The sequence below is a fragment of the Mustela nivalis genome, assembly GCF_964662115.1.
Source record: "Mustela nivalis genome assembly, chromosome: 16".
Classification (NCBI taxonomy): Eukaryota; Metazoa; Chordata; class Mammalia; order Carnivora; family Mustelidae; genus Mustela; species Mustela nivalis.
This window is the reverse complement of record NC_139035.1, coordinates 40,053,314-40,341,671: the sequence shown is the minus strand read 5'-3', so window position 1 is coordinate 40,341,671 and position 288,358 is coordinate 40,053,314. Positions and strand designations below refer to the sequence as shown.

The 288,358-nt window shown below is 42.2% G+C and overlaps 1 protein-coding gene and 1 long non-coding RNA gene across 7 annotated transcripts; one reads left to right on the top strand and one right to left on the bottom strand.

Annotated features, from left to right (window-relative positions):
• The first annotated feature begins 16,243 nt into the window (after positions 1–16,243).
• LOC309849424 lies at positions 16,244–19,459 on the top strand. The gene is made up of 2 exons (XR_014303696.1): positions 16,244–16,654; positions 16,805–19,459. It is a non-coding gene; the product is annotated as an uncharacterized lncRNA (long non-coding RNA).
• Positions 19,460–122,067: 102,608 nt separating this feature from the next.
• NR5A2 (nuclear receptor subfamily 5 group A member 2) lies at positions 122,068–259,915 on the bottom strand. Of its 6 annotated transcripts, none has more exons than XM_082701959.1 (8): positions 259,624–259,915; positions 247,774–247,911; positions 243,628–243,746; positions 241,931–242,072; positions 238,555–239,201; positions 184,374–184,493; positions 174,410–174,557; positions 122,068–125,437 (listed from the first exon to the last, which is right to left on the bottom strand). In XM_082701959.1, the coding sequence occupies exons 1-8, from the start codon at positions 259,685–259,687 to the stop codon at positions 125,190–125,192; spliced, it is 1,626 nt and encodes a 541-aa protein (XP_082558085.1). In that variant the 5' UTR covers positions 259,688–259,915; the 3' UTR covers positions 122,068–125,189. The 6 variants fall into 6 exon arrangements, with proteins under 6 accessions (XP_082558085.1, XP_082558086.1, XP_082558087.1 ...); XM_082701960.1 differs by lacking the exon at positions 259,624–259,915 and adding an exon at positions 248,777–248,843; XM_082701961.1 differs by lacking the exon at positions 247,774–247,911 and having other exon boundaries at positions 259,624–259,914.
• Positions 259,916–288,358: the final 28,443 nt, after the last annotated feature.

Here is a 288,358-nt window from a genome sequence, read left to right as displayed (position 1 = left end):
TGGAGCCCACGAGCACTTTGCAGAAAGATTGTTTTGAACATCCAAGGATGGGGTTTCCTGACCTTTTTTTTCTTTCTTTTAAAGATTCAGATATCAAATGCTAGCGGGTCCTTCTTAAGTAAGATCAAATGTATGAAAGTCTTCTCGCGTGGGCAGCTCAGCCAAAAACAAGTGATCTGGCCTGCTTAAGCCACCGTGGCTACTTTTGTTTTTGGAGGCTGCGTGGTTCAAAGGAGAGCACGCTGGGCTTGGGTTTGTGTCGCTTAACTTTTTCGGCCTCTGCTTTCTCACTTATAAAATGGGGATGGTGATGCACGCCCCCGCCTAACTCAAAGCTTGGCAAGGGCAGAAGAGACAACATGTCTTAAAAGCATTATTCCCGTGGAGTACTAATAAAATATAAAAAAAGGATCCTCTGAAGGGTTTGTTAGTGAAAAACAGTTAAGACAAAGCCAGAATCGCCAATTTTAATAACAGAGTTTCGAAAGATTCTGTACAATAAGATTATAGGGTTTTTTTTTAAGATTTTATTTATTTGCTTACTTATTTATTTATTTAGAGAGGGAGGATGTGCAAGCAGGGGGAGGGGCAGAGGGAGAAGGACAGAGAGAATCTCAAATGACTCCGCGTTGAGCAGCTGGACACTGGGCTCGACCCCACGACCCTGAGATCATGATGGGAGTCGAAATCAAGAGTTGGATGCTTGACCAGCTGAATCACCCAGGCGCCCCGAAATTATAGTTTTGCTATCTCTGGGTGATGAAATTCTGAGTAATTTTGTCTTCTTGGTTTTGCCTAGGTACATTTCCTACTTTTGTCATTATGAACTTTTTTCTGTTTGGCTTGGTTGAATTGTTTTAAAAAATCATTAAAGACACCTAATAAAAAGATGGTGACTTCACTCTGATATTTAGTTGCTCTTTGGGGATTGTAATTGTAAGTATAATTGGTACTCTATGATCGATGTATCTAAGTGACAACATAGTTAATATACGGTAACACGATTATTATCATTGTTTTTTTTCCTGTCACAGCCTGATAGGTGGTTTGGTTACTTCTCCAGCCTGGCTTCTGGTGTGGCTGAAGTTGGGACATCAAACCTGTGGGAAAAAGTAAGGTCTTGTGAGCTCCAGCCCTCTCCAGACTCCTAAGTTTGTATCAAGAGAGATGATTATAATAAAATAAATTTGTGGTGCACCCAGCTGGCTCAGTTGGAAGAGCGTGTGACTTTTGATCTTGGGGTTATGAATTCAAGCCCCACATTGTGTAAAGAGATCACTTAAAATCTTTAAGGGCACCTGGGTGGCTCAGTCGGTTAAGCGTCCGCCTTCGGCTTGGGTCATGATCCCAGGGTCCTGGGATGGAGCCCCGCATCAGGCTCTCTGCTCAACCGGGAGCCTGCTTCTCCTCTCTCTCTCTCTGCCTGCCTCTCTGACGACTTGTGAACTGTCAAATAAATAAATAAATTTTTTAAAAAAAGTAAGATAAATCTCTTATAACCCTTGCTTAAGTGTTCCCCACCAGTGACAGTTTTGCCCCCTCAGGAGACATTCTGGCAATGTCCAGTGATAACAGCTGTGTGTGTGTGTGTGTGTGTGTGTGTGTGTGACCAAGGAATGCTGCTCGACATCCTGAAATGCAACCCCAAACAAAGAATTATCTAGCCCAAAATGTCAACAGTGCTGAGGCTGAGAAACTTTGGTTCCAATGTATCCAAATGCATATAAATATCAGCTGATTTTATATTTACTAGCATCCCTTTTAAAAACACATAAAGGGCCACCTGGGTGGCTCAGTGGGTTAAAGCCTCTGCCTTCCGTTCAGGTGATAATCTCAGGGTCCTGGGATGGAGCCCTACATCTCAGCAGGGAGACGGCTTCCCTTCCTCTCTCTCTCTGCCTGCCTCTTTACCTACCTGAGATCTCTGTTTGTCAAATAAATAAATAAAATCTTTAAAAAAAATAAAAACACATAAACTCTTCTATAACATTGCTCCTTTTCTTTCTCAAAATTGTTTCCATTCTTTGCCGCAAAGAATTTTATCCTAATGAAATACTGTTACAAGACTTTATATGTGAATTGAATTGTTTTCAAACATCCTATGACTATAGTTCTAAAGGTTCCCATCTTCCTCCCTGAATATTGAGGTAGCATTAGAAATTGACTGAACACCAAAAATATAACATTCGATAGGTGAGTTCTAGACACAGAAACCCTTTGGTTGAAATGCATCTCTACGTGGGATGATTTGGGGGAGGAAACTTCAGGGGCCTGATCACCAGTTTTTGGTGACATGGAGATTTCCTGCCTGGGGGGAGGGTGGGAGTCTAGGAGGGGAGAGAGGTGGCTTTTGAAGTGAGGTTGGAGAGTTGGCGTTGTGCATGGTGGTAGAAAATTAGAATTGACATGATCGGTTCTCAGGTGGATCAATTTCAGTAAAGAAAACATATGGACACTGAGAATTTTGAAATAGATTTCCTTAAAATTATCTATGCCGGCATACCCTCTGGAAAGTCTTCGTACAAACACAGAGGTGTTTGTACATCGGTTGGATTTAACACACTCCAGCTCTCCAAGTGACTTAGCAACTCTTTTCTTTTAATGATTAAGACTGTTCGTGCACAGAGCTAATGCATGTTAAAGAAAGCTAGGCCAGCGTATGTTATAAATACTTTATAAGTCAAGCAAGTACAATTTCTCACAGGAGGTTAATTACCGTGGAGGTGGGATAGCCTCGTAGCTGAGAATGCCAGTTCTAGAAACAGCCCCCAAGTTTGTTACTGTTCTCCATCATCACCAGCTGTGTAACCTGGAGGCACATTATTACTAGGTCTGGTCCACAGCTGGCTCACCTGGAAAGTGAAACTAAAAATAGATTTCTCACTGGCTTGTTGTGAGATTTAAATGAGGTCATTCATGCAAAGCACCTAGTACAGTGCCCTGTAGACATGAAGTACCAGGTAAGTAACAGTTTTTGTTATTTTTAGATATTACAGCACTCACCTCCAGGTCTGAGCTCTACAGAGGCAACAGGGTCATTATTTCAGTCTTACTTTTTTTTTTTTTTTAAGATTTTATTTATTTTTTTGACAGACAGAGATCACAAATAGGCAGAGAGGCAGGCAGAGGGGGGGGGAGCAGGCTCCCCGCTGAGCAGAGACCCCGATGTGGGGCTTGATCCCAGGATCCTGGGATCATGACCTGAGCCCAAGGCAGAGGCTTTAACCCACTGAGCCACCCAGGCGCCCCTTTCGGTCTTACTTCTTAGCTCATGGAGCTTTTGTACACAAGTTATTGTACTCAACTGCCGTGATTCTATGGACAACATTAGATCTCAGGGATCTCGATGGGCCAGGAGTCCCGTAAAGCTCTGGAGCAGCAGCCAGGCTCCCCAGTATGCCCCGGCATACTTGTTTGCAGACTCACCAAGACCAGCGTAAACTCTCCAAGCACACCTGCTGGGAACGTGGACCCCTGGAGGCCTGAAGTAATTTGGACTATTCTCAGAACAAGGTCTAGGTGTCGCATGATGTAGATGGACGATGCGCATAGACCCCTACAGGGTCGCTCACAAAAAAAAAAAAAAAAAAAAACCAACAAAAAACCTATGGCGAGTCATGGCTCTGAGTAACAATACCAAAGTTAATCCTGGTATCGACAACTGTTCTATTGGGTTACACAGTTTTAATCCCAGAGGAGTTGTCTCTTGACATGAAACTGTCCAAACAGTATTTATATCTGTGGCTGCCCGGCGAGATCGCTTAACCCTGCACAGCCGTTTAAAAGTAGTTAATGACAGAGCTGGCGCGACGTGCCCCTTATGAGTGATCACGTAAGTTCGACCTGGCTTGTCATGGTTTATGGAGGAAGGCAGTTTGTCCATAGCCTGCTTCAACCACAGCAGGTAATTTGAAATGAAATGAGACAGTTTCTACAAGCAGATTGATTTGGGAATCTTGCCTGTTCTTCCCTTTGACCCTTGACAAGTTGACACTACAAAGATTGTGACTTTAAAAAATGATTGGGTGCAAATACATTTAGGTAGATGATTTACCATGTGCCGAGGCAAGGCCAGCGCATTTCGGGCGTAGCTGTGAGGAGAGGTAATTGTCAACTTTAACAACTCGTGTTTTATGTTTCTGGATCTTATTAATTATCCTACCAGCAGATCTACTAATAACCCTTAGTCAAGTGCTTGAGATTCCTGGTGACAGGCTAGGCACCCAATCTCAAGATTAAGAGATACAGTATTGATGAGAAACTTATTAAAAGTACTGATTCAGTTTGTGATTTGGGTCAAAAGCCACAGCTTGGCATGGAAGAGTAAGAAATGGAATTCTCTTTCGTGGGTCTCACTTCTTTCTTTCCAGTCTTTCTTCTTGTAAATACAGTTAATCATAGGCAGGAGGAAACACTGTGATTGAAAGGCTGGTATGTTTCATTTTTGAGAATCCAAGAGTTACCAGAAATATCAGAGAAGAAAATCCCATCTATGCATTACAAAATGCTTTTCTCCCCTAGTCCTTTATCACATTTATCACATTATATTATATATATATATTATAATCACAGTTATCACATTATATTTTCTCAATGAATAGTATGTGATATTTAAATATATTTTCCATATTCTTTACTTATTTTAGATTTTTAAAAAAAGATTTTATTTATTTCTTTGGCAGCGAGAGACATAGCAAGAGAGGGAACACAAGCAGGGGGCGTGGGTGAGGGAGAAGCAGGCTCCCCATGGAGCAGGGAGCCGGATGCGGGGTAAAATCCCAGGCAGATGCTTAATGACTGAGCCACCCAGGTGCCTCTATTTTAGATTTCTATTTCTTATTTTTTTCCCCCAATTTTTATTTAAATTCTAGTTAGTTAACATTCAGTGTAATATTGGTTACAGGAGTAGAATTTGGTAATTCATCCCTCGCATGTAACACCCAGTGCTCATTGTAACATGTGCCCCCCCCACCCGCTTCATACCCATCCCCCACCCGCCTCCTGCCATTTCCACATTATTTTGACTCTATTCTTCTGACGCAGTTTTTTTTCTCTCCGACGGGATGTTCTGTCATGAATAATGTTAACATACACACAACTGAGCTATCAACTGTTTTCCAAACAACACTAAAAAACGACCGTCAGGAAGATTATTTTTAAAAGGTGGTTATTTCAGTTCACAATTACCCACTATTTAGGCCCACATGATTTTAAGGGACCTTTGCCAAAGGACTGCTGATTTAGGAACGTTTGCATTTGTGTTGAAGTACCCGCACTTCTCAGCAATTTGCCATTGAACTGGGGCTCTTCTCCACAGCTTTTGTGTTTCTCTCCATTCTAACCACTTTGTTTGAAATATAATTTTGAAGATGCTAGTAAAAAGTATAACAAATTCCCTATTGGTCTCTGTTTAAATTATTTACTACCCTTTTGAGCCGTATCTTCATTGAACTATGTTAAAAGTATTTTGCTGGAATGTTTCTTTATGTTGTCCATCGGGTTTAATAGACGTGCCATTTAATAAGCTCTCCACCTGTAAGGATAGACTATTTGACCTCTGTGCCCTGCCACTGGTAGACATAGTATAAGATTGCTTTGTGAAATAAAGCTGTCGGTAACATCAACAAAATAAAAAATGATCGTATTCCAATACTCTCTGCTGAGTACTATGACAGCACTGAAATATGGAATAAAATTGAAAGTAGATTAGTTTTGGGTCTTAAGTCATGTTTTGACAAGAAATAAGAGAGGAGAACATATCTTTGAACTTTTAGTTTTAAAGTTTTTTAATGAAAATATTTATCATTTTGTAAGGTTCCTTCTTTCTTTATCACATCTAGACTGTATAGCTTTAAAACAATCCGTTGTCTTATTGTGAGGGATATAAATACTGTTCTATCTTTACATTAAATACCATAAAGGAACCTGGCGTGGTGGGAGATGGCTTGGCACTCGTGAGTTAGGGAATGTCATGCTAATAAAAAAGCTTACTGAGGAGGCTGGAAAATCAGTCATTAATAAGCTACATATTTTGAAGGTATGTAAAGCATGTGAATACGGCAGACAAGCCGGCTGTTTTTGCTGTGTTTTTTATTCACCTTTTGGGATGGTTTGAACCTGAAGAGGAAGAATAAAGATGTCCAGGTGCCGGAAGCCTTGCTGGGGATTGCTTTTGACCTAAAGGAATTTGAAAATTGAGGTGACATGCAAGGTTGGGAAATCATTTCTTCCACCTCTGTGGTTATGTATTAATTAGATGAAATCACAACTAATACACGGTGTTGGTCGTCAGCAGAGGGTGTGGGCTGAGTACAGCTGCCCTCCCCTCGCAGAATTTGCAAATATCCTGTGTCGCCACACGTGAGATTGTGAAGCTCTTCTAAAAAGCCCAGTACCCACTCGCCCTTCATTCCAAACACGGAAGGGTTGCAAAGAGTACGGGGTAGCTAGCACTCCCTGTTCATCTTAGAATAAACTTTCCTCTTTTCACATTCTTTTCCTTTAAAACTCTGGGTGCAACAGCTTGACACAGGTCTGGGGCTGCCTTGCTTTCTCCTGCAGCACAAAATCAGGGCAAGGCTCACATCAGGGGGCTTTCTAACCATGGTTGCTTCTTAAAAAGATCTCAATGAACTTTCCCTTGACAAATGTGATTGACATGGTTGGATAGGTCTACAACTGGTCAGGCTCTTGTGGGGTTCTGTTTTTACTCATGGAAAAAGTTGTTGTCCTCATCTTAGTTTGTATCATCAAAAAATTTTACAAGTTAATTGAACGGCATCTGGGTGGCTCAGTTGGTTAAGTGGCTACCTTCTGCTCAGGTCATGAACCCAGGGTCCTGGAATAGAGTCCCATGTCAGGCTCCTTGCTCAGTAGGGAAACTGTGTCTCCCTCTCTCTCTGCCCCTAACTCGAGGGTTCTCTCTCTCTCAAAATAAATAATAAAATAAAATAAAATAAAAAATAAAATTTTTTTAAAAAAGAAATTTTTAAAGTAAATTGAAAAAGTAAAGATTGTTTTGACTAAAAAGTTTTTTTTTTTTTTTTAATTTTGTTTATTCATCTGAGAGACAGAGCGCTAGCATGGGGTAGAAGCAGAGAAAGGGGAGAAGCAGACTCTCCAACAAGCAGGGAGCCCAATGTGGGGCTCAGGGGACCCTGAGATCATGACCTGAGCCAGAGGCAGATTCTTAACCATCTGAGCCACCCAGGCGTCCCTTGGCTAAAAGTTCCGAAGAAGTTCGCACAAGGTTTTAAACAATTTCTCCTGAGATATTTTAAAGCTGCAACAAAGAAAAAAACCATGTACTTTAGATGAATACGAATAGATGTTTCTCAGTAGTTGTGATATCTGCCAATCCTCGTGGAGGTCCTGTGGTATCACCCCTTAATTTGTTCCATGACGTGGTTTTAACCTTGACGTGGCTAAATAATATCTTTAAACAGGACTGTGAAATACTGTCGAGATTACATCGGTGTCATTTGTCATCATTGGTCTAAGCTCAACCCCTGAGAATGAATGTTGGTAAGTATTAACTGTATAGGTATTCGCAATCTCAACCAAGTTTCTACATGTGTCTTATTCATGGCTTTTCTGTCAATATCAAGGTCCAAGAGGGGCCATGAACATCCCGGGAAGGGTAGGAGAGTGTGCCGCAGATTTCCAGAGGGCTGGGGAGCCACACTCTGGGTAACCGAGTCCTTGCCCCTTGAAGGTCACCTGGAAAAAGAACGAGGTTACGAAAGAAGGTGACTGTAGGTAATGGAAATTAGAGGTGAGAAAAAGGAGGTGAGGTGAGACGACAGGTAACAAAAATGAGAGGTGAGGTCAGTTTTGATTGATAGGCGAGAAGGGAAGTATGGATAGAAAATTAACGATAGAGCACATGGTAGGAAAGGGATTTGGAGGTAGTCCAAGGTGTGGAGCCATCTTTTGGAATAGATGAGGGGACAGTTTCCACAGCGGCATTCTTTCTGATGAAGAAGCGTGCACTTGGATGTCAGCCTGGGGTTCAGATGTTAATTCTGCCAGAGAATAGCAGTGGGACCTTTAACAAGAGATGTGAACCTTCTTAACATCAAGTTTTTAGTCTGTCAGATGAAGATGAGATGGAGGTGGCTGGGCTTGTGGGTGAATAAAATGAAACAACCTACTCGCAGGTAGGTAGGCAGCATGGCGGCTGGCATACAACAACTGCCCCGACAATATGGTGGCCGCCTCTTCCGTCTTCCTGGTTCTGAACTAAGGACGTCAACCTCTTGTTCCCTTCACATTGCATGAACCTGATGAGGTCCATTTCATTTTTGTGACTGGAAGTGTTCCAGAAGTTTTTTCACCTTCAGTAAACCAAAAATTTGTATCCCAATTTCAGTTACTCCTGTTACCTGGTTTAAGAAATCCAGACTAGAGTCTTAATGCCTTGACTTTTAGAGGTGATGCATGTCGGTCGTGGTTTTGTAACATTATCAACCTTGTCATGACCTCCAAGGGCAGAAATGGTCGGTAAGTTTATTTTTTTTTAATAAAGATTTTATTTATTTATTTGACATACAGAGTTGACAAGTAGGCAGAGAGGCAGGCAGAGAGAGAGGAGGAAGCAGGCTCCCTGCTGAGCAGAGAGTCCGACATGGGGCTCGATCCCAGGACCCTGGGACCGTGACCCAAGCCAAAGTCAGAGGCTTAACCCCCTGAGCCACCCAGGCACCCCGGTCGGTAAGTTTAAAGCTCTAATAAGGAAAGGCACATGACTCTGATGAAAATAAAAGGAGAAATACATTTTAAATGGAGTGAACAAGGACTTTTTGGAAAGGAGTTTGTTGTTTATCTCAAGATAAATAAAAAGAATTTAAGTGTTTTCACTGGGGAGAGGAAAGCATGATTTGAGTTTCACATAATCTCCTTCCTGTAACATAGAAGATGGGTGTGAGATGGACCAGCCATAGGTGTGGGGACCATTCCACGGCTGTGTGGGGACTGTTACACGGCCCCAGGTAAGAGGTGATGCAGTGCAAACCAGGGTGTGACGGTGGGTGTGGGGAGAAGTGAACAGACCCCACAGATACTTAGAAGCAACATCAACAAAACTTGGTAACGGCTTAGAAAGGAGATGAGGAATGACCCTCTGGGTCTTGGTTTTTGGAGCAAGGTGATGGCGGGGTCATCCCCTGTGATAGGAACACTGGCAGGAGACCACAGTGGTTTCATTCTGGACAGGTTGAGCTTGGAGTCTTTGTTACCACCATTTTTAGTGATGCAAAGGATAAAGTCAAAATATAAATATCTTTGGGTGAAATGTTATGAGAACCGATGCCATGTTCAACATGGCAACAACTGTTCTCTTTTGAAACCGAGTTTTATATGAGCGCGTTCATTTTATTCCTTGTAGAGCGCTGCTTTATGTTTATGAACAAATGCATTTAAAATCATCTTTTGGAACGAAGCCGGTTACTAAAGAGAGGACTGCTCTGCTAGGAGTATAATTGCTTCTAAAATGTCTGCTTGTAGACAGACTTGTATAAGCCATCATTAATTTTTTGTGTAATTAATGTATAAAATGCAGAGTTTCTATTAATGGAAAAGAAACTCAAGCATCACGCCGATTATATCAATAACATGCATTTGTAATCACATACTGTAGATAAGTGTAAAAGCTACATTTTATTACATTCATAAAACCTAAGAACTCCTGAAGCGACCCGGAGATGGACAGCAGCCACTCTCTTAGGGCTCATTGCTCCATCAGTTAGGCGTCTGTCAAATGGCCGTGAGCTGGTTGCTAACACTCAGAGTGCATTGGGGAGTCTTCTCCCACACCTAAAATAATGAGCATTTATTTTTTTAAGATAAAAAATTGCACTTTGGTGGAATAGCATGCTATGTGAGAGTAACAACGCAAAGATTAAAATCAAACCCAGTGAGAACAAAAAGCAGAATGGGAGAACTTCTTGTTCCTCCAGATGGGCGGAACAATCGGGTTCTGCTATCGTAGATGTGAAAAACAGCTTACTCCCTAAGTATGCTGCAGAGACAAGCGAAAGTCATAAAGGGAGTGTTCATGTCGTGGAGGGAAAGTGTATAGAGTTCCGAGGGTTCCGGGTTAATACCTTGGTCACCCTGACAGGTAAGAAAACCAGTGTTTGGACTGACTGGCCCAATCGATATCTCTTTAGGTGTCTGCCAATCACTCCATTAGGAAGCAACGGGTAGATTAGTTCAAGCAGCTTCTCAGATGCTCTGCGGACTCGGCCAGTATCTCTTCCCTAGGTAGGAAATGGGAGAATGGCTTCATTTTGAGAAGGGTCGAGGAGGCCTCTGCATCTGGAGGGCGCTGGGAAATGTTCAGAACAACTCAGAGGCAGCCGACGACTCTGCAACTCATGCTACAGAAATATTCATAGAAACACAGAAGACATTTCTAGAAACTAAATAAATAAACAGACTACATGCACCAGACCACATCATCTGATCCAAAACTCAGCTGGGGGAGGATTTAAAATATCAACATTGGAGGTGTCAAAAGCATAATGTTTCTGTTGGCTGTAGCCCGCAGAATTCCCAGCGAGTCCTTCCCATTGATTAACTTTGAAATGGAATCCAAACATTCTTGGCTGCAGGAAAAAGTTTATTTATTTTTTTTCTTTTTCACACTACTTTACCAGTTTTGAACTAAAAATCATTTGATGTCAAAATTTTTCTTCTGAATCTTGCATTCTTTTTTTTTTTTTCCTAAGATTTTTAAAATTAACTAACCACAAAAAAAAAAAAAAAAAAGATTTTGGGGCACCTGAGGGGCTCAGTGGTTTAAGCCTCTGCCTTCGGCTTCGGTCATGATCCAAGGGTCCTGGGATCAAGCCCCACATCGGGCTTTCTGCTCAGCAGGGAGCCTGCTTTCTCCTCTCTCTCTCTCTCTGCCTGCCTCTGCCTACTTGTGTTCTGTCAAATAAATAAATAAATAAATAAATAATTTTTAAAAAAGATTTTATTTACTAATTTGAGAGAGAGAGAGGCCGAGAGAGCACAAGCAGGGGGAAAGGCAGAGAGAGAGGGAGAAGACTTCCTGTGGAACTGGGATCCCGACATGGGACTTGATTCCAGGACCCTGAGATCATGGACCTGAGCCAGAGGCAGACGCTCAACCATCTTAGCCACCCAGGTGCCCCTGAATCTTGCATTCTATTCGTCCTCTCAGAGTGCTCCCTTTCTCCCATTTTACAAAATTTTTGTCATGGCACACAAAAAAATGAGTTGCTCCACTGAAAATGTGGTCTAGAACAGGAATACATGGATGGACTTTAGGTTGTCCAGATTTGTCTACAGAAGTTTTTTCTACATGTGCTTTTTCCAGAGAGGGGAGTTCAGGGATTTTGTAATATGCTCCAAAGGGTCTGTGAGTTCCCCTCCCGACATTTAAGAAGCATTAACTGACTCTAACATAAATACACGAAGACAACATCCAACAGAGTTCTCCTTCCCTCTCCCTGCGGTGTATTTCCTCATATGGCCAATAGGTGGCAGCATAAACACCAACCTGTGGCTGTCCCATTTTCCTGACCAGACAGAACTTTCAAGGGTAAACTGTAAGGATGGGAAAGCACATCAGTAACCTTGCTTTGGTTTGGACAGATTGTGGGGATGTGTCCCCTCAAATCACCTTAAAATGTTCCTGGAGGAATAGATCGAGATGGAATGCGCATTCCTGGCCTTTAAGTTCACGTAGCAGTGAAAGACAGAATGTAGTATACTTCTGTTTGAGTCCCATGACTGAAAGGCACACAGCTTGGTCATTGATTGAATCAAAAGGTCATACTTTAAATGGAATATACTCTCCCCACCTATGATTAGTACATTATTTTACTATATTGTTTACATACTATACAAACTGCCCTAAGAAATTACTGGGGCACCTGGCTGGCTCAGTAAGTGGAGCATGCCATACTTGATCGTGGGGTCGTGAGTTTGAGCCCCACACGGGGTGTAGAGATTACTTTAAAAATAAATAAAAATTAAAAAAAAAAGAAATTACTCAGTCTGAACAGAAAAATCATTTCTTTGAACCAACAAAAGATCACTTTCAGTTCTTCTACTCCTTGGGGGGGGGAGGTTGAAAATAACAGAAAAGGGGGAAGTTGTCTGGCACATGCAGATTCTGATTTTTTATTTTGATAATTATCACTTTCATTTTTTTGTGAAAGTGTGAGAAGCACAATCTTTGTTACAAATTCTCATCCAGATGTACACCGGATAATTTCTCTACTTTAAACATATCCAGTCAATTCAAATATAAGCATTTTAAGTAGCAGATTCTGGGTGTTAATAAGGCTGATAACAATGAAATTTCTCAGGATAGACCTATGTGTTTAATGATACATTAGGAATCCTAGGAATTCTCATTGATGAAATTAAGCTTGTGTTTCTATCTTCAACAAGTCGCGCATCAGACCTTAAAAAGCAATCATTTGGGGGGCGCCTGGGTGGCTCAGTCTGTTAACTGTCTGCCTTTGGCTTGGGTCATGATCCCAGGGTCCTGGGATAGAGTCCCACATCAGTTTCCTTGCTTGGCAGAGAGCCTGCTCCTCCCTCTCCTTCAGCCTGCCACTCTGCCTACTTGTCCTCTCTATCTCTCTGTCAAATCAATCAATCAATCAATCAAATCTTTTAAAAAAAACCACACACACAATCATTTGGTGGACATAGATGAAATATATTTTGCCTATTATTTCTATTGCCTTGAAAAATTTCCATAAAATTCATAATTATTAGGCAACAGAGAGCAGATACGCCCCTTTCCAGGCTGCTCTGTGTGAGAGAAGATGATAGAAAGGGCCTGGTGGCATGTGACAAATATCAACAGACGTAATGCAAATTTTGTGGGTGGAATAGAACTTAAGAAATATTTGCCAGCCTGTTTTGGTTCATTTTTCACAGTCCGGTTTAAACTGTGAGTCTCCCTTGAAATAGAAAATAATCTCCTGCGGTTAAACAAGAACTAAATGTTCAGGGGATAAGTCCAGCTTCTCTTGGATAATAAGGAACTTTGAAAGGGCCATTAGTTGGTCAATTAATTAATCAATTGATTAGTATTTATGGAACGTCTATTTTGGGGGCCTAGTTTTCTGCAAAGTGTTAGGAGGATTACGAGACAAATGTAATGCATAATTTCTTAGTTATATTCATGTTTCCTTTTGTGCCTTAATATGTGAATGTGGGGGGGATCCATGGATGGCAGGGGTATAAAAGGGCACTTTGTTTAGGGTTTTAATGTAAATGCTTCTCTTTCATTTTCTGAAGACTATCTGATTGAGAAGGACTAGATGTGACTCCTTTCATTTGTGTGCTCCCCACTTCCTATTAGCCCAGGTGCTCGACACACCTGGGGTTCCTTTCATTTTTTTAAAAGACTTATTTATCTGGGGCACTTGGATGACTCAGTCCCTTGAGAGGCTGTCTTTAGTGGGGTTCATGATGGGGGGGCGCCTGGGATAAAATCCTGCAACGGACTCCCTGCTCAGTGGGGAGCCTGCTTCTCCCTCTCCCTCTGCCATTACCCCCCACCCCCCGCTCTCTCTATCTCTCTATCAAGTAAATAAATAAAATCTTTAAAATCAAAATAAATGAAAGACTTACATTATCTATTTTAGAGAGAGAGTGTGTGTGCTCAGAGGGGAGGGGGCAGAGGGAGTGGGACAGAGAGTCTTAAGCTGATTCAGCGCTGAGTGGGGTACCTGAGCTGGCTAGGGCTGGAGGGGTTCGATCTCATCACCCTGAGATCGTGAACTGAGTGGAAACCAAGAGGCAGTGCTTAGACTGTGCCATCCAGGCACCCCCAGAGTTCCTTTAATGAAATGCTTACATTGAACACAAATTGGTCCAGATGGGCTGCTAGTTCGACTGTCTTGTTCTCAAGGATGATGTTTGTGTGTTCTTGTCCGACAGCTCTACCATAAGGGATGCACAAAAGGCTTGTCAACCATACAGATCTTCTGGTAGCATAGATCCTATTGGGGTACATGGTTATCTCTGGGGGGCAAAGGTGGGGGCCCAAACAGTAGAATAGGTTTGGCCTGGGTGGCCCTCTCTCCTGAGCACTGAATTCACTTCTAAGAGCAGCACCATGGGAGTCTGTATCTTTGGGGACTACTTTTAAATATTCCCAGTGTGTTGGGACTGATGGAGAGGTTGCCTCAGCAATTATGGAATCTACCACACTCTGGATTATAGTTCCCATGGGATAAAAGGGATCTTTCTAGAACCTTCATATTCTGTGTAGTCTCAAGGTTCTCCCACAGCTTCTAATCACCTACATATTTAAGGCATGATTTTTTTTTTTTTTAACACAGTGGACTTATGAAATTCACAAATAGCAATTAAGGTGAGATTCCGCTTTAAAATAAATTCTTATGCTGCAGCTTGACTTATCTCAATTTTATCTGACCTATAATTATTTCAGATATTAGATAGTCTCAATCAGTAATTCCCAAAGTATAATCCTAGAACTAAAAGTTCAGCAGGCTATTAATAAGCCTTCTTTGGAAAACGGTTCCACATGCAAATGAATTCGAGAAATGCCGGGCTAAGCCAAGTTCAGCAGGTTTCTTGACCATAGGACTTAATGTGATTTGTAAACCTTGGGTGGGGAGAATGCGAGGTGTTCTCAAAGGTACTGGTCACCTTTTTCACAGGGAGGGTCCTGCCAGACCCTGTTCTAAGTACTACACTTTGGGAAGCACTGGTCTGTAGATTTGTTCATGTTTGAAAACCCTTTATCCAAGGGAAAGTGGACAAGTTTTACCAAGGAAAAGCAGACATAGGGAAGATGGAAGACCATCAAGGGGTTTGTTTCAGATACTTTTTTTTTTTTTTTTAATAACCTACGACCAAAAAGGCAACAGGCAGGTAGATGGTAGTGAATGAACACATTCTAAGAATATACATTGTACAATAATTTTTTAAAAATGCATTGAGGTTTACAAATTGGTGAAAATATAAAGAGGCAGCTAAAATAATGCCATTCTCAGGCACAATTTAGTGTAAGGATCTCATTAAGATTCATGCTCTGAAAAACGTTTCATTTCTAAAATAGACTTGGGCCTTTTATGTATAATTTAACAACGGAAACCATAACAACAATAATGTATGGATAGGAAGAGTTTATCCTCTTGAACGAACAAATTAGGTCATCGTCAAGCAGTTTTATTTAATGGGAATTCCCCACGAGGTACTTTCATAGTAAGAAATGGCTCTTCTGTTAGAAAAGAACGCTGAAAAGAACATTCTTCGTTTCACGCAAGAACCAGAGTATGCCAAGAGAATTGGCAACGTATTGGGGTGCCTGGGTGGCTCAGTGGGTTAAAGCCTCTGCCTTCAGTTCAAGTCATGATCTCAGGATGCTGGAATCAAGCCCCGCATGGGGGCTGGGGGGGGGGGTGTCTCTGCTCAGCAGGGAGCCAGCTTTCCCCCTCTTTCTCTCCCTGCCTCCCTGCCTACTTGTGGTCTCTGTCAAATAAATAAATAAAATCTTAAAAAAAAAAAAAAAAAAGAATTGGCAACGTATTAACACCTTCCCACCCCCCACTGGTGTTGGCATGTACCATCCAATCCAGCCCTCTAGGAAGAACCAAAGAGTCCTTCCTTGTTGGAAGAACTCCCCTCTGCAGCCAGGGCTGGGTCTGGGTGCAGAAAACAGAGCTGCTTCTCACTTGCTCTCTGCTTTGCGGTTCCAGAAGTCTAGAAGTCTAGGAGACATCCAGCAGGTCTCTGATTTGGAGCTTTTTTTTTTGGATTTTGGGATTTTTAATAAGCGTCCATAATAACATCATCGATCAAAAAGCAAGAACACTTAAGTGTGCCTAAATAGAGGAGTTCCTTCTGGTGAGGGTAATAATACAAAGGAAACCGAAGTTCTAATTTTGACTCCCCGTGGGTGATGGGCGTCTGGTCTTGACATCTGCCCGGTGCAGAAGGCTACAGGCGCGGTGCGGGCCGCGACCTTGGACACCCACCTCAAACATCTCTCTCTTTCTCAGCGCGCCTGAGGAAAGGGGGCATTTGTTGGTGATGGGTTTCTAGAGCCCGAGAGGAGGGAAACCTAGAACTTCCTCCGGGGAGAGATCGTAGCCTTCCTAACAGGTACCGTCAGCAGGATAGCAATGCTTGAAATGTGCAAATAAGAGTCGCGCTAAAAATAGCAGTGCCCGCCGGACCGTGGACCGACCGGATTTCTGCGAGGATGGATGCGATTCTTTCCAGGCAACCGCGTGTCAGAGAAGCATCTGCTCATTTTCGGTTTTCCTTTTGCAAGAGCTGGTCCCTCCAGGGGCAACCGACCGACCCCGCGGAGCCGGCGCCGCGGGGACCCTGCAGCCGGGAGGGCGCGGGGCTGCGCGGGCCCCGGCACCGCGGCGCGGAGGGGTTTCATCTAATATTAATTGTTTCAACCTCTGGTGGTTGAAGCGGTTTTATTGGCAGGAAGATGCAGGCGGTGGCGCACTGGGGGCGAAGGCTTCGGGTTGCGCTCACAGGGGAAACAATGGGCTGGATGGAATTTGAGAAAACAAGCCCAAGATGTTAATTAGCCGCTAAGGCACTCGGGGCACTTTGCAAATATTAACATAGCCTACTTGTGAACTCCCGAGGGCCGGGCTCCGCGGTCGGTTTGGTAGGCTTTTTATTTATAATGCATTGTGGTGTCATTTCGAGTTCTAAGTAATTTCCCGAGAAAGTGTTGGGAGGAAAGGGTGATCAATAGAGGGAAAGGAAATCCCTTTTCCTTCATCTCACTGTGTTCGTCTCTTGTGCATTTTCGCAGGCTTCCACGGATCTCCGAGAAAACCGTCTATTTTAAAGAGTAGCGAGGCTGGGGCGCCGTGAAGGGAGAAGTGAAATGGCACAGACTTGCGGAGGGAAAGGCCGACGGCTCTCCCGGACCGTTCACTGTGCTCGAGCCTCTGCACCCTTCGTTCTGCTTCGTCCTTTCCACCGCCTGGGGAGCTGGGCGGAGTGTCCCCGCGCTGCGGACGCGGAGGTGTCCCCCCACCCCCACCCCCTCGGGCTGACTGCGGAGGGGCCTTCAGACTGCGTCCCTCTGGCGGGGACCTCCCTCGGGGGTGGGCTGGGGGAGGGGGAGTCTGTGGCCGAGGGTGCCCTGAAGCACGGATTCGGAGCACCAGCAGCCTTTGAAACCTTAGGCCGTGTGACTTTGAGCGGGTTATTGGCCCCTGCCCGGTTTCCGTTTATCCCGAGCTCCTGAGTTTGCTGGAAGACTTAAGGCCGCCCCCTCAAGAGCCAGGCAGAAGGAAGGCACTTTCGCAGGAGCCTGATTTCTTCATCTCTCGGAGGGCGGGGACTTCTGCCCCCCCAGCCTGCAAACGCGGCTGTAAAACTCCGCGGTAAACAGAACGTTGAGTTAGTGGCTGAGTTTGGATGGGGGATGGGGTGGGGGTTCAAATGCTAGCTCTGCCCCGCTGATGGTGTGAGCCCAGGCCGGTTAATGAACCTCGGATGCCTCAGTTTCCTCCCGTGTAGAATGAAGATGAAGGTGGCGATGCTTGGGAAGCGCTTTACACGGAGGGATGGCACCTCCTGAGGGCGAAAATCATTGTCTGTTACTGTTACTTCCTTCAGAAACCAAAGCGGAGCATTCTCGCCTCCGAACTCAGAGGCTAATGGATCCAGCAGAGAACTGTTGGATTTCTGTCTTACTAATGTGCTGTTCACACCTCCATTTCTTCCCCCATAGTATTTACTTTTGTATAAGCGTTGACACTATTTCACATTTTTTTTTTCCTGGGTCCCAGATATTGCTCTATAATGTCCTTCTGCCTCTTTTTTTTGACTGAGGGCGACACTGGACGGCTGATTCCTACTGCACTCACACTCCACTGTAGTGAGCCAGGTGCTGTGGGTGTGGGGGGTGGGGTGCAGGGATCCAGACACCATAAAGAAGTTGTGCCTGTCTTTGGGGAACTCCAAAAGAAAGATGGAAAGACAAGGAAGGAAAAAAAAGAGAGGGGTGGTGGGGAAAGACAAGGACAAAGTATTAGGAATTCAAGGCAGGGGATGCCTGGGTGGCTCAGTGAGTTAAGCCTTCTACTCTTGATTTCCACTTAGGTCATGATCTTAGGGTTGGGAGATCAAGCCCTGCCTTCCACTCTGTGCTGGGCATGGAGCCTGCTTAAGATTCTCTCTCTCCTATTTCTTCTGCCCCCACCCTCTAAATAAATAAAGAAAAAGAAAAGAAACCCAAGGCAGAATGAGGCGAGTGCAGGTGAGGAACTGGCCAGGGAGGCTGTTCTAGGAGGTGTCATTAATGTGGAAGGATCTGGAATGGGTAGAATCCCTGGAAGGATGGATTGGAGGCGGGCCGGGGTGGGGGGGGGGGCGAGAGAGACAGGAGAGAAGGGAACAGCAGCCTGAGCGAAACTGGAGGGGAAACAGCATGAGGTGCGTTTGGGAAGCACGTTTTCCTTTCAGAGATGGTTGAAGGGAGCAGTAAAGGACAGAGCCAAGGTTGACGCTGAGTGGAGGGAACCGGTGGTGGGAGTACCAGGAACAAGGTGAGGTTTCCCAGGGTTGGGCGAGGGTGAAAAGCATTTTTATGAATGTTTGGTAAAGTGTGAGAGGTCAAAGGTAAGGAGATCGTGGCTGCCGGAGCTCTGCGTGGGGACTGCTGTTCCACAGGGCATCCAAGGGGCTGCTGGGATGCTGTTTCCCCTGGTCTGTGGCCGAGTGGGGCGATGATAAAAGGAAGGGACAGGGAGAAAGTGAGGAAGGACTTGTGTTTTCATTGTTTCGGGGCTACTTGTGCCCTGGAGCCCATTTTCTCAGAGAAATGGTATTAGACAATGTGTCCAGGTTCTAAAGTGAACTCCTAAAGCCCATTTAATCCACAGTGTTTCACATCATATCATAGCACAGAAAGCCTGTTAATCCACAGTGTGTCCTAGCATACCACAACACACAATTGGTATGAATTACCAAGATCATGTCTCAGAATTTAACGTCTGTGGGAAAATTCATTGCAAATTCTAAGTAACGGGCTAGGAACGTGATGTCAGCTGGAGACTCTCTGATACGAAACACTTACACTGTGTGCCCGGGGAATGTTTACCTGGGGAACACCTGTTCTGTTGCAAACCGCTGGATATCATGGGAGTTGGCAAATGAGAAAAGAAATCTTTTTCTAGTAGCTTATGTTCTATGCTTTTTATGGTTTAGAATTTAAAAGACACAGCAAATATTATTCTTCTGGTATATCTGCAAATAATACATTTTTATCCTTATAACTGAAGAGAGAATGTACTTCTTCAACAGCCTTTGCTGTCAAGGACAGTTACTGATCATCGGCCTTTTAAACTGGTCTTGGGATGGTTTTCCTGTCCTGGGATGTTAGAATCAATGACTAGAACAGTTACCAGAGGTCACTCATAGACATCTGTTTGGATAAAAACGACAAAGAACTCAATCATGGAGTATTTTATTTATTTATTTATTTTTAATTATTTTTTAAATAAACATATAATGTATTATTAGCCCCAGGGGTACAGGTCTGTGAATTGCCAGGTTTACACACTTCACAGCACTCACCATAGCACATACCCTCCCCAATGTCCATAACCCCACCACCCTCTCCCTCCCCCTCCCCCTGGCAACCCTCAGCTTGTTTTGTGAGATTAAGAGTCTTTTATGGTTTGTCTCCCTCCCAATCCCATCTTGTTTCATTTATTCTTTTCCTACCCCCAAACTCCCCATGTTGCATCTCTACTTCTTTGTCTCAGGGAGATCATATGATAATTGTCTTTCTCTGATTGACTTATTTCACTAAGCATAATACCCTCTAGTTCCATCCACGTCGTCGCAAATGGCAAGAGTTCATTTCTTTTGATGGCTGCATAGTATTCCATTTCTTTCGATGGCTGCATAGTATTCCATTGTGTGTGTGTGTGTGTGTGTGTGTGTGTGTGTGTATACCACATCTTCTTTATCCACTCAGCTGTTGATGGACATCTAGGTTCTTTTCATAGTTTGGCTATTGTGGACATTGCTGCTATAAACATTCAGGTGCACATGCCCCTTCAGATCACTACATTTGTATCTTTAGGGTAAATGTCCAGTAGTACAATTGCTGAGTCATAGGATAGCTCTATTTTCAACTTTTTGAGGAAGCTCCATGCTGTTTTTCAATCATGGAGTATTTTAAAGAGTAAATTCTTTTGAATAGATACGACATGTTATTTCTTATATTATTGTCACCTTTGTCATTGTCATTATAATCAGCCATAACATCATGCTATTTATTAAATGCTTAAATACCCAGGACACCCTTTGAGAACTTCTACCTTAGAGTACCTATTACCATTTTGCAGCAAAAACTATTTTTTGCCAAACAATGCCCTGGAGAACTGCATTAGCTATCATCCAAGATTTTTTTTTTTTGTCAGTCAACAAACAGACCAAATACTGTGCCAGAGATTGGGAAATCATTTCTGATTAAAATGAATCCCTGTTGTCCTAGAACTTAAGGCTGGAAAGGTACATAATTAAGCTAGTAATTGAGTAAATCATTCCGGGTACACAAGATGCTAGGCATGGGTAGTACAGAGTATAGAAGCACAACGGGAGGAGATCTGTTCTCAGAGGAGAGTGGTCAAGCAGGGTTTTTACAGACCAGATGGACAAGGCAGATAAGCAGGAGTTAGCCAGGTCAAAGAAGGTGCATGAGCTCACAGAGGGAGTAGAATGTATGGAGTTTGAGGGGTGGGTGACACTGTGGTGTTAGAAGAACTGAGAGAGGTCAAATATAGTTGTGGGTGAGAAATTGACTGGGAAGCTGCTGGAGATGAGGCTGGAGAGATGATAGGAGGCAGGCTTCCGGAAGGAGCTGGATCTCGATGCTGAGGGCATGGGGAAGGCATTGAAAATTTTGGAGCCAAGAATAATCAGATTTGTGTTGTCAAAGTTGTCACTTTGCCAGTGAAGAATGGACTGGAGGAGTCAAGATTAAAGGGGATGAGGTATATGTGTCCAGGTGAGATATAAGGGGGTCTGGACTAAGGTGGTGACATTGGGATCAGAAGGAGCTAACATTCACCACGTACCATGTTACACCAATTCTGAAGTGTATACCTGTCATATTTTCATCTCTGAAATTGTGATAAGGCTTAGATTTGGTGGGAGTTTCGTTTCTCAGAGGTACACAAGACCATGGTGCATCCAGTAACCAGTGGCCTCTGATGTTAGATGAAATACGGTGTGCGGGAGGTCAAAGCTGCTGGCCTCGATGGGGTCACGGTGCTCATGGGGCCAGGGGCGTGAGCCGCCAGTTGAATGGTGGGGTTGCAGTTCCAGTAGAGAAAAGGCTTTGGGAGCACAGTTTTAGTCTTCTGATTTTTTTTTTTTTTTAAATTTGGCAAAGTCCAAATGAGAAAAGCCATTGATTAATGCATCCCAGGAGTTGAGTTGCCGATCTTAAAGCTTGTCAAGTAGGATATCTGGGGTTTAATTGTTTATATGAATTGTTGATATTAAATTGCTTTTGTTACTTTTATTAAATGCTGTTTTACTAATTGCTAATATTAAACTGGTTTCATGTAGAGATGCGTTTCCCCGTCTGATCTCCCTTTAAGGTGGTGTATTTCCATTTCCTGCTGTAGTTAGCATTCCTTCCCATCAGTTTTATTATCTGTCCCTTGAGGACTCAAGAACTTTAATTTGTACGTGATAGGCCATGGGATGATACCAAGTGTTTGTTGTGTTGGTGTCTTTATAGCTCGGTTGCTCTGGAATGGCCTTTCACTGCCTCTTAGCAAAGCAACCACATTTGGTATAATTTTCATAAGAAATAAGGAGTCGTTGCAGGTACATATTGAAAAGATTTAGCTGTCTTCCAGTGTCTCTAGCGTGGAGGACATTTTTAGCTGAAGAATATGAGGCCTACAGGTAGTAGTTGGTAGTAACCTGACTAGAGAGTTTAGAGGTTCTAGAGGTTCTGCCCTAGACTTGCCTATGGCAAAATGTGAAACATTGTCAGCTAATGTGTTCTCTTCTCTGTCTTGCATATGAACCTGATGATGGTTTGGAAGCATTATACTATAACTCTGACCAAGCAATTTTAATTTAATGGTTAGAAATGAGATTTCTAATGTTGTTTGGAAAATGATCATAATTATTGATCATGATTATTGTTGTTTGGAAGATGATTGTGTTTATTTAGTTTTTAAATGCACGTGGCATTCTGGGGGCGCCTGGGTTGCTCAGTGGGTTAGAGCCTCTGCCTTTGGCTCGGGTCATGGTCCCAGGGTCCTGGGATTGAACCCCACATCCAGCTCTCAGCTCAGCAGGGGATCCTGTCCCCGCCCCCCCCGTCTGCTTCTCTGTCTACTTGTGATCTCCGTCTGTCAAAAAAATAAATAAAATCTTAATAAATAAATAAGTAAATAAATAAGGCATTCTGTACAATTTCCAAATGCTCTCCTTTGCTCTGTGGTTGACAGCAGACCTTAGCGGTCAATCTATAACTACTGTGGACATCTGCGAAAGCAGATTCTTCTGATCTGTGTGACTCCTGTTTTGGGAGGATTGTCAGATGAGTTTCCTACAGTGTCATTTCCTTGTGGGAACGGGAGCTTTGGAACGGCGGCTACATGTTCCCTGGTCTTATCCTGCTCAGGGGGCAAAGCACTCCATGGGAAAGGGTAAAGCAGGGGGAGCTCTATCTGGAGGTCTAGCTGAGAGTTCGTTAGTCACTTGGCTGGAAATACAGTGAGTGGTGTCTGAGTTAGCTAATTCAGGTCTATGGTTGAGGCTCTCTGGCTACTGGAGGAGAGAAACCTTTTTTTTTTAAGAGGTGGGGAGGGACAGGGGGAAAGGGAGAGAAACTTAAACTGTCTCCACGCCCAGCATGGAGCCTGATGTGGGGCTTGATCTCACCAGACCCTGAGACTGAGCCAAAATCAAAAGTAGGACACCGAACCGACTGAGCCGGCCAGGTGCCCTGAGAAACCAGAAATACTACAAAATAAAACCGTATGAACTTCTGAGAGTGGTGAGAGCATGGTATGTGTCTCCTCTGACCTGGCTCTTTTGCCTGTGGCTATCAAGAACAATTTAGCAAATCCTGTCTTTGTTTATATGCACACCAGTATATGTTCTTAAGGGGAATAACCAAGATTAATTTATTTAGAATGCAAGCAGTCTTTTTATAAGTCAGATGATAATGTTTATCTCGTGAAACACAAGGAAGGTCGATCAGATCAGTTCCTAGATGCACCGGAGGGGATTACAACATCGCCTTGCATGTCACTCTTTTTATCTATGGCTTTAAAATAGAATACTTTTGCGTGAGCAATTTCACATGCTGTGATAGCGAGAATGCCTAGGGAATAAACCTTCCTGTGATTTCTACTCTGGCACTTGCTTTAGGACCTAGAAGAATGGAAGCCATTGGCCTCTAGTACATTATCAAGCTTTCTATTGTGAACATTAATAATGAACGTCTTAGCCTTCTACTGGATAATTTAAAAATATATAAGTACTTGAATACTGAATCTTTATCTTGGCTGTTTCTTGAGAATACTTACCTCATTGTTGGTGATTCATGTTTACTATTAACTAAGTCATAAAAAATTAAAAGCATTTTATAATAATGAATAAATTATTTTTAGTGAATGTATAAAAGGGATTGATGTTTTCAGTAGACAAAGAATTATGGCTTGATATGGTGTACAGGTGGGAAAAATTGGTCCCAGGATGAATGAAGCTAGGCTGCCAGCGGTCCCATTCTATTTCTGTTGTGGGGTATCTTGGTGCCATTATCAAAGTGACCCTCTCCTTGCCTTCCTTCCTAAATGGCCCAGGACGACTACTACTTTCTCTCCAAAACCTCTTATGCCTTCAGCCCACTGTGATTTCCCTCCTCGGAATTCAGGTAGTATGTGGTATGTATAATATACTCTCTTAAAATTATTTATATTATTTCTTTATTTTTAATGCTCATGAGGACAATTAATTTTTTCTTATTCCTCTTTCTATTTCCCACAGTGCTGTGTTCTTTAAAAAGAGGAGATGAATAATGCATGTTGTTTGAATTCATTCATTCATTCTTTCATTGGATTTATCTATTTAGGAGCTGGACTTGGAATACAGCTAGCTTCCTTCTCTCTTGGGAAACTAGTATGTTTCCAATTCCATTATTACATTAAAAATTTATGGTTTTAAATGTGTATGGTATATACCATCATATATTTACTTTGTTAAAATGAGGGATTGAGAAACAGCACGATATAATGAAAAATACTAGTATTTGTAATTTTAAGTTGATTAGTCTGTAACTGGATAGTCATTCTCTGCTTTAAATTTTCTTAGCTAGAAAATGTCGAACTTGCAAAAGCTTAAAACTATGTCATAGGAACAAAAGCTTTGCTATGAAATTTGACTTTTATATAAAAGATTATAAAAAAAGATAACCCCCTCTCCCTCCCTGTGCTCCAATAAGTTGTGGCTATGCAATTACCCTCTGGCCAATGAAATATAAACAGAAATCTGATTAAAAAAAAAAAAGACATCTCCCTTTGTTTTGTTCCTTCTTTCATCCTGCTGCTCTCAGAGCCTCCTATAGCCCCAGGGGGCCACGTTAGAGCCTGAGAATATAGGCCACATCCTAGACATGGGGAGTGGGGAGTTTGAGGACTTCATGGAGTCAAGTTGCCCTACCAGCCTTGGACTACCAACGAGAAAGAAGTCAACTTGTCTTAAGTCACTATTTGGTGCCTCTCTTGCTCACAGCCAGACCAAAACCTATTCATTCATGCACCATCACTCTTCATTTATTCATCTGTTACTTTCACTAGACTCTGAGCTCCTTGAAGGGAGGCGCTGTACCTGCCTCATGTTTGACATCCTAGCCCCTAGCACAAGGGTCGACTTAGCGTGGAGTACTCCATGAACGGTTACTGGATGAATGCATGAGAAAGCAAGGGAGTTAGTACTTGCAGTGGCAGCTACACCTCTTGAAGTCTGTTCAGTAAGGTTAAGGTCAGTGTCTCAGCCGGTTGTTCTTCGACCAGGTTCCCAGAATGAAGATGGTACATCAGCAACACTGAAGATGACATTCAAAGAGCATGAGGGGAAAAAAAAAAAAAAAGCCTTTTTTTTTTTTTTTTTTTTAAAGCAAACCAACTTTCACTTGGGCAGTTAGAATTGCCATTCAGAAGACATAGATTTGGATAGACGTGTGAATCAGATTCCCTAAAAAAGAAGTCTGTTGCTGTAAGCCATTTGAATTTTTGAAATTGTTTGTTACTGCAGCGCAACAGAGTGAAAGCTGGCTGATACCGTAGGCTTCATATTTGAGAAAATATGAGAACGGGAAGACAAGTGGGAGTTTGCCTGCCTGGAGGAAGCTAGTGGCTTGGGATATTCAAGGCAAAGGGAAGTCCCCCTTGTGGGATACATTTTCTCAGCACACTGAATTCTATAATATCAGGCTCTAGTTCCCAAGTCCCCTGCTTGTTCCATGAACTTTGAACTGGCAATCTTCGAGAATCTTCATCTATGTCTCTTCTCCTAAAGTTTCCAGCCCACCTAGGTTAGATGTGAAAGAGACAGGAAGTACTGAGGGGAGCCAAGAGGTACTGAGTACCCACGTGGCAGTCTTGGTGCTGAGAGCATTTTTTTCTTTCCACTGTCATTTGCCACTCTTCGGCTCTGAATGAAACTTCCATATCATCACTCTTCTTTTTCACCAGAAAAATATAAAACTTTAGCTCCTCCTACCTTAGTAAGCAGGGAAGTTATTTATCATTTGATTCTATAAATAATTTTTGGGCGGTTCCTCATTTTGTACTACACAAATCTGATTGCATTGTCCTGGCTACTGAACCAGTAACAAAGAGTTCAGGAATGTTTTTGGTGTTAAAATTTCCAATTATAAAAAAAAAATGGTGAAAATAGTTTCCTGGATCTTGGACAATGAGACTCATCTGAGAGGCAATAGGAATCAGATAAACCCACCAGAAGTCGGGAGGGAATCTTTTTTGAGCCCAGTGTGGGGCTTGAACTCAGGACCCTGAGATCAAGATCTCCGCTGAGGTCAAGAGTCGGATGTGTGGATAGACATTTTTTGTGTGTGTGAAAAGACATTTTCTTAATGTCGTTGAATAATACAATGGTGCATCCTGCTTGTTCAATGTAGTCTAGTGTTTCTTTAGTTGAGAAAGTTTCTTTATAAGCAAGGCAACTGACTGCAACTGTGCAACAGAGAGTTGTGATTCCTTAAACATTCTTAACAACCACATGATTAAATTAGTGGAGACACATGAATTTTAGGGACTGCACTGGACTTCGCTAATAACTTGGCTTAAAACATTTCATTTTATTGCTCTGCTGTATATTACATTTCTGGGTGCGGGTGTTGTGCAATGGTAAGAAACTTGTATTGTGAAAATTTCATAATGAAATTTTTTATTAATATTGAGGTAGCTGCTGCTTCTTCCCTTTTCCCCCCTGTCTTTCCCTGATACTGTGCCTGGAAACTCTCATACCACTTTTCTGTGGCTTTCACATTCATCTTCTTTTTCCATGCTACTGTCTACGTGGAGGATTCTAAAGCTCTAGCCACTGAATGTAAATTTTGATAAGGGGTGGGATTTCATGAAAGGAGACATGCTTGCTACTTTTCACTTCCTGGCTCCATGCCATAACAGAAGTGATTACTTGGGGGGTGCCTGGGTGGCTCAGTGGGTCAAGGCTTCTGCCTTCGGCTCAGGTCATGATCTCAGGGTCCTAGGATCGGAACCCGCATCGGGCTCTCTGTTCAGCAGGGACCCTGCTTCCCTTCCTGTCTTTCTGCCTGCCTCTCTGCCTACTTGTGATCTCTGTTAAATAAATAAATAAAATATTTAAAAAAAAAAAAAGGTGATTACTTGGGTGCTGCACTTATAAACCGGGTCCTTTTCATTTGTGAGAATATCAACATTAACTCTTTATTTCTACGTGGATGGTCTGAAATTTGTCTGGGTACGCTTTTCCTCTTCTATTTAGGATCACGTCTCTCTCCCTTCCTTTCTTCTTTCTTTCTTTTTTCTCTTTGTTTCTTCCTTCCTTCCTTCCTTTCTTTCTTTCTCTCTTTCTTTTTAAGATTTTATTTATTTATTTGAGAGAGAGAGCGAGCGAGCACAAGCAGGGTGAGGGGCAGAGGGAGAAGCAGGCTCTTGGCCGAGCAGGCGACCAGTGAGGGGTACGATCCCACGGCTCCAGGATCTTGACCGGAGCTGACGGCAGACGCTTGACTGAGCCACCCAGGAGCGCCATGTCTCTCTTTCTCTTAGCATACTCCAATAAGATTTGTCTGTTACCATTTGTCCAAACACTAGATTTTATTGTAGTGTCATCTATATCTCTGCTGCTTTACCATCCCGTGCTTCTCGTATGGATTGGATGCTCTCTCTCCCTCTCTTTTTCTCTCTTTTTTCTTCAAGTAAGCTCTATGCCCAATGTGTGGCTTGAACTCATAACCCTGAGATCAAGAGTCACATGCTCTACCAACTGAGCCATCCAGGTGCCCCTTTTTATATTCTTTTAAATCCAAACTTGCTTAGTTTAAGAAGGGGCAAGCATCTGGCTCATTATGTCTTCTAACGTAGCTGTGCTGCTTAGTATTTTAATGCTAAAATGTATTTTATTTTGTTTAAACCCCTTATGATATGTTATGATGATATGGAACATTGTATGTTTTTCTGAAATTATGTGTCTAAGTTGGTTATTTTATCTGTGGGTTACATTTTAGGGTGGTATGGAGGCCTGCAATTCTTTGTTATCTTAAGATATTACATTTGAAATGGTTGAGATCACTGGGGAAATAACAAACAGAGATTTTTTTGATAAGTGCATAGCCAGCTTGTCCATAGATTGAAAATAAGGACAATCATAGCTTTGAGTTTTGTGGCACTTATTGCATCCCAGGCACTGTTTTGTTTTATGTGTATTAACTCACTTCCATCTCATAACAACCCTATGAAGTGGGTACTATTATTATCCACATGATATGGAGGAGAAAATTGACACACAGAGAAATTACGTAACTTGCCCAAGGTCACAGCTGGTAAGTGGCAGAGATAAGATGCATGGAGGGATTATTATGTCACAGTGTGGGGCTAGGGATTACTATTAATCACAGTGTGATCAAGCAACTTGGTTTAAGTTACACCGTTTGGCAGATCCTGGATTCAAACCCAGGCTCTTGGCCCCAGAGTTCATGTTCTCAGGGACCAAACTGGTCTCTGGCCAAGCTCTGCTTTATGGGTTGTGTTTGTTTGTTTACGATTTTATTTATTTGAAAGAGAGAGAGAAAGACAGAGAGCTGAAGCAGAGACAGGGGCAGAGGGAGACAGAGAGAGAGAGAAGCTCAAGCAGAGTCCACACTGAGTACAAAGCCCAATGTGGGGCTTGATCTCAGTATTCTAAGATCATGAATGACCTGAGTTGAAATCAAGAGTCAGATGCTTAACTGACGGAGCCAGGCTGGCGCCCCATCTATTTTCTGGGTCTTTTTTATTTTCCCCCTCCATCAAGCTACACTAATCTTGAAACAAAAAAAGAAAAAAAAGTTCTCTGGATAGATAACCAAAGAGTTGTCTTTTACAGATATCATATGAAATCTATGATTTCCTCTTCGTAACTGTTGTTGCCACTGAGCTCTTTTTGGCATCTCTAGACTGCCTGGGAACTGATGGTAGTGTAAAGACTGTAGCAGCAGCTTGAAATATTGTGCGGCCAGTCTTGAAAGTTTGCAGCAAAGTTCAGAGAGAGAGTAAGGAAGTGGTCGGACATGGGTTCTCCTAGTCGCTTGAGGCCTGGGGACCTGGACTGTGTCCCTTTGTCCCTGTACTGCTGACAGGCTGGCAGGTAAGACTCAGGTGGCTTGGAGCCACAGCAGAGACAGTGACAAGCAAGGAGGAAGGGTACGTTGCCGTTGAGGGCCAAGTCCCTCTTCTTCATTGTCATCAGTGGAGGCCCACGGCATTGACCTCACTCTCAGAGATGATATGTCCCTGACATGGAAAAAGTATACTTTGACATTCTGGCTTCTAATTTGGAACTTAGGAAACTTCCTCCCGTGTTTTCCTTCTGCTCCACTTTGGAAGCCATCTGGAGAGGGATCCTTTACTTTCCGTCCTCTTGTCAGGTGCTCTGGTGCGTGTGTGCGTCTGGGCTCAGTCAAACACCCTGGGACGCGGGGCGTTGGTCTGAGGCTTCCAGTCCGGCCCCCCTCCGGCTTTCCGCACAGCCCTTCTACTCCGTGGCTCCCTCCTCTCCAGGCCACGTGCTGCTCTGCACCGTCCTCCCCAGATGGCCTCCCCTGGAGCTGCGCTGAGCCCGGAGAAGAGCGTCAGGTGAGAAGTTCCTCAGTTTCCCTTCCTCCCACCTGCAAACGTATCTGTTCTCATCAATGCCTCCCTCCGTCTCTGCTTCCCCTCCCGTTACGGAGAAAGCAGTGGTCCTGGACCCTTCTGAGACACACGACTCCTTTCTACAGTCGGTCAGTTGATTTTTGGTGTGGTGACAAACCGCCAGCAATTCTAGTGCCTACAGTTACAGCCTTCACCGCTCTTTCAAGGTCTTGGGCCAGGTAGGCCGGGCAGGGAGGGCTCCGTGCGGCAGGTCTGGTTGGGTCTGCGCGGCTGCTCTTTGAGGTCCGGGCTGTCGAGGCGCCTCCTTCCTGGGCCCCACGGTTCTCCTGGCAGAGGGCAGAAGTGCTCTGAGGGAGCAGGTCCAAACAGGCCTTGAGGCTTCTGTGGGGACCAGGCCTATAGTCCTTGCCTCCACATTCCACTGGTCAAAGCACATCAGACCCCAAAGTCAGTGGGACAGGAAAGTTAGCTCTACCTGTGGGAATTTTAGCTGAACAGTAAGACGGTTACCATCGGCCTTCTCCAACATCTTGAGCAAACCCCCCCCCCCCCAGTTGTATTTATTTTTGCTCGTTTATTGCCTGTTTTCTCTCAGTCTGTCTCTTTCTTCGCCGGCTTTCCCACCCTACAAACAAGTCATTCCTTGTCCTCTAGGAAAGATTCCTTTCTTTTAATGATGACTCGCCTCCCGCTGCGTTCTTCACCTCTTTCCCTCTACCTCATAGCAGAGTATTTCCAGTCACCTCATCATCTCCTGCTTGTCCTTAGCCATGACGATCTACTGTCCCCAAAGCGCAGCTGAGCCCACTGCCATAATCCGTCCAAGGGACCCCGTGCACATGGGCCTGTTCAAGTCCACAGACCACCTGATGCCCACCCCAGTGTCCCTTCTCTTTCCCCTTCATTCGGTTGCTGCATTTTTTTGTGGTTTACTCCCCCTCCTTGGAAATTACTCCTTTTGGATTCCACAAAGTCTCTACGATCGTCTTTCTTCTTCCAACAGCTCCTTCTCTGTCTTCTTCACAGACCTTCGTTCTTTCATTCGCTCCCTTGGCCAGTATTTATACTGTGCCTTGTCCATGCTGCAGAGACAACAGACCACGTCCCTGCCCTCACACTCAACAGGATGACAGGTCGTTACAGTATTACAACACAGTGTGACCACGATGGCGATGAGGGACCTGACACAGACTGGGCTTTGGCCAATGGTCCAAAACGAGGTATCATGGGAGCTGGATTTTCAGAGATCCAGGCTGAGAGCACAGGAGTGGCATTCCAGGGACCAGAGCTGCTCCCCCAACCCGGATGGGTTTCCCCAGCATTTCAGCCCCATCCCTGACCTGCACACCTTTTTCTCCTGGGCTATCTGAGCCCAAAAGTCTCTCCTGGGTGGCTTTCTGTGTGTCTGTAGGATATCTAGTGGAATGGCCAGTGGTACTTCAAGCTCAATCCTGAATTCATTTTCTTCTCTTTGTCGTTATTTTATTTTATTTTATTTTTTTAGTAATCTACACAGTGTGGGGCTCGAACTCACGACCCTGAGATCAAGCGTTAGATGCTATGCTGACTGGGCCAGATTCCTCTAAATTCATTTTCTGAACTTCAGCTTTGTTCTTCCCGACTTTCTGCTCTTGCCTACTCCCCTCTTTCCTACCTGCCCGGTGTTCACCAGCATTACGCCTCATGTGGGCATGTCCTGCCGATTCTACTGCACCTCTCGCTGACCGTGGCTGTGGGCCTGCATGTCAGGAGGACGATGACCCAGCAACCTGAGCCGATGAGGAGCTGTGCCGCAGTTCGTTTGAAAAAATTCAAGCGATCTCAGAGCCTCTGTTTCGATTTTAGATCCTGGGATAGAAAAGTAGGCAAACAGTCAAAAATCTCGGCTGCTCTCTTTTGGGCTCCTCCCGTCGCCTGGTGAGCATGCCTAGTATCTGCTCTTGACCAACTGGATTATGACAGGTTCTAGTTCTTTACAGACATCACTCACAGCATTGTACCAATTCGGTCCCATGTATTTGGGAAGAGAAAGCTCAGTGCCAGGCAAGAAACCCCATTACAGTCCTCGGACCCAGGGCAGAAATCTGCTCGGGTTTGGGAGGCTTCACTCTATACTCCTCCAAGCTCTGCAAAGTCCTGACGCTCTGACCCTGATTCTCATGACTCACCGATGCCTTCTCTTTTGCTAGTTAGGCCTGTCTCTTGTCTGATCTAGGAGACTTCTGAATTCAGCCCCAATCATATTGTTCCTGTTACTGCTATCATCTGCCTGCAAAAGCTCTGTATATGTGCTAGACTTTTAGAGTTTCTTGGCAGATTCCTTTAAAACCATTAATTTCTGCTGGGAAAATATCCATTTTCAGTGTTCTCTGAATCCTTGGATAAAACTGCAGATGAAAAAAAATCTTAAGATACTTTATGTGCCTCCCCCAAGCCTCCTCCATGCCACCAGGAGTCTAAAAAAATGAGAAGTTAGTGTGGGTTGAAACTCACCAGGAGTAGTGGGAGGGGCTGTGGCTGGACTTGGTAGACCTGGCCTTGAATCCTAGCCCACCTTTGTAGGAGGAATGCCTTGACCTTTCCATCCCTCAGCTTCCTCATCTCATCAGTGGGTCAAATATTACTTTTAACGTTTGTGTTGAGTGCCAAATAGGACTTTTATAAAGTGCCTGATAAATAGTAGATTCTTTTTTTTTTTAAATGATTTATTTCCTCAAACAATGATTTTTTTTTAAGATTTTATTTATTCGACAGACAGAGATCACGAGTAGGCAGAGAGGCAGGCAGAGAGGGGGGAAGCAGGCTCCCTGCAGAGCAGAGACCCCCGATGTGGGGCTCCATCCCCGGACTCTGGGATCATGACCTGAGCCGAAGGCAGAGGCTTTAACCCACTGAGCCACCCTAAATAGTAGATTCTTAACAAATGAGAACCACCCTACCCCCAACACTTGTTATCTCCCCTTGCTCTCTGTGCTCTGGTTGGTCGTAACAATTTTCCAAAGTCAAATGTATTGAGAGTTTGAAAAAGCTGGAATTATCTCTTTTCTATTAATTTCTCAGTAATGTTTTGGAAGTACTTCGCTGTGCTGCTGTTATGTTGGATCTGCGGATAGCCGAAGTGAAATGGGGGGTTACTATGGAGAATAATGCAGCTGTTAGAGTCAAGAGCACTGAGAGATCTCAAAAGCACAGAGCATAGTAAAAAAAAAAAAAAAAAAAGTAAGGACTAGAACATAGTATATAACTTATATAACTTAATACCATTTATATAAGTAAAAATACATGCGCATTCCTAGGAATCGATCCCATAGAAACAGAAGCACCCGTATGGATGGATTCAAGCACGGCACAAATGTTCTTTGCAGCTTTCTTTGTTGTCGTAAAAAACTAAGCATGACCGAAGTGCCCATCGGTAAGGAGTGGTTGACTGAATCATGGAACATGTATACCTTGAAATATTATGCAACTATTAAAAAGAACGAACCTGGAAGGATGACCCCAGCATATTTTTAAAAGAGAAAAGCAAACTAGAGAGAGATGGGTTTTGAATCCATTTCATTAAAGTAAATCTCTCTGTCTCTCAGACACACACACACACACACACACACACACACACGCACACACATGCGCACGCACACACACACACACACATTTGTGTGTGTGTTCACTAGCTTCGGGGTTTGAATGACCTTGGAGAAGTGTGTGGGGATAGACATTGCCCCTGCTGTTTGCAATGATCACCTGTTGAGGGTGCAGGGAGATAAGAAAAAAAAAGACTATCAAAGACTAGAAAAGAGGCCCGTGATAGAAAAAGTAAAAAAATTAGAACACAAAGACCCTATCTCTGAGATCACTTCAAATGTGCAAACAATGAAAATGCAAATGGACAAGGACCAGACCTAAACGGGAATAAAAGAAAATCTGGGTAAGAGGATTAGGAACAAAAAGAAAATGTATGGTGGACGCCAAACAGCAATATCCCAATATCGAAGCAAACAAAATAAACATTAAGTGGCTTAGGCTCGCTGCCTGTGGGTTGGAGGAGAGAAGGGTGAGCAGGGGGGTGAGCAGGGAGATCACAACACGAATATTAAAGAGAGGGAACAGGTGTGGACCAGCGATAATGATGAGCCATAAACGGAGGTATAAGGTAAACTCGGCCCCCAGCACCTAAGGTTTAAAAGTCAAAGAAGAGGGGTGCCTGGGTGGCTCAGTGGGTTAAGCCGCTGCCTTCAGCTCAGGTCATGATCCCAGGGTCCTGGGATCGAGTCCCGCATCGGGCTCTCTGCTCAGCATGGAGCCTGCTTCCCTCTCTTTCTCTCTGCCTGCCTCTCCATCTACTTGTGATTTCTCTCTGTCAAATAAATAAATAAAATCTTTAAAAAAAAAAAAAGTCAAAGAAGATGGGCGCCTGGGTGGCTCAGTGGGTTAAAGCCTCTGTCTTCGGCTCAGGTCATGATCCCAGGGTCCTGGGATCGAGCCCTGCATTGGGCTCTCTGCTCAGCAGGGAGCCTGCTTCCCCCTCTCTCTCTGCCTGCCTCTCTGCCTACTGGTGATATCTGTCTGTCAAATAAAAAAATAAAATATTAAAAAAAAAAATTCGAAGAACTTTCCCCCCAAGTAGCTGATGAGAACAACTGTGACAGAACCTACAGGATTAGATTCTAATCTCAGACCTCTGGGTCCACTTTTCCATAGAGCATAATTCAAAGGTGACCTCAGGAAGACAAAGGCCCAGGGAAATAGTAGCTGAATTTCTGCAGGGGTCTGAGTAAGACCTAAGTGTCACTAATATTCCAGACATGGGAACTCCCAGACTCGTGCTTCAGGGACTCAGCCTGGTGTTACTTGTATGGACCAACGGGAGACAGAAGAGTCGGCCCCTCCGCACACTGGCTCTTGCAGACCTTCTAGGAGATCACTCTGGAGAGAGTATTAGCTATTAATTAGTTCCCTTAAATAGTGGCTTTGAACTTTTGGAATTCAAATTAATTGATGGTCTTAAAGAATGCCATGTAATTTTTACGGCATTGAGTCTTTTTTCCTAGGATTAATCTAACTTTGTTCTTTCCCCCTTGTTTTCCCAGGCTTGCATCTTTTTAGCAGCTGCCTGCACTTATCTTTTGAGCTTTGAACCATGCCCCAGTGGATAAGTAATTTCATTTATGTAAACAGTTTCCAGAAATAGATTCAAGCTGCGAGCAAACAGCTTGTTTGTGATAACAGGCCCTGCCTACGTCCCATGTCTGAGCCTAATGATCTCACGTCTGCTGATGCCGGTGGCTGACTTCCCCTCTTTGTCAACCGTCCTGCAGATGCGCTCGAGGTATACGAGTCAGGTCCTGTACATAAACTGGGCTCTGCCCGGCCTGATCTGGGAACCAGGAGGAGTCGCGCACAACCACAGGGCTGTCGGTCCCAACACGAGGGGCCCTTCTATCTGGTGTCCAGCATCCCGGGCCCGAGCGCTTCAGGCTGCTGAAAGACCAGCTAACACGGTTGCCATCCCTCTGCCGGAATGCGTCCTGTGCAATGGCACTCATTATAGTTAATGAGCTGTTAGCATTTCCATGATGGGATTTTTTTTAGGGTTTATAATCTGGTAATAACAATAATTTGTCTCAGCCCGAAACTCTAGTAACAGGTGATGGCCCAGTCATTGCTTTTGCTGTTATTACTGTTGCTGGGGTGGGGCGAGGGGGTGCTGCCCATGTGGGTAGCATACAAAAGGGAACGTGTTTAGGAGCGGGAAATCGTTTCCTTTTTCTTTTCCAAAGAGATCACTTTGGAGGCATCTGGTTGGCTCAGTCAGGAGAGCAGGTGACTCTTAATCTTGTGGTGAGTTCGAGCCCCATGTTGGCCGTGAAGATGACTTAAAATAAATAATAATAAATAAATAAACTTAAAAAAAATAAATTGGGCAGTAACTCTATTCAGGATCAATCACACGTTGGCAGAGGAGAGGAAGCCTGGATGGGGTCGGGGTGTTGGGGTTGGTGGTCCTGAGAAGCCAGGTGTGGAGAAGCCAGCTAGGAAGCCCCACCTACTCTATGGTACCTTAGCCTGGCTACCGGGGGGCAGCGAGACCCCTGGACCTTCCTGATCACAGAACTCATAGAGGCCACATAGTGGGGCAGCCCCATAGTTTCCAGTGAGGTCCAGGAAGAATTTAAGTTCATCTAAATACAAAAGGGGCCTGGGATCTGAAAAAGACCATCAGCATCCTACAGGACCCAGGTAGAGCTCTGTTTGTCTTCCCGACCTGAGGGCATCGGCCTGAGAGGCCTGCAAACGTAAGCCAGCGTTCTGCTGTCAAAGGTTACCAGGGTACATGGCTGGCTCAGTCAGTAAAGCATGTGACTCTTGATCTCGGGGTTGTGAATTTGAGTCCCACACTGGAAGTAAAATTTACTTAAAAAAACAAAAAAAGAGGGCGCCTGGGTGGCTCAGTGGGTTAAGCCGCTGCCTTTGGCTCAGGTCATGATCTCAGGGTCCTGGGATCGAGTCCCGCATTGGGCTCTCTGCTCAGCAGGGAGCCTGCTTTCCTTCCTCTCTCTCTCTGCCTGCCTCTCCGCCTATTTGTGATTTCTGTCAAATAAATAAATAAAATCTTTAAAAAAAAACAAAAAAAGAAAAAACAAAACAAAAAAAGAAAAAACAAAACAAAACAAAAAAAACAAAGGGGACATCTAAAAATAAATAAATAGGGGCGCCTGGGTGGCTCAGTTGATTCACTGTCTGCCTTCGGCTCAGGTCATGATCCCAGGGTCCTGGGACGAGACCCACATCAGGCTCTCTGTTCAGCGGGAGCCTGCTTCCTCCTCTCCCTTTGCAGCTCCCTCTCTTGTGCTCTCTCTCTCTCTCTCTCTCTTTGTCAAATAAATAAAATTTTAAAAAAATAATAAAAATAAACAAATTTAAAAAGGTTACAAAGCATCAGGAGAACCTTTTGGCTGGTACTATGAAGATACCCTAAACTGAGTGGAAGAAGTGGAGGAGAAGGCAGTGAGCTGGAGCTCCTGGTGGCTCAGTCGGTTAAGTGTCTGCCTTCGGCTCAGGTCATGATCTCAGGGTCCTGGGATTGGATCCTGGGATTGAGCCCTGCATTGCGCTCCCTGCTCAGCAGGAAGCCTGCTTGTTTCTCCCTCTGCCTGCTTCTCCCTTTGCTTGTGCTCTCTCTCTGGCAAATAAATTAAAAAAAAAAAAAAGATCTTAAGAAAAAAAAAGCACCTGCCTTTGGTTCAAGTCATGATGCTAGAGTCCTGGAATCAAGCCCTGCATCGGGTCCCTGCTCAGCACACAGCCGACTTCTCCCTTTTTGTCTGCCTGCTTCTCCCGTTGCTTGTGCTCTCTCTGTCAGATAAATAAATAAAATCTTTAAAAAAAAAAAAAAAAGGCAGGGAACTTCCTGAATAAACTTATTTTGCTGGTAAAATGATAATAATAATAACAACAACAACAACAATGGCAGAAGGCAGGGAGGGAGGGAACCAGACGGGTAAAGTGTACGGCAGCATCAGGGATGTGAGGAAATCTGTGGGGTTCTTCTCTGAAGTTCTATAGCAGGTTGAGTGGCCCAGAGTCCCACGGTGCACAGAGCAATAAGGGGGTGTCCGCAGCACTGGCAGGGTCCTGATGTCAGCCTGGGAGAGGATGGCTGGACAGAGAAGGGGCGATTTCATGTCGAGGCTGTGCAGACCTAGGTTACCTGTTGTATGAGCTTTGAGACTGTGTCCGAAGATAGGACAGTGGGGTAATGTCAGCACCGGCAACCCCAGTGATCCTCCTCCTTCTGCTAGCTTTGGGGGGTAAGAGGCGCCGGGGTCAAAAAGAAACCTGGAATGTCTCAGGACCCAAATTCCAGAAGCAGGTTTAGAAGGATCGGTCGGTCCATTTGCTCTTTGTCCTCTTCACCTCAGTCTTTCTGAGGGAGCGCCGGTCCCCAGTCCCGTGAGCTTCCGGAGCCGTGGAAAATGCCCTTAGCATCAGAGTCTCAACCTAAGTGAAGAGTTTAAATGTAAAGTTTAAATCTGAATGTTGAACAATTTAGTATGTAAGGAACATTCTAGTATAGCAAGAAGAGGTACACAGTCATTTTTCAGGAGAAAAGGCTGCTATTTGAAGCCATTGTCAAGAAAATATTAGTGTTCTCGGGTGTCCATTGTTGCCTGTTGTCATGGTCACTCAGGGGACCACAATAAAATACCATAGACTGGTGGACAGCAAACGTATTCCTACAGCTGTGGAGGCTGAGAAGTCCTGGATGCAGGTGTTGGCAGATTCAGTGCCTGGTGAGACTCCGCCGGGTTTGCAGATGGCGGCCTTCTTGCTGGGTCCTCACGTGGGGAAGAGAAGTGGGATTCCGGCCTCTTTTAATGAAGCCATTAATCCCATCGTGAGAGCCTCAGCCTCATGACTTCAACCTCCTAACGACCTCACTCCAAACACCGTCACCCTGCGGATTTAGGACTTTGACATACAGATTTTGGAGAACACGAACGATGAGTCCATAACATGTATGTAGTAATTAAAAGTTTAATTGCAGAAGTGCAATTAAATGTATGTATCTACACAAATACAGACACATATGAACACACACATATGTGTACGGGCAAAACTGGGATTACATTACAAATTGAACATTTTGTATGTTCCTCTCACCCCTTGAAATGACCTTGTGACATAGTCCTATCTCTGTATAGTTTTGGAAACTTCCAGAGAAGGAAGCAGAGCAGTTCCTTAGGTTGCCCTCCGCTAGGAGGTCTCCAGCACCTCGTAGGCACTCAAAACACGTTGCTGAGTGCATGAATTATTTGTTCAAGAGAAGTAGACCTAACGCAAGAGGTAAAGAATTATAAGCCTTACATCCCGTAGGACTTGAACTTCAGGCAATGAGGTTTATAATTTTAAACCTAAAAAGGAAAAAAAAAAAAAAAAGCACTTTTTGGTCGGAATGTAGGTTTCTGCAGTCAAATGCTCTACCCCTGAGCTATACCCCCTAAATGTAGGTTTCTGATGATCAGATGCATTCTCCTTCTCACCGCCAGATCTTTCCTCAGGCTCTGCTTCTTGTGTTTGTCTGTCCAGAAGGCTGCCTTGGTCCATGGCTAGAGCAGATCACCCGAGGCTGCTGGACTCCTGGGGGAATCCATGTCTGGAATCCACATCAGGAATGGGAAGGAATGCTTGGTTATCTTGGGAAGGGCGTTCTGGGTGGAGGAAGATAAAATGCTGGCACAGGGAAATTGTCTTTGGGCGGCATGGCCCAATCACAGCACTTACCATATGTTAGGGCTAAGGGATAGGAGATAGAAAAGACAAATTTCTTCCTCAAGGGTTAAAAATAAAATAGAAGTGATAGAAGTAAAACAAACAAACAAATAAACATTAGTTGCAGGGCGCCTGCGTGGCTCAATGGGTTAAAGCCTCTGCCTTTGGCTCAGGTCATGATCCCAGGGTCTTGGGATGAAGTCCCACATCGGGCTCTCTGCTCAGTGGGGAGCCTGCTTCCCTTCCTCTCTCTCTGCCTGCCTCTCTGCCTACTTGTGATCTCTGCCTGTCAAATAAATAAATAAAATCTTTTAAAAAACAACAACAACAACATTAGTTGCAAAATACTGGAAGCAGGTAAATATGCATTGGGGTAGAGAGGAGAGAACGACAAAGTCATGCAAGGGGAGGCGATCTTGAGCTGTCGGCATTGCAGGCACTGCCGTGGGGAGGAGAGCTCAGAGCCTGGTCTGCGGCAGTGGCGGGCCCAGTGAATCAGCAGGGGTCAGTCTCAGTCTACATCCTGAGACTTCACTGTCACTCCAGGCAATCATGTCAGAAATCTGGGCAGAAATCTGGTCCTGCTGGATCCCGACTCCCCATCCCTGTCTGCACCCAATCAGGTAACAAGTCCTGTTGGTAACCGCCTCCTGGAGTTCTGCTGAAGGAGTTTCATCCTCTTCCCGGCACTGCCTCTGCCCTAGTCCGGATCCTTTCCCCTTTATGACTGGAATAGGGCCGTAGCCCCTACGCTGGCTGTCTTGCCTCCTCTTAAACCTTTCATGTGTTACCTATTGCTGTGTAACAAATTGCCCCCACATTTAGCAACTGAAGATGGTAGCCATTTGTGACCTCCCATAGCGTCAGAGGGTCAGGCGTCCGACAGCAGCTTTGCCGAGCGGGAGGATGTTAGTTGAGTGGGTCTGGCCCCAGGCGTGAGGTGACTGCAGTCCAGCACTTGGCTGGAGCAGTTTTCCCTGAGGGCTTACTGGGTCCAAAGGCTCCATTTCCAGCTCACTCACATGGTGAACAGCAAGAGGCTTTAGTTCCTCACCTTGTGGCCTTTCCATAGGATGATTTCCAATATGGTGGCTGACTTGCCCATGATGAGTAGTCACAGTGGGAGCTGCAGCCTTTTATAACCTAATCTCAGAAATGAAGGACTATCACTTCGGCCTTCCTCTACTGGTCACACAGACTAACCTCGTACGATGTGGGGATGGGGCGGGGCTCACTGGTAGCCAACTTGGAGTTCTTTCTTTTAAAACAAAATTAATTGGGGGCCCCTAGGTGGTTCAGTTGGTTGGGTGTCAGCCTTCACCTCGGGTCATGGTCCTGGAGTCCCAGGATCAAGTCCTGCGTCAGGCTCCCTGCTCAACGGCAGTCTGCTTCTCCCTCTGCCCTTCATGTGCTCTCTTGAGGGAGACACTCAAATAAATTAAAAAAAAAAAAACATTAAAAAAAAATAAAATAAGAAATAAAAAGAATAAAAAAATAAATTTTTGTATTTTGTTGTGGTAAAATATATATAACATAAAATTTACCATTTTAGGGGTGCCTGAGTGGCTCAGAGGGTTGGGCCTCTGCCTTTGGCTCAGGTCATGATCTCAGCGTCCTGGGATTGAGCCCCACATTGGGCTCTCTGCTCAGCAGGGAGCCTGCTTCCCTCTCTCTCTCTGCCTACCTTTCTGCCTGCTTGTGATCTCTCTTTCTCTCTCTCTCTCTGTCAAATAAATAAATAAATTTTTCAAAAGAATTTACCATTTTAACCTTTTTTAAGTCTACAAAGGCATTAAGTGCATTTCCATTGTTATGCACCTATCACTATCAGCCATTATCCAGAACTTTTTTCATCTACATAAACTGAAACTCTATACCCATTAAACAAGAATTCCCCATTTTTCCCTCCCCCTAGCCCCTGACAACCACCCTTCTACTTTCTGTATCTATGGATTTGACTACTCTAATAAATGAACTCATACAGTATTGTCTTTTTGTGACTGGCTTGTTTCACTTAACATAATGTCTTCGAGGTTCATCCATGTGGCATGTGTCAGAATGTCATTCCTTTTTAGGGATGAATAATATTCCATTGTACATATATGCTTCATTTTGTTTATCGCACATCTGTCATTGGGTATTTCGGTTGTTTCTACCCTTTGGCTATTGTGAATAATGCTGTTATGAACACGGGTGTACAAAAATCAGTTCAAATCCCTGCTAATTCCTTTAGGTGTATACCTAAAAGTAGAATTGCAGCATCGTGTGATAATTCTAGGTTTCACTTTTCTGAGGAAAAGCCAGGCTGTTTTCCACAGTGGTTGTACAATTTTACATTCCCATCAACAGCGCAGTCTCTCAACTGTCTTCCGGTCTCTCAACATCCTGGCCAACACTTGCCACTTTCTCTTTTTAAAATTGAGTAGGGTCCACACTCAATGTAGAGCTCAAACTCATGACCCTGAGATCAAGAGTCACATGCTCTACTGTCTGAGCCAGCCAGGCATCCCAACACTTGCTGTTTTCGGATTTGTTTGTTTTTTTAAAATAGTAGCTATCCTAATGGGTGTGAGGTAGTATCTTATTTTGGTTTGGATTTACATTTCCCAGATGATCAAGGATGTTTAGTGTCATTCCGTGTGCTTAATGGTCACTTCTATATCTTCTTTGGAGAAATGTCTATTCCTTTGTCCATTTTTAAGTCGAATTGTTTGGTTTTTTGTTGTTCAGTTGTAGGTGCTCTCTGTGTATTCTGGATCTCAATCCATTATCAGAGATATGATTTGCAATTATTTATTTCTACTCTGTGTTCCCTTTTCACTCGATTGATAGTGTCTCTTGATGCACAAAATTTTTAAATTTTGATGTGGTCTATTTTTTCCCTTTGTTATCCTTTGTCCAAGGAATCATTGTCAAATCCAATGTCAGGAAACTTTTTGCCTTTTGGAGGTTCTTTTAACCTATCTTTCTCATCATTTGCCCTTGCCTTGCCCTTAGGATCAAGTCTAGACTCATCATGGCACTTAGGGCTCTTTGTGTCCTTGATGAAAATGTATCTTCTCCTTTGTTCATTCAGAAATTCAATGCCTATATGTTGACTATGACCATGTTTTAGACATTGGAAACCAAAGAGGTGGAAATCTTTGTTCTTGTGGGTCTTCCAATCTAGTTAGAGAACAAAGAAAACAAAGTAATCATGTAAATAAATCACATTTTTATGTAAAATTCTATAATAGGGTAGATATTAACATTCGTGGCCATCAGTAGGTGATAACTGCCAGGTGGGGAAAAAAAGATCAAGGTAAGAAGGATTAGGGTTACGTGGGCTTCTAGAGGGCTGGTTTGTAATTTAAGAAAGGTAGTTAGGGTAGACCTCTGAATGGGAGACATTAAAATAAAAACTTAAAGTGGTGAGAGCATGAGTCACATGGGTATTTAAGGAAGAGCTTCTGCAAAGGCCCTGGGGTGGGAATGTGTCCAGTGCATCCAAAGATTGGCAAAGAGGCTGGTGCAGCTGAGTATTCTGGAATGAGGGGGTGATAGATGGAAAAGCAGGGTGTGAGGTCAGAGCGGTTGCAGGGAGGGGACAATCACACCTGTGGGACCTTACCGGCCACTTAAAAGCGGAGTGAAGTGTGGAGCCCAGCAGTGTCTCCACCTGACCTGACATTTATAAATGTTCCCTCTGGGCCCGGGTTCAGAGCTCTGTGTGAGGCAAAGGCCTGGAAATAGTGTAATCTGTGAGGAGATTATTGCAAGAATCTAGGTAAGAGACAGCAGTGGTTTGGATCAGAGAGCTAGCCAAGGAGGTATGAGAGGGGAAGGGTGTCTTGGTACTAAAACCATAACTCTAAAATCCCGTTTCTTTTCAAAGTGGTGGTACTAGTGGATGGCTTGGTATGGCACACATGTCGTCAAATGTCACAGCCCTAGGAAAAAAATCCATTTCCATATCACTAATTGATATCTCTTACACCTCAGGGTTAAATTACTTGTTAGCAACAACCTCTGTAGTCAAAGGTCCTCTCTAGGCAGTGTTAAGTTATCCGAGGACATTAAGCTGCACGGTTTTTGACCTTCCTGTCCCTTCAAAACGAGAGGGAAATACAACTGTATTTGTGTATGCAGCCGTGGTACCAGATATTGCAAGATGGGATTGGGGAGGCCAGCAGCGTCGATCATAACTCATTGGCTTTGTAATTAAACTCTCTTGTTATTAAAGCAGACATTCTTAAAGACTCCTGCCTGTGTGGGACTGAGAATTATTTATCACAGGAATTCAGTCTGCTTTGCTATAAAAATGTTGCTATGTTATTGTGTTTGCGAGACCCGGAAACTCTGATTTTGAAATATCTGTAGTAGGTATAGATATGCAGACATCGTTTCAACTTTCTCACTAATGTCCAGTTTATTGAGATTTTTATGTGGGCGCATGTGTGTGTGTGACTAACATCTTGACCTTTCTTTATTTAATCCTACTTTTCTGAGACACCAGGTAGGTGTGTCAGACTCCCAGGAGTAGTTAGTACCGGGGACAGAAAAGAGAATACAAGCAAAATGTATCTCTTCACTATGTCCAGTGCACATTTTTCTAAGTCCCTAGCGCCCTGACAAAGGCAGCATCCATCAGTTAAATAAACAACCCTTTCTACTGATGGCAGCAGCCTCAGCATGGGTGCACCCACCATGTTATTCAAAACTGAGGGACTTCTCTGATGAAGCCATAGATGGGAATTAACGAGTAACTTTTCCCTTCTGTGTGGGGTTAGTTATCAAGTAAGACAGGTGAAATGGAGACAAACACATATTAAAATATGATGACAATGATCTATTTTAAATAAAAACACATTGTGGGGGGGCCTGCCTGGCTCCGTCCAAAGAACGAGTCTTGGTCTCAGGGCTGTGAGTTTGGGCCCCATGTTGAGTGTAGAGATTACCTAAATAAACAAATAAACAAACTTAAAAATAAATAAAGGGTACCTGGGTGGCTCAGTTGGTTGTATCTGGCCCCTTTCAGCTCAGGTCATGATCTCAGGGTTGTGAGATCAAGCCTCGCATCAGGCTCTTCTCGGGGCACAGAGTCTACGTGAGATTCTTTCTCTCTCCCTCTGTCCCTCCCCCCACTTGTACTCTCTTTCTCAAATAAATAAATAAATCCTTTAAATTATATATTTATTAAATTATATTTTAGGGACACCTGGGTGGCTCAGTCAGTTAAGCCGCTGACTTTGGCTCGGGTCATGATCCCAGAGTCCTGGGATCAAGTCCTGTGTGGGACTCCTTGCTCAGCGGGGAGCCTGCTTCTCTCTCTCTCTCTCTCTCTCTCTGCCTGCTTGTGCTCTCTCTCTCTGACAAATAAATAAATAAAATCTTTAAAAAAAAACTCTTTAAATTATATTTTACTATATATCATACTTTATATTATTTATATTTGTATATGATTATAGATTATATTTATTATAGATTTTATTAAATGACACATATTATTTATTATGTTAAATATAATAAATAAAAACATGTTAGATGGCGGTCAGAGTCACTGTTACCTACACCTTTCTCACGAATTTTCTACTATCCCCCTAATTGGAGCTTTTAATATGGTTGGATTCAAGACTCCATCTTTGTTTTGGATTTGTCCCAACTGTTCTTTGTCCCTTTCTTCCTCCTTTCATGCCTTCTTTTGGCCTTTCTAGCCTTTTGGCTAAATTGACCATTGTTTAGTATTCCATTTTATCTCCTCTATTGACCTGTAGCTATACCTCATTGTGTTTGTGTGTTCATTTTAGTGGTTGCTTTAGTGATTATAATATGCAACTTATCACCGTCTACCTCCAAATAATATTATGCTACTTCTTTACCATCGCTTTAGTTAATTTTTCATATGATCACGAGGGAAAAAAATCAATGCGGTACCTATTATATTTATGTGAAGATTAGCTGTATTCAGATTTGCATTTTAAAATCAATGTGGATGCAGAGCTCTCCTCGCCTAATCACAGAATTGATTATGCAGCTCAGAGATGTTTGTGTCGTTGTTGGCTGCTGGCTTACCTGGCGGTTTCATTACTTCAGAGACAAATAGCTCTTTGTTTTTCTCTCTTGAAATAGCTAATGTAAATTAGGAAAACAAAAGGAAACGTTTAGCAGAAATCTTTTTTTAGAGAGAAGACGAAAGTGATGACTTCCTTTTTACATTGTAGCTTTTATGTCTGGGGACACTGGAGCCATTTTATTGGGGTTGATTGACTTAACTCATAGCCTCAGGATGTGAATGGACTGGAAAGACTCTGTTCTGGAGACAAAACCCCTTGGCATTCATCTTTTTGTCTTTTATGGGTGAACCCCTTTGTGCCTCCCTGCGTGACGCGTTTCGCTGGTATCCCACTTGGTATTTCTGTCTGTCCCAGGATTAGTGTCTTTAAAAATATATATATATTTATTTACAAATAAATAAGAGAGAGACATAGAGAGCACGTCATGCACAAGTAGGGGGAGATGCAGGCTCCATGTGGGGCAAGGAGTGGGATGTAGGACTTGATCCCAAGACCCTGAGATTATGACCTGAGCCAAAGGCAGATGCTCAACTAACTGAGCCACCCAGGTGTTTCCGAGCTAGTGTCTGTGGCCGACTGAGGGAATGAGTCCGATCCTGGCCCGGTGGCTTATATATGGTAACTGTGTATTATCAAATATTGACCTTAAGGTGCCCACTATTTCAGCTGGATTGATTGAGGTACTCTTCATGCAAACTGGCCATCTCAGGAAATTAGATTTCTTGATGACCAAAGGCATGATTTTAAAAAACATTGAGTACCTTTACAAATAGTTTGGTGAAATATTGACCTTGCTTATAACATGATTGGTTTGAGCTTCACATGTTGAATCCTGGAGAAGTCTATCCGTTATTATTTTTACAATGTACAGCAGTTCATGTTCCATATGTGCATTTAATTTTCAACGTTGCATGCCATACCTTATAGTATGTTGTGCATGAGTGGTTATTTTAGCTGGTTAGCAATATTCATGGGTAGAAGGAGGTGTGGTTGTGATGATTAGAAAGGAAAGGAAACGAAGACATGCTTTATTATTCAGAATTACTTTCCAAAGTACTTTTCCTTGTTTAACGTACACATGCACATTCAGATAACCCTCATCTGGTAATTCTTTTGCTTTTAACTGCCTACCTGGAACAGCTGGTTTCCAGGTCATTATCAGGAAATATCATCTCAAACTCACGGCCATTAATACCTTTCGCAAGCTCTGCAGAGAGAAACAATATTTATGGAGGATTGCCTGAAGTCTTTGCTGTCCATCCATTTTTTAGATAAGTCATCACCAACCTGTTGTCTTACAGACCCCTGGGGGAGTGTGGAGTTATTGCAAGGTTGCCTGCAAATCCTCTATTGAAGGTATTATGATTGCTGTCATTGTTATCTGTAAGGACACAACAGTGACATTGAATAGTTTGTTTAAAGGGAATAGAGCCTTTTCCAACATCCAGTCTTTACTTAGAAGAAAATCATGTGATAAATGAAGTCAGTAATGGGGTATGAAGCTGGTTTCCACGTTTTGAGCTTAACTACTTGTGTTTCATATACCACTTTGTCTTCATGGGATCCAGAACATTAGCACTGGTGAGGACCTGGGCACATCCTTGGTTTAGGTCGACCATGCACTTCTGCATGGCCAATAATAGGAAGCATTTAACACTGGAGGGTTAACACTGAAGGTGACATTCCCTGTGCGGGTTGTGCATTTCTTGGGAGGCTCAAAGCTATTCTTTGTAGATGCCCACATTGGAGGCATCCATTTTAAATACAGGTCTTTACGATTTTAGTAATGAAAATGATTTTTCAGAATTTCCCCCTTTGAAATGGAATGGTATGAGTAACAGCATCCAAAGGATGCCCAGTGACGGGGCAACCGAGGGAGCACATGCGCACTTGGCCGCCACCCGCAGAGCTGACCTGTAGTAGCTCCCATCATGCTTTGCTTGCGGTCATGGTCACGTATTGCTTAATTCATGCCTACAGTGAGTGTGCCTTAAGGGAGGGAAATTTAAGGAGCACTGACTTTGAAAAAAGAAAGATAATAAGCACAAAAATGATAGTAATTCTGCTGATTTACCTCAAGATGCTCTTCATTAAATCTGTAAATTGCATTAATCTGATCTGAATTTTAATATACACATCAAGATGCCTCTAGTTTTCAAAAGCCAGTAGTAAAAGAGAGAAAGATGATGATATCCAATTTAGCTCTTCATCTGTGGAGAATGAAATCTACCCATGAGGGCAATGCGGAAGTACTTGCAAAGAGTAACTTGAAACCTTCTTTTTTTCTCTTGTCACTCAAAAATAAAGCAGATGATAAAAATAACTATTTTAGTGCAAAGTATAAGAACTCCAAACATCCGACCTTGACGGCAGTGTTAAACCTATATTAGATGTAGTTACGTTTATTCGTTATATTTAATGTACATTTTGTCCCCAACCAAACATAAAATGATAGCTTAAAATTTGTCATCAAATCATGTTTTTTTTTTTTTGGTTATAAATACCTTAAAGTAAGTTAAACATGTTACTTATTGATGGGAGAATGTCAAATTTGATAGCTATGTAATACATATCTTTACATATAATGTTTCAAAACTCTTTAATGATTCCTAACTAAAACAAAATGTTTTTTTCTTACTTAAAATCTCTCCTTAGTCACATTTCCCATGACAAGTGACACAATTAAAAACTTCCAGAGGGGACGTGTAAAACTGCAATGGGTTTGAAAGTCAAGAGGTTTGGGAAATACTAATGGAGATTATATTTTAAGAAAACAAGAAGAGAAGAAAGAGGAGGTATTAGAACAATATGTATCATTTTATAAAAGGTGAACAAGGAAAATAAATCGAAAGCAAACTAGGCAGGGACCAAGAGAATGTGTCTCTTTGATCTCCTACCGCAGAAAGGGTAACTGATCCATGATCCCATCTGATGTCCCCTGAATCCATCACTGCCAAACAGTGGGAAGGAGATACTAAGGCAGAGCTGTTCCTCTGACAGGCAAAACTCTCTTTTTAAAAAATTTTTTTTTTTAAGATTTTATTTATTTATTTGTTACAGAGAGAGAGAGGTCACAAGTAGGCAGAGAGGCAGGCAGAGAGAGATGGGGAAGCAAGACTCCCCGCCGAGCAGAGAGCCCAATGTGGGGCTCGATCCCAGGACCCTGAGATCATGACGTGAGCCGAAGGCAGAGGCTTTAACCCACTGAGCCACCCAGGCTGACAGGCAAAACTCTTAAAACAGTACTGCGTTTATGATCTATCTTCCTTCCTCCCCTGTTTACTGCCTTCCAACATCCTCCCCATCCTCCCTCTGTGTCTCCTCTCCCTTCCCCCCACCCCTCAGTGCTCAGCCTCTCAGTTTGACAGCAAACGTTTCCAGCTCCCTCCATCTTCCCTTACTGGTATCCCTCCCCAAATCTCTTGCACCTCCAACCCCATCTTTGTATTTATCTTTTAGAGGACTCAGGCTAACAGAAAACTTTAAAGAAGAAAGTCAATCATATCCAAAACCCAGCACCATGCTGTTGGAACACTAAAGATTTCTGACATAGTGGTGTCGGCCACCATGGGAGATGAATGTTTTACACTGAGCTCTCTCTGGAGATTTTCAGTATCTCTAATTGTATCTAATACCTCGTCCCTTGGGAATGCTTTATTTATCACTCAAAATGCTTAACATACATAGGAAATATTAAATTAATAAATGCAATTTAAAATCTTCAAAGAAGTTTAATACCCAAATTTTGTAAAGGAAAAGAAATATTAATCATCACCCTAAATGGTAATTGTAAATATTCACAATTTTATAAGTCAAATGATAAGAGATGAAGTAGTTCTTAAAACTTAAGGAAAATATAGCATTTTGAATTTGAACACTTAATTATTTTTTTTAAAGATTTTATTTATTTATTTGACAGACAGAGATCACAAGTAGGCAGAGAGGCAGGCAGAGAGAGAGGAGGAAGCAGGTTCCCTGCTGAGCAGAGAGCCCGATGCAGGGCTCAATCCCAGGACTCTGGGATCATGACCTGAGCTGAAGGCAGCTGAAGACTGAGCCACCCAGGCGCCCCAGAACACTTAATTATTCACATTAAGTACTGATTAGAAAAAAAAGTGAACTTAGTTGAATGGTATTTTCTACATACAAAAATCATCTTCAAGAGTAACACCCCAATTTCATCTTTAGTAAAGATTAAGCCAGGCTGGTAGGTAGTAGTGTACTGGTAAATGTTTAAATCACAGGTTCTCTTGGGGAAGGAGGAAAGGTGTACAAAAATAGATTTACATAACTTTATTATAAATTTGGCTGATATAAATGCTATGTAGCACACAATTTACTACTGATAATATTAAGACTCTTTATTATAAATTCCTGAAACCAGCTGATTTTTGCAGAGCGCCGTCATTAATTTTTGTGAAACTCCTGTATCTGTAGACAGCTAATGGTTTAGCAACAGGAATTTATCCCAGGGGCGTCTGGGTGGCTCTCTCTCTCAAATAAATAAATGAAGTCTTTTAGTTAAAAAAAGGACTTGTCTCCCAACCCACTAACTCATTTCCCAATAAGTTTGTCATTAAATCTATGTGAGCTATCATAAAAGGATTTCTCACCACTGTACAGATTATACTCATTCACCTAAAACCTCTTTCAGTTTCCGCACTGCTTTTGAGTTTAGTCTGCCTTATTAACACTTTCTTCTTCACTTTCAACAAAGCAATTAAAAAAAAGCTCTGAACAATTTCCACAGCCTGAATGCTCCCTCAGCAGCTACCGTGATGGCGCTGAAGGCCAGTCGGGAAGATGGGCCCGGAAGCCCGCCCTTACCGGATATTGCCTGCCTCTGGCTACAGCAGGACCAAAATAACCTCGAGACCAGAGGAAACTAAAGCATAGTAAACTGATGAAGGGCTGATGCATTTTGAGTTATTATTACCTTTTTTATTTTTTTTTTAAAAAGATTATCTGTTGAACCGTAAGTATCTGTGATTTTATTTAGATAATAGCCGGATCTAAGAGTCAGCTTATACAATTTTTGAAGAGCTAATCATTGGTTTTCATGAGCTGGTGCAGGCCTGCTCCAACACACTACTGATGGCCGGACAGAGGAGAGCTTAAGTTTCAAACAAATTGAGGCAAAGGCTCATTTTGGTGAATAAGGAGTGTCCCAGAGTCTCTTTTTCAATTTTTTATTTTATTAAAAAAAAAATTTTTTTTTTAGATTTTATTTATTTATTTGACAGAGATCACAACTAGGCAGACAGAGGGAAGAGAGAGAGAGAGGAAGCAGGCTCTGCCTAGAGCAGAGAGCCCAATGCGGCACTTGATCCCAGGACTATGGGATCATGACCTGAGCCAAAGGCAGAGACTTAATCCACTGAGCCACCCAAGTGCCCTGTCCCAGAGTCTCTTGAGGAAAGGAGGAGGAGCAGAGAGGGAGGTGTGGCCAAGTGACAGGACTGAAGGAAGCGGGCTTTATCTGGTTGTCACTTCCCACTTTGCAGTCCTGCTCACTTTGGTTCCTTTTGCTCCTCAAGGCTGCCAGCCTCATCTAAATTTTAGAATATAAGTTTGGATTATTGCCCTGCCTCCCTGTTAATCTTCCTGCCTTCAGATTCTCCCCTTACCGTCTACTCCACACTCAGCTTCCAGAATCATCTTCCCAAACGCATCTTCGCATGCCTTCCTCCCCCAATCCAGCCACTCACTAGAGTTTAAATTCTAAACCGAGAAAACTGGTATTTCAGGTTTTTTCAAAATTGCACACTGGCCTTCCCACTTCACCCCTACGCATCTCCCTCGTTCTACCGACCGCATTCCAACCGGCGTCTGTCTGACCCATCATTGGTGGTTAAATATGCCAGTTGCATTTAGGCTTCTGAGGCTTTGTGGGCACCACTGCCCTGTTGAAATGTCTTACTCCATCCAATTGTACTTGCAACCTGTTCTTTTTTCAATGAAGCACATCGTAACCGAAATACTCTAAAAACTATTAAAATGAACCTTCCTTCCTCTGAACACTCAGAGCACTTGACGTTTGTACGACTGCTTAGGTGTATGTTGTGTTAGGGTCCCACACATTCTCCCCCGCTCCTGTTCAGGGAAATACGTGCCAGGGCTTCCTGATCAGACCATGGACTTCTCGGGGACAGAATTATTAGACACTTGTCAAATAACTCCTGTTGATATCAAGAAACTGATGTTTTCCAGGATGAAGTATTCTTGGGTGGAATTGTTTGGTTTGACCCAACTAGTTCCCGAAAAGTCCTTTTTATTACTTCTCATTGCTTAATCCTCTGCTTTTTTGAAATATAGCTGGAAATGCGAGGCTTATTTGCATTGGCCTTTTTGATTCATCTACTTGGGCTGCCGGAAGAGGGTACCACTGACGGGATGACTTAAACAAGAGCCATTTATTTTCTCACGGTTCTGGAGGGTAGAGGTCCAAGATGAGAGTGCCAACAGCAAGGGTCTCATCCCAGCCTGTAGATGGCTGTCCCCCATTGTGTCCTCTGTGTGCACAGAGGGAGAGACACCTCTGGTGTCTTTTTCTCCTCTTTCAAGGATACCAGTCTCATTAGGGCCCCACCCATAACATCTTGGTTAAACTTAATTATCTCATTAAAGTCCCACCTCTGAATATGGATAGGGGGTTAGGACAGCAAAGTATGAATTTTAGCGGGGGACACAATTCAGTTCATAACACCTTTTAAAAAACCCATTTATTTATTTACTTTAGAGAGAGGGAGAGTGTACGGCAGGAGGAGGGGCAGAGGGAGAGGGAGAGAATCCTCAAGCAGACTCCCCACTGAGTGCAGAGTCCCATGTAAAGCCCAATCCTAGGACCCCGAGATCACGACCTGAACTGAAACTGAGAGTCCATGCTCATCCAGCTGAGCCTCCCAGGCACCCCAGTCCATAACATCTTTTAAATTTTGTTTCTCTTTGATTATACAGTGATTCTACATCCACACCTGCCCCCATGATTAAGTAAACTTATTATTGTTTTTAAAATATTTATTTATTTATTTATTTGATAGGCTCCATGCCCAGCATGAAGCCTGACATGGGGCTTGAACTCATGACCCTGAGATCAAGACCTGAGCGGAGATCAAGAGTCAGACTCTCAACTGACTGAACCACCCAGGCGCCCCCATGTGAACTTATGATTAAAATCAGGAGCTGAATATTCCTCAGTGTGGAAGCAGATGCACCATGACAGTGACAGCACGGGGGGTGGGTGGGGGTGGGGGTGGAGGTTGGGGGGAGGTGGTTGGAACAGTGGTTTAGAGCACAGACTCCAAGACAGACTGTTAGGGTTTCAACCTGACTCCACCATTTAGTAGCTATATGACTTGGGTCATGTTACTTAACCTCTCTTTGCCTTGGTTTCCTTACGTGCCCCATGGAAATGCTAGTAATGGTTCTACCTTATAGGAAGGTGATGATGTTGCAGAGGAGGTTAAATGAGTTAATGCGTGAAAAGCACCTGGCATATTAACTATTATGCTTATGTTGGCAATCTTATTTTAAATGCCTGTTAACAGTGTATTGTGTCTCTACAGCACCCCCGTGAGGCAGGTAATGGTATAGGAACATTATTTAATGCTGACGTCAATTAGAGGGGACCTATTGCTCTCAAAGAAAGAGCTATCAATCAATAGAAGCCCTGGCGAAACGGATTCTGGCACGGGTCACACAGGTATCACTTATCCCTTATGTTCAAATTCTCCTGAATTTGACAAATGCTTATTGAGAACTTAGTATGCAAGATTATGTCAGTGCTAAGATAAAGGCATACACAGATATATCACTGTGAACACAAAAGAGGACTCCAAGGCTTTGATTGAAGAGGATGGTGGCAACTCAGAGGACTTCCTGGAAGTGGTGATGTCTGAGCTGAGTTTTGAAGAATGAGTAGAGACTGAGATAAAGTGCTTGGTACCAGTAATATACTGAGTTGATATACTCAGTAATATACTGAGTTGAGTTTTTCAAGAAGATTCAATAGTATTTCTTCAGCAGGGAAAATTCTCTAATATTAGAGTTAGCAGTTATTAAGAAGTAGAAGACAAAGGATTCCAGCAAAAATAGTGGAAATTGTCACTTCTTAGTATATCTTAGGGAATGGGTCAGACACATGGTCCTTGCCTTCATGTCGAATGGAAACTCAAGGAAAACCTAGCCACAACCACAAAAGTGTGAGGACTTTAATGACAGTGGAGGCATGGGGTGTTCTGGTTTCGCAGCAGAAGTAAGCTATGAAGGATTTCTTGGAGGAAGCAGCGTTTAAACCCAAGTAATAATTAGAAATTATTCAAAGTACTGAATGGGGACAGTTTCTCAGGAAGAGGGAGCAACATACGCAGAGGTCTAGAGATAAGACTGTGACCGTTTACTCAAAACAAAAATGTCTACAGTAGCTGACAGGGGCGGAGAGATGAGGTTGGAGAGCGAGGTAGGCTGGGGCCAGTGGAGAAGATTGTAGGAAACCATCTGAAAGGAGATTGGATTTTACCCCAAGGGGAACTGGAAGTCTTTGAAAAGTTTTTAGTGGAGTGAGGGTGTAATCAGATTTACATATTCAAATAATCACCCTGGCTGCTGTCAGGATGATTGATTGAGTAGTTGCTGGGCAGTCCTGGGAAACTTAAAAACACCCAAACCCACCAACCTTTTCTCTTTGACCATAAAACCATAGTAAAGAAAATTTCCAAACATGGTGATGAAAAAAAAAATACCTGTAATTCTATTGCTTTTACTAAATTTCTTCTCTATCCCTTCTTCTTTGCATCTTTTTCTCCTTGCATATTCATTTCCTACAGAGTCCCACTGGTGGTTTAAAGCTTCCTTGGCATTCATTAATCTTGGCTAAATAAATCCCAGCTGTTCCTCACCCTGGAGCACGCTAAGGAGTTGCCAGAATGAGAAGCAACTCAACTGTAAATCAATTTTCAGCGGTAGCTCTTATTTGTGACTTTGAATTGGGGGTTTATATTTGATTCCATTTTTGCTTTCTCTGGTCCCAGTAGCATCTAAGTCTCCTCAAGCTGGGGGGCCCTGGCCTCTCACTTTACCTTAGACCCAGTCGCTCTAAAGCATGACCATCAGTAATAGTTTAAATGATCGTTCAGCTAACATTTGATCCCCTCCTCAGGGGATCCGCTACCATGGGCAGAGCGTGTCTCTCCATCTCATCGATGCTGGACTTGGCCATGTGACTTGCTTTGGCCAAATGAATGGTAGTAGATGTGCCATTAGCAGGAGTGTTATATCAGCTGGACCCTGAGCCCTGAACTTGGCTCTCATGCTTTAGAGAGCCCCGCTGAACAGTACTCGCTCTAGGTGACTGTGCTTCTGGGGAGGATGAGAGACATGTGGAACAGGTTTGTACACAACAACAGCTAAGTGAGGGTGATCTGTGCCCACAGAAGAGTCACTTAGCTGAGCCTCATCTAGACCCCTCAGACTCAGTGGTCATGGGCACTGAGTTTGTTCTATAGCATTATGGGGAGAAGAGCTGACTAAATTCATTGTGTCTGATGGTCCTGTCCCTGGGCTCCTCTGAGAGAATTTTGTATATGCCACAGAGTCTGCATAATAAGACCATATATGTATATTGCTTTTTTTTTTTTTTTTTTGAGTGATGGAGAGGGGAAGGAGCAGAGGGAGAGGGAGACAGCGAATCTTTTTTCTTTTTTTAAATGATTTTTATTTACTTATTTGACAGAGAGAGAGAAAGCACACAAGCAGGGGGAGCTGCAGGCGGAGGGAGAGGGAGAAGCAGGAGGCCCAATGTGGGGCTCGATTGCAGGACCTTGGAATCATGATCTGAGCCGAAGGCAGACACTTAACCAACTGAGCCACCCAGGTGCCCCAAGAGAGAGAATCTTAAACAGGCTCCATGACATGGGACTCAATCTCATCACAACCCTGAGATCATGACCTGAGCCGAATCAAAAGTCAGATACTTAACCAACTGAGTTACCCAGTAGTAATAGTAATTATTACTTATAGTAATAAGACTATATTTTAAATTAGTCTAAGCTTTTTTTATAGTATAGTACTATACACTTATAGTATAGTATATATACTATAGTATAGTACTAAACACATATTAAACCTTCATTAGGGTTGGGCCCTGTGGATGTAAGTGATAAAAAGCATAGCTCCTGAGCTCTTAAACTTCAAAGCTTAATGAGGAGGATGGACTTAAATGACCATATAAATAAATTGCACAATTACTCATTGAGGTAAAGTCCCTTGAACACAGTTCTGTAGGTACAAAAACAAGAAAACTGACCTAAGCTAAAGGTCTGCAGGCCTGCTCTGAAAATCATGGAAGTGAGGTCTAAAGGATACGTGATAATAATAATACTTCTGGTAATCATAATACTTCTGGAAATAATAACTATTTCAATAGAGCTCACTTGTTAGTGGATCCTGCTGTGAAGACTTTAAAAATATGGACTCGTTGAGTCTTCACAGGTCCTCTCTTGTTGGCAGTGCTCAGGTTGAGGAAGCATCATGAGGAAGGGCCTTGGAATGGGTGCGAGCATGGCACGTCTGAGCATATGAAAGGTATCCATGGGCACAGAGCTCCTGGGATGAGATGGAAGGGTCAGCTGTGGAGGGCCCTATGGGCCTTGATAAGGATTTTGATCCTACCACTGAGAACAATGAGAAAGTCATGGAAGAGTCTTAAGTAGGACTTGGAATGGGTGATATGATCGGGTTAGCCTTTAGTACAGAGAGCTCAGGCTGTTGAATGGAGAATGGACTGGAGGGGCACAAGGGTGGGGGTGGAGGGCAGTGAAGGGACATCAGTCAGAGGGATCTTACAATAAACCAGGTGTGAATTGATGGTAATAGACTAGAATGATGAACATGGAAATAGAGAGAAAGGGATGTATTTGAGTGATATTAGGAGATAAAAATCTGCAGGGTAATGATTTAATAGAGCCCCTTTGTATTATTTATTAGCTTCTCCATTGAATATCAACATTTCAGACCTATCTATGCAATCCCCATGCTGGCTTCCCAGTGGAGCCAAGAGCTTGGAGGAAGGAGTGGTCTTCTGGTTCAGCAACTCCTCTTCAGAGGACAGAGAAGAGAATTTCCACCGAGGAGGGAAGCATGGTGCTAGAGACATTGAAGGAAGTCAGTGACCGGGTAGATCATATTTTTGGTTGGCACCAGTGGTCACCACTTGGAAATATGAACTTGGCAATATTAGTGCATAACAATTTACAGTTCAGGTATTGAAAGCTTTAGCCGTCTTTGAAATATTTTCATTGAAAATCGCCATGAAGGAATCAGTGACTTACATGGAGAATACCAAATAGGCTTGAAGGAAGTCTTCGGTGCTGGGGATTCTCTCAGTGATTTAGGATGGATTTGCTGTTGCTTTTCAAGGTTTAGGAGGGTATTGGATCCTTCTCTGGGAGCTCGACTTCCGTTCACTTAATGTTCCCTAGTCTTAGAAGCTGTTCTAACCTAAGTGCATGTTCTACACCCAGAATGAATGCAAATTTAAGGAAGCTTAAGTATATTCTGTTCACCTCCTCCACCTAGGGAAAATCTGATTTTGGTTTTAAGTGATTTTGAGGTATTTAGGAATGTTTTAGGCAATAAGCAGGTAGGAGCAGTTTGTTTCTGGCAGGTTTTTCTTGAGCATTTTAAATATCAAAATCTCAAATAGAATTATTTCATTGTAATTCAGAGATACCAATACCATTTAAGATAATACCTTAAAAAAAAGCTTTCGAAGGTAGAAAATGGTAATGTGCCTGATATATAAGGCATTTTGTGTCAAAATATAGTTTTACTCATAAAGCAGTTTATTATTAAAATATGAGTTATAACCTTCCAGCTACAAAATAAGTAAGTCATGGGATGTATGGTACATACAACATGGTGACTATGGTTAATAATACTGTATTTTTTAAAAGATTTTATTTACTTATTTGACAGAGAGAGAGGTCATGAGTAGGCAGAAAGGCAAGCAGAGCAAAGAGCCCCATGCAGGGCTCGATCCCAGGACCCTGAGGGTGCCCTGGTTAATAATACTGTATTGCCAAAAAAGACATTTATTATATAAATATATGGGTGTCACTTATATGTGGATTAGTTTCTTACAGGTACTATAACAAAGTACCCCAAATTTGGTGTTTTGAAAACAATACATATTTATTCCCTTACAGTTTCAGGGGGTCACAGTCTGAAATCAGTTTCACTGGACCGAAATCAAGGTGCCAGCAGAGATCTGCTTTCCCCAGGGCTCCAAGGCAAAATGTATTTCCTTGCCTTTTCCAGCTTCTAGAGCTGCATTCCTTGGCTCATGTTCCCTTCCTCCATCTTCAAAACCAGCAGGAAAGCACCTATTCTCTCGGACTTTGGTTCCTTCTTCTTTGGTCTCATGGCTTTCTTCTCTTCTCTGTCTCAAATTTCCCTTTATCTTCGTTTTATAAGAATGCTTGCTATTACATTTCGAGTCCACACAGGATTATCATCTGAACATCCTTCATTTAGTCACATCGGTAAAGTCCCTTTTCCCAACATACAGTCACATGTGCAAGTTCCTGGGATTGGGATCTGGATGTCTATCTGGGGCAACTATCCAGTGCCCAGGAGCACAAGGCAGTACTGTCTCATGCCATCGAGTAGTACATTTGTGTACCGAGGCAGAGTCACTAACTACCCATTTTTTTTTTTTTTGTGGTCAAAATATGCATTACATAGATTTACCTTTTTAGCCATTTTTAGGTGTTGTAAGTTCAGTGGCATGAAGTACATTCACATTGTTATACAACCATCACCACCACCCACCTCCAGAACTTTCTCATAGTCCCAAACCGAAGCTCTGTCCCCATTAAACACTAACTTCTATTCCCTCTTCCCCCCAACCCCTGACAACTACCATTCTAATTTCTGTCTCTTTAATTTGTCCATTCTAGGAACCTCATGTGAATAAAACCATACAATTTTTAAAATGCTTTTACACATGCATTTTTAAATGATTTTTTAAGTCTGTTGATCTTGGCACAAATATTCTCAGACTGTTTTTATTTTGTGGTATACACATGGGTCAGGGCAACATCTAATATGAGAGTTAGATGCAATTAAAAACAGGTGCTAACCTTCTTGGGAGAGTTGCTGGAAACTTCTAGAGACCTTGACTTCTATCATTCTAATAAAGAAAAGTAATATTAAAATTTCCTTAAAAAAAGATTGATGTGAATGGCATATACTATTCATGAAAGCATTTCCAGGTTCCTCATATTCCGCTGTTGACTTCTTTGTTAGAAGAATTGAATGGGGATGGGGTTGGCCCCAACAATCCCGGCTGGGGACAACTAACCCTAAAATAAACCCCCAATAAATCCGGCATTCCACACACTCAGTAGAAGAATGGAATAATTGCATAAGCATCTATGTTCACAAAAACCCTGACAATTCTTTGTCTGGTGAGAGGATGTATGGAAAACTATTTGCCTGAACTATTTAAAAAAATAAAATAGTTTGGGGCACCTGGCTATCTCAGTTGGTAGAGCGTGTGATTCTTGATCTCGGGATGGTGAGTTTGAGCCCTATGTTTGGTGTAGTGATTACTTAAAAATAAAATCTTAAAAAAAAAAAAAAGTAAAATACACTACATACGGTCCTCTCCCTCCTCCCAAGACCCATTGCCTGTCCCCAAGCTCCTTCCTATAAGATTATTAGTGGTAAATCATTTGAGATAGAACATCAAAGTGTAGGTTATTTTAAAAGAAACATTCGATATCTATGTATTAATTGACCGGTTTCTCTTTCATTCATTAATTCGTTCATCACATAGGTATTGAGAACCAACTTTGTGCTAGTTCTGGGGCGTCAGCAAGCAACAAGACGGGCAAGGTCCCTGCCTTCAGGGAGTTTCCATGCTTTCGAGGTGGGAGAGATCCATAAGTAATAGGCGATAATTGAACATGCTGTTGGGGCTGTGGTAAGAGCTGTGAAGGAAACAGCAGGATATAACAGAGAGGTAACTGGGCAGGTGGGAGGTGGGAGGGCCCCATTTCAGGCACAGCAGTCCCGAAGTACCCAAGGGAGCTAGCCATGCTTCCAGAAGGAGCCCTGCAGCCTCACGAAGTGAGAGGAGGCTACTGTCAGATCCAGCCATTTATCTGTCTGTCCCTCTGTCCTTACCCACCCATCCATTTATTTCCATATTTTCTGGTCAAAAATCATTTGGGACAATTTGTCCAGATATCCACCACGGTATAAAATGAATAAATGAAGGAAGAGGGGGCGACTAGAAAAATAAAACTAAGCTGGGAGATTAGCCTGCGAATGCTTGTGTCATACACCCACACACTTGTGAGAAGTAGTCTGCAAACTGAGCTCAGAGCTTCCTAGCGGTCTAAGAGAGAAAAGGGATCACTTCAATGATTCATGGTGTGCATGAGATAAAAGCAAACTATTTCCTTAGAAGAAATACTTTACTCTGTCTTGGGAGTTGAGAAAAACGTCATGGGGTCTGTGGTGGTTTTGTGCTGTATCATCTTGGCTAAGCTGGACCTTTGACTCCCAGCATCCCCTTCCCTAGATTCCCCAGCTTGGAACTGGCTGAACGAAAGTGGGGCATGATTTACAAAGTAGAAATGAACCAACGGCTTTTACTCTCAATAGGTCAGCAGAGTCGGATGCACTGAGGGAAAGATGGAGCTCATGCCTGACCTCCTCCATTCCACGTCTAGCTCCTGTGTCCTCCAACCAGCTGTGAAGACAAGAGCAGGTCCAGGTCCACCATTGGGGCAGTGACAGTGGGCTTCTGGGATTCTCCACCGGCACCCCTTTACATCCGACTCTAGGAACTAGAGGTGTCTGGTTTTCTAGAGTGCCCTGTGAGCCCCGACTGCCCCCCCCCGCCCCCGTCAGTGCCTCAGGAGGGCTGGTTAGTGAAATCTCCCTGGTCTTTCACTGCCCACCCCAGCGGCGTCATGTTTATGTCCTGTAATAAATCTCTCCCTCTATAACACTCACTGTGATTCTGCTCCCTGATCAAATCCTGACCAAGAGGGTGTCTGCTGAGGAGACATTGTGTGGCGCTGTTGGAAGGGCGTCCCCACAAATATCGCCCCCAGTGAACATGATTGCTGGGGATTTCTCTCACAGAGTGAAGGACATGAGCAACCCTGGGGGTGGCTGCCGGGCTGAAGAGCCTTAAGGTGAAGGAGCAGATTGATGTCGCCCACCGGCCTGCCCATCTATCATGGGTTCCTCTGGAACCGCTATGTTCAACGAGAACCTGCTAGTCACATGAGATCATGGGGCACTTGAAAAGTAGTTGTTGTGACTAGAAAATGGAATTTTAAGTTTTAATTAATGGATAAAGAAGATGTGGTATATATATACACACAATGGAATATCACTCAACCATCAGAAAGGATGAATCTTGCCATTTGCAGTGACATGGATGGAACTAGAGGGTATTCTGCTAAATGAAATAAGTCAGTCAGAGAAAGACAAATATCATATGATTTCACGCACATGTGGATTTTAAGAAACAAAACAGAGGAGCATAGGAAAAGGGAGGGAAAAATAAAACAAGATGAAATCAGAGAAGGAGACAAACCACAAGAGACTCAACTATAGGAAACAAACAGGGTTGCTGGTGGGGGGAGGGGGGTGGGAGGAGGGGTAACTGGGTGATGGGCATTAAGAAGGCACGTGATGTAACGAGCGCTGGGTATTATGTGCAACTGATGAATCACTAAGTTCTCCCCCTGAATCTAATAACACACTATATACTAATTAAATTGAATGTAAATAAAAGATTTTTAAAAGTTAATGTTAAAATGTACTTTCACGTATGGTTCAGAACAACTTGAGTATGTGAGTCTACATTTTCAACTTTAAGTTTTATGAAACCTAAATACATATTCATCATTTCTGATGAAAATTTATAGTTCAAATCAAGACAGGCTGTGAGTGTAAAACACACAACAGATTTTTAAGACTTAGGATAAAAAAACATAAAATATTTCATGAATAATTTTTAATATAAATCCCATGTTGAAATAATATTTTGGATTCAATAAAATACAGTGGTAAAATTTCATCCGTTTCTTTTGACTTTTTTTTTTTAATGTGGCTATAAGAAAATTTAAAATTATGTACGTGGCTGGTATATTTCTGTTGGACAGTGTGACTCCAGAACTCAAGGCACCACCATGGATGAGATGACTTATCTGTTATTTGTACATCTGTCTGTTAGTGAAAAGGACTGAATTACTTATTGGAAATGTGGCTGGAATGTGTCTGACATTTTGAGGAGGCCCGCTAATTCTGATTCTGCTGGGCCATCCAGTTTAAATCAGGCATTGTCTTTAGGCTGTGAGGAATTTTTTAACCTATGACATGAATGAGAGACAAAAACCTAAGTTAAGAAATACCTTTCACAGTGTAGGCAAAGATAGATATCAGTCGATCTCACTGTTTTTTAGGAGACGTTTTTGTTGGAGAATTTAGATCTCCCTATTCATCGCTGTTTAGGACAGTTTGTATTTTGGGCAGTTTTTGTACTTGGGCCTGACTTTGATCAGAGCTCCAGGGAATCTCAAAGTTCTGGGTGTAAAAAGCCTTTCTTTGTTGAAAAGAAAAAGAGGCTCAGGACGTTTTTATAAATGCTGACATTAAGTAAGCACAAATTATATGCAAGTAGAATTCCTCCGGGCATGTAATATTGACTAGAGTTAAAGCAGCTTTGGTAATATCTCTACTTTAATTGGTACTTGCGAGGGTCAAACTGAGGTACTTATGAATAAGAACACAGCTGGTGTGAACTTCTAAAACTTTCTGCATTAATCCACAAAAATTCTTTCTTTGTCCCATCTGGCGCAGAGCCCTACATGGGGTGGAAACTGGAGGGGTGGGGGACAAGGGGTGAGGGGTGGAGGGTGGGTAGAGTCTGTTGTGTGCTTGAATTCTTAGGGTTGTCTCCGGGATGGCGATCGTTGATGGGGAAAGCGCTGTCCTTAGGGTCCCAGTGGAAATGCGATAAGTATAAGCCAAAAGAAAAATTTAGAGGAAAGGAAATTATAACACTTAGGCGTTGGCTAGTCGTTCCCTGACATCACTAATCATCCATTTGGCCTCCTTAAAAGAAACTGAGAAGAAGAGCGGCCATCAGACTGAGGGCAGAACCATTTATGATGAATGGTAGCTCTTTGTGGAAAGTGCTTTATGTTACAATTTTAAACTTCCTTCACTGTGGATTTCAGGCACACAACACACATTCTTCCATGAGCTCCAGCCTTTTTTGCTCCTCAATTCACCTGGCCCCTTTTGGGTAACAGAGGTCACTCTGAGAAATAGATTATTGACTCGTACTAAAAATATTGCTACCAAGCATGGTCAGACTGGGTCAGCTCCAGTGAAATAAGATTGGTGTGAATCCTAGTCCCTTGGAAGAGTTTTCACACACACAAAATTTAAACAATGTTAATGCATTCCCTAATCACTAATAAGCAAATAGCTTTGGCAAAGAAATGGTTTTCTTCCACTCACCGTGCTTCTGTGCACGTCGTGACCTCTTTTCTTTCTTCCTGAGAGTAAGTCAACCTACCTACAAAGACTCTGGGTATTCTTAAGGAGGCAGAGGACTGGAAGGCCTGGCTTGAGCGTTGGCTGGTAGCTGTAGACAATGCCATGTTTTGCATTTTCTATAGGCAGAGGAAGAACTATGTAACTCATTCTGTAACCCAGTGTCCTGAAGCTAAGTCATTCTGCTTGGGTAGTTTTCAACTGTGCTTGTAATTTGTAGCCTTACTCAACGACAGTGAGTCTGTTAGCATCTACTGGTCTCCAAAATGAATTGTGTGCAGCTGTGGGCCTACAAAAGACAACATGAGGTTCTTTTTCTATTTTTATCTCATCCTCCTTTTATCTATTTTTTTGGGGCATATTTTATACTACGCCTAACATAGCATAGTATAAATACTATGTAGCAAAGTTTCACCATCCCTTCTCCACATCCCTGATGTCCAGAAGTTATTCTGTGATTAATTTGGTGACTCAGACTGAACTGACCCGAACTGAGATGTGCTCTTTACAGTTCTTATTTAGCACAATGAGCTCGAGTCATCAGAAAAATCAGACATCTCTGCTGAAGTCTTGTGTTCCACCATTGGGGAGCTGCCCCAGACCCTCCACTGGGAATGTTGCACAATGTATGGTGTATGTATTTTATTACCTTGCCAAAATTAGAAAAATTCAGAGGCATATTTGGTTCTGAGAATTTTGGATGAGGACTTGGGACCTGCAGTTGTATATAATTTATAGATGAATAAATATATATAAGTTGAGGGCTTAGGTGCAAAAGTTTTTTCCTGACAAAAGCTTGTGAGCAGAGGACCTTGAAATCCCCCGCATCCGGCCATAGTGACTCTGACATTGGCCTTGTCAGGATGTAGGCTTCCTAACTCATGAGGCAGGGCGGGGCCGGTTCCTCTTGGGGAGATTTTTACTGAGAAAACTTGATCACCACCTTAGGTTAAGGATAGGTAGGGAGAAGGACAAATGAGATGTACAAACCAAAGACAAAAAGAATAAAAGGTTCGGTGTACCTCTGTAAGAAAAGTCTCTTGGCCTAGAGCTCAGTTAGGCATTTCTTAGGATGGGGAGCTCAAGGTGGAATTTTAGAAATTAATATTTACTTTTTAGCTACGTAAAATATATATTTTTAATAATTAAAATTTAAAAATCATGTTTTAGGGGTATCTGGCTGGCTCAGTCTGCAGAGTACGTGACCCTTGATCTTGGGGTCCTGAATTTGAGCCTAAACTGGGGGTATTTACTTTAAAAAAAAGTTTTTTTTTAAAATAAATAAAAATCACGTTTTAAATAATGATTGTTTGAAAATTAATGAAAGCAGTGAGTCATGTAATTGAATACGAGAAAGAGGGAGACAGTGGGAGAGAAATGTAGGTATGGAAACTACAGATTAAGTAAAGATTTCCAGTCTCTTAACAGACATGATGTAAAGATGAAATCACAACAAGAAGAATCCAGTGATTGAAGAAGAGCGTGAACACATGCTACAGCATCCCCAACACGTTTAAATGAGCTTCCCTCAGCTTTTTCATAAGTCATCGCAGTATTTCATACTCAGCACCCTACAAAGTAAACTTGGTACCATTTTGAAGGATTTTGCCAGTCGACTTCTGCCTTTGCCATGATGCCCAAGGTGCAAGGGTACAGCATCCTTGCTGCTAAGAGTCTTGTACGTCTGTCTTGCTATTCACTCCACAGTAGCAGAATGGCCCGCCCAGCGTTTCCCCCTGAGTTTTTCGGTCGACTCTGGGGACACCGAGTGTCACTCTGACTCCAGTAAGTAATGCCAGTGGCACAGGTAGATGGATCTGACAGGCCCCAGGACTAACAGCATCTCAGCCGCCTCTCTCCAATGAAGGCTATACATCAGCGCTCGGAATCTGCCGGAGCCGAAGAGGGTGACAAGGGAATAACATCCCTTTCTCTTCCATCGACAGGGGTAATAACTCCTCACTCCCTAGGGACAGATTGTAAAAGCCAATAGCCAGAAGCTGTGAAGCAGGGAGGGTAGAAGAATTGAAAATTAAAGAGGGAGTGGAAATTTTGTGTAAGGCTTTAGCGAGATGGAATAAAGCATCAGACGTCAGCCTTTTAATTGCCTCGTTGTTGACATGGGCGTTCGCGACTTTGTTTGAGGTGCTTAATTATTTGAAGGTGATTATTAAAATCATGTACATTACATACATGTGGGTTTATGCTTTATGTATATGTTTTACCAGTGAGGGCTCTAATAGGCTGATACTTAACATCGGGGGGTTTCGAAGTCATTGTTGAAAAGTCTATTGACGGCATATGTTGAAAGCTCTATCGACGATATATTTTAAGATATTTCTTTGAAGAAGAACGCCTGGTGCATGAGGCTCAAAATGTTTAATCTGATGATGTCTTTATCTCCTCCCGCATATCTGTGCATTTACTGAGTGGAACATGAGGATATTCAGTGGACGGGTATCACATACCTATTTCTCAACAGTTGACAATTTCTGTTTCCAGCAGCCTTGAAAATGACTCCCACGCCACCTGGGCATGGCCCTCTAACGGCAGCCCACGGTCAACAGACAGTTCTTAAGGTCTGTAGCTTTAAGGAGAGCTTTGCATTCATGGCCCCATACAAACAAATGAGTTCTGGGCACCCAAATGTGGGGTTTGGATGAAATGTAGCACAAAGAAAGATTTAACTCCATAGAAAATTATGCCCCTTGGAAACAGATGCCTTTGAATGCCTCCCGCTTTAGAGGAAATTCCCTTATTTAGTTTTTAAACTAGGACTGGTGTTTAGTTAAATCTCCTGCAGTCTCAGTTCACTGAAGGTGACAGAAGTACTCACTCGAGCTCAATGAGAACTAGAGGCGACAGTAAATTTTTCAGGCAGCGACAGGAGATCTTGTTATAGGAGTCAGAACGGGGGTCAGGGCAGAGCCTGTTGATGATTGAGGAAAAGAGAAGTAAATTCATTCTGCTTCAGGCACTTTGTCAAGTGCCAGTAGCTTACCATTGAGAACTAGTCACCCGTTCTAGTCTTATGGCCCTAGAGGTCACTCATTTGATATAAATCATAGCACCACGTAGACGCAGCAACCTATTGCCACTTGGGATGAAATAAAAAAGAGGAATGCTGCTTTCGGAATGGAAATGACTGCGAATATCCCACCACATGTTGCTGTTTAATGCAATATGTGGTTAGATATTGATCTGCCGAATCAAGTCATTAAAATGTGCAGTTTTTGTTTATTGGAATGAAGCAATTAAATGGTTCAGTTATGCCAGACCTTACCTTTTCTGATGAAAACTATTGATTTCTTGCCACAGCTTTATAAGCGACAATGTTTTTGATTACTCTTGACAAACCTCCTTGGAGTGTTAATTAAAATTGTACCAGATGAGCAGGTGTGGGAGATCATTAGATCGCCCGGATCACACGTCTACACTTCATATTCTGCAGCCTTGCATAATGAATAGGGCACAAGAGGGGAAAAACAATATCTTCATCAGCAGAATTAGCATTTCACTTTTTAAAAAACTAGGTGACATTCCGTGTTACAGGACAGATGCTTTGGAATTACGGGCTCCTTCCTACCACTACATTTGATCAAAATTTGCTTCTTATGTTTTGCTTTGATTTTTTTTTTTTCAGTGTCTAATGAGTTGTTGTTTGTGTTTCCGAGGTAACAAATACTTAAACACATATTTACACGGAAAATTGAGGAATCAAATAAGGCTCTTCCAGTGCTTATGCAGATGAGGTCATGAATATTAATATGATTCCATTTAACACTTTAGAAATCCCCTCAGTAAGATATCTTCGACAGGATTTTAAGAAATATTTTACTACTTGTTTCTGGGACCCTTATGAAATTGGGATATTTAGGAATGGGCTCTCTTGAAGACTACAGCCTGTTAATTTGTAATCGCTATTATGAGATTGTTATATTTTAAAAATTAAAAATACTCAATGATAATTTATAAAACCGAGGCAAATAATATTCATTTTTTTTTAGGAGCAGATGATCTCTGCATTACTGCTATTTGTTATAAAGCTTGATTTAATTATTATTATTTCATCAATACAAACATTGAGGTGGAGTTTGTTCATTTTTGTTGTAAGGCACAGAATTTAAGTCATTGAAATTAGATTCCAGATACTCTGTGATCTGGTGTCTATATATAGCACCGCAGCTTGTATTTCTCCGATTCATAGGCCCTGAAAAGAACTTTAAAAGGTCATCTAATCCAATCCCCTGCTGCCAAAGTAGCTGTTTAAAAATGCACTATTTTTCATTAGTCTGGAATTTTAAAAAGGATTAATGAATTTATAAATGTATTATTTAAAGTGTTCTGATCATGTATATCTAACTGGAGCTAACTGTTAGACTTTGAAATGATCTGTTTTTTTTTTCCCCCCTTTTAAATCTCGACTTCTTGTTGTAGAATGTCTCAAGGTTTACAAAGTGCTTTTCTGTTTATATTTTCTCATTTGATCAACAACCAAGTTTTATATCTCAGGAAAATGTTTTATAATTTTTTTAATAAATCTTTGGCTCAGTTTACTCAACTGACTTAATAATATTTATATGCTCTAATTCTTTGAAGCTCTGTTGTTGTTTCATAGCTTCTGTTATGGATAGCTTCTGGAAAGCATAAATAAACCCTAAGCTATTCCTTGTATTTTGTAGGTGGAGGAAAGTCGAAGTTCATGTAAGAGCTTCAATATAGTTCATTAGGACTAAGAAGCAACCCATTATTTCGATCAAGTCCTACAAATAGTAACTATATCCACCATTTCAGCAAAATATTACAAATAATAAACGTAGAATAGCTTCACAGGTCTTAGCATTCTAATGTTAGAAAATATATCTGTTTATTTCTGCATAATAAACCATCCTCAAACTCAGCGGTCTCAAAAAAAGAAATTATTGATTTTGTTCATGAATCTTCAGTTTGGGAGGGGTGGGTTCATCTGCTGGGACAGCTGGTCTAGGAGCTAGAAGAACTGCTTTCAAAATGGCGGTTTGGGAGTTGGGACTAGCTGCCATCTAAGGAATGCAGCGGGGCTGTGGACCAAAGTTTTCTCCATGTGGGCCTTCCCATAGCCTACTGGGATTAACTTCCAGCAAGGTAGCTGGGTTCCCAGGGCAAATGTCCTGAGAGAATAAGGCAGAAGTACACAGCATTTAAAGACTCTAGCCTTAGAAGTCACATAGCATGACTTACACTCTGCTCTTGGTTGAGGTGTCCTAAAGGTCTGCTTAAGTTCAAGGAGAGGTTTGCGTAGGTTCCCTTGAAAGGAAAAACACCAAGAGTGTCCAAAGAGCTTGTGGACTGAGAAATGTGGCCATCTTTGGGTGATACAGTTTGCCATGGAAACCACTTGTTCAGTCTCTTTTTATGACAGATATTATTTTGCATATGGTTTAATTTGAGAGACAAAAAGTGAATGGGAAATCTAATAGAAGTCCAATAATTCATCTGCAGTTATTCTTTAAACAATATGCTGTAAGTTGTGTTTTATTTCAGAGAAAAAGACATAAAGAAGGATAATATTTTAGAAGATTTTTACTTATTTTTTTATTTTAGAGAGAGAGAGAGTAAGGGGGAGGAGAGAGTGAGAGGGAGAGAGAGAAACTCAAGCAGACTCCACGCTGAGTGTGGAGTCCTACACGGGGCTCAATGTCATGACCCCGAGATCATGACCTGAACCGAAATCCAGAGTCAAAAGCTCAACAGAAGAAGCCACCCAAGTATCTCAAGAAGGATGCTTTTTAATGAGATAATGAGTATGAAAGCACTATGAAATCTACAGTCTACAAATCTACAATGTAAGACAATGAAAAATAGAAACCATGGATTAAAAAATTATAATAACAAATAATCACAATTGTTTAGTTAATATGTACCTCACCATCCTTTGAGAATCAGCTAAGTTCTGATGAAAATGAGCCCCACTGTTTCAGAAAACTCTAGCTCTTTGGACAGTTCTCGTTGTTGCTGTTGTATATTGTTTTCCTTAGAAACTCATAGTGTCATTTGCTGTGGCAATCATATTTGATGTTTCTGAAAGTTGAGATTGCTGTATTGTAGAATGATGTATTTGGATCTTCAAGAGTTCTCTCTTTCATTCAGTGAGTACTTTCTGTGCTTTCATAATGTGCCAGGCACTTTTCTGGGCACTTTACATTTTTTTTCCCCTCAGACTGTTACTTGCAAAGTACGCAATTATGTAAATTTTATTTTAATAAATTTTATTTTTAAATGTTAAATTTTATTTAACCGATGTAATACATTTCTCTGTGATTTTTTTCTTTTGAACTATTGAAAAGGGTACCTATGTTTAATTTGTAATCATGAAAAGAATTAGGAGGTAAAGGCAATTTTTAGAAGCTATTGGAAGGTTTATCTTGCTCTTGGGTGCCTAATTAATCCATAAGTGGAACTTGGAATGCTTGGTATAATTTGTTCAATGAAACACAGTGATATCTTTCCAAAAAAATAATGTATTTAGCCATTTAATAATGCATTTTTAAAAACTCTGTTGTGGATCCTTGTTAGCCAATATAACCACCTCATAGAATCAAATTTTTAGATAGTAACCTTTTTTACTCATTTGAAAGAGAGAATGGGAGAGAGAGAGCATTGGGCCCAGGGGAGGGTCAGAGGGAGAAGCAGGGAGCCCAATGCCGGACTCAATCCCAGGACTCCTGGATTATGACCTGAGCAGAAGGCAGTGGCTTAACTAACTGAACCACGCAGGCACGCCTTAATCAATTTTTAGACTAGATTTTCAAATAATCATTTCCAACCACCATTTGTTGAAATACATTACCTGGTAGCAGGCATCTTTGTGTGCATTATGTTGATTAACCCTTAGATGAAACTTGTGCTGATCTGTCATCTCCCGATTTTACAGGTCAGCCTATCTCTGCTCATCAGCTCTTCTTTTTCGGTAGGCTTTTTCCTACCTATGTTACCCCACCCCAGATAAGGAAGGAAAGTGCAACCTCTGTGAAACTGGCTAGAACCACAGGTTACCTAGATCATGTGTCCAGGATTCCATAAATCGTCAATATCACTTATGCATAAAATTTCTGCCCCTCATTTTGACTGTTTATTGAGATCTGGCCGTACTCCGCACGAGAGAGGCCACGGTTAGGTTTCTGACGCGAACATTAGGAGATCGAGTCATCACACCTACATTATCAAGTTTCTGTGTCATCGGCAGTGAAGTGAAATTCCACTAATCAAACGTTTTTTAATCCGCATAGTACAAATACCACCACCAGGGGTGAAGCAGAATCTTTATCTCTGGCCCTCCCGACTCCACTGGCCTGGCACCCTGCCCTTTCGCCCAGGCAGCAGTGACCGCCGTGGGTGCTGCGGGACCCAGATGTGCAGATGTAGCATCTCCTAGATGTCCGGAGGCAGCCAGACCAGCTGGTAAGTGAGCCCTTTCATCGCCCGGCAGGGCACCAACTGCGCTGGCGCACATTTCATACAGAGTTGTGTTGACTCGTTTACTTCTCTCTTTCCAGGGTGGTCTCTCTCACTCAGGACTACCCGGGCTTCCCGCATCGTCAGGACGGCCGTGGGGAGGCCACGCTGCGCGAGACGGTAGTCGGCGTGCGCGCACCGATGCGCTTGCCTGGCCGTCCGTGCAGGTGGAGGAGAAGCTTCTAAGGGAGTCATCTCTCCTTTTTCAGGACCCTGGCCGTCCTCTGTTTATCGGCCAGGTTTGCCTTGGTGGTGTTTTAATGGCTTGTTTGTCAGACATATTGCATATTAAACAAGCAAAGCCTGCCATCTCCTAGGAGCTGCGGTGTCCTTTATTCTCTCCTCCATGTTGAAATCATTGCTGTCAGCCCGTGGTCTCCAAGCTGCCCGGGAGAACTTTGGCATAGTTTCCCTAACCTTTCAAACAGTAAAAGCAAAACTCTCCTTTGATAAAAAAGCCGGAGGACTTTGGCACGTAGCCATTAAGGATGCAGGCGACCCGGCTGCGATCTGACAGAATATTCCACAAAACACTCCAAAGTTCTCTCTAAGGTCCCCAGAGTGGGCCGAGGCACTCTGCTTGTACTTAACATATATCAACTGTCACCCGGCGGCAGTCAGTGTTGAACCGAACACAATGGAACATCCAGATGGCCTAAACAAAGCGAACAAATGTTCACTGCTATTAAAAGCTGTTTACATCAACTTCCAGGATTTCATGTAGTGAAGTTTATATCGTGTCACTGCGGCCGTGGCGGGGACCAGCCTTTTATAAACGCCTGTTGCTCGTGCTGTCCGCACCTAGTGGAAAGTGACGTTGGAGGGTGAGTTAGGAAATTGAACAATGTCAAGCGGTCATGCAATTTCAGACGTTTTCAGTGACTTGCCCCCAATTCTGTTTTATGGGTCGTCTGGTGCAGCCTCGGCCGCAGACCCAATAAACACAAAGCAGACCCTCTTCTCTGGCAGGAGTGTGTCTTGGGTGGATGGATGGATGGGTGCCTGCTATCTGCCTCTGCAGACAGGGCCTCTGAACCTCTTTGGCTCCTCACTGGGGATGTTTACGCAGTCAATGGTTTTGTTTTCTTCCTCTGAGATGCTGTGATATCAGGTCCTGTCTTATTATACAGGATTAATATACATGAGCGATAAACCTATGTTTTTCTGTCTTCTTCCTTTGACCTCTTCATGGTATCTCCTTCACAAATTCCAGACACACTGCCTGCATCCTTAAAAGATTCGTCGTGTTGCTATTAATAGTACTAATAAGAAGCATGTCCAGTTTATCTCATGTTAAAGAAGAATCTAGAAAAACTGCTCCTGCATTTAGGTTTGTTCATCACTACCAGTTTCTTCTGTGATGACATGCCTAAAAAATAAGTAAATACCAAAAACATACTGTTTATTAATTTGCCTTAAAATTCAAAGTGTAGAAAGAACAAAAAAAGACCCTCATGTGTGCAAGTTCAACAATTAATTTAAGTGATCGTTTTTATATAAGTAGATTATTTTAGCATAATTTTATATCACATTTGGGTTCAATTTTATACATTTAAAAAGTAATTAAACATCATTTGTTGTATCATCTGTAAGTGTCCATGCCTCAAATTTTCTGATGTATTTTTAAAGATGAGTGAGCTCATAAATGATTAAACTCAAGTGTTTAAGGAAATATGACTTGTTGGCCTATTTCCTTCAGAAATTAAGATCAAAATGAGTTTCAAATGATGTCATATGGCATGACACAGAACTGAATTTTACTGATGGCATGTAACATCCTCAAAGGAAGATTGATTTGTGGCCATTATTACACAGCAAAGATGGGTTCACCTCTGCTGCTTGGAAACACTTTCTCTCCACGACTGTCTTGGTAAATCAGATCATTTCAATCAATTTGATAAGGAACAATTTGATAAGTTTTTTAAAAAATTATTTTATTTATTTATTTATTTTAAAGATTTTATTTATTTATTTGACAGAGAGAGATCACAAGTAGGCAGAGAGACAGGCAGAGAGAGAGAGAGAGGAGGAAGCAGGCTCCCTGCTCAGCAGAGAGCCCGATGCGGGGCTCGATCCCAGGACCCTGAGATTATGACCTGAGCCGAAGGCAGCGGCTTAACCCACTGAGCCACCCAGGCGCCCAATTTGATAAGTTTTGATCTCCTGCATTTTTATAGGGTTATAGACCTCCTTTGCACAATCACATGAAATTCAAAGTTTTTGCTCCCATGTCTAAGTGGAAAGGAGAATATATTGCCCATAAAAAGTTAATGTGGAACAGTATATTTCGTGTACATGAGGACACAAGTACACAAGACACGTGAGGGCCCTCCCTTGCAAGCTTTGAAGAGTTTGAAACTTTTCACTGACAATAGTTTTGCTAATGCTATGTCAAGGAGGCGGCATGAGAACAACAACAAAAAAATCATCTGTGCATCTGTCATTTGGAGTTCAAAGGTCATTTTATCCGTGTTGGCATGGATGGTGTTTTTTGTGGCTGTCTGGGAGCAACTCAATAGGATTTTGAAAAAATATGGATCGTACAGATGTGAAAATAAAATGTAACCAAGCCAGAGCTCAGCTTTGCCCAGGGTCAAGCTCGATGCCCACTCTCAACCAGCCGTTCCAGGCCTGCCTGTCGGTCCAGAGGCGAGCTGCTCCATTTCCTGTTTATGCCTGTGCAGAGTTCCACATCCGGGAGCTTGCCTCCAGCGGCAGGTTTTTCCGCACACCCCAGGAGATCTTTTCCTTAAAATGGCTCATTATTTATCATTTAAGTAAGCCATTGGAATTTCGTTAATTCCTGTTTTACTTAGCACATGCAAAATGCTATCATTATCCAAGAGAAGGTAATGTTAACTTATGACTGTTACCCAGGGTACTAATTAAGTGACCTCTGCAAAACAGAACTGGTCAGGGAGCCTATGAAATAGGAAAGATGGATGCCAAGTGGATTACCTTGCAGGCCTGAGGTTCACAACAATTAAAACCTGCCTAGTTATTTGAAGACATTCTGGCACTTCATCTTTACTAAACTGGTCAAAATTTAGAGATCTTGTTAGCTTCAGCCAAATACTGAAGAGGCTGAAGTCGAGCTCGCCTCCTCCTCATTGGTTTTGCTTCCTTCTACCTCCTCCTTGTCCAGAATCTTCACTATTTCTCCCCGTGCCTCATCAGCACTTCTAGTGTGACAGTAAGCTTGTTCACACTCCAGTATAAACGACGGTTTGCTTAATAGTCAGTCTTTCCTAGGGCTATTTGTACTTTAAAGTAAAATAAAACTCTAAGCTATGGAATTTTAGGCTTCAGGTAACTTGGTAGGAGAGATATTTCTGGGGGCACCCAGAAACTTCCCAGTGCCCCTGTAATCATGTCTACCGAAACATTGTTTCTCCACAGCCAGATCTAGACTGTATTTATTTATTTATTTATCAAATAGTGTGGTATACTTTTTTTAAAAAATTCAACTTTAGATACAAAGTTTAGAGTTCTGTACGAAGAAGTCTATTTTTTCCTCTGTAAATCTGGAGGCCTTATTTCTTAATTCTATTACGACAGAAAGGGCATCTTATTTTCATTTTCTTAATTTATTCCTCCTAAAACACACTATCATTTCCAACATTTTTTAATGTCACAATACCACCTTTATGAATTTATATTGTTCTAAATTTTATTGACTTTTGAAGAAGTCCCTGTTTTTAAGCAAGAAACTTAAATGCTGTCAAGTTTCCAAATTTCCTCCATTCATTTACACTTATCAGCAGTCCATGGGTGTCCTGGGCATCAAATGTCACTCAAGCATTTGGGGAATAAAAGTATAAAATGTGTAAAATAAATGGTGATAGCTTTTATTGAAAAGCTGATAAAAATGAACATTCCGGCTGGAGGTTATTGTTTACGAATGCTTTTGATTTTATACCATTTGCAATTGTTATTTGTAGCTTCCGCCTTAATTATACACTAAGAGAAATAATTTTCTGTTATAGTAATTGATGGAGAAATCTTTCAGTACATTGCACTCTGATTTATAAAAGAGCACAAGATTAAAGTTGGGAAGATTGGATTAATCTGACACTAGGTTTCCCTATAACATACCTGATATATGGTGTGAGACCAATAAACATGTAATAAAAAGTCAAGGGAGTATAGCCCGGTGTAATTTAAAAAAAAAAAAAAAAAAAACAACAACAAACCCAAGACTTCGTGGTTTTGTAAAGAATTTAAAATATAGCACTTACTTATCTGATTAAGGCTGAAACACACCCAAATCTTAAATGTAAGATTTTATAGGATTGAAAAGCTTGTAGCTGGAATATTATTTCATGTAATCGTGGATTTTACTGGGCCCTGGGAACATAGCAATCAAAATCTTGAGATCTGTCAGGGGTCTTCTGGTTCTAGCATTGCACGGTTTAGTTACTTTCTCAAATTTCCTCTGCCTCATCTTTAGATATACACAGTCTCATTCCACGTGTCCTTATTGGACGAAGTTTTTCCCATTAGCAACAGCTTGAAACTATTTATATTTACAGTACTAGACAATCCTGCCTACCCTATGCTGCCCCCCTTTTTTCTTAATGAAAATTTTCATGAATTGTTTCAGTTCCATGTTATCTGGCTAATGGATGAAAAGGCAGTAACAATTCAGGATCCAAGCAAGTGCTTCACAATCAGCTATATTTATAAACACAGCTTCATAAAAATACGGCATGATATTCCGTTGGCCATAGAATGACTAAACACTTAAATCCTTGGAGAATTGTGTTCGCATTGTGTGACGCATCAGCACACATGTTTTATCTATCACTGAAAGAACATCCCATTTAAGGCTTTTCCCCATGGTAATCAAGGTTGAAGTCAAAGAAAAATTATATTCCCTTCAGCGGGTACATCAAGATGAGCTGAATAGTTTTAGAAGAGTAACTTACCAGATCAATTCCTTTCTATGATAATATCACTCTAACTAAACTTGACTTCCCCGATTCACTGCCAAGATGTTTGTTGACTCTTCTTGAGAAAATCTTGACTTCGGGTAACTTTTACATGGAGGCTGGAGTTTACTACTGCTTTTGATATTATACTTCATCTTTTCTCAGTTGCCTGTTTTAAAGACTGTTAAAGGATTTAGTTGGTTCAGTCCTCACAGCTCCAACAGACGTCTGATAATTTACTGATGTGTTAGAAGCTATAAAGGGGTCAATTCTTAAGAATGGTCAGTTCTCCTATTTTTTAAAAAGATTTTATTTATTTATTTGACAGAGATCACAAGTAGGCAGAGAGAGAGAGTGGGGGAAGCAGACTCCCCACTGAGCAGAGAGCCCGATGCGGGGCTTGATCCCAGGAGCCTGAGATCATGACCTGAGCCGAAGGCAGAGACTTAACCCACTGAGCCACCCAGGCACCTCAGTTCTCCATTTTTTTTTTTTTTTTAAGATTTTATTTATTTATTTGACAGACAGAGATCACAAGTAGGCAGAGAGGCAGGCAGAGAGATAGAGGGGGAAGCAGGCTCCTTGCTGAGCAGAGACCCCAATGCAGGGCTTGATCCCAGGACGCCGGGATCATGACTGGAGCTGAAGGCAGAGGTTTTAACCCACTGAGCCACCCAGGCACCCCTAAGTTCTCCTATTCTTGCTGGTAACACTGGGTACTCTTTGGCCTTTGGATAGCCACAAATACGACCAATTCATTCAGTCCTCAAGTGTTTATTTAGACCTACTCTGTGCCATTCACTAAGGATATGGTGGAGTAAGTCACAGTTTAGGGAGCCTAGTGTTTCATAAGGGAGGCAGCAAACATTCACATTATAGTGTGAAAAGCAAGATGATTTAGCAAGAAAGGGTGGCTTTTAATATCTGGAAAAGTCAGGGAGAAAGTGAAACTTGGCTGAGTGTTAGGGTGAATAGGAGTTGGTCATTTGGATGTGCACAATATGGAACGAAAATTCCTGGTGGGGGGAACAGCCTATAAAATGTATGAAGGTAAGAGGGCAGTTTAAGGAACTAAGCACGGTGCATGTGGGAGAGGAGGGAGAAAGGCGTCAACCAGCATGGCATGCCTTGGACAATGAAGACTAGTTAGGCAAAATGCATAGCTCCTATAGGGTTTTAGGTGATCATGTGACATGCTTAGAATGGTGTAGTTTAATAGTTAAGAACTAAACTCTGTGGATTTGAATCCTTTCCTTGTCACCTTGAATGCCTCTGTTTTCCTGTCTGGGAATAACTGACTCAAAAGGTTGTCATAAGGATTAAAGGAGTTAATACATGTGAAGTGCTTTAATAGTTCCTTGTGCACGTGCTCAGTACATGCTCGGTAGTTGTCATTGTTAAACTCTGGATTGGAGGGGCGCCTGGGTGGCTCAGTGGGTTAAAGCCTCTGCCTTCGGCTCAGGTCATGATCCCAGGGTCCTGGGATCGAGTCCCACATCGGGCTCTCTGCTCAGCAGCTTCCTCCTCTGTCTCTGCCTGCCTCTCTGTCTACCTGTGATCTCTGTCAAATAAATAAATAAAAATCTAAAAACAAAAACAAACAAACAAACAAACAAAACCTCTGGATTGGATGGTAACAGCCTGGGTCAAAGAAGCAAGTTACTCTTTTATGTTAATCCCGGGGATAAATGATGGAAGTATGAACTCAAACAGTGGAAATAGGGAAGGAAGAGGTTTCCATCACGGGGATCTGGAAGGAACAAGCAACAGGATATGGTGACCCACTGGACAAGGTAGGAATAAGGCAAGGATCTCCTGGAAGAGAGGGAGGGGACAAGGATGGTCCCAGAATTCGGGCAAGTGTGTTTGGATTAATAGTGGTATTGAGCAACTTGAATCAACTGAGATAGAGAATATACGAGGGGAAACAGGTGTTTGAGGGAAGGCAGTGAGTTCAATTTACATTTGAAATGTTGGTGGTGTATCATTAAGTATCCAGACATATGGATCTAAGCTTAGGAAGAAGTTTCTTGCTAAAGATACCACTTTGAGAGGCACCTTGGCGGCTCAATCAGTTATGCGTCTACCTTCAGCTCGGGTCATGATCTCAGGGACCTGGGATGGAGTCCTGGGTTGGGTTCCTTGCTCAGCAGGGAGCCTGCTTCTCTCTCTTCCTCTTCCTCTCTGCCTGGCTTGTGCTCTTCTCTATCTCTCAAAAAATAAATAAAATCTTAAAAAAAAAAAGATATCAGTTTGAGCTCATCAGCTTATAGGTGGTAACTGAAGGCCCACGGATAAATTCAAATACTTTGGGCTGCAAGTAACGGCAGAAATCCAACTCAAAATGACTCAGAAAATCAAAGGAGATTTATTAGCTGGGAGAAATAGAAAAGTCCAGAGGAAGGGTGTTGATGAGGTGTCACATGAGGCTCCGATCTTACTTCTCTGACATACTCTAGACTCTGCCTGTTTCTGCATAGTCTTCTCCCTGGCTAATGGCCAATGGCTCCGTCAGCTCCAGGCCTCATTCATGGGCACATTCAACAATGTCCAAAAGGAGACAAACCATTTTGTTCTTTACCTTATTATTATTATTTTTAAAAATATTTTATTTATTTATTTGACAGACAAAGATCACAAGTAGGCAGAGAGGCAGACAGAGAGAGAAGAGGAAGCAGGCTCTCCGCCGAGCCGAGAGCCTGATGTGGGGCTCGATCCCAGGACCCCGGGATCATGACCTAAGCCGAAGGCAAATGCTTTAACCCACTGAGCCACCCAGGCGCCCTGTTCTTTACCTTTTTAAAGATTTTATTTGTTTATTTGACAGCTGGAGTACAAGCAGGGGGAGCAGCAGGAGAAGTAGAGGAAGAAGCAGGCTCCCCGCTGAGCAGGGATTCCCAACATGGGGCTCCATCCCAGAACCCTGGGACCATGACCCAAGCTGAAAGCAGTTCACCAAATTCTTTGAGGGAGATATTTTTGTAAGAAGTCTGTGAATCCATATGTTTGACTGGCACTTTATGTGGAAAAAAACAAAACCCATGGTTTTGCACCTACAGAGTGCTCAGAAAATGGCAGCTGAATAAAGCTGTGACTGAAGAGAAAGCTAAGCTTCTGTCATATAGAGTAGCTGGGCCTTATTCTGAAGGTGACTGATAGAGTCCCAGAAGGACTTTATTAGAGAAGAACATGTAGTCAGAATTTTTTTGAGGGGGGTGGGTGTAGAGTTTATTCTTTTCCTAACAGAATGCCGATTCTTGTTCAAATACCCATCTCTCCCTCACATACTTTTAGAACAATGGCTCCACACCAAACTCCAGAGATGGCCCCAAACTCTTCAGGTGAATGGACTACAGAGTTCTGGGGAAGGCTTCTGTGCCTTCTTCTTTTAAAAGAGTCACTTCAGAATGGTTTGTCTGGGATGCCTGGGTGGCTCAGTCAGGTAAACAACTGCTTTTTCCACATAAAGTGCCAGTCAAACATATGGATTCACAGACTTCTTACAAAAATATCTCCCTCAAAGAATTTGGTGTTTGGGACACCTTGGTGGCTCAGTTTGTTAAGCATCTGCCTCCTGCTCGGGTCATGGTCCCAGGGTCCTGAGAGGGAGTCCCATCAGGCCCCCTACTCGGTAGGGCGTCTGCTTTCCCTCTCCTTCTGTTTCTCCCTCCAGCTTGTGCTCTCTCTCATACACTCTCATTCTCAAATAATTAAATAAAATCTTAAAAGCAAAAGGAAAAGAATTCTGGTATCAGCCAACTTGAGTTTGGTTTTTGTTATGATTGAAAATAAGGTAACAAATGACAGACTCTGAAACCCACACGCCATCCTTCCTTTGGCAATGGTTTCTCTCTCCCCTTTGACTTTAAGGGCTGTCATCTGTCTGAGGAAGAAACAGCTGCACTGAAAAGAAGAATGCTTAACAAGTCCACCAACAGGTAATCATCAACCTAAGTACCCTCAAGTTGGCTGAAGGCAAAGTTTCTGAAGAAATCAGAGTCAATAAGATGCAAGAGATCCTAAGTAATGGGCCTCTTCCTACCTCAAGAGTGCTGAGGAGTAGCGTTTCGGAACAGGTCTTGGTGGCAGACGTATTGGTGGCAGACAGACAGGTTCAAGTCCCCCTGGGCCACTTGCTCAGCATGGAGCCTTGCTACATATTTAATCTCAGGGAGCCTTCGCCTCCTCACCTGTCCACGCAGTGCTCACCATCGCAGGGGTTACTGGGAAGTCTGCAGGAGAACCTGACACGGAACCCAGCACAGAGCAAAAGCTGAGCAAATGCTAATTATCATGAACACGCGACCTAACAAGACTTAGACAGCTGGCTAAGGTCGAGTTTGAACACACTGAGCCGGAAGAACCCACAGGGCAGCCAAGGGGCAGTGTCTTGTAGGTGGCCGGATATACAGGTGCATAGAGCTTCCTAGACAGTGAATCAGAGTGGGATGAGGCGTTCTCTGACACTTGTTCCTGCTCAGTTCTCCAACTGGGTTTGAGGTATTCATTCAAGAATTTCTGGGACCTTGGGGAGTAAGAAGAAGAAGAAGAGAATGGATTGCGTTGTGGCTGGGCAACGTTGAGGAGAGACCATCTGGCATTTCTTTAAAAATGTGAATCGTGATGAAAGCCCTGCCTAGGAGGTGGTGGGTGAGGAGGTTGAGAACACGTGTGTCTGAACTCTAAGAGGGGGGCTTGTCACTAAGGCACCAGGACGGCTCAATCTCTTCCTGGCACAGCTGTGCGGGCCTGTCTCTTTCTCTCTAGCTGCTTGGCTGCTTAGATGGGTCGGTGTCCTGGGTTCTCTGGGGTCCAGAGATTGATGCCTCCTTCTGGGGCAAAGCCAATGAGAACAACAACAATAACAACAAGACAAATGATTAAAAACTCACCCTTTTTGGGTGTTCCTTCCAGGCTGCTTTTCAAAAGGTGGCAATTCTTGAAACGCCATATTTTAGAAAAATAGGAGAATTTCCTCTTTATTGCACTTGGGCTTATAAAATGAGAACTTCTTGCGGTTCAAATCTCTCTCATCAGGTTTGGGGATAAGCAGACTTCTCCACTCACCACTGACAACTGTGTGAGGAACGGCCCCATGATAGGATGGAACGCCATTGATTTTTCATAAAAGTTTAATAAGATGATACAGGTCAAAAGCTTTGCAAAGTTTGCTATAAATTTTAGTGAGGAACGGAGCAAGATGTAATTGGATAAGAAAATGGGAATGAAACTTGTATCGTGCAGCGGAGATAATGGGAGAATAATGAGAAGGAGTGCCCGCTTCACCATCGGGTGGCATTTTCCTAAATGGACAGCTGACCCTCTGGTCAACCCCTTATCCCTGAGGACTGAATATATTCTGTTAGCCATTAGTTATTTGAATGCCATTTAAGTTGATCAGATACATTTTAGGAAAGCAGATAAGATAGGACAATCAGGACACTTTGCCTCTGCCTCCCTTTCCAGGCTGTGTTTTGGATTATGTTGTTTAATACCAAAATAAAGGAGAGCAGAGATGATCTTTTATTTGAAAATCAGCTGTTCAGTTTCCAGTAATTTATGTAATATTGATTTACTTTAAATTTTCTAAATGAATGCAAATTTATTTCATTTTTATGTGAGACGCTATCTCTTAAATGATGGCTCTGCCTTTTGACTTTCATAATATATCTTAATTTAGGATTTTCAGAGTCTATTTTCATACAGTAGCTTTGGAAATGATACCAACCCTAACATCATCATCATCATCATTATTATTAAAAAGCGATCATCTCTTTAAAGACCTTTGGATAGTATCTGCCATTGATTTAAATTTTCTTGTTCAACAGTGCACACTACACTTCATCAATCTGTTTATAATCAATTGAACATCGCGGAATATCACGCACAAACTAATGATATTCCTCACCACTATGTTTCTGAAGAGGTATGGAAAAGATAGATTTTAACATTAGAATTAATTCCAGGTGAGTTCATTTGCCTGATTATTTTCTCAATTGCCACATGAATTTTCTCTTTCCCTTGTTGATGAAATTTATAAAAGAATTAGATGGATGATGTTAGATTCTTTTCTCTGATATACACACAGCAGCTAGTTCCCATTCTGGTTTAAGAAACCTGGACCTAAATGAGACCAAGAGGGAAAAATGATGACAGGCAAAAACATTTTCAGAAAGCAGCCTTATAATTTAGGATACCAGTAAATTACTAGGAAGTTGTGCAACCACTATTTAATGGACATGAACTAATTATAGCCCAAGAGTGGTGAGTCTCATCCTGCGGATATACAATATAATTCCTTTTAGAGAAGCAATAACATGTTGTTAATACCATGCCATATTAGCTTATATACCTAAAATTTCAAAGAGATTTCTTAAAAGGGGGCATGGCAAAGAACCAGCATGTAGCAATCTGAGCCTTGGACTTTGAACTATTCTTTGGTAACTCTTTTGTAAATGGATCCACATAACTAGAAATTCTGAGCCACAATTTTCTACTCGGTGACTTTTGTATCCTGTGACAACCACTTTTCTTATTAATGACAATGATAATGACAATAGCCTACAATTATCGAACCTCAGTGCTTTATATGCCATAGCTCATTTAGCCCTGCCAATAATTCTGAGATGGTATTAGTTCATTATTTTATAACACACGGAAAAACGGTAGCTAACAGAGGTTAAAGAACTTGACCAAGGTCACACAATTAATAGTGGAGGAACCTGGATTCAAATCTAGGTTGGCCTGGGCAGTATTCTCTGTCTTTGTCTGAGGTGGCTAATGTGCCGTTACTAGTCTGGGGCTCCGTGTGACTGTGATTTCCCCTGTACCTTGTAGCTCTCAGGGGTACTGCATGTTCCTGGAAGGATAAAGGCAGGATGCCTCCTAAGCTCTAAAAGGAGTGTGTTTTGTACCTTTGATCAAAGATTGTCCCGAAAGCGGGGGCTTTGTACCCATGAGTCTGCTCAGTGCCTCTTCTGGGGCTTAGAACTCCCAGATAATCCTGGGGTTCCTCATGTCTCCCTAGTGGGAGGCATCTTTATGCAGGTTTCTGCCTCATTAGATCCAGGAAATGCCTAGGGCTGCCAATATCTGAACTTGCTTGTTAAAATTCAAGCCCTTTGGGTCTTCTAAGAGCTCAGTTTTTGCCAAGAACTTCTTGCCTATTCTAGACACGGATCTTCTTTAGAAGTTGGAATTTCTTCATGCCAACTTGGACAGACTGTCGGATCTTTATGGGTTCAGGTACAGATACAAGATCCTCTCTCCAAGGAATGCTTCCCCCCCTCGTCAGGCTAGCTCCTGAACCATCACCTATACACATGCTGAGTATTACCTAGAATTTGTTTCTTCCTTTCAGAGCGTCATGCCCTGGTATATTTCAGGGTGACCCGGGGGTACAAAGAATACAGAGTGAATGATGTTAGTATCAGTATTAGCATGTAAGCCTAGTAGGTGTTTTTTTTTTTTTAGTTCATTTTGAAGCATTTTCTGAATATTTTCATGATGATTTTTGACTGAGATCCAAGAACTTTTAGATCTTTTAAACATGTCTTCATTCACTAATTCATTCCTTCAGCATCTACTATGTGCCAGGGTGGTTTTAGGCTCTGAGGCTACAGCTGCAAATAAGACAGATAAGGTTTCCACTCTCACTAGGCTTACATTCTTTTTTTTTTTTTTTTAATTTTTAAAATGTTATTTATTTATTTTTTGAAAGAGAGAAGAGGAGAGAGAATGAGCAGGGGTGGGGGGGTGGGGCAGAGGGAGAGGAGAGAGAGAGCCCAAAGCTGGCTGCACACTCAGCTCAGTGCAGAGCCTGGAGCCCAATGTGGGGCTCAATCTCATGACCCTGAAATCGAGATCTGAGCTGAGGCTGACTGTCAGACACTTAAGTCACTGAGCCACTCGGGTGCCCCAATGGGCTTATGTTCTGATGGTGGGAGAGCAGTAAAATAAACAAATACAGCATTAAAATATTGGGTTAATGATATGAACTATGCAGAGAAATGTAACAGGTAAGGTGATTCTAAGTGCTAGGTAATTCATTTAGCCTGAGTGGCTAGGTAGGCCACTCTGAAGAGATGACCTTTGGGCTGAGATATGAATGACAAGGAGCCTCTAACCACATGATCCGGAGGAGAGCGTTTTAGGCAAGAAAGAGCCAAGCCATGGGGAGAGGGCAGTGGACTGGAATGTAATGGACGAGAGGAAGCAAATTTTAATGAATATTCAGCTTTCTGTGTGGGAATATAGCCACTTCCTTGTACATTCTAGAATCTGTACACGTTTAGAGGTCCTATTCACCTACTCATTCCATAAACGCATAGCGAGTACATCTACCAGGTGCCAAGCCCTGTTGGGTGCTGGGTGTCTAGTGATGAAGAAGATGCAGTTCCTGTCTCGGTCTTGGGAGGGCGCCTGAGAGGGAAATAGTCATTTACAATGCGGCGCGATGCGTGGTATGGTATGGGGAGGTGCAGCAGGCTGCGGGAACACAGAGGAAACACATCTATGCTAATAAAGGGCAAGGCCACCAGAGGAGGCTTCATGGATTAATGGAGCCTAATTTGAGATTCGAGGTACAAGTCGTCATTGGCCAGGCAAAGGATGGAAAGGGCGTCCTAGGTACAAGGATTCACGGAAGGGTCAGGAATCGCAGGAGAATGAGGCTTGTTTGGGAATTGCACATCACAGTCTGCCTAGAGCAAATATTGAGGAGGGGAGGGTTTTTGCAAGATGTGCCAAATGTACGTGATAAAGCAATGCATGAATACATTTTTTTTTTTTTTAAGTGAGGGGGTGCCTGGGTGGCTCAGTCAGTTAAGCGTCTGCCTTCGGCTCAGGTCACGATCCTGGGGTGCTAGGATCAAGTCCTGCATCGGGCTCCTGGCTCAGCCTGCTTCTTCCTCTCCCTGTGCCCCTGCTCATATGCATTCTCTCTCTCTCCCACCCCTTTATGTCAAATAAATAAATAAAATCTTTTTTTTTTTTAAAGTGAGGTATATATAACTGACATATAACATCAGCTTCAGGTGTGCAACATAATGACTTGACATTTGTATATATTGCAAAATGATCGATGTCCAAAGTCTTGTTACTATTTATCACCATACTCGAATGCAGGAATACATTTTTAAATTTCAAGGAACAATGTAATGTTATGAACGATTAAAGAATATGTAATGGAAAGAAGTTTAAAGTATCCGTAGTTTTCAGAGCAAAACTTTTATTCTGGGGGAGTTCCTGTATTCAAATGACAATTTCATAAATTCAAATTCCCTTTATAGCAGAACTCAGAATTCAGAAAGGAGGGTCTGCTTTCGTTTCTTGCTCGGTCCTGGCATTTGCTTCTGCAGCACACCCCCAGGTAAAGTATGTTTCACTTGTTTTCAGTAACTGATAAAAGCACTTTTATAAACAAGTTATCTTGGTAACAAAGGATATAACACCAGCAGGAAGGAAGGTCAAGAAGAGACTAGCATTACTGGGGGGAAACGTATAACGCCTGACCACATTTTTTTTTTTTCCTGGGGAGAAATGTTTTGCCTCAGAAAAGGGTCACGTGGCTATCACTTTGTTCCATTCAAGTTATGTGCCGAAGCTGGGATTTCGGAAGTACAGAGTTCTATTGTTTGTATCTGTCCAACACACGATCACTGGAAAGTGAGAAAGGAAGGGAATCTGTCCATTGTACGTGAAGCAAAAAGGCTACATCCTGACCCTGACGGGAAGCTTGTTGTTCTTGTTAAGCATTTGAGTGCATTTGGATACTCCGAGGGAAGAAGGCACAAGTTCAGTGTGCTTGATGATGTTAGATTCAGGGAAAGCTCTTCATGGTGAGGTCTTGCTAGACTGGTAAACCTGGGTGTTTAACCTCCTAGTAATGTGGGACATACTGTGGTTGAGTAGCTGGCACAATCTTTTCCGAGATGTCATCTCACAGGGACATGTTTCACACGTTTGAAAGATGAATGCTTTGCATCAAATGTGCCTTTTCTTGTATCATGAAAATTCAGTTGATTCTCAAGGGCTCTCTGGGTGGTTTGGGGAAAAGTTTGAAGAATTAATGAAGAGTCTTTTTTGAAGGAGTGTGAGCAACTGTTGGTTACTTGAAGCAATTATTAGTTTGGGTATGTATACACAGGAGACTATATATTAATGTTTCTTAATACAAATTCTCATAGTCATTGATTTCTATAATTTTTTTGAAAAATTCAGAAAAAAATTATCAAGGATTTTGTAGTTGTTGTTTGTGTGTGTTTCAAACTGTGTGTGATTTGGGGGTGCCTAGGTGGCTCAGTCAGTTAAGAGTCTGCCTTCAACTTGGGTCATGATCTCAGGGTCCTGGGATCAAGCTCCATGCCAGGCTCTGTGCTCAGTAGAGGAGTCTGTCTCCCCTTCTCTCTCTGCCCCTCCTGCTGATGCTCATCTCCCTAGAATAAATAAATAAAATCTTAAAAAAAAATCAAATTGTATGCAGTTTCTCTTTATGGTAAAGAAATTACATATATCTTTCTGCATGTAACTATAGCTTCATATATCTAACTATATAAAAAAAAGAATACTGTTATGGTATCAATTCAGTTTAAAACTTTAGAAGAAATCATTATTGTATAATAGTGAAAAGAAAGGCACAGACGTTTTATTTTGTCCCCTGATTAAAGGACCTGCAGAAGACCTCCCTTCCTCTCCGCAAATAACCAGTATAGGTTGTCTGTGAAGTTAACAAACAGGCAAATACCCATCATGGCAGTGAGAATACTTCAATCTTTACAAAGGATTGAATAATATTTTATGTTCTCCACCCTTCTAGAACTCTGTATGAATCAGCTGCTTTGTGGAATTTGTGCAAAAGGAGCCCCTAATAGCAGGTGGCAGGCCTGATCCTCTGCCCCAAGAGCTCAGCTATTCCACTCTCCCCAACACTCTCAACCCAGCCCAGACCAGAGTCAGATGGCCTCCAAGGGGGGCTATTCCTGAAGTTCTGAAAGTTGAAGTTATTGGGCATCTCTTAGAAAGGGTGAGTGATAATACAAAGCAGCAAATGACAAAAGCGAATGGATAATCAGTTTCAGGGGAAAATCACAGCAGCTGCAGCTGCTGGAGGTCAGGAAGGCTTCCTGGAGGAGGTGGGACTTGGGCTTGGCTTTTAGAGGAGCAGAAGGACTTGGACCAACTGGACAAGATGAAGGGGTAGCCGTGGTGGGCAGCGGAGGACTTCCCGCTATCTGAGTGCCCCAGAATGTAATCACGAACCCCTCCCAGAGGGCTCTCGGAATTGCGGGCACCGCTGAGCCCCTCTTGTGTGCCTCATTTGCAAAAGCTAGGGCTCGGACTCTAACCTCTGAGGCTCCTGGAAGCTCTGTGGTTGATTGTGGTTTGTAAGCACAAACCACAAAGGCTCCCTTTTTCTAGGGCAAACTACAACAACATTTGGTCCAGTTTTTGTCCAGCATCATCTTATCACAAATCTCACATTTCTGAGTGGCGGATCTCTGTCATTCTTCCCTTTTCCGGTGTGAATCTTCTTGTCTCTTCTCCAGGCTTTTCTTTCTCTATCTGCTGATTGAGACTAAACTGATCATTTAGCACATGGCAGGAAGCGGCGGCTGCTGAGTCATCGTTTCTGGCCTAATCTATTCTCACACAGCTGGCTCCCTCGCAGTCCTTCAACCTAGATGAAGAGAGAAAGAGGGAAAGAACATTCAAACCCCAAGTCAGGCACTTGAAATGAGAGAATGCTTTCCTGCCCTGAGAGGTGTTCCGAGGGGTCTGACATGACAGATTTCAGCCCATGCTGTGTAAAGGACAAGAGCTCCCCTCTGCAGAAATCTCTGTGCTGCAGAGTCGGCGACTGGATGCTTCTGGATTTTACAGCACGCTGAACACTAAGGGTATAGAAGTGTATTTGAGAAAATTCAGAAACTTGTCCCCTGTCTGCCCAGAACTGTGTTACCCGTCTCTAAATGACATTGATTCTGGAATTTCTTTTCTTTTCTTTTCTTTTCTTTTTTTTAAGATTTTATTTATTTATTTGACAGACAGAGATCACAGGTAGGCAGAGAGGCAGGCAGAGAGAGAAACAGGAGGAAGCAGGCTCCCTGCGGAGCAGAGAGCCCCCGATGTGGGGCTCGATCTCAGGACCCTGGGATCACGACCTGAGCCGAAGGCAGAGGCTTTAACCCACTGAGCCACCCGGGCGCCCCAATTCTGGAATTTCTTAAGAACTGAATTTTCAATGCTGAATTCAAGGGGCTGTGGTTATTAGAATATTAGGGTCTGCTTAAGAAGGTCTGCTTTGGGGTCCACTCTTTGGCTCCAATGTCTTATTCTCTCACGTTGAGTGTGTGTGTGTGTGTGTTCACATCCTAAGTGTACGTTTTCTCTTCAGAGTGAGTAGAACTCTTGTTAGATAGTTGAGATTTGCCCTGAGACTCTGGATTAAAGGATTTTTCTTGTTATTGATACAGTGATTGTCACAATTGGCACACTTATGCTACTCTCATTTCTTTGCCAATCTCATTGTGCTAAAAATAGTGAAGACTGGTAAGGCTGCCAGGTGGGAGATTTGAGATTTGAATTTCAATCCCTCTGGCATGCTGGAACCCTCTCATGGGGAATCTACCGCTTATATACAACAACAATACACAAACACACACACACACACACACACACACACAGGAGGAGGAGAAGGCAAAGATATAGGCCGTTCAGACATCATGTTCAATAAAGTGAACTTGACCATCAGTTTACTGAAGGACAGCAGAGTACCAGGCCCAGTCTAGGATTCTTTGGAAAGTTGGATAGAAAATGCTTGAGTGACCATTGGGGGGGGGGGAACCCCACTCTACAAGTGTGCATTGCAACATTAAACTGGAGATTCCTGGAAAACTTACAGAATTGTACATTCAGCAGTGACACTATTTTTTAATGAGATTTGGATAAGACGTCTTAAAATTAACTTAGGAGCAGGGTATATAGTAAATAGTGGAAAAAGGACGACCAAGGAAACATCTTGAGGCTTATCAGAAGAACTTGCATCCTCCTATTTCCTCTAAACACATATTTTATTGTGGAAACTTAAAAAAACCGTATTTACTGAGAATAAGTTAAAAAATACAAAACTTATCTTGATCTTTCTAGCTGTTGCTATGGTTTTGAGTCATACATCATTAAAGCCATGGCACTCCAATGATGTATTAAAGTAATATATCATAACAATGCCATGGCTTTGATGATATATTAATGTAATACATCGTTAAGGCGCCATTGGCCCCATGATGTATTACTCAAAACACTACCAATTGGTTAGATCAACACACAGGGACCTGTGTGTTAGGGACAGGAGAATGGCAAATGATTTTGGACCAAAACACAATTGAACTTCTCAGAGATGTCTCACCCACAAAAGCAGTTCTGTAAGATTGGATAGGCTTCAAAGGCTCACTCAAGAGTGGTGGGGTTGAATTGCAAGTGAAGGGCAACAAAGACATCTGCTCTGACTGCATTAGAAACCTGTGCCCGGGGCCAAGTTTTCACATGGGGAAAGAGGAACATGCCTATGTTTTGCCTAGCAACAAACCATGTGCTTTCGTTGCATAATCTCATTTAATCCCTACTGAAATGCTATAATATATTATTAACTTGATTTTAGAGATCAGGAAACTGAGGTTAGAGAAGTAAACTGAGGTCACACAGGTAGAAGGTGGCTGAGCCGGGTGCCCTCGGTTTAGGAGATTTACTTTTTTCTATATCTAAAGGAAAATTCGAGAATGAGCTCTCTTGCCGTCTTCCCCTTTCATACTCCGTACCCTCCATCGCCCTGTCTATACAGTTTCGAGAGAAAGCATTTGGAAAGCAGATCTGGAAGGGTTAGGTTAGGCTAGATATACATTCGGCAGCTGTCTTTTTTTCTTGGGGTCCTGTCAAATGCCTGAGCCATAGTTGAGGGAAGAATGGCCCTAAAAGAGCGGCTCTGCTAGTGACCGAAAGCCGGTTCACCCCTTCATTCTACTCAACTGCCTCCTCCCCAGCTTCCATGCTTCCCCTCTTGCTCCCACTACAAACCCACCCTTAACACAGCAGCCAGAATGATTATTGAATAATGTAAAGTCTATCATGTCACCATTTTACTCAGTTCTCTTCAGAGGCTTCTCCTACTTTTAGAATAAAATCTGAACTCTTTGCCCTAGCCCCTGAAGCTCTGATTCTTGGGAGACTGCGCTGATCTTCTTTCTCTTCTTGAATGGGCTTGGTGTTGTCTTAGGGTTTTTATATGGATCAATGAGCTTAACCAGCTTGGAATGGCTGGTTCTTTCTTGTCAGCTGCCACTTTTGATGCCACTTTCTCAGAGAAGCTGTCCTGGATCACTCTGTCACCCTTTACCACATTTCCCTACAGTTCATGTCATATCACACCCCATTATTTGATTGTTTACATATCTGTTTATTGTCTCCCTCCTGGAACCCCCCCAGTGGAGAAAGACTGGATCTTGTTTCTTGTGTTCCTGGCTATATCCCCAGAGCCTAGGGCAGAGCTTGGCATAGAAGAAGTGTTCATTAACAATGACTAGAGCCAAAGACTGTGTTATTGATGGATGGACCAACAGAGAAGTCAACTGTTGGGTGAGAGGGCTCAAAGATGAGGTGTTATGGAGCTAAAGGAAAAAGAAGTAGATCATAACAGTACATAAAGGGCCTGAGAAAGACCACTGGAATAGTCAAGGTAAACCAAGAAATGGACCCCGTCAACAGGAGTTAGGAGAGCAAGTAGGATTAGTATTTGGTGAAGGCCAAGGCAGAGTTTCCACCAAAATGCAGTGCTTCTTCTGCATGACCCATCCCATACCTCTGGAGGGGTGAGTCACAGTGTCACATGGGATTAAACCACATCATGTACAGATGGTCATATATTTGTGCAGACTTTGGAAAAGTGAGAAATTTTAACTGCAAACACTCTCACACTTCTCACGTTGGGGGATGTTGGGGTAGCTGTAGATATTTCATATTCATAAGCACCAGGGGGCATTTTGTATTTGTGTGTTTGCATGTTTCTTTTAAATAAGATCCCCTAGATTGTATTAGCCTCAGAATCCCAAAACTAAGATCCACCTTTGGCTGAAAGTATGTGATTGAAAAGTTAGAATGGGGAAAAAGAGTATGGTTGGATCCTGGTATCTTGACAGTCCAGATGGTACAAGATGAATTAATGTCAAGTAATCCTTTCATTTTACAATGGAAAGGAATTGTTGCTTGTAATTTATTGTAACTATTTCTTGTTAGAGAAAGAGCTCAGAGCCTGTGAAAAAATGAGAATTTTCTGGAACTTTCTTCCCCTTTACAAGTCATCTGTTCCTTGTCCTGTTTTCTTGGGGCCTTGTAAAGCAATTGGCTTTTTAATCTCAGATAAATTAATTCACACAAGTTGTTACTGATACAGTATATTCCCAAAGGTATTTGTGATTCGAGCAATCCTCAAGGGATGACATACATTCGAAGGGGAATGCAGAAAGCAGTCAGACAGCCCCCAAATTAAGGTAGGTCCTGACTGAACTGGCTCTTAATTAGTAAATTAAATAACTGAGCCAATATTTGTTGAGTGTCTTCCATGTGCTAACTGTTGGAGATTTAATGGTGATCCACGTCTGAAGCCACATCTGTTCTCCTGGAGCCTGTAGTGTAATTTACCACCCCCCTCTCTCCCACCGCAGATGAAGGACCAAAAGGTGCATAATGCAGACCTAGACACATCTTGGCAGGCAGAGCCCAGAGGAGATTTTATTTGCCAGGGGTCCTGGGGCAGGTCCCTTTGTGCAGAACACATACATGCTAGTGGTAGCTCTGTTCACAGCTACAAAAGACACATGAGTTAAACAACTATACATGGAACCAAGGCTGAGAGGAAAAGGTAGAGGTTTCTACTAGCATATGGCTAAGAACCTTGCCTGGGCCAGGGCGTCAGTAAGGGTTCCCTGAAGGGCTGACCCTGGCCCTGAGACTTGACGGATGAGAAAGAGGGAGTCGAAGGGGAGAAGGGGACAGGTCCGGGGTAGTGTGAGACTTGAGAAGTATACAAGACAGAGGGAACAGAATGTGCCAAGACCCAGAGTTGGGAGCAGGCATGGCAAACTTGAGACTTCAAGAGAGTCTGTGTAGCTGGAAGACACAGAGAGCCTGGTGACTATTGTGGGTGGGGATTGGAGGAGCAGACAGGGCCTGAGCGTTCTAGACTTGGGGATTCATCTTAGGAACAAAGGGGTATTTTTGTGAAGAGTTTTAAAGCAATGATGATATAATGTGATTTGAATATTAAAAAGGTAGATCGAGGTTCAGTCCAAACATACAGGGGGCAGAGATGTTATAGGGAGACTAGTTGGAAGCTCTTATTGTAGTTTAGGTGAGAGACGACACTGGCTTGGAACAGAAAGGTGACGCAGACAACTCCTTTCTCTTCCTTCTGTTACATGTTGCCATGTTGATATGCGTCCTTCCATAAACCTGACATTCATTAAGACCTAAAATAATGAGGACTTCAATACTGGTTAAGTTTTAAAGTGTTTCCTCCATATTTTGAAGTTCATTTATTTATCTCCCTAGAGGACACTTGGCTTTTCTCTACACAATACCCAGTCTTTTAATTTGTACTTAAAATAGCCCGGTTTGTCATAGAAACTATTGCTGATATGATGTAAAAATATCCATGTTAAGATGTATTAGTTACACATGGTGACACATAACAAATCACCCCAAAACTTGGTTGTTTAAAATAATAGGGAACATTTGTTATAAGTCACACAGTTTCTGTGGATCAGGAACATGGGAGACACTGAGGTCCTGGCTCAAATTCTCTCAAGGAATGAAAGTCAAGATGTCAGTGGGGCTACAGTAGCTGAAGGCTTGACTGGGGCTGGAGAAGCGGCTCCCGAGGTGATGCATCCATTCAGCTGACAAGTCAGTGCTGGTTGTTGTCAGGAGGGCTCCATCCTTGGTTACACAGACCACTCTGAGAAGCAGCTGGAGTGTCTATACAAATGGCGCCTGGCTTCACCCAAAGTGAATGGCCCAAGAGAACAAGGGGTAGATGCAGTGTCTTTTATAATTTAGCCTTGGAAGCCACACTTCTTCGTTTCTACAATATATTCCTACAAAAACCTACTGGTTGCACAGTCCAGCCCTGTCAGTGGGGGAGGACACCAGAGTCTCTCTGGAGCTGGAAGGCCCAGGGGTAAGAATCATTGGGGGCCATCTTGGAAATTGGTAGCTCTATGAGGTGAGAAACATAATATAAACACACACACACAGGCACAGAAAGTGTGATTAGACAACTTACATGTTTTCCTTTTAAAAATTATGTTTTTAGGAGTCCCCCTTCAATTTCCCAATGTAGTACTGGTCATGTTCAAATGGTCAAGTTTTATGTGTCATTCACAATTGTTGCAAGATGTAGGGAAAGAGCTTGACTTCATTGTAAAATCAGGCACGGTCGCAAAGCTCTAGTGTGCTCTGAAAAACCTAGCTGGCCTTAATTAACAAGGAATAGTAATTGTTTGTAACTAAACAATATTTACAAGTAGAATTCACTTTAGATAATTATTTGTGCTTTTTGAAGGGACTATTTAGGAGCTCAGAGATTGTGGCAAGTAAGCACACTTCATGATTCCTGAAGAGGTAAAGTATAAACCCTCAGAGAAAGAAGCAAGAGCACAAGAAAACTGGCAAAAAAAAAAAAATGTATTTCACGGCTCATTGCTAAAAGAATTATGCAGATACTAGATGCTAGAAGGGTTCATGGACGGAGAGGATTTCTGTAGGAGAGAAGGGAGACTCTACGGAAGTGACGAGTTTTGAGTTGTGTCTCACAGGACTGAAGAGGGGTAATCAATTCAAGGAGTTATTCACCACCTACTATTTTATACATTATATGTTTATATTTTATCTAGCATCGGGCAAGAATAATAGAAAATGTTTTCTGCCTTCAAGATGCTTTCAATCTAATAGTGATATAAATAGAAGTAGAGGAAGCTTTCCAGAAAATGGAGTAGTATAAACTACAGTACAAGGGAGGGGATGGCTAAGGGGTTTCTAGTCATTTTTTTTTTAATCCTGTAGACAATAAGGAATTATTCAAATAATATGAACATATATGCTCTTTTTTGTGTTCTCGCATCTTTGCCCATCATGCTAAGCATGTATTTTATCTTTTGAGGAAAATTACACGATGGATTCCAGATCTGCCTGGTTCCAAATCCCACGGATTCAGGTGAGTGACTGTTCAGGAAGGAGGTGGTGCGGGGTGGACTGAAAGAAGGACGAACCGGCCGCAGAGAGCGAGGGCAACACTGCCAGTGGGGGGAGAGGGCAGTGGACGCGGAGCTGACGTGTAGAGAATCCGGGGAAACGGAACTAGGAACTCCGTGGCACTTTTCAGTAACCTGAACACAAGATCAAGACACAATCGCCAGCAGTTCCTCCTTGCAAACCACCCTTGACAGCGGTTCATCATGGCCCTGGGCTGCAAAGTTCTTCCAGCGATTTCTGGTCATAGACCACCAGAGCCCACGGGGCTGCCACCAGAGCCCACGGTGCTGCCACCATGCCCAGCACTGGCCTTGCATAAACGTCACGGAGCAAGGCGAGCAGAAGTACAGTCAGCTAGTGGTATTTTTCTTTTGGGTTTTCCAGTTTCTTCATTTTGCACCTGCCTTTGAATTTATTCAGACCCAAAAGTCCAACTCTGAACCACAAAACCTGCAGTCTCTGTGGTCCCCAGGAGCCCTGCTTGTCTTGACCCCGAGACACAGTTGGGGCACTGCTAGAAGCTGTAGCTGCTACGGGTCACAGCCAGCCTGTCACTGTGGGTGAAGTGACAGGGGGTGTGTTCAGAACTCACAAATGCCTCTTTGCCATTCTCTTTGATCTGTGCACACTGCCTGCAAGATGTCTTGTTGTCACTGTCACTTGCTGTGTCAGGTCTTGTTGATGGCTTCAAGTCTGTGGTAGGTGTGGCAAGGGAAACTGGTGTCTCCTCGGGGCGGGGGCAGGGGGGGTTCCAAGCAGAGCTTCCAAGTTTCCCAAGGTTTGCGAATGGTTGGGAGGAGGGGGGCCAGCAGTGGAAGCATAGATAGATAGAGAGAGAAAGAGAGAGCAAAGATCTGGTTCGGGCCTGAGCCACGCTGGCCCTGGTGACTGAATGTTGTGGGCAGTGTGTCACTGAGCTGATCACTGAGCCTGTCACTGAGCAGCCCGTGTGTCATGAAGTTGGACATGGGATCTGACACCTGTAAGGAGACAAATGTGGACATCGTCCAATGATCTCTGACATTTCCTCCTCCAGAAGCATTTCTGGGACGGCTGTGTTTGCAAATGGGTTAGAAATTCACTTGGAAGGGGCGCCTAGATGGCTCAGTGGGTTAAAGCCTCTGCCTTTGGCTCAGGTCATGATCCCAGGGTCCTGGGATCGAGCCCCACTTCGGGTTCTCTGCTCAGCAGGGAGCCTGCTTCCCTTCCTCTCTCTCTGCCTGCCTCTCTGCCTACTTGTGATCTCTGTCAGGTGAATAAATTAAATCTTTAAAAAAAAAAAAAGAAAGAAAGAAAGAAAAGAAATTCACAAGGAATGATGAGTAGTCCTAAATACGGTGTTTCAGGTGCAATGAGAGAGATGTGCGTCCAGTTACGGAATTTCCACATCCTGGATGGCAGATTCCTGTCTCATTCGATACTGGTTAGAGGGCGGTGACCACGAAATGGCATCTGGGTTTGTACACCTAGAAGCGTATTTGCTGTGTGTCTGAGAGAAGATGTGGAACAGCTTTTAGAACGAAGAACAGAAAAAGAAACCTTGAAAGGACAAGTCGTTTGCTTAAATTTCTAAAACTCTTACACTGAAGTCGTTCAAGAGTTTATTAACAATTTTTTTTTTAAATGAAGAACAAGGGAAATAAAAGAAAAAAAATGGGGCTGATGACTTAGAAGATTTCTTTCATCCTTAGAATGCCTACCTTAGGGGTGCCTGGGTGGCTCAGATGGTTAAGCGTCTGCCTTCCGCTGGGGTCCTGATCTCCGGGTTCTGGGATGGAGCCCATAGCAGGCTCCCAGCTCAGCAGGGAGTCTGCTTCTCCCTCTCCTTCTGCCTGTGGTCTCTCTGTCTCTCTCTCTCTCTAATGAGTAAATAAAATCTAAAAGAGAAAAAAAAATGCCTGCCTTATTCTAGTAAATATTTAAAAAATCAAATGTTCGTTTTGATTTTTTGGGGTATACATTTCTTTTTTAAAACATTTTATTTATTTATTTATTTGGTGGGTTGGGGGGAGGAGAACATGGGCAGGGGAAGGCTAGGAGGGAGAAGCAGACTCTCTGCTGAGCCGGGAGCCCGACTCAGGGCTCAGTCCCAGTTCCCCAGAATCATAACCAGGGAGGCAGATGCTCAACCAACTGAGCCTCTCAGTAACCACAAAAAAAACAAGTATTTGCATAACAGATTTTAGTAAGGGTCTATATGATTCTGAGGTAAAGGTCTGACCTTGATCTTTTGTTTCTGGTTTTTTTTTTTTTCAATTATAAAATATATTTTTAAAGATCTTTCCATTTATGAGAGAGACTGAGAGAGAGAGAGAGAGGAAGAGAGAGCTGGAAGGAGTGGGAGCAGGGGCAGAGGGAGAGAGATAATCCTGAAGGAGACTCCACGCTGAGCACAAGCCCGGGGCTCGACCCAGGACCCTGAGATCATGACCTGAGCCAAAACCAAGAGTGGGCCACTTAGCCAATCATACCACCCAGGCGCCCCAGTTTTCTGGGTTTTGCAACAGCTGCCATATCGCGAAGAGTTGGGGCTTAGGAATCTGTGGTTTCAAGTCTTCCATCTCCAAGTCTTAACCATTGAAGAGACCCAAAATGCGAGAAAAAAATGGGCACAAAAAGGTGCTTATGTTTTACACAGAAGCACTCGAAATTAATTGAAAATTAGTGCGATTGTCTCATGCAGCAGAAACGTTACTGAACTTCTATTCCCTGCTCGGACAGAGGTCAGAGGATACGGAAACCACAGGCAGGAGAATGGTAAAATATAGAAATACTGCTCCTTGAATGTCCCTGCTTCTGGGCATAGGCTTGTGAAGTTGGTATGGGCACAGCCAGCTTGAAAGAGAGTCCCAAGGTGCTTCTAGCTGCCGGGACTTTGGGTGGAAACTGTTAGAAGCCCAACTCACATTAGCACAAGGGGGAATGGAATGTATTAGCTCAATGGAAAGTGTAAGATATCGGAAAAGTATTAGAAAAGGCTTCTGCATGGCTGGTCCCGGTGCTCCCTGTCCACAGGAACCTGTCTCTCATCACATGAGTTCGGATTTCCACTGTTTTTGTTTCATTTTCAGGCAAATCTCTACTCAGGTGGTGACAGCAGTGGCCACAGCAGTTAGAGACATATATTCCAGCAGCTCTGCATACGCCCATGGAAGGGGTCCTTCCCCAAGAATCCTAGCAGAAGCTTGGGGGATGCTCTCATCGCGCATGCTTGGCCAGGGAAGCAATCATGACAGTTCTGTCTGCTTTGGCCAAGCCAAGGTCAGTGCCCACACTTGGAACTGGAGGCAAAGGGCTGGTCCCCCTACCCTGAAGAATGAGTCCTGTTGCCAAAAGAAGGGGAAAGGGATCCTGGGAAGGTGAAAATAACATTTGTGCACCAGAGTCCTCCTGTCCACAAATCCTATCATCTCTACACCTACAGCCGAGGTGCGGACTGGCCACGAGGCACCATCCCCCGGGCATCAGGCTACACACTTGTTCTGTGATGTTTCTTCCCTACGGTTTCTCAAGGCTGTTTCTTGCTTTAAGTAGGTTTTCTTTTTTTTTAATTATAAATGTAAATGATCATGGTAAAAAAAAAAATTATAAAATAGAAGGAAAGATCTCTTCTTCATCCCCTAACCACCAATCCCTTGTCCTTAAGATGACTCCAAATTGTATGGCATCCTAGAAAATTTCTAGAAAATAAATAAAAAAATATCCAATTTTTTTTTCTTTATTTTTTTAAAAGATTTTATTTATTTATTTGACAGAGAGAGAGAGACAGCAAGAGAGAGAACACAAGCAGGGGAAGCGGGAGAGGAGGAAGCAGGCTTCCAGAAGATCAGGGAGCCTCAAGCAGGGCTGGATCCCAGGACCCTGGGATCATGACCTGAGCCAAAGGCAGAGGCTTAATGACTGAGCCACCCAGGCGCCCCTATTTTCTTTATTTTTAAACAAGTTATATATTATGCATATTGCTCTCCAACTTGCTTTTTTTCACTTAATAATATTCTTAGCATCTTTCCATTACAGTACACAGATTTTTTTTTTTTTAGAGATGCATAGTATCCCATAACAGGGATGCATTGTGTATGATCTATTTAACCATTTTCCTGTTAATGGATATTTCTGTTACATTCATGGTTGTATTTCAAACAGTTCTGTCATGAACATTCCTGTACACATAGTTGAGTGTGTACATATGCAAGTACATATGTAAGCTACATCCTTAGAAGTGAAATTGTTTGCTCAATGAGTATATACACGTAACTTTGGACAGATATTAAAAAAGTGACCTCTGAGAAGGCGTACCAGGGTTCATTCATACCAACAGCATTAAGAGTGCCGGTTTCCCGACACTTGGTCACACTGGGTATCAAAACATTTCATCTTTGCTGATCTGACTGGTGAAAACGGTATACTGTTGTTTTTATTTGCATCTTAAAATTGGAACTGAAGTTAAGCATCTCTTAATCTGTTTAGCCATGTCTATTTAATTTCTGTGAAGTTAAAATCTGTTCTTTCTACACACATGAAAATATTAGTGGTTAGATTACTTCATAGTGTATTTTTCCCTTTATCGCTCACTTAATCCTTCTTCTGGAATATGATACTTGTAGATTCACTATTCATTGAATCCCAGAATGTCAGAGCTGGTGGGACTCCCGAGATCACTCCATGATATGGGCCTCATTTCCAGATGAAGAAACTGAGGTCTACAGAAGCAAAATTCATTATCCAAGATTAGAGACCGGGTCAACACCGGAACACATTCTGTCTGAGGAATTGCTTGGGTTTTTATTCTGCTGCTGACAACATTGAGAGGTCGGTCGTAGAAATTTAAACCGCTCCTGGTAATCTATTAATGTCCTGAAGAGTTTCTTATGACTGTAACCACCAACCCAATGAGCCAGTATCTCCATCCAATTTTTCACTTAATGGCATATTTTGTCACCGTTCAGCAATCTGGAGACGGGTTGTTTGTGGAGTGCGCTAAACCTTTGTTGAAGCACGGCAGCAGAACTTGCTAGGTGTCGGTGACTAGCTCAGAGAAGGGAAGCTCCTGTCATTCAGTTGACACCAGCTCAAGACACGTCAAGTGGGAAAAATCAATAGTCTCCCTCCTGCCTTCTCTTACTGTTTTCATGAATTGTTCAATACAGTGAAATCATCACATGAACAGAACGTCCTAAAATGCCATAAAGTGTTCTTCTCTTTGTAGAGCTATCCCCAATTCCTCATGACGTTGTACCCACTTAATTTTCAGCTTGAATTCAGAAATTTATCATTTTATATTCCTTCTTAAGACTTTTAAATAATTACTAAAATCTGAGTTTATCATTAGGAGAATTTAAAGATGAGGATTGGTCTGGCATAGGCTTTAACCTAAAGAACCCTAAGTACATGGGTCTCAGCCTCCACTGGTCCCACGATATAGCCATGGGTTTTTTCTCTGTACTGAAGAAATAAAACTTTCTGGTAGCCTTGTAGTTTAGATGCTTCTTGGTCTTCTCTACTTAACCTAACATTTTTAAATATAAAGAATTTATAATCTATCAACTGCAAAGCTATTGATATAGTTTTCCAGTGGATGGAAAGGACCTGATTTTTTTTTTAAATTTTTTATTTTTTATAAACATATATTTTTATCCCCAGGGGTACAGGTCTGTGAATCACCAGGTTTACACACTTCACAGCACTCACCAAAGCACATACCCTCCCCAATGTCCATAATCCCACCCTCTTCTCCCAAACCCCCTCCCCCCCAGCAACCCTCAGTTTGTTTTGTGAGATTAAGAGTCACTTATGGTTTGTCTCCCTCCCAATCGATTTTTTACTAGTTTATCTAATATATATATTTTTTCTTTTTTATATTTTTCTTAGGTGTTTTCTTTTTTTTAAATTCTTTTCTTTTTTTTTTTCTTTCTTCCTTTTTGAACGGAAAGGACCTGATTTTGAAGAAAAGAATGGAATAAGACAAAAACGACTGACAATTCGATACTTCAGCTACCCATAACCCAGTCGTCCATAGTAGGAAGGAAAAAAAAAAGTGAAATGCAAATATAGGAATAAGAAATAAAAAATAAGATATGTGTGTATTTTAAATATATAATTAATAGAAAGTGTTTCGGTATGTAATTTTTTTTTTCAGCCAAAATTGCAGCTCAACTGTGGTTCAGCTGGAAATGTGTACTGAGGGAACTAAGTGCACTATTTCTGTTTTTTGAAAGAGTAGGGTTTTTCTTTTCTTTTTTTTTTTATTTCCAGGTTATGTTCAGCTAATTATTGAAATGCTGAACATTCTGTCCTAATACTTGAAATTTCTTGACTTCTGTGTCGGCAAAGTGGAGCATAATGGATACGAGGGAAATTCTCCCCGCGCTCCTTTATTGACCTCTCCAAGTACATTCATAAGAAATTGCATTTAAATAAATTGAATTGTACCTTTGGCTTCAGCTAAATGCAATTTGGAACTAGCTTTTTAAAATACTAATAAAAATGTTTTTGCTTTCAGAAGTTAACTTCCTATGAAAATGGTGGCAAATTGGCGATATTTTAATACAGTATTCAGGAAAGCTGATTTCAAATGAAAAAGCTTAGGCTGAGGCTGTGTCTGAGCCTACTGCCTTACGGATAGAGCAACAAAGACTAAGTTGCTGACCTGGGAATTGTGGTAAGGAAGAATGTTTCCACCTACCAAATTTAAGAAAAAGTTGTAGAAATATTTCTTTCAGTTACTCTCCCCCTCCAAAAATTCCCAATGGCCAGATTTATGAGGATCCTAACAATGGAGACCTATCACTGACTGAAGACAATGGGGAGACCCCAAATACTGAGAGCTTTGAATACCAAACAATGAATAGGGGTAAAGCCAGAAGGGAATTATGTACCGTCAGATGAGGCAAGGCAAAAAGGTGATAGGTAGGATTTCCAGGGAACCCTTACTAAGGGAAATGTATGCTCTTCTCTCTTTTGCAAGCTTTTTTTTTTTTTCTTTTTTAAAGACTGGGGTACAGTGGCAGGGTACTAGAATTTAACTGGAAGTGTATACAGAAGTTTGTTCTTAAATAATTTTTTTTGATCAATAACCATTCATTTAAAAAGAATACCATTGTAAAACTAAAAACCAATGTGTCATGAGTGTTGCATATGGTGATGATGAGATCAGTCAGGCTGAGAATGACCATTGGTGGTGTTGCAGTGTGGAATGGTAGAGTCAGGTATGGAGCACAAGTGACCGTCAAAGGTGATTTGGGGGCACCTGTGTGCCTCAGTTGGTTAAGCATCTGGCCCTTGATCTCAGCTCAGGACTTGATCTCGGGGTTGTGAGTTCAGGCCCTGCCTTGGGTTCCATGCTGGGCATGGAACTTTCTTAACCTCCCCCACACCAGAAAAAAGTGATTCTGCATTTTTTTTCTGATTTCAAAGATTATGCTCTTTCTTAACCATATCTCTGTGTGTGTGCACAAAGCTACTTAGGAAGTTGAACCAAGAGGTTTTTATATCTCTAAGCATGGAGGAAAGTTTAGAAAAGAGGTTAGATGTGAGTAGAGCTTTAAAATATGGACAGGCCTTTTTATTTTTTTTCAATTTAAATTATAATTATTGTTTTAAAACTTAATATTTTTTCTCATAAAAATAATACATGTCCTCTGCAGAAAAATGAGAGAGAATTAAGAAAAAAAAAAAAAAAAACCACCTAGAATTGTGGGGCAGCCAAGAGAAATCTTCTTTTAACAACAACTTGATGTATATCTTTTAAAACCTAATTTCCTGGGGCACTGGGTGGCTCAGTCAGTTAAGTGTCTGCCTTTGGCCCAGATCATGATCCCAGGGTCCTGGGATTAAGCCCTACAATGGGCTCCCTGCTCAGCAGGGAAGTTTTCTACAACTTTCCCCCTCTCTCTCTGCCTGTTTGTGCTCTCTCTCTCTCTCTCATTTTCTCTGTCAAATAAATAAATAAATAGAACCTAAGTTCCTTTTTCTAGATAAACTGATGGGTAGAGAAATGGAGAGAGAAAGAAGAATGAGCATGACTATATCAGCGTACCAGGGTATTGTTTTTGTTTGTTCGCTTAACATGACATTATGGAGGGAGTTCACAGATTTTGGTGGGTGGCAGAGATGTTTTCAGCAGGGTCAAGGTTTAACAGGATCATGGATCCAGAAAGGATTGTAAGATCTGACTCATAAGTAGTTGTACACTTTGGGTTCACAATTAGGGTGAGGACGGTGCTGGAGCCAGATCTGCAGAGCCTGAAAGTATAGGACTAAAGAGTATGAAATTTATTTGATAGAAAAGGTAAAGCCATTAAACCTTTTTTATTTTTTTAAGATTTTATTTATTTATTTGACAGAGAGAGAGGTCACAAGTAGGCAGAGAGGCAGGCAGAGAGAGAGGGGGAAGCAGGCTCCCTGCTGAGCAGAAAGCCCAATGCGGGCCTCCATTCCAGGACCCTGAGATCATGAGCTGAGCTGAAGGCAGAGGCTTAACCCACTGAACCATCCAGGCGCCCCATTAAACCATTTTTGAACATTCTAAAGCTCTGCTTTAGAAAGGTTAGTGTGGGGCTCATGTACAGAACCGATAGAAATATGAAGAGATTTGAAGGTTAAAGCTTGTTAGAGGGCTCTACTCCAGGGGAGAGGAACTGGGAACAAAAACTTCATGGTGACAGTAGGAAGACAAAAGAAGAGCCACGGAAGAGGCAGAATTAATGGGGTAGCAGGGCAACTGACTCGTGAGTATGGTAAGGAAGGAAAAAAAATCACAGATGGATGAGGGCTGCCAGTGGTGGGCTGTCCGTAGTCACGGAGACATGACAGGAAGAATTGACCTTAGGAGCAAGATGATTACATGTCGACTTTGGGAGGTCAGTGGGACATTCAAGGTAGAGGTGTCTGTCAGACAATCACTTGCGTGAATGTGTGGTAAAATGGCACGTGTTTCTCAGCCATAAAAAGCTCCTCAAAGCCAAGGGTGGGTTTAAAACCATTAGTGGTATTCAAACCATTAGTTTGAGTCTCCCATTTTTGTGGAGCTTCCTAAAAAGCCATCTCTTGACAAGAGTCACTGCCAACCATACAATCCATTTAATGCTAGTAACTGTACAATATATTTAACTGAGCTCCGCAGGCGCACATGGTTTTGGACCACAACTGTAGATCATAATTTCATTCTGAGATTCCTTTCTTGGAGTAAGTTGATTAATTTTGTTCTTTTGAAGAGAGCAGAGTGGTTGAATCTCAATTGTATGACTAAATGAGAAGGAAATGATATTTTTTGAACAAAAAAGGGAGTATAAAGAATAACTTTGGTTTGAGAGCCAGATGGTCTACATTTGGGAATGATCATGTCCACTTCTCACTCTTCCTATTACAACATCCCTCAGCTGACTGTTTATGAAAATGACAAGAATCTTATTCCAAGTCATTAAAAAGATTTCATGCTATGAACCCAGTGTTCAATGAATCATTGTAAGAGTTGAGAATGTATTTGTGTCAGCCGGGAATATTACAGTAACAACTCTTTTAAGGCCTTCATATTTAAATTAGCTGATGACAAGCCATAAAATGCCTTCATGGTAACTTGGAAAGATGATTCTTCTTAAGGTTTTGTTTCCAGGGACATTGGCTATGTGTACTCCACTTAAAGACTGAACCGCTGAATCTTGAGACCAGACTTAGACCTTCTGATGATTCTTAAGACCTAACCTTATATCCCAAAAGTTTCTTGATTCTGTCCAACTTCATATTTTCCCATTGCTATTAGTCTCTGGTTCAATTCAATCTCCTTGACGCATCTTGACCTAGACGATTCACTGGCTTCTCTGTCTCTAGTCTAATCTCCAATTCCTCCTCCTTGCTGGCATCATGATCTTTCTAAAATACAGCACTGAATATGATACTTTCCTACTCAAAAACCTTTCAACATTATTTTTAATAGCTAAAATAGGGAAACAACCTAAGTGTCCTTCGATAGATGAATGGATAAAAAAGATGTAATGTATATACACAATGGAATATTACTCGGCCATAAAAATGAATGAAATTTTGCCACTCATGACAACATGGACGGACATAGAGGGCATTATGATAAGTGAAAAAAGCCATACAGAGAAAGACAAGTACCATATTACTTTATTTATATGTGGAATCTATGAGCAACTGGGTGGCTTTGTCGGTTAAATGTTTGACTCTTGATCTCAGCTCAAGTCTTGATCTCAGTGTCATGAGTTCAGGCCCTGTGTTGGGCTCCATGTAAACATAAATGAATGAATGAATGACAAAACAAACAAACAACAACAAATCAGACTAATAAGTACAGAGAGCAAACTGGTGGGTGCCAAAAGGAAGAAGGTGAATGATGGGTAAAAGACGTGAAGGGGATTCAGAGGTACAAACTTCTGCTTATGAAATAAGTGTGGTACAGACAGGAATGAAAAAGTACAGCACAGGAAATAAAATCAAAAGTAGTGTAATAATTTTATATGGTCACGGATGGTAACTACACTTACTGCGATGGGCATGTTGTAAAGTATGTAATTGTTGAATCCCTGTTATAGATCTGAAACGAATGTAACTTTATTTCAACTAAAAAAGAAAAAAAAGCACCTCAAAACCCTTTTCTACATTTGCATTGTTAACAGAGGAGAATGCAAACACCTTAGCATACCAGAACAAAACCTGATACACCCTGTCTTTAATACCTCATTTGCAGTCACGCCCTCTAACATTGTCCACACTTGTCATATCTCCATGCCTTTGCATGCACAAATTCTGTATTGGTTAATACCGTTTGCTTGGAAAACTCCTATTCATCCCTCAAAGTCCAATTTGTATGCCAGTTCCTTGAATCTCTCTGTTTCTTCTTTCTCTCTTTATCTCTCCATGTTGGCTGAATAAATTCCTCTCTTATCTCCAATTACTTTATTATTATGCTCATTTTTTTGTAGTATATGGTTAGTTATTATATGTCTTTTTCTCTGGCTAGGATGTGAACCTCCCCAGGGTAGGAACTATATTATATTTATCTCCTCACCTATGCGGGAACATAAAATAAGGTGCTTTTTTTTTTTTTTTAAACAAAAGTGTTCTGTTTCAATCTCTAGTCTATTTCAATCTCTAGTTTGGAGTTTGTTATTTATAAGGAAAACTGAATAGAAAAAAGAGGAATTCTGTTTAACAGTGAGCACATATATTTATAGCTCTTTTCCTTCTGTAATAAAACTGGTATTTTATAGAATTTTAGAAAATGGAATGTAACAAAATTTTCTTTTTCTCAATTTACTCTTACCTCCAAAGCGTCCCCTCCCCCAACATCCCTTTTAGTTTTATTCTTCAAAATGTTATAAAATATGTTGGTATAATTTCATATCTTATTAAACATAGCATAGTGAAAGTAATTTAGTCTTTTTGCAGTGATTGGGAATTGTGATGAGTCAAGAATCTTTAAAATGTTGATATATCTGTCTCTAGTAATCTGTAGTAATCTAAGGAATCAACTTAAAGTACAGGAAAATGTTTTTGCTGAAAAATGAGCAGAGTTTGCCCTGAGATCTGTGGCTGTCTTGGAGGCGTGTCACGGAGCTCTCCCTTCAAGGGAGAGCTTGTTGTAAGAAGAGCAGTTGGCTGACATCCTCTAGAGGCTGCACCTTTGGGATCCAACATAATATTCGTGCCAAGGCCACATTCTCCCCAGACTGCTTATCCTCATGACCTGGCTGAGACTTTCTCTACAAACAGAACTTTCCCTGGTAAATCTCCTCACTTCTGAATCCATCTGGGAACCTGCCTTCCCCAGGGTCTAAAGCGGCAGACCTATAGGACAGGAATAGGGGTTTCCTAACACAAGCAGGAAGACATAGACGTTCAGGTAGAGTGGATAGCATGGCAAGTTCAAGGCGCTGGGAGATGCCAGCGTGTCTGGGGCAGAATGGAGGGGAATCATGGTGTGTGGGGTGACCCAGAAGAGGAGATAGGGTCTTTTCCTTCCAATAAAACCCACTAAAGTCTTATAATCGGAGAGGATGATCAGATTTGCATTTTAAAGATTATTCTGGCATCTTTGTAGCAAAGGACACAGTTTGGAGAGTTAATGGTAGTCCACACTGGGCTCGGGGTTGGGGGAGATGAAGATGTATGGGCACATTGGAGAAATATTTATGAAAATCTTAGTAATGAGGCAGAAATAAGGAGATGAGGGGGAGGGGTTTTTTGTTTGTTTGTTTTTATGTTTTGGTTGGCATGAATGGATGGAGGGATGTGCCATACTTGGAACTTGGGGACTCCTGATGAGAACTGAGCGTAGAGGGAGGACTGTGTCCATTGGATCTGTACACACGAGTGTGAGACCCTCTAGATCTAACCTCAGGAAGGGAGTCAAGTAGGCACTGGATATGAGGCCAGGCAGGGTGAGAGACTCGTGTACGAGGAGGAGGTGCTCATGGCTGTGGCTGTGGATGAAGAAGCCTGTGATTTGGCCCCAGGGTCTGTCTCCATGGAGGTGGGGGAGTGGCTGAGACATCAGTAGAGGACTGCACTCTTCAGCCAGGGAGCTGTGGCAGAGCTGAAGGATAAGTGTCAGAGGGACACAGGTTTTGTCCCAGTAGCTTCCTTGATGTCTTTGCATGGATGAGTAAGCTCTGAACGTGACAACAAAGAGCAGCAGGATAACCTTCTTCCCAGCACCGGCGGTACGTGCATTGTGGGACACACAAACACGCATGCGCACCTGCACACATAAGAGATTTATTTTAAGAAGTTGCTCCCATTGTAGTGGCTACAAGTCTGAAATGTGTAGAGCTGCCTGGCAGTCTGGGAGATCAGGCAGAGTTGATAGAACAATCTTGAGCCAGAATTTCTTCTTCTTCCCGGGAACCTTAGTTTTTGCTGTTAAGGTCTTTCAGTGAATTGAAGGAAGCCCACCCATATTATTATTATTTTTTTAAGATTTTGTTTATTTATTGACTGAGAGGGAGAGATCACAAGTAAGTGAGCAGAGAGAGGGGGAGGGGAAGCAGGCTCCCTGCTGAGCAGAGAGCCCGACAGAGGGCTTGATCCCAGGACTCTGAGATCATGACCTGAGCCAAAAGCAGAGGCTTAACCCACTGAGCCACCCAGGTGCCCCACCCACCCATATTATTAAGGATGATCTCTTTACTTCAAGTCAGCGAATGGTGGATGTTCACTACAGCAACACCCAGATCAGTGTCTACTTAAGTAACTGGCTACCGCTGAGCCGGGTGGACACATAGAACTGCCCCTCGCGTAGACTGGAAACCACGGGAGGGGTGGGGTCCTGGGACCTCGAGGTTTTAAAGAGGAACGGGAGGAAGGAGTTTCCTTCCTGCTAAGTCTGAAGACTCAGGGAGTGTGTTGTGTAGGGACTCGCCTTTCTAGAAGGTCTAGAAGGATTTGTGAACTCAGAGAAGACTGTGGCCTGAGAATGAAAAGAAGCTGCCCCAAAATGTCCTATTGTCTTATTGCTCTGGAGGAATATAGGCACCGCAGGCTCATAACCGCAGGTGAGCCCGAGCCCAGCTCGGCTCCTCTAAGATCTGGGCTGTCTTCAGGGACCCCTCCTCTGGGTCTGGATGGAGGGAACTAGAATACGTTGGCATGGCAGTGACATAAGGCCCTATGCTGGGCCGCCCTTATCTCCCAATGTTCTAGTCATTTCCATTGGTCTATGCTCTTTATATTTCTGGATACTTATTTCCTAGCACAGAGGGCTGTGTTTTTACAGAGACTCTCTAAATTGTTTGTTAACTGTTGCCAACTATGCTATGATTCAGAAAGGAAATGGCTTTCAGGAGTGTGGAAGCCAATAGGTCTAAGCAGGAACTGCCACCTGTGGGAAAACATAAGTAAAAATTGCCAGTATTTTTGGTGCTATGAATATGTTTATACTTTGAAAGCACAGACGTGTTTAGGAGTGGATGTTTGCCCTAAGACTTGTCTAGAACTGCCAGACCCAGGAATAGGGAGTAAGAAAGTCCTAGCTTTGTGTAATTTGGTACATGTGTCTTGCCTTTTGGACTTCAGTTTTCTTCTCTATAAACGGGGTGGAAGATTACTGCTTCCTGAGTCATTCCAGATTATTCTGAGAAGCAGGTCAAATGAACAGATAACCTGAATTTATTAGGAGAGGTGAGGATACCTGGCCAATGTAGACTGTTCTTATAACCTTGAGATTTTTTTATTATCATTCTCCTTATTTGCAGAGACTCTAACTGCAACTTGGAATTTTAATGTGGCCTCAACACAAGGGAAAACAGTACGCGGGGTGGGGGGTGGGCAGCGCTTGGGTCTTTTCATATTACATTTAATATTCAATGTTTAATTAAATATTAAAAATAGCTTATCATCGACTTGCCTCTGTCTGATTTCTTCATCAGTGCAATGTTTATTTAGACTTTCTCTCCACAGTCTCCATATCCCCCTGTTGGATGAAAGCCCAAGGTGGCCAGGCTTCTTTTTTTTTTTTTTTTTTAAAGATTTTATTTATTTATTTGACAGAGAGAGATTACAAGTAGGCAGAGAGGCAGGCAGAGAGAGAGAGGAGGAAGCAGGCTCCCTGCTGAGTGGAGAGCCTGATGCGGGACTCGATCCCAGGACCCTGAGATCATGACCTGAGCCGAAGGCAGCGGCTTAACCCACTGAGCCACTCAGGTGCCCGGTGGCCAGGCTTCTTGACACAGGGGCCACACAGTGGTTTCTGATGGAACCTCTGGGCCTCTGCCTCCCAAGGCTGCTCCTGTCCTGTAGCAGACAAATTACACGGCCTCGGGATATTGACCACTCGCCTGCCGAATTTGTCTCTCTCTCACTTCTAATTTGGGAGGCAGATGTCAGTCTTGGAAATCGGAATTCTTTGCCTTCCTACAAATGCATCGCACGGAAAATTCACAGGAATTCATACGGCGACTCAAGTGCCAACGGGGTTTCACCCAGGCCGGGTTTGCTGAACTGTAGGCCATTTTTAGAGGATGTGGCTGGTGCTCGCACAACCGCAAGCCCCAAGGGGCCCCACCCGCTGGTACCTGATCACCCACAGGGCCACCTCCTGGCTACCCAGCGTTATGAAGAAGGCAGGCAGAAAGATACCGTTTTACACCAACTTGAATTTTTTTTAAAAGATTTTATTTATTTATTTGACAGAGACTGAGACAGTGAGAGGGAGAAGCAGGCTCCCCGCTGAGCAGGGAGCCCGATAATGATGATGATGATGGTGATGATTATGATGCAGGGCTCGATCCCAGGACCTTGGGAGCCCAAGGCAGACACTTAACAACTTAACACTTAACAACTGAGCCACCCAGGCGCCCCCTCACCTTGAATTTTATTCATCCATTTGGAAGTTGTGATTTTTGAGGGCAGAGATGATTTTGAAATTTACCCTCAGTTTTACAGGGCAAATTACTTGTGTTCGCTTGAAAATATTTGTCTTTGGAGATTAGACTTCTTTCAAGCACTAGGTAGATGACAATTTGCAGATCCCTGATATGCTAATTGTATTCCAGAGCCTTCACTGTGTGAACTTTTCAGGCTATCAAGTTCACAGAAAGGGACTGTTTGCTTGGAAATGTGTACATTTTAAGTCCCAAGTTAGAAAGAACCTGTCTGGGTTTCAGTGGTCCTAAGAGCACCTGTGCCTGCTTCCTGTCCCCCACTCCCCTACCTGCCCCCCTCCCTGACCTCCCACCAGCCTCCCCTGCTCCCTCCCCCATCCCAAGGTCTCTTCAATAGGCAAACCTGATCCTCTTTGAATACCCTTCAACACCTTCAGGCTCCCCCAGCCTTCTGGTCCTCCCTGCTGCCCACCCTCTGCCTCATTTTCCACCCTCCCCCACACGCACTTGAGTTCCAGTCACACCGAAGAATTTGCAATTACAGAGGGATTTATGAGCCACCAGGGCCATGTCTGTGTCCCTGCACTTTTTCCATCAGGGATGTCTTTCCCTTCTGTGTCCTATTCCTTCTGTGTATTTCAAGACTCACAAGTCTCCTCACCCCACCCCCTTGTGCCCCACCCTTCCTCTGGGTCCCCGAAGAGCCGATCTGTCACTGCACCCAGGCCTGCTGTAATTGTTTATTTATCTAGTTTCTCCTTATCAAACCAGAAGATTCCTTACCAGTGAGACTGGCTTCCATCTCTGAACCCCAGCACCTAATACACAGTGAGATCCTTTACCAGCACTCAATAAGTATTTCTTGAATAAATCATTCCTATCTATTTCTACACTTGTCCTAAAGACGACATCTTCTAGTTAATTTACTCTTAGCCTCGTTTCTTAGTTTATAGGTCTCTACTCCCTGAAGTGTGATCCCAGGACAGTAGCATCTACACCAGCTGGCAGCTTGCTGGAAATGCAGAGTGTCAGCCCCATCCCAGACCTGAGAATCGGAATCTGCATTTTATGAAGATCTCCAGGTGACTATTTGCACCTTGAGGTTTGAAAAGCACTGCCAGAGACAACTGGAAGCAATGGGGATTTTGTTTCTTTTAAAATACTCCTGGAATTTAGATTTTTAACCCTTTATCTGAAACAAGAGTATACTATTCTAAGCTATTTTGGAAAAAAAATGTTTTTACTAAAACTGTCATATGTTAAATGTAGGAGTAATTTTTAATAAAAAATATAAATTATCATTGACATTTGATACTATTGGAGATACAAGAAATTTCTCTCTGTAAAGAGGACATGAGACTACACGGATGAATGAAGTATGACTAATAAACTAAGTTTCCTCCAAGGAGGGGCATAAGGAAGACCACTGCTTGGAAAGGGAGCTAGGTAATTTGTCTTGAAATTTTATCTGCATGACAACACATTCTTTTGCTTAGATTATGTTACCAAGTTAACATGTAATATTTCTAAAGATACATTTATCCAAATTTTATAAAGGATTGAGGAAATGCCATTTGTTCATAACGAGGAGTGAGTGAACTTCCTTGCTTCTTCTTTTTTTTTTTTTTTTAAACTTCACATCCAATCCACCAGTAAATCCTGTAGACGTTACCTTTGGAAGGTATCCAGGCCCTGACCGCATCTCACCACATTTCCCAATACTGCTCTTTATTTATTTATTTTTTTCTAAAGTAATGTGGGGCTTGAACTCATGACCCCTGAGATCAAGAGCCACATGTTTTACCGGCTGAACCAGCCAGGTCCCCCTTCCAGGAGTGTTCTAATCCAAGCCACCTTCATCTCTTGCCTGAATTATTACAAGAGCCTCCTAACTTCTTAACTACCTCCACTTTACTCCCCAACAGTCTGCTCTCCACTCTGTTGTCAGATCATGCCATCCTCCGACGGCTTCTAATCTCACTAGGAAGGACACTGACCTCTTCCTCGGGGCCTGAAAGACCCCTCCCCTCCCCCCATCCTCTCCAACTTCCTCCTTCTGGCATACTTGTCCCAGATCACTGTTGTGTTCCTGCATAGAGGCCTGGCGGTTTCTCCAGCCCAGCCAGTGATGCTTCTGCCTCAGGGCCTTTGCCCCTATCATTCCCATTGTGGGCAGACTTCCCAGATGGCTTGATCCTGCTTTCTTTGGGTTTCTCGCCCATGGCAGAATCCTTCCCTGACCACATACCTCCCACCTTTCCCCACCACTATCTTTTTCTATCGCCCCATTCTGCTTAGTTTTATCTTGGTCCTTTTCACCCCTCCTTGACGTAGAACATATTTATCATTTTTACCTATTTTTGTCTCTTCCCACTCAAATTCAAACTCCATGACAGTAAAGGATTTGTTTTGTTCACTGCTATATTCCCGAGTCACCAGCACAGGTTAGCATACAGTAACTGCAGAGTAAATCTTGGCTGAGTGTAGGAATGAATGAGAGCACGAACAGGGGTATCAGTGATGAAGATTATTGGGGAACGGCTCAAGTCATTGTCATTAAATCTGATGGTGCCTGCACGTGCTCAACTCGTTCTTTGTAAAACTGAATGCCAGAGTTGCTAATAAACTGCAACGTTACATTACATTATATGTTAATTTAAAAAATAAATAATAAAAATAAAATAAAAACGAAAACAAAAACAAAGGAAACCTGCAACGTTGTCAGCTTCATAGAGTGTTCCTTCCTTACCAATATTCATATAATACTCAGAATACACATGATAGAAGCATGAAGAAGAGAGAACAGAAAGTTCTTAATTAATCACTCCTGTTTGTTCTCTACTATGATTCTATCCTGTGTTTTTTTGCTTTGTCTCCCATTTTCTTTCTTTCTTTCTTTTTTAAAAGATTTTATTTATTATTTTTTAAAAGATTTTATTTATTTATTTGACAGATCACAAGTAGGCTGAGAGGCAGGCGGAGATCACAAGTAGGCAGAGAGAGGGGGGTGGGAAGCAGGCTCCCCACTGAGCAAAAGCCCGATGTGGGGCTCAATCCCAGGACCCTGAGACCATGATCTGAGCCGAGGGCAGAGGCCCAACCCACTGAGCCACCCAGGCGCCCCTCCCATTTTCTTTCTTAGACTTGGAAGTCTGTGCCACTCTGAACTGATTAGATATTTGTTTCAAATGTGAAGACTTTTTTTTAAAATGACAGAGGTATGGTACCAAACCATGAGCCTAAACCAGGGATCAGCAAACGCTTTCTAAAAGACAAGATGTCGGGGTGCCTGGGTGGCTCAGTGGGTTAAGCCTCTGCCTTCTGCTCAGGTCATGGTCTCAGGGTCCTGGGATCGAGCCCCACATCGGGCTCTCTCCTCAGTGGGGAGCCTGCTTCCCCTCACCCTCTCTGCCTACGTCTCTGCCTACTTGTGATCTCTGTCTGTCAAATAAATAAATAAAATCTTTAAAAGAAAAAGACAAGATGGCAAATATTTCAGGCTTTGCGTGCTTTGTTGCAAGTACCCAGCCATTATAGTGTGAGAGTGAGCGATACCTACATTTGCGTGCTTGTGTTGCAACAGAAGTTTACAAAAGCAGGTCTTGCTGTATTTGGCTCATAGTGAGCCCTGGCCTCACCTAAAGTCATAGATTTCTAGACTCTAAGTCCTTGAGGGCAGGAATGGTGTCTAACACATATATCAGGTACAAAGAAATGTCTGTTGAATAAATAAATAAGAAAATATATTAATAATTAATAATAAGAAATATGATACTATATTAATATTATAAATATATATTTATATATAGTAAGTATATATATATTTATATATAGTGAGAAATATATTATTATAAGAAATAAGTATAGAGGCCCTCAGACAAATCCATCAGTAATTTTATATTGAATGCAGCTAGTCACAGGCGGAGTGCTCAGTGCTGACTCTTCCATGGTCCAAGGATTTGGGCTTCTAGCTCTTGAATGATAAACCTGTAGCCAGGCTAGTGACTTCAAAGACCTACCTCTTCACAACTGAACTTCTTTTGAGTCAGGATCTATCTTTCAATGATATCAGAAGCATGTTTCCTTTTTAACAGAACATATAATAATGGCATGTCTCACAATTTATGTGTGATGAAGTGATATTAAATTTGGAAAAAAATCAGGTATTTCTCACTTGGACCTCCAGGTCAAAGAGTGACCAAAGAACATACTCACTTACATAAGAACTATGTTGTTTACAAAGCTAATAGCATTTGTATCTTAAGTGCAAGGTTGTTGCTTGCTTTAATTTTCAAACAGTGTGAACATTCATGGTGAATTAATAGACAAGACAGAATCAAGTAGGTTTTCATCTTTGGGGAGGTAATGGCTTTCAGAATCATTTTCGTTCTCTTTCTTTTTGTAAACATTCTATTATTTATTTATTTATTTATTTATTTATCAGAGAGAGAGAGACTGAGAGAGAGAGAAATCACAAGCAGAGGAAGCAGCAGACAGAGGGAGAAGCAGGCTCCCCACTGAGCAAGGAGACTGATGCAGGACTCGATCTCAGGACCCTGGGATCATGACCTGAGCTTAATGCAGATGCTTAAAAGACTGAGCCACTCAGGCATTCCCAGAATCATTTTCTAAGTCATAGTTTCTTTATCTTGGATAAGCAAGAATCTGTTGACACTGAAATTATCAGTGAAAGGACAATTTTTGACTGTTGGATTCTCTTTGAAAGCAGTTATAAGAGAAATGAAGAGATAGATTTTCATACAAATCAGGACGTGTATTCTTTTCTCAAGGGGAAAGATAGATCATTCATACTGCTTTTTAAGTTGTTTATGTTTTCAAAGATACGTTAAACCTAAGAAAAGCAATGAAATAGTTGACTCAGTCCAAGAAATGTTTACTGAGCACCTACTGCGAGTAGGTATTGAGTTGAAAGAAGCTAAAGTTGTGAGCAGGCTTGGGTCCCTGGTGGAGAGCTTGGCCACCCAAAACTCCATGTGGAAGAAACATGGAGCATTCAGGAGACTTCTCATTCTTTTTCATGTGATTAGAGCCATGTGATGGCACATTACACTCTGGGGACTGGATGTGTGTTTTGTTTATCCTGTGAGATTTGTGACTGATCTTTTGTAAGCTTTGTTTTCTCTCGGAGAGCACAGCCATTCACTAGGAAGGAAGGAAGGAGGGAGAAAGGAAGGATCTCTGCCTTTGGGCATCTGGGCGGGACCTGGACCTCTGCTCCCTTAAGCTCCTGACGAGGGATAGATAAATAGTTTATGTATTTATTCTCCTCTGCTCAAGAAAGTACATGTCTGAAATCGTACGCAAAAGATGGAGAGCAAGATTCACCAGCCTGGGGACAAAACCCTAGCTGGTTTGGAGAGCGTGCAGCTCTCTCTGGGAGCCTGAGGGTTTCTCTGGGATGTCCCCAGAAATACCGATGTGAGATGGGCTCCTCGCCCCATATTTGCAAAGCCACTGCTGTTCCCTTCCCCCACATCCACACTCCCAATGGGGGGTGCTAAAGGAAGCCTGAAAACCCGTGCCCCTGAAGTCATAGACGCCCATGTTGGCACTGATGGGACGACAGGAGCTGGTGTCCGTCCCCGACCCCTTGAGAAGTCCCCGACGGAGAGACAGAAGGGAGACAATGCGCTGTTATTGGGCTGCGAGAGCTCAGAAGCAAACATACAGAATTAATAACCAGTATTTCATGAACCGATTACAAGACAAGCAGGCTTTGAGTTTCCCTATTCCCCTGTAATTATAATTAAGTGTGTTCAAACATAAAACTATGTGCAGTCCCAATTTTTGCCGAAGTCCCTTCCTTAAGATTAAAACAGTGCTTACCCACTGTCTGCTTTGGAGCCTTCCCCGTATCTTCACATCTGTTAGGAGGCTTTGTTGCATATCAGATTATATTTGGGAAAGTTTTCCGCAGTGCTGCAAAAACAGGAAATTGGCATCTTTGTGGACCATAAATCAAAGTTGGATGGAAACCCCCTTCTTTTGACTCGCAGGGTGCCAGCTAAGCTCTTGCTGCTTCTCGTGAAAATAAACGCAGGAAGTTCTGAGGATGCTTCTGCAGAGCTAAAAAAAATCACATCGATATAAAATCACTCGGTATCAACTCCCAGCACACGGATACCTTATTTGGCCATGAGTTTTCCACAGAATGAGGTAATACAATAGCAGCTTTAATATTAGGAAAAAGAAGGACACTTCTTATTGTTACCTGGTTGATACTAGAGAGCATGTTTTTTCTCTCTTCAGTGTAATGGCCTCATCCCACCTCCTTTTGTTTTTTCTTCCCACCACTTTTTTTCCCAAATTCCACAATGTCTTGACCTCATACTTTTTCATCCCTTCCAGGCCCTCGTCTTCCGGTCTCTGATCTGCCCTGTGAATCGCCTTTGGCTTACGAATTCCCGCTTCTCAGGTGTCCGTGGTCCTCTGTGGTTCAGCCTCTTACACCTTTGTAAGGGGCATCCACATTTCAGTGTCACCCCGCCCATGAAATTCTCCTCCACTCGTAACATTTCAGGCAGCAATATGGCTGGACAAGGTGTCTGCATTGTATTCCTGAAAATAAACCAGATCCTCCTCTGACTTCAAGTTAGAATGAGATGAAGTAAAAGTAAATGAAGAGAAAACAGGATGAGAAGCAGAAACCACTGAGCTACTTTCATTTGTCTGCTTGGTTATGCCAAAGTGATTTATTTTATTTTATTTTAAAGTAGGTTCCACACCCAGTGCAGAGCCCAGCTGGGGCTTGAACTCACAACCCAGACATTGTGACCTGAGCTAAGATCAAGACTTGAGCTACCCAGGCGCCTCCCCAAAGTGATTATTTTTATTTTTTATTTTTTAAAGATTTTATTTATTTATTTGACAGACAGAGATCACAAGTAGGCAGAGAGACAGGGGCGGGGGGGGGGGGGAGCAGGCTCCCCGCTGAGCAGAAAGCCTGATGCGGGGCTTGCCAGGACCCTGGGATCATGACCCGAGCTGAAGGCAGAGGCTTTAACCCACTGAGCCACCCAGGTGCCCCAAGTGATTATTTTTAAAGATGTGAAATAATCATGCGGTCATGGTGTGTTTCCTTGCTTTTTCTTTATGTATCTATTTCATCTGAAGTTGAGAAAAAGGAGATTTATCCCAAAGAGTCAGGCAGGCTGGTGATGAAATGAAGAAGTAGACACAAAGTTTGACGGTCCTTCTCTTCCATGTTTTGTTTTGTAGACTGTGTGTGAATCCAAAAGGAAATACACAGCCTGTGGTGAAATGCCTGGGCTTTGCGTTCAAGTGCAACTGGGCTGACCTCCTGGCCAGGCCACTACCGACTGTGTGACCTTGGGAAATGCACAGTATTTGTCCTACAATAGCCCTCTCCTGCCCACGTTGTAGGGTTGTGGTGTGAACAAAAGGGGACAATTTAACGAGTAAGGGCTCAGCACTTGGAAGGGTGCAATCTCTGTTCATCATCCTTGTCCCTATTTTCATAACTGACACTGGGTGTTGGGTGGGTGGAAGAGGCCCACGTGTTCTGTGTGTCTGGCTGCCCACCTGTGTCAAGAGACGCGAGGACTCCTCTTCCTCCCGCAGGGGGTCACAGCCCTTTCAGGCTCCTTTAAGGGAGCTCGGAGGATGAGCGAGTCCTGGCGGGCATTGCCCAGGGAGCTGGGCTTGAATCCAGGCCACACAATGGTCATAGGAACATTTGACACTCAGATAATACAAGGCCACAAGGCAAGAGCAGAGGGGGGATAAAGCCTATTAGAGCAACACTCAGGGGCTGCGGGACACGTGTTTCCACATTTATTTATAGCAGCTCAGTCCACCTCCACGCAGAGAGCTTGGGCTAGTCCCAATTTGTTTCTGGGGAAAATCCTTAGGACAAGATTTTTGTTGTTGTTTTTTGGGGGGGCGGGGGAGGGCCAGACAGAGAGGGAAAGAGAGAACCTTCAGAAGGGTCCATGCATTGAACTGGAAAGTATTATGCTGAGGGAAATAAGTTAGCCAGAGAAAAACAATTATCATATGATCTCACTCATGTGTGGAATTGAAGAAACAAAACAGGAGCACAGGGGAAGGGAGGGACAAATAAAACAAGATGAAATCAGAGAGGGAGACAAACCATAAGAGACTCTTTAAAAAAAAAAAAAAAAGATTTTATTTATTTATTTGACAGAGATAGAGAGGGATCACAAGGAGGTGAGAGGCAGGCAGAGAGAGAGGGGGAAGCAGGCTCCCCGCTGGGCAGAGAGCCTGATGCGGGGCTCGATCCCAGGACCTGAAACCATGACCTGAGCCGAAGGCAGAGGCTTAACCCACTGAGCCACCCAGGTGTCCCCATAAGAGTCTCTCGATCATCGGAAACAAATGGAAGGTTGCCGGAGGGGAAGGGGGTGGGAGGATGGGTCACTGGGTGACAGGTATTAGGGAGGCCCTTGATGTGATGAGCACTGGGTGTTCTGATGAAACTGATGAATCATTGAACTCTAACTCTGAAACTAATAATACATGGTATGTTAATTACTTGAAGTTAATTAAAAAATAATAATAATTTTTTAAAAATAATAAGTCTCCATGCTCAGCACGGAGCCTGTCACAGGACTCAGTCTCACGACCCTAAGATCATGAGCAGAACTGAAACCAAGAGTCAGATGCTTAACTGACTGGGCCACCCAGGCACCCCAAGATATTTTTTCTTTGCAGTTTTTTTTTTAAATTTTAAGATTTTATTTATTTGTTTGACAGATAGAGATCACAAGCAGGCAGAGAGGCAGGCAGAGAAAGAGAAGAAAGCAGGCTCCCCTGGGAGGTCATGATCCCAGGGTCCTGGGATCAAGTCCGACATGAGACTCTCTGCTCTCGGGGAACCTGCTTCCCTTCCTCTCTCTCTGCCTGCCTCTCTGCCTACTTGTAATCTCTCTGTCAAATAAATAAATAAAATCTTTAAAAAAAAGATTTGGACACTTAATTGAGACACCTTGGCGCCCCTAGTCTGTGTTCTTTAAATGTATTTCCTTAACTAGATCATTGCCTGGCACATAGTAGAGGCTCAACTAATATTTTTCAGGTGAGAAATACTGGATTAATAAACAAATTGTTGGGAGGAGGTGGGGAGATGGGGTAACTGGGTGATGGACATTACGGAGGGCTGATGTAATGAGCCCTGGTATTATAGAAGACTGATGAATCACTGACTTCTACCTCTGAAACTAATAATACATTCTATGTTAAGTAATTGAATTTAAATTAAAAAAAATAATCAAACTGTTTTTTTCCTTCAGTTAAGATATTTTTATGGATGTCCTGGTTTTTTCTGGTGTAACCTCTTTAACTGCTCTCTTTTGCCGGGTGGCAGGGAAAGCTGTAGGGACGGGAGGAGATGCCAAGTACAGCAACTGCATGGGGATTGCCTCACTGAGCCAAGGGGCATCTTGCCCCTCACAGCGGAGGGCTATACGTGGGGCACCCAGCACGTCCGCCACCTCGAGCTCCCCCGCCCCTGCGACACAGCAGATGGTGAAGGAGCAGTTCTGGATGCATGGCTAGAATTTTCAGAAAGTAGACACTTTCTTTTTTGGAGCATTAACTACTGCCTGATGTAAAGATGAGCCGGTCTAACGTGTCTGGCAGGCTGTGACTTCTCTCTCGCCTCATGCATAAACACCGAAAGGAGCCTTGTAAATTCGTCTCTTTGACTCTGAGGTCTCTGGAGTTGGCTGGATCTTGGCTGTCAGTATCTCATCATGCTAGCCGACTTCAAAGACACAGCACATTTTTTTTCCGGGAGCGAGGATGTGAGGAAAAAGATCTTTCTTGAAGGTTTGGACCCATCTGCTTGCATGGCCATGCTGGAATCTTAGACTGTCTGTTCTAGAGGGCCATTAACGGCCACCTGCTGGAGGAATCAGATCCCCAACACTAAGGTCAATCCCAGCTTCAGGTGGAACAGTTTCTGCGAAATCACCAGCTGCTAAGAAGTTGGCTTCATTTTTGGAAAGCTTTGACTGTAGACATTTCTTTCCTTCACACTGTGCTGAACTCTTTCTCTCTGTGACACCCACCTCTTTGACTACTACCAGTTTTTGTTCCTGGTGCCGCAAAGCACCTTTCCTCTCCCTTCTGTAGCTCTTTCTTCGGATGGTGTGCAGAGATGCTGAGCACCTTGTACCAATAAAGTAACGCCATTGTCACTGTCTCGTTCTTTGGATTAATCCCATGCTCAGGATGGGCGTCAGGATGCCATCACACATGTGAGCTGTCCCTGAAGGAAACAGGAAATTCATTTGGGATACTGAGTTTGGAGTGGATGAGCCTGCTGGGTGAGCACTAGATGATCTCAGTTTTGGCCCCACGAAAACATCCAACGTCAAGGAGACTGGGGAGCACTGTCCTTATGCTTCCGTGCTGCACCTGTTCAGTTCACCAGCGCTGGGCCAGTGGCTGTTCCAGGCTCTGCCCTGGCCCTGTGCTCAGAGGGGCAACCCCGAGAGAAACACAATGAGAGCAGAGTATCATTCCCATCAGAGGCCGACGGTCTAGAGAATGGGATCGGTTGACTTTGGCGGGGGGACTTGTATGGGATGGGGGCAGCAAGGAAGATTTCTCCAAGTCTAGTCTCAGTTCGCTGAGCCACTGGGGAACATGCCTAGAAGCTCAGAGGCAGGAAAGAACAGGTTATGTTCAGCATGGCAAGTAGCTCAGTGTGGTGGGTATGTTTTGAGGAGTGGAGTCTGGGAAGGCAGGCAGATGCTGTGTCCTAAAAGGTCTGAGGTGTGAGGTCTAGGAGGGCAGGTTGGAACTTTTTCCTACAGCTATTAAGCATCATAGGACTGGAATCGAAGGAGTGAGATGGTCAGCTCTGGGGTAGGAAGACACTATGACCGCTCTAGGGAGAGAGGCTTGGAGTGGTCTGAGACTGATGGCAGGAGATCAGCCCAGAGGTTGTTGAATAGTTTTAGCTGAGAAATGCTAAGGGCCTGATCTGAAGCTGCAGAGGGAGGACTGATTTGAGAGAGATACAGAAAGTAGTGAGCAGGACTTGGATACCAAGGTAAAGTGGGGGTGGGGGGTTGCGGGTACATGAAGAAAAGCAGGGGTGGCCCAAGGTTGTAGGAAATCTGGAGGGGCTTTACTTCTTGTTGCGAAATTTCTGGAAGCTCTGGCACAATCGGAGCTCACTGGGATGGGCTTTTTCCTGAGAGTGGGGGCTGACAGAGCTGGTGGATCAGGTGAGACAGGAGCGTTGTGGTCTGCGGTCCAGAAAGGTCAAAAATTAGATGCAAATCAGGTATCAATGCACTGTCTCCTTTTGGTCCGTTCTGACTGACATGGTCTTGAGCACAGTCTCAGATCCAGTGTCCCAGGGAATCTGGCCCAGCATCTGTGATATGTCCTGGGCAGCCTGGGGTCTGTCTGATGGATGCTGGTCTCAGCGCAGGAATGGAGTGTGGAGGGTTCAGCATGCTTGAGTCTAGTGGGTTCTTGGTTATATAGTGTCAGACTCATACTGGGGGGACGCCTGGGTGGCTCAGCCGGTTTAGTGGCTGCCTTCAGCTTGGGTCATGATCTTAGGGTCCTGGGATTGACTCCCGCATTGGGCTCAGCAGGGAGCCTGCTTCTCCCTCTGCCTCTGCCTGCCACTCTGCCTGCTTGTGCTCTCTGACAAATAAACAAACAAAATCTTCAAAAAAACCCCTCATACTGGGGACACTCAGTGATTAGTCTAATTGCACTTCTTTTTGCCTCTTTTTCTCTTTTCTAGCAACAATTACACATAAAATGTTTCAGAGATGGGTTCTCCAAGTTTTTCTGCAAACCAGCCAGTAACTGCCTGCTATCAGTCACCAAATTATTAATTCCTACCCTAACATAAAACAAATACCTCTGTGAAGCAGTTAAAGTATTCCAAGAATATTTATTTTGAGTGACTAAACTATACACTTCCTGTTCAGTGTTAAGGAAAATTGGTCTTTATTATTCCAGGGAAATGTCAAGATCACTAAGTATCGTAGCATTTTGACCTGTGTTATGTTGAGCAAATTCTCCACATGTTTCTCATAAAAATGTACATCAGAGATGGTTTCAAACTGAATGTCAAACTTCGTTAAAGGTACAGACCTCTTCAAAGTTATTGTGAATATCAAATGTAAGAATCAAACACACATCAGCGTGAGCCATTTTTTTTCTTAGAGGCTCTATCATGCTGACACATTTAGCAACTTTGTGTCATTCCAGGTGATGGAGTGAAGCCTCTGGTCTCATCAGAATGACCTCTGCAGGCTGCTGGCTTGGGCTTTGGAGAAACTCCCTCTCCACCAAATTTTTTAAAAAGTGTGTATAACCACTGAAAACATTTTACAAACTGGTGTTCTGGACCCTGCTGGACCTATGTGATATTTACCTGGGTTATACATAATGTTATCTAGCTGCATGCTTTTCTGTATGTAAGTTACAGTTCAATCAAATATGAATACATATTTCCATATTCCATGGAATGTCAAGGAATTTTTTGTTTTAAATAAATTTCTTCCTGGTAAGAGGTTGATGAGGGAGACGTCTTTTGTAGGCCACTCTTCAGTTGCTTAAAAATCTTAGTTCCGTGATCTACTAGAACCTAAATGCAGCATTTTGAATCTGATTCCTTGGTGTCTTTTTGAAGGATCCAAAGAAAAATCAGTGCCTTCTTGGCAAAGAGATTATGACTCCTGCTTATCCTGGGAAGGCAGAGGCAGGGCGAAAGGAGATAGCTTTCACCAGACCACAATGTTTCATAAGCATATTGTTTTGTTGTTCTTGTGTTATTTTGAAATAGAGGTCATTATTAATTTCCAAAACGATTTTGTACATATTTCCTTGCTTTAAACATCTCCAAAGTCTCAGTGGTACTGAAAAAGGTTAACTTCTAGGACATATACATTGTTAAGGTTAAACTCCAGAAAACATAAAAAGGCTTTTATTTAGGGTTTTACATCATTGACATTTGTATACGTAGTAGTGATTTGATGCCTGATTTTATCTACTTTTTTTTTTTTTTTTGAAGGTTGTTTATTTGAGAGAATCAGAGAGGGAGAGAGCACAAGCAGGCAGAACAGCAGGCAGAGGGAGCAGTAGGCCGCCCACCGAGCAGGGAGCCTGATGCAGGACTCCAGGATCATGACCTGAGCTGAAGGCAGTCGCCTGACCAACGGAGCCACCCAGGAGCCCCATAATACCTTCTTCTTTTCAAGCAAATCCTTAGTGTCACCCTGGTTTAGAGAGTGCAGAGCCAAACTGCCTGGGTTCAAATCCCTGCTCCTTCACTCACTGGTTTCTCACTCTCCGCAAGAAACTTTAAGAGGAACATAGTAATAGCAGATGGAGCTGTTCTGAAGATCATGTGAATCCACAAAGTACTTGGTAAGCTTATTAGGGGGCAGGGTAGACAAAACGTTAAGACACTTTTAAGATATTTCTGCTAACCTGTTATAACAGTAATATAAAATGCTTTTTTCATATGGAGAGAGGACGCACAGATCGTTTAACGCTTCAGCTACCCAACCTTGGACAAGACTATTCTAGATAACATCTGGAGAGGGGAAAGTTATCTACTCGGGGTGGATTCCACTCCCAGTCAAGGATCTCAATTACTCAGAAGCTTTAGTATCTAATAGAATGAGGACAGCATAAAAACTTTTAAAAATTATCAGGCTGGGCATATCAATATTTATTGAAATACTGAAAAAAAATCCATTTTGTCGAGAAATTCCTGGCAAGAACTGACATGACAATATGTTATTTCACTGATACAGTAAGAAAACGCCAACAAGTAACCGACTTCACACTCGAAACATTGCATGGATTCAGGTCCAAGGTAGCGGATCTGCAGTACAAATGTTCAGACATTACAGATTGTCTGTTTACAAACAGAGACCAACTCTAATAAACCACGCTAAGCCAAAAAAACGTTTATATCTGAGTCTGCTTTTACTAATGAATCCTGTAACTGGTAAGGCAGTTGCTAAGGAAATGTCTCGTGGCAGACGGGTTAACAACGAGCACTAGAGAAATATCCCTGGCCAACTGTGGATGGACCACAGTCGGCTGGGGTACATTCTTGTTTATCAATTTCTGGTGTGTGTGGTTTTTTTTTTTTTTTCCCCAATTTCTGTTCTTGATGTCACCAGGAGTGTGGACCTAACTCTCCGTGTTGTCTGTCTTTCTTTCTAACTGCATTTAGGACGGAATTTGCTAGTTTAACAACATACCAGTAATTGACATTTCCTAGGTTTTATTTTCAGCAGAGAGTACTACTGTGTTATTTAAAATAAGAGAACATGGACTTACAGAATCAATGTACTTAGGGTTGGTTTTTTTTTTTTTTTGCAATGTTAAAGACCCTCCAAATAACTATCCCACCAATCTCGTAAATGCCGCCACCCATGTTCCACACACAGGACGCAACCATTTCAGTGTTGACAACACCCATCCCTCTCCACAGGTCTTCTAGCCAAGTTGTTTTTTAACGGGGGAGAGTAAGGATACTGCCGGTCCACTTAAAGCTTTGGACATGGACTCTGATCAGCTCTTTTCCCTTGTCCTTTGAGCTGCGATTACAGGTGACTGAGACTTTGCACTGAGGAGCTGTGAACACTCCGCTTAGCGAACGTGTACCCTTCATGTGGATGAATATTAGAGGCGATTAAAAAAATAATAAAATAATCCTTTTCTACACACAGAAGTAGTAACTCATATCTTTGGTATACAACTTACAATGCTTGTAGAGGAAACCAGGGAAGACTCCACCCTTGTTAAATTTACTTGAAAACAGAGGAAACTACAAGTCACATAATTTACAATAGATATTAAATAAACTACAGTGGTAATTATGTAGATTTACAGACACTGAATCAAGTGGATGATTTTAATTCATTAAGACCCTTCTCTGTCCCTGAACTATGTTCTGCTAACTTGAAGACATGCTACAGTAAACACATATATTTGGTTTCTTCAGTCTTGGTTATATCTTATACAAAGGTGAAACCAAGGAACAATAAATTAGCATCATCATTGTCTACAGTTGAAACTATGATATACAATATAAATAAACTATTCAAAAGCCTGAAACATTTATGAAAAAAATTAAGGGACTAGGAGATACTTTTCAGTTTTTACAGTTTTTACAAGTGATTGTGCCGCTGATAATCTCAAAAAAAAAAAAAAATCAAAGTCTAAATGAGATTCTCGTTGTTGATTTTAGTGTCTCACGACATACAATAATTAAGTACTGTTAAAAATAATTACCAATCAGAAAAATAACATCAAGGAAATTACTGCTTTAGCTATTTTGTAATATCAGTTTTCCCTCCCTTCCCCCACAGGACCTAAAAGAATGTAAACACTATCTTTGACTTGAGAGTATTAATACTTTATTTTAAACAAATGTTGATCCACATCTGCACAGCTACCTCTCAGAATTGTGAAATAAGGCAAGACTTCCATACCTGTGGCATTACATGTCAATAATACTGCTATCATTGTTGGGAGAGTTTGTTTTGCAAGTCTTTGTCCTTCAATATTTGTTCTAGAGCAGACTTTGGTCTATGACTCAGAAAGGTCAGTATCATTCTCTTCCTTCACCTTTTGGGGAAGATTGGGATCGCTTTAGTATCTTTCCAGTCCATCTGTAGGCATCATTGTTGCCATTCTATGTTAAGGGGGTGTTCAACTGCAACAAGCAGGAGACTCGAGACAATTGATAAGCTCACCTTTTCCTTTCTTTTTGCATAGCTTAACATGCTTCGGTTTTATTTTAAACTACTTAGCACTGTGACTATTTGACATCCCAGATTAAAATATGTTTCAGGTTTTATTTTCAAACAAACTACAAACTTTGATGGTTCAAAAGATGGATGTACCCTAACAAGCCTTTTGGCAAGAAATTTTCATGAAATCTGACAACGCCAAAGCCACATTTCAGTAACAGAAGCAGAAATAAGGTCTAGCTTGCTTTAGCTATGGAGCATTTGTTTTAAGTTTGTAGTCCTTTCCCTTAATATTAATTAATGCTTATATAAGGTCAGAAGAGGGATACTGCCTGCTTTTTTTTTTTTTAACATGAACACATGACAGAACCCAGAACATATTTAAAATGGCAAGCTAACATATTACAGACTGTTCTTATCAACTGTTTGCAGGTCTAAGACACAGACATTCAAAATTAGGCTTCTCATGATTTGGTGGAGCTACTAGTAGGTGTGGCTGAGCACAAGTCCATAAGGACAGATTCCGTGATCACAGGACAGAAGGTGCTGGGTCCTTGAAAGGAAGAGGAAAGGGCTATTACAGGCGCAGCCGATGGATTTTTTTTTTTTTTTTTTTTTTTGAGTCGTTTTAGTTCAGCTTTACCGTGGAGGCATTCCATAAGCTCAAATCCCCTGCTGTAGAAGCCTAATTAATAACACAGATCAGTTTCTAAATTTCTTCACAGCGGAGATCAGTTTAACTATACAAGAATTGTTCCATCCGTTTTTATTCCAATATGGTGTTGGTATCCATCCAGGAGTTCAATCCACTCCGTTACCATGTCTTTTATATGGAATCCTTTGGGGATGTGAAGCCTTTGATTCACAGTTTGCAATACAAATACCCTGATACATCATTTATTTGCTAGTAAGTATTTGATTATTATGCCTTTTTAAACTCAATATCTTTAAACCAAGTTTTTAATTAGTGTTGCTTGGAGCAGTTCAGAGTATTTTTTTTTTTCTTTCTTCCTGTCTTCCCCCCCCACCAATCTCTTTTTGTTTTGAAAGCAGGGGCTGGAACCTAAGCTCTTTTCGCATGCAACATTTCAATAAGGAGGTTGTTGTAGGGCACATCCCCGTTCAGGTGCTTGTAGTAGAGATATTCCTCAGCCTGCATGCTGATGGCCCGGATTTCGGGTAGTCGAAGAAGTAGCTGCCCGAATTTCTCTGTTTGCTGTGGGTAGTTGCACATCGTATAGTCCAGCAGGGCAGCATTTACTTGTTCCTGGACACCTTCTACCAGCTGGAAGTTCTCAAGGTTTTTGACATCTGGATTTAAAAAAAAAAAAAAAAGCACGTTATTTTAATGGCATTTTAATTCCTGTTTACTATAGCCGTGTGTTCAATTAATGGATGTATTTTCCTCCTGACATAAAGCATACTTTATAAGCTGCTGAATATTCAGTAAGCCCCACTCGCCAAGCTTCCCAGGAAAAGGCTCACAAAAGAGCTTTAGAAGAATGTCTTGTTGAAATTCTGCATATACCTCAAATCAATTAGACACCAATGGATTTTGAGCAAGGTCAACTCTTTTCATATCTTACAAAAGGAAAGGTTTGAGGATTCCTAAAGTAGAGGGATCATAATATATTGCCGGCAAATGAGTCCCTAGAGAAAGACCTATCTTAACCCAGTATATTACACAATTCATATAATTCTGTATTAATTTTTCTGACCCAAGGTGAAATCTGTGTCCAGGGTATGATGTAGTTAATTCTAATAAAAAGTGACAGGGTTCTTGTTTCTGTTTGACATTTTCTAAATGATTCTGAAAGCCTTTGACTTGTCTAGCCTATGCTAATGAACCATCTGGTACACTCCAGTGACTGCCAACAGAACTATTCGCTACTTGGAGCTCTCTAAAATATATATCTCAGTGACTAATGATCTTTATCAAATGAAAGCCCTGTCCTTTAGGCAGAATACGCGTCGGGATGGCCAGTGCCCTTTAACCCGAATGTGGTTTGAAAGTCTGATCCTCGGTCACTCATACAGAGAAGATGCGACACAGGCATTTCACGCAGCCTAACTCCTGATGATCATCCAGTTGTTTTAAGGCATCTGCCCTAGCGGTCTTTATAAATACTGAACAAGGGAGAAACACAGAATCAAAAAAAGACAGCATGACATACAGATGCATACATGCGCAGACAGCGAACAAGGGAAAATGGTTTTGTTGGAATTCCTCTTCTGGAGTTTATTTACACTAACTCCAACTTTAATATAATGTGTATATAGGAGTCTCTCGAAAAAAATATATAGATATGTGTATTTACATACATCCATGCTAAGAAAGTAAACAGATGCAGCACCCCTCCAGCCCTGTTTTATTTTCTAATTGGATAAAAATAAATAAGAATGATTCTGAAGAAAACCACATAATCCTATGATTAAAAGGTTAAATGTACTAAACTCAGTTACTAGTTACCATAGTAACTCATACCCAATACTTCTGGCACTGAACTTGGCTGTCAAACTTAGTCTGTACTTATGTGCCCGTCCATTCTGGTATCTCTAAATCCTCTTAAAATAAAATTACTCACTTGCCTCGGGGTGCGGGGGTGGGAGATGGGCAGAATGGGGAAAGGGGTGCGGGAGATACAGGCTGCCCCTTATGGCATGACCGAGTCAAGGAAATAAAGGGCACAACGTAGGACATGTGGTCAGTGACCCTGTACTAGCGTTGAATGGTGACAGATGACAGCTGCACTTGGGGTGGGCACAGCACAGCACACAGAGAAGCTGAATCACAATATTGCATCCCTGAGACCAATGAAACACTCTGTGTCAATTCTACTCAAATAAAAAAAGTAACAACAAGCAAAAACAACACAAAACAAACCAAACAAAAAAAAAAAGGTTACCTTACATCTGCTGTTTAAATGTGTCTGGGATGATTTTCGTGTTTATATTTTGAGCCATAACTTTGCATTCAACATGTTTCCCCCTCCTCATCCCCCAAGTCTCTGCCCCAAATTAGAAACAGTGAGGAATTAGTACTGAAATAGGTATGCAGGGCGAGCATTGGATACCACCATCTATTTCAAAGTGAAATGGGAGAATAAAAAAATCTGATTATTAGTGAGATGTGCCAACAGACAAATGCTAACACTATTAGGATCCGTGTCTTCTAGTGACATTGAAACTGGCAGGCAAGTTGTTGCTCACTTGACATACAGCTAATAAAGCATTTTCCATCTGATCTAAAATATTTTATTTTAAATAATATTATTTATTTATCTGAGAGAGAGAGTGAGCGAGAGAACAGAAGCATGGGGGAAGAGTGAGAGGGAGGGAGAAGCAGACTCCCTGCTGAGAAGGGAACCAGATGCGGGGCGCAAACCCAGCACCCTGGGGTGACCTGAGCCAAAGGCAGATGCTTAAACGACTGAGTCACCCAGGCGCTAATCTAAAATATTTAAAAAACTATCTTAAGTCATTTGAAAATACAAATACATTGAGTTACATCTGGTTCAAAATTACAAAATGTCAATGAATAGAAATGCCCTTGATACACTCTAGCCCATTATGGGACAGAAGAATTTTACATTCGTGTCAGCCTTAACCCTGTGGCGCACCTTCTCCTTTCAAGGGCTCGCACTCTGGTGATGTGTATGGGTCCTTCATAAAGGATCACTGCAAAGAGCTGACATCATTTAAAAACAGTTCCTCTGAATATTGGCAAATTTCTTGTTGTTTTTTCTTTCTACCCTTCATCCAACCTAAAGAAGACAGAATTCACCTTTCTCTTTTACATACGAGTAGGAAGTTGAAAAAGAAAACAAGCCACTTTAGGTGTTACAGTGAGCTAAACACCATTACAGCAAAATAACTGAAATGGTGCATTATTTTATGCTACAATGAAAGATATTCTCACAAGCAGGGAAAGGTAACAAGAGTCACAGAGATTAATAGGGAGGATGGAGGAATTTGCACAGTTTAAAAATGTAAGATAAATGAACAATAGTCTTTTTAGAAAACAATAGTCTTTTTAGAAAGTTGTTGTTGAAACTTTTTTTGATAAATGTATTTTTTGAGACCTAGGTTCTACCTTCTGTGATAAATTACGCCACTCTGGTAAGAAAAAAAATCTATTAAAAAACATAAAATGAAGGAGCATTAGTTCTGGTTTATGTGTTTACTAACATCACAGAATAATCATTTAAAGTCTCCAGATTAGCATGTGCTGGATAATTTCTATAAAAACTGATATAAACTGGTACCTTTCTTCTGAAAGTTTAAAAATATATGCCATTTTTCTTCTGAAGGAAAAAATACAGCTTTCCTATACTTTGGCCTTATCTCTAATTTTTCTCTGAAGTCCATCAGAGTTGGGATGCCTGGGTGGCTCAGTGGGTTAAGCCTCTGCCTTCAGCTCAGATCATGATCTCGGGGTCCTGGGATCAAGCCCCGCATCGGGCTCTCCGCTCAGCGGGGAGCCTGCTTCCCCCTCACTTTCTCTGCCTGCCTCTCTGCTTACTTGTGATCTCTTTCTGTGTTAAATAAATAAGTATATATATAAAGTCCATCACAGTTGAATTCACGTGACTGAATTTTCCCATTAAGCCAATTCTAAGAATTTCTCACAAAATCTACCAAAACTTATGCTGCTAATGACCCCAAAGGTACTTACTGATTGTATGTTTTGTGTCTACAGAGACAATCTGTAATTTGATGTCAATGATCCTGATATTTAAGCTATACAAGGTGGAAAAAAGAAAAAAGAAAGAACAAGATTTTTATGGGATTACTATCATTTATTGACCATGTAGTTCCTGGATCAATGCTTTGTGGGTTGACTCTACTTTCGGCTATCAATTCCTCTAGCGGCATTTGCAGTGCTTTAGTAACCGTCTGTTTCCCTAGTAGACTGTAAGCACCTTGGTGTGAGGACTCAGTATTAGTCAAAGCATCCCCAGACAATTCTCCAATTAATGTCTGCTTTATGTTATTGATGTATTTGTCCAAGACTGATATCACTGTGACATTACTATTACATTCAACTGTTAACTATCTTTTTTTTTTTTTAAGATTTTATTTATTTATTTGATAGAGATCACAAATAGTCAGGCAGAGAAGAGAGGAGGAAAGCAGGCTCCCCGCTGAGCAGAGAGCCAGATGCGGGGCTCAATCCCAGGACCCTGAGACCATGACCTGAGCTGAAGGCAGAGGCTTAACCCACTGAGCCACCCAGGCGCCCCCAACTGTTAACTATCTTATAAACCAACTTCGTTTCTTTTTCTAATTCGAAACTGGCTTCCAAAAATTGATTTATACAACAGATTTCTTCCTGAAATTAAGTATTTAAAATGTGACAATATTTTCTGGCTCAAGAACCATGTGTGAATCCTGTGGTCTGAATAATCAAGTCTTAATTTACATGTTTTGCCAATGAGGATTTCCCTTGGACAGTTTTACGTTAAGGGAAATGCACCCACATCCTCATTTGGATTTGGAGTTAAGATCCCTGAGTTTCTACATTTCTTGCATGTCTAGTCTGAGAGGTGGACCATAGTTTCTCTGCTATGGTCGAGATGGTTCACAAAGACCTAAAAGCAACAGGGAAGATTAAGTGCCAAAATACTGATACCACCACCTCTTGGAAGACTCATATTTTTCTCTTTTATGTAGTTCATTTGCACTTACCTCTTAGGAAGAGTCCAGAAACTTAAGTGTGCTCCCACAATACTAAAGGAATTTTTTTTTTTTTAAGATTTTATTATTTATTTATTGAGAGAGAGAGTTGGGGGAGACGCAGAAGAAGAGGGAGGGAGAGAATCCCGTACCGATTCTGATCTGAGCACGGATCCCAACGCGGGGCGTGATCTCACAACCCTAACATCATGACCTGAACGAAAATCAACTGCTGAATGCTTAACCGACTGAGTCACCCAGGCGCCCCACGGAATTCATGACCTTTTGTGAAAATTCACACATGAAATACAGATGAAATGTATTCCATATTAAGTAATGAACGGGAGCTGGCATACATGGTAGTCTAAATTAAGTAACAGGGCCCTGTAACACCAAAACCTCTGAATGAACTGATATTAAATTACACGAGAAAACAAAATCTGGAAAAATTATTACCTATTCTGGAGTCCTCAGAAATCATGTTTTCAAGATGTGTCCAGTTCCCATCTAAATACCACTGTACTGTACCGTATTCGGATTCTAGAAAAACACTCAGCTGGAAGAGGAGGGACTGACAGGAGACCAGAATTCCCACCAGTTCTTCTGTGGTGTCTGACGCTGGATCTCCAAGTCTCCTGCATTTGGCCCTCCATGTTCCCCTTTGAAATTTATATAAGCTTCATTTTAATACAGTTTAAAAATACAAGTTAATGAACTCTAGCACTGCAAATTCGGAGTTGGAAATTGCATGTAAACAGACAGAGCCATCCCCTACCCTTACTCTATAGCCTTTAAATTTTGATGACTGGCAAAAGCATTTTGTGCTTCTCCTCTAAGTATCAATCTCTTATCATCTATTCTACTTTATTCACTGAGGGACTAATTACCAACTTTTTATATGAAGCAGTATTACGATAAGCTCACAGTGGCATGCTCAGATTTTTTTCCATCCTTATTGGAAAGTAAACCCTTAGGTCTTCTTGAATATATTACAGCACTGGCTTCTCAGCCATACACAACACTCAGACTCTCTCTGAAGATACTGATTTCTGCCTCTCTGGTACCTGCCACATGGCACAGTCTGTAAATCTTCCTGTTCAGCACTTTTTTTCAGTGATGGGTCCTTGGCTGAGCAAGGGGGCTAGGAGCTGGGGGGCTAGGGGCTCAAATGGAGTGTGCTGTCTTTTGCTAAGAAGATAATTACCTTTGTTAATTTTCTGCATGTGGGAAAACAATTGCATCTTGCCCTTTGAAGGAGATGAAAGTGGGAAAAAGAGGTACTATTTCGCACCTAGAGAACACTTTCTTTTCCTTGAGGCTTTTGGAAGGCTGGCGATCTGGTAAATAGGTACACAATCTGTCCTTTGCTTAATATGCCAGAAAAGGAGAAATTTTCTGTAAAGAATTAATTTAAAAAAAAATTTTTTAAGGGTTATATTTAAATAATTTATATATACATGATTTTGTAAGAACTTTGAGAGCAACTTGCTACTTCTTTTCATATGAACAAAGTTCACTTAATAAAAAGTGAGGGTTGTTTAGTGGTTGGACAAGGAGGACAAGATATTTTAGTGCTGATGTTGAAGATTAAATTCTATCCTGTTTTCAGCAAAACTTCAAACTCAAGATTTTACATTCATCACTGTTAAGTCCCCTAAAAAATGGGTTTGTGTGTCTATATGCTTATTAGCCCACGAGCTATTTTTAGCAACTAGAGTACACAATTCGGTGTCTTCAAATGCAAATTACTAACAAGAAAATGAAACTCTTTGGCAGGAGCTGTATGTAAAAACATGGACAAACAACATACGCATTATTTATGTACATAGAAATAACAAGCCTTTACAACTACTGACGGCTTTGTAACTTACCAGGCATTATAACATGCATTATTTATTATTTACACCTTTATGTATATGTGTATATGAACTCGTCCATCCGTCCGTCCATCCGTCCATCCATCCATCCATCCATCCTCTCATTCATTCAGTCTGATAGCCCTGTGCCAGGTATTAAAAATACCTGGAATAAAACACACAGTCTCTGTGTGAAGTAGTTTATTTAATGTTATAGAGATCAGCAGGGATGTCTTGGGCACACGCAGGATCAGCAGCTTCACTTTCATGCAGAAGGAGAGCAGAGGGCAAGAGGAGGATGGGCCATCGAGTTGAAGAGTGAAGGACACCACCGGTCAGAAAGAGTCTGGATTTCAGTCTGAAAGCAATACAGGTGCACTGAAAGGTTTTAAGAAGGAAACAGTCAGCTCTCTAAGTTAGAAAGAGCACCAGAAGTGGAGCTCCAGAAGGGGAGCTCCAGTACCAGAAGTGAGGAGAAGGGATTGGTATTTGGAGGAGGGGAAGAAGGGAGCAGTCTCATGCGAGGACAGTCAGGAGGCTGTCGCAGGAACAGAGATGAGAAGTACCGTGGACCACGGGGCTGAGATGAACTTGAAAGGCATCAAGATCATTGGCTCAACAGGGCTTCTTGGCTCTGTGTTCATCGAGAGTAGGAGAGAGTGAAGATCCTGGATGACTTCGGGGTGTCTGTCAAGGGAGGAAGGTGGTGGCTATCCTTTCAGCAAGAGGCGGAAGAGGGTATTTGAGAGGGCAGAATGTAGTAAGTCTAGGTATAGCCATGTTGAATTTAAAGAGCTTGTGGAACACTCAGTAGATATAGAGGGAATGGCAGGAAATGAAGGCCCAGACCTCAGCAGAGAGGCATGGATGGTGGTCAGAATTGGGATTCACCAATGGACTGTTCTTGGATGAAACCCTCAGGCTCAGTGAGAATGTTTAGACAGAAACAGGGCCTAGTGGTGGGATTCTGGAAAAGGCTAGCTTTTAAGGGATGCTTTCTTGAGAAGGTATTATAGGTATTTTGAAATTAAGACTCAGAGATTAAATAGCTTTTCTAAGATCTCAAAGTAAGCCAGACCGAGGGAGGGAGAAGCTAACATTTCCAAGCACTAGTCAATGTGCAAAGGAATTTTTTTACACGTTTTCGCATTTAATACTGTTAAGAATCTTATTGGGAAGATATGATTATCTTCATTCTCCAGATAAAGAAACAAGATTTCCAGGGATCATGTAACTCTACCTCCTCAGCATACTAAGGCACGGACCCTGAATTTTAAGAAGCTCTCTGACTCTGGAGTCCTTGAATAATGCCCCCAAGACATCCCCCAGCAGAGCTGGGTATTGGACCTTGAAGGGCTCCTGACTTTCAGGTCCTGGCGCTTGTTTCCCCCTAGCCTGCAAGTTTCTGCCACCTGCTGGGGTTGGAGAATGGGGTGTCCTCCTTAAAACAGTTCCTTTTCCAAGGGGTCTCAAAATACATGAGTTTTCAGAGCATTTGAATGAAATAGTATACTACTGATATTTATACTGGTATGTCGCATACTTTTGATTCATCTTTGATGATTCTGAAGAACTTGAACATTTTAAATGCCACAGATCATTATTATAAATAGCAGTCACAAGTGAGACTGAGTACAAGTTAGTGTCATAAGGTCTTTTCTGAGCAATCCCCAACCATCCCTTTCCACTGGGACTATAAGGTGGCAGGACTAAGGAAAAAAACAGTTTCTCTCTGCTTCATATATGGAGTTTAGGAAAAAGGGTTCCACTGACTTAGGAAGTTTGAAAAGCGCTTGACTTTGTGGTTATAATAGCATCATTCAAAAGGAATTTGGTCTGATTTAATTTCACTGACCAGTCCCGTCAAGCAGATCTTTCCTTCCCTCTGTGCCTATGGTTCTATCTGTAAAATATGGGAACTCACTCTCTTAGTCTCTTAGGGTCATGGAAAAGTAAAATATGGATTAAATATGAATAAACTTTTAAAAAGAGGTCGCAGTTTTCCAAAATTAAAGCACAGTGAATACTTGAAAGTTTATCCCATCCATGATCACAAAGAATATTCCAGAAAATGGGACCAATTCTGAAGTTTCAGTTGAAGACTTTTCATGCTATTGTGTTAATTTTGAAGCCCAGTTCCCCCAACTATATGCAGCAGTCTGCAAAAACACTACCTCGAAGCCAGTGGCTAGCACAGTCTCCAGAGATGTGCAGCTTAGAAATATCATCTCATAAAGAATGTCACCTAGAGCAGTGCCTGCCCTTTTGTCAATTTCTGGTTCATAATGTCATCCCCAAGAGGCAATGGACATTTAATTCCTCACTAATTAAATATCTTTATTTTCAGTCTCAATTCTAACTTTGAGATCATGAGCACCTCACTATTTGGGGCCTCAAGTTTTCCTCACCTGGGAACTTCAAGGTTGGACTTGGTCTCTATCGTCACCCACAGCCCTAATGGTCCATGACTGGATGCTTGTGAACTGAAGTATGAAAAGGAAGATACTGGGTTGTCAGTTGTTAAGCTTCTGCCTTCGACTGGGGTCATGATCCCAGGGTCCTGGGATGGAGCCCCGCGTCAGGCTCTCTGCTCAGAAGGAAGCTTGCTTCTCCCTCACCCACTACCCCTGCTTGTATTCCCTCTCTCGCTGTCCAATAAATAAACAAAATCTTAAAAACAAACCAAAAAAAAAAAAGGGGGGGGGGAGGGAAGATCCTGAGTTGTCAACATACAGGTAACAAGCAGAATTCTGCAATCATTCCATTAGACTATCACTGGCTTTTTTTTGCTTAACTGTCTGGAAAGTGCTTCAATTCTCTAAGATGGTTTTTGGCCTGAATTACAAATCATTTCAAACTTTGTTTAGTACACAGCTATGATCTGACACACTGTGCCCCAGGGAAAGTGGCACTGAATTCATTTACGTTGAAGTAGCTCCCTCCTTGACAAGGAAAAATGGAGCCCTGGCATGCACACACAGAGGTTGCAGAAGTTTCAAAGCTCCTGTGTGCCGAGGATGGGCAACTTCTCTGTTGAGTACACAAAATACAGAATCGAATACAAATGGTATCGCTTAAATACTTCTAATGAAACAGTATTCCAGGAGTTCACATACAGTGCCTTTTCGGAAGAAAATGGAAATCCTTTATCATAGTCCACCTTCCCACTCCTCTCCAGATACACTGGTCTCCTTGCTATTCTTCAACATGGAAACTTCCTTCTGCCTTCGGACCTTTGCACTTGCTGCCCTCATTCTGCATGGTTCTTCCCCTGTTGTACAGATTCACTCCCTCACGTCACTTCAGCCTTAGTTCAAGTAACATCTACTCAAAGAAGCCTTTGCTGACTACCCTTTCTATAGGCTCGGCCTTGTTATCAAATCACTCTCTGCGCCCTCACTCTGCCTTATTTTTCTTTAAAATACATGTCATGTATCGCAGAGATATTTGTATGCCCGTATCTGTTCCTAGCAGCACTGTTCACAGTAAGCCAAAAGGTAGAAGCAACCTAAAGGGCCGCTGATCACTGAACAGATAAACGAAATGTGGTCTATACATCCAATGGATTTTTTTTTTTGTAAAATTTTATTTATTTATTTGACAGAAAGACAGAGAGAGATCACAAGTAGGCAGAGGCAGGCAGAGAGAGAGGGGGGAAGCAGGCTTCCCCACTGAGCAGAGAGCCTGATGCAGGGCTCAATCCAGGACCCTGAGATCATGACCTCAGCAGAAGGCAGAGGCTTAACCCACTGAGCCACCCAGGTGGACCTAACCACTGGGATATTAAACAGCCTTAAAAAGGAGGGAAATCCTGACATAGGCTACAAGGACACTGTGCTAAATGCAATAAGCCAGTCATCGAAAGAAAATCACTGTTATGAGGCACCCAGAGAAGGATGTTCATAGACAGAAAGTAGGATGGTGATTCCCTGGGCCTGAAAGAAATGAGGGCTTATGTTGAGTAAGTCTAGAGTTTGGGTTTTGCAAGATGAAAAGAGTTCTGGAGATTGGCTGGACAAGAAGGTAAATGCATTCAGTGTTCCTGAACTGAACACTTACAAGGAACATCAAACGGAACCACATCCCTTCAGGCTGCTTCCGTGGTCCTTCCATGAACGAACGCCTGATGCCTCAGAGTGACCACTGCCCCATTTTGTGTTCCTACATAACCTCAACTACACATTCTTACTGTTGCTTGTTGGACTGAGCAGACATTATACGTGTATTTGTCTAATTTTTGAAACTGCCTGCTACCCTCATCAGAGTGAAAGCTGTGAAGGAAGACTTGGTCTAATCTGCAGCTCTATCTTAGCATCTAAGAGGGCAGTGCTCGGCTTAGAGAAGATCCTCACTACAGCTGACCCCTTATTATCCACGGCGTGGCCTTCCATTGTTTCAGCCACAGGCAGTCAACTGTGGTCTGGAAGCAGATGACCTTCCCCCTGATGTGTGATCAGAACGTCAGCAGAGCCTCACGCTACACCACAGCGTCCACACCATTCCCCTCACTTCACCTCATCCCGCAGGCATTTTATCTCCTCACGTCATCACGAGAAGAAGGGTAAGGTGTTTTGAGAGAGAGGAAAACCACATTCATGTAACTTTTATTAAAGTACATTGCTAGAATTGTTCCATTTTACTATTAGTTATTGTTGATTATCTCTTACTGTGCCTAATTTAGAAATGAAACATTATCACAGGTATGCATTTATAGAAAAATGTAATATATATAATAAGATATATAAATTATATATATATATGTGTATATATATATATATATATATATATATATATATATATATATGTGGGTTCAGTATGATTCACAGTTTTAAGCATCCATGACTAGGGGTCTTGGAACATTTCCCCCATAGATCAAGGGTGTTGGGACCACTATAAATATGTGAAGAATGAACAAATAAATTTCCTGATTAAACACTGCTTTGCCCCAAACCAAAACCTTTTCCTTTTTTTTTTTTTTTTTTTTTTCCTCTAACATACTATTCTTCCGTATCAAATTCAGGGCAGACTTTATTTTTGTTTCACGCAGAATTATTTCATAACAGTAAGCAAGAAGCACGAAGTCCATTATGTATTGCATTTTCTTGGGGAAGATTCAAAAGGGAATTTTGGCTGGGTGCTCTGAATGTAGTGCCAAGCCTGCCCGTTTTTCTTGAATCATGTGGACTTTTCTATGTGTAGAACATTTTACTTGGCCACGTTTTACACATTTACCAGCTCACTCATTGACCCATATTGAAGGCTTGAGGTTCTGTAGCTGCGGCTGCTTAATGGACATCTCTTCCCCAATGGCCTGCGGGTATCTCAAACTCACACTAAAACTGAGCTCACTCTCTGTTTTGCTTTGTTTTTCCTGAGTCTATTCCTTCTCTTGTTTTCCCTAGACCAGTTGGATTGGTATCTTTTAATACGTATAGATGTCACTGCCACCAGGGAGCCTCCCCCGAGCCATCTCTATAGATCCTCTAGCACGTTCCATTTGCCCATCACATAGATGATTGGGTACTTCGTGGTTATCTGACTGTCAATTGAGAACAGGGATAGACCTACCTTGTTAATGGCTACCCTTCCCTCCCCAGGCCTAGCACAGTGCCTGGACAAAGCAGGAGACTATGTCACACTGGTCGAGTGAAAGAAGGTACTTTCACAAGAATTCCTACATCAATCTTCCCCTTGCCTGTGCCTGAAAGATCTTCCGAATTATTTTCAGTCCTATCTTCCCTGTCAAGTTTTTCTTTCTTTCTTTCTTTTTAAAAGATTTTATTTATTTATTTGACAGAGAAAGAGATCACAAGTAGGCAGAGAGTTAGGCAGAGAGAAAAGGGGAAGCAGAGCCCGATGCGGGGCTTGATCCCAAGACCCCGAGATCATGACCCGAGCTGAAAGCAGTGACTTAACCCACTGACCCACCCAGGTGCAGCCACACCACGCCCCTCTCTGCCTGCCCCCGCCCCCAAACTTTTCTTGATCTTCCAGTCACTGGTCTGTATCCTGCCTCCCCTACTAGATTGTGTTCTCTCAAAAGGCAGTGATCCTGTCTTAACTTCCACACAGCCCAAACACAGCACCACACACACAAAAGACACCCAATACACATACTATTAAACTTGCTAATTTGAATTAAACTCCCATAAAGCATATGCAAATCAACTCCCTAAGAATATACTGAGCACCTTTTATATGCCAATAGTCCTAGCTGTTAAACTCTTAAGCAGTTTTAAAGTTCACCTTGTTCAATTCATAACCAATTTCAAACATCACAGCAGAACATATTTCCCATAATTTATCTCTAAAAAAAGTATAATTGGATTCAAATCAGATTTAAAATGGAAGAAACCGAGTTCAGTGAATGAGGAGAAGGGAAAACATTGGGTTTCTCTGATGTTATGAACTGGTAATCTGTGTTGACGAGGAAAAATCTATTTTGAAGCTGTACCGTGCTAAGGGGCCACATCAACTGACACAGAACACTCACATTTTCCTTCTACGTGTAAATTTACAGTTTGTTTTCCCAAAGTGTTGGGGGTAAAAATGAGGAAGGAAGGTTCTCCTAAAGAATTATTTTAAAAACAGGAATTAAAATAGATCCTGTTTCATCAACCTCTCCCATACCAGATGATAGCAAAAAACCACATTAAAATGCTTGGAGAATGAAAGGCAAAAATAAGGTCTCTGGCTGGGAACTGACGGACTATTTTGAGGCAGGGAAAGAAAATTTAAAGGGGCCCGGGATGAGGCCATTTTCTGGTTTCCCCCTCAATTTCAAATAAAGCTGTGCGTCAGAACAGACCTAGTAACTAAGGGCAAATACATACGATGCTTGATGACAGGTAACTTTTCACGTGTACATGACACTCAAAACTACAGCTGCCCCGGCCGGCCAGCCTTGGAAGTCAGAGTCCTTGTCTTGTTTTAAGACCATCTGTCCCCCTCAGAATACAAAATGTCCACATTCAGAAAAAGCAGCCCATTCCTGAGAGAAAAGCTCTTCACTCCATTCTTGTAGTCACGTCCCAAAACAGTTTTTGATTCATAACTTTGCATTTGATTTCCATTCAGGAACTTTTGTGGCTTTTGCAAAGTTTTCTTCTTCTCTTAGAATAAGATATGAGGTTTGGTTTGTTCAGGTGGTAAGTCAAGACTATGAATAAACCAACGTTATCATATGAAAGAGAATTAAACAGGCAGATCCAAGTGGGGATATATTAAGCCAAATTTAAGCTCGAGTTGTTGAATTTAGCCTGTACTAGATGTCTGGTTTGCCTCGGGATAAATTCAGCTTTCCAGCTAATCGAATGAGGAAAACTGCCTCAGGTATGATAAAATTTACAAGAGAACGCTGTCGAACACTTCTTGTTAAAAATATTAGCTTAAAGGCATTCTTATCGTCTTTGGGATGAAGACTGTATTTGCATTTAATTATCTGATTTCAAACTTTTATGAACTTGGATCAAATATTAGCTTAGCCAATTAAAATATTATTTTGTGTGAGTGTGGCTAAGAGCCCAGTTCAGTTCGACTTACTTAGCTTCGGTGGTGATCTACAACTTTCTCATTGACTTTGAGAGAGATGATTTCTAAGAGGTAAAAGGTAACATTTAAGAATTTACATGCACATTTACTAAACAAGGTACTGTATTCAAAATAAGTAGTTGGAGCCTTTCTCCACATTACAGCATTAGTCCAGAAGAAAAAAGATATAATCGTCTAGATATTTCCACTCATACAATCAATACTCCTTCATAATTCAGCATCTGAAATAAATCCTTTTCTTTAAAACTACTGTTAGTCCACAGCCCACAGTGCGCCTGCATTGCCAAGAGCAGCTTTCTGCTGGGCTTTGCTCCCTGCAGAAGGCTGGGCAGAACCTGTTGTTCTTATCCTCCAGGTCTCCGAGGGTTAGCAAGGGATACTGCTCAGGCAGAAAAGGAGCACGAACGAGAAGGGAAAGAGAGTGCCATGGGGAAAAGGTTTATGTGAAACAGAGGAACACTCTTTAACAAAATGCAATTGTTGGGAAAAGGCATTCCCCAGTCTCTATACCAAGCCATCAGTTTGTTTTAATTAGCTTTGAAATGCCTATTGTGGACTCGGCAGGGAAGGTCAATACTATCTTTTGGTGAACTTAGTCTTTCTGGCTCCAAGGCTAGGGCATGGTAGGTCTCTCTGCGTCTGACACAGATGTGGTCATCACTGCCCTGCTGTGCTCCTTATCCCAAATCCCCTGGGTAATGTGGCCTTTTGTGGAGGTCCAGGTGGTGAGGGTAGTAGGGGTGGGGGTGTGGGGGCATCTTTGCAATGAGTTGCCTGCAATGCCTCCTATGGACCTGCATCAGGTATGATTAGATACGAATTAAGTCAAATGTCCAGAGAACCACTGCCTCCCTGGGTCTAATCCCACTCATTTCAGCAGAACATTGAAACCAAGATGTGAATAGAATAAATATATATTATGTGAATATAACAGAAGAGAAGGAATATACTTATCATTTTAAAGAGCAAGTATTGGGGGCACCTGGGTGGCTCAGTGGGTTAAAGCCTCTGCCTTTGGCTCAGATCATGATCCCAGGTCCTGGGATCAAGTCCTGCATCGGGCTCTCTGCTTGGTGGGGAGCCTGCTTCCCTCTCTCTCTGCCTGCCTCTCTGCCTACTTGTGATCTATGTCTGTCAAATAAACAAATAAAATCTTTAAAAAAAAAAATAAAGAGTAAGTATTGATTGTTTTAAAAGAACGAAACATGGTATAGTCAAGTCAATACAAGGACAGGGTATGAAGCTCTGCCTCCCACGCACAAGAAATACAGAATCTAGAAAACATGACCACACTGTTCTATGGTGTTTATTGTTGGTTCACTAATTCGGACTCGGCAACTCAAAGTCTGGTGCAAATTCAGACACTGTATTTAGGTGTTGTTTTTTGACAGGAAGTTTACAGATGTCTTTCCGTTTCATACTCTGAGTATCTAACTCATGAGAAGATCTGTCTAAAACCAGCAGCAGAAGCAGAAATACAGGAAATTGAGCATATTATTGAAATGTCATTTATTTTAAAATCCAAGTTTTAAACGCTTTAAGACCTTTTATAAGGTCTATATAAATGGAGGCTTCTTGTATATTACAATTTCTGAGAATAAACTATTTGCTTGGTTCCTTCAACTTTTACCAAAACCCCGTCATCTATTTTATGTAATTTCTCCCAACACTCTGGTAGGTCTGGCATTAGCCTTCCTGTGAGAGACATACAATCAATTAGCAATAAAATTCGGAGCAAGATTAGGTATTTTAAATGTTCCATCTGATGTTCCCAACCTCCTTTTAGTTGCACCACACTGTATCAATTGCATTATTTTACAGAAACCATTGGTCATTAAAATTGCTTTTCTTTAAGTACAAGTAAATTCAGCTTTTTGTCGCCAAGGTGGATAGTTGCGAATTAGTGAGGTTTATTGTGTTCTGTTTCTACCTGTGCTAAAAAAAAAAGTAGAATCACAAGCACTGAAATTCTTGCAGCTTTCTGCCCATATGAGAACCACTGTTTATAGATACACCTCTTCTAAATATCCAAGACTACTCTTCAAGACCTGGATATACTTCTTACTTATTAATACATCATTTCCCTTGGCTTACCAACATCCTGCTGCTCAGTAACATCAGAAGTTGAAATGAAGGTAGGAAAAATCATTCAGATGACCAATACTTATTCTAAATTACTGGGACTATAAAAGGAAAGAGAGCTCTCTGGGGTGAAGAACTAGTAGACTTAAGGGAAACCGACGACCTAACAAAAATCATTAAAACCAAATACCAATTTGGGGGACATGAATTAGTAATTCATCCAATTGCTCAGGGATATATATTTGTATGTGAAAGACAGAAAATCCATATTACCAATTTGTTTTGTATTTGTTTAACCATGTGGCAGAGAAATAACAGGATAAAGATTAGTCTAAGAACTTTCAAGAGCTTCCAACATTTTGCAAAGGAAGCAATCATTATTTTTTGAAGTGCTAAAACAGATAGTAATGATACTAAAATACCTCACATCTGATAGTACTTGCTTTACCTTATTTTTTTAAGAGTTTATTTATTTATTTGTCAGAGGCAGAGAGAGAGGAAACATAAGTAAGGGGAGCAGAAGGCAGAGAAAGAACCAGGGTCCCTGCAGAGCAAAGAGCCCGATTTGGGGCTCGATCCCAGGACCCTCTCTCTGGTCATGACCTGAGCTGAAGGCAGATGCTTAACCGACTGAACCACCCAAGGGTCCTTGATCATATTTGTTTTAGAAAATTCTATGCTCAAATTCTAAGCCCTATATAGGGAAGGAACTATGAATGTGTGCTCACCATGCCTTTTCGCACCCAGATATCATTAATTTAGTAGTCAGAAAATGCTTATCCTCTGGCAGTTGCATGATAGCCAACTCTTGATCATTTAGGGAATTATTGATCCTTGCATTTCCACAACTGGGAAAAACGAAATGAGGTGATTTTACATCTGTGAATACTGTACTAGCCAACTGGCCTTGGAAAGAGGAAACTGCTGTTAAGTCTCAGTTTCCTCATCTTTTAAAATGTATTGGGGGAGGCGGGGTCATGGTTATGTCTCCAAAGGCAAGGGAAGCAAGGGCAAAAGAACTACTGGGACTTGATCAGGATGAAAAGCTGCTGCACGGCAAAGGAAATAGTCAACATAATGAAAAGACAGCCTACAGAAGGGGAGAAGATACTTGCAAATGATTTATCTGATAAAGGGTTGGTATCCAAAATCTGTGAAGAATTTATCAAATTCAACACTCAAAAAACAAAAAATCCAGGCAAGAATTGGGTAGAAGACACAAACAGACATTTCTACAAACAAGACATACAAATGGCCAACAAACAAATGAAAAAATTGTCAACATCACTCGGCACCAGGGAAATACAAATCAAACCCAAAATGAGATACCACCTCGCACTGGTCGGAATGGCTAAAACTAACGGGTCAGGATAGCAACAGATGATGACCAAGGATGCAGAGAAAGGGGAACCCTCCTACACTGTTGGTGGGAATGCAAACTGGTGCAGCCACTCTGGAAAACACTACGAACTTCCTCAAAAAGTTAAAAACAAAACTATACTATGACCCAATAATTATACTACTAGGTATTTATCCAAAGATATAAACATCATCATTCAAAGGGGCACATGTGCCCCAATGTTTCTAGTAGCAATGTCCATAATAGCTAAAATATGGAAAGAGCCCAGAAGTTCATCAACAGATGAATGGATAAAGATACAGTGTACACACACACACACACACACACACACACACAGTATGGAATATTATTCAGCCACCAAAAAGAACGAATCTTGCCATTTGCAAAAACGTGGATGGAACTAGAGGGTACTATGCTAAGAGAAAATAAGTCAGTCAGAGAAAAGACAAATACCAAATGATTTCACTCATCTGTGGAATTTAAGAAACAAAACTGATGGTCATAGAGGAAGGAAAAATAAGATGAAAACAGGAAGGCAAACCAATTAAGAGACTCTTAACTCTAGGAAACACACTGGGGGCTGCTAGACAGGAGGGAAGTGGGGGAGATGGGGTAATTGGGTGATGGACATTAAGGAGGGCCCTTGATGTAGGGAGCACTGGGTGTTATATGCCACTGATGAATCACTAAATTTTATCCCTAAAATTAATAACACACTATATATTAACTAAATTGAATTTTAAAGCATTTTAATGGGGTTTTAAGCTTAAAAAAAGGGGGGGGTATTTTAACAGTAAATGCCATGAAGTAGGCCAGTGTGCCTACTTCACAGAGCAGCATTAGTCATTTCATCTTCCTACAGTGGTGAGTTTGCCGAACATGAAGTACTTCCACCCACTTAGTGCTGCTCTAAAGGAAAGCTCAGATATGGGTCCTTCCTGAGCCCAAGGCCTGTCTGCCAGCCTCTCCAGACAGACAGTGGCTCTGGTCTATGACATCAGAAATAGTGTTAACGCTCTAAGCTGCTCTGAGCAATTCACTGTGCCTTTCCTGAGAGGGCACTCAGGTCCACTGACATTCCTCGACCTCAGGGCGCCACTCCCACGCCTCCTAAAACGCCCCTCTCTGGAATTTGCCCTGGAGAACTGTTACTGCCTATTCTTCACCTGAGCCTCATGGTGGCTTAGTGAGTAGATCCACATCAGGCTCAAGAACAGTCCTGAACCTCTTTCAACTTCTCCAAACTACAGCTGGTATTTAATTAAACAGCTGTCATCTTGTGAAGTAGAGCATTTAAAAAAAAAAAAAAAGATGTTGAAAACTTGATTTTTGTCTTACCTGTGGATTCAGTGTTGTCCTTAAGCCTTCATTAACAGAGAAAACTAGGGATAATGTTTTAAGTTCCAATACAGGGAAATTAGCATACTGGCAGTGATGACTTTAGAACCAACCATTTCTATGGGAGTTCTTCCTCGAGCAGACCATGGTGTAATTCCTTTTTAGTTGTAAAGAAACAAAGGAGCTTCCATTTCCCAAATTTAAAAATAAGTATTTCTTCAAAGCATTAAACAAATCTTTAAAAAAAATGATCCTTGACATGCTTGGCTGTCTTTCTCCCAGTCTATTGCATAATTAATAGTAAGTGAAAATAGTATCTTTTGAGGTTCATTTTAAAACTCTATGAATATCTGGATATAGAACCATTTCTTTTAAAGATGCATAAATATCAGATTGCATTAGGTGAACAGAGCAACTATTTATCTTTTCTAATACTATTTCAAAGCAAACAAATCCCTCATCATCCAACCAATATGTAATCAAGAACAGTTCTTACTTTTCTGATTAAATCAAAGGTCATGGTGGAAAGCAAGTCAGTTCGATGTGCAAAACTATGTATTATTTTTCCACTGCTTCTAAGCATTTTAATTTTGTGAATTATGAGCCTTTTATATTTATTACTGATGGCCTACTAACTAGTAAGAATAATCCCAGCAATGAACTTTGTTTTTAAGATAAACTATGCTGCCTGTGGGGCTTGAACTCATGACAGTTGCAGGTCTACGGGCTCAGCCAGCCAGGTGCCCCAGCAATGAACATTTTTTAAGCATTTGCGTTAGTGCCACCTCATTCAATACATTAGACAACCCAGTGGGGGTGACACAATATTATTCTCAGTTCCGTGCTGGTTGGCGGCAGAACCGGAGACTGGATTGGAATCCAGGTTGACTGCATTCTGAAGTTGTGCCCTCCATGCCTCTATACAACCTGCTTTTTGTTTTCTGGAGATCAGACTTCCGTGGGAGTGGAGGTGAGGAAGAAAGCTCACGGGATGCACCTCCTTCCACCCTCCCCAGCCTCTGCTGAGCCTTGGTTCTGGAGTTGTGAAGACACCTATTTCTCTCTAAAGCCCTGTCTACAAAGGATGCGCAGAAGCATGGATGAGTCAGTAAAATGAAGCATCTTTTTGAGCTTCTGAAAAAGCTTCCAACCTCTCAGGCAGATGCCTACAAAGTGAGAGTGTGGGTAAGATCAGAGACAACCCAAACTGGGCATCGGTGTATGAACAAGGCAACTTTCCCAGAACATGTCCACGACTATTTCTAAGACCCTTCCTAAATGTTTTGATGGAATTCCCACAATGTCTTTAATGATCTACTCATCTGTTTCCAAGTGGTGGGGGTCCCTCTGGCTCTCGAGTGCCTCCCACTGTTCTGTGGGGACACGAAGGCCAATGTTTATTACTACTGGTTGAAGCAATGCAAGGCCAGCAGGTTCCTTCTGGTCTGCAAAGCTTCACTTGTTGGGGACAAGAAGCAGTTAAGAGAGGGCCCATGGCCTCTGCCTGAGTCTAGACCTGTCCCTTTCCTGACTATGTCAAGTGAGCCTACCAGCCACAAGTGAGTGGGAAGTCTGCACAGGAAATACCACCACCTGTGGGGCCGGTCACTGAACACTCCCACACTGATAAGGACTCTTAATCATGCTTCCACACATAAAGCTTCAGGACTGCTGAGACCAATTTGAAGAGAACATCCACTGGGAAGCCGAAGGAGGCAAGAGCTGACAGGGAACCCCTGTGGATGCAAAGACATTTCTGGAATAATGCAGTGGAAGTTGTAATTATACTTGTGAAACATATCAAAGTATCCACAATTATTTTTACTAGAATAATTTGCATAAATAACATACGCATTTAAGAATTCAAATGGATCGCAGAATTCAACATGATCATATTTGTGCCAGTGCAATTCTAGAATAGTTCCTTTGACTCAGGAACTTCTTTTGTTTTTTAATTGGGAAGAAAATTCAAATCTTATTATGAATATGATTACAGAATGAAATAACTATAATCACAATTGCTTTGCTTAGTGTGTATAATTTTCTACTACCCTTTTTTTACTTTCTTCCTCCCTCTCTCCTTTCATTTTTCTTTTCTCCTATTCTCTTTCTTTAATTTCCTCCTCCATCACTACCTCATTCTTAATTACATTCTCCACTCTTGATTAAAATGTATTCATTTGGACGCCTGGGTGGCTCAGTGGGTTAAAGCCTCTGCCTTTGGCTCAGGTCATGATCTCAGGGTCCTGGGATGGAGCCCCACATAGGGCTCTCTGCTCTGCAGGGAGCCTGCTTCCCGCTCCCTCTCTGCCTGCCTACCTGTGATCTCTCTCTGTGAAATAAATAAAATCTTTTGAAAAAAATGTATTCATTTGCCACACATATTTAAAGAGCATATTAAATACCCAGGACATGTGTAGAAAGATCTGAGTTGCGACCTCTTTAGTAGGGAGCCCTATGAGTTGATGGCAAATTTTCTGTCCTTCTGGATTTCCCCCATTAATTTGACCCTAGAGGGCTTAGGGTGGCTGGGTTGGAAAGCCCCCTACTGTGCGTAATATCCTGCCCCAGGTTTTCCTGCAGGAGTTCCTACTCTCAGTCTGTGAAGCATCAAGGCAGTTCTGGGCCACAGCAATATTCAGAGCAAACGTTCTCCACGGCAGCTCAGGAAAAGCACCGGGTTGTTTGGTATTAAGGTTCAGTGTGTCACGGAAGCATTTCTTTTTAACTATGCAAAACAAAGTATGTGGAAAGAATGCACTTTTGCGGCCAGATGACACAATTATTAAAAAGAACATGACTGAGATGCACAGGGAAGTGTTTGCTTCGTTCACAGAGATTCTATAATCATGCCTGGCTGAAAACCGTTCGAATGATACTCCATTATTCTTAGACCTCCAACTGTAGTTAAGACAACCACATCCAAAGCAGGTGAAACAAAGAGAAGAAACACGGCACCGAAATAATACGCAACACAGCAACCAGGAAAGTGGAAAAGAAATGAAAGCAAGAATGTAATTAGAGATTGGCATGCTGGGAATTATCTTTACAGTTTTAATGATTGGGGATACTGGCGAATAAAAAAGGCTAACTCGTGGTTCTAACAGCTCACTGATTAGCCGAGGAAAGGTGAATCTTTCTGGGAGGGAGTGGTACAGAAGGAGAGAGGGAGAGAGTTGCTAGTTTCTCAGGGTCCTCTGGCTATCTAATCTTTTCACAATCCTACAGAGCAAACCTTTCTGAACATCAAACTCTGAAGGGAGTGCCCTCTTGTCAGAATGGCAAGGGGAAATTAAAAATCCTTACATCCTTTCTGGTTGCATGAAAACATGGAAGGAAAAACTTTTTTTTTTTTAAATTAGGGAAAAGAAATGGAGTATTTGAGAAGTTCATCATTGAAATATTCCTCTCTTTCCCCCAAAATACAAATACAACCGAAGAAATCAAACTTGCTCAGATTTGTCAGTATTTTTAACTGGTTTGGGGAGGTGTGTCTGCTGTTCAAGGTTTGTTTCTTTGTTTAACACTGCCATGATATTTCCAAAAATTCTATAGTTTGTTAAGATTCTCCTATGACTGCAAAAATTATCAAGGCCCAAGTTTTCCACGTTCTTGCTAAATTTTTGTAACTGGGGTTTGGAATTGGATTTTAAGAGCAAAACATGAAAAGCCTCTATGTAGATCATTACTATCAGTAAGTATATTACCTGTGTACCTGGATACGTTTCTCCGTACATGTTATTTTGAGACAGGAGATTCAGCGGGATTTCTGATCTCACACGGTTCAGATTCAGACTTGTTAGGATCTGTGTTGGCAATCTCCGCTTGGTGTCGCCCAAATTGATGCTGAAATGCTAGACAAGTCCCAAGGCCTTGACAGCCCCCAGACTATCCACTCAAAGTTTTATTTTTCGGCAGTCTTGATTTACATGCACTAATTGGGAGCTAATGTGCTCCCAAAGGCAGATAAACGTATTTGTTGCTTTAAAATCCTGGTTTTTTTTTTTTTTTTTCTTCCAACATGTGCTCTGAAAGAGAATTTAACTTTGTACATCTGTGTGTCTAGGACTCCTGAGTCTGATTAAGACCTTGGCAAATTACTGTCCCATCACATGGTTCTCAGTATCCTTGCTGCCTGGGCAGGTAGGGAGAGCACGATGACAGCGTCACTCCCTTCTGCCATGGTGACTCTCTGCGTGTAGTCGATCTAGTAAATAGGAAGCCGGAACTTACTCCCACTTCCCGATGACCTTAAGAAGGCCACAGCAAGACAGAACACATGGAACACATCTATAGATGCTCAGTGAGCTACGCTGCTTTCGTTCTGAAACAGGACTGTGTCTCTTGTCCATGCTCTGTGATGGCTGCCCTAGGCTCTGTGCTCTTCTGTTCCGCATGTAGTCGTATTTTTTGAATTCCTTCCAGTTGATCTGTCGATTTCCACCATTTTTCATTTAGTCTGGAAAGAGCCAGTCATGTGTGTGCACCTTCCCTGCTGAGCATCTAACAAGGTGTGCTCCTGCAGCCTGGGCTCTTTACTTGATGTACACAGTAATGAAAGCTTGCTATTGATTTTTCTGTAGCTGCTTGTAACTATTATAGTTGATACATCAATAGAAAAGGAAAGCACAATGTTTCATGGGAGGCAGAAAATCAGAGAATACATGATGCTCTGACAGTAAATCATGGCATAATCTTAGGAGTTGATAGATGGTTACTGCTAACTTGAAACCCATGGCTTTCCTTAAAAAGACCGTCCTATAATCGCCCGATATGTCCTAACAGACTGACTGCTCAAAATAGTGCTAAAGGACACAAGACAATGTTTCATGTTCTAAAGAAGGCTCTTTTTTTTTTTTTTTTTTAAACCGGGGCTTGGGGGGGGGCAGTGTGGGGGACATTTCAGCTAGATGGTTTGCAGTCAGGAAGACCATTTCCCCCTTATCCTCCTCTTTCTACAGCTGAAATGTCATAGACCCTAAGAAACCTCAGAGCGTAGGTCATTTCTGAGAGCAGCAAACAAGATGGGGGGGGAAATGAGCTACCATTAATTCTTAACCCCCAAGGGCCTGGAATGAAACAGAGAACTCCAACAGAACGAGGGCATTGGTTTTAAGAGTATTTTAGTTATGGGGTCAGATGAGCAAACTGGGCCAGGAGGACTTGTATCCCAGCAGTTTCTGCCTCCTACAAAGTTAACAGAGTCTAGGACTCTAGGACGCTAGGGTGATGCTCTTATGTGATAAAGGTATGCTTGAGAAATGGGGCGTCAGGAATGCTTGCATTCTGCCTTTACAAAGCCTTTAAAAATATCTTAAATCAATAACTAAAATTGGGGGCGCCTGGGTGGCTCAGTGGGTTGGGCCGCTGCCTTTGACTCGGGTCATGGTCTCGGGGTCCTGGGATCGAGTCCCGAATCGGGCTCTCTGCTCAGCGGGGAGCCTGCTTCCCTCTCTCTCTCTGCCTGCCTCTCTGTCTACTTGTGATCTCTGTCTGTCAAATAAATAAATAAAATCTTTAAAAAAAAAAAACAACAACTAAAATTGGTGTGATACCCTGTGATCTCGCTCTCTCTTCTCCCACTCTCCGCCATCTTTACCGAGCATTTCCCCACATTTATATACACAGGGTTAACCCTGAAACCATTACACCTATGCCATACTTTTAGTGTTTAAGCCATTTTACAAGCATCTTATAATCCGTCCATTAATTACTGGAGCTTTCAGCACTGCTTGAAGCTTACCCCCATCAAATGTATTAATTATTTAACAAGAAGCCATATTTTTAAGTGGTGCTGATAATCATTTAGAGTTTCACTGCTATAAACATAGAGGCATTAAATATAAATGATACTTACTAGTGTCCAGGATTGTTTTTGTCTTTACACAAGACTGATGCTATAAAACAAGCTAGCGATGGATAAATTGTTTATCTATTAACTCTCTGTAAAAATAGCACAACTTCTTGTATTTTCTCCACTAAGTATCTACCAAGGATGACAAAATATGGGCTGGTTCTTAGTTTTCCTCTTGATTCTGGCTCCCTTTTAGGTATCATTCTGGGAACTGAATGAATTGTAACAAAAAAGTGCGTGAGAGATTCCGTCTTCAAATTGCTTAACATCACTTCTAATCGATGACTATTCCTTCCATCCATCCATCCATCCGACCATCCTGTGCTGCCTGATTCCTACTGTGAGCCACGTTTTGGGGCTATGGATTTTAAACCAATGGTGCAAACCCTAGGACAGATAATTACAACATGGCAATTACTGCATGGAGGTAAGCATGAACATGGCATAGGGAAGTCAAGCAGGCATCTTCAAAGAGGCAACATTTAGACAGGCCCTAAGTGATCAAGTGCGGTCCACAGGTAGAAACAGGTTAAGTTACACAGGCAGGGGTAGCTATCGCATGGTTAGTATTACACTAAGTATAACTGGGATGTAAAAGTGACACGGAATGGGCTTCCCACAAGTGAGAGGCTCACGGTAGGGCCCATGTGATTTTCTCAATCTGCACCACTACCTTGCAGTGAATGGCCTCGGGGGAGAGTTCCCTGAGCATGGGCCTCTCCCTAGCAGAAAGGTCCTTCCTCTGTAACCTCATACCCTCTATGGCTCTTGCCCGAGCGCTGAGGGAGGGGAGAGGCCTGGATGTGAACACACACAGTGACTCAGTGGCTGACAGACTGACTTAATGGGTCATGATGAGAAATGAGGAGGCTCTTAGCTTTGGTACTGGTCACGTCATTCCAAGAGCCTGGAAGGTGAACCTAGCCACACTGGCACCGGTGCTGAAGATGCACAGCTAAGTCCGAGTCCTTACGGCCAACTAGAGTGAGAATTACCCTTGGTGACCTACTGCTTACTGCAACCCACTCTCATTCCCACCACGGCTGCTTTTTTGCATATGAGGGTGCAAATGTTCAGCACCTAGAAGGGCCAAGTAGACTCTATCAGCATGCGGTATACCAAGATCTGGGCCAGAAGCTACAGACAGAAAGATGAGGAAGAACCATCTCCATCTTTTTGAGTACAGAAGATGCACAAAGGATCCCTTTCACTTTTTCTTGTACCTGAAGATCAATTTTTATTTCATTTTTGCAGATTATTTATAGAGGTAATAAAATGTGTAAAAAAGGGGGAAATTGCTCATACAGAAACAGAGATTTTATTTTAATATTTTTTAAAGATTTCATCTTTTAGGGGCGCCTGGGTGCCCCTGGTTAAAACCTCTGCCTTCGGCTCAGGTCATGATCTCAGGGTCCTGGGATCGAGTCCCTACCGTGCTGAGCAGAAAGCCTGTTTCCTCCTCTCTCTCTCTCTCTGCCTGCCTCTCTGCCTACTTGTGATCTCTGTCAAATAAATAAATGAAATCTTTAAAGAAAAAAATATTTCATTTTTTAGACAGAGAGAGAGAGAAGCAGACTCCCCACTGAGCAGGGAGCCTGATTCAAGGCTTGATCCCAGGACCCCAGGATCATGACCTGAGCCAAAGGCAGATGCCTAACAGACTGAGCCACCCAGGTGCCCTAGAAACTGTGATTTTCATAAACATTATCAGGTTTTTATTTTTAAAAATTGTAGGGTTTCTTTTGCTCAACTTTACAGCTCATGTATTTCCCCCCACCCACTTCTTTTTTTTTTTTTTAAGATTCTATTTATTTATTTGACAGAGAGAGATCACAGGTAGGCAGAGAGGCAGGCAGAGAGAGAGAAAGGAGGAAGCAGGCTCCCCGCTGAGCAGAGAGCACAGACTTGGGGCTCGATCCAGGACCCTGGGATCATGACCTGAGCCTAAGGCAGAGGCTTTAACCCACTGAGCCACCCAGGCGCCCCTATTTTCTCCATTTTTGATTCAGACCTTTCCCCTTACAGATCAGATCTCAATGTCTTTTCAACTACATAGTACTGTTTTCTCTCCCTATTTTTGAAAGTTATTTTTAAACTAATGTGATTAATAACTAGTAATTAACCAACTTTACACTTTTTCATATCCAATAAGTGCCAATCAGACACTAATTCAGCATGAAAAAACTACTGAGAGGTGTACTGATACGTTAACAGTGAAGTAAAAACAAATTTTGTGTTACTTAGCATTTACCACCTTATTGTAGACACATGTGCAATTTTAAATGATTTTTTCAAAGTATTAATAATCCTTTGAGTAGTTTGTTCATTAATTTTAAGTTAAAAAAATGTTTTTGAGTTCCAGTCCCAATTTGGGAACCATGATTCTCAGAGATCTACTAGTGATTTGCATCTGGCAGTCATTTAATAAATATTCCCAATTTGATTTGATACCTAAAAGCTATGAAGATCTTTTTTAATGATTAAAAAATTACATCTTAAATATACCATAAATTGTCTTAGAAAAGCTCTCAGACTCACCAGGACAGAGATAAAGAATAGCAGGTGGTTTCAAATGATACCTACTGATCGCTATTTAGGACTATTAAAATCACAGCTGTATCATGTTAAAGCAAAGAAACACACAAAATGGTCTTATGCTTTTCCCCACAGAATTATTTCCTAAAGCAGTTTCAACTAAGCAATCCAGAGCAACAGTATCCACTATGGAGGGATTTCAGAAACCCAAACTATTCTTTTTCCTTATTTATATCTGGAATACTGCAGATACCTCATATTGACTTTGAAGAATTCTCTGTATACCAGAGCAAACCTCACAGATGATTTCTGTAAGTAAATTAAGAATGCAAGAAATTTATTGTTAATATTCATCAACCCTGGTACACCTGGGTGACTCAATCACTTAAGAATATGATTTTTTTAAAGATTTTATTTATTTATTTGACAGACAGAGATCACAAGTAGGCAGAGAGGCAGATAGAAAAGCAGGGGGGGTAGGGACGCCTGGGTGGCTCAGTTGGTTAAGCAGCTGCCTTCGGCTCAGGTCATGATCCCGGCATCCTGGGATCGAGTCCCACATCGGGCTCCTTGCTCTGCAGGGAGCCTGCTTCTCCCTCTGACTCTGCCTTCCACTCTGTCTGCTTGTGCTCGCTCTTGCTCTCTCTTTGACAAATAAATAAATAAAATCTTAAAAAAAAAAAAAAAAGAAAAGAAAAGGTGGGGGACAGGATCCCCACTGAGCAGAGAGCCTGATACAGGGCTCGATCCCAGGACCCTGAGATCATGACCTGAGCTGAAGGCAGAGGCTTAAACCCACTGAGCCACCAAGGTGCCCCAGGAATACAACTCTTGATTTCAACTCTTGGATGTCAACTCAGGTCATGATCTCAAGGTTGTGAGATCGAGCCCTGAGTTAGACTCTGTGCTAGGTGTGGAGCCTGCTTAAGATTCTCTCTCTGCCCCTGCACCCCTCTAAAAAAAAAAAAAAATCAGCAACCTTATTAATATTTAGTAATCTAAGATCTGAAATGGAGTGAATTTGTAATTTTATCTCATTCATATTTTTACTGCACTGTTTATTAAAGTGAGAGGTGATGTATGTGTGGTTACATTTCATATATTCGATGAATTACTGAAGAATAAAATTATATTTGATCATCGTCTTTATTCAAGTTTATAATCATTTATGCAGCATACATATCCCATAAACTTATGTGTTTTGAAAGTTCAAACTTCTGAATGTAGGGTAGACATCCATATATGTATGGTAAACTATGTTCTTCTAGTACATAAATTCTTTTATGCTCAGGCCCTTCTTGAAGTCATTTCAATTACTTGGGGGCATCAAGTCACTCAGAAACCTGTAATGGGAAAACCTAGTGTGATTAGCCCTAAGTTCGCAGAGGGAACTGAAATTCGTATTTTATACTGCTTCTTGTAATTTTAAAAGTTAGATCTTCTTTAAAAAAAAAAAAACAAGAAAGTCCAACATTTATAGAGCTACCAGTTTAAGACATTTATCTAGGTTAGTATTTTTCAGACCAAGATTGGTGGAATACCTATTTTGGACTCACCTGAGAAGTTATTAAAATAGTGACATTACTCAGGAAATTCTGTGCATTACCCGCTCCCCCCAACCCAGACGATTTTAATGAGCAACCTAAGTTTAGGAATTACTTTTAAAAACATGACATGCTTGAGAATCATGTGAAGAGATGGTTAAAATGCAGATTCTTGGGTCCCTGCAATCTGCTTTTTGCGTAAGGACCCTGGTGATGCCATTGCACGTGGTCCGTGAACAGTGGCCAAAAGGGCTCTCATTATAGTAACAGAAACAGCATTTACACAAGTCCTAGCAATGGGAAATGTGTTTCGCAAAGTGGGATAATGGCTAGAGCCTGGACTATGGAGTGAGCCAGCCTGGACATACCATACACTAGATGGTCCTAAGGAACCTACTCAAGTTCAATTTCCTCAGCTGTAAAATGGGATGATTGTACCTCCTTTCATAATCACTGAAGGAATCACAAGTGATAGCAGTGTAACTAAAGTGTACATCCGGCAGCCTCTGGCAGAGTAGTTTAAGAAAAATTACTTTAACGCTACTTTAAGTCTGGGTAAGATGTTTTATAATGGTATTTTAGATTATGGCAAGGAGAGAAACGCCAAGGAGAGAAAAATATTTCCCAAACAGGGGGTTGGAAAAGTCTCCAAGCAAGAAAAGAAAGGGTTTCTCAGAGCTTCAAAGATTGGGAAAAGCTCTGAATAACATTTCTAGAAAATGGGAAGTATAAGCTAGTAAGGAGCTACACAGGTTCTAGGAACATCGAAGTGTCCATTTTGCTGGGAAAAAACAGCATGCTGGGGAGGGAGTAGAAGACAGCGGGACATGAGCTGGAAAGGCAGTCCAGGGTCTCACTGTATAGGGCTTCAGTATGAGACCCTGGCTGATGTGTCCTTCTTTATATATGTGTGCATGTGTGTGTGCTTGTGGTTTCAATGGGGGTCGTAGTAGGAAGACTGAGAGCTTGCCAGGATTTCTGGAAAGAAAGGGGATCTGCGGGACTTTAGTCAAGCTGTCTCAGTGAGTTCACATTCTGGCATATCCTTTCTGCTTTAAACATTTATCAATGACAGAAAAATAAGAGAAGAGAGAAAATGATGTGAGGCCCCCAAACAGTATCAACATCCGGGTCAGAAACAAGAGAGAAATGCAGAGCAGTGGCCAGGGCTGAAATGGTGATCAGGAGCAGGAGTCCAGCTTCTGGAGGATGATAGGAAATAAAAGGTTATGCACCAGGCAACCAGAAGTAGGACTGGCATGAAGTCAGGGCACAGAACGGGGCCACTGCAGAAATTATATTCTTCTGCTCCTTTTGTAAAAGGAGGCTGCAAAAGAAAGGTGGTGGGGTGGGGGGGAGCCAACAGAACAATTAAAACATCAAATTACACCAACAGAAATTGTTTCTATAGAAGATTCAGATGCAAACTTCAAAATCAGTCTGCTCAAATTGTTTAAGAGATAAATAGGGGCACCTGGGTAGCTCAGTCAGCAGGGCATGTGACTCTGTATCTCTAGGTTTTAAGTTCAAGCCCCATGTTGGGTGTAGAGATTACTTAAAAATAAAATCTTAAGGGGAGCCTGGGTGGCTCAGTGGGTTAAAGCCTCTGCCTTCGGCTCAGGTCATGATCCCAGGATTCTGGGATCTAGCCCTGCATCAGGCTCTCTGCTCAGTGGGGAGCCTGCTTCCTTCTCTCTCTCTCTCTGTCTGCCTGACTGACTATCTGCCTACTTGTGATCTCTGTCTGTCAAATAAATAAATAAAATCTTTAAAAAAATAAAATCTTAAAAAAAATGTCCAAAGCATAAATAAAAGGACATTATTCATTAAAAAAGAAAAATAAATTATGTGCCAACACAGGCAAAAATTAAACACTAATAGGTACATATGGAAAATAACCCATGAGAAATCTTCAAAACAATAGTTATTCATATAAAAAAGTTAACTGATGAGATACATACTAACTAGATGTCGCTAAAGAGTAAACTAGAAGATTTTTTTTTTTTTTTTAAAGTAGGCTCCACACCCAGTGTGGGGTTTGAACTCACAACTCTGAGATCAAGAGTCACATGTAAGCTATACCAACTGAGTCAGCAAAGTGGCTCTAGAGATGGTATTAACATAAAGAGAGCACAATAGGATGAGGGTGGTAGGGTGGGAGGCATTTTTTTAAAAAGGTACCAAAAATTGAGGCTTCAGCATGTCTAACAGGAGTAGGTTGAGCAATTTACACAGAATATATAAAAGGAGAATAACTGAGTATTTTCCAGTATCTTCCAATAAGATGTGTACTTCTGAAATAAATCTGTACTTACACAGCTTGTAGTGAAATTATAAGATATCAGCAATAAAGAGAAAAGCCACAAAGTCATAGGAAGAATGGCAATAGACATCCAACAGATCTCAAGTGTTCAGAGAAGATAATGTCAACCTGAAGTTTTATATCCAACTAAACTATCATTCAAGATGAGGCGAATTATAATCATTCTCATGAAAGTAAAGAATGGCTTAGCAGTAAACAGATCAACTCACCTCTTAAAAAAGGATTTATTTACATGTGCTTGTCAAACAGCTGAATACACACATTCTTGGGTACTGACCCCAAGAGAAATGAAAACTTACATTCATACAAAAACCTGTACATGATCTTCATAGAACCTTTATCTGTGACAGCCCCAAACTAGAAAAAACCCACACAGTCTTCAAGAGATGAATATCTACCATTGAATACAATACAGCCATAAAAAGTAGCACACTACTGATATACTCATGGATGGATTTCAAGGGAATATGGCTGAGTGCAAAAAGTCAGTTCCAAAAGATTACAAGCTTCATAATCATAATCATAATCATATCGTGTTCTCAAAATATCAAAATTCCAGAGATGGAGGACAGATTTGTGATTGCCAGGGTTTAAGTTAGGACAAAAAACTGGTGTGGCTTAAAGATAGTACCAAGAAGTCTTGTAAAAGAAAAATTCTGTATGCCAACTGTGTTGGTTAGCTATACAAATCTATACAAATCGTAAAACCCCAAGAACCACACACAAACATGAGCACAGAAATGAGTGCACGTAAAACTGTGATACAAGCAAACTGAATAATATGTAAGCTCTATGGACTATACCAATGTCATTTTCCTGGTTTCTATATTAACTATAGCTATCTAAGACATTACAACTGGTGAAACTGGATGAAAAGAATGTGTAACCTCCTTGTACAACTTTTCTTTTTTTGCCACTTGCTTTAAGTCTGTAATGATGTCAAAATTAGAAGTTAAAAAGAAATTATAGACTGGATTTAAAAAAAAAAAACCATACAAAGCCTAGTCATATGCTGCTTATAAGAAACCCACAAGAAACCCAAGAAACTCTACTGAACCAAGTGAATACCTGAAAATAAAGAGATCAGGGGAAAAAATGCCAATATGCATTATAAAAATCTGTTAAAACTCTCAATTTCAGACAAAGCAGATTTTAAGATAAGAAATTTTTTAAAAAAGGAAACATAAATTTAAGAAGAAGAAACATAATTTAAGAAATAATCCACCAAGAAGATAGTATATTATCAAGAATAATGTAAGTAAATAAAACTTGGCACCTAACAGAAATTCTATTTAGTACATACATCACATTTATAAAAATTAAATAAAGATAACATCACAAAGGAAGCTGTAACATGATTATTTCAAACAATCAATAATGTGCACAGCCTTATAATGCTATTAATGTAGAACCCAAAAATGAAGACAGTCTAATTGCCCATTTGTTTAGAAATTTTAAAAACCTACCACTAAATGAGTCCTGGGTTAAAAAAACAGATCACAATAGAGATCACAGAATATTTAGAACTGAATATAGGCTCAAGAGATAGCATTGTTCAGGTTGTGAACCACACATGTCTAGGGGATGACTGACCAGAGACTATGATGTTCGTGATGTCCCCTAGAGTTTTGTAGAGTGATTTGCACAATGTTGCAGCAGCACTGCCATGTCACAGAAAGTTTCCCACATCAAAACTTCTGCAGACAGAACTATGGCTGTGCCATGTGGCAACTGTCTAACACTAAATGTTTTCATGAAAAATAACTGAATTGTGTGACTGAAAATAGACTAACAGAATTTAACTCAAGAAGCTAGAATGAGAACAGCCAAGTGATAAAGAGCAGCATTTACTGACATCAAAGGCAAAGAAAAAATAAAGGATTCCCAAGGTTAATACCTTTTTATTTAAAAAGCTACCTAATAAAATAGACAAAATATTTCAGAGTAAATTTTGAGTGTTTAGAAGAATTCCCATTAAACACTGGAGTACGGCAAGAGTGCTTGTTATCACCGCTTCAAGTCAATATTGTCTAGTTAATAAAATAAGACAGGGAAAGGAAATTAGAAATAAAAAAAGACAAAAAGACTATGACTGTCTGGGTAAACTAGTTTAAGTGAGAGAATTCAGCAAGTTTGTTAAAAAGAAGTTCACCATATGTATTTAGGGACTCCCCAGGTGGGTCAGTCAGTTAAGCACCTGCCTTTCGCTCGGGTCATGACCCCAGGATTGTGGGATCTAGTCCTGTATCTTGCTCCTTGCTCAGTGGGGAACCTGCTTCTCCCTCTCCCTGTTTGCCTCTCCCCACTGCTTGTAGTTTCTTCCTCATGCTCCCTCTCCAAAATAAATAAAATATTTAAAATATATATGTATGTGTATTTTAAAATGTATGTATTAAAAAATCAGTTCTATGTGTATTAACCAATCAGGGAATGTAATAGAAAAAGTTTACACTCACAGTAACCAATTCTATAACCAGAATAAATCAGTAGCAAACGATATCTCTGGGAGAAAATGACAAGTCATTACTGAAGCAAATACACCAAAGTACATGACTGAAGGAAAGACAAACTATGTTCATGGACGGGGAAGAACTCAATTCTATCAAGATAATCATGTTCTCCAAACATTGCAGTACAATGCAATTCTATTCAAATTTCATTTAGGTTCTTTCTAGAATTACAGCAAGCCAATCCTATGCTTCATATGGAAAAGCAAAAGCACAAAAATATTTTAGACTTATTTTGAAATACCAGGTGGAGCAAACTGCTCAACGAGATACAAAGACTTACTATAAGATTACTTAAAACAAGTGTAATTAGCACAGTGATAATCAAATAGAAAAATGGAACAAGACAGAGTACAAGAAGAGACCCACACATAGAGATTTTGAGTATACAAGAAACATGGCATTAAAAACAGTGGGAAAGACAAGCTGTTTAGAGATGACTGACTACCTATAAGGAAAAAAATGACAAGTTTAGGGACAACTGACTACCTATGAGGAAAATAAAATAAAAACCAGATCTCTTATATTCAAAAATAAATTCTGGGCACGGTAAAGAGCTAAATTTGAAAAGGAAGGTTATAATATATTTGAAAAAATTCTACAGGAGGACCTATTTTATGATCTCAAAGATGAAGATTCCTTAAAGAAATACGTCCTGGAGATACAATACGCAGCGTAACTACAGTTAATATTGCTGTACTGTATATTTGAAAACTGCTGAGAGAGCAGACCTTAAAAATAAGGTCTTTTTAAAGACCTTATTTTAAAAATGAGGTTACTTTTTTTGTAAGAAAAAAACAGTAACTATGTATGGTGATGGATGTTAACTGGACTTACTGTGATCATTCTGCAATTTATACATAAATCATTACGTTGTGCACCTGAAACTAATACAATTATCTCTGTTTTTAGAAAGGCTACAAAAAGCAACAAATAGGAAAATACTGATAGATGTAGCTATTTCTGAGATAGAAAAGATACATAAATAAAATGTTAAGTGTCTGTATATAGCATATATGCATATAGCATATAATCCTAGGGTCCTAGAATCAAGTTCCACATTCAGCAGGGAGTCTGCTTTGCCCTCTGTCCCTCCCCCACCTTGTGCACACACATGCACACACGTTCTCTCTCTCCCTCTCAAATAAATAAATAAAAACTTTTTTTTTAAAGATTTTTTAAAAATTTATTTGACAGACAGATCACAAGTAGGCAGAGAGACAGGCAGGCAGAGAGAGAGAGGAGGAGGAGGCAGGCTCCCTGCTGAGCAGAGAGCCCGATGTGAGGCTCGAACCCAGGATTCTGGGATCGTGACCTGAGCCGAAGGTAGAAGCTTTAACCACTGAGCCACCCAGGCGCCCCAATAAATAAAAACTTTTAAACAAATTGAAAAAAAAAGAAGAAATGAAAAGCCAGTTATCTTTTCTTTTTATCTAACTCCCTCCCTCCCCCTCTACTGAAAAGGTCCCATCAAATCAATAAGGAAAGACATATGTATCTCAATGGGCGACGGACATGAATAGATACTTCAGAGAAACAAACAAAAAAAAACCTTAATTTCACTGGTAATCAGAATGCAAATTAAGACAGAGTAATGACAAATTCAATTATAGTTTTGATGATGATATTGGGAACCCTTAGTTACCATGGACAGGAATGTGTAATTTGGTCCAGCCCCTTTGAAAACAATTTGGCTATTTCTAGAATTGAAAAGGGATTGCCCAGACATGTTTGTACAGGAAGACATGTAGAAAAATGTTCCCTTGGCGTTGTTTATAATAAATATCCATCAACTGGAGAATGAATCAATAAATTGTAGTGTTCATCATATAATGAAATACTCTAGATTTCTTGTCCTGGAAGAATACTCTAGATTTCTTAAGGATTTCAGAGCTACATGAATCAAAATAGAAATCTGGAAAACATAACGTGGAGCAAAAAAGGTAAATTAAGATGTCTTTCAGTCCTAAAAAGCCTTATTCTTATGTAAGGTAAGTTTCTGCAGCTACCTCTTTGAAAAAGGAAGTTCCTTGAAGTTATAATTAGAAGTGATACTGTTACAGTATTCATGGACCCCAATCCCTTTTGATACGGGTCATCCTGGAGAAATGCCAGCACATGTGGTTATCCAATTTGTCCTACAATTTCTTGTGGCAAGCACTAATAATAACTTGTTAAGTAATTTTCAAAGAAACGGCTAATCCTAAAACTCTACCCTGACCACTGAGTTTCCATGTTGTACTAAAGAGGACATGCTGAAGCTTTTATTTTGGTATTCTTAGAATACTTAAAAACATGCACGAACTCATTTTTCAATCTGTTCTGTTTCCTGTTCCTCCACTACTCTAAGCCTAGTCCTTTGAATTTAAAGCTAGAAGTATTATAAAATAGAGAATCTGTTAATAATCCAGGCTAAGAATCTCTGATAAATTATCAGATTCTGTTCACAATAAAGATTTGCAAGAAGATGGGGAATTTGGACACCAGATGCTTCTTCACATTAAAAGGAAAATCTGCACAGAGTCAGCATGAAAACTAAATACCCTATAATTTTAACAGTTCTTCCGAATTCAGTGATAAACCTTGCAGTCCCATTCTTAAAACTGGCAAAGAGAAAGTGGCCCTGAATAAAACCACACTTGGTGGTCTTGAGTGGGATGTTGTGAGGGGGCACTGTGAACCATTAAGAGACTTTCAAGATCTAGAAGGATCAGATTTCCTCTAGATTCCTAACAGGTCTACTTAAATGAGTTGTCTTCATCACAAATGCCAAGCATTTGTACAGTGCTTCATGGTGTACAGACTTAATCTATTTCATCAAAAAAGCAGCAGTGATTCCTGGAGAATATCTGGAATTCAGAAGCTGAAGTGTGTAAGTCTCTGTTCTACTCCTTTCTAGCTGGGGGAGTTAGTGTAGGTGTTTGACTTCTCTGTTCTCAGCAAAAGGGAGTAAAATAAAAATGGCTAACTGCTTATCCAAGGTTGGCACTGTGAGGATGAGAAACAACCCGTATTAGGTGCTCTGTTCATAGAAGACAATAAGAGGTGGCTATTAAAATGGAATACACAATGGCCACCTGGGTGGCTCAGTGGGTTAAAGCCTCTGCCTTCAGCTCAGGTCATATCTCAGGGTCCCGGGATTGAGCCCCACATCAGGCTCCCTGGGGAGCCTGCTTCCCCCTTTCTCTCTGCATACTTCTCTGATTACTTGTGATCTCTGTCAAATAAATAAATAAAATCTTAAAAAAAAAAAAAAGGCACACTGGGATGCCTGGGTGGCTCAGTTGGTTAAGCAGCTGCCTTTGGCTTAGGTCCTAATCCTTGGGTCTTGGGATCAAGTCCTGCATCAGGCTCCTTGGTCAGCGGGGAGTCTGCTTCTCCCTCTGCCTCCTGCTCCCCCTGCTCAACCCCCAACCCCGGCAAATCAATCAATCAATCAATAAATAAAATCTTTTTTTTTTAAATGGAACACACTATGTAAGCAAGTATTATATTGATTTTGTTCATTTTTAAGAAATGCTTTTAATATGAACTATATTTGAGGCATGATACTAAGGGCTTAGGAATACAGAATGAAAACAGACCAGGCATTCTGGCTGTGGGACATACAAAACAATTACAAAAAAACGTTAAGTGGAGATCTGTATTAAGAAGCAACAGGAATTCAGAGAAAGAAGCGTGAGTCTGTCTCTGAAGACTTCTCAGAGAAGACGGTTTTGAACTAAGACATGAAGGACACACCTCACAGAACAGCCTGCAAGACATATCCAGGTGTCTACATTTTCCAGCCAGGGCAGCTGGAGCTCGTGGTACACTTGCATGTTGTTATGACCTAGGGAGGCTGCTGACATCGGTCAAGCCCTCCCCATGAGTCTTATTCTGTTTCTAGGTGGCAGAGCCCAGAACTCTGGATGTCCAAGTTCCACATTTTTTTTTTAAGATTTTATTTGTTTATTTGACAGATATCACAAGTAGGCAGAGAGGCAGGCAGAGAGAGAGGAGGAAGCAGGCTCCCTGCTGAGCAGAGAGCCCGATGCGGGGCTTGATCCCAGGACCCTGGGATCATGACCTGAGCTGGAAGCAGAGGCTTTAACCCAATGAGCCACCCAGGCACCCCAAATTCCATATCTTTGAACTGTGAAAATGTTTTACACCACGCACAAGTTCACGATTCAGTCTTTACTTCCTCTCCCACCTCCTAAGTCCCTTGAGTTTCAAGACAGTAATAGGAAGGAGGGAGAGAATATTATTATTATTATTATTTTTAAAGATTTTATTTATTTATTTGTCAGAGAGAGAGAGAGCAAGAGTGAGCACAGGCAGAGTGGCAGGCAGAGTCAGAAGGAGAAGCAGGCTCCCCGCGGAGCAAGGAGCCCGATGTGGGACTCGATCCCAGGACGCTGGGATCATGACCTGAGCCGAAGGCAGCTGCTTAACCAACTGAGCCACCCAGGCGTCCCGAGAATATTATTATTATATAATAATAATAAATATATAAAATCTATAATAGAATTATTATTACTACACAATAATAATTACTAGTTATTAATAAGGCATCTGTTATTTTGTTAGAAGTGTGTTAAATAAAGTATAAAGTTAATTTCTCTAAAAGTTTTCAGTTCTCAAATTACAATTTCCTTAGAAAGATCAGGTTACCCAGGACGTTAGTTCCAAAAGAAATAGTCGGCTCCTCTAAGTGAAATATTCTGTTTTTTATGTTTGAATCTATTTAGCCATTAGATTTAGAGCCTATGTAGTAGTCTGAAATAAAAATGTCAACTTTTTTAGGTCAAGTTAACTACAGAACATTTACGATTCCAGAAAATTAGAGGGGGAAAGTTGAGGCATTTCCTGGCGTAAGCATTCTGCAGGGAGCAGGTGTCCACCTGGTCACTCCCCTTTGCCAGATCATCCCTATCTAGGGCCTCCCCAGGGCTAGAAAGAAGACTAATTACTTACTAATTATTTGACTCTGGTTTGATCTTGGGATTTGTGGTAGAGGAAACAAAAGAAGTGGCTTGAGTTTACTTCCTCTGACATATTTCAAGGTAGCAAAGGTAATAATGGCTCCTTTGGATAGTAGATCAAAGATTTTAAACAATGACTTGGTACTGAATGAATCTAGCAGTCACTACTGACATGAGGAATGCCTTTCTTCATTCTGTACACGCAAGATTGTAACTGAGAAAAGGCATTTTCCAATATGGGACCCTCGCTTATAGGACTTCAGCTGACATAAATAGAGATGCTCTGAATGATAATAATTTACTGATACTATGTCTCTAGTGCGGTGCTAAGTTCTTCACAGTAATTACTGCATTTAACCTCTCCCAACAATCTTTAAGTAAACCATTAAATGCTACCTATGGGAAAACTAAGGTGATCTAAGTTGCCCAAGAGTGCAAACAAACAAACAAAAAAACCTAAGTTCAAGCCTGTAGTCTGTATCACTAAGCCATACCACCTCAGTAGGAAACTAGGTCTGAATGCCTCCCCTTCCTCTCTCACTACTTTATGTATTATTCTTCCAGACCCAAATCCTAAGCCCGTCTTTCCTGTGTGGTACAGAGTGACAAGTCTGGAACCAGAAAACCTGACTTGGAGCATGGGCTCTGACTCCTACCCATGCCTTGGGCGCCACAGCCAAGTTCTGAATCTGGTCACGGAGTTCCACAAAATTACTGTAACGTTTAAAATTATATTATATTAATACCGATATTATATGTAAAAAGTGCTTTCTAAATAAACTTTGGCTCATAAATCAGGGAGCGGCAGTTGTAGGGGTGGGGGAGGGGATGGAGAGTCCTTGTTGAATGGATGCCATTTCAAGGCTGGAAGATGAGAGAAAGGCTGGGGATGGAGGACTGCAAAACATTGTGGATGTACTTAATGCCACTGAAGTGTACACTTAAAAATGGTTAAAATGGTAAATTTTGTGTTATATATATTCTACTACAATTTTAAAAATTAATGAAAAAAATCTGCACCTTAGAAAAGAAGTCCAACAGGGGCGCCGGGGTGGCTCAGTGGGTTAAAGCCTCTGCCTTCAGCTCAGGTCAGGATCCCAGGGTCCTGGGATCGAGCCCCGCATCGGGCTCTCTGCTCAGTGGGGAGCCTGCTTCCTCCTCTCTCTCTGCCTGCCTCTCTGCCTACTTGTGATCTCTGTCTGTCAAATAAATAAATGAAATATTTAAAAAAAAAAAAAAGAAAAGAAAAGAAGTCCAACATAGATCGTAATACTGGTAAAATAATCATTTTTTTCTCTTAGGACAAATAGTAGAAAGAAATGATTGTTTCAGGGGTGCTATCAATTCTTATTTTTTATTCTTATTTATTCCAAGGCAGGAATACACAACCAGAATGTGGCCACACCCCACAGGGATCAGGCGGAACTGTCCAGGTTGGGGACAGCATTGTCATCCAGGTCACTCTGACCTTTGTGAATGGCACAGAGCTCCATGTTCCCCCAACAAAGCTGGGAGAATCAGAGAGTGAGCAACTGTGGGCCAGACGTCTTCCTCCAAAGTTCAAAGCTCCCAGACACGGCACACGCAACAGCTCTGATGTGGTAAAATGTATCGCACATGCCTTGCTCTTCTGGGAAATTATTTTTATGCATCACAATGGTAACATGTTTAAGATGCCATTAAAAAGGATGCCCCCTCCCACAACTCTATCTAATTTTGAAAATAATGCACAAGTGGGATTTCAGTAATTACCGAAATCCATCCATGCCTGTGCTCTTTTCCTGGGCATCGAGTCTAAAACCTTCAGCACAACCCGACTCTGTAGGATTGTGCACGACTCACAGTGTCTGTTAGTCTCAATCTCCTTATTCAGAAGGTATAGTTCTAGGATTTTTTCTTTGCTATGGTACAGCTCTAGGATTCGGTGTCTGTTCAGGGCTGACGCCAAACTTTCTCTCAAAAACCTGGGTAGCCCAGAGTGTGGGGTTTAGGAATGGTATCCCCTACTGAGGCTCCACGTGATCCCATGTAAAGAGCCCCAACTCTTTTCATGCCCCTGATCACTGTCAGATTCGTGTAACATGAGAGCCAAGAAGGGATTTTGTGTTTGTTTGTTTTTTCCTGGAGGTTTTCTTTACATGTAAATATTCTCTACACCCAACGATGGACTCGAACTTACATCCCAGAGATCAAGAGTCCCATGCTCTACTGACTGAGCCAGCCAGGTGCCCTAAGAAAAGCTTTCCCACTGACAACATGGGACGGGTGAGACTAATGTGTGTGGGGGGCATGTGCTGGTTCACTGGAAAGGAGAGCAGAACAAAAAGGAAGCGAAGAGAAGTCACGTAGTGTTGCAACGGTGTTTTGTGTTTTCGACTCTCCACCTAAGGCCCTACACCTTTCTCACAAGCGTCCCCGGGGTCCGAAGTGTGGCTCTGTACCACACTGAGGAGTTCCCCTCCCTTTGGAAAGACTGTATGTTGCCCTTTCATACAATGATCAGTACGATGGCTTTGCCCCAGTAGACACTTGATATATTTTGTGGAGTTCACTATTTCAAACCGATGAAAGGTCTCTCTAAACTTCCAATTTATTCTTGGTTCCTGTCCTGAATCATTCGGCTTGGAATCTAAACCTTTTTTTTTTTTTTTTTAAGATTTTATTCATTTATTTGACAGAGCAAGAGATCATAAGTAGGCAGAGAGGCAGGCAGAGAAAGGAAGAAGCAGTCTCCCTGATGAGCACAAAGCCCGATGCAGGGCTCGATCCTAGGACCCTGGGATCAACACCTGAGCTAAAGGCAGAGGCCTAACCCACTGAGCCACCCAGGCGCCCGGAATGTAAACCTTTTTTTTTTTTTTTAATATTTTATTTTTTTATTTGACAGAGAGCTAGAGAGAGAGCACAAGTAAGCAGAGCGGCAGGGAGAGGGGGAGAGAGAGAAGCAGGCTCTCTGCTGAGCAGGGAGCCCGATGCGGGGCTTGATCCCAGGACCCTGGAATCATGACCCAAGCCGAAGGCAGCCGCTTAACCAACTGAGCCACCCGGGTGCCCCCCGGAATCTAAACTTCTTAACCAAACACGGCCAGAGCTCAAGACTGGACTGACTGGACTAAAGCAGTAAGGGATTCCATTCCAGAAAAATACCCCGAGGGCCTGGGGTATCCAGTGCACTGGTGTGTAGGATCTGCATGGACCACGTCAGCCCACGAGCCTCTTTGGAGTGTGGCCTAGTACAGCCACTTCGTTCTGCCATTGTAACAGGGCAGCTGGCACTGCCGAAGCAGGGACAGGCGCCCACCCGAGCAGTGAAGCATTCGTGTTGTTTTCCTTATTGGCTAGTCCCAGTTCGCTGGGCCAGTACATCTCTGAAAAATCATCTCACTAAATAGCAGTAGTTAGCAAAATGACAGTATTAGCATTAACAACGAAAAAATAATAAATGTTTTTAAGCATAAGCTATTCAGAAATATGCCTAAATAAATGCTATTTGGGCAATTATATCCTTGTGCCAGCAGATAACAAATGATAATCACTTCTTCCACGGCCGTAAATACGTATTGATTAAGTTCAAACTTAGAACTCCAAAATGAATTATATCTGGTCATGGCTAAACTGCTTTGCTCACTGAAAGAAAAAAAAAAATCCACACAACACCTATTATACTGCATTTAATTAAGACAAGCATCAACTTTATGTGCCATTATTTGCTTCTGCCAAATCTCTATGGTGTAAATATTGAACGATGGCATCCCTTGAATGCTAATCAATCTTTTCTGAATTTCAAATGATTACATAAATTTTAGGACACGCTTATTTGCCGGCATCACCATCAGCTGCGTCTGTATCAGCGAGGCATTAGTATGAAGATATGCATAGTTATCTGACAAGTGTCTAGTGAGTGTTTTTCTAAATTAGAATACCATATATGAAAAGGTAAAAGCCGAGGCTGAATGCTAATTTTCAGAACAACCCTGGGATACCTCTTTTGCTTATCTGACTTCATGAGGTGCTTATCTGACTTCATGAGGAACAGTTTAACCAATGCACTTGGGTGAAGATGTGAGAGGAAGGCACTGCACCACTAGGCAGGCCAGTTGGTGTGAGCGTGTGCGTGCGCGCACGCAAATGCACACGTGTAGGAAAAGGAGCGTCTGCAGTATGTGATGTGGGTGTTTGATCGTATTTAGAGGGAGGCTGTCATAGAACAAATCCTGGGACCAACCTCAGCAAGGACGATGACCCCGTAACAGAAAGACTGGTTTTTGCTGGTTGAAGATCATCTGTTACACGGATACCAGGTAAAGGGAATCCCGGGATATGCAGACAACTGTGCTTTTTTCACAACGGAATTAATATCCAGACACACATTGTGATTGCACACAAATAGAAACTTGTATGAGTTTTCCGCCCTCCGGAAGTTTTGCTGATGCTTCTGGAGGGAGGCAGTCAGCTAAGTGATGGGAGCAGGTGCTCCTGTTTCCCTCTCCTAGGTTAGCCGTAGGTTTGCTCTATAGCAAACCGTACCTGTGCCCTCATTCTCTTGATTTATACGAGGACTAGTCCATTTTGCTTTAGGCACTGCAAACAGAGTTTAATCAACGTGGTGAGATTTCTCTGCTGGATTTGGAAACCTTTTTCATTAGCTCGATATAATGTGGCAAAAAAGCAAAAGGCCAATTCCTATTTCTCTTTGCTCCTATTGCTTTGCTTAGAGCTGGGCTTTCTTCTGCCACCCCTACCCCTTACACAAACAGGGACACAGTCTGAGAGTAAAAAACAAACAAACAAACAAACAAAAAACCCTCAGACCCAACATGTTGCTGGGCCTCTGGAGAACTGGGCAAAAAAAAAGTACCCTCTTTCTTTTTGTGACACCTTCTCCCGCGGTGTGTTCTAGAACATCCAGGCTACTCTGGAAGCGCTGAGCAGAGGAAGCACCTGGACACCCACTGTGCCCTCTCCATCCATGCACACTCCCGCTAGGGGTCTGCAGCTCAGGTAGGGTGGGTGCAGGAGTCCAGAGCACAGATGACTTTTCTTTCTCAGGATCACCTCCTAACCAGTAAATTTATCAGGTGTTTCTGCACAGGAGGTGGGATTTTGAAAAACACGGTTGTAATTTACATCACAAAACCATGCTCAAGGTCAGGACCTGGGTTCACGACCTGATTTCAAGGGTGGAACTGTAGTTTATGCAACCAGTTGTGGCCCTCCTCTGCATGACTACGATAGCCTTCCCAGGGGCAGCTAACAACCCCTCAGATGGGATGAGGATGGTATGCACAGGCGGGCTTTGCTCAGCACAGGACGGGACACACCAGCCTTGGTGGCAGCTTCATTATGGTCTTTCTCACTGAGCAAAATAGCAGAGTCTCCCCTCCAGGGCTCCGGATTGAACTGCCGTGCTTTCTGGGTGGTGCTAACACAGAAACTTCTAAACGCCACCCTTCCTGACTGCAGTGGAATGTTCCTGCAGGTCCCAGTTGGCTCTTATTAAGTGAGATGTAAGATCAGTAGCCACTCTGCAATGCTTTGCCCATGTATAAAGCCTTCATTTTCCAAACGAAGTGTCTATGTGTGCCAGTGCGCCCAGAGATGAGAGTTCCCACATGGGACTGTTTGTGATCAACTAGTAAACTCTCACAGAGGTGCTGACTTGGGCTTGGGTCACAGGAAGCCCATTTCCCTGTTGGCATTTTGCCTAACCATGAGGACGAATCTCGTGTGGGATGTGTGATGGTACAGTCAATGTCTCATTCCAAATTTGGAAATCTGGTGTGACGCCAAGAGCTACCACAATGAGCAAAGGTATGACTTTGTTCAGCCAAGTTAGCATAGACAGGCTCCCATCAGTATCAAGAAGGAGCTGTACGACATTCCTCAACTACTGTTACTTACCATGGGCTGACAGCCTACGATCTTGCATTTGCTTGGAAGAGACATGCCTTTATCACCTAGTTTTAGCCATGAATAGTCTTTCTAGTCTTTCTGCAAGTTGGCCTTCCCCAGGAGCTAATAAATGAACATCTCCCCTTATACACTGGGAGAATGCAAACTGTTACTGAAATAATTTAACTTTGAGGAGGTACAGTAGAGTTCTCTGGAAAAACTATACTCAGAAAACTATCCTGCTCTTGAGACATAACAACCTCCTATGACATGTCACCAAACCACTCTGGTAAAGGCTTTGCTTTGATTTAAAATTAAATCAATCCATGTATGGACCTTTTTCATCAGGAGTATTATGGTAAGCCTCTACCATGTACCAGGAAATGTGCCAGACACCTGGAATACAGAGAAAAGTGAAGGACAATTTCTAACCCCAACTGAGCCCCAGTCTAGATAGAGCACGGTCTGCACAGAAGCAGCGCAGAACAGAGCAGAATCATTCACCCTTCCAGTGAACTCAGACAGCCTATACCTGGGGCAACCTTAGCTGCTTTGGGGGCTGGGAAAATCCCCTCAAAGAGAAAAACAATCTCTTTAACACAGCTGAATATAAAACAGTGCCTTGAGAAACACCGGCTGGGCAAAGAAGAGAATAATTTACAACAAATCAAGGGCCTTCATTAGGGGAAATAATATGCAGTATGCCTCTAGTACTTTCTCTTGCCACCCGAGATATAACAAGAGTCCAGCAGCATCCAGCCATTAAGTCTTGAGGCTAAGAAAATCCAAAGGCTAGAGTAACATCTCAGTTGGCACATTCTGATTACCCGGTCGCTTTGAGCACTGAAGCCACACAGATACTCCTGATGGACTTGACCATGTAAGGACACTATTCAGGATATGCTGAAATCAGGTGACTGTTTCCCAGTTCTGCATTTGTCTTCAGATCACGTCTGTGGGAATTCTGCTCATCTCTGGAGCCCATGCAATAGCGACATTATCTGAGGGTCGTGATTCCACATACTACTTCTACGAGTTTTGTTTCTGCACTGTTGGTGACAGACAGCAAACTTCCTTTCATCAGTCACTTGGGTTCCTTTTTAGAAGGTGGAAGTACACACCAACAGATCAACATCAAAAATTTTATTTTATCTTCTCTTGGGTCATCAGGTTTAAATACCCCATGTAGAGTATCTCCTCTTTTGCCAAATTATCAACAGGCTCAAGTTATGTTATCTCAGTGTTAAGGAAATTTTTTTAAAAAATCATATATATATATATATATATATATATATATATATATATATATAAATTTAACGGGATTTTAAGAAAACATTACTAGCAGACTGGGCCCCCAGAGCCTACTATATTATATACAGAAATTCTCTGAGAGAGGGGACATTTTTTACTTGAACTTCTTTTTTCAACAGCTTAACTAACTGATGTCTGTTCCTGGATGGATACAACTTGCACAAGAAAAAAAGAAATCAGGCAGTGGGATGGAAAATCTCTAGTCAACGATACATTTAGGTTAGTCATGTCATTAGGTTTTCATGGAATCAGGACTCCGCTTTAGTGAAGAATGACATTTAGGAGGAGGACGGCTTCTACCAGAATTTGATTTGACTCCACTAATAGGCTACTGTTCCTCTAGAGTCTTCTATTCTGGTTCAAGCACCTAGAAACCTAAGACTCATGTGGCCCTTCTTCCTCCTAACTCTATCACACGGTTTGCATCCTGTTATCTTGTTCATGTAAGCACATTCCTATCTCCACGGAGTGTTAAAACCACCTCTGAACAGAGTTTCCAGCCTTGTTCGTCTCCAGTCCATGTTCCACATCACTACCAGAAACGCAAATCACCTTACATTACCCACACCTCAGCCCCTTTTTAAGAATCCAGTCGTACTTCCTAACTGCCTACGGGATGAAGATCATGGTACCTACTTTGGTTTACCACCATATCCCGGCGCCCACCTCATCACCTGACAGACACAGAGAAGTGCTTAGTAAACCCCTGTTGAATGCCTTAAGGTCCTCCATAACCAGGCTCTCTTTAAGGTCCTCCATAACCAGGCTCTCGCCCACCCCTCTGGCCATAACTGAGGCTTCCCTCAAGCCATACTGATCTACTGGCTCCCAAACTCATCTTGCTCTCCCTTGCCGCCATGCTTTCGCACCAGCCAATCTGACTTCGATTGTTGTACCTGTTAGGGCTCACATCCTACTTTCGCTCACCAGCTCTATCTGGTAAACATGGTTTCATCATCCACCAAGAGAATACTGCTACAGTCCAATCTCAACACAGCCCCGAGCCTATGATCAGTTCACAGAGTCCTCACTTTGGCTTTGAGTTCACTCTGAGCCTCACAGAGAGGCTCAACGCTGGGCTGGGATCAGAATGCATGGGTTTTCAGACTTGGACAGAAAGGGGTACGCAAAGTTCATGAGGGTTTGACACAGCAGGTACCGATTCTGCACTTGGACTCAGCTTTCAAGGGGGGCTCTGCTAGGATTTCATTCCCATTACTGGCGAAACAGGTGTTCCAGGACTGGCCTGGGTACCTAAAAGTTGATTATCCACATACCACAATAAAGCTGCACAAAAAGATAATTTATTGTTTCTCCAGGGGGAAATACTTTCCATCTGCAAACTGGAAACTACCAGAATGTTACTGCCAGTTACCATCTTCTTGCTTCTTTAAAAATAAACCCTTGAAAAATAAATAAGTAAATAAATAAATAAACTTGATCAAAACTCTATTTGCCTCTGATATGAAAGCTAAGCTTTCTTTTTTTCCCTTAAACAACAAACAAGGCAGTTTAAGGGACAGTGAGTTAGACATTCAGTGGTCCCCAAATTCCAGACACAATCAACACACTCAAATAGGAGTGTGTGTGGCGGAGGTTCTGGGACATAGATGGCCCAATAGTCCAGGAGGATAATTTGTGAGGTTCAAGGACTGAAAGCACTTCAGCACCACCGCCCCTAGCCCCTACTTCCTTAGTGTTGGCAGAAAGCACAGTAATTTTGAAAAAAGATGAAGGTAAGATAAAAGTGAGGACAAGAAAACACGGCCCATCATTAATGTCTACATCTTCAAATGAAATGCAGTTATTCAACTAATTTAAAATACCACCGAAGTGGGGCACCTGGGTGGCTCAACGGGTTAAGCGACTCAGCTCAGGTCATGATCCTGGAGTCCTGGGATCAAGTCGCCCCGATCAGGCTCTCTGCTTGGCAGGGAGTCTGCTTCTCCTCTGACCCTTCCCCTTCTCATGCGTGCTCTCTCTCTCAAATAAACTTTAAAAATCTTTAAATAAAATAAAAATACTACTGAAGTGAGATGACTCTCTTTAAATATTTTATCACTAAGATGCTCTAAGATTCCTTACACAAATATTGCCACTTTTTCCATTTAATTACTGATCAAATGTGCCAGTTGAAAAGACTAAGATCGTGCCATGCACCAGAACGGCCTGTGAGATTAGAGCAAGCACGCCTGTGCTATCTTCCTCTTGATTTTCTAAAAACTGTTCATGGGTAAAAGATGTCGACTTACTTGAATGGAACTTTCCTACTTAGAACGGTTAATGCAGAAACCACACGGCATCCAGTCCTGGCATTGTAAACCTTTGAACACTACATCTATGAAATTCTGTTGTCTTTTTAAATTTTCAGTAACATTTCTTTTTGCTATATTTATCACATTTTCCAAAATATGAAAACGTTCTTTTTATTTTAAATGTTGACTACATGTGAAAAATTAACTCTGGTTCTATTACTTCAAACTATCCCTTTATTAGCAACAGTTGTGCAGTGCTGTCAAGAGGAATTTTAAAGAGAAAGTACCAAATTTGGAGAGTAGACACATCTGTTTTACTTTGCAGTTTGTTTTATTGTTTTATTTCTTAGGCTATGAATTCACAACTATCTTATAACTGAAGACTAAAGAAAAAACATATGTTGGTAAATCTGATTTCTGCATTTTTTTCATTCAGGGGAAGTTGCCTCCCTCAGCTGTCTGCCAATAACTAATAAATGGACTTGGCAAAACGTTTATTTAAGTTGGCTTTATTAAGCCAACAAAATACAGAAATCAAGTATGGGACAGGCAGAAAAATCTGTTCCTTTGAAGTCAATAAAAATCCATCTCCTTAATCCTTTTTTTATTCCAAGCAGTGGTGATTTTTCTCAACTGACTCACTGAGAACCTTGATTTAGCCAATCTGTCTTGTTTAGTTATCTTTCTTCCCCAAAGCTTTCCTAAAGAAGCATCCTTTCCCCTTGACAACCATCATCTTTTATACTTGCATAGTGATGCATCTAGTTATAAACATTCTCTGGTTAATCCTGATCGAGATTTAAGAAAGAGGTTTTTAATTACGACCCATATTTTACAATAAAAATAGTAGTCCGCAAGCTCTAACGAAAGGCACATAGAAACGATCAACAGAAGGTGCCTACACTTTGATCCTGTATGTCTTTCCTAAGCGATCTCCATTCAGCCTTCTGACACTGCCTTCTACGGCTGCTGCCTACTCATTATGTCCGCTTTGGGAGAAACTTCAGGACTCCAGCCTAAGAACTGCCTTTTCCATGCCCCAACCCATCTACTCGCAGGGGATGAGTCATGCAGAGACATACACGTAATATACTCACATTTGACAATTCCATCATTTGAAAAGGAGGGCAGTATCTTGGTAGAAAAAAGCATGTACTGACTTCAACACACGCAGAGTCCGGCACCATCGAATCACATCTGGTTGTACAGAGTATGAGAAAAGGATGCCTTACCTAAACTAAAGAGCACCAAGAATTTCAGACACACAAACTCTCGTTGATCAAACTGCAGAGAGCGTAGCTTGGCCACTAAGTCCTGTGCGTGACTCATGAGATTGTTGAGGGTGGCCCCGGCCTGGGATGCGATTATGGAATAGTCCACCTGTAACACAGAACTGTGTGTCAGAATCAGAAACACAAGAACAAACAAAAATCAATCGAGACAAATATTTTACTGAAACTTTTAGGAATCGTGGGTAAAATCAGGTGGCATTACAGATTTGTAACAGTGGGGACATTCCCCCAAAAAACAGTTTGAGACATACTAGGACTCTGAGATGGATCCTAATTTTTCTGATATATCTAATCATTTTGATAAACTTTGTAGGGAACAGATCTTGGCTACCTAAAATGTCTACCTTCATCTTTTTTCTATTGTAAAATTACATTTTCATGTAAGGTTAACATTTTTAACTGGGTCTCAAGTATGTTTAAAGGAAACTATACTACCTCTAAAAAGTGAATCCAGAATAGCTTTCTAAGAGCACAAGATGAATTCACCGGTGCATGAGAAAGTGAAGGCACAAAGAGGTAGGTTCCCATTTTTATTTTATTAAAAGACTATGTTTGGAAGCAGTCATTATCCAAGAATGCAGGCTTGTGAAGGAGGAAAGAATCGCATTCTGGTTCTTCTTCAGGTTACTTCCTAAAAAGCAACAACCACTATTTTCATTCATATGATTATTAATATATTTCTCTCTAAAGATACCAATCATCTTAAGAGGAATTATTTCTGAATATGGAAAACATAAAAAAAAGCTTATTTTCTTCTCCATTAAAAAATTTTAAAAGGTGCTGCAATGCACCAATCTTAGATTATTCATGGGGACATAAAAAGTTCAGCTTATAATGATAAGTTAAGATGTTGGGATGGCTGTCAATGACGGTACTGGCTTTGCGGCTGCAATTACAGCATAATGGGAAAACCCAGTTGGTATCTGATGCTCCCATCCTTTTTGTACTGGAGAGCTCTCAGGCAACCAGATACTCTTTTAGGTGCATTTAATATTTGCAGCAGCAGCAAATTTGTCTGGGAGGCAAGTCCTCATCTGCCACTCACCCGGAGCAGACTGTATTAAATTTTTATATTTATTGACATTTCATTACCATAATTGACTGCACTTGCTTCTCTACGAGAAGGCACAGGGCTGCCTCCTAAGCAGGAGAACTAGTCCCCGGAGTAGAATTTGCAATTAAAAACAAGGCAGAATGGATTTTTTTTTATTGTGTAAATATGATGAGTTGAATTTTCAGCTTTAACTAGAGAATACTGGATGTACAGAAACCTTTTTTTAAGAGTGAGAAAAATTAAGAGTCAGTGGAAAGACGACCCCCAAAGGTGTCAATCAGTTTATATAAAGTCAACTATGCATGAAAAAGGCGCAGTTAATGTGTGTTCTAGGTCTGCTGTATCAAGCACAGCACTGTCCTTCCTGCTTTTTGTCCATGTGCTGGCATCTGTCCACTAAATTTAAACATCAAGTGTTTCTAAGAACTCCTTTGGTTTCTGTTTCAGAGTGTGTGAAAGGGTCAGGACCCAGGCAGCCCGAAACCTGAGCCAGACGCAGAGAGGACAAGCAGCTGGGACATTGGAATATGTGATGACGGTCAGTGTGGCCCCCAAAGGGATGTCTGAATTACCATTTTGCCAGTTCTGTGACATCTTTCTGGTCCGGGAAATTCTTCTTTTTTCTGATTTTTTTTTTTAAAGATTTTATTTATTTATTTGACATAGATCACAAGCAGGCAGAGAGAGAGGAGAAAGGAGGCTCCCTGCTGAGCAGAGAGCCCGACACAGGGCTCGATCCCAGAACCCTGGGAACATGACCGGAGCCAAAGGCAGCGGCTTAACCCACTGAGCCACCCGGGGGCCCCCGGGAAATTCTTCTTAAAGTGGTGCCTGAGCTCTCAATTCTTTAGCAACTATCCACACTCTCCCTATCCCCCAGGTCGTAAAAGAAATCCTCCAGAGACAAATAGGATCAGTGCGTGAATGACAGCAGGAAGGCCCTGTGGGGTCACAAAGTGGAAGAAAACTGGGACAGGACAGGAGATCTGGGCCAACATGGCCACTTACAGATGAAGCATCTTGGGCAAGTCCGATGGAGTCCCCATCCCTTGGTGCCCTCATCTTTACATAAAGCAGTTAAGCTAGAGGATAGTAAAGGTGCCTCCCATTTCTGTGATTATCAGGAAATGAGCGTACTTGGAATAATACTACCAATTTAAGCCGAGAATCGGTGGTTGAATGCACTGCAGCTGCAGCATAGAATGTACACAGCACATTTGATCAAGATCTCGAGTGAAGCCTTCAACCAGGAAAATGCACTAGAATAAACTGCAAATATGCTGGTATTAATATTTTGTAGCATGAAGGTAACGGAGTTTTTTAAGTGCATAGTTCTAACAAGTCTGCAAGAAGTTCAAATGCTAGAACATCATGCTTGAAAATGTAGTACATTATTCACCAGAACCTCGTTTTTTAAAAAAGACTGGTTCATTAAAATTTGGTATGTGTGCAGTTCTAACAGGTGTGTAATACTAAGTTCAAGTCCCAGAACTTTATACTTGAAAATACAGTGCACTATACCGGAAACGAACTGCAATTGTTTCATAAGATTCCATTCAGCTAGAGACCTTTAGTGAGATGAACTTCGGGGAATCAATTGGCATACCAACAACTTTATAGCTATACATTTATTTACATGCTAATTTGAAAGCTCAAACATGCTTATTAAATGGGAGCTCCGATAACATTTCCTTCAAGGATAATTTATCAAATTGCAGGGCTCCGAAGGAGGATGGGTGATTTATTCCTGCAACAGCACACCGATCTGCAACTTCCTTACATTTTATTACAAACATAATTATATTTTCCTTGTTGAATGCAGAGTTTGTGCTCATTTCAGGAGCAGCTGGCCTTGTCTTTTATGTACTTAGTAAAATTAATTTATTGCTCTCTTACATGTAATCTTTGTGCCATTAAATTCAAGGCAGATATTGAAGAAATACTATAAGCTGCTGTCCCCTTTGGATAAGTTTCACTCATCATGAAGGAAGAAACCATTTTAGCTAAATTGCTTTTAGTTCTAATAACTGAAATTTTTGATGACTTGTACATTGTAAGATGCCTGTCATTTTAATATGATACACAATAATAGAAGATAATGAATAAGTTGCCAGTAGACCTTTCCCTTAGGATGATGTTACAGTGGCTGTTAATTAGCTACAATATGCAAATACTAAAAGCAATTCCACTTCAAAGTACTCCATTGTTATTTTATATGTGTATGTAAGTATATATATACACAGATAGGTTTTATGTACATGTATTTTTAAATTACTGGATAGAAACAAATTCTTCTCTTAATGTTAAAGATATAGAATTCATTTTATAATCCAGATGTTATACTATTAACACTAATTATTAATGTAAGTTACTAAAATTATTAATAATATTACCAATAATCATTACTCTCTTTTTGCTTAACAAGATTTAACATATGCTTATATAGGTGGCTGATTAAAAAGACAAAATGAATGCATGATAGCTGACCTTAGGTTTAAGTAAGAAATTTGGTGTGAATCACCAAATCCTCATTTCAATACTAGGTAGTGGTCCCCTGGGCTGTTCTTTGCTGTGGGATTCTTTTTTATTATTATTATTACTATTATTGTTTTAAGGATTTTATTTATTCATTTGAGAAACATATAGAGACAGAGACTGAGGAAGAGAGAGACAGAGAGAGCACAAGCAGGGGCGTGGTAGACGGAGAGGGGAGAGCAGCAGAGGGAGAGGGAGAAGCAGCCTCCTCACTGAGCAGGGAGCTGGACATGGGGCTTGATCCCAGGACGCCATGATCATGACCTGAACTGAAGGCAGACACTGAACCTTCACCCAGGTGCCCTGCAGTCGAATTCTTTCAATTGCTCTAATTCTCAGTGAACTACAAAGGCACTCAATTCTGCAGACATTTATTTAGTGAACATAATGTGCTAGGTAACTTGTTAGCCATGGGACTTTGAAAAAGTTGTGCTATTTTATCCAACTTTTTCCTTTCCCTCTTCAAGCTCCAAGCACCAGTTCCCTGGAGATCCCCTCCATTTAAAACCAGTCTAGTCTTTTTTTTCCTTGTCTATTGTAACAAATTTACCATGAGCTGCATTCAGGAGGAAAATGCCAGAATATTGGAACAAGGAGCAGGTGGGGCCTTGCATTCCTTAGCCTGTCTAGCAGAGATGCTATAAAGCACTGTGTAGACGCCATATGCATGCTCAGGCGAACACAGAATTGCTGCCTGGGTCGCTTGTGTGTGAGGACTACAGTCCTGGTGGTACAGATTGAGATGTATTGAGTATTACTATTTATTAGTCTTAAAATACTCATCATAAACATTTTCACTTGTTCTAGAAGAACTCATCATGGAGCAGCTGAGAAAATTCTGTAAGCAAAGCAGGAAATGGTTTTTTGAATTTTACTTATCTGAGAGAGAGAGAGACCATGCACAAGCAGGGGAGCAGCAGGCAGAGGCAGAGGGAGAAGCAGGCTCCCCAGCGAGGAGCCCCATGCTGTGGGGCTCGATCCCAGGGCCCCTGGATCATGACCTGAACTGAAGGCAGGCACCAAACTGACTGAGCCACCCAGGCGCCCCAAACCTGGAACTTTCTACCGAGTAATTTGGGAATACCGTATTTCTTCTAGTTGAGGCTGAAAAAGGTGATGGATTTTAGCTAGTTAAAGTTTAGTTAGTTTAGTTCAAGTTTTATCCAGAAATTCCTTGTCACTGCTCCTCTAACCCTGGGAGGATTTGCAGGTGTCTGTCTCAACCTGTGAAGGAGTTTGGTCAACTACAGTCACTTGAGAAATAAGGCACTTCCTTCTAGAAGTGGAATCTGGACAGCTTCACACGCCCATCTGACTCCCTGTGCACTTCCTCCTCTGAACCTTCCTCCCATCTTATCTGAACCCATGTCGCGCGGCTTACCTGTGAAAGGGCACAGTGCAAAGCCCTCTGCGAGGCTTAGTCATCAGTGTCATTAGACGATAAATTACAACTCTTATCCCCAGCGAGGGCGGGACGCTGTCTAATTCCACCCCCCGCCCCCCATTTTTGATTTTCCTTCAATTATCAGGTCTTCGTGAATGTTTTTAAATTAAGTGAATCAAGCTGTTTTTCTCCTGTAGGTGAGTGTTAAGCTGTCCATAGGGTTATTTTACACACTTCGTTGGAAGAATGCTGTTTAATTTTTTTTCAACATGATATCAACATCATGACTTGAGGCATCTAGCACTGTTTCAAAGTTCACATTTCTGCACAAATCTGTGGTAGTAGGTCAATGTGTTTTGGTGGCAGAGGAATTGTTTCCTTTAGAAAATTAAGAAAATGCCGCATTTAGGAAGAAAACGCAACAAAAGCAGTTGATTTAGAGTGGTAACATTGACCCTTTTTCTTCTTTCTAGCATTTTCTTAATGCTGAAATAATTTTATAACGGTACATAATAATCACATTAAAATGCTTCTGATGATCTAAATTTATTTTTACAATGTGATCAATGTGATAACAATGCCACACCAAGAAATTTATAAGTAAAACAAAGCCATTTATATATTTAGGCTCATAAAGAAGAAATGAGTGTCTTGCTTGGAAGTTTCACAGAAGCTGTCATGCACAGAAATTATACACGAAGACTTTGTAGCATCTGTGAGATACACAGAAAAGCAGTATGGTATGTTGGTTAAGAACACAAACTCTTGGGGCGTGGGGGGTTGGGTGAGCCTGGGGGTGGGTATTATGAGGGCACGTATTGCCTGGAGCACTGGTATGGTATGGTGTATGAACAATGAATTCTGGAATTCTGGAACTCTGAAAAGTAAAAAAAAAAAAAAAAAAAAAAAGGAACAAACTCTGGGGCGCCTGGGTGGCTCAGCTGACTGATCGTCAACTTCTGATTTCTGCTCAGATCATAATCTCAGGGACGGGAGATCGAGCCCTGTGTCAGGTTCTATGCTCAGCAGGGAGTCTGCTGGTCCCTCTACCTCCGCTCCTCCCCTCACTCTTTCTCTGTCTCCTAAATAAATAAATAAAATCTTAAAAGAAAAAAAAAAGGGGGGGGGGGGAAGAAACACAAACTTTGGCACCAGACTGCCTAGATCAGAACATTCTACTGCTTTTATTAGTTGTATTTTGACTTTGCATCAACTACTTCACCTCTCTCTGTCTCAGTTACTCATCTGTAAAATGGGGATGCTCTTAATAATAAGGAGTACTTTCTTCATAGGGCTGTTGACCTCCTATCAGCCTCCTGTTCACACCGTTTTGATACCCTGAAATTTTCATGTCCGTACTTTACAGAACTATTTCTTGTAATTCCTACTGCAATTTTCTGACACAGATTCCCCTACAATCCCCCCTGGATAAGTGAAGAAACTGAAACTTGAATGGTAAGGGGAGTTCCCCAAGATGGTATAGCTAGTAAATTTTGGAACAGGAACTCAAACACCAGTCAGTTCAATTCTCAACTAAACTAATGTGTGTTAACACACACACACACACACACACACTCAACATTTTCATACCAGACAGCAAATAGCCATGTACTAGTAATGAAAATATACTCTGCCAGGAGCTTGACTGTTATTAGATCATATACTAAAAAAGGGTTAAGTTCCCTCTTTTTGTTTTCTTCAACTACCTCCATATATTTTCCTTTTAAAATCATGCTAAAAAAAAAAAAAAAAGTGTTCACCCTGGGGATGCCTGGGTGGCTCAGTCTGTTGGGCGTCCAACTCCTAGTTTCAGCTCAGGTCATGATCTTGGGGTCCTGAGATCAAGTCTCATGCTGGGCTCCACGCTCAGCGTGGTCTGCTTGTCCCTCTCCCTCTGCTCCTCTTCCTGCTCGTTTGCTCTTTTATTTATTCAAATAAATAAAATTTTAAAAGAAAAATCATTTCCCCTCCCCTCAGAATATTGCTCTACTCTTATGCTTCCTGTAGTCTTTCCTTTCATCATTATTGTAACAATCGTCCTAAAATTAGCATACACCAAATGATCTATTATTATTTTAACAAAAACATCTAGGTTTTCCCACATTTCCCGTCAGGGAGGTATTTACTGTTCTAAGGAAATTATACATCACATTTTCACCTATCTCTGCATCTCAGGGTGGGAAGCAGTACATGCCCACTGCCGTAGAAAGCAACTTCTTAATGCCAGACCAGTACTGGGGTCTCAGCCCCATGACCGGAAATGGGAAGGTGTAAGAAAGTAGAGATGAGATGGTGGGGAAGCGTGCTCTGGGTGTTGAGTCCAAGTTAACTTGTTTTAATTCAGCTCGTAGGTGACGATAGGGCAATTCTACTCTGGACCATCAGCTGATACTTTTCAGGCACCTAACATATTCAGCACTAAACAGGCGCTATATAGATGTAAAAATCTGTCTATGACTCCACATTAAAATATCTTCCTCATTCTGTTGCAAAGGTCACACGCTTTCCAAGGGTCTTCCTTCACAGCACTTCTTTTGCTTTAAGAAATTGCAGGTTGGGGCACCTGGGTGACTATCGGGGTCGGGGGAGGTTAAGCTTTCAACTCTTGACAGAGGCTCAGGTCTTGATCTCAGGGTCAGAAGACCTAGCCTGCTTACGATTCCCTCCCTCCTGCCCCTCCCCCCCAAGAAAGAACTAAAGAAACTGCCAGAGCGTCTCTCTACTTCCTAACTGAATGCTACCCAATCCATGAACCACTTAATAAAGCCAATCAAATCCTTAAGAAAAATATATAAGAAATTGCAGGAAGCCCAGAGATAGATTCAAAATGTTTAGCCTATTCCACAATAGAAAATACAAGGTTTGTTCCATAATTTTCACAAATTAAGAGTATTTGGTTATAATGAATCATTACAAAGGTCTGCATTGATTGGATGCAAAGGGGTAGGGGAGGGCTTTGACAGAAAGGTGACTCACTTCACGAGGGCAGAGGAGGGAGCTAGAAGACTCTGGGTGGCAGGAAAGGTGAGAGGGGAAGAACTAGCTCTTCGCTAGGGAGTTTGGTATTCGGTTGTGAGGGCAAAACATGAAGCAGCAGTAATTGATACTTAAGATGATAAATACCATCTATTTCTGACTGTTCTTGGTTTTGAAAATCAGAGACAAGAAATGCACTTTCCCTACTTTTTAAATGGTAATTACCTTTACCCAGGGGCAGCACTTAAGGCAAAATGAAATGTGAAATAAGGAGTATTTCTAAAGAGCAAGAATGAAAGTGCTTTGAGAAAGAACAGTACAAACCCATTTGATTTCTGAAACTCAGAAGGAAATGAAATCAAATTAATTTGTGGGCTGAGGTTCCTTCTAATGCAGTTCCTCGTCGGGTAGGGAGGGGAGGGGGAAACGGGGAAGGGGGTGGAGAGAGAGCTGGAGGCCTACCCAGGGAGGAAAACTCTAGAAATGGGTACATGTCCTCCAAAACCCTGGGTCCCCGGACAAAAATGTTCAACGCAAATTTAAAAGCCCAGAAAGTCAAGCCCATGAGACTTTATTTGCTCGCCTGGAAGGCTTTTCTCACGAGATGTACAGAAAGCGGGGACCAGATAGTGATGGAGATGGTTGAATTGATCCAATTTGCAAAAACTCTGACATAGTGCTTGCCTTTAATTTGATTGGGAAAAAGTGATTTATGAATAATACAGCAAATGGCGTGGAGACAGCCTTTCATTTTCAAATAGGCACTGCTGTGGTTTCACAGCACATAAACATTTATGGCTGCATGTAAAAGATCACGGGGCCTGGGCAACGGAGTCCGGAAGCGCTGCGGAACGCTGCAGCGAGGTCTGAATAGGAATGACCCAATGGACTTAGGGAATCAAGGGGTTCCATGCATTTATTTTAATAACACATCAGTTACTGAAGGAAGGCTAAGGACTGGGAGGGACATGCCAAAATCCTATAAAGTTGGACTTAGGTCCATTAAGTACTTTCCGTTCCCCAGATATCAGTGAAGCCAACAACAATCTCTCCTCCTTTGAGTCTTTGCTAAACATCACCTTCTCATTAAAGACCAAACCCAACCGCTCGTACTGAACACGGCAATCCTTGGGTCGGGCTACCACGTACCCCCTGGATACGTGTGCATTCTCCTTTGCGTAGCACGTCCTCTTCTTTCTTCTTTTATTCGACAAGCACTTTGACCTCTAATACATCATACGTTTCTCATATACATAAATGTTACATGAAGATTCATTATGGTCAGCTTCTCCCTGCTACAATGTCAAGCGTCATGAGGACAGGGTCTCTAATGCATGCCACTGCCCTCCACTAGTGGCTGGCACGCTGTCGGATGTCCAATAAATATCTGTGGACCCACCGAGTATCTATTCAGAAAGGAGTAGGGATGAACAGCAATTTTTTTTCATCTTCCTTTGGAATGACGGTAGCTCCGAAAAACTGGAACTCCTGGCCCTTTTCCCTCACATGCCTTTATGCCAATATTTATGTACGATGTCTAAATCAGTCTCTTCCACCACTATGATGCCAAAACAGTAAGGATTCCGCAAGGTATAAGCTTTTTTTTTAGTAACTGACAAAACAAGTGTGTAGATGAACGCAGAAATCCGAGGAAAGATGGCTGGGTACTCATCATTAATTCTGATTTAACAGTTGTTTTGAGCCTTCAAAGCACAACTTCCAATCCCAGCAGAGTGAAAGCAGCAGAATGTCTGTGATTATGTTTGCTTTTACAAGTTTAACCGTAATCATCAATGTAGGAACAGAGTGCACCAAGTCAGCTTTTCTAAATTATTTGCAGCCAATCTTTTCCTTTCAAAGCACCAGAGTGCTTCTGACCTAGTTAAATTCCTGCCATTCTGAACATGCTTAATAAAAAGACATTTTTGGGGGGGGTGGGGGGTCTCTATACTCACTTGTTGCCCAGTAACCAGGAAGATGGATCCTTCCTTTCCGTGTACCACTTGTCGGTAAATGTGGTCGAGAATTAAGAGCTCACTCCAGCAATTCTGAAGCAGCTTCATTTGGTCATCAACCTGTAAAACAGAAAAAAAAAAAAATTGACACTGTTAGTCTCTACATTTTTTATTTTCATTTAATTTTCTACATAAGAGAACTCACTATAAGCTTGAGGTCTCCCTCCACCAATGGCCACCATGGTGCAAATGCTCGAATTTACATCGCTGCTCCTAAAAATCATTATTTTCATCTGGACAAATACTTTTCCACCTATGAATACTTAAGAGTAGTATTTATAATCAATGAGCTGCTAGGAAAAGGCCCTCCATTAGATCGTTCTGTCTAATGCTCACAGAGCTATTAGAGTGTGCTCGTGGGAGGTCCAGGTGCCTCACACTGTCCTCAGCAGACCCCATTAGAATGACCCCAAATAGCCTGTGTTTACGTATCTAGTTTACTACATTGACACAAAGCTAAAATAGTACACTGATAGTAGCAAGCTGCCAAACTGAGAAGATTTCTTTAAAAGACAATTAGCATGGGGCGCCTGGGTGGCTCAGTGGGTTGAACCTCTGCCTTCGGCTCAGGTCATGATCTCAGGGTCCTGGAATAGAGCCCTGCATCGGGCTCTCTGCTCAGCGGGGAGCCTGCTCTTCCCCCCTCCTCTACCTGCCTCTCTGCCTACTTGTGATCTGTCAAACAAATTTTAAAAAAAAGGACAATTAGCATGTCAGCACAAAGGACTTTGGAAGATAGAGACACACTGCCATTATCTGGGATCCGGATTAACTGGAAGTCCAAACTGTGCCCGAGTTTGAACAGAACAATGACCAATCATGGTCTTGAGACTCATTTACATTTGCTTTATGATCTGGACGATTTTCCTAGAAACTCTCTGAACTTCGGCTTCTGTGACTGGATAATGAACCAAGAATATTGCCTCCCTCATAGGACTGCCATGTGGATTAAAATGAAAGATGCTGAATCCCAGTGGGCATTTTATTCTTCTTTCATCTCGTCCTCCAGGAGACGGCATTCTTCAGTGACAAAACCATCCTTATTTCACGTACAGTTCACAGACCCACCTACGGTCTGCAGTCAAATGCTCTACCACTGAGCTATACCCCCTCTCCCACCTACGGTCTGAATGCGAAGACCATACTGATCCACTGCAATGGCTACCTGTAACAGCAGGATCTTCCTTTTGTAATATCTACCAGCCAAAGATCCAATTTTTCCGAATGTGGTGGCCATATTTAGACTATACACTATGTATTTATAAAAGTAACACCTGACATCGATTATGTTCCATAGTAGTTTTGGAGAGGTTTTGTGTATTGCTTTGGATTTAGCTGATAGAATATGCCTTTGAAGCTACCCAAACTGGTATCATTATATTCAATTTAGAGATGAGAAAATAGGGCTCAGAGAGGTCAAGTGATATTCCTAAAAGATTTTCTTTCTCTCTGTCAAGCTCTAGGCTGTCTCCAAATTACATCAGAAGGTGCTAGAATCTTCTAACTGAAGATAATTTGACTTACTTTTAACAAATTCATTTTTAAGTAGCCATTCAAAGGAACTGCAGATAGCTGGCTGATTCTTAGGAAGTTTCCACTCACACATTCATTAGTACTGATGTGAGCTTGTGATGAACTTGATTGGCATGAGTCTAGGATACAGTGAACACAGTCAAGGGCGCACTGAACCCAAGGTACAGAGACGGACTGAAGACTCAGTTCTATACTTTCCAGCGTTGAAAGTTTAGTCAAACTACTTAATTCTCTAAGACTTACTTTCCCACCTAAAAATATAGGAGATTCTTTTTGTGAGGATGAAATAAGACACAAATGAAGAAATGACAGACAGAGAGCTCACACCTGATGGACCTCACTGATTCTGTGGAGGAGAAAAGCAGCAGCACTGCAACGACACAAAACTACAATCAGGCTCTGGTCAGGGAGACCTATCCCCAAGCATCTCCACCACAAGTATGTGGAACCCCTTAGTCTGTTCTGACCAAAAGAATTTCATTCCTGGGTGCCTGGGTGGCTCGGCGGGGTAAGGGGCCGACTCTTGGTTTTTGCTCAGGTTGTCATCTCATGTGTTGTGGGATCAAACCCTGAGTCAGGCTCTGCGCTCGGTGGGAGTCTGCTCGAAGATTCTCTCCCTCTCCTCCCTCACCCCCGCTCCTACTCTCTGTCTCTGTAAAATAAATGAAGGGCCCCTGGGTGGCTCTGATGAAGTCTCTGCCTTCGGCTCAGGTCATGATCCCAGGGTCCTGGGATAGAGCCCCGCATCGGGCTCTCTGCTCAGCAGGGAGTCTGCTTCTCCTCCTCCCTCTGCTTCTACCCCATGCTCCTGCTCTCTACGTCTCTCAAGTAAGTAAATAAATAAAATCTTCCTTTAAAATAAGAAAATAAATGAATAAATCTTAAAAAAAAAAAAAAAGAACTTCCTTCATCCTAGTGAATAGGTATTTTTAAGAGCTGATTATTTGGCAGGTTATGAGTACCAGACCTGGGATATAATGGTGAGCAAGACAAACGCAGTGCCCACCTTGTGAAATGAGTCTCAGGGTGGATAATATCCACCCAAACATGACGCCGTGATTTAGTGACAGGAGGAGGTCACATTCTTCTCTACCGGAGAATCTCCACAGTGTTGTGTGCTATGACAAGTCAGCTTCTGGGCGGCAGTTGATGCAGACCCCTCCCTAACTGTTCTTCACAAACTATTGTCACAAGGATCTGTGGCCAAATGTCCCAGAACTATACATGTTGTAGCATCCAGGGGACATTCCAGGAACTGTCTCTCCAGATGCTTCTGGGGATTTCAAAACATACTATGCTCTCCTGGGTTTTGTTATACTCTCATTTCAACAAAATCATACTCAGCATCTTATTTCAAATTTATCAGTCTATGATGACAATCTGGTTCCATCCACGGTATGTTTTATGGTTTTGGGGACTGTGTGGTGTGTGTATGTGAGAGACAGCGAGCGAGCTATGAAGCTTTAGTTATTTATCACTCTTTTCAGGGGAACCTAAAATACTCCCCCCTGAGATTGTCTCCCCAGAAGCAACTGTTACACATGTTAATGTTGCACATAATTTCAAAATGGGTGGGGGAACAGAGATCCCTCAAAGTGTATATATTGCTCCCATTTTTGAAAGAGCCAAGGGATTATCTGCTGGCCACACAGAAAGAGAGAAAAGGGAGTGAAGATGAAAAGAAGCAGAAGTTTGGGAACTTTCTCTTTTTAAGGGCTTTTTCTTCTTCGTCTACAGATGATGGTCCCTTACTTTCATACGTAACAGGACAGAAATACTAGAGTCAAGAGTTCTCTAGCATCAAACCGTGTTCCAACTGTAAAACAACCTGACTTCTCCAGGCTTTCTTTTCTTTTGGGATATTGAAGACACACTTCCAGGTGTCTCATGTTCAGAAAAAGAATGAGGTGTATCGTTTTCAGATCTTATGCCTAACTCTGTGTGTGTGTGTGTGTGTGTGTGTGTATGTGAGAGAGAGAGAGAGAGAGAGAGAGAGAGAGTGCACGCCAGCCAATGGCCAAGGAAGAAATGAAAGTTTTGCTCTGATGCATCCTCTGTAAGTTTCTTACTAAGGGGCTGGATATTTTTTCATCCCCACTTCCGGCCACTGCTGCCTACCTCCAGAGGCAGTAAGAAATCAGGCTTTTGAAATCTGGGATTTCCTGGTTCCTCTGCTGTTTCAGAAATTACAAGAACAGGTGAACATGTCTATTTCCCATAATCAGCACTTCACTTTTGCTTTTCTTTTTTGTACTGTTCAAGTCAGCATGTCTTCCTTTGTGTCTAACATAGGATCTTCGCTCTGCCTGTTTTCCCCAAGTACCGTAACTGCTTGTTCATCTGTCCGCCCTCCTTGAGGATAGGGGCAAAACCTGCGGCTGGAGCTCCCACGGTGCCCCCCACAGCACCCAGCCAAAAAAAAAAAAAAAAAGATGCATTTTATAAATGCTTGTTTAGAGAAAAAACAAATGACTGAATTAGCTTCTGCAAGGTTTCTGCTTGGCACCTACGTATCTTTGGTACCTAGCCCACAAGATAAGCTTGCTTGCTTGTCCTTCCGTGTTTGTGGAATAAACAACCAACTTTACCCCACAATAAACACCCGGAGAATCTGCCTCAGACCCTTCCTGGCAGGTCTGGACCCACGGCTGCCCCTTCGTAAGGACTTCTTGACTGATTGTAATTTTAACACTCCTCCTGAGCCATTGATTTCCTTGTTTTAACACTCTCTGAGGGGGCTTCCCATGCCAACATTCCATTTCATTATTTTCCATAATTGATTATGTAGTATTTCATGTTATCTGGAAATTGGTGAGTATGCAGCTTCACGATGCTTCGGGTGACAGAGTTTGTATGCAGCTCTGTGAATAAAAGCACGGGGTAAATTTGATGACCAACATGATTCTTATCTCTAGATAAGAAAACCTGCCAATTTTGAAGGTATTTTTCCTTTGGAAAACAGTTATAGGTGAATTGGGGGGTGGGGAAGAGGGGAAAAATAATCCACTGCTTCTGAGTCAATTCTCCAGGTACCAATACTGTCAATAAACAACTTAGGGTGGCATCTGGGGAGCCCAGAAGGGGGACTGAATGAGTGTAATAACTCCCATTATATATCAAAACCTCTGGCTAGTTAGCCTACCACCTCATATAATCCTGTTATCAGCTGCAATAAAAGGAAGGACTTATCTCAGAAACCGAGTTACTCATCACAGAAACTATTTACGCGGACTTACCGATGAGTGTGTAAAGCAGTACAAGACACACATTGTTCATGAACCACACTTCCCACACCCCAGAATGTTCATCATTAGAGACACATGCTTTCTCATAAGAACAGTGAATTCGGGCACATGATGAGAGTAAGAAAAATGGGTAGAACCTCCTCGAGCCTGCCCTTAACTGATCAGAGCCTTTTTGGTGTCCCTTCCCCTTTAGCTTTGAAGAGTCTGGCAACCACGCCGTGATTTCACTTTCCCTCTGGCAGGCGGATGTGACAGTTGACATCACGGATCATTGTGGTTACACTTTAAGATAGTTATTTTAAGGAACACATTCTGCTGACATGGACTGGTAACTTACAAGTGGACAGGAGCCCATTTCTTCCTTCTGATCCTTCAGTCTGGGTGTTCTAGGCCTCCTTAGAAACTTGGTGGAGGGAGAAAGGAAGTGACTAGGACTCAGTCCCTCCCTTGGAGGAACTCACAGTCCAGGGAGAGGAGACAGAAGTCTGCCACTGTAATTCCCCGTGCAGCAGAAGCTGGAGACCACTCTAGCCGGCTTCACCTCCCGGGGGGCCATAGAAGCTTCTGAGAAGACGGTACTTAAATGCAGAACTCAACCTTGTAGGATCACTCACGGAACTCAGTAGCTCCTATGAGAACTCTTGGGACCAAGTATTTAAAACTGATGTGAGGATTCTTCACAATCATGACAAATAAAGTCCACCTTTTCTTCCCCCCCCCCCTTTCTAGCAAAAAGAAAAAAAAAAAAAACAACAACAACCCATGAAATGGACGTCCATTTTTTTGAGGCTTCCTTTTGGGACCAAGGTGGCATTTATAAAGAGGTCTTCAGAAGCAGGGAGAGAAAAATCAAAATCAAGACAAATCAAAATCAACTTTACACATCTGAGTGAGAACCTGCTCTGGGCAAGGCGACGACTCTAATCCTGTACTGTTTTTGTAAAGAACGCTGCTGATCCCTGCGGCCGCTGTCATAAAGTGCTACAAAGTCCAAGAAAAAAAATGATTTCACATTAACAACGATTAAACAAGCACTAAAAACAATACTGTACAAGAGAAATAACAGCCAGTAAAACTCCCCTGTCAATTGTGGCAATGGCCCAGAGATTTATGACCAGGGGTTCTTCCCTGGTCGGAGGTACTGAAGGCCAGGGAACTGAACTCGTCTGGACCTGCTCTATGTTTCTCTAGACGGGCAACAAAGGATTGTTTTCTCCCCCTGCAACCTAACTCCTCAGGTGACGGACGCTGGAGGCAGAGGGCATTCACTGTAGGCTATCTGCCCCTTGTTTCCAAATGTATATGTATGTATGACTGTGTATATGGTGTCTGCTGATCCTTCAGCCTGGGGAGGCCTGGGGTGGCCACAGAAAGAGTAATTAAATTGAGGTCAATCAATGGCTGCCATACAGCTGATATCCTTAATCTCCAGGAACCGGGGTCACCTACGTCCTGCTCCACTTCCACATTACTGGTGGTGAGCGAAAGACTGGAGTGTGGTTATGAACTGAGTGAGATCGCTGTCAGCACAGGGAGAGGACAGAAAATACAGAAAATACAGAAAATTCAACACTGAATCCAGAGTCACTCAGCAGGGCAGCCAGAGGCCCCAAACCGAGGAACCTCAAAGGCAACCACTGTGTAACCCAGGATCCAGAACCAGCCACTCACAGTCATGATGAGTCGCCAGGAACAGGCTCAACAAATCTGCTAGTTAAGAAGTCGGAGAACGGTGTGGTTTGGATTAGAGGTCTTCTACCAAAAATGTTTTATTTTCTTGGGATACCTGGGTAGCTCCATTGGTTAAGCATCTGCATTTGCCTCAGGTCATGATCCCACGTCCTGGGATCGAGTCCCATGCTGGACTCTCTGCTCAGCAAGGAGTCTGCTTCTTCGTTTCACTCATTCCCTCACACTCTCTTGGTCTCAAATAAATAAAATCTTTAAAAGGGGGGGAGGGATAGATTGAAAGAGAGCATGAGCCACGGGAAGGCAGAAGAGGAGGGACCAACAGACTCCCTACTGAGCAGGGAGAAACCTGGATACGGGGCTCCATCCCAGGACTATGGGAGCATGACCTGAGCTGAAGGCAGATACTTAACTGAGCCACCCTTGGAGCCCACATGTAGTAATATTTTATACAAAGGTGTTCTAGTGGGTGCCTGGGTGACTCAGTGGGTTAGGCCACTGTCATGATCTTGGGGTCCTGGGATCGAGTCCTGCATCGGGCTCTCTGCTCAGCGGGGAGCCTGCTTCCCTCTCTCTCTCTCTCTGCCTGCCTCTCTGTCTACTGTGATCTCTCTCTCTGTCAAATAAATAAATAAAATCTTTAAAAAAAAAAAAAAGGTGTGCTAGTATCAATGTGAGTCTTTTTTCATTTATATAAATGTGAGGTGATTACATATGCAGGAGACATCACTGAGGTTTGGAGGGAATACTGCACACTGCAGGTACATGTTAAATGTCACTTGGATTATGTATCAAAGACAACACATTGGAATTTGGCCCATTTCTTCTGCATGAAATAGTAGCTACAGTCCCAGAATTTGTCAAACCAAAGGACAAAGTTTCCCGGCTTTTATCCCTCCTGCTTTTTAAATGTTATTTATTTCTTTGAGAGTCAGGGAGAGCGCGAGCATGAGCAGGGGAAAGGGCAAAGGGGGAGGGGGAGGGAGGGGGAGGGAATTCCAAGCAGACTCCCCACTGGCCATGGAACCCCACTTGGGACTCAATTCCGTGACCCAAAGATCAGGACCTGAGCTGAAAACAAGAGTCGGAGGTTCAACCAACTGAGCCACCCAGGGGCCCCTTTTACCCCTCCTCTTATCCATACTTCAAAAAGCTTCTTGTTGAACTATCAATCCCTTCTAAGCTGGTAAGTTCATCATACTGGGGGGTCGAACAGGAATGTGCACACAGCAATGTGAGGAGTCTTCCCTGTTTAAGATTTCATATGCGTCCACGTAGAATTGATGTGGTCTGATGAAGGTGGACACAAAATGGTAATGACTATTTTTCCTTTTGGTTTACAGAATATAATCACACTCCATTGCTTTGAAGTCAAAGCATGTACATATCTAAAGAGAGATGGGGAAAAGGGAGTTTCTGCCGGTCACAGAAACGGTACCTCTGTCCATACTTCCCCTAAGAGTTGCTTGGATATGACAAGTCAGCACGATGGGCTGATGCTTCCACCTGGCCGTGGACTTTTGCGAAGTGAAGGAGACAGAACTAGAATAGCTATGAACGTCATGGCCAACCCAGCCCCAGGTTGTGTGTGACCAGTATTACAAAGGATGGTCTGGAGGAGGGCAGGGTTAAGAGAGGAGTCACTTTTCTTGTCGGATTATGGACCTGTCCCCCTCAACAATAAATCAAACAACATATGGTCAGGTGTTACTGAGACCTGACTGAACATGAGCCCTTATCCTCGAGAAACTTACAGATGAACTGAGCAAATAAGATGTATCCATGCCAAGTACTGAGTATATAAGGTAGCATATAAAGTGTTAACTCTGTGGAACCAGTAATTTGAAAATGAAGATCTCTATATAGAAATACTTATCTAGAGGCACCTGGGTGGCTCAGTGAGTTAAAGCCTCTGCCTTCAGTTCAGGTCATGATCCCAGGGTCCTGGGATAGAGCCCCACATCTGGCTCTCTGCCCAGCAGGGAGCCTGCTTCCGCCTCTCTCTCTGCCTCTCTGCCTACTTGAGGTCTCTGTCAAATAAATAAATAAAATCTTAAAGAAAGAAAGAAATAAATACTTATCTCTCTATATATTTATATATATAAATATTGTGTGTATACATTAGATATAGAGCTAAGTTATACATTATATTTAATAAATATATTTATAATTTGCTATATAGAACTCTAATATATTTAATAAAAATGATATTATATTTATTATAACTGAGTTATTTTATAGGCATAAGTATAAAATGCCATATCCTAAAATATTTGAAGCAGTTTATATGCACACACATACATGTGTACATATGAGATACAAGGAAAAAAAAGGTAGAATACCAAGCTGAAGCCAAGACTAGGCTCAGTCCCTAAAATCAGTTTCATAAGGATTGGTTCAGTTACCGGAAATGGGCCACACTCTGGTTCCTTGAGGTGGAGCACCATTATTAACACGACTGCTAGTATGCATGCGATAAAATCAGTTACTTGCAAAATACCCTATCTTTGTACTGGACTCCTGAGAGAAATTTCTCTGTGAGTTTTCCAAGGAGAATTCTAGAACATGCAGTAAGTGAGGCTCCGGCCATATCCTCCAGTACACACAATATTTACCTCCACAGAGGGTGTTCCTTTTAAAGCTCCATTTGAAGTTCCTTTTAAATGGCAATGTTAGGAGGCCACAAGATAATGTGGTCCTGGAGCTCAAATTTCTGATGGTCTGTTTTCCAAAGATAAACTGCAATAATCCAGAAAGGGAGAAAATGTACATGTTTTAGGTCCTTTCACTAACAGCAGAGTTCAGGACCATTAGACACTGTAAAGGAAATGTATGGGGCTGTGCAGCTCAGAAACGTGGGTTCCTATCTTGGCGCTCCAGCCATGTAACTTTGGGCAAAGAATTCAAACTCCTTAAACCTCAGCTGCTCTCACAGCTGTTCTTCTTGTTAAATGGTACAAATATAAGTGAGCCCACCTCAGGGGCACCTAGATGGTTCAGTGGGTTGAGCCTCCGCCTTTGGTTCAGGTCCTGATCTCAGGGTCCTGGGATTGAGTCCCGCTTGGAGCTCTCTGCTCAGCAGGGAGCCTGATTCCCCCTCTCTGCCTACTTGTGACCTCTCCTTCTGTCAAATAAATAAATAAAATATTTAAAAGAAAAAAAAAAAGGTGTGCCCAGCTCAGTGACTGGCACATAGCAGACATCCAGATAAGGGTAGTTCAGCCTGATTCTTAATACAAAAAAGTAGGAGGCTTGGGTGGCTCAGTTGGTTGGGCAACTGCCCTCAGCTCAGGTCCTAATCCTGGAGTCCCACAGGCTCCCTGCTCAGCAGGGGATCTGCTTCTCCCTCTGACCACCCTGCTCATGTTCTCTCTCTCTCTCTCTCAAATAAATAAAATAAATAAATAAATAAATAAATCTAATAAATAAATAAAATCTTTAAGAAAACACAAAAAGGGCAAAATACAGGAGATTCAAACTGAAGTACAAAGGAACAAATTTCAGGTGATGGAAAGGCTGATGAAGGAGCAAAGAAAAAGATTTTAAAGCAGATTAATGTGAAATGTTTTCCAGTGCTTTCTCTTGCTGGGTATTGTTTCATTTATGACCATTACCTGTTTCCTGTTCTCTAGCTTAGAAATCTCCTCTGTATAATTAAGGCAATGTTCCTCCCATGTCCGACCCGGCAGATGTATTTCAAGCAATGAAGACAAAGCCCTTGAAGGATGAATATATTTTCTGCTAGTTTGGCTGGAATGTCCAGAAACCACTTGTGAATATGATTAGCATTTTCAGAATATTCGCGTTCTTCATTTTCCAGACATTGCCTTAAAGGCAACAATACCAGCAGCCACAGGACTCCAGGTGGGCAGTGGGCCCGTTACCTGGACATCAGTGACTAGAACAAAAATTAAGGATCGTTTTGGTTGCCTTGCAACTTGGGAACTGGGCACAGAGTGGAAGTCCTTGGAATACCAGCGTGGAGAAGAAAGGGAAATGAGGATATGCTAATGAACATGTTCCATGACCCTTAAGGTCTTAATGTGACTTCTTCTGCTTGTAGACTGCATTTCGAAGCCAGAAAAGGAGTTGTCAGAGGCTAAAATGTCCTTGGGTCCTTTTTGGCTGGCTGTTTCCATCAGGCAGTTGGCCAAAGAAAGGAGGAAAGAACCCAAGTGGCCTAAATCTCACTCACCAAAAATACAACTGAAATTAGGGCAGAGGCCAAGGAGAGGTCCCTAAGGTCCATCCAGTGATGGGAATTCACTGGGCACAAAGGCTCCTGGGAGAATTCCTCTGCCCAGCTCCCCAGAGACATATGGACAAGGTACTCTCTTCATACAATTCACATTCTCCCTTCAGGTCACAGAGCTAAGTGTGAAGCCAATCCATGCCTTCAGAGATACCCAGAAATGGATTCACAGGAAATGGTAACAATTGAGGAAAGAGCTCCCAGAGTCAAAGGGTCAGTCCCAAGGGTGGGATGGTTATTTCTAGGTAGCCCAAATAATTTCTGCTTTGTGAGAAATCCCTCAATAGGGTATACTGGGAAATATTCATTCCAGTGCTCCAAACTCGGCATGTTAACAACGCTCATAGTTCTTATCTAATTTCCTGTCTGGGGCACAGTGAATGGCATCCGCTCGCACTGTCAGAATTGAGGGTACCCCCATACTGGTACTTCCTGCATCACAACCTGGTCTTGGGAGGACAGTAGGTGTTTAGTTAATAGTTGCTTGATCAGGGCTGAAAGGACCTAGCAACCACTTGTAGTTCAACTACCTTGTTTTATATAAGAGGAAACCCAGGCCGGGAGTGAGGGTGCTGTGATTTATATAAGGGTTCCTTGGGTGCCAGAAATAGAGTGGGAACCAGGTATCCTGAATCCTAGCCCAGTGCACTACGACTAGGTTTTCTTCTATGGGAATAAAAAAAACCTTATTTTTTTCCTTTGGATTCTTTTTTTAAATATAGCACTGTCTCAAGTTTCTTTCTTGCAAGGAGAGAAATTAATGGTGATTTAGTTCCTTTATTTCAAAAGTAAAGAAGTTTGTGATTTGAAAAATAAAGGCTTCCAAAAACACAAAAGACACAGATAACAAATGACAGAACCTTGGAATTTTTTCAGACAAAATCTAGACAGATTTGGGGGCAAGACTATGAAGGTGACTTGGATGGGAGATGAACTAAGACCGGGCATTTACTTAATTCCAAAGAGGTCTGTTTTCTGCCCCAACTTAAAGAAGAACGAGGTTCCTCTGGGTAAACTAGAATCAAGATGGAGAAGGAACCGAGAGAAACAAGATTACATGCTCTTCATTATTTTTGAAAATCCACAAATTATTTTATGGTATGATAGATTAGATTTTTCTCTCGAAGTCTTTAGGCAAATATTAACTTAATTTGATCCTGAGGCCTTTTCCTAGTGGCCCACAAATAACTTTATCAGGATGTGTCCATTTGGTCACAATAGAATGAGTGGCGATCTGCCAGCCATCTGTGGAAACTACCTTCCCCCAGCTGTGCCTGCTGGAACCACATTTGGGACCACCTCTCCTCAAAAACCTTTGGCCCTATACCTCTGCACAGTGGTACACCTGGCTTCTCAGTGCCGGTGTGCGTCACTGAAAAGGCTGGGTGGCCCCTTTTTGGCCTAGCTCCAGTCCCAGGAGACCCAAAGGTCATCACATAGCTCCTGGTTGCCTGTGCCCTTTTCTACAACTGCCTGAAGCTTGGCAGCGTGGAGTACAGGACTTCTGAGTCTCCCTGAAGAGCACATACCTAAAAACAAGGAACATTACTATCATGGAAACACTACTCGCCAATACTGTACAGCACAAATTTTGACCAATTTTTTGGTTCTCCAGATCAGGCCATTTAAAAGGGGTAAACATCTGGGGCACCTGGATGTGGCTCATTTGGTTGAGTACCTGACTCTTGGTTTTAACTCAGGTCATGGTCTCATGGATCGTGGGATCGATCCTCACATGGGGTTCAGGACACTCAATGGGCAGTCTGCTTGGGGAGTGTCTCTCTCTCTGCCCCTCCCCAAACTATCTCACACCTGTGTGGGTCCCCTCTCTCTCTCAAATAAATGGATAAATCTTCAAAAAATAAACAAAAGGGGTAAATGTCCTACACAAGCTGCCAAGGAAATTATTCTGGAATCAAAATCATGTAACCTAGATTTTTAGCAGTAACACATCTAGCTCTATTGCATTGGTGTATGAAGTGGGTATGCCTTTTACTGCTACTTTCATATTCTTTGTATTCCAGATTCACAGAGAAAAACAGGTGAACTATGATGCTGCACTGCCCTCTTCCCACCCACCCAACAGACACCCCCCCCACCCGAAACATTCCTAAGACAGATGGACTGCCCTTTTACATCTGTCCCCACGAGGCCAAGACTCTCTAGATCAGTCCCAAGCCAATCCTTTATGTCTTCAATATTTCTATGTAGTGTTTCCTTTATTCACTCTTAGTAAACTCTGTAATTCTGGGATTTTTATCTGAATATAATGATGAAAGTTAGCAAATTGAGATCTGAGAGAAATTTATACCCAGCACAGCTATCCTGACCAATGGATTGGGAAGTTCCTGCCAAGATGACTGAGCTGTGAAATCAAGGGACCAAATTCCATGGTGCTCATTATTCTCATTGTAAAATGGGAGGAAAACCTTTTGGACTAAAGAACTGCTTCTCTAATGGAGGTTCAAAAGTGAGGGTGGAGATGCAAGCATCCTCAAAAGAGAGAGAATGAGAGAACCCTATTCATCTCCATTGTCTCTGGGATTCACACAGTAGAAGTTAAACTGCAATGCAGTATGGACCACACAGCAAGGGGACATCATATTTATTGATATCTATAGCAAGAAATGATTTACATTTTCCACATACAACACTGTTCTCTGAGAGAGTATTCTTTGGAGAAAGAAGAACTGTATCTGCTCTTACAGAGCATTCTTGCCCGGTCAAGGACATGCTGTGTCTACAAAGTGAGCCTGTTGACTATTCTGTTGTAGGAAGCTGGTTGACTCGTATCAAACAAGTATCTCAGCAACTCTTGAAGTCAATTTTTTAACTGGACAGGCCAACAGTTTCCAGACTATATAGACAGACAAAGGCCTAGACATGGGTTATTACAACACATCAATCACACAACAGTTCTGTCTTCACACAGCTGGTCATACAATTAGTGCTGTATCACATTTAGTATTAAGACAGCTGTATTATGGTGTGGGTAGAGCCCTGATAATGGGAATAATAAAAATGTAGCAAGAGGAGCATAAGTTTTCTCAATTAGTTCGTCACGTGTCCTTCTCTTAATGATGTTGGCCATTACACAAAAGTGAGAAAGCAAAGTTTCCAGGTCTAACGTGCACTGTTTTCCTATAATTTCTTTATGACCAATTAGGACCTTTCCCTGCCAAAAATTATTTTTAAAATCTTTCTTGACTATAATTCAGAACCTAGGGGCACGTGGGTGGCTCAGTCGTTAAGCATCTGCCTTCAGCTCAGGTCATTCCAGGGTCCTGGGATCGAGCCCCACATTTGGCTCCGTGCTCAGCGGGGAGTCTGCTTCTCCTCTCCGCCCCCTGCTTGTGTTCCCTCTCTCACTGTGTCTCTGTCAAATAAATAAATAAAATCTTAAAATAAATAAATAAGTCTTTAAATAAATAAATAAATAAGCAAAATCTTAAAAAAAGAACTTGGAAGATAGGAAATAATCATCATAACTCCTTCATAGGCTATTCCTAAACTATCCCACCCATGGGGATCTAGCCAGGTGCTCAAGGTTAGCTGAATATTTGCAGTACTAAGTTCCCTAAGGCCCCATTCACCTTGTCTATATGGCCTGCTCATTTCTCACTCGCAGCCTGAACATGCATGTCCAGAGGCCCATCAATGTCCCATTGCTATTTCACTGCTCAAAAGGGGGGTAAAACTGCAGCCTCTCCCTTGAGGGGACCACCTGTCTTCAGAAAGGTCGGGGGACACAGAGGTAGAGCCTAAGATGGGTCATCTTATCAAGATCTAAAGAGGCTATTTTTCATGTGAAAAATGGTTGTATTTTCACATTCAAAGTGGTACTTCATTGGTATAAATTTTGGAGATACCCATCCAAAGAAGGCAACCTAATTCCATTTCACAGAAGTCTGGCCTAAGTGTTCCTGCCTCAGACTCAAGCTTCACTCTTTCAAGGCAAAACATGGTTTGAAAATAAGGAAAATAGGGGTGCCTGGGTGGCTCAGTGGGTTGGGGCCTCTGCCTTCAGCTCAGGTCATGATCCCAGGGTCCTGGGATCGAGCCCCGCATCGGGCTCTCTGCTCAACGGGGAGCCTGCTTCCTCCTCCTCTCTCTCTGCCTGCCTCTCTGCCTACTTGTGATCTCTGTCTCTGTCAAATAAATAAATAAAATCTTAAAAAAAAAAAAAAAGAAGAAGAAGAAGAAAAATGAAGTCTAGTGGAAGTCCACAGAGTGCAAAGCCAACTCTCATTGCTGCACAGGAGCCCTGTGCTGGGGGCGGGAAGGGATTCAAGGACGGAAGGGAAACACTTCTCAAGGAGCTTGTAAACAAGTGTAATGAATACCACGAGGCTGGGAGCCACGGGGGCCGTGGTTTTCCCCATGCCCACAGTTTCTCTTGGCTGGGCACTGGAGGACTCTGAGCGTGCCTCTGTCCAGTCTTGATCTGGAGTCTGTAGATTTTTTTTTTATCTACACATTTAAAAAAATTTTTAAAAATGCGAATGTTGCCTGTTGGCCTACTTGTACCTCACTTCTAGAATTCACATGGCCCATTACATGAAGGAGAAAGCACTCCAAGGTCACAGAAACGTTTGATGAGCTGGATTCACCGAATCACTACTTCCTCGGGGTTTCTGCAATGAAGGAATCCCATATATAAAGCAATGGCAGTGAGTCTGACAAGAAGGGACACAGGGTGATTTCCAGATCCTAAGACCACACTGAGTAGGTGCCTTTTTTTTTTTTTTTGAAGATTTTATTTAATGGACAGAGAGAGAGATCACAAGTAGGCAGAGAGGCAGTCAGGGGAAGGGGGGATGGGGTGGGAAGCAGGCTCCCTCCTGAGCAGAGAGCCTGATTCAGGGCTTAATCCCAGGACCCTGAGATCATGACCTGAGCCAAAGGCAGAGCCACCCAGGTACCCTGAGTAGGTGCCTTTTAATTCAGTAATGAACTTGGTAACATCACTGTTACACGTTAAAGCAAGCCATCTGCCTACGTTCACAAACACTGAATTCCTACACCAATCACACATGATTTATAAAAAGTACAGAAAGAAGGGGCGCCTGGGTGGCTCAGTGGTTTAAGCCTCTGCCTTCGGCTCAGGTCATGATCTCAGGGTCCTGGGATCGAGCCCCACATCGGGCTCTCTGTTCAGCGGGGGAGCCTGCTTCCCCCTCTCTCTCTGCCTGCCTCTCTGCCTACTTGTGATCTCTGTCTGTCAAATAAATAAATAAAAATCTTTAAAAAAAAAAAGTACAGAAGGAAAACACCACTTCCCATAGCAGAAAAGCAATGTTTCTTTTAAACCCTTTGCTCAGAGTAACGACACACGCGTAGAAGATCCTAACACGAGAAACCAACAGGACTGCCTAAATGAGGGTGTTCGAGCCTCCACCTTTTGCCATCCTTGCTAGAAACCTCCAGCTCAGAAAGCTATCCATCTCCATCCACACATGAGCTAATCAGTTCAAGGAGGAAGCGCCAATGAGCTCTCAGATCAATATGGTGAAGTATGGAGATTGATCTCCTCCCAGAGTGAGTGCATTAACGAGCTCCTCTGTGTGACCTTTGCCCAGTGGTACAAATTAGACTCCACCACAAACCACATTCTTGAATGGGGCCCTTCAGTCTTGGCTTGCTTTTAATAAAGCACACTGCAGGCAGACCTCAAAGAACACTATTGAAAATTACAGTGCATTTGTCTATGGAGTAGGAGGTCTTGCAGAATTAGTGTATTATATTCGAAATTATGGAGTGAGACAGCATAAATGCATGCTTTTAAAAACATAGCGTATACTTTTAAAAAGCATGTTCCCTCCCTTCCTTTTTTTTTTTTTTTTTTTTTAACGAACAGCACTGGGTATCTTTCCAAGAAGGACTTCTGCTAATGTAACGGCTTCACTTCATCCTCTCTTAAGAATTTAGGGAGATACAACTGTGCTCAAGATCTATGCTTCTCGATCTTGAAGACACCTACAGTTCACTTGGGAACCAGCAGGTCTGGGACTGGGATACTACGTGTCTAACAAGCTAAACAGTAAGGCTCATTGAATATACCACCCTTTGAATAAAAAGCGTGAGAAAATTCCAGTAAATTGATAACTCCCCCCTTCCCTGCTACATGTGTATGTGTGCACACATATTATCTCACTCACGCACCAATGTTTTAGGCATAGGAGTTTGGTATGAAAATAATCTCTCTAAAGGCAAAGAGTAAGAGCTTTGGAATCAGATTTGAGGCAAACCCAGACCCCACCCATGGCCAACAGACGGAATGTAACTTTGAGCAAATGACTTAAATGCTTGAGCCTTACTTTATTCCAGCTTCAATCAAATTCTAATTAATACTGGGGCCCCTGGGTGACTCAAGTCCATTAAGCACCCGACTCTTGATTTTAGCTCAGGTCTTGATCTCTGGGTCATGGGATGGAGCCCCATGGCGGGCTCTGTGCTGGGCTCTGCTCTCAGCGGGGAGTCTGCTTGAGATTCTCTCTCTTGCCCACTCCCCACCCCCATCCCCAGCTGTCTCTCTCTCTCTAAAATAAATAAATCTTTCTTTTTTTAAATTTTAATGACCACTGACACCTCCTCTTCTCACACCTTGTTATAAGGGTTAATTGAGCTAAGGCACAAAAAGAACTTAAAACAAGACTTGAGTTTAGTAAGTAATAGCTGTTATTAGAGTACATCACTGTTCTTCCATAAAAAGTCAGATTAAGTGTTATGAAACAAGTAACAGTTCAACAACAAGGGGTGCCTGGGTGGCTTAGTCTGTTAAGCATCTGCCTTTGGCTCAGGTCATGGGTTCGAGCCCTACATCAGGCTCCCTGCTCAGCGGGGAGTCTGTTTAATCGCTCTCCCTCTGTCCCTCTTCCCCCTGCACCCCCACCAGCTCACGCGTGTGTGCACTCTCTCTCTCTCAGATGAAGAGAAATCTTGGGGAGGGGGGGTGGGTTGGGAAGAGTTCAATGCCAAATGGTAATCAAAGCAACAGCTTTAAGCTTTTGTTTGGACATGGCCTCCTTGCCCATTGTCTTACCTGTCTTGGGGACTGACCAGACTGAAACTAGCTGCTGGAGGCCCAGAGATCTTGACCTCCGAAAGATGAGCGCAATGATACAGCTGCCCTTTCATGGCTTTCATGGTCAAGATCCAGTATGGCACCAGTGTGAGTGTGAATGTATGTCGGTGAAGGGTGCAATCGTCACACATGGGGAAATGTGTGCTTGTTTGTCAGTGACCTACGTACACACCCATCTGTGCTACCCCCAGCGCCGCGGACTCCTCAGCCCTGCCCAGGGAAGTGACTTCACAAACACTGGTAGTCAGAGAAGGGTTTCTGTCCCGCGCATCTGTCTCAACACTCCATTACTTGCTGACTTGAAAATTCCACTTTGGGAACTGCATTTGGGTGGCATCCAAGCTTTAATCCCTATGAAAGACTAAATACCCACGAAGGTATCAATTTTTAAATCAGTCGTTTTACAAGTGTGGCCAGAGGCTCCAAGAGGCTAAAAATATCATCGCAATTATACTAAGCTGCTATTTGCTCTTTTGACCCTCTACCTCTCAAAACCATACAGAAACTACAGGATGTAATGACATCATCCCTGTGGCATTAAATGAACCGCGTGTTTGTGAACGCTTGTGTTCGACCCACTTCTCCTTTTTAACTCCTATTACATTACGATGCACATAAACCAAAGGTCTTCAGAATCCGCAATCATTTTCAAGTGGTCAAAGAGTCCTGAGATCAAAGTTTAAGAACCACTGCTTTAAAATCAATTATCAATTATTTCATATTGACATAAATGAATTTTTTACAAGTTAACAATTTTATGGAGTGACTACTGAGTTCAAGACTCTGTGCTAGGGTTTATAGGAGAACATAGTGGTAAGTAAGGGGGGGGGATGAATTGGGGAGACAGGCATATAAACAAGCAACATGGGGGAAATGGGGTAAAAACATCAGTATATGTCCCAGGTTTTTTCATACAGTCCTAATTTCAAGTCATTCCATGACTACTTTTAGACTTCCAAATCAATAGACTTTGAGTTAGGTGGTGGACTGGATCTCTCATGAAAAATATACACACACATATATATTTATGTTAAAATGGAATAATGAAGAAAATACTATAGTAATATAGGAAAGAGAGTGATTAATTCCTGCTCAAGCAACGAGGAAGGTTCTTGGAATTGGTATTTGAGCTCAGCCATGTATGATAAATGTTGGGAGGGATATCTAAGCAAAGACAACAAGGTGAGCCAAAGCACAGAGGTATAAAGACCGAAGAAGTAAGGGCAAAAATGAGTAGTTTGCTGTCAAGGAGCAGGAGATGAAAAGGTAATGGTGATGGGTTACCATCTGAAGAGTTTTAACTTCTTCTGCAGATGCAGTGAAAAGCTGAGTGCCTCGATCAAACCAGAAAGCCTAGGATAACAGCAGGAAGGAGTGTGTTCTAGGAGGATACAGGAAAGGAAAGGAGGCCTCTTGGAGGTACTGTTGGTAATGCGGGTGATGGACATTCGTGTGTTCGGCAAGCAATTTAGAATGCTACTGTGGAGTCTAGAGAAGGCAGGGCATTAACGGTGTATGTGGATGAAATCACAAAGAAAAATGGGTAGCCTGAGAAGAGAAGGAAACCAACAGCACCCGAATTAGAGAAAAGCACCATTTAAAAGTTGGGTAGAGGGTGTCTAAATGGCTCAGTCGATTGAGCGTCCTACTCTTGATTTTGGCTCAGGTAATGATCTCAGCGTGGAGAGATTGAGCCCCGTGTCAGGCTCCTTGCTGGGCACGGAGCCTGCTTAGGATTCTCCCACTCTCTCTCTCTCTAAAGAAAAAATTTAAAAATAGAAGTTGGGTGGAGGGAGAGGGGTCAATGAGAGAGACTTGCATGGAATAATCAGAAACACGGTGGTGACCAAAATTCTGTTTCAGAAGGAATGCCAGGGGTGCAGAATGGAGAGAGAAGGTATGGATGAGGTCACTGGTAATGTCTGAGAATTGAGAGAGCCGTTTCCCATGGAGACTGGGAGTGAGGGTTTCCTGCTGGTCCAGCTTGAAAGGCAGTGAACTCAGCACAAATCTGAAGCTTTCTTGCGAACAGGTCTCGAGAGGGGTGTGTGCTTGCGTGTTGCTACGGGAGGGAGTGTGTGATCCTGGAGGAGGGTGTGTGTGTGTGTGTGTGTGTGTGTGTGTATGTGCGTGTACATATATGATGGTGTAAGAGGGAGTGCGTGTTGGTGGAGGGGAGGTGTGTGTGTGTGTGTTGCTGCAGGAGGGAGTCTGTTGACGGAGGAGGGATGCATGTGTTATGTCTTGGTGCAAGAATGTGTGTTGAGATGTGTGTGTATGGGTGGTCGTGTTGGTAGACAAAGGGTATCCATGTGGCAAAAACAGGGCAAACGGAGTCAGAGCTCAAAGGAAGAAATCACTTGACTAACCCTTCAGCTCCTTCAGAAACTCAACAAGTAAAATTGTTGAGTAAAATCTCAGCAATGGGAGTCCCCTTTTCTCTCTCTAACTCTGACCTGGGCTGAAATTGGCCTAAAATTTGTCTCTTTGTCCCGAATTTCAGCCCAGGTCAAAGTTACAGAGAGAAAAGGGGACTCACACTGTGGAGATTTTACTCTCCTTCTGGGACCTCTATTATTGCAGTCCTCATACCGTAATGTAATTATCTGAGTTGTTGTTGTTGTTGTTTTTAATTTATTTCTAAAGAAGTTTCTGGAAGTCATTCTCTCTCCATCCTCATACCTTCCCATTAATAAAAGATATAATTATTTGATGTAAATAACCCTTGGTCAACAAACTAGTAGAAGGAAGACAAAGTCACTGAACAACAGTGAAGAATCTACTGACTCCTAGTTCTTTCCTCTCTACCCTGACTCCACCAGCATGTCAGGACCCTTACTGCTGAGCAGACAGGCTGATCATCTCACAGACTAATCTCTTCCCTCCATCTTTCCGCGGTGATGAGGGATGAAGCAGGCCTTACATCAGACCCAAGAGAAATTGTAGCGTCATAAAGACTTAGGAGAACAGTCTCCTAGGGGCGCAGCGCCTGGCTGACTCAGTTGATGGAGCACAGGATTCTAGATCTGAGTTGTCAGTTCGAGCCCCATGTTGGGTGTGGAGATACTTAAAAATAAAATCTTAAAAAAAAAAAAAAAGGAAAAGGAAAACTCTCATAAAATCCTATTTAACTCTAAAGTTAGTATCAAATACGCATGAATAAACCTATTTGTTAAACAATAAATCCTGTTGGTCTTTAGCAGGTGTTTCTTTAAAGTAGAAATTCCAAAATATAATTCTTGCTTTGGTCATGTTGAAATCCAAGTTCAGGAACAGCATTTTAGCTCTTCCCCCCGAACAGCATATTCACACACATCTTCAAACACATGTACCCTCCTCTTTGAGGGTAGTGATCGTTACCTTCTTCGTATTTTTTACTTGAGAGACAGAGACAGAGAGAGTGAGCACATGTGAGACATCAGGATGAGAAGGGGGCCAGAGGCAGAGAGAAAGAAAGAACCTCGAGCAGGTTCCATGCCCAGTGCGAAGCCCCACGTGGGACTCAATCTCACAACCCCAAAAGATCATGACCTGTGCCGAAATCAAGAGTCAGACACTCAAGTGACTGAACTACCTGATGCCCCAGGTAGATACCACTTCTAATTCATCTCTGACTACATCCTAGGACCATGCACTCTGCAACTACTATTTAATTTTAAATATATGGTATTTTTAAATACGCTGCACATTATCCCTATTTTATAGATGAGGACACTAGAGTTAAGGCACTTTCCCGAGAGCACCTGGCCAGCAAGTGGCAAAGCTAGGATTTGAGGCCAAGTTTGCTTGACTCCAAATCCATCTCATGTCTGTATCAGAGTCCTCTGTTTTGTTTTGTTTTAAAGATTTATTTGAGAGACAGAGAGCATGAGTGGGAGAGGCAGAGGGCGAGGGAATCAACCTCAAGCAGACTCCATGCTGAGAGCAGAGCCGGATACGGGGTTCGACCTCATGAGACGCTGAGATCAGGACCTGAGCGGACACCTAAGAGCCAGCCGATGCACAGAGCTGCGCCACCCAGGCACCCGGGAGTCTGTCTGGGGAAAAGGGAGGGAGCTACCCTTGCACCGTGCCGGAAGTATTTGCCAAAGGAATCTAATTTAGCATTGGAGATTTTCAAGCACCAATTAAGAAAAAAGGAAACTGGTATTTCCTGAACATATACTCCCAGAAACTTGATTTGTGTTCAATCTTATGATCTCCCATAAAACCTCCGAAAGAAGTAACATTATGTTTTACAGATGAGGAGACTGAGGCTTCCCGAAGCGAAGTAAATAACCTGTAACCGGGAGGGATGGGTGAGGGACCTGCTGGCCCTGGCCCTCCTCCTCCCACCCCCAGAAGGCAGGACTGCTCCTCCCAGATCAACAGTAACTCAAAAGAGGCAGGAGCATGGGATGCCTCGGTGGCTCAGTCGGTTAAACATCTGCCTTCGGCTCAGGTTATGATCTCGGGGTCCTGCCATCAAACCCCGCACCACGATCCTTGTTCAGCAGGGAGCCAGCTTCTCCCTCCGCCTTGGTTGTTCCCCTGCTTGTACTCTCCCTCTCTCTCATAATAAATAAAATCATTTTTAAAAGACGCAGGGGGCACCTGGGTGGCTCAGTGGGTTAAGCCTCTGCCTTCGGCTCTGGTCATGATCCCAGGGTCCTGAGATTAAGCCCCACATCAGGCTCTCTGCTCAGCAGGGTGCCTGCTTCTCCCTCTCTCTCTCTCTCTGTCTGTTGCTCTGCCTACTTGTGGTCTCTGTCAAATGAATAAATAAAATATTAAAAAAAAAAAAAGAGGCAGGAGCAGTAACTCACACTGGAGCCTCCTCTGGGGCAGAACCTGGATACCTCTGTCTGTTCATCATCCTCAAGTGATCCGACCTGGTGTAAAACCACTCAACTACATGGCCCTGGGACAGAATTCTTCACACACCAGATTTTAGCCATGTTAAACCACAGCATTATTTTGTGGGTAGAAAACTGGATCCCCTTTTGGTTAATTTGCTTTCCTATTACCTTTTGTATTTAGGGGTATAGGACACTATGATACTTATGCCAAAAATGTTTGTTATTATTATTGCAGGATCGACCAATGAATGAGAAGTTACCAGAAGAGGATTCATGCATTTTTTTCTTTTCTTTTTTTAAAAGATTTTATTTATTTATTTGACAGAGATCACAAGTAGGCAGAGAGGCAGGCAGAGAGAGAGGAGGAAGCAGGCTCCCCGCTGAGCAGAGAGCCCGATGCGGGGCTCGATCCCAGAACCCTGGGATCATGACCTGAGCTGAAGGCAGAGGCTTAACCCACTGAGCCACCCAGGTGCCCCCATTTTTTTCTAATGAAACTGCACAATATAACTCATGATTCTCTAAGATTAATGGCAGATCTATGAAATCTACACAAATAAGAGCTTTGAGTAAATATTCCTAGAGATTCTATCAAGTTTTTTTTTCCCTCGGAGTGAGAGAGCGAGCCAGAACACAAGCAGAAGAAGCAGACGTCCCCTCCCCACCCCTGCTGAGCAAGGAGCCTGATGTGCAACTGGGTCCTAGACTCCAGGATCATGACCTGACTCGAAGGCAAGACGCTTGATGGACTGAGCCACCCAGGAGTCCCATCTACTGAGCTTTAAAAATCACTCTTTATCCCTATGATTCCCACCTCTTCTCCATGATTAATTTACCTAAAGTCACTAACTGTAAGTTTATGAAAAAATTATTATTCTCCTTAATCACTTTTGTTTTTTTTCTTTGACTCAGAGCTTCAGAAAGGAACACTAACTATTAAAGTAACCCTTGACTATATCCAAGGGCTGTCCTTGAACTCATGACAGACACAGGGTCGGAGAACTGGTGACATTTCCTGGAGGCTCCAACACAGGAGGGACAGAAACATTCCATTCCCGGCACGTTTCATTCTTGATGAGGCTAGTTCGCTAAATTACAGACGCTTTGTGTATGTTAGTGCGATTATTCTAAAAACATTCAAATCACTAAAATATATCTAACAAAGAACACTCCTTGAGAGAAGGGTTTGTCTAGCCTCTTTGTGCGCAATCTCCAAGTCCTAAAATGTTAACTGGCCCATAACTACCACTTGATAAATTTTATTGGACGATGAAGTCACCTTAAAATTACCTGACCAGGGGCGCCTGGGTGGCTCAGTCTGTTAAGCTTCCTACTGTTGATTTTGGCTCAAGTCATGATCTGAGGGTTGTGAGATCAAGGCCCCTGTTGGGCTCTTTGCTGGGCAAGGCGTTTGCTTGAGATTCTCTCTCTGGCTCTTCTCATGCTCTCTCTATCTCAGAGAAAGAAATACATCTTAAAAAATAAAAAATAAAAAATAAGGGGCACCTGGGTGGCTCAGTGGGTTAAGCCTCTGCCTTCAGCTCAGGTCATGATCTCAGGGTCCTGGGATCGAGCCCCACATCGGCTCGATGCTTCTCCCTCTCTCTCTGCCTGCCTCTCTGTCTACTTGTGATCTCTGTCTGTCAAATAAATAAATAAAATATTAAAAACAAAATAAAAAAATAAAAATACCTGACCAAGCCTATGGTCATTAAATTGTACATTTATCACTTCAATTATATAAATTTAAGGAAATCTAGAGGTCATGCTGCTTCCATGAATATTCTAGTCTCATTATCCAGGGACAATCAGACTGTACGGGAATCCGCAGAATACATAAAAATCCTTATCATCTCCTCATCTGAATCCATTTAAAAACCAAGTATACTCACCTATTTAAAAATTACGTACAAGTGACAAGAAAACCTAAAAGAAATGTCATATGAGAATCAAACTGAGAATTACCAGGCTAACAAATGAGAACTTTCGTTACTTAAGAAGAGACGGCTGAGGGCGCCTGGGTGGCTCAGTGGGTTAAGCCGCTGCCTTCCGCTCAGGTCATGATCTCAGGGTCCTGGGATCGAGTACCGCATCGGGCTCTCTGCTCAGCAGGGAGCCTGCTTCCCTCTCTCTCTCTCTCTGCCTGCCTCTCCATCTACTTGTGATTTCTCTCTGTCAAATAAATACATAAAATCTTTAAAAAAAAAAAAAAAAGAAGAGACAGCTGATGGGATGTCTCGGTGGCTCAGTCAGTTAATAGTCCAACTCCTGATTCTGGCTCAGGTCATGATCTCAGGGTTCTGAGATCAAGCCCTTCTTGGGCTCTGTGCTGGGCATGGAGCCTGCTTGGGATTCTCTCTCTCCCTCTCTCCTCTCCCTTTCTTAAGGGGTGGGGGCGGGGGAGGAAGAGAGCTGGAATGAATGCTTTAGGATGAACTGAATTGATTTGAATTTCAGAAATATAGTAAGTTGAACTATTATATACATTTCTTTTAAAATTCCTCTGACTCAGGGCACCTGGGTGGCTCAGTGGGTTAACCCTTTGCCTTCAGCTCAGGTCATGATCTCAGGGTTCTGGGCTCAAGCCCCATGTCAGGCTCCCTGCTCAGCAGGGAGTCTGCTTCCCCCTCTCTCTGCCTGCCTGTCTGCCTTCTTGTGATCTCTCTCTCTCTCTGCCAAATAAGTAAATAAAATCTTTACCAAAAAATAAATAAATAAAATTCCTCTGACTCTGGCCTACCGTATTTGTAGGTAAACCAGTAAAAATTAAATTGTTCATGTAATGACAGAATAAAATGACAGAATAAAATAAGGTCACAACACATGATATTCTGATATCTGTAACTTACTGTCTCATTTAAAGTTACCATTAGAAATCTGGGTTCTGAAAAACATCTTAACTGATAGAAAAACTGTGACTTTTCACCTTTAAATGAAAATAAGTTATTATTTTTAAAATGAGGATTTCAGAGTCCAAAACTTTCTAGGCTGAAAAACTCAGAGACATAGAGTCTGAGTTGAGTTTCTTAGGGCTCAAGAAAAAAAAAAAATGCTTTTCAGATAGCTTGAATATATTTTTAAATTAAAAACTGATTAATAAATGTAAGAGTTTTGGATTCACAGCAGGTGTTTCGAGAGCTTATGTTGAAAAGCTGACAACTAATTATAAAAGCCTTACTGGACTAATCAATTACTCAGATCAACATTAGGTGCCTATTATGTACATAAACATGGGAATTATACCTCCCTTAAGTAAATGCTAAAATCATGAGTCTAAAACATTCTAATATGAAATGTGAATATATAGCAGTCTTAATATATTGTTAAAACTCCTTCGAAATAATGAACTGACTTTTCTGTGTACATTAGACACATAAAAGACAGCCTGATTTCCTAATTTTGTAATTTGTTTTCTATTTTTACAGTGACAAATGTGAGCCAAATCATTAACTAATACAAGGTACCCTGGTACCTAGAAAACATCTTATGTTATATTCTCATAACAAAACAACCATTTGTTGGTCCTTAAGAAACTTTCAGAATTATATACACTCGTATCATAATTTCTAGAAGTGTAAACATGTTCATTTTTTAAAAACTGCATCTGTTTTACCCAAATCTGTTTCTGACATCTTTCCCCTAATCAGGAGATTTTCCTGAACTAATAACGAACATGTCCTCTTACAAACAAGCTTTGGAGAACAGTTGCCCGTCATGTATCTGGTATTCCTTCCCTCCAATGAGAACGCTCCTTCTCGGGCATTTAGGAAAAAAACGAGCTCTTAAATAGATTGAAACCATAGGAAAACCAGAAATAGATGCAACCAGACACCTGCTGACGAACAGTGACAAATCCCACTGACACTGCAGTGACCCCCAGTTAGTCAAGATTTAATTAAGGGCATAATTAAGTCAGTGGAACAGAACACTAATGAGTGTTTTTTTTTAATACGGGTAATTACACGTAAAAATACAAAGTGTGATGGAGACCTAAATATATCATTAACACGAACAGTATAGAATAGCAAACAGAAGTATGCCTTTTTCTATTGCCCTTTAAAAAAGGAAAAAGTTGAATAAGTCTCAGGTTGAATAATACTCAGGCAAGTTTATGTTGGCTTCATGCTGGGAACATTTGTTATTCTAATTTTGCAACAATAAGCGACTATGTGTATTGAGATCCTGTTTCCAATGCAGATTCCAGTGGCTTTGAAGTCTTTCTGCGTTTAGCATTTTGTCCAACTGCAAATGAGCAATTAAGAGACTGTTTGCAAGTATTTGGCTTCCTATGGATCAGCTTATGGAGGTGTCCATCTGAGCTGGGGGCCTCTGACAGATGCAGAAGACCGCCCGTTATTTACTAATTCAGAACGAGCTGCCATTATGTCAGATCCTTTGATCTGATCTTTGCCTGAGGCACTGACATAACCCACAGGATTGTGGTCTACAGACAGGGAAATACCACAGAAGAAGGGTAAGAAGGACTGAAATGAAGTTGGTAACTTTTCAAACATGAAAAACAGGGTGTTTAGGTCACAGGCAAAAAGGACTAAAACAACCCCATTACGCTGCGATGGAAAAGCATGCCTGTGTGATTTGGGACCTGCCCTTCTGCCAGGATTATGTTATCTATGGTACCCCCAACCGGGGAGCCTGAGGTTCTTGGCTGCCTTTTATCCATTTACCCAAGCAACAAGTGGAAAAGCAGATTCTCTTGACTGCTAACACTCATCATTCAACGCCCTGTAGAATTAGTGATTCTGAAGCCTTCCTTTAAAAAAAAGCTTTTCTGTTTCCTTCCTGCAGGTACTAAAAATGCCTCTCTCTCCAGTCTCCCCACTCCTGGTCTAACTCATGCTTTATAATATTCCAGAGAAAAAGAAGAACAGAACATCTTTAAAAGCCCACTTCAACAGAGCCAATGGTCAGACAGTCCACCTTTCTATACCTTTCTACTAAGGTAGAAAAGGACTGTGATAAAGGTACCTTGTGAAATATAGCTGAATGTATCTATAATCGGTTGCCATCAGTGTCCCACATTCAAAAATCAAATTCCTACTGGTATTCATATATTATCAGACTGGTTGCCCAGTATTAACTTATTATAAATACCAACGCATCTATAATGATAATGGAAAAGTTTCTCCAAGGGGAGAATTTGCTTTTGACAAAGCTATTCAGGTTAAAAATGTCCACAAATAGAATTCTGACACTTTAATTCAGTGGTGTGGGTATTCACCAAATATAAAGGCAGTGGAACACAAAAGAACTGGAAAGAAAACTCACCTTTTGTTTAGATAGTTAATGACAGAGCTCATTTTGACTTCACATTTATTGAAAAAAATACACATTCTTTTTCTGACAGGGTTAGTACAACAATTACCAGAAATTATAAAGCCAAGTATTTCACAAAAACATACCCAAAACCATAGTTAATAATTGATTTTAGAATACTTAAGGACTATTAAATCTATGGATATTTGGAGGCAGGGCTAAGTGACTTTTGCAGTCTTAGACTCCGTAGGACAACTTTTTAAAAAGGCCACACAAGGTTTATTCAAGAGACTGGTTCCGTTCATCGGGTGATCAATTCAATGCATTTGTAGCATTTGAGGCATTAGACAGATTTTTGGTAGTGTTGCCTACCGGTTCTTGTAGGGCCAATCAATCATCAGTCTCTATGAAGCATCTTTTTTCCAGCGCTTGGTTCACCCCCTTACCCCGGATCACTTCAAACTTTCCGAACACAGTCATAAAATAGAGTAACCCATTTATTAAAAGCTTAAGGAGAGGGTAAAAAAAGAGTTACAAACTTGGGGCGCCTGGGTGGCTCAGTGGGTTAAACCGCTGCCTTCGGCTCAGGACATGATCTCAGTGTCCTGGGATCGAGTCCCGCATCAGGCTCTCTGCTCAGCAAGGAGCCTGTTTCCCCCTCTCTCTCTGCTTGACTTTCTGTCTACTTGTGATCTCTCTCTGTCAAATAAATAAATAAAATCTTAAAAAAAAAAAAAAGAGTCACAAACTCAAGAGCTGTTCGGTGGTTTCTATCTTTTATGGAAGCCACTTCTGAAACCCAAATGACGACTATTGTACCGAGTTTATCTTAGCAAACTGACACACGTCTGATTCCCAAGATCCCTTTCACGCCCCCCCCCCTTTGGGGGCAAGGCCACTCTTATCAAGTTATGTATGAATGAACAGAAGTGTCTTTCATCCCGCACTTGCCTCATGGTTCAAAAGGGAACTACTAAAATAGCAGCAACAAAATCCAACAGCCTGCCAACGGGCTTGCACACGTCCCATTCTTAAAGGCATGTGAAAGGTTGGAGAGCTCAGCAAAATTTTTATGTACGGGAGCAGGCCCAAGGAAAACTCACACGCCATAACCAATTGTGGACAGAGGATCATCTATCAGCAGACAAATGCGGGAACTCCAGAATGTCTCTCCTCAAATGAAATAATATATCTTTGAAAGCCAATGCCCGTTTTAGGCCCGAGGCCCATATATCAAGCCTGAGAGGCTTGTGGAATCGCTCCAGGGCCATTAACCTTCCACCTGTTTCCCCCTGTCCTTCAGGATGAGCCCCTGCCCTTGATTTTACTCCCTTCCCCTGTTCATCTTCCGACAGAGTGTAAATGTAAAGCAGCGGGCCTGTGAAATAATTCAAAGGCAATGGACCAGGGGCATGGTTACAAATCTCTGCCACTGGCACAGTGACTTATGCAAGCAGTTTGTCACACATGAGCCAGGTGACCTCTGTGACATAACAGAGAAAAATATCGCCAGAGATCAAAGATGGGATTCGGAGCGCTCTAAGTAACTCTGCTCTACGGCGTGAGCGGGTTATCTGGTATCCAAGGATTTCCCCTTATACCAATAACATTTGTTCTCGTGCAACAGAAAAAGTAGGCCAGGGACTCCCTAATTGAAATCATTTCTGTCAAGTAGAATTGGGGGCCTTCCTGGAACATCGGGATAAGAATTTCTGTTTTCTGGCTCATGCCTGATAGGTGCTGTGGGTGCCAGAGACAGGGGACATAAATCTATCGAATTTGACCTTAACCTAGAGAAATTAATAAATTCGAACAATGTAAAAGAGAGCCCACGAACAAGTTTCCGTTTTGAGAGTTTAAAAGCTCTAGTTATGAAGGCAGAAAGAAATTTTATTTAAGCATCTGCATTTTTCTAGGTGAAATGAGTGGTTTAGTAAAATTTTGAGGCAACACGAGTTATTAAAAGGAATGACACATGTTTAGTTATGTACTAAGCATTAAAAAAAAAAAGATAGTAACTAAAGGATCAAATGAGATCCTATGTATGAAAGTACTTTTAAAAGTCCAAAGCTTTCTTTGAATGGTAATTTAGGAGAAGGGTAGAACTGCCCATGAATGGTTTAAAAAGAGAGAGAGGTATACTGGAAGGAATTTAGCAGTTTACATATTCCTAAATCTGAAATAAAACTAATTTCTGGTTTGTATTTATTTACTTAAATGATGACTTTCTCCAGTCACTTTGAGTATTCCAGTATTCCCTAGGGCCATCATCTCTTTGCTAGGAGTACTTAATTTTGCATTTTTCACCAATTAAAAACAACAACAATCACAACAATAACCAGTCTGGGTTTGCTGATGGGGAGATGTAACCATACTTTGCTCGGTTCGTTCACTTCCTGTTCTACAGCAAAGACTCTAGCCAGGGTTTAGGGTCATCCTTTGTAACCCTATACTTAAGTTGTGCACACATAGTATTTCTTTCAAGTACTATATAGCTCTTTAGTTGGCCAACTAACGTGTGTTTTCGTTCTTCAAGCATGCTGACACCAACATTAAATTTCTAACTTAGAAATGTTAGAAGGGAAAAACCATCAACCTTAAAAAACAACTGAAGTCCAGATGCTGAAGTCTGGAACAATTTTAAAATACCTCTTAAGTCTTCACAGAAACACAAGGACACCAACCCTCCTTTAGGGAGCCACAGGGTTCTAAACCTGGGACCACCTCTTAGCCTCTGAGGGGTTCTATGAAGTCCTAGGCTTGCATGCAAAATTTTGCTTATGCATTTTTCAGGAGAGACTAATAATAGCTTTCATCAGATACTCATAGGTGTTTGTAGTCTAAAGAAATCCCTAACAGTGACTGCTAAAAAGTAAAATTTGAGGTCTCAAAAGGTTTTACTACCAAACTAGACTCAAAAACCGTTGAGAGCCTGAAAAAACCCTAGAGGTCATCAGCCTGATCCACCGTCTTGCAGGTGAGACAAAGAAGAGCCAGCAAGAGAGGGGCACACAACCACAACTTATTAAAGTGATGGTTAGAGGAACTAGAACTCCAAACTCTTGCTTCCTAGTCTAGGACCCTTCCAGGACATGTGATGCCAATCTTTCCTTTGGCTGTTGTTTAAAAGTCAGATTTTGTTTCATGTCTCTTAAAATAATTTTTCTGTGATGTAGAAACCTAATTATAAGAGATACCTATTATTTAAAGGAACATAAAACATTTTATAATTATGGCCTTAGGCATCTGTTGTTATGAATAAACATGAAAAGACTTTCATTTGTGGATTAGAATTTGTTTTTATAAAAACGGCACCAGAATGATAGATATTATGCTTTGAATTCTTGTTAGGTTTTTTTTTCCAAGAAGATGGCTTATGTGTGTGTCGTATGACATGGTGGGCCTCATTTTTAAGTAGCTTTGTTGTGCCTATTTCATTGTGAGCACCTTTTAAGTCTCTCTATAAATTAATATTTAATTGGCACAGATAAATCCATTGCCTCTTATTGTAACTACAAGTTAGTGGATACGCCTTTGTAATATTCATGAAAATTTCAAACCAATGCAATGCCAACTGTCAACAATAAATGTTTCTTTTTTTAACCAATAAATGTTTCTACTTAATGTTTGATTATTTTGAATTCTCTATGCTTCCAAATCGTGAATAAAAATACTAATCAAGGCATGTCATTCATTTATCTGAATTCTCTGACAAAACTAAGGCATTTAGTATTTTCAATAAACCCCCTAAATTACTGACTCCTTTTAAAAGGAAATGCTGGACCAAAAAAATGGAAAAGATAGTCTAATAGTAAGTTATCCTAAAACGTTTAATCCACTAATGTTCTAGGATTTAAAGCAAATAAAATATGGTTAGCCTGCAGCCCAAAAAAAAAAAAAAAAAGGATTCCTGGGCATGAATCACTGCTTACATTCTTTTCCATCCACAAACAATTTCGTTTGGGAAAGTTGCCACATAGTATCGACAGTGACAACAAATGGCATTGTCCCGTGAACATCTGTTTCCGACTCCCACACTGATACTGCAGGCTGAGTACTTAAGAGCTAGTTGGTCTTCACAAGTTGCTGAGCCACAAAGGAACTGGAAATCACTGGTACGTTGAGGTTTTATTATTGGAACACAGGAAAACTTTATCATCATGCTGGGAAGTTCTGTATCTTTTGAAATATTGGAACCGGGGTTATGTTAGCACATTAAGCCATGCGGAAGACTACTTCTGAAGAAAAGGGAGGGAAAAAAATTGTTTCTTGTCTATTATGTCCTTGGGTTGAGGTTCCCACTCAATCTTCATATAACTTCCTCACCCACCCTTCACTGCAAACTACTTTGTTTCTTAAAGATGTTATTGAGTTTGGTTTCTTTTTAAAATTAAAAGAATGGAATCCCAACGAAATTCTAAGCCAAACATGATAAATAAACACTATTGTTTCTTAACCAAAAAAAAGAAAAGAAAATCAAATGAAACCAGAAGAGCTTTTATATACACTTGTACTTGTTCTAAATTCGAACTACGATGCTTATGTTTTCTGAACACCTGCCTAGAGGACTCAGAAAGACTCCTGACTAGTATATCCTCACCCTGGTCCAAAATGATAAAAGGAGGAAAGCAAAGAGCAGCCAGAGAGAAGCCTGTATGAATGGGATAAATGAAGAGGTGGACACTGGACACAGACATGGGACTTTTGCCTTTGCAGTTCAACGTATAAGGGTAATGGTTTATGATAGCCCATCAATAACATTCAAGTGCACTGGACAGATTGCTCTTATTTTACACTTTATCTCTGATTGACATTTAGTTTTAACAAAAGCAATCATCAAAGTGGGAATTGTTCACAACAGTAAATTCTAAATCAATGTCTGCTCAAATTATTTGCATACTCAAAATTAATTTGCATATTGCTGAAGAAAAGAGGCTTCCCTCTATTTCCTGGTTAAAAATGGGGTCACATATCTTTTTTTTTTTTTAAGATTTTATTTATTTATTTGATAGACAGAGATCACAAGTAGTCAGAGAGGCAGGCAGAGGACGGGGGTGGGGGATGCGGGGTCCTCACTGAGCCGAGAGCCTGATGCGGAACTCGATCCCAGGACCCCAAGATCATGACCTGAGCCAAAGGCAGAGGCTTTAACCCACTGAGCTACCCAGGGGCCCCTCACGTATCTTTTCAAATATTTCATTCTAAAAAGACATTGGAACATATAATTCTACAAGATATTATTTATCTTGTTTGACACTGCACATAGCAGGCCCACAAAAATATCCATTGGAAAAAATGCTAAATAAAATAATCACAGAGCTGTCTTACTGATCATAGGAAAATAAAAAGTTTCTACCGGAGAGATGCAATTCTAATACTTATTTTGCTTAGAAGATGATCACTTTCATCAAAATATACCTATTGTTTGTGATTAAGTAACTGATTTTTTTTAAAAAAATCTTAAATTACTAAATACCACTTCTTTGTAATTATATATCCTACAAACCACCAAAAACAGGACTATTTAAAAAACAGTATCATTCCTACTTATGGGAAAATATATTCAAATTTGAAAAAATAAATCTTCATTTAATTCTGGTCTATACCGATTAAAAACAAGACAAAAAGTACTTGAAATTTTGTTTCACTCTGAACTAGTTTTCTAATTGGCTCTCAAATAACTGTGCTCATAATTTAATAGTCAAAAAGAAACAAATTAATAACCAGACCATCAGAATTACATCTGTCATATTCATGCATGTGAGTTCTTCTGGTATATAAAGTAAAATAAAATAGAAATGTTTCCCCAGTGCCCCTTTCACAGAGAGGTCCTCTGCCCTGTGTTCTCACACCTATCAACTCTATGATACATTCTTTGTAAATTCTGATTATGTGTTCACAAGTCCGTCCCTTCAGCCACGGGTGGCTTGTGAGCAGGGACAAGATATTTTTATTTACCTTGTATCTCTACTGCTTAGCACGATGCCTGGATTATTGGAGATCAATATGTTTGCCACATTAGTCAATCAGGAAACTGTGGTTCAAAGTTATATATAAATGCTCTGACCAAAGCCACAGAGCTCACTGGTGGCCCTGATGAAACTGAGACCTGGCTTCTTTCCAGGGCTGCCCACTAGGTACTCCCCCTGCCCGCCTTCCAACGTCGACTGCACTGACCGATCGTTCATAGAGGTAATCTGATAATAACCAAATAAGTTCACAAAAAAGAGAGCAATCAGTGCTGATTTTAGTAAGGAAGTAAAGATAAAATTCTTCATCACACCTTGTGTCACCCAGAGGAAACATCAGCCTGCCAATTTTACAAACATGCCAGTTAAAGAATTTCCTTGGCAGAGAGACAGCATGGAAATGTCCTTTTTAAAAATCAATTAACCCCCTAAATTCATAAGCTTGCTAGAAACATTTCCTACCCTGTGGAATACAAGGCTCACCGAGATGCTCTTCCCCTTTCTATTTTGGGCATCTTCTTTTGTTCATATGTGCTAATAATAGTGGCAGAGTTGGGGGGTTATTTATAGCCCAGAAAGCAGCATGACTCTGTGAACACTTTATTCATTTATATTTCCTGTGTTTATTGTTACCTTACCTTTTTGGTAATTTAAAGTGTTCCTCCAAGATTTTATTTAGTAACAAATTACCTGTAAATAGCTTTTCTTTTAATATATTTTCTTTTAATATAATAAAGCCTATATTTAGACTCAATAAAATATTTTACTCCCATTTCCGGATTAACTAAAAACAGATTTCGGGGGGGGGGGGGGGCGGATAAAACATTTTTTCCCCAAGATTTTATATGAAAACTTTGAAAACTTATTCTTTAACTTTTCAGTGTTTTGATGAGAAGATTTTCACATATGTTAGATCACACATTCTTAAATCACTCCAATTTTGTCCTGCTATTAAGCAAAATTGCTAGTATAGGTAACCCACCACTGACTTATTAATCAACAGACTATAATTTTAAAAGGTATCTGATTACGACATAATGTGGTTAGAAAATATAATACTGAAAAAATTCATCCTTCCATTCCCCTTATCCCCAAATTGCTTTCTGGAATACAGGGTCTCTAGAAGTGGTCCCACCTAGGAAACTGCTTTGAAGCCGATGGGTTTTCTGGTATAAGAAGTATCCGAAAGTAGACGGATTAATTTTGCCAGATTTACTTCTGCTACTCCTGCTCCTTGATTTTTGATTAGTGAGTGACAGCCTATCCCTCTCTAAGTACTTCCTTATCAAGACAGGTCTAGGGGCGCCTGGGTGGCTCAGATGTTGAGTGTCTGCCTTCGGCTCAGGTCATGATCTTGGGGTCCTGGGATCCAGCCCCACATTGGGCTCCCTGCTCGTGTTCCCCCTTTCATTGTCTCTATGTCAAATAAATAAATAAAATCTTAAAAAAAAAAAAGACAGTTCTAAGAGACATGGATCAAATCTTTCCCCCATCTAGGACGACAAAAACAGTATCGTCACCCTCAACCAGCATCCTCTATCCACAGACTCTTTTATTACACAGCACAGACTGTTTTAATCACAAATTCAAACTGAAGAGGGTTTGTGTACCTCTATTTCTAAACTGATCAACTTTTAAGATCTTCAGAAACGAACAATCTGTTGAACATTGTAATTGGCTCTCCCTCAGCGCAGTGAAATGCTGAGGAACACAGGTGGTACAGGCTCTTGTGGTCTCACTGAATATCAGCTCCGCTTTTCATCACAACCTTAAAAACCTCCTAGAATGGAGATAATTAGGGTTTTTTTTAAACTGAAATAGTCTATTTAGAAAAACAATCAGCATTTAATTATAGCATTCAATCTCAAAAGCTCACTGAATAAAAATATTTTTTTCTCTTCTGCTATAAAACAGATCGAACTAAGAGGGTCAGGGAAAGTGGGGGCAATTATGTAGATGTTTACTCACCAATTGTCAATATGGGATAATTTAACAAGTGGATGTGCCCTACACTCAAATGTAATAGAACAATAGAGTTTGGGCACCACTGTTGGTTTAAGTGCCCTTTCACTGTGTTTTTACCTAATGTTTTGTTTTGGTAAAGTTAAAGCTAAATGAATACTCCTTCCTTCAGAAACCTTTGTAAAACATTACATCTGTGCAGCAAAGTGCTTTCAGGTCTAAGGTAATTATTGGTACGTTAAGGTTTTTTTCTCCCTCATCAAGTGAAGAGGGATAGGGCTCAAAGCTGTAGAAACACCAAAACTTCAAAAGCAGTTGAAATAGTATTTTGTGGATATGAGTTCCTCTTTCTGAAAGTGATCTGTATGGTATATTTAATTTAGAAATCAAAGAACCTTAACCAAAGTTGTTCTACCTATGAGGTGACTGATCTCTATAAATTCTCACCAGTTAGCCATCTGGGTAATTCCTAACCAAAGAAAAGGACTCAAAAAGTCCACTGCATAAAAGGGTATCTATCTAGGAAAGATAGGGTATCTATCTAGGAAAGATAGGGTATCTATCTAGGAAAAGTTGGGAGTTTTGATCTTATCTCAAAAGGTAAGCTTATTTTCACTCTCTTACAAAGTACACCAACATCTTTTGATTATTCCCTACAAATTCTTTGAGAATTCTCCCACTTGCTTGATGGCCAACACACGAAGACAGACACTCCGCTAATGTCATTTCTGCTCGTGTTCATACAGGTGTGGTGCAGTCTCAGAGCCAAAGCCAGACACGAAAATCAGCTCTAATTCAGACTGCTTTATACATCCGAGTTTTAGAACAGACTTTCTATTAAATGTTATTATACAGAAACCGTCTATGAAATCTCCCGATTAATCACTTTATTGATGAAAGGATATTCTTGATTCGTGGACTATTTAGAAATAAAAACCGTAAGACGCTCAAAGATCTGTCTTGGTTCATAGAAGTCATCAGACTGCCTTCTTGCTCTCATTGCTTTTCAAACCAGAAGTCCACAAAGGGACCCTGCTGTCCATTCATTTAATTAACATATATTCCTTTGGCTCCAGCTACCATTTATTTATTGCTTTATTGAGGTATAACTGACACTGAATTATAAAATATTTAAAGCGTATATTGTGGTGAGTTGACATACACATACGGCGCAGCAGAAGTACATGTATATGTGTATGTGGGCAAATCAGAAGTCTTCTACCTGCAACTAAAGAACTTAAGCTTCCGAAACCTTCCCAAGTACCGGCACTTTCTAGGCTCTCTATGGATCCAAGAAATTGTACACAGAAGGTCTGTTTTATCAATATGTGCAAAGGATATTTATACATTCTCTTTCATCAAGACCTTCCTAAACTGTCAGCTCCAGGATCCACAAATCTGGTACCTATCTTTGCTCAAAGTGACCACTGACTCAGGTTGGTAAGTGACCTGGTAAGAAGTTTTTGCAACTGCAAAGATATCGACAAAATAATAACCACTTTTTTCCAATGCCTGGAAGTGAAGTAAGTAAGGTAGGCGCTATGTATTGGGAAACAAAGACCATTTGGAATATCAGGAAATGGAAGAATTCAAATAGATAAAACACTCACTACTACGAACAGGGTTACTAATTCTGGTATGACATACTCATGCTCATCTATAATTTCAAACGAGTCCCTGGATTTGTTTTAGAATCCAACACTGCCCACTGCTCTGTGCAATGAGAAGCACTAGAAAGACTATAGCTTGGACACTTTGTATTACTATAGACAGAAAGTTGAAAAGGCTTAAAAGAAAAACAAAGATAACTAAAGGATTTGAGCTAATGCTTAGAAAGAATTTTATCCTCATTAAAAAGGAGTATGGAAGAAAACAAACTGAGCCTTCTGTCCAGACACTGACTCAACCTCTGGGTCAAATTCTTCTACAGAATCCATACTGAAGTATGAAAAATACTTTTAAAGGAAGCATTCTATAACTTTTAAAACAAGTGGTCCAAAGTTCCCCTCTTCCTTCAGGTCAGAGCCCATCTTAGAACAAAAAAGTCATGTGGGGCTAACACTAAATGGTCTCATCCCTTAATTTCCCTGCATGTCAATCAGACTGAATTTGCAAATTTGAATTTCGAAAGCACAGGAATCTTTTTTTTTTTTTTTGAAGATTTTATTTATTTGAGAGACAGCAAGAGAGTGAGCCAGCAAGAGCAAGAGCAGGAGGAGGGGCAGAAGGAGGGAGAAGCAGACTCTCGAGGCGCAGGGAGCCCATTGTGGGGCTGGATCCCAGGACCCTGGGACCATGACCTGAGTAGAAGGCAGACATTTAACTGATGGAGCTACCCAGGTGACCCTACGTTTAACAAGACTTTTCTGTCTTGGGGACCCCTGGGTGGCTCAGTCAGTTGGGTGTCCGACTCTTGGTTTTGGCTCAGGTCATGATCTCAGGGTTGTTGAGACTGAGCCCTCCATCGGGCTCGGCACTAAGCATGGAGCCTGCTTCTCTCCCTCTGCCCTCCCCACCCGGCCCCCACACCTTGGCCACCACTCCCACCAGGAGCTCACTCACTCACTCTAAAACAAAACAAAACAAAACAAACAGAACAAGACTCGTCTGTCTGAATTACTGCAACAAGTTTGGATCTCTTAATGATAGAATATTTTTCGGTTTTCATGAGCCAGCTACTCAACAAGTAATTAGATAAAAAGTTAAGATGTTAAGATCAAGTGGAGAGTGACCTCCTGCTTCAGCTGTACTGACAAACCCAAAGGGAGTAACATATACCCCAGAAGGGTTTAAGTTGCATACAAAACCATGTCTTGACTTCTGTTAAACTCTGAAATGGACTGCTGGGGATGGCAGAAAATCCCTCCCTTTCAGAAGCGCTTGAATTCTGATATGCATAGGTTAGTTTAGCTGTGTTTTCTGGAATAAGAAGAGGGATCACAATAAACCAGTCATTCCCAAAGAGGACATCAAAGGACCAACTCTGGCACCTGCAACTATGTATTCAGGGAGCTTTCTGGAAAATCTGCAGTCCTTGCTACTAGAGATTCTGGTCCCCCTTCTCAATAAATGGCTCTCAATGGCTTAAGCTAAAAACCTATGTCTTCTTGTCTCACCCTTTTCTCCCAAAGCCCTTTCTGGCACATTCTGTCAGCTTTAGTTCAATATGTATCCTGAATCTATCCACTTCTCCCTATCTCCACTGTCATGCCCTCATCGAAGCCACCATGGTATCTCTCCTAGCTTGCTGGATCTCCTACTTTCTTTCAACCCGTTTCCTCCCTGTAGCCTGAGCAACACTTTTATAATGAGGATTGATGGAGTCACTCCATTGTTTAAGATCCTCCTCTAATTTCCTGCTCCAAACAGAATAAAACCTAAGCCCTACATGAGCTGGACCATGTGAAATTTTTCTACTCATCAAGACCCACTTTCCTCCCTCAATCACGAATCTCTAGGCTCACGGGCTTTCCTCATTATTTCCTGAAAACGTCAAGCTAATTTCTACCTCAGGGCTGTTGCACTTGCTCTTCCTGTATCTGCAGATTTAGTGAGCCTACTTCTATACTGATATCTTGAGTATCAGCTCTTCATATCACTTCTCTGATTAAGAGCTCCCTCCCTCCCCATATCCTACTTACTCTTTTATGCTATCAGTTCTCATTATTTTTATTGGCTTGTTTATCATCTGCTTCCATGAGAGTGTGAACACTAATAAAAAAGCAGCGCCCTTGTCGATCTGGCTCACTATAGTATCCCCTGGTCTAGAATAGGACTGGGCAACATACTGGGCATTTAATGAACATATGCTTAATGAAGGAAGGAATAATTCATCAGGTTGGAGCTAGGGCCTAGAACAAGTAATTTTAAAAGCTCATGTGTGATCACTTTAGGTACACTGAGCTAGACAGCTCCCCTTCAATACAGATATAAATTAGAAGGCTGATTTGATGCCATAAAATCAATGAATACAACATGAACAGCAATAGATCAGTCTGAGGTTAAATTGTCCTTTTAAAAACATCATAAAAAAAGTATGTTACACTGCATAAATATTAAAATATCATGATTATTTAAACTAAATACTAAACAAGGACCAAGACCTCAAATACATATATGTCACCAGTAACTGAAATTTACCTAGAGGCAAAAGGAGGGCCCTACTTGAAAGACAAAGGAAGGTAAGTATGTGAAAGATACCAACCATATGCCTTCTTTGCAACAACAGTGACAAAATTTAAGCACCTAAAAAGACAATACTGGAACACACTACCGGCTAAATGCTGGGAAACAATGGAAATTCTATACCAAAACCGAAATCATGAAATAATACAGTACACATAGGTCCATCAGTCACTACGGTCTACACTGGGTTTAAGTCCTCCAAAGAGCTTGCACTACGTTCTGGGCAAAGCTCTCACCATGTGTCATTACTGGACTAAGGCCATGTTTCTCAAGGGTCCTGTCGTCTGTGAGCATTAACTTGTATTTTTCAGTTCAGAAAGAATCTTAAATATCAATGTGAGCACAGTCAGGATCCTTTGCATGCCCATTGCAAGTACTTGCACAAGATTTCCAGGGTAGGGTTTGCCCCTGTATTTTAGTGCTGCATTAATGCCAGTGAGTTCTACTTTAACTGAGGAAAGTGCCCTGGAGGGCTTGATGTGTAAACACGTGAGGACTGCTTTCATTCTTATCTCTAGCAATTCAGCACAGAGATGGACAAACAGGTGAGGCTCACTGAACGTCGAATGAATGAACCAGCGAACCAGTGAATGAACGAATGTCACCGAATCTCACCTAATCCTAAATCACAACAAATTATTCATGCCAGAAGTGTTTGAGGGGCGGCTCGAGCATGTGAGTCAACCATAAAAAGAAATGCTACATCCTAGTGTGTTTTGGTGCTTTTCATAAAGCTACCACCTCACTTGCACCCATCCAAATATATGACTGCACTGAAGTTATGTTTCCAAGATTCCAACATTTCATTGACAAAACCATAGTAGTCCTCAATGCTCCAATAAGATGCCTTCAAAAACACTCATCACAATGAATCCCGAGGTATGAGTGCAAAATATGAATGCTTTTAAAGCAAGTTATTCTCCATGAAAGTGAACTAGAGCTATTGTTTTCACTGTAAATATCTGAAATGATTTGAACCCCATGTAAACAACATTATTGTGCCCAAGCACACCCCCACCCCAGCCCTGCACTTTAATTTACTTAGCAAACAAATCTAGAATTTTTCCTCCAAAGCTGGAGCAAGAATCAATTAAAATATATAATAACATGTTAACTAGCTAATACAGCAGTTAACATTAAGGGGCATTTCAGGCTTCTGAGTTTTTAGCAGCAGACCTGTTCTTTCATTCACTCTCTAAGATCTATAATTGAAAGAATACCACGAGAGACGCCTTTCATCAGGTCCCTGAGTTACATTTCCCACTTTGATAACTGTACAAGGAAAAGCTAAGGCACTTCAAGCTACCCAATTACATTTGATTAGCTGGTGAAAATAATCTAACAGCTTTTCATCACCCAAAGGAAAACTTTTGAAGAATTCTATTGCCAACACTTCTGCACAAACACTAAGTCTGTATCATTATTTTACAAGGGGAAATGTAGTATTTAGTGTGTGTGTGTTTTTTTAATTAGCCAACAAGCAAAGCCTCTTATTCATCGTAACTTTAGATCCAAAGAGCACAACTGCGGTGATCGGATGTATTGCGGTAAAGCAGCATTTGTAGTGATTGCAGAGTAGGTAGGATACGGCAGTCAAAGTAAAACGGGCCTTTGAATGAGCCAACATTTCAGAAAACATGTCTGAAAACAGGATATGCCCTCAAAACTCTGGGATACATACACACAAGATCTGCTAAGGAGAACCACTTGGGTACATATTATTTTCTAGCAAATGAATGTGGGTGTGCCTGTATAAAATCAGTAACGCGAATTAAAAATCATTTAAATCACTACAAGGACTGTCATCTTACCAAAAATATATTATTTAATGTTGCTTCATAGACAAGATGTATGTGGGTTGCCTTTCCGACTGAAGAGTCTGTCTCCCTCTCAGTCTTGAGTGCATTAATCCGGCACATATCCTGTGTTTTTACTGCATCTCCCTCCCATAAAAATATGTTTTTAATTTAAATGAAATAATTATACTACTCTACCAAGTAAAATATTCTGTAAACAGGGTTATTTAGAAATGTGATAGTCAACTCACAGGAGGTGGTCTTGCCGTAGACTTTAAAAACCAACACTATGAACCACTGATGAAAGGCCAGTGACATCCACGCTCCCAAAATGAAAAGGCAGAGGCCAGTGCCATTAAAGGCACCGGTGTGAGGTTACATTCTGCCTCCGCAATGCCCTTATTGCACAATGAAGGACAGACTTTGGACCGATTGGCCAACTCTTCTGTCATGTAAAGAAAAAGCATTCTTACAGAATTAGAAGCTGGATCAAGTCTGGTTGTAAAGTTAATCCTGAAGTTGTGTAAGCCTAGTGACATTTCTAAAAATTCAAGATCGTGTGGTTTTTCTTTCGTCTTCGGAGAGACACTAACAGCAGCAGCAGGACCCCATCGTCCTGCAGACTTCAGATCGCACAGTCTCTGGCTATTCCTTCGGAGCACACCACATACGAAAAATTCTCAGGCTTGCGGTCATGGCAGGTCAAGAGCATATGACATTTGAAGCTCATTTCCAAGGAGGAAGTTAAAAGTGAGGAAAAACATTGGGAACCACCTGTGGGACCGGGTGGAGATTTGGCTAACTAAAACAACTCTGTCAGGCACAGAAACGCTCACTACTACTTGACAACCTAGAATTTTCTAGGTGTCTCTGTATGAGAATTACAGGGGATTTATGCAGTCCCTCTGCTGAGCCTGCAGCCACAGTATCCTCTTCGGATCGAGAAGGCGGACCTGCTACTCCCAGCAGAAGACGCTACTGTATGGCAGTCACCTTGCACCGTGGAGGGACCGGACAGAAGTTCTACCCCTTATCCCTGCTTACACCGCATTCCTAGAACCCATCTACCCAACTGCTTCTCTTGCTTTCTCTATCCATCCTTGGAGAGTTCAGACTGTCCCCCTTGCTCCACATTTCACTTGAAGGAAAAAAGAGATACAACCCAGGACAAGGGGTTAGTAACCATGCGGTCTCTGAGCCACAATGCTGTACCACCTACAGTAGTTCCCTCCCAACCACGGTTTCGCCCTCCCCCAGTGTCGACCCCGTCACGATGCCTACGCCATTCCCCTCACTACATCTCATCACCTAGGCCTCTTTTATCGTCTCCATCACAGTAAGAATGGTGGGTACAATACAGTAAGATATCACAGTTAGAGACCACAGTCACAAAACGTATGACAGTATCTTGTTAGCCTTGTTCTTTTACTATTAGTTGTTGTCAATCTCTTACTGTGCCTAATTTACGAATTATATTTTATCACAGGTATGTGTATGTAGGAAAAAATAGTAATGCTTAGGGTTCAGTCCCATCTGGAGTTATAGGCACCCACTGGGAGTCTTGAAATGAATCCCCTACGGGTGCGGTGGGGGTGGGGGGGGGACATTACTGTGATGCCTTCAGGCACATTGGAGCAGCCAGAGGCATAAGAAGAGAAGGAAGAAAAGTTAAGTTGAGTAAGAGAGAGGTCACCCGATCATGATCCTGAATTCCTGGGATCAAGTCCCGCCTGAAGCTCCCAGCTCACTGGAGCGCCTGCTTCTTTGTCCCTCTCCCTCTGACCCTCCCCATTTTGCGCTCTCTCTCTGGTTCTCTCTCTCTCAAATAAATGAATAAAATCTTTAAAAAGGAAAAGAGGAAGGGAATCCGGACAGAAAGAAAAGGGAGGTGGAAGTGGAGGGGAATGGAGAACAAAGACATGGACACAGAAGGTCAGAGAGTCTGCAGAGAGGCCAGCCAGGACCCCCCACGCCACCGGCAGCCTGAGCTCAGCCTGGCGCCTGGATCACACAGAAGTGCAGACGGAATTGGGTTTTTGGTGCCAGTCATTCAGGAAAGACCCAGAGGCTGGATTAGCTGAGGCACTGCACCGTTGTCGTTCCTGAGCGTGGGTGGTGTTCTTGGGTTAGAGATTAATGACTTTAAAGTGAAGAATAGCTTAAATGCCCCATTTCTATGCAGCCATTCTGCAAATGGATGTTGAGCCCTCCAAGATTTGTATGATCTACTTCCAAGCCGTGGAAGAATAAGTCAGAGCGAAGTCATTCTTCACTTACCTTGGAAAATAAAAAGACCTATTTTACCTCCTAGGTTCAGAGGGCAAAGTCCTTCAAAAGTGTGTTAAGGGGCGTCACACATGAGTCATGTTTTCAGAGGTTTTTTTTACCCATTACCTGACTTTGTCTGACAGTGGATGCTGCATGAGAGAGGACCCAGTAGGCTCAGGGGTTGGGGGAGCTCCAGCTCCCCAACAATGAGGAACACTAGCAGACTTATTATGAGACTCCTGAGGGATCTGTGCACCCCACTGGGCGAGTGCAGGTGATGCAGTGAGCAGGGACCCTGGGGACCCCCTGAGAGCAGGCACGCAGCTGCTTCTGAGCAGGCAGACGAATGAACCTGCTTCTACCAAGTGTGCAGTCAGAGCTCCTGCTGGACACGGGAGGGGCGGGAGCGCGGTGGAGAAGGCCTGCCCAGGTATTCCCCCATTGGGAGCACCACACTGCTACACACCCTCCAGTTACAGTCAGGGGTCACAAATGAAGACTCAGGGGAAGACCTCTGCAGCCAGTGGCAACCCTGACACCCTTCTGATACTATGGTACCAAACTGCTCAGTACTTTTTCTATGATGTCCTCCTCTTTAAAAAAAAAAAAAAAAAGGTGGGGGGTAGGGAAGGGGAGGGGAAGAAAGATGGGGGGGGGGGGCTGGATGGCCTCCTTGGAGGAACATGAGACTTGATCTTGGGGTTTTGAGTTCAAGCCCCTTGTCAGGAGTAGGGATCACACATATTCTTAGGCCAATTTAAGGTAAATTGCTCCATGCAGTTTAAGGGTAACAGAGGTCCTTTAAGACCTGTTGTAACGTAGTATATACAGATATGGGCACAGTAAAAATGGCAACAATCAAATACTTTACAGTTTACCAAAGACTTGCATAAACTTTTTTTTTTTTGAGAAAGAGAGAGCATGCGTGGGGGGGCAGAGGGAGAGAGAATCCCAAGCAGACTCAGTGGAGCATGAAGCCCAATGGGGGGCTCGATCCCGCAACCCTGAGATCATCACCTGAGCTGAAATCAAGAGTCAGACATTTAACCGACTGAGCCCGCCCAGGCGCCCCTACGTTTTCTGTTTCAATGACAGCATTACTACCATGAACTATGCGGCCTGGGGTAGGTCTCTAGGTCTTGGTATCCTCATCTGCATACACAGAATCATCATGTCTGCCTCACAGGGATCAGGTGAGTGTTAAATAAGAGAACACATGTAAAGCACTTAACAACTGTCTGACTCACAGTAAAGCTCAATAAATGGCAACTATTATTATCCTCCATTGTCCACACTCTAGTCAAGGAAAATGGAAGTGCTTTCTGTGACCTTGAGTCTTCCTTAAACTCTCACTCATTCATGTTACCCCAAGCTTTGGATGTAAATTACCTCCCCCAGGTTTTTCCCATATCTTTGCCCTCCCCCCCTTATCCCTTCTTCTTGGAAACCAAACTGATTCAAGTACCCTCATGAATTTTGCTGGTAATAGCAGATTAACTGACTGAAGGGACTGTTTGATTAAAAAAGGAGGCCGCGGGGTGCCTGGTGGGGGGGCAGGCTCCGCTGGTTAAGCATCTGACTCTTGATTTAGGCTTAGGTCATGATCTCTGGGTTGTGAGATCGAGCCCCATACTGGGCTCCAGAATGGGCATGGAACCTGCTTAAGATTCTCTTTCTCCCTCCCCTCCATCTCCTCCCCCCAAAATAAAAGAAAATAAAAATAAAATGGCGGCAAACTTTTACTAATCAAGTAACTCAGTGTTTCTGTGGGCCACTGCGCCCCCGAGCATGATGAAGATCGGGCGGACATACCCTCCATAAAAAAAACATACTGTGTGACAGCAATAGTCCAAGCCTTTACTCAAGCTCTTGCACCTAAGGGAGACCTTTATATCACACTCACTCCACAGGGCTGTCCTAAACAAACCAGAAAATGGCCTGAAAGCCCTCAGTACTACAGCAGGCAAATAGGGAGCACCCAAGGGACTTCTCCCTTCACCATCTGACCTTGAGCACAGCAAGAAAAGTGTCGATTTTCTTCCTATCCTCATTGCTCACAAACACCTGATGATGGCCAGGCCAGTTAAACATGGATTTCATGGGTGTGGTTGGCTATTCTCATGCTCTCCCCATGATTGTAGGAGATAATCAACAGATGAATAGGAACAGGAAGCAAATCGGTGTATGAACAAGCAAAGCCAGTATGAAGCTATAATCATCGCTACTAACACTCCTACCAAATATCCCGGCTTCCCATGGAGGCTGTGTTTGCACGGAAACGACCAGTACCCCACCACACTGAAACCAGGCTTCAGGAAGTTAGAGTCTAAACTGAGTCTGCGGCTTATATAGATGTATATTCACAGAATAAAGAGAAGTTAATACTTTTAAAAAGTAACTACATACCGGGGCACCTGGCTGGTTCAGTCAATAGAGAATGTGACTCTTGATCTCAGGGTCGTAAGTTCGAGCCCCATGTTGAGTGTAGAGCTGACTTTAAAAAAAAAAAAAAAAAAAGGAACCACAATCTACAAGGACAAAAACAAAGATTGACAGAAGCTAAGCAGGGAGAGGCTTGGACCATCCAGGAGCACAGGAGAATTTGAGGAAGTGATAGATTGTTCTATATTCGACTGTACACTACAGAGTGAGTTTAGATAGAAATTATACCTTAATAAAAAGAAGTAGCCCAGAGCAGTTTCAAGGTGCCTGGTGTACTTTCATGACATCCCTGTAAAAAACAGGGAAGGTAGGGGCACCTGGGTGGCTCAGTGTTAAGCCTCTGCCTTCGGCTCAGGTCATGATCCCAGGGTCCTGGGATGGAGCCCCACATCCGGCTCTCTGCTCAGCAGAGAGCCTGCTTCCCTCTCTCCCTGCTACCCTGTTCCCCGCCACCACCCCCCACCCGCTGCTATGCCTACTTGTGATCTCTGTCCAATAAACAAATAAAATCTTTAAAAAAAAAAAATAGGGACGGTAAAGAACGCATGTGTCTGCAGTCAGATGGACACTGTCAGCGACCAACTAAAGAGCCAGCCACAGCAGTCATGGCACTGACTGAGAAGAGTGGATTCATCCACTGGCGCATGAAACAAGAAGGTAAGATAATGGGTTCCTTCACTGATAATTGGCACGCACGCAGCCTACGCTGCACACGTATGAACAAGGAAAGCTGGAATAACAGAAATCTCAACACCATCAACCAGACCAGGTCTGCCTGGAAGAAATCTCAGAAGCAGATGCCTGACACCCGAGGAGACCTGAGAGCCCATCTAAGTCAAACTTGCCAATTCTCTTCCAGTTCCTAAGGTCAGAAGAAAAGTTCTATGCCCACCTCCGGTGCAAGAAAGAAAAGGCTGGATTTCTCATTTCCTTGCAAACCTGTGTAGGACCGATTTACTTTATTCTGATACCTTGTGAAGTAACTGAATTGGTAATAAATGTTTTAATTCACCCTCAGAAAAAAACTCTCTCTTCTGGAATGGAAATCACGCTGAAGTTTGTGTCCTGCATACAGTCTCCTTCCGGAGTGACCACTCTGCATCCAGGGTACATGACATGGCTGGCTGGAACTCTGGGAAGCCACGGGAGCACGTGGAGGGGATGCTGGGGCCGGACAGCAGCGGAATGTGGGGACACACTCTGCAGGTGCTTTCTCTACTGCCCCCCTCACTCCCCGCCAACACACACACACACACACACACACACACACACACACACGCAGAGAAAAGGACTAAGTAAGCTTCCTGAAGACTACAGCTTGAAAATGGGGCAGATCCAACTTAATCTCAGACTAGAAACCTATATTGGTTATGAGAGGTGAACAAAGGCTTGGGGAAAAGGATCTAGAATGTTCAAAATAAATAAATAAAACTCTGCTCAAAAAGCTTCTATGAGGGCGCCTGGGTGGCTCTGTGGGTTAAGGTCTCTGCCTTTGGCTCAGGTCATGATCTGGATTCAGAGTCCAGAGTGCTCACCATTATACCATGGAACTGCGGCTCAGGTCATGATCTGAATTGAGCCCCGCATTGGGCTCTCTGCTCAGCAGGGAGCCTGCTTCCCCCACCCCCTCTGCCTACTGTGATCTCTGTCTGTCAAATAAATAAATAAAATCTTTAAAAAAAAGAAAGAAAGAAAAGAAAAGAAAGCTTCTATGATGGAGAAGGAAGAGCAAAAGGAAGGTTTAATCCTACCCCAGCCTCCACGCTTTAGTCAAAACCATGCTTAGAAACTGGCTTCGGCATGGCTGAATTCCTTTGGCACAAACTCCCTGAGTCTCTGAGACCTATTTTCCACAGAAATGCTAGTTATGTGTTTCAGTCAGGATTAATTTAGATTTTTTTTTTATTCCTACATGTATCAGAATCATTCATCGAGGGCAAGTTCTTATATATCCATTCCCAGAATCCTCTTAAGACATCTGGTCTCATTAGAAGATCAAATAGATCCTCCAGATTCATTAGTTGTTCAACAAAGTGGGAATTAGTTTCTTACTGCTCTTGTGTTTGTGAGATATTTAAGACCCAGATGAGAGAAAAATAACAAAGAAAACATACAATCTTCTTGACTCACAAAGACAGGTCTTTCAGCAGCGAGAGGAGGTCTTGAATTTGCTCTTAGTTTCAAAAAACCAAGAGGAAAAAAGTCAGAGTATCGGCCATCATACGACAGATTGGGTTTGAAGATTAGAAGGTGTGTCGGATTTAGGACATTACCTCAGAAAACACTTCTTTTATAATTAGTGGCTCTTCTAGCACCTGACTGCAATCTTGTATTCTCTGTCTTTTCACAAACGTACATAAAATGGAACCTATGCTGAACATGCCAGGCATCAAGTAGAACCCAGGATGTAACTGTATTTAGCCATTTTAACTGCTGAGCACAGCCCATGTGTTGTTGCTGTACCAGATTCTCCCAGCAGAGTCCACTATCTGTGGAGGGTAAGTATGAACGAAGGTTCTGGACATGCTTTCATTGCTCAGAAGTGCTAGCTGGTAGATCCACTCTACTGAATGAGATCCCAGAGGCCTGGAAGAATTATTGTAGCTTTCTAACGTGACTCATTCACTCCCCAGGGGTCTTCTGGGCTCAGAGAAAATCTGTCTCACTGATTATTAGTGATTTGGTAATTGGATGGTAGTGATGGACTTCTGATAACCTAGAGATTTGCTTTAGCTTCACTGGCAAAGACCTGTGTTTTCAGAGTCAAAGGTTACACTGCCTATTTGTGTGTGTGTCTTGGGGGTGGGGAGGGGTCTGTACAAAGTACTGCTTTTCTGAACCTGAGTCTGCCAGTCCCAATTCTGACATCTGCTAGCTGTATCATCCTGAGCAAGTCTCAAGTCCACTCCTGCCTCGGTTTCTTCTTCTGCCTAAGTGAGAGGTGGGTCAAATGATCTCCACCATGTCTTCAAACTCTGGAAAATCTGGTTTCTAGGCCTGGAATATCTTTTGATGCACCTGTGCAGTTTTGAAAGGTACTGGTTTCACAGTATTAATTTCATCGTTCTCATGTCAGTATTTTGGATTGGAATTAGAACTGTCCCTTACAGGTGTATAGAAAAACCAAGCAGCTCATTTAGAAGTCCCATATCCCTTCTTCCCCAATCCTCTTCCAACTCTGAAACTGCACAGTTTCTATAAGTATATGGTCTTTTTTCTTCTTTTGCCATTTATGAGATATTACATGAACTGTGAGGTTGGGAGTTGTTAATTTCCCCTTCCTCATTACAGTTATTTTGAACAGGAACAAGAATATCTTTTTTGCATCTTGTGGCCCTGTAGAAAAACAAAACAACCCACCGAATTCCCTCTGGCTCTTCTGTTCCCTTAAACAGTAAACAAATGAAATCTGTATTCTCTCCTTTTATACATGGTAGAGGATGTAACTTGTCCTGGGATAGTGAGCAAGGGGTCATTTGCAAAACTGCCTTATTATCCTATTACTCTCCAGGAACAAACATGTGAGTTTTCATCTTGGGGTCATAGAGATATAAGCAATCTGCCCCACTTGATGGGTAATTTGTTGTGAACTTAACAAGAAAAAGACAAAGGTTTAAAGGGGAGCGCCTGGGTAGCTCAGTGGGTTAAGCCTCTGCCTTTGGCTTGGGTCATGATCCCAGGGTCCTGGGATCGAGCCCCGCATCGGGCTCTCTGCTCAGCAGGGAGCCTGCTCCCCTTCCTCTCTCTGCCTGCCTCTCTGCCTACTTGTGCTGTCTATCAAATAAATAAATAAAATCTTTTAAAAAAATTATATATAAATATATTAAGGGGGGGATTGATCTTCCCAAAGGACTATTTAAAAATTACCACTTTTGCAGGAAGATAGGGTGAGGACTGGGCTGTAGGCTTTGGGGATGTGTTGAAGGCCATGCCAGAGGCAAGAGGACTTTTCAGGACTTGCACTTAACAATGCCGTGTAGGCAAGACCCAATGGATGGCTTACAGAACCTTCCCCTGAGCAACGTTTCTTGAACTGCAGGTTATGCCTCATCAGTGGGTCATGTAATCAATTCAGTGGGTGATGACCAGAAATTTTTAAAAACATGAAGTAAGGGGCGCCTGGGTGGCTCAGTGGGTTAAGCCGCTGCCTTCGGCTCAGGTCGTGATCTCAGAGTCCTGGGATCGGCCCCGCATCGGGCTCTCTGCTCAGCAGGGAGCCTGCTTCCTCCTCTCTCTCTGCCTGCCTCTCTGCCTGCTTGTCATCTCTCTCTGTCAAATAAATAAATAAAATCTTAAAAAAAAAAATGAAGTAAATCAGATTAAAGCAGAACAGAGTAGAAAATATCAGAGTGCACAGCATGGAGAAGGTCATGTAATGTCCAGTCAAACTCTGGTTTGTTTCGTGTGTGTGAGAGAGAGCGAGCTTTGGTACACCAAGTTCCAATGTAAAATAAAAATTTTCTGCAGGTTGTAGTTTAAAAACTTGAAAGCCGCTGTCCTGGAGAAATACCATGGTGATGCCCATGTTTCAATGTTGGCTTCCAACATCCTGCTCTATTTTGTGATAAATTTATAAACAAAAGGAAAAGGAATTCTTCCAAGTGTGAATAGTCACCTTCTAGCTCTGTATTTAAACTGCCCAAGTTATTCTAAATTCTACTTTTTCTTCTCTGAAAAATGCTTACATTGAATTACTCTTTTCAATGCAAGCCCACACCCCTAATGTTTGTACTTTCTTTCCTTTGCTTTTTTTCAAATCATCTTCTTATGAAAGACTGATAAATACGTTAAACAACAGTATAAATGACTGATAATGCTTTAATATGCCCCATGCCCAAAGGATTTGTGCTTCAGGCAAATATGAAACCACACACCCTATAAAAGAATCTTGTAGAATTTAGCGGCAGGGGTAGGAAAAGAGAAATCTGGAGAGGAAGAGTGCTTTCTCAGCACTCTTAAAATCCTACCTGTGGCTGTCTATATTCCCTTCATAATGTTTCCTTTTTTGACAAGTAAATGATATACATGATTTCTTCCCCTGTGGATTTGTGAAATGCAACTTCAGCTGTCTTTTTTAAATAGGTATTTATGAAACTGCCTTTTTTTTTTTTTGGAAGATTTTATTTATTTATTTGACAGAGAGAGATCACAAGTAGGCAGAGAGGCAGGCAGAGATGGGGGAAACAAGCTCCCTGCTGAGCAGAGAGCCTGATGAGGGGCTCCATCTCAGGACCCTGACATCATAACCTGAGCCGAAGGCAGAGGCTTAACCCACTGAGCCACCCAGGTGCCCCTGTGAAACGGTCTTATAAAATCTTTGAGAGGAAGTATTTTTCGTCTTACTCAACTTTGTATTCATCGTACACCCAACTTACTGTCTGGCAAATTTTATGTCCTCAATTAGTCGTAGTTAGGACTGTTTATTATAGAATTGTACTACTGTCTACTCTGTAACATACATGGTAATATTGTTTCCCAACGTCAAACTAGGAAGAAAGCAGAACTTCTTGCTTTTATGCTGAGTATCAGATAGTATTATGCAATGCCTCCATACGCTTGTCATAAAACCACAGTAATCGTAATTTTAAAAGAACACTAATTTACTGAGTATAAAATATATGTCAGACTCCCTGTCCTAGATATATTTTCCGCACGTAGTCTCCTTTCTTCCTTGCAAAACCTCTTCAGTGAAAGTACTGTTATGCCCTCCATACCACCCCTGCACATAAACACCACAGGGACAATTTAACAAATGGGGAAACTAAGCCTAGAGATTAATATCTTGCCTATGAAGACAGTTATTAAGTCATAGCAAACAAAGCTCTAACTCCAAGAAAGTCCATCTGCCTGCAAAGGTCGGTCGTGCTTTCCTCATTGTTACATTTCTTAGTGTTGTATCTAAAATTATCATTTTTGGGGTGCCCGGGTGGCTCAGTGGGTTGAACCTCTGCCTCTGGCTCAGGTCATGATCTCAGGGTCCTCTGAGATCAAGCCCTACCGGGCTCTCTGCTCGGCAGGGAGCTTGCTTCCCCCCTTCTCTCTCTCTGCCTGCCTCTGCCTACTTGTGATCTCTGTCTGTGTCGAATAAATAAATAAAGTCTTTAAAAAAAATAATCATTTTCATTTTCATTTCAGATACCTTACCAGCCATCTGAAGAACAAAGCTGTGACTTTAAGAACACCAGGAAGTTTCCTTTGTTTTTGTTTTTCATGAAAAACACTTTGATTATCACAGAGTGGTTGTTACATACCCAGAAAACACCTGGCCAGACTGTGCTAACTCAATGCATTCTGCTTGTCCTCTGCACTTAGGATCTATCTCCACTTTCTGGCCTCTTTAAATGGAGAGATAAAGGACAAGAGAGTTAAGAGTTGGATACATCAACAGTGCTTACAACCTGGTGGTGGTGTTCTGTCAACTTCTTTGGATCTGCTCAGGTCATTTTTTTTGTTTCCCTGTAGAAATCGCAGTGCTTAGTAAAGACTGCTATGAAAAGCACTATTTCCCATTTGCACACAGCCTTCATATTCCCTGCTCCATCTAAAAAGACAGTTTTTAACAGCTGCCCTTTACACTGAAAGTCTGCTTGGTACTGTCCTTCTCTCAAAGAGTTTTCAATCTCCTCCAAAAGTCCTAGGTGTTCAGAAACCACAGTCTTTCAGCAGCCATGTCTAGCCCTATGACAGTAAAAGGAAGAAACTGATTTTGCAACAGACAGACTGGGAAATCAAATTCCAGGATTCACCTTTGCTCTTAAAACAGAGAATGAAACCACTGACTCCCAAAAGTGCTTTGGTAGCTACTTTTGGATTCCGAACTTCCGTATCACTCTCCCATATTAATTCAGTCTTAAGTCTCAGGAAATAAAATAATTATGTAGTTAAACAGAGATCCTTACACAAACACGTACTGTGTTTACAATGTACCAATCCATTAAAATCAACGACAGACACTGATTATGAGAACTAAACCCGAGCCAAGTGGACTAGCACTCACCATTTGCCCAATCCCCATCCAATGACAGTAAACATCCTATTGGAATCTGCTCCGAAAACAAAGGCTTTACCAACCTAATGTCAGGGTAAACAGGTAGTAAATACCTATTTGACACTAGTAGCCAGTGGTATCATTTTCATTCTTCAGGGTCTAAACACAACTAAACACTGGCATTTTTTCTTTTAAACTGGCACCATTATAAGATAAAAGCCTTATATTTGGTATTTTTAAGTTCACAAGATGCCAGTTCACACTGACTTAAATTTTCTAGCCATAAACCAACTGAGTTAAAGGAAGTAAGTAAAGACATTCTGTTATTCAGAAAAACAAAAACAAAAACAAATGTCCTACACTTTCCATGACATGCCAGCCCCCCCCCCCCCAAAATCAAGAGCTACACAGAATAAAGGCCCATCACGTTAAGCGGCGAAAGTCTTGACATCAAGGTCATAAGATTCTTCTACTCTGTAAATCATACGAAGAAGGAGGGAAAACCTATTTTCAACACCAAGAATATACAGTCATCAGGAACAGAGTGAGGTCTCTCTCAAAAGGAGGATTTTAAGCTGTAATAGCTCATGACATACCTTAAGTTCTCTGAAGAAGATACTACTCCTGGCCCACTCAACAATGGAGAAAAGGGTCTGATCAGCCATTTTGCACATAAGCCCAAACGTGCTCAGCTTTTCATGTTTGCTTCGGTTAGCTTGTTCTTGCTGCAAATAGGCCATGATTTTGGCCTGGACTTGAGGCTCATCTGGCTCGCACTTCAGAAGTTCCACTATCAGATGTGGGATGCTTGCCGGGGAGCTGGTCTGGTAACTATCCATGTAGGAATAGCCCATGATTGACTCTGGTGAGCTGGTGTAGGGGTCTGGGTACTCGGACTTGATGGCCCGGCTGGGAAAGTGACCATAGGTTTGGTAACCTTGCAGGCTGCCGTGAGGGGGCATTGTCATGCTGATGGGGGATGTTACGAAGGGACTTCGGTCATAGTCTGTAGGAGGCAAGGCAGCGTGGTTCAGAGGTAGGCCTTTAGAGGCAGAATGCATGTTCTGAATTGCAGAAGAGATGGTGAGCTCAGAGGGCATTGCTTGGATCACCTGAGACATGGCTTCTAGCTTAAGTCCATTGGCTCGGATGAGGGCTTTTTTCTGTTGCTTTAGGGCCCTGTCTCTCTTGTACATTGGCCCAAATTTATTCCTTCCTCCGCGCATTCGGTCAGCCCTTACCGCTGTGGGGAAATTAAAAAAAAAAAAAAAAATGGAGTAAGGGTATAAATAAGATGCAAATTATTAGCATTCTCTGTTATCTCCAGGTATCTAGTGTTTAGGTGGGTGGCTGTTTTCATTACAACAGCCCACAAAGATTCCCGCCCCCTCCACCACTAAAAAAAGCCATTTTTAAAATTATTTCCTCTTTAAATGTTTGTCATGAAAAAAATATTTTGGATGCATAGGGACACAGTAATCCTTTTATAGACGGTGAGGGTTTTGTCATTTTTGCTACCTACAGGGCATGCTAGATTGCTAAGAGAGAGTTCAGTTTCTATTACACCAGTTATGTTGGAATTCTCTTGCAGAAACCCTAAGAGGAAAAAATTAAAAAATCAACCCTTTTCTCCATTAAATTGTTGTATCTTCCCCTACAGTGTCTTCCTCCCTCAAAGTCGTTTTGACTAATTTGCTGCAAAGGACAGGGTACATACTCGTCCTGAAAATTATTTTCACCTGGACTTGATGAACACACATCAGATAACCACTCATTATTGTTTTTAATTTAAGCAGAACTGGACATAATTAAGCAAATTCATTTCAGAAGCTGTCAAGACAGTCTACCATCACAGTGCTGTGTGGAATCTGGGACCATGTAGAATAAGTGAGTTAGCAGTTGTCTCCAAGCCCACCGTGGCCAATGGCCATTAGACAGAAACCAGCGACCCCTGATAGCTTCTGACTTGTTGAAATTGCTGGAGGTTAAGTTTTTGAACTTTTTATCTTAGGATTAGTATAGCATTAAACATTCATTGTGAATTCTAGGTTATCTAGAATATTGCACATATTTTCCATCTGGATGATAATTTATTGAATATTCTACTTTCTCATATCACTGCTAAAGAAGTATGGTTACACCCCACCAGTGACTTACAGTTAGTAATACTTTTTAAGGTAAAGAAATGCAACCTTTTCCTCTCATTAAAAAAAAAAAAAAAAGAAAGAAAATGACATCATATGAAACCACAACATTTACTTGTGTGTGTTATGTTTTTTTTTTAAGCAGCCTCCATGACCAACCTGAGGCTTGAACTCCCGACCCCCAACATCAAGAGTCGTGTGTTCTACCAACTGAAATAGCCAAGCATCCCACAATGTTTACTCACTGACATTTTATCTTTTGAGTCTCATGCTACAGTATGCATCTCCCACAATATTTTGCTGTTTGAAAAATAATAAAGTGATTGATAATAAAGAAATTAGTGAGCATTTCTTTCTTGATCTCTTAATCTCTTCTTAACAGCAATACAGAGGGGTGCTTGGGTGGCTCAATCAGTTAAGCATCTGCCTTCACCTACATCATAACCCATGGTCCTGGGATTGAGCTACAGAGTGGGCTTTCTGCTCAGCAAGGAATCTGCTTCTCCCACCCCTGGCCCATGCTCTCTCTCTCTCTCTCTCTCTGTAATAAATAAAATCTTAAAAAATAAATAAAATAAAAGCAATACAGAGTTAACAGTTCTAATGATAACCAAAGTGGCTACTTCTATTGGAAAAGAATCTATTAGCAACTCAGCAGGTTTATTTGAAATCTTTGGAACATTTTGATCAAGTATGAGGGCCCCATCACAAGGAAGCTTCACACATAACTAGCCTGTGCCTCGTTGATCATTAAAATGCACTCCTGTATCCGGCACGTTAACAGTGACACATAACCTTTATTATTACTAGCGTTAATCTGTGGAGGCTAAGAAACAGAAACCCCATGAACTACACACTATCTCCAGCGGCTACATATTAACTTTCTTCCCTGCCAATCTGGACATTGTTTTAAGTAGCAGCTCTACTCTCAAAACATAAACTCTAACCTGGTTTCTGGGGAGCCACTATCTTATTCCTGTCAAACCAATGCTACTGATTTAATAGTTCATTATTTTTCACATTTCCTACTTTTCAACTTCATTTCATAGCCTTCGTCATTATCTTAAAAAAAGAAAGAAAGAAAGAAAGAAAGAAATGTGCTTTCCCACACTATCAAAATGATACTCTCTACATGAGTAACTCCATTGCACAATTAAAACTTTAACTCTTGGGCACCTGGGTGGCTCAGTGGGTTAAAGCCTCTGCCTTCGGCTCAGGTCACGATCCCAAGGTCCTGGGATCGAGCCCCGCATCGGGCTCTCTGCTCAGCTGGGAGCCTGCTTCCTCCTCTCTCTCTGCCTGCTTCTCTGCCTACTTGTGCTCTCTGTCTGTTAAATAAATAAATAAAAATCTTTAAAAAAATAAAACTTTAACTCTTGCTCAGGAGTCATAAAATTAATCATAACAATTGTGACAAGTAAATAATTTAAAAGATTAAAATCAGACATTTACTAGAGCATCCTGATTTGAAAACTTGAGTATTCTTTTTTAATTTTTGCAAATTTTTAAACCTTGCTCTCAGTTGAATCACTATAGTCTTGTGTTCATATAACCTGGCCTTTTTAGCATCATATCCATCTGCTCCCCAAACTCTAAAAAAAGGTAGGAGGAGGGGAACCCCGATTATTTAAGTTTTTTTCCTCGTAGATTTCACCAGTGTCTAAATGACACTCAGGCTTCTCTGCTGACAAAACATAAAAAAGATCTCACATTACTGTCCACAGTTACGTCTAGGAAAATAATGTTACCATATTTTAAGTACAGTGTTATTTTAAATCCTATGTCCTTGGAGAGTTTTAACAGGCAGTAGTCTTTAGAAGAAACTTACCTTCTAGCTTCATTCCAACACTTAGACATTTTTGAAATCGACAGTAAGGACAACGCTTTCTTTGTGTTTTATCAATTTGGCAGTTCTGGTTTTCTATGCATGTGTACCTTTTATTATTTTGGACTGTTCGCTTAAAAAATCCCTACAAGACAGAGAAAATAGTGAGGCATATTAAAAAATCTAACACCCGTCTCTTCCATTGTTTCATTTTAAGGAAATCACCAATAAATCTTTTTGTTGAACCAATGAGCCCTTCCGTGGTTCTGTGGTTTGTTTCACATTTTAACAAGATCAACCCTCCAAAACAGTACCCGGCCAAAGTGGAGATTTTTCTAGCATCTGAGTTTATTCCTAGAATTCTATCAAATCTCAGGGAGATTTGGATACACATCATTTCATCTCAACAGTTAGAGAAAAACACATTCTATATGGACCAGTATTTAAAAATAATAATAATAAAGAAAGAAAGAAAAAGCAGATCTGTTTTCTTATTAACCCCGTATTCCAGATAAGGTACTCATGGAGATCTGCACTGTTTGTAAGCAGTCTGATAAAATTTTAGTGGCAAACTATGGTAAAGTAACAGTGGAAAAACAGAATAGCAAAAAACCCCACATTTTCTACAAATGTCAGCACTAGACAGTTAAGAGCAAAAGGATTTAAAGAGTAAAATGGGGAAGTGTTCATAATTCCACTGGAATACATTCAAGTTGGGGAACTCTGTGTAAAAAAAGGTGAAACTAATGGAAAAGAAAAGCATGTGTAACAGAGAGCTGAACTTCAGCACAGTGTGTTTTCCTTATACTGCACCCAAAAGAATTCATCAAAAACAAATTTTGTAGCTTCATAATACAGTACCAGCTTTACCAAGATGGTACATTCTTTATGTTTATTCTACTAGCCATAAAGTGAAACAATCTTACTTTGTTATAAAGAATGAAAGGGCTTTCCTGGCAGTGGTTTAAGTATTTGCAACTGAGCTTTCTACTCTAAAAAATGTTGAAAAATAGCAAGTTATCAAGTTGACAGGGAATATATTAAAAAAGTCTGAGATAAATTCTTGATGTATGGTTGAGATTATTAGGAACAATAGAGTACATTTTACGTATTAAAATTTCTTGCATTTAAATAGGTCATATAATTTATTTACGAAAGCCACACTTACTATAAACTGAGATGTGGTTTCTGATTCTTTATGATATAAATTTCAAAAAATCTTAAAAATTGTTTTTGGAATAAATCAGGGTAAAATCACACAGTTGAGAATTTAGACTTTTATCTGTGGATAAAAAATGCTTAGACTTGCAGCACAGAATACTCTGAAGTTAAAATATATTTGGGAAATATTTTGTCATGTTCTCTCTCAAGAACAACGATGCTTTAAATATATATAAGTCAAGCAAAATCAATATTTAGGACTGTTAGAAATAGAAGTCTTTCTACAGATACATCACTTTACTACAATAAAATATTTTAAAGCCATGAGACTGGCAAAGTTTTCTAAACAGCATAAATTTTTTTGCCTTTGGAATTAAATCAAACACATATTTCAAAGAATCATCTCCCTAAGACTAACTCTTTCTCTCATTTTTAATTGAGTCCAAAAAAGACAGCCTTAATTTAGCTTTAAAAAGGATTCCAATGGTTTATTTTGGTTCTGAACCTTATATTTGTCAGGTAGCAATGCGTAAGCAAACCTTGCAGCTTTCACAGGTGAGGAGCCCGTAATGGTATCCAGACACTTTATCCCCACACACTGGACAGAGCTCTTCAAGATCTTCATCATAGGAGTAATTCACCATTTTAAACTGAGACACTGAAACAAAAGAAATGTATATACATAGCTAATTAATTCACTCGGTAGGTTTTTAATCCTGCAGTGAAAAGCATTTTGGTAACTGGTGGGCAAATATTGCAGGTAAAATATAAAATAAAAGTATTTTTTCTTCCAGATGTACTGAAAAACTATACAATGAAAGTACAAGATCTTCTGGATTCCACAAACGTGCCCTTCCTATTTTTTAACTTAAAAAGAATTAACTTAAAAAGACTTTAGCTTAAAAAGAATTCCAACTTCTTTTGTTAAGAATTTTAAACAGACCACTGTTGAACACAGCTCATAACTGCAAAGCAGCCCGTCAGAACAGAAACACGAATTGCAGAAAGTAACAATTTAGAACTTTTTAAACTTCCTGAAGTTAAGATCCAAAAATGTCACCTTTGCCCAGGACAGAGGAACACGTACACACATTCTCCCACTCCTGAACTAAGTTTGCTGTAAGTATACGTCGCTCAGCAGGAGAGCAACAGCGATTTGCAAACACTTGACGGAGAACGTGAAGCCCCAGAAACCTGCTTTCCAGAAGCAGCCCCACTTGAACCACAGCCTGCTGCTCCCTACGTGCAAATCTGTTAGATTAATAGAAACATTCAGCTCGGTATTGACAGGGCTCCTGTTCTGGATACTTTCATCTCTTCGCACTCAGAAATCTCCTGTAAAAACAGAGAAGCAAAAGAGACGCCGGGCAGAGAGAGAAAAAGGAAAAGATACCCACGAGGGTTTGGTTTCGTCGCAAAGTATTAAAGTCCTGTGATAAACTTCACATGTTTCCGATAATCAGTGCAAAATATAAACACCTCGGGATCGCCCTGTTAAAGTTAAACAGAAATCAGGCCGTGGGTCCGCGCGGCTCACTGCGGGGATCGAGTAACCGCCTTCCGCCGGACGCAGCCCCGCGAAGGCGCCTTTGCAGCCAAAAGATGGATAAACTATGCACAGGAAGGACAGCGGCCAGGAGACCCCAGATAATACCTGATCTAGTCCCTTCCTGATACTCACGTGGGGCCAGGTCTCGGAGGGCGGACGCAGCGGGTACCTGCGGTGAGGGTCAGGTCCGCGCAGCCCGGCACTCTAACCCGCCCGGGCACCTTCCCGTGAAACCCCGGGGTGCACTCGCCTCTCGCCCCTTGCTCGGCTACACACAGGCGCACTACAGCAGAGTCGAGTTTAAGTTAATCAGTGGCATTTGCAGGGGGCGGGGCGGGGGGGGGATGGGGAACCGACGGCCGGACAGAAGTTTCCTCTGATTTGTTTACCAAAAAGGAAAGAGAGAAAAGAGCCCCCACCGCATCCCCAAAGTTCCCGGCCACTCCATCACCATACTGTGGCCTCTTCGACAATGACTCGTTCTTTTTCTTTATTCTTTTTAAAAATAATGTTCTTTTTCTCTTTATGGATTCTGCAGGCCCCCCGGAAAGGGCCTTGGGGAGGTGAGGTCACTTGCACCACTTGGAGGCTGAGGGCCGAGCACCGACCGGCTGAGTTTGAGACCTCTCCTCCCGAGCCACAGAGCCGAGGTCTGGGGCTTAAACCCGAGTGAGTTAGCCAGAGTTTGGGGATGGGGGTGGGGTCCCGGTGAATGATGTTCCGGTAGAGGCTAGTGTCTGGGCTCCGTAAGATAGAAGTAAAGAGATGCTGAGCGCAGTCCTCCCAGCGGTGCCAGCCGCGCTCGGGGTTTTGGGAAGCTGAGGTTGTGGGGGAACTGAAGGGTCGAGAAGTTCGTTTATAGCCCATCTCTCCCCCAAACCTGTAACTATTGCTTTGTGGTGTGTTTTGGGGAAAACTGTACTTGACTGTTTTTACTCTCCCAACAAAGTCAAGTCTAAACTTCGCACCCAAGAGGCACTGCGAGGCAAACGTCTGCAGGAGGATTCGGTGCCCACCTCGGGATTCCAACCCCCTAAAAGACCGGGGATGGGCGTGGAGACCCTCTTGGACAAAGACAGGGTCCGTGTGGGCAGAGAGTCGCCACTGTGCAAGACAGGGGCACCTTTCAGAGTTTCCCAGGTGCTGTACTCAAGCAGGCGTTTGAAGAACGGAATCCGTTAGGGCAGAAAAGCCCCAGTCTTAAGAAAGTGAAGAGGACGGCGGGGCCTTGTAAAGCTAGGGTCGTGGAGGCACGAGGAAAAATTCCCCCTAAGTTGCAAGCGCTATGCTGTCCCGAAACCCAGTGGCTGGTCCTCTTTCTGATCGGACTAGGGCGCGGCCCCCGCTGAGACCAGAGCAAGCGTGTTAATGGGGTCGAGTCCCCAAGGGCTCCCCTCGGGGTGTAGGCCGCATGGCCTAGGGGGAAGTAGTGCCCTGGCCCTTCCCACGCTGTCTTCGAACCCGGAGCTGATCGAGCAGCCGGCGGCTTCTCCTGAGCCCTGGCCACAACGGAGGGCTAACTTTCTGCTTTGGGGCAGCAGATCGTGTCAAGAACGCCCCTCCCGAACTTTACAGGGAAAATATTACAGTGGCATTTCCTTCCCATGTCCCCCGCCCCCTGAACCCTTATTCTTGCCTCCCCTACTTCTTGATCCAGCGTTTCTCTGAGTGTCTTTTCCCGAGTCTCAGAAACGCGCGCGCCGGAACGAGCAGCAGAAACTTTCCTTTTGCACCCAAGATCGCGCTGGCCTCACGGGCGCCCAAAGAGTAGACCCTCTCCGCAGCTGGAGGCGGAGGGTTCCGAGATCCGACTCCCGGCGCGGGTGTCCCCCACGTCCTGCGTTCGCGGGAATCCCAGGCGCCGGCGAGAATGCCTCTTTGGGCCAACCGGGTTCCTCCAGCAGCCAATCCTCAAGTTAGTCTCAGGGGCCACAGCCCCCAGGGTACTTCCACAGCCCTTCCTGGAGGCTTGGAGGGACCCCAGGATCATGGAGGGTAAGCGACCCCACAGGTACAACGCACGTTTTGCCGCCACCCCCTTTCCCCCAGCCCAGCCGGGCGACGTCAGGGTCCCCGGGGCCGAGGGCTGCAGGCGCGCCGCCTGTCCCGCACCGCGGCGTGCACCAACCCCAAACTCTGCTCGTACTCTGCTCTCAACACCTCCCCGGCCCTTTCAAGTTCGCTCAAGGGGATGGCAGGAAGCGTCCCGGGATCACAGGCCCGCCTGCCCGCACATCCTGCGCGCTGGAAGGGGCGAGGATGGAAGAGCACCGGTGACTTTTCCTAGCATTGTTCCCTCCCCGGCCCAGAGCAACTGCGATAAACTTCTGAAGGGCTCATAGAACCAGATGTAGAGTCGCTGTTTTGGAACGCGGCAAAAAAAAAAAAAAAAAAAAAAAAAAAAAGCCAGCAGAGTTTGCTTTTTTTGTTGTCAGCAATCAAGAGCTGGGAAAACAAACAGGACTTCCATATTCCCAGCTCCCGGACTGAAGCGGAGTCATTAAGCTACACCGCTGCCCCCCCTCCCTCAACTAACTCTGCAATATCCACGCGGAAGATGGGATTGGGCTAACTCTGGATGTCTTCAGTTCTGTCTGCAGTTCTGAAGCTGTCCCAACTACAGCCGGCTCCAAGGGTCCGCATGGGCTTTTTGGGGGTGCCCACATGCATTCTAACGCCGCTAAGACAAACTTTTCCGGGGTCATCTTCTCTTTCTGTAATTGGCTTTGCTAGGCAGGGTGTTTTTCCTCCACACAAGAGCACTGATTAAAGTTCCCACCGATTCAATGACCGAGAACCTGCTCCGGTTTCCAGTGCGGAATTCCATTTCTGAGAATGATCATACTATTCTTAAGTATCTTTAGCCTGAAGCTGTGCCCCCTCCTCGGGTTGCCATAGAGCTCGAAGCCTCTCTTTTCTTAATTAGAAGCGGCCAATTAGGCATCGCTTGGAAAACCTCCGCCCCGCATTGTTCAAGAACCATAAACTTTTATGCCCGTCCCTGGGGTGGGGGCCTGTCGCCCGCGCGCTGCCCCATAGCCCAGCGGCCGCGAGGGGGTGGGCAGCTGAAGCCCGCAGGGCGAGCCCGGGGGTGCCGTGGCCGTGGGAGCCGGAGCGCCGCGCAGCGCCTCCTTACCTTGCATGTTTTCCGGCATCTGCCCCTGTTCCCCATGCGATCGAGCCAGTCCCAGGGCTTCTGTCTCCACTTTGGGCAGCATGACAGGGCGGCCGCGGACGGGGATAGGGGGTCCGTGTCCGTCCGGAAGCCCAGCACCTGGACACGGGCAGCACAGATTCAACTCCGGCGGCAAAAAGGGAGGGGCGACTGGGGTACTTGCTCACCCACGCGCTCGCAGGAGCGCGCCTCTTCCTCCTCCCAGGGCCGCGGGTCAGGACCCCTGAGCCCCGTCCAGTCTCGCAACTCCGGAGCCGCCCCCAGGCCGCTGGGAGGAGATGGCGGGCTAGAGATGCGGTGAAGACTGCGCCCCGGCGCCTTGGTTCGGCTCGGCGAGGGCGGAGGCGGCGGCGGTGGCGAGGGCGCAGCTGCCCGGGGCGCGGATCCGTGTGCGGCCGAGCTCCGGGAGGGCAGCGGAGGCGGCCGCGGAGCTGCTGCTGTTGCTGCTGCTGCTGCCGCCGCGGCGGTGCCGCTGCAGCCGCTGCTCCCGGACGGCTCGGGAGACTTCTCCCCCTCCCTCCACCCGCCCTCTGGCTCAGAATCGCCACGGGTCGGTCGTCTCTCTCTCTCTCTCTCTCTCTCTCTCTCTCGCCTCACTTCTCCTCTCCGCCCCTTCCCCAGTCTCTGCTTCCCTCGCGCTCACTATCACAAGTGCGGAGTTGTGAAGTTCCAGCCTCCCTCTCCTGCCTCGTTTACTCCTCCCGTGTGTCCGAGAGCGGTCCTTCCAGCCCCGAGGGTGACGGTACTGGCACGGAAAGGGGGAACACGGGGAGGAGAGGGGAGGTAAGTAAGACGGGGGTAAGGGGGAGGCTGGGATGAGAGGGGATGACAGTGAATGGGCACGCGGGTTCCGGAATCTGTCGGACACCAACCGCCAGCCAATGAGGATGAGGCGCATGCTCCAGTCCCCAGGCCTGCCCCAACCTCCCCACCCCGCCTTAACCCCCTCCCACCCCACCCTGACCTGGGGCGGGGGATGTGAATGCTGCCGGGTCCTCCAGCTAGTGAGAGGCGACCTCTGTCTGAGCGCGGCGGCGGCGGACGCGAGGCTAGGGCGGCGATTTATTTCTGCGAGCTGGGAGGAAGCCAGAAGGGACGCGGGAGTGTGTGGGTGTGTGTGGGTGTGCATGGGTGTGCATGCGTGTCTCCGCGAGCGTGTCGGGTCAGGGGCTGGATTGGGGGGGGGGGGTGTTAAACACCCACTTAAACAATCCGAAGGAGAAGAGATGTTGAATTCAGTTGACCGCTCTTCTCCAAAGAGCTGGCCGGCTCTCAAGGGGCTCCCGGCTTCCTTTACTCCCTCGGCATTCAGCCCGAAAAGGTCCCATGGTGGGCCCGGGGAGTGCGAGACTGGCCGAGCGTCCCAACCCACCCAAGGGACAGCCACGACGCCGCAAGTGCACTCACTTGGGGGAAAACTGAGACACAGCGATCACCGTTTCCCTCTCTACCAGTTCCTTCACTCGGTTATCAACACCCCACCCCCTCCAACCCAAGATTATATTGGTGGCAGGCTTCCTAAATTTTAGTGAACTGCGTCTGCAAGTAGAATGCAAAGAGGGTACTAGGCTTTCCTCTTTCATTCTGGTGTCTCTGGTGGGACAATCCGCATGAGGCCCGGAGGCCCAGCACTTCAGTATAAAGTTTTAAAGAACCATCTGTTATGTAAGCTCTTCGGCCACCAGCCCAGCCACATCTTCAAAGTTTTCAGATCTCATCCCAACAAGATGAAAAACATTTTTTCCAGCCTCATGACTGCATATGAAATGCCTCATATTCAGTGTCTGCTGTGAGACTGGGTAATTATGAGAGTCCCCCCACAAGGGGGTGAATTTGAATCTCAAAAGATCTGAATTTATTCTATTTGAATGACATGGAGATCACACATTTAAACCACCCAGTCCAGTATTTGATGAATTGAAAAACACTCCAATCATCGCCATGATTAATCTATACTTTTACATGAAACGGGTTGTTCATCGCCTACCCGTGTCTGGCAATTCAGAGGCTGCTGGCTCTCTAAACTGTTCTTTTTTTGTCATTTTGCTCTTCAATATATATTCAGAATCTAAGTTATTTAAATCTCAGTTTTGTATTAACATCAAATTTCATAGAAATGTTTAAACTTGAGGGGAGAGGGACTGTCCATTAGTTTGGAAAGTGCAGGGGGCTGTGGTTACCCAAATTAGTGACCCTAAAGATGCTCAGATTTCGGGACACCTTGGTGGCTCAGATAAATTAATCAGTTAATCATATCCCTTCAGCTCAGGATCATGATCCCAGCATCCTGGGATCGAGCCCCGTATTGGGCACCTTGCTTGGGCTGGTGCAGGGAGCCTGCTTCTCCCTCTGTGCATGCTCTGTCTCTCTCTCTCTCTGACAAATAAATAAATAAAACCTTTAAAAAAAAAAGATGCTCAGATTTCTGATAGTATCATGCAACACTGTCAATCCATTTTCAATACTACTAGTTGTTTTAAATACCATCGTGAATAAGTGCATGCATACATATATACATATATATATATATTTACACAGTTCAGAAAATGAAAGGAATTAAATCTCAAATCAGTCTTGGAGTGCTCTGTGGATTCAGATGAACTTTAAAAATCAGTTTATTACAAAGGAGTGTCCTTCCACTACAATCAAAGGGCTCGTGGGGGCACTTCTGTGGCACCTTTACAAACACCAGGCTGGCTGCTATGGAGAATTCCAGACTCTTGGTCCTCAGAGGGAGCTTCCAGCTCTCAGACCCAGAGGGAAGGTCCTCTGGTTGGTAGAGCTTTAGAATTGAATGAAGTAGAGAGAGGGTCTGACAGATCATATACTTCGTAGCACAGAGAAATCCTTGCTCCTTGTCTGGACCTGAGGCAGAGCCTGACATGGCCAAGGCAAACTTTGTGATCACATTCATAACCCAGCTTCAACCCCAAAAGGGCTTGTTTCCTCCACACTAGCATCTTTTCAGTCCAAGCTAGTCTGCCTTTACCTCACACAACCTAAACCAGTAGTGATGGTGACAGAGGCCCAGCTGACATTCATTTATCTCCTCCCCAAACCAGAGGAGGTGGTGAGGGGAAAACAGGAGCTGGAGACAAGGTTTCAAAAAAAAAAAAAAAAAGAGAGAAGAAAAGAAAAGAAAGGACCACGGACCTATCACAGAAAGGCCGCAGGCGTTTTGCCCAGCTTTCAGGCTTTAGTCCAGGCTGGCCGCAGGGAATGGAAGGGTCACTGCAAACACAGGCGGTCTCAAGCAGAGAGAAACTGGGTTCCAGGGAGAGAGGAGTGCCCCAGGGTCAACCCTATCCCAGATCCCCTCCGGGAATCACGGGACCCCTACCAGTCATGGACAAGGAGGGAAATCTTCCACTGGAATTGGTTCTATTCAGAGATCGGATGACAGACTCACCTTTCCCCCCTTTTCTCCTCAAGTTTAGGGGGAGCAGCAGGGGTTCCCAACCCTGGGGCAGTCGCAGAGGGAGGGGCGGCGGCACTAAGGCTTTCATTGCGCTATACTCATTTGCACCCCGTAAGTGCATCCATTCCCCACCCTATGTGTTCCCTCCTTCGGAATGTTCTGGTGCCTTGATCCTTCAATTCTGCCGGGCCAGGGCCTTCCTTGGATCCACCAACCCGCTTGCCCTGTGACCTGGGATCGGCCTGGGCGTCTCCCAGAACACCGGATCCGAAAGAGAGCTGGGGGAGGAGGAGCCTGTGCCCCCCACGGTGACTCCGGGCGGTTACCCGAGGATGGTCCCAGGTTGCAGAGGCAGCAGTGAGGAAGGAAAGACAAGTGGACGCGGGAAGGGGGAGGCAACTGAGATGGGAGTAGGGAAACTGGACCTGTGTGGTCTAAACGTTGATGCCCGTGGTCGTCTGACAGATACACGGATTGTCGTGGAACGATAAAGCCCCCGCAGGCGGGCAGACGCATCCCAGCCTCCGCCAGGGACATCTTAACCTACTGCCACTCCGCCTCTTAGGGGATGCACACTTAGGAATCCACCCCGTCTGCGGGAAACTTAACTAGCGGCAAAGACCACAGACCACAAGTCGGGAGGCAGAGGGAGGCTGTTCAGGCATTAGCTACCGTGCTCATTCTCAATTTCTTCCCTGCATTCCTCTGCCAACTTCTGGCAAACTTCTCTCCCCTTTCCCCTCACTTCCCCCACGCCTCCACCTTCTTTCCGACGAGACTGGTCTCCAGGGCTCGTCCTTCCCGGTTCTGACTTTGTCTTAAAGCATTGATTGACGGTTGCAATTATAAAGGATGATGGCTCGGGGAGGCTCCCGCAGCCTTGATGAGCCCGAGGAGCGCAGTCCTGGCATATTTTATCCAGGCTCAGCGTTACGGGGCCGTGCGCCCCACTCACCCGGCGGGCTGCAGCTGAGGAGGTCTCGCACTCCCCACCCGCGAGGACGTAACTGCCTCCCTCTCCTCCCCCGCCTCCACTTCTCCGCGGCTCCGCGCCGCATTTCAGAGAGCGCGCCGGGAACAGCCTGCCCTTGACCTGACCTGAGAATTGTTGGCCAGCCCCGCGCGCTTAACGCGTGCAGGCTGCAAAGGGAGTGAAAATGTCAAGATTTTTAAAACTGGTTCAAGTTTCCTGGGCTCGGAAAACACAGGTCCCCAAGTAGAAGACCCACCCCTCCCGCGCGCCTGGGTGGGAGAAGCCTTACACGACCCACCCAACCTCTCAAGAAACTTGCAAATCTACATTCTTAGAAACAATTTCTAACGCTTCCTCTATTTCTACTCTTTGGTGTTTTTTTAAGAAAACAGAATCTTTACTTTTCTCGTAGCACGTGTCTAGTTCCCAGCCTCAGAAGAAATCTAGATTTTTTTTTTTTTTTCCCGGCAAGTCACCACCAAGTGGCCGCAATAGCCCGAGGGGAGAGGGAAGCAAGTTTATCAGCCTAGGCTCTGCCTAATTTTTCAGCCCCTCCCACTCAAAAAGCCCTTCAGAAGCCCCGTTTGCCTTTCTCTGAAAATTAAGTTTAGCAAGAATTCCAGAGTTCTGATCCGGAGCTCGAAGGGCTGAGCCTATATGCCCCACCTCCAGGGTCCCCCAGCCGGCTTCCAGACCACTTTGTTTTAAGGTGAGAAGGGTTAAATTTCAGTACAGACATACGAACTACCAAGGAGCACCGTATTGGCCGAAGCTTTGAAAAAATAAACTTGAATAGGTGAGAAGTCGTACCTCGTTAAAAAAAAAAAAAAAATCCCCGTTACTTGTGTAAATAACTACTTAAGACATCATCGACCACAGCCTGTAGAGCAGGAGGGGAAACTGCTATCAATTTAGACAGTCTACCCCGGAAAGTCTTGTGTGTCGGGGTAGCCACAAGTGGGGGTTGATTCACAATCACTACAACAGTACCTTCACAGATCACGGCCCCGTCTTTACTAAAGGAGGAAAATACAGGATGAAGTAATTATCCAGGTAATCCAGGCTCCTCCAGCCCCTCCCCCAACCACCTCCCACCCTTGCCCTAAGGAAAGGTGAGGTTTTCCCAGAGTTTGGCCTGGATTATCGGAATCTGCATCTCTGTAAAAAGGCTTCTCAGTAGAACTTTCTGGATTCATTTTCTTTGGAGACTCTTGCCCCAACCCAGAGGTCCAGGCGGGTCCCGCCTCGGTAGAGCCGAAGCCCTCCTCGAAGTGGGCGGAGAGATCCGGTCTTGAGAAGGGAGCGGGCTGGGGAAATAATCTTGGGTAGGTGGTCCAATCTAATCTATCTCTTCCTCTGTAATTGAAATGGAGATGGGAGTCAGCTCCAACTCCAAACCGGGAGACGGAGACTCCATTCTCAGAACCACCCCTGCCCATCCTCGGGACAGACCAGAGCAGCGAGTGACGTTCTCGAGGACGATCGTGGCGCCAACAGGCCACCAAGAGCTTAGTGGAACCAGCTGAGCGCTTGAGTTGCAATTCCACTCCCCGTATCCCCTCCCCCCTCCTCAACCCAGACTAGAGCCAAATCCTCAGCACTAGATTACTCTGGGCTGCCTTTCACGAGAATCAAGCCAGACTGGAAGTGTCCTGAGGGAAGAAGGGGTTCCGCGACGCCTCTCTTTGAATCCCTCTGTTCTTGGAGCGAGGGGGTGGGTGGTCGCGAGGCTCTTGTGTTAGGAAAGCCCCCGCACTAGGGGTTTCTGTTCTTAAGATCAAAGAGTGCCGGGCCGCTCAGAGCTGTGTTTGTCAGCCGATTTGGGCCCCTTTGGGACAGGAAAGAAAGTGGGGGCGCCAGCGGGCCTTGGAGATAATACCATCACCTTCCAGCTTGCGGTGCGAAAGTATGGAAAGTGTTAGGGTCTGGGAGGTTACGCGGTTCGCTAGTTTGGCAGGGTGTCGGCTCCTCCTCCCACCTAAAGGCAACTTTTACCATTAAGAGTGGTGCCCAGCCAGCGCAACGGGCGTGGAGCAAATTCTTTACTTTTCCCCCAAGGTTTCCTTTCTGGAAACTGGGGAGATGCTTCGGGGACCTGGTGGAGGGTTCCGACTGATTTTCTTTTCAATGCAATATAGACCGTTGGTGGAACAGGTGGAACTTGATGGGGCTGAGGCTGGGGACGTCCAGATCACAAGGAAGAAATCAGCATTTACTGTCAAAAATGTCAGCGCTGGACGTGGGACCAGCATCTCACTAGAAACACATCAGGGTTAGTCAACAGGACTTTTTAAAAAAGAGTGCTTGCACTTAAACTATCTCATTCTCTGTCTCTTCCCTTTATAAGACAACAGATGTTTGTTCCTCAAGGTAAAAAGGGCCCTTTTCTCTCTTAAACTCCATCACTCAGGGGCTCTTGGGTGGCTCAGTCGGTTAAGCCTCTGCTTTGGCTGGGATCAAGCCCCATGTGAGGCTCCCTGCTCAGTGGGGAGCAGGTCCCCAGCTGCCACCTGCTCCCCTTGCTTGTGCTCTCTCTCTCTCTTTCTGTCAAACAAATAAAATCTTTTAAAAAATAAATTCAGCTACTCATTTTGGGTGATTTCTCTGCCCTCCTCATACCCACCAACCCCATATAACAAACACATGCTCTGAATTTTCTCTCAATTCTTGTCAGTAGTCCTGCCAGTTGCCAGCATATACCCCATAACTGCAAACGAAAACCCTCCAAACTCCAGAGATCCTTTCAAGGAAACCAGAGCAGAAGACCCAAAGTGCTTTCCTACCTGCTTTGCTCTGCCTCCAAGGCTCCTGGGTGCTGTCCCCACCCGGCCCCCTACACCTCTCCCCATCCCACCCTTGTGAATTCTACTGGGATCTAAATCTGATTCCACTGTGGAATGAAAAGGAAGATAAAGAGCCATTTACAAATGTCTTCTTAATCCCAAAATGCCTTTCGGAAGAATGTCAGTAAATCAACACTGTTTTTAATCATAGTTCCTTTATATCAACAATGGCAAATAATCACTACTTTAAGGAAAGATCACAGATTTCAGAATCACAGAACAGGGGTTCTGTTTACAGTTCACTCTCTTGACAAGGGGAGTGATCTTGGGAGAATCACTTGACCTTTCTGATTCAATTTTGTCATCAGTAAAATACGGTGAACAAAGTCAACTTTATAGTTGCATGAGACAGTACTAGTAAAGCAATACATCACACTGTTAATATCAGTTCTTCTTTGTATCTCTTTTCCCACTGCACCCACACTCAACTTTCTGTAAAGAAAACAACTAGGAAGGGAATCACTAACCATTCTAGAAACCACTAAAAATAAGATCCTTCTAGTGGGAGGGACTTGCTAACTTGACTATCTCACAGTGTTTGACATAGTCCTCAGGGAGTTAATTATACCCCCAGGTAAAAACTGCTCACCAATATGCTTATGTTCATCTGTACTCAGATTATTTGGAGTTTAAAAGTTAAGTGTGTCTTTTGTTACTTATTACACAAAAACACCTATCAGAGCTTCTCAAAGACTAAAAAAGAGGGAGCCTTTATTAATTTGTCTGGTCAAGTTCAGTCCACATGGTTCTTCCAGGCTTAAACTCTCAAATTCACACTGGTCATATTTCAAGTCTTCCCCGGGGTTTCCCCAGACCTCAAGGCCCCCATACTCCTAAAGTTCCTTGAGGCCAACAGTATTTCTCAGGGAAATTTTAGTTCCAATAAGGCGAAGAGTAAGGAAGTGCAACTCCAAAAAATAGCTTTATCCTGAGGTAGGTTCTAGTCTTGGGGAACAAGATGTCTGACTCCCACCTTTCATAAAATATCTCTAGTTGTGCTGGGGGAAGCTGGGCCTCTAGGTGGGAGTCTGTCCCAGAGTCCTTCTCTAGCTCATCCCAAGTTCAAGGCTAAATCGAAGATAACTCTACACATTTTGTCTGGGTGGAGGCATTAAGGGAAAAAACCACCACCACCACCACTTCGAAGCCTCTGTTCTCCCTTCCTCCATAAATATCTCCTGGTTTATTAAAAGAGGCATTAAAGAAATCCTCTAGCTCCTCAGGACTTGAAGATCAAGACCAGTAAAGAAAGTCTGAGAAGCACTCTTCTGGAGTTGGGCTGAGGCAGGGAAGGAGAAGAGGCATCAGAGCTTAGCTTCCTGGAGGGATCTGGCTGCCTAAGCCCAGCAGCCAAGAATCAGAATATGGATTTGGGTGACTGGCATTCGAAACTGCACTGCCAATAAAGCTGGCCAGAGTTTAGGGTGACATAAGGGGCTATCTTATTTTCCACTGCATTATGTCTACTTTCAGAGATCCTTATGGGCACAAAGCTTACTGGAGGTTATTGCTGGAATAAAATCAGACTCCAAGAGTGCTAAGGAGACTAGATAACAAACTATATATAGTGTCTCAAGAATGTTTGCATTGTATATTATGTACCCTAACTATGCAGACATAACTTCCTGTGGGTAACAGACAAAACTTCCTATGGGTAATAGACAATAATATATTGAATGTGTATAATGTATTCCATAAATGCACTTAAAGAATTACATAAATTTCATAGTAATCAAAGCAGTGATGTCGGGCACATTGCAGAAGAGTTAATGAATACTTGTTACAGGACATACTTCCCACCATACAGATTTGGCTATTTTGTAGATACAGACAAATAATTCCTTCTATTTCTCTTTCTCTCTTACTTACTACTGTGTATCATCTGTAGAATTGCCTCATTTGGGAGAAAGAAAACAAAACAAAACAAAAACCTAAGCCAGAAACCAAGAATCAGGACAGTGTCCCAGAACTAGTTAACTTTAAGGGAGCACTCTGGGTTTAACCCCAAGTCTGCTGCTCTTACACCACACGGTGTGGTTATCTTGTAGGTAGGCAGAAGGAACAATGTCATCTTATTTCCACTTTTCTGTATGAGTACAGACACTTATACACAATTTTCATGTAACTCCCACTGTGCATAGAAGAAAAATGTCATGCCCACCTAGGACCCATAGGAACAGCTTTCGAAATAAATAGAGGCACATTTCTTAGTACAACACAACTGAATTAATGTGAAGTTGGAAACCCTGACCATCTCTACATGTCTTGGCCTCAGTTTTGTGAACCACTCCCCATTCCTATCCTAACTTGCAATTTGCTCCCTCAAAGCCACACCAGGACCTAACACTCTCCACTCCACCTGTGGGTTCTCTCAGTGGGCGTGTCCTGGGCAGTCAGAATCCAATCCAAGAGGAAACTCACCTTCAGGGTTAAGGTTAGCCCTAACTGTTCAGACTGAAGGCTCACAATGTCCTCTGTCAGCCCCTTGGGTGACTTGTCTAGCCAAGAACCCCCCCAGGAATGACTCTCCACGCTTCTTGGAGGCTACCCCATGAACAGATGGAACTCTCAGTCCCAGTAGTGGCCTCTGGGTGCCTAAGATGTTGCAAACACGGACATCTCCCAGCCACCTGGCAGTATCAGGGAATGAAATTAAGAGAGTGCAAGGGCTAGGAAAGGGCGGGAGGCCTCGAACGAGATCCGGAAACGTTTCTTTTACCGGAAAATTGACTGGAATTTTGTCATCCCGGAATCTGACGCCCGGAAGTGCCTGGAGAGGTTTAGGGTGTTGGGGTAGACTCGCTGACTCGCTGAGCGCCTCCTTCCGTACACTTTTTTTTTTTTTTTTTTTTTTTTTTTTTTTTTTTTTGGAGGCTCCGTCTTCAACAGTCCTTCCCAGGCTAGACAGACATACCGCAGGTTCAGGCTCTCTCGAACCTGACTGATCCCAGACCTGAGGGTGTCAGATCTCCATTTATGCTCAGGGTGGAACCAACGCCCCTCGCCCCACCATGGGTAAAACTTAGCAGAGAGAAATGCAAAGGTGTCTCCTTCTACCACCTTACCCTCTTTAATTCACTCCCAAGGGTCTCAGGGACGCCGTGGAGGCGGTGGGGGTGGGGATGGCGTGTGCGCTCTTGGGACCCCACGCCCTCTTAATTCGCAGCCTCCCAGTCCCCGCTGCGCGCGACGCGAGGTGAGGCGGGAGCGCGGGCTTCTGCCGCGCGCGCGCGCGCGCGCCGCCCCTGTCCCCGGCTGAGCGCGCTCTCGCCGGGAGCCCAGGGGAAGCCCAGCCGGTCGCTGCCTGGAAGGACTCCCGAGCGCGCCGCCGCGGTTTGGCCAGGCGAAAAAGATTAGAAATCGTCTGTGCTTCTCTTTCACCTTCTTTCCTGTGCTCATATTTTTATCTGCAGAGCAACTGATTCTCTGTTGCACTCTGATTGCCTTCCTCATGTTTTCTTTTCCTAAGTACAGATTTTGGGGGTGGGGGGTGAGGTCATCATTTCCTCAATTGATATACCAGAGGGTGTAGTTGGCCCAATAAAACAGCAATCACTGCCCTCAGTGGAGTCAGCTGGTTATCTAGGGAGAAAGAGGAAAAGCCCAAGCCTTGATTTTCCTTCTTGTTCCAGCGAAGCTAGAATTCAGAGCTCATGACACGCCTCTGCGAATTCTCAAGGAAATTCCAGTTCGAAAGCCTAAGAAATTGCTTACAGGGAAAGGCACAGGTCCTTCAAGTACTACGGGAACGGAAAAAAATGACTGCCAACAGACTAATGATTACAGACCACTGGAAATCACTTCCCTTTAGTCCTGTACTTTTAGGAATAACTGCATATATTCTTGCTGTAACGCTAACATTTTTTTTTGTTCTTTTTAGAAGTGAAAATTAGCTTTATTTACTCCTGTTTATAAAAATAAGCCATGCTCAGTATTTTGGAAAACAGACAATAACCCTTAAATTGTAATCCTTAACTAACGATGGTGTGTGTGTGTGTGTGTGTGTGTGTATACATACATACATATATTTATTAAATATATTAGTATATATTATTATATATGTCATATATATATTAAACCCAAAATATATGGGTTTTTTGCATGGCTTTTATTCATCAGGAAACAAAAGAGACTCTACAGTATCCGCAATGAATGAGAGACACCATCCTGTGGTGTGGCTTACAAATATTTGAAAGCTATTTGTTCAAGTTTGATCAATGATGACTCCATATGGTTAACTTGTTTCAAGCTGGTCAAACTTTAGCTTATTATACCTGATTAGAAATTATCAGAAAATATTAGTGATGAAATGCATACATTATACATTTTTTATTCTATTTTAGACTAAGGCATGGGCATCCAAAAACAGTGGATAACTGAATAATACTGAAATATCCATTTGCTTTTTTTTAACTTCGAGAAAGATGAATGTGTGATTCATACATGGGCTTCTGTACTTTTAATAGGCAATAGGAGAAGCAATGACTTACAATGCAAAAGACATCAATGAGATTAAATTACATGACTTAATCTAGCAGAATAATAAATGGATGATAAATAGAGCAACTCCTACTTACCAATAGGCATAAGTCCGTGCTTTAGAGAATCTTGTAAATTTCCAGTATCCGAATTAGAAGACATTCTTAGTAAAATTGTAGGTGGTCCTTTGGTTTAAAGCAGAAATCATTGAGCACAAGAAAAAGTACAGCTTGTCAAATTTTGTGGCCCTTGGGAGGACACATGAGACTACAGTAATCCTCAGTGAAAGTTAAAAAAATAGCAAAAAAAAAAAAATCCAAGAATGCAGAAAGTTACAAGTTAAGTCTTTCCCTGAACTCTGTACTTTTTCCAGCATTAGTGCCTGCTGTAAACCATGTATCCAGTTACATGATGGTTTCTAATCAGAAGAATGGAAACTTTTGATAGGTTTAGACAGATCACATGACTCTATGCAAGTTGATAAGAGGACCCTGTTATAAAGTGACAGCAAAAGAGATAAGAACTCCTGGCAGATAATGGCAAAGAAATGATTAACTTAGAAGTGGAGAGGTGCTATGCAGCACAGAGAGTGGAAAGTTGTAAAACTGAGGGGTCAGAAGATCATACTTAGTGGATAAAACTCCAAACCAACTTAAATCTACTAACTAAACTTAGGCTTGTGACATACCCTCTTGATGTCATCACCTCTTTGCATAGAGGAGAACAGACGTAGCTCTTCTGACCTCTGTAAACATATTTTAGATGATAACATTAGCACACATTAATTCTTTAAATGATGATGGGAGATTTGATTGACACTTTAAAATACTATGGTAGCATTTCCAAGCTTATGGTCATTTATTGGTCATTTATTTATTCATGTGTTGTCTACCAATTTTTTAATCATGCCTATTCATTAGTTACAAAGTTAATCTTAACTTGTTCATTCATTAGTTGGTTAAAAGGGCACCCTATCTCTTTACCTGCAATAAAGTAAAACTTATGCTTTGAGGTCAGTGCTGGCAAAATGATGAATGTATAATATGTTTTCCATAATTTTAAGTTATTAGTCCTTGCTTGAATCCATGGGAAAAATCTGGATCACTCTTAAGCGGACGCTTAACCACTGAGCCACCCAGGCATCCCTCTTCTGTGAATTATATCCATGAGTATTTAATGTATTCAAAATTAAAATCAAGAAAGTAAAAATTATTATTTATTTATAAATATACCTATTTATTTTTATTAAAATAAGTTAATATACATAATGCATTTTAAATTAAAATAACTATTTTCCAAAACAAAATAATTCATAAAAAGTAGCATTTTCAGTAGTCTTTTTAATGTCTAACTTTTTTTCCCCCCAAGATTTTATTTATTTATTTGACACAGAGAGAGAGTGCACAAGTAGAGGGGAGCAGCAGAGGGAGAGGGAGAAGCCAGCTCCCTGCTGAGCAGGGAGCCTGATATGGGGCTCGATATGAAGACCCTGGGGTCATAACCTGAGCCAAATGCAGATGCTTAACCAACTGAGCCATGAAGGCGCCCCCAATGTCTGCCTTTGTAGAAAGCTAGATTCTCATATCTGCTTCCACATTCACTCTGTAGCAATATATTGTTTCAGTTGAAGTCTATATAAGAAAATATGGTTTTCAAGATATGAAGGTAGAAAAAGGATGAATATCCTAATAAATTTTTCAAATAATTATGGATTTTTTTTCTTTGATGCTACTCCAAAACTCCACAAGTACTATCTTCTTCAAGATGAATTGAGGGGCACCTGGGTGTCTCAGTCAGTTAACCATTGACCTTTGGCTGTGGTCATCCTGGGATCTAGTCCCACACTGGGCTGTGTGCTCAGCCACGGGTGTGCTTCTCCCTCTGCCTGCTGCTCCTCTGCTTCTGGGTGTGTGCTCTCTCTCTCTATCTCTCTCTCTCGGGCAAATAAATACATACAATCTTAAAAAAAAAAATTAGTTGAAATGTGGAAACTGAAACCATATCTGTGAACTTTTTGTACCCTATTACACAAAAATTCATTGGCTTATTTTATAATTAAAATATATCTTTTGCCTATGAATGATTTTGTTGCATCTCACATTGGTAATTTGGAAAATGTAGGTTCATCAAATCTGGCAAATATGCCAAATGTTGACACATTTCATTATATAGTATCAAAAATTCTATTTATGAATATTATTACTTATCTCACCGGAAGTCTTTAAATACTGGGAAGCTGTCAAACTCACAATGGAATATACAAATTTTCTTAAATCCAAATTTTCACTTGTAAGCCTGATTTTATCAATGGAAAAAAGTACCACCAGTTTTTTTCCATGAAGTAACAGGTTCACTTTATATTTGAGAATTTTCCCCAAAATACCCATGTCTAAATAAACATAGTGTGTCTTCTGTCATTCCTAAAGTGTAAAAATAACATTACATTAAAGAAAAGCAGCTATTTCATCTCCCCACCTGAACAATCCTATTAGTGCTTTTCCTGGAATCAGCCGTCATATTCTGACTTAGGCCTTTAAAGACACTTGAAGAACTTAAAGAACTATGGGTAGTACATTAAGAGCGAATTTAAGTCATATGGCTCAGCTTGATTAGAGATATGTTTTGCTTTAGCTGTGTTTTTTTCTTTTTAAGATTTTATTTATTTATTTGATAGAGAGCGAGATCACAGGTTGGGGGAAGCAGGCTCCCTGCTGAGCAGAGAGCCCAGTGTGGGGCTCGATCCCAGACTCTGAGATCATGACCTGAGCCAAAGACAGTCTTAACTCACTGAGGCACCCAGGTGCCCCAGTAGCTGTGTTCTTGAAGAGTAACATGTTAATTACTTTTTACAATGCACTTCCTATGTTCAACACAGTACTTGTTCTAGGGTTAGAATACAACATTAAGAATTTTTTATAAAACAAAAGTTCTGTTAATTTCATCTGTTTTAAAAATATGCTTTCAGAGATCTCAGGGTCCTGGGATCGAGCCCCGCATTGGGCTCTCTGCTCAGTGGGGACCCAGTTTCCCCCCTCTCTCTCTGCCTGCCCTTCTGCCTACTTGTGATCTCTGTCTGTCAAATAAATAAATAAAATCTTAAAAAAAAAAAAAAAGACAGGTTTCTGGATAAACAGTTTTATTCATTGTCTTTATGGCCATAAAGTTAGGAAGCTCAAGGAAGTCTCCCCGAGACTTTGAAACTCTTTAGATAGAAAGACTTGGTGTTTGTGGAGGGGCAGTACCCAAGTAATTGTACCTCTGGCCCAGGACTTAAGAAGAAAAGATAAGTGAATAGAAAGGTGCTCACATATATATAAAGGGACTACATATGTTCCCTTAATGATCACATTATAATCTAATTAGATCAGTTATTTAAATCAGAGTGTTAATGAGGCTAAAGTCCAGATTTTGCCTCTTATGGGAGAAGTTTTATGAAGGGAAAAGCTATTTGCAAACTCATTCGGACACGTATTATCTCCAGCTAACACTGAGAGAGTAGTGCCTCGATTAGGAAGTGATCAGCATGATAGGCTCATTGTGCTGTTAGTAAAGAGGTAAGGGATCTTTTGTGAACTTTCAATTAGATAAGGATACTGGGTCAATTAGAATATAAGTTTATGCCTCTAGCTAGTTCCACTGTTAAATTTTAAATTTTATTTTATTCTTTTAAGTTTCTGGTAGAGAATCTGCCACTATCAGTGGTCAAAGCCCATGTATATATACTTTCAAGCCTTCATGTGGTTTTAAACAATATTAACACTGACACTTCCTTTGAACTAAGTAAATGGAGTGTATATGTATTCAGCAGGTAATTTATAACTCCATATACGGACATTTGTTGTAACATAATTTCACACATCATGGAATAGATTCAGCAGTCATTTTCTGAAGGTTCGCATTACAGAATTTATGATCCTTTTTTTTTCTTTGTTGTTTATTCTGATTACTGTTATGTTTTCACTTCTCCCTCTTGCCTTACTTTATTTCAGTTGAAATGTTGGAATATAGCTTCAGAATGATAAACATGCTTCATGGAGAGAGACCGGGTAGAAGGGAATAAGAATAAAGAAAGGCTTTATCCTCTCTGCCTGTCCCCCTGCCTTTTAGTTGTGCTGTTGGCTCTGAACCCTGCAGACTCACCTCTGTCTGGGACGGGGTGACTTGAGGTCTGGGCAACTCCTGGAAGTGAGGGTGAGAGGAAGCCAAAGCCATGACTGTGGTCCTCATGGGTGTTGGAAATGTCCCCAGTTAAATATTCACACAGCCTCATCAAGATGAGATTTTCTGGAGGAGACCTGCTCATGGAATGTAGGTAGTTTAAAGCTGGTGCTGATTCACATGAAGTGAGGAAGCGGGTCATTCTGGCCGCCAGTGGGGAGGGCGTTGGATAAACACGCTGTTTTTCCTCTGAGCTTTAAGCTCTTGTGTATGCATAACCAATCCAGTCTGCTTTGCATTAACACTGTCGTAGGTATTGTTTAATTTTTTCCTTTAAATATATGGTAGATTGCAAAATATGATTTTTATTGAAACCAATGACTATTAATTTTGTTTATTTAGGAGATAGATGTATATGTATATATATACATATATGTATATATATACATATATATATATATATTTTTTTTTTTAAGTAATTTCTACACCCAACGTAGGACTCAAACTCCTAAGCCTGAGATGAAGAGTCACATGCTATACCAACTGACTCAGCCAGGCGCCCCAACCAATGACAACTAATTTTAGATGAAAATTCAGAAAGAGCATATGTTTTTATAGGTGTATTTTATACCTGTAACTACTTTGAAATATATGGGTCTTCTTTTATACATGCCCAAATGTGGGATACACATTTGATAAGGTTTTGCATATTATTCAAACCATAAAATAGCATTTCCCATCAGCTCCTCACTCTCTGGCTGTAGATTTCATTGATTACCTGAGAAACCGTGCAGTTGTGTTTGGTGATGCAACCACTTGAGCATGAGAACACATTAGGAGAACATAGTATGGTTGAAGGTAGTAGTTAAGAGACTGAGATTTGGGATCAGGAAGTTCACAACTCCTGTCCCTGCTTTGTCCTTTACTCAGCAGCAAAGTAATGCTTGGCTTCCTTAAGCCTTATTCTTCAGAAATAAAAATGACAATGGAATCCAATAGTGTTGTTGTGAGAAAATGAGATAATAGAGAAATGCTCAGTATCAGGATGCTTGGGGGGCTCAGTCAGCCTTTGGCTCAGGTCACGATCCCAGGGTTGTGGGATCCCATACCGCATTGGGCTCTGCTCAGTGGGGAGCCTGCTTCTCCCTCTCATGCACACGCTCTCTCTCAAATAAGTAAATGAAATCTTAAATAAATAAATAATGTACCCCCAAAGTTGAAGAGGAATAGCATTACTAGGTTCCTAATAACTCCTAAAAAAACCTTCCAGGAAAAAAAAAAAAAAACTACTATTTACTATTTGTCATTCTCTTTTCTGTAGAACTTACTGGCATGCAGAGGAAACATTACATTAATGAGTTACTTTAGCCTTTTGAAGCTTATCTATCTGGTTAATTTAATAGAAATAAATACTCAGTACTTTGTGAGAAATGAACATATTTTTGTGAAAGAGGGAGCGGAGTAACGTTCACATGTGACCCAAGTAACAGGTGCTCGAAACTCAGCCCTAGTGACAGTTAGTACGCAATTTAGATTCCAGCTATGCTGGGGAAGAACACAAAACAAACGAAAACCTCAGTTTTGGGTCATTATTTTTCTCAGTCAAGTCCCAGTCTAACCATTTCCTTTTGGCAAATGTGGGCATTTTCCCTTATGGCATTCTGTTTTAGACTCACTATCCCACTGAACTCAGCAGATACTACCCCACATGGCATATTTATAATGACTCACATTTACAAAGATACATGTTTATAATGATAAAACATTATTTGCTAACTGATTTCAGAAAGGATTTGTAAATGATTGACAGATAACTAATGACTCCCAAGGCATCTTTGCCAAAATCCAAAAGGCATTCAACAATGTCATCTGAACCCATATTGCATGATGATGTTAAAGTTCAGTTAATGAGTTACAGTCTCTGTAAACTTCCTGAATATACTCTCCCAAGACATTATGACACGTCTGTTAGGAACTGGGATTCTTGTAAAATGGGGTTTCTGGGGAGCCCTGTACAGGATCATATACCAGAAAAGCCCCTTAAGTTTGTTTATATTTTGGGTGTAATAAGAACCAGCATCCTAAATTACTCATCATTGAAACTGATTGAGGCACTGGGTGTTGGGGAGTTACAGAAGACAGAAATCCCGACCGAACTGGGTAGTTCCTGTGAAAGGATAGCTTACTGGAACATCGTTGCTTCAACTCTTTGCTAACAAAGTCATTTGTCACTGATTTGTCACTGATTTAGGACCTGGGCTTGGGTGGGTACTTTTTTTTTTTTTATTTAATCAGCTTCCCTAGCAACCCTCTAACCCCCAAATTATATAAGATGGTGAGATGTCAGATTTTGAAAAGAAGTGACTAAAGATTTCTTCTCATTATTTTAATAACTGTGAGAAATGTAGCACCTGGCAGGAAAGATAAGTGGTCTTTTTGCCACACTATTATGGCCAGGTAAATATTACTCACTTTTTATAGCACTAATAATTAAATAGAGCCTCAGTCAATCTTTTGGCAATTGAAATGTTTAAGACTTTACTCTTCTGTAGGCTTATGTTGAGTTCCCCACGTTTATCACAATCTGCAATCTATGTCTAATGACTTATGGTTCATATCTTTATTTATAAAGAAATATACTCAGTACCATTTTATTTCCACTTAAAACCTTTTAAAACTTTTAAGCAAATAACTCAATTATCTAAACTATTTTTAAAAGAGGGACCTGTAGAGCATTCAGAGTGATTTCCCTAGGAATCACATAATAACTATTTTTAAAATATGGAGCCACAAATTAGATTTGAATTAATGAAACCGATTTTTTTTTTAAGATTTTATTTATTTATCTGACAGAGAGAGAGAGATCACAAGTAGGCAGAGCAGCAGGCAGTGGGGGTGTGATGGGGAAGCAGGCTCCCCGCTGAGCAGAGAACCTGATGCGGGGCTCCATCCCAGGACCCTGAGATCATGACCTGAGCCAAAGACCGAGGCTTAAACCACTGAGCCACCCAGGCGCCCCTATGAAACCGAATGTTATCTGTCACCTCACATTGTCTAGTAGATCATGTGAATAAAATGGTTTTTTCAAACAATAACTGTTCTTTTGGAATGGAAATTTAAAAAAAAAAAATATATATATATATATATATATATGTATATTTTTAAGTAATCTCTACAACCACCATGGGGCTCAAACTCACAACCTTGAGAGTAAGAGTTGTACTCCACCCACTGAACCAGCCCCTAAAATGAAATATTTTATATGGCTGAATCTTTTATGTAGCTGTATAAACCTAGCTTGATTGTGTTACAGTTATTTTCATAGACACTGTTCTTTGCCCTCTCAATCCTTTTGTGGGAAAAGAAAGTTTTTTAATCAAAAATAATAAAGTAGGGGTACCTGTATGGCTTAGTCAGTAGAGCACATGACTCTTGATCTTAGGGTTGTGAGTTCAAGCCCCATTATAGGCATAGAGATTACCTTTAAATTCTTTTTTTAAAAAGATAATAAAGTGGAAAGAGTGCATAAATGCAAATATGTTATATTTTTCATTATGTTTTGAGAAAGGATAAAACCTAAAAAAGAAAGGATTACTCAAAAAAAGCTAAAGCCTCTTAGAAGGGTCATTTAATACTCTTTGAAATTGAAGATCAAAAATGAGTTTCAAAGGTAAGCTCACTTTCTACCTGCTTTATTCATTACCATGAGTCTAACAGGTTATTCCCTCAAGCATAATTCTTTACATACTACTACATTTTTTAGATTTTTTGAGTTCCTTTCAATTCTGTCATGTCCCAAATGGAACTTTTTATCTGCCTTTTCAAATGCCCCCCTTTTTAAAAATTTTGTTGAATGATACTACTAAATTAGGAATATGGATATCATTCTAAAATCTCCATCTGATTTACTTGCTGTGTCTATCCTGTCAACAAACTTAGTCCATTCTGTTTCCTTAACATCTTTCTTTCTTTTTTTTTTTCAAGATATTTATTTATTTATTTGAGAGAGAGTGAGAGAAGCATGAGTGAGGGGAAGGGACAGAAGGAGAAGGAGTGACTGAGGGAGAAGGAGAAGTAGACTCCCCGATAAGCAGGGAGCCTGATACAGGGCTTGATCCCAGGACCCCAGGATCATGACCTGAGCCAAGGCCAGACACTTAATCCACCGAGCCACCCAGCACCCCATCCTTAACATCTTAATTGGCATCCCCTCCTCTGTAGTAGTGCCAGTGCCTTTGCTTTGCAATGTCCACGTGGAGAGCTTACTGGCTTTGAGCCAGTAACTTGAGGAACTTGAGGTCCAGTCAGGGCACATCACTGATTAACAGTGTGACCCTTGGTGAGCTCTTCCCTTTAACATTGTTTCCTTAGCATGGGACTAGCACGAACCATGACTCTTGGGGTGATGGGAAAATTAAATGAAAACACCTGCGGCATGTCTAGGGCAACAGCCGCCACACGGCCTTCATCCTTTCTCACTCTGTTGCCTTCTAGTGGTTCCTGGTCTTTCTTCTGGCTTAAGCTAGGCCATCTTCCACACTCAACCCAAAGACTTTCTTAAAAATTCATGATATTTGCTGCTTAAAATTCTTCAGTAGCTTGTCATGCTCTTTAGGATAAAACTCATACTCTTTAAATTTGATACACAAAACACATGACAGTCTGACCTTTCAAAAAAGAAAAAAGCATTATCTTCCATATTCATTCTATGCTCTAGCTACAAAAAAACTATTTGTAGCTCCTCAAAACATCATAATATGTCATGTCTCTGTTTATTCGTTTATCTCTTTCTTTACTCATTAATCCAACCATCCATTTGTTCCAGCAACTAAAATGTGCTGGAGTCTATGGTTGGTCCTGGGGATGTAGAGTCAATCTCATGACATTCAATTTGATAAAAGAGGCAATTGACTGACAGTTGTTTATCAGAGCTAACCTTGGGAGGTTGGGGAGCTCCCGGGGGTCACTAATCCATTTTGTGAATGGTAAGAGGAAACACCTCAGAGGAGATGGTACTTCAGCCTCCCTGAAGGCAAATTAGACTTTGACAAAAATCAAGGGCATTCTTGAGAGGAAGCCACACTTACAAAGCTATGAAAGCTCGAGGGGCCAAGGCATGTGCAGTGACCTAAACACATTTATTCCAATGGAGCTGAGCCAGGACTGTATTTTATTTATTTTTTTATTTATTTGACTGAGAGATTACCAGTAGGCAGAGAGGTAGGCAGAGAGAGAGAGAGGAGAAAGCAGGTTCCCTGCTGAGCAGAGATGCGGGGCTCTGTCCCAGGACCCTGAGATCATGACCTGAGCCGAAGGCAGAGGCTTAACCCACTGAGCCACCCAGGTGCCCCCAGGACTGTGTTTAAAAATATATCCTGAGGGGCACCTGGGTAGTCCAGTTGGTTCAGTATCTGCCTTGTGCTTAGGTCATGATCCAGGAGTTCCGGAATCAAGCCCCACGTCGGGCTCCCTGCTTAGCAGGAAGTCTGCTTCTCCCTCTCCTACTCCTCCCCTGCTCATGCTCTCTCTCTCTCACTCTCTCTCAAATAAATAAATCTTAAAAAAATGTATATATGCTCTTGAAGCATTTCTTCAATAGTGACAAATGAAGGGGAAGAAACAAAAATATAGGGATTGGCCAACGATTGGGGAATTGTAACGACTGGGGAATGATTAAATTATAGTTATCTCGGGGCGCCTGGGTGGCTCAGTGGGTTAAGCCTCTACCTTTGACTCAGGTCATGATCCCAGGGGTCTGGGATCGAGTCCCGCATAGGGCTCTCTGCTCAGCAGGGAGCCTGCTTCTCCTCATCTCTCTCTCTGTCTGTCTCTTTGCCTATTTGTGATCTCTCTCTCTGTCAAATAAATAAATAAAATCTTTAAAAAAAATTATAGTTATCTCCACTTCGTAGGGTATAATGCAGCCATTAAAACTGGCTAAGGAGACCCTTGGAGGGATTCGTATGAAGCGTTTACTGTTGCACAGGCAAAGCAAGGTACTTATGTGAGTGGGAGAACCAAGCAAAAAGGAAGAAAACAAGTATGGGAATATAATCATATTATGCATTTATGTAAAAATCTGTATACACGAGAATATATATATAAATAAAATAAGGAGATTAAAACAACTTAAAAATGCAAATATAAACTGGCTTTATTAATTTTCTGTTTCTCAGTAAAATGGACTCGTATTAGTAGAGGATAATTCTGATGAGTAAAATGACTAAGACATGTTTGCTTATAACTAAGCTTGGCGCGTAGTAAGTACTCCATAAATGACTGGCTAATTGCTCCAGAATGACCAATGACTACACATTCCTGTGTTCTTACTGGCCCTGATACTGCCTCTCTTAGTTCTGAATTCTGAGTTGAACATGTAATTTTTATGGATTTATCGTAGCTTTGGAGCCTCCCATTTCTGATACAACTGGACTTGAGATCCTTCCCCAAAGCCCACCCAGCTAGGAAAAGTTTTGAGGTATGTTTTCTCCTTCATTCATCAGAAGCAAAAATACATGTACATTCTCTCCCAAATTCAGCCTCCTGGGGAGTTACCATGGCTGCTTCAGGTGGTTTGCAGCTAATCATTGTGTCAGAGATTTGGAATGTCAGTTAATGGGTACTAATGGTTTAAACAATGAGCATTGATTTTTCTTTTCATGATAATGCCTAAGGTAAGCGTCATACTTTGTAGTGTGGGATAGATGCCCACTTTGACTTCCAGTTTGACTCTCCAATAAATTTAAGGCATTTGACAAAAAAAAAAAAAAAAGTGATTTTGGTCTTCACCGCAGATAAAAGCCACAGTCCTGTAGTCTGTACAGCAGACTGTACAGTCGGTGGGGAATTTGCTCATCCAAAGTTGATCAGCTTTTATGCAAGTAAAAGAATAGGCTATTCTTACAATTGGAAAATAGATGAAAGTATATCCTGAATTCTTCATTAAGAAGCTCATGGTCTGGGGGCGCCTGGGTGGCTCAGTAGGTTAAAGCCTCTGCTTTCGGCTAAGGTCATGATCCCAGGGTCCTGAGATCGAGCCCCGCATCGGGCTCTCTGCTCAGCAGGGACTCTGTTTCCCTCTCTCTCTCTGCCTGCCTCTCTGCCTACTTGTGATCTCTGTCTGTCAAATAAATAATAAATAAAATCTTAAAAAAAAAAAAAAAGTAACTCGTGGTCTCCCCTCCCCCTCCCGCCTTCCTCTACCCCTTTTTCTTTTTCTTTTTTTTTTTAAAAAGATTTTATTTATTTATTTTACAGAGAGAGATCACAAGTAGATAGAGAGGCAGGCAGAGAGAGAGAGAGGGAAGCAGGCTCCCCGCTAAGCAGAGAGCCCGATGCGGGACTCGATCCCAGGACCCTGAGATCACGACCCGAGCCAAAGGCAGCAGCCCAAACCACTGAGCCACCCAGGTGCCCCTTCTACCCCTTTTTCTCCAGGCAACTCTTTAGGTTATTTTCCTTTTGACAACATTGATTTCCCCTCATTTTAGTTAAACTGCAAACAATAGAAAGCCAGACCGAACCGGCTCCAATGATGAGGAAATATATAATCTCTCTGATGTCATAAGAGAGTCAGAGATGGAGCCTCTCGGGGGCTGGTTAACTGGTGGTTTGATGACATCATCAGGACCCTAGTTTTTCTGTCCCCATCATTGTCAATATGTTGACTTGCCTCTGGTAGCTTTCTTTTTTGTCAGGTGGCTGCAGAAATTCTAGGTATCACATCAGCAACAAAGTAACCTCCAGTGTAAGAAATGAGGGTGTCCCATTTTCTATCCCTTTATCAGAAAAGAAATCATCCCAGTAACACCCTGGCAGATTCCTCTTTATATCATTGATGAGATCCTAGCCACATGCCTGTCCCTAAACCAGTCTGGGAAGGAAAATGGAATAACCATAATTAGTTAGAATATTCAGGATTTAGGCTTAAGGTCAACTCACAATAAGATCATCTGTTCCATGGGGAAAAAGTAGGGTTCTTTTGGTAGGAAGAAACAAAGAATGGTTTGGGATAAGCAATCAGTAATGTCTGTTGGGTGCCTGGGTGGCTCAGTGGGTTGGGCCTCTGCCTTTGGCTTGGGTTGTGATCTCAGGGTCCTGGGATCAAGGCCCTCAATGGGCTCTCTGCTCGGCGGGGAGCCTGCTTCCTCCTCTCCCTCTGCCTATCTTTCTGCATACTTGTGATCTCTTTTTGTCAAATAAATAAATAAAATCTTAAAAAAAAAATGTTTGTCATGTTCCTTAAATTTTGTTCTCTTCTGCCCCCTCATATCATTTTAAAGGTTTATTTATTTATTTTGGGGGAGGCGGCATAAATAAGCGTGGTGGGGAGGGGCAAAGGGAGGGAGAGAGAGAGGAGAGAGAGAATCAAGCAAATTCCCCACCGAGCGTGGACCCTGAGATCATGACCCGGGCAGAAATCAAGAGTTGGATGCTTCACTGACTGTGTCTCCCAGGTGCCCCAATACCTATGTCATTTTAGCAATCATTAATTTCACATACATAGACAAGACAAAGTTTGCAAAGTTAGAATGGTGGCCAGGGATTGGGGGAGGATTTAACAGCCTGAGGCAGAAAGGAAACTCACAGGCAAGGAGGTGAAAGAAGTGTACACAGGTCGGAGAGAGGGTTAGCTGTGGATTCCATCGGTCCATCAGCCCCTATTTCCTACCCAACTGTATTAAAATAAGCTGTACAGGAGGTAAAAATCCTGAGAACCAAAGACAAGTCTGAAGAGATACAGAAGTTTAGAAACTTCCTATTCCCTTAGAGATTGTATATTAGCAACTTCTGCCAACTCATTGATCTGGGCAGTCATCATTGTGATGTGCAGACAAAACTGGCCTCATCAGAATATCCATGGGGAAACTGCAGAGAGTAGAATCAAAACAAATGTACCAATAGTAGCAAACATTTAAATACAAATCGCTATGTCCAGACACTGCCATGAACTTAATGAGTTCACTCATTTGTTCAACAATCCTGCGAGGTGTGATTATCCCATTTTAAAGATCAAGAACTAACACGCAGTGCGGCTGTGTAATTTGCACAAGGTTGAAGACATTGCAAATGGAAGAGACGGTGATTTCATTGTGTTTGCGGCCACTCCACCCTCCTGCTGCTCTCAGGAGGCTTGAACCTGCCACAGATGCCACTTTGATACATTTTTGCCTTATTGAGTGGTTTCACTTAACCTTCGTACAGGGGAAGGTTAAAAAATTTTTGGACCATTGGTTTTCTCACTAGTAGTTTTCAGTTTTGTTTTGTTTTGACAGTTGTTTTGCATCTCACAACATCCCCTAAGTTTAAATTGAAAATCCAAGAGATGGGGGCGCCTGGGTGGCTCAGTGGGTTAAGCCACTGCCTTCGGCTCAGGTCATGATCTCAGGGTCCTGGGATCGAGTCCCGCATCAGGCTCTCTGCTCCACAGGGAGCCTGCTTCCTCCTCTCTCTCTCTGCCTGCCTCTCTGCCTACTTGTGATCTCTCTCTGTCAAATAAAAAAATAAAATCTTAAAAAAAAAAAAAAAAAAAAAAGAAAATCCAAGAGAGACTTTGGTTAGCACCTCAAATATAGAGCAAGAAATCATACATTGCACATTGTGTGTGTGTGTGTGTGTGTGTATTCTCTGATAATGAATAACAGAGGCAGTGATGATTATATTTGAGTACTTAAGTCACTGTTTTCCTAGAATACCCTTAAACACACAAACTGGCCCTTTATTCTTGTATTCTAAAGACGTTTAATTAGAAAGGTCAATCTTAACATCTAAATGACCTACCAATAAAACTGAACCAGAGCATGGAACTTGGGGTGTTTATTCCAAAAACTTTGGAAATGATGCAGATTGAAACTTGCAAGTGTAATTAAGTATCGGCATACCTTGCTTTATTTGATAAATTTGTTTAAAAAATTTAGGGGCACCTGGGTGGCTCAGCCATTTGAGTGTTCAAATCTTGATTTTGGCTCAGGTCATAATCCCACGGGTCTTGAGAAGGAACCCTGTGTCAGGCTCCACTTCAGAGGGGAGTCTGCTTGAAGATTTTCTACCTCTGCTCCTCTCTGGGTGTGCACCTGCAGACTCACTTGCGGTCTCTCAAATACATACATAAATCTTTAAAAAAAATTAGATGTAGGGGCGCCCGGTGGCTCAGTGGGTTAAAGCCCTTCCGCTCAGGTCATGATCTCAGGGTCCTAGGATTAAGCCCCGCATCGGGCTCTCTGCTCCATGGGGAGCCTGCTTCCTCCCTTCTCTCTCTCTGCCTACTTGTGATCTGTCAAATAAATAAAATCTTTTTAAAAAATTAGACGCAAACCAAATTTAGCAAAACAAAAATGCTATACTTGCTGTTCAGTGCAAACCTACATTCCTCTTGTGAAATGGTAAGTCTTCTTGCAGTGTTGATACCCATTCTCCAGTTGATCCATTTTGAAGTTTGCCATTTTGGGTGTCAAGGCTGTGGTGTAGACTCTTTCTCCTCTGTCTCTTCTCCCATTTGCCATCCCTTTCCGACTTATTTCTTCCATGCTCAGTCACACACGTATTCACACAAAGTACGTATCTGAATAACCGATAGCCATAAATCTGACCACTGGGCAATATTCTAACATTTTTTCACCTCAGTGGGATGTCTGGCTGGCTCACTTGGAAGAGCATGAGACTCTTGATCTTGCCATGAGTTCGAGCCCCACATTGGATACAGAGATTACTAACATGAATAAATAACAAGAAAACATTTTTTTAAGTCTTAAGAAATAAGTGGTGCCTGGGTGGTTCCGTCATTAAGTGTCTGCCTTTGGCTCAGGGCAGACCCTGATCCCAGGGTTCTCGTATCAAGCCCCAAATCAGGCTCCCTGCTCAGTGGGAAGCCCTCTCTCACTCTCCTGCTTTTGTTCCCTCTCTTGCTCTCTCTGTCAAATAAATAAATAAAATTGTTTTTAAAAAGTCTTAAGAAATAAAAAAATAAAAAAAATTTAACAAAATAAAATTTCAATAAAAATAAAATTTTAATAAAAAAATAAAAATTTTTTAACTCCAACAAAAGCAACCCTGCAATCACATCCTACTTCCTTGCTCCCAGGTTATCCTGTTCACCCTGTGACTATTATCTGGACCATCTGGCTGGACTCCTAGCAGCCACAAAATTTCAGCAGTTGGGCTTTTTTAAAAGAAGGTCCATCATCCAGGTGCCTGGGTGGTTCAGTGGGTTAAAGCCTCTGCCTTTAGCTCGGGTCATGATCTCAGGCTCCTGGGATCAAGCCCAGCATTGCTCTGCGAGGAGCCTGCTTCCCCCTCTCTCTCTGCCTGCCTCTCTGCCTACTTGTGATCTCTCTCTCTGTCAAAAAAAAAAAAAATGTCAATCATCCATTCCTCAGTATTGTTAAAATCAAAGTAATAATCAGTACTGAGGTGATGTCCTCCCATAATTGTCCTGGGCTTTGTGGGAAAAACAGAGAATCAGAAGAGTAAAACAGTGGACTTTGGACCTGAAGGGTCATCACAGTTTTAGTTCCTTACTTGTGTTCGGTGTGTTATTAGATCACATTGTTCCTTGCACATCCACTCAGAAGCTACATTCCTAGTACCAAATGGGAGAGAAGATGCAGATTTGGAGTTAAAGAAATTTTGTATATATGTTGAGTGTGTGTGTATGTATATGTGTGTGTGTGAGAGAGTGTGTGTGTGTGTGTGTAAGCAGTAGAGTGCTGGGGTTCAGGGTTCAGGTCCCAAAGGCCAACTACACTGATTTAAGCTCAACTGACTTTGGGAAAGTCACTTAACCACTCTGTGCCTCAATTTCTTCATCTATGAAATAAAGATACTAGTCATACTTATGTCCTGGGGTTATTGTGAGGATTAAATAAATTAATTACACTGAAAGCCTGGTACATAGTAATAATGTATATATTTTTAAAGCATTTATTTATTTATTTGACAGACAGAGATCACAAGTAGGCAGAGAGAGAGAGAGAGGAGGAGGCAGGCTTTCCGCTGAGCAGAGAGCCCAATGCGGGGCTTGATCCCAGGACTCTGGGATCATGACCTGAGCTGAAGGCAGAGGCTTTAACCCACTGAGCCACCCAGGCACCCCAGTAACAATGTATCTTAGTTATTACTCTCTTCCTATTGTTTCCTCAGCACTCAAGTCTCCCAAGGTGAAAGCTTTTGATTGGAGCTAGATAATGATCAAATATTAATTGGAATTCATTCTAAAAATCATTTATTCTTCGTAAACCTACATATTTATTGGGGTGGCTCAGGCTGTTGGGCTTCTGACCCTCGATTTCAGCTCAGGTTATGATCTCAGGGTTGTGTGATTGAGCCCCCCGTTGGGCTCCGTGCTAAGCAGACAGTCTGCTTCTGTTTCCTTCTCCCTCTGCTCCTCTCCCCTCTCACTTGCACACTCTCTCTCTCTGTTTCAAATAAACAAATCTTAAAAAAAAAAAAAAAGAACTCTACATCTATATTCATAGAAAAAACAACCCTACTGTTCCCTTGGGAAGAATGCTGGGCATTTCCAGTTTGGTAAAAGCTGCTTTGTGGTCCTTCTTTTGACATCAGAGTTGCTGTGGCATACTACAAAGTATGGAAAGTGGTCTGGTGAAGTGGGGCAATGTATGCTAGAAATTTCTTTCTTTTCTTTTTTTTTTTTTTTTTCTTTTGGTGGGAAGGTAGGGTCATTGATTTTGCTGACTGGCTTCAGTTTGAGAGAACTGAGTGAGCTTGCCAAACCCTAGAAGACCTCCTCAGGTGCGATGGGCTATATATCTATTTCATATCTATAAATACTGATGGTATATTTTCTCTAGAAAGTACCCATCCTTAATTATTTGATCAATAAAGGCAGGTGAGATTTATGTAAGTTTAAAAGTGGAAGAAGGCGGGTGCCTGGGTGGCTCAGTGGGTTAAGCCGCTGCCTTCGGCTCAGGTCATGATCTCAGGGTCCTGGGATCGAGTCCCGCATCGGGCTCTCTGCTCGGCAGGGAGCCTGCTTCCCTCTCTCTCTCTCTCTGCCTGCCTCTCCATCTACTTGTGATTTCTCTCTGTCAAATAAATAAATAAAATCTTAAAAAAAAAAAAAAGTGGAAGAAGGCAGGGGTGCCTGAGTGGCCCAGCCCCTTTGACTCAGTTCATGATCCCAGGGTCCTGGGATCAAGCCCTGCATCGGGCTCCTTGCTCAGTGGGGAACCTGCTTCTTTCTCTCCCTCTCCCTCTGACTGCTGCTCCCCCTGCTTGTGCTTGCTCTCTATCTCTGTCAAATAACTAAATAAACATTCTTGTTTTTATCTTGTTTGATATGAGTAAAAGCATCATCAAAAGATGCCCTCCCCCCAAAAAACACTGGCCCAATTTAGAGATCCACAACACTTTTACCTCATCTTAAGCCTGAGCTGAACAACTCATTGTTCAAGCAGGTGATTGAACAATTTTGAATTACTAGAAGGATCTGCCTTAGTCCTAAAGTCACTAAGAAGTACAAAAGACCTATTGTGTTGACAACTTTTGAAGTTTTATGAGAATTGCTATTATGTTGACACTTTCTAAATGTTTTATTAGATAATTTGAAATGTACTTTTCACATGCAGCTTCTTAAAGAAATATAGTTTTCTAAAACCTTTCTGAACTCTGATCTAAACATCTAAAGACCTTTAATTGAGTTTGCAATAAACCTGTCAATTTGAAAATAAATTCTTTTGTTATACCCAAATACTGAGGAATAGAATTTTAAGAGCTTACATCTGAACTTTTTTTTGTGTTTTTTTTTTTCTTTTATTCAGCTTTAGTTCCCTCATCTATAAAAACTGGTTGCAATTATAAACCTGCCTTATCAGATCGCTGGAAGACATGAGAAAGAAAAATTATTCCAGAGCCCTCTAGGGACTATTTCATTACCTTTCTGCATTCAACATAAAAGTTACACTTTATAACTTTAGGGAATTTTTCTTTATAGCTCCTGTAATCTACATTAAATATTTTACTCTTTTTGATTTAGCTTAAAATATAATTTGATAGCTACAGACTCACTCACACACACACACGTGTGTGTGTATTGAAAACACTTTTTGGAATTTTACATCTTTATCACTTTGAAAACTAGCTTGTGTTAAATTTTTATCATTGCTTTTTTTTCTATTTTTTAAAAAATATTTTATTTATTTGTTTGACAGACAGAGATCACAAGTAGAGAGGCAGGCAGAGAGAGAAAGAGGAGGAAGCAGGCTCCCTGCTGAGCCAAGAACCTGATTCCGGGCTTGATCCCAGGACCCTGGGGATCATGACCTGAGCCAAGGCAGAGGCTTTAACCCACTGAGCCACTCAGGCACCCCTTTTTTCCCCATTTTTAATTTTGGAATAAAAACCTCACCTATTGTTACTCAGGATGACTTGTTGATTTGGTTTCTATATATTGTATGTCCTTTCTTCTGAGATGAAGAATATCTTTCTTCAGATGGTGAAGATTTCAACACTTCCTTTCCATTCACTTACACTGCCATGAGGTAAACACAAATATTATTACTATTATTACTTAATGAGGTAGAAAAACTCAGGCATGAGTGGTTGTGTTGTGAAAGTCAGAGTAACAAATTAATAGCAGGTCTGAGATTGCATAAGTGATGACCCCAAAGGGGAATGGGCACATTCAGTCGCCTCTGTGATCCAGGGCAGCCCATCCACAGGTTGACTGCCTTCCAGAGAAGCCTGCCTTGCCTCTTGGAAAGTCCATAGCCTGAAATCGGTGTGATCCATGTTCTCACTGGCTTAATGTTAAGAATCTGGTTATTCTCTTTCCTCGTTTCGCATCTGAAAACCAGTGAATGCTGGTCCTCTCCTAACATCTTTCTAAAAGCAAACAACTCCATCAAATCTCCTGTTCCAGAACCACTCCCTAAAAACAAAATTCCTCTGCACCGCTAATACATTTAAGCAATTCAACTTCTCTCAGTAAAAACATCACTTTTGTGCCTGTGATTTGAATCTTTGTTCGAGATATCAAGTGTTAGGCTTTTGAGAAAGACTCCTCTGACTTGTTAAAGGCGTCTCCATAGTCCCAAAGTCCTCCAATCATTTTAGCAAGAGATTAGCTGGTGTCCCATTTGGTTTAAGATTTCTCCCTTTCCTTTTTCTATTATGAAAAGAAACCAAAACAAGAGGAGACCATTGTGCCTGCCTTTGTTCTTCAGGATCCAAGTGAGTCTTTTGGCACCTGAGAGACTGGCTAACAGCAGGGTCCATTTTCTCTCTGAGGTAAGGCCAAGCTGGAGGGAGGAGGCCAGTGCCCATGTTTGTTGCCTGTTCAGAAGAGAAAACTGAGCACAGTAGCATATCCAGAACCTTGTGTCTCAATCCCTTCCCTTTTTTTTTTTTTTTAATATTTTGTTTATTTATTTGAGAGACCGTGAGAGAGAGCATGAGAGGGGAGAAGGTCAGAGGGAGCAGCAGACTCCCCGCAGAGCTGGGAGCTCCATGTAGGACTCGATCCTGGGACCTGAGCCAAAGGCAGTTGCATAACAAACTGAGCCACCCAGGTGCCCCCCCCCTTTTTAAAAAAAGATTTATTTATTCATTTTAGGGATGCCTGGTTGGCTCAGTTGGTTAAGTGTCTGCCTTGGGCTCAGGTCCATGATTCCTGGATTCTGGGATCCAGTCCCTCATCAGGCTCCTTGCTCAACAAGGAGTCTACTTCTCCCTCTGCCTGCCACTCTCCTGCTTGTGCTCTCTCTCTCTCTCTGACAAATAAATAAAATCATAAAAAAAATTATTTAGAGGCACCTGGGTGGCTCAGTGTGTTGAACCTCTGCCTTCAGCTCAGGTCATGGTCTTAGGGTCCTGGGATCAAGCCCCACATCAGGCTCTCTGCTCAGCTGGGGATCCTGCTTCCTCCTCTCACTCTGCCTGCCTTTCTGCCTATTTGTGATCTCTCTGTCTCTGTTAAATGAATAAATAAAATCTTTACTCATTTGAGAGAGAGAGAGGGGATGGGGCAGAGGGAGAGGGAAAGAGAGAATTTCATGCAGACTCCCCACTAAGAGTGAAGCCCTATGTGGAGCTCCATCTCATGTCCCTGAGATCATGACTTGAGCCAAAATCAAGTACAGGATGCTTAACTGACTGAGCCACCCAGGCGCCCCCCATCCCCCCCACCCCCTGCTGCCCTGGTCTCATTCTTTACAATATATTGATTTTGACCTCATAAGTCAAAAGGTAGGCATAGATAAAATACCCAGAATTTTTAAGCTATTGAGGAATAATCTATTTAGGGATGTTGACAGAAAAAAGCCTAGTGCTGCAGATAAATGAGCCCAGTTATAACTAAATTTAGAATATTTTAAGATCAAAGCCTTCTTGCTACTTTAGAAACAGACAAATGTATTTGACAAAATTAAATTTACTCATAAAACAATTATTTCCAATGCTAAGTGAAATAAGTCAGATTAAGAAAAATACTATATGATTTTGGGGCGCCTGGGTGGCTCAGTGGGTTAAGCCTCTGCCTTCGGCTCAGGTCATGATCTCAGGGTCCTGGGATCAAGCCCCACATCGGGCTTCTCTGCTCAGCAGGGAACCTGCTTCCCCAATTCTCTCTCTGCCTGCCTCTCTGCCTACTTGTGGTCTCTCTCTGTCAAATAAATAAATGAAATATTTTTTTAAAGAAAAATACTATATGATTTTACTTATATGTAGAATCTAAAACAAAAAACAAAAAAAGAATAAAGAAACAAATAAAAAGCAGAATCAGAACTATAAATACAAAGAACATAGTAATGGTTGCCAGAGGGAAGGAGGAATGGGCAAAACAGGTGAAGATGAGTGGGAAGTACAGGCTTCCAGCTACAGACTAAGAATGTCATACAGTTGGGGCACCTGGGTGGCTCAGTGGGTTAAGCCGCTGCCTTCGACTCAGGTCATGATCTCAGGGTCCCGGGATCGAGTCCCGCATCGGGCTCTCTGCTCAGCAGGGAGCCTGCTTCCTCCTCTCTCTCTCTCTCTGCCTGCCTCTCTGCCTACTCGTGATCTGTCTGTCAAATAAATAAATAAAATCTTAAAAAAAATAAAAATAAAAAAAATAAAAATGTCATACAGTTAAAAGGTACGGCATAGGGAATATAGTCAATGATATTGTAATAGTGCTGTTTGGTGACAGATGATATAGACACTCCAGGGGAGCATAGCACAATGTATAAACTTGTTGAATCACTATATTGTACTTCTGAAACTAATGTATAACATCGTGTTAACTATACTCAAATAAAAAAAAAAAAAGAATGTGGAAATCGTATATGTTTTATAAATAGATTTTATAAATATACCACATATGTCTATATGGTATAAGAAAGGTCTGTATTCGTGCTTATTTATATGAAGAATTATCTTATTATACTTTCAGAGCCAAAAGATTATAAACCAGAGATACAAGAATAAGTAAATGGTGTATTCGGGTGTACTTAAATTTTATTTTTCACACTGAGTCCGGACCGAATGCAAAAGGAATTAATGAGTTTACCTAAATAAACTCCCCCGCTTCAAAACACACACACTCAGCATAATACCCTTTAGGTCCTTGCACATTCTCACAAGTGGCAATATTTCACTCTTTTTTATGGCTGAGTAATATTCTGTTTTACACACACACACACACATCTTTATCCATTCGTCTATGGATAGACTCCTCTTGGATTACTTCCATACCTTGATTATTATAAATAATGCTGCATTAGACATAGAGGTGCATATATCTTTTCAACTCAATGTTTTCATTTTCTTTGGATATTTATCCAAAGTATCCCAGTAGTGGAAGCGCTGGATCCTGTGGTACTTCTATTTTTTAATTTTTTGAGGAGCCTCCATGCTGTTTTCTACAGTGACTTCACCAATGTACGTTCCTACCGACATCTGTTATTTTGGATTCTAGCCATTCTGATGATATAAGGTGATAACGCATTGTGGTTTTGATTTGCATTTCCAGGATTCCACACCCAATTCTTTTGATTCAGTTGTATGGGCTTTATAAATCTTAAATGTGATTGCTAGGATTGCCCTATATAGTCTTTTAATTATGCTGTCACAGTTTCTAATTGTATTCCCTTCATTTTTTTTTTTTTGAATCCAAAATCTTCTGTTACAATCTGTTACATGCTTTGTACCTTCGATCTGAAAACTTGACTAGCTATGTTGAAACCAGTGTAGCCCACAGAGCTTTCCCAAAGCACATATGGAGTAACACACACTGGATAAGCAGCTGGTAATAGAGCAAAGAGACACCTCATGGTCACGTGAGGGACAATAATGTCGTGTGCTGAGAGCCACCATCATATTAACTATGGGCTTCAGAGAGCCCCAATAACGGGTAATGAGAGACTGTAGATGTGATATTCGTTTAAGAAATAAAAATGACCATTCAGACATTATATTCCTATCCCTGAACTATTCTCAAAATGCCATTCCTATTGTTCATTTGCAGCATTAGTATTTGTCCTTTTGCACAACGGGACAGGAGATGAACTGGAACAGAAGTGTGAAAAGTGAAAGGCAGCTTTTTTGTGGTGTGTCGTTGGGGAGCAGGGTGGGAGGGTCTCATTGTTCTCCATAGATCTTTCCATCTTTGGGACCTTTGTTTACATATGGACACTTCTGGGTCACCAGCAGCTGAACCTGTGAAGGGAAAGATGAGAATCTTGAAAGTAACTGAAAGGTTTGCCTTAAAAGGAGCTGGTCCTGGGGAGTGGAGTCAGGAAAGCTTTGACCTCAACTTCCAGCTTTAATTTGAGGCAAGGTTTGGGGCTAATGGCACAATGAGTGAGGTCTGCCAGACTTTTTTTTTTTTTTTTTTTAAATCAATCAGACACATTGTTTGTTCCTCTGGGTTTGACAGACATGTTGTAATAAGGTCCTGAACTGCTCACTGCCTCTTTATGTACCTTCTGTCTAAAGGCTTGTTACTATTGTGACCTATATTCATGGAACCACAAACAATGGGTTTAACCATTAACTTTCAAACCACCTTTAAATGAATTCTTTTATAAGATGACAATTATATAGGCTCCCAATGGTTGCTTAGAGTGTCAAAGGAAAGGATTCAGGTTGAACTAGGTTTTTAAGGAATGGGGACTTGATGGTCAGGATGTCCCTAGACAGAGCAGATAATTTGCCTTGACCTGACCGTGTCAGATAACACTGTTAGCTGACATTCCAGTGTCCCTGAAAAACATAAGGCTTTTTAAAGTTGGTTTGGTTGAGCATAAAGTTAAATTGTGGCAATGCCTTATATTCACTGAGGAAAAACCCCTAATCTATGCCAATAGTTAGTGTCCAGCAAGGCATGATTTGATGTTAAGTATCTCTTTTCTGGGCCTTTCCTTGTGGGTCTTGGGAAGTTCTAAACTACAAAGGATACATTGTTTTCTCATGTGATCTAAAAGGCCTAAGATGTTCACCAAAAGTCTTGCCCCCTCAGGTTCATAATATCTTTATGAATTTTTTTCTTCTATTTTCAGTTGAGCAATAATCCAAAAATATGGGTAGCTTTCCAGAAAACTATACAATCTGGCAATGTTGGAATATTGAATTAATTTTAATAATATTTCATGCAAAATAGAGGGATTGTCTCATTGGAGTTGTGAAATGGACCTTATTGGGATTGCACCTACACTGTTAGTAACCTAAGACTTCATTTAGGGTTTTCCATAGTTTCCACTTTTTGCTTTTTTCTTGAGGTTTAGATTCCACATGCTGTTTTGAATCACTTCAAATCATTCTATAGGGTAAAAATTTTTTTAGAACATTAGAAAAGCCTTTTCCTACCCTTCTGGTAGATTAATTATTTTTCAGAATCTATCTAAAGGCTGGTTCAACCTACTGGCCTCAACTTTCAGATCAAGAAATAGAAACACAGTTAGACTAAGTGATAGGTTCAACATGATCCAGGAGTGAGCAAAACAGTCTCTTGGTTCCAATCCTGACTTCACTTGTTGAGCCATTCGGCAGTTCCTGAGTAATTACTTTTAAAGTGAATTCTCTGATTCACAAATAAACATGCTGGTTTTTATTACATTATTTAATCGGCTTCATCAATCAGTGCTTTTAAAAATTTATTGTATATATCGGGGGCGCCTGGGTGGCTCAGTGGGTTAAGCCGCTGCCTTCGGCTCAGGTCATGATCTCAGGGTCCTGGGATCGAGTCCCACATTGGGCTCTCTGCTTAGCAGGGAGCCTGCTTCCTCCTCTCTCTCTCTCTCTGCCTGTCTCTCTGCCTACTTGTGATCTCTCTCTGTCAAATGAATAAAATCTTAAAAAAAAAATTTATTGTATATGTGCCTTTCCTCTAACAATTAATTATATAATGTACCAAGGTTTTGTTTTTCCCCCGGCATCCTGTATTGTTATTTATTGTTTTCTTCATTCAACGTTTGAGTTGTTATTTATTATTATATATTTAAAATTGCATTTATGTATGTATGAATGTATATTCATACATTCAAGATTACTTGAATATGTATATTCATACATACATATTCAAGTAATATACATATTCAAGTAATCTCTACACCCAACATGGGACTTAACTGACTGAGCCACCCAAGCACCCACTACTCCCATTACTGTTATTGATAATTATGAGAATAGACATTTCTCAATCATTACTATGTGCCAGACATTGTTCACAACTGTTAACTCCATCTTTATATCACAATATCCCTATGAGGTATGTACAAGTTATTACTCTGTTTTACATGAGAGGGAACAAAAGCAACTTACCTAAGGTCACATAGCTAGTAAATGACAAAACTAGTAATCAGATAGCTTGGTTCCAGGACCTGGGCTTTACTTGCTGGGAAGAAAGCTCCTTGGGAGAAAATAGGGAATGGGGAAGCTGACAATGGAGATAAGACGTGTCCTACTTTCAGTGTCCTTAAAATTTTGTCGAGGGAAAGACCTTTATCTATGACATATTCCTTCAGTGTAAGCCTTAAGATACATGAAGCCACGTGGTAAAAAGAAATCAGGTTTTTCCAGAATATATTTTTTATTAGCAATAAAATTCTTGCTGCTTAGAAGTAGCAGTAAATGACCCAAGGAGGAGATTCTGGTTCCACTTCTGGTCCTATGCCCAGCGGAGATGGCAAGGAAGACAAAAAGAGCTAAATGATTAAATAGCAAGACCATTTCAGCTGGGCATGAAAATTCCAGATATGGGAATCTAGTACGTGGCAGAGTGGAAGGAATCAGCACGGAGTACTCATCTTCTCCTGACTGTTACTGTTCAGCCTTAGCAAATAATAATGAGAACTTGCCACTTGAATCGGGTTTGAGGGGTTTTTTTTCTCCTCTTCTCTTTATTTCATTTTTGTTTTCTACTCCTATAAATAAAGGTCCATCCTGAAGTGTTTAGGGCAATTAGGTGAATTCACTTATTTGCTCTAATTTTTCACTTAAAATTTTGGTTAAAGTGTCCAAACTTATTTGATCTGAATAAAACATTGGGGAGAGGCTTTATCTATCTATTCCTCTGCTTACGTAGGAGGAAGCAAAGCAGAGTAATAACGTGACCCACAAGCAATGGACACCCAGATAGTAAGTGAACTGACACCAAAACCAAACCACTTCTATCTCATTTCAGTGCCTTTTCCACCCTAAAACTAGCCAAGACTGCCCACTGTAGTGTTTGCACTACCTCTGTCTTGGTAGAAAGTCCTATTTAATTTTATTTAATTTCATTGCTTTATTTTATTTTTAAAAGATTTTATCTATCTATCTATCTATCTATTTATCTATTTATATTTGAGAGACAGTGAGAGAACACACAAGCAGGGGAAGCAGCAGAGGCAGAGGGGGAAGTAGGCTCCCCACTGAGCAGAGGGCCCGATGTAGGACTCCATCCCAGGACTCTGGAATCCTGACCAGAGCCGAAGGCAGATGCTTAACCAACTGAGTCACCCAGGTGCCCGGAAGTACCATTTTATTTCCTCTCTGAGCATGAAGTCATTCCTATCTAGAATGGTAGGGCATCTCTTTACAAATGTTTCATGCCTACAGGAAGATTGTATTTCTCTATGTTCTAGAAGTTGAGCATGACCATGTGAATTTCTTTGACCAGCAGAAATGATAATCATGTGATACTTTTGAGATGAAACATTTATTTAGTTGTCAGTGTGAGACTTCCCAAGCTCTTTTCTCTTTCCACATTAACCTAAGAGGCTGTGTTTTCCAGATGATACAAGATGGTAATGCTGACTTCAGCATGGATGGCTGAGGTGCTGCATTGAGAACAGTTGTCCATGGAAAGTCATCCAGACCCCGAAATACTAACCAGGTATTTCAGTGACTGAGAAATAAATCACCGTTGTTTTAATTCACCAAGACTATAACCTCATTTGGTGCTGCAGCATAATCTAGCCTATCCTAATTATTACAAAAGGGCTTTAGGAATCTGTATTAACTAAACTAGTGAGCACCTGTTAGAGGTCAGGCACCATGCTAAGCATTTGGGATTATGTTCTCATTTAATAATTTAATTTTACAATGACCCAAATAAGGCATGCATCTACATTCATTTGCAAATGAAGATATTGAGTCTCAGAGAATGTAAGTAAATTCCCAAGTTTACTCAATTAGTGAGAGCCAGAGTCACTCCCAAACATGTCTAGCTCTAAAGTTTCTGTATGTTTGTTGGTTTGTTTTCCCATTACACAGCACTGCCTGACTTAAAGCAGTGGGACTCATAGAGTGCTTAAAAGTAGTAATCGAGGGGTGCCTGGTTGGCTCAGTTGGTAAAGCATGCAACTCTTGATCTTGGGGTTCTGAGTTTGAGCCCCATATTGGTTGTTAAGCCTACTTTAAAAAAATTAGTTAATTAAAAAAATAGAAGTAGCCATTAATCTCATTCTGCGGAGTGCCTACAGTGTGTTTATCACCGCACCAAGTATACTAGGTGAGATATGCACCCTGTCCTGAAGGAATTCAGAGTCTACTTGAGGGGAATTAAGCACATCAAACAATAATGAACATTATGAGATGTGAGTCTGGTGTTAACAGCCTCTAAGCCTTGAACTGGGACTTGAAGTTTAGTTAGGATGTAGACGGATGAGAAACGTTGGGGAGACGTGTCCACACTGTCCACACTGCCCACCATTGTGGGGAAGAATATGGACTTAAATGGCAGCCTTACCATTTAGGTTTTTCTCAGTCCCAGTTCCTTCATGAAATGGGTCAGTGACAGAACTCCCATCATGGGAATGCAGTGAGAAATTCATCAGACAATGAGTATTACTTAGCAAAGTGATGGCCATGCAGTGGGTGTCAGTAATGTTAGCCCTTCTTGGGGCGCCTGGCTGACTCAGTCATTGGATCATTTGACTCTTCATCTCGGGGTTGTGAATTTGAGCCCCATGTTGAAGAGATTACTTTAAAATATATATATTAGCTGTCTTTCAATGCCTGGAAACAATAGGTATTGGAATGAAAACCAGCATAGGAAGTAAATGACATTTGTGGTGATATCCATGGGCTTAGAGGGTTCCACTTATGTCTGATTGTTTCTTTGAGATACTTACAAGATATAACAGCCCCTAATGAATGCGACGAGTTTATCTCTACACTGAGTGCTATGGAAGTACAAAGATAACTAGACATGACTTCTCTTGATTTGAAGAGCTTGAATGTATTGTGGGAGAAGGGCTCAAGGGAATCACCTCATGAATGACAAGAGAAAGGAGGGCTAAAAGTGCAGAGGAAGGGATGATGATGGTACCCCCAGACCCAGGGTGATGAAACACAGGTAACAGAGGCATCGCTACTGACATTATTCTTACATGGACGCTAGCTGCTGGTCATGCATATGAAACTTTTCCTTTATTTTTTTATTTTTTTATTTTTTTTTTAAAGATTATTTATTTATTTATTTGACAACCAGAGATCACAAGTAGGCAGAGAGGCAGGCAGAGAGAGAGAGGAGGAAGCAGGCTCCCTGCTGAGCAGAGAGCCCGATGCGGGGCTCGATCCCAGGACCCTGGGATCATGACCCGAGCCGAAGGCAGAGGCTTTAACCCACTGAGCCACCCAGGTGCCCCGAAACTTTTCCTTTATACAGTAAAGTTGAGCAGAGAGCATGGATTTTTGAGTCGTACTGATGTGGGTTCAAATCCTAATGAGGCACTTCCTTGTCTCCTCCGGGGAAAATTTCTTGCCCCGATTGAACTTCAGTTTCCTCATCTGTAAAGTGGGGATAATAATACCCGCCTTGTGGGATTCCAAATGGATTAGGAAGAATATATTTAAAGCACCCAGCACAGTGGTTCTTTCTAGAACTGTTGCTGTTATTAACTGTGGGTCTTCACGATTCTGGCAAACAGTTTTTGCTAAGACTGTGATTTGTGAATTTTTACATTTGCAGAGAGCTATTTGGAAAGATCAAGAATATACATGGAGGGGTGCCTGGGTGGCTCAGTTGGTTAAGCGCCTGCCTTGCGCTCAGGTCCTGATCCCAGAGTCGGGTGATGCGCCCCGCATCAGGCTCCCTGCTCAGCAGGAAGCCTGCTTCTCCCTCTCCCACTGCCCCTGCTTGTGTTCTCTCTCTCACTGTCTCTCTGTCAAGTAAATCAAATCTTTAAAAAAAAAAAAGAGTATTACATGGAAATCCTCTTCTACTAACTCCTTCACAAATGATTCCTTCTCTCTTTG

What these genes read in the sequence shown, in the direction of transcription:
- NR5A2 (XM_082701959.1), bottom strand. Translation starts at nt 259,687, where the DNA reads ATGTCTTCTAATTCGGATACTGGAAATTTACAAGATTCTCTAAAGCAC. An exon ending in GATGCCGGAAAACATGCAAG is followed by an intron (nt 243,747 to 247,773) that starts GTAAGGAGGCGC and finishes CTTTTGTTTCAG; the next exon opens with TGTCTCAGTTTAAAATGGTG. An exon ending in TGTTGGAATGAAGCTAGAAG is followed by an intron (nt 239,202 to 241,930) that starts GTAAGTTTCTTC and finishes ATTTCCCCACAG; the next exon opens with CGGTAAGGGCTGACCGAATG.